The following is a 252,115-nucleotide window of genomic DNA, read 5'->3' on the forward strand; positions in this document are numbered from 1 at the left end:
CCCCCCCAACCCTGTACCTACAAAGAGAGTTTAGCTTTTAAATAACTTTTTATTTGTTCAGAATACTTCTGTGCAGACACCAGCAGGAACTGCAGTACATTAAATGAGCAAACCTACAACCATCAATTATAAAACAATAAAATACGTCATCCAAACAAATAAAAGGCAGTGTAATTTTGTTGACCAATCATAAACTTAAGAACACACCCTCCCTTAAAATAACTTTTCACTTGTATCTGAATAGTGTTCATGCACACGAAAGCTCATACCAATGACAAACTTAGTTGGTCTCTAAGGTGCTACTGGGATGATTTTTTTTATTATTGTTTTGTTTCGACTACACCAGACCAACACGGCTACCTACCAGTAACTTTTCACTTGAGTGTGTCTCTTTGCCTTGTGTGTTTGGGTAGGCTTATTTCTGACCTCCCCCAATCCCTAAACCCAACTCTTTTGAGGATTGTTCCGATTTGGTGGTCAAATGATGCTGCTATGCTCTTGTTGGCAGGTATCGCAGCCGCTGGCCGCCTCAACCTATGCGCAGGCACCAACAGTAATGCGCCTCCTGCCTTATGCGCACACATCTCGGCATGCAAGCGCCGCGTGGAAGGGAAAGAGGCACAGAGCAGGGCCTCGTCTTTGTGCACTTGTCATGCACAGCTTGCAAGTGCCCTGGGTGGGAGGAGGGAGGCAGGAGTTTGGCTGGCGCTTCTCTCTCTCGTCCTGCCCCTGGCGGCGGAGAGACGCCAGCAGCCGGAGAGCCCTGGCCATGCAGAGTGCGTAATAATGCATGCCATAAAGCGGGTGGGCCCCCGTCCTTGGCGGGCACATAACCCTTTTCTCCCCTCCCCCACCCCCGATCAGCAATGCATAGGATTACATAGGTGCCACTGGTGAACTCACCCCCCCCCCTGCCCGCACCCGTGCCTCTTTCCTAGTCTGTGCACGCGCCTGCTGAGCACCCTTCTCTCTCACCCCGTCTGGGCTGCGTTTGCGGGAGGAGCGCGCGCTCCCTTTGCGCGCCGGCGGAGTTGGCGTCCTTTTCTCACGCTTGCTAGGGGGAAACCACCCGGGAGCAGCAAGTCCAGCGGCGGCGTCCGCCAATAACAAAGCACCTCGCCAAAGTCTGGCCCGGAGGGAGGGAGGGAGTGGGAGGCATCGGGGAAAGCCGCCCTCCCTCTCCTTCCCGGAGCATCTTGTGCAAACAGAAAGGCTGGTTGGCTGCTGCTGCTGCTGCTCGCCTTTCCTCTCCGGAATCCTCCGGTGGCAGCTGATGTAAGACTCTGGCGGGAGCAATGGCAGAAACAGGCGGGGAGGAGGTGGTGGTGGAGGACGGGGGGAATGCGGTGCTGCTGCTGCTGCAGGCACAGGGCTGCCTTCCCTGCTGAAGCCGCCAGCCGCGCGCCAGCGGATCTCCGGCGCTGGCGATTCTAGGGGGCCGGCCGGCAGGTACGAGGGGCGCGGAGTGGCCATCGCCTAGCGCCGGGGAGGCGCATAGGAGGCGCGCTTGCCTGCTATGCAGAGGGGGCTGCAGCCTGACCGACCCCTCCCTCGGGGGTCGGGAAAGACTCTCCATTGGCCTCGTCTCACGTTTGAGACACACACACACACACACACACACACACACACACACACACACACACACACACACGCTTCCCTTCCTGCATCTGCCTCCTCTCTCCAGCTGGCTCCGCGCCCCTTTACTGGGAAGTAAGCCCCGCGCTGCCCCGCGGGATTTGCTTCCCGGTAAGCGCGCAGAGAGGAGAGCCGTTGGCTTGTTCTTCGCGTTGGTGGGCGGTGGGTGGTCGCTTTTTCTATTGTTGTTGCTGTTGTTGGTAGTCCATGCGTGGCTCTGCTCTTTCTCCAGCTCCTCTGGGGCGAAAGCGCTTTCCTGGCTCCCGGTGTGCTTCACCCTGGCGCTTTGTTCCCCGCGAAATGCAACATCCCCACCCCCTGCCCTCCAGCGTCGCTGCTGGCAGGTCTCTCCATAGAGCTCCGCTTGCATCCGAGCCGTTTTTTATTAATACTGTAGAGATTATTTTTAATATTATTCGGTCCGTGCCGAGCAGGTCACCTTTTCCTCCCACCCCCGTATGTGCATCCGGGATTAAATGTCTGCAGTTCTTATAAATCTTTCCCTAGCTTCAGGTGTAACTTTTAGCATTTCTGAAGTGTTCGCCCTCCAGTTTCAAAAAGGGTGGCCTCTGTTTTGGAGAAGGTAAGCGGCACTTTCCTAGGGTGTGCATGTGTGTGTGTGGGGGGTATGCTTTCCTATCTGAATTATTTCCTGGTGTTGTTTAAATTAAAACTTAAATAATAATAATAGGAAACAGGTGCTGAGTGTTTGTGTGCCTGGAACCCACCAAGTTATTAGTTCTATGGCTGAATTTTGTGTGATGAGACACTAGCTGGTTAATCCAATTTGGGCTTTGTCAGCTGCAGATGGGCAATCTTAAATGCATTGCTCTTATTAAAATACCTGGCTGTATCATTCTGTTGCTATTTCTCTTAGAGTCCCCTCCCCGCCCCCCTTACTGGTCTGATGAGGTAATATTTCAGGCCATGGAGAATAATATTTGGAAGCTGCTAAGAGAAGCGTAAAGACTTGTATACTGATGTGTTTGGGCTGTAGCTGTAACACAGGTGATAAACCACCAGTGGTTATTCCTGCCCGAGGTGAAGAATGCCTAGGGAAACATTAAAATAGACATAACTGTTGGTCCCAGTTAATGTGGGGATAAAGGTTCGTGGAATATTGAGTGGGACCAGTTTTGCCCATCTAGTTAAATGTCGTCTACACTGACAGGCAGTCAGAGAATCTTTCCCAACATTACTTATAGATGTTGGGGATTGAACCTAGAACCTTCTATCCCAGTGAGCTATGTCCCTTCCCCTAAATGTGATATGAGAATATGATATCATTTATGAAAAATGGCCGGTGTATATTTTACAAAAGGCCTGCCCGCATGTGCTTATTGTTGTTATTTTTGTGAGAGGCTGCTGATGCACAACAGAATATTAGTGAACTACTACTATCTTGCTTGTTGACTTTTGTCAGAGAGCTCATCCACACCCAGCACTTCTGGAAGCCCTACTCTCTTGCAGAAACAAGGGAGACAGAGAATGGTCCAGATTCCCTTTCTGCTGATGATGTTCTGTTCTGGAGCCTGATGTTGTGATCCCAAACATTAATGCCTGTGTTTGGGGGGAGAGGGGCATGCCATTTGTGCGATGTGTCACAAGGGTTTGTTGTGCAACCAGGCACACGGGTCAGAAATCTGGTGCATGAATTATGAAAACTGGAATAGTTTCTGTGGGGGAAAATCAATGTGTCAAGCAGGAAGCAAGTACCTTTTAAAAGCTGCTGGACTTGTTGCTATGCAAGCATGTATGAGAGGATGCTATAAACAACGGCAGACCGCCCAAAGTTTCAAGTTGAAGTGGCTAAAATGCTGCACTTTTAAGGAAGCCAATAAAACATTGCTGTCCGGAACATGCAGTGTTCCGTGAGCATTCTTTGACAACACAGTTGTGCAGCTTTGCCAGTTGTGGCTTGTCCTTTGTGCCAAAGAAGGCAAGCTGTCTAGCTCTGTAAGAGCAACAGATAGCATTGCCATGCAACTTACATAAGTAAATATTCAATGTTGGTTAGTGTAACTAGTGTCGGTCTAGTCTACTGTAAATTATTACACACAGTTTATTATCTCTATAAACTGCCTTTGCATCTATTCTGTGAAGGTATTGGGTTTTTGTTTGTTTGCTTGCCTTTCAGAAAACACAGCTGATGCTTTGGCACTTAATGATACAAATCTTCCACATTGCAGTAAGACTTAAGATGCGTGTAAAAGGAACAGGTTATTTTTTAATCAGTATCCCACCTTTGCTCTAAGATGCTCAAGGTGGCATACAGTACATGGTTTTTCTCCCCTCCATTTTCTCCTCACAACAACCCTGTGAGGTAGGTTGGGCTGAGAGATTGTGACTGACCCAGGGAGCTCCATGGCTACATTGGGATTTGATTCCCTTTTGCTTCCCAGGTCCCGATCCAACACTCTAATCAAGGAAATAATAGAGATGATGCTTAAAACAGGTAGGTTTCATTGAACTTTCTTTTTTCAAAAAGGAAGAAAGAAACTTTATTTCCAAATTACGTAGCATTCTGTTGCAAAAGAATAATAATAGGTGTATAAAGGTGTTTGCCACAGAGTTTCCATGCTCCTAAAGCCCTTTGAAATCAATTGACTTGAGGCTGCCTAACTGTGTGTCAAATCATGGCTCTTATCTTTGCCTACAAACACTCGGATGAAGAGTCGATCGGAACTAGCTAGCGACTGTCAAAACAATTCCAAAACCTTATTTGATCATTGGGTATGGATTCATATCCTGCTTGCATAACAATGCTCTTTGCTTTTGAGCTGCACTCCCACACACAGGAGCTTTGTTCTGAAACACAGGTCTTTTTTATTTTTATTTTTAAAATGAATCCAGAAATATCCTACGAACAGCCTATAATCCAAACAGTTGGCTCTGCTGCATAGGAAAAGCTGCAGGTGGAAACTCCCCCCCCCCCATGACTGCCACCCAGCCTGTTTTCAAATATATAGCATGTTAGACCGCAATGATCTCTTGTTCTGTACCACACCAAATCTAGGGAATGAGTGTGCTGCAGTATATGCTGCTGCTGCTTCAAATAAATCCACAGTTCTCTTGTCTTGACTTTTAGTGCCATATTTTATTTTATTTTATTTTAAAAGCAACTTCTGTGGCTGTACTGTTTAAGTATTATTTTGGCAGTACCGTTGGACTCGGAGCTCTGTTGCGAGCCTGTCAAATCAGTTTGCCTCCTGCCATTGGGGGGGGGGGGGGGAGAAGAGTTCTTTGTTTAATGTAACTTTAAGTACTTGATGCCTTGAATGTAAGGTGAGGACATGTCTTAATGCTATAGTCGACACATGCATATGCACTTGGGGTAGGGGAGTGGGTTGCGCTGTGGTCTAAACCACTGAGCCTCTTGGGCTTGCTGATCAGAAGGTCAGCGGTTCAAATCCACACAGTGGGGTGAGCTCCCGTTGCTCTGTCCCAGCTCCTGCCAACCTAGCAGTTCGAAAGCATGCCAGTGCAAGTAGATAAATAGGTACCGCTGCGACGGGAAGGTAAATGGCGTTTCTGTGTGCTCTGGTTTCCGTCACGGTGTTCTGTTGCTCCAGAAGCATTTAGTCATGCTGGCTACATGACCCAGAAAGATGTCTGTGGACAAATGCTGGCTGCCTGAAAGTGAGATGAGCACTGCACCCCATAGCCTTTGACTGGACTTAACCATCCTGGGGTCCTTTACCAGATGTCATTGGACTCCCACTTCCAACAGACCTAGTCAGGGCAGCTCAGAGTTTAGTCCAGTGACATCAGGGGTTGGGCACAAGCTTCCCACTCCAGAAATAGATTGATTGTTTGATTCTGATTTTTTGTGTTTGTTTGATTAGGAACTAGGAAATGAATGCATTGATGTGGCTCAGCAGCATTCCTTGTTGCTGCGCTTTCAATGGGAGCTCTCTTTACGCATGTTGATCTGATTCACATACTCCCAATGATGAGTTGTTGTTGTTTTGGAAAGCCAATAGGTTTTATTACAAGCATCGGGAACCTGTAACCCTTCAGATGTTGTTGAATTCCAGGTCCCATCAGCCCCTGCCATCAGGATCAGTGGTTGGGGATGATGGGATCTGGAGTCTGATAGCATCACAGTTCTATAAGCTTGTTCTATAAGCAAGACATTTCCCTCCTGTATGTGATTATCCACATCCGTTTCTGGGTATGCATGCATGCATGAGGACCATGTAATGTGGGAACTCCTCTCTTGTGGATACAGCTGGGCAGGAGGAAATTCCAGCTCTGGGTGGGAAAAGTGCTGCTGTTTCAGGAATCTGATGATCAAATCTCTGTGTTGCATTTGGCTATCTTTGTGTGTGCCTCAAGATAGCTGGGACCACTTGTATGAAAAGTTAAAGGTCTTGGGTGAATCAGCTCCCTCACTGCTTTTAGCTAGCAGCATTAACAAGCCTAGAGCAGTTCGATACAGAATAGAAAAAAAGCCAAAAACCCAAGCCCACTAAAAGGGTAAGAAATAAAAGAAGAAATTTAAGAGCAACCTTTGACTACCAAAGTACATAAAAATCAAAGGCAGTTACGTTGGTCAAAAAGAGGGTTGGGGATCTTAGGAAGTCCCTAGTTGGGTCATACCTTTATTGGGACTGATTTGGATTTCGGCGTTCATTAGCTACCGAGTTATGCAACAGATGTCTAATGCAACCATGCATTATTATTATTTTTAAAAAAGGATAAAACTATATAGCAGGCCATTGAAATGCAATTCTTTGCTACATCTGTATCTTTCCTTTCCATTAAAAGGTAGTGAACAGCAATAACACAACTACGTACAGTAAAATATATACAGTATTTAAAAATGCAGTAGAACACAAAATAACAGCACAATCCTGTATTTGTACTTAGAAGTAAATCATATTGATTTCAGTGGGGTTACGCCCAGGAAAGTGGTATAGAATGTTAGACTAAAGAACTCCAAAACACTCTTAATAAAACAGAACAAGATAAAACAGAACTTCAGGATTCCTAATGCCAGTGCATACAATTACTATGTAGGTTAAGTGATTTCTAGTTAGTGATGTGTTTGCAAGCCACAGATTTCTAATATATGTGGGAATGCTTGGTTTGTATCAGTGTTTAGCAAACCTCTGCAAAGAGAGGGCTTTAAAAACTGGGCAGCTTGCATATCTGGGCAGCTTGCATATCGAGGCCCTGTGGCCACCCTGTTTCCTAATGTGCGAATAACTAGACAACACACAGCTTTGGGATCAAATAAAGCCATGGGATCAAATAAGGCCACAACTTTATTGGTTACAGATGTGAAGGTTTGGCCATGGGCATTGAGGCAAGCAACTGCATATGTCACTCCCACCTGTTGGCTGGGAGTGTTACTAAGGGTGAAGCCAGTGGGGGATGAGGATGAGATGCCCTCTGACTTAGGTCAAATCGTGGTGTCCCCTAAATGGTCCCCATTGAAGGAGTGGTATGGCCCTAGCCATGACATCGGACAGGAGCTACTCTTCCCGGATCCTTTTAACAGGTTACCCTTACCCGTGGAGGGGCAGGAGGAGGCTACAACCTCCCCTCCAACCAAGACTAGGCTTACCCATCTGCCTTACAAAGTTGTGACAATTGCTATGAGGTAGGGGAAAACCCAAATGGTGATGCCCATTAGCCAAGTGGGAATAATTCCTGCCCATCCCCTGAAAATTAGGTGGCTGACATTGTCCATAGCAAGGTTGTACCATCCGTGAAAAAACTCTGATTTGAGTCAGGGCAGGTGGGAGGAGAAGGAGAAGGAGAAGGAGAAGAAGAGTTTGGATTTGATATCCCGCTTTATCACTACCCGAAGGAGTCTCAAAGCGGCTAACATTCTCCTTTCCCTTCCTCCCCCACAACAAACACTCTGTGAGGTGAGTGGGGCTGAGAGACTTCAAAGAAGTGTGACGAGCCCAAGGTCACCCAGCAGCTGCATGTGGAGGAGCGGAGACGTGAACCCGGTTCCCCAGATTAGGAGTCTACCACTCTTAACCACTACACCACACTGGTGCAGCAAGAGAGAGGCCAAAAGGCCCCACCGTCTGAGCATTTAAACTTCGCCTGGGCACGGCACCAAGGGCCACAATTAGTCAGTTGGTCCTGCACCCATGGGGACGCCCCCTAACTCCTGCGGCAGGAAGATGATCCAGCCTGTGATAGACTGGCTTACCAGGGAAGCCCAGGGCCCGCCCACAAAGCCGCATGCCCAATAAGGGGACAGACGGACTTAACAGTCAATATTCTGCAGGTTCATAGCCTGAAAAGAAGACAGTAATATAGCTGATTTAAAATTGTATTAAGGCCTTAGTGTATGCTTTCAAAATACAAGGTTTGTGATCATTCTAGGCTCCTGGGATACAGCAGCCAGGACTGATCTTGCAGACAAACTTGTTGTCATCTCCTCTGGGATTTATAAATCATCCAGTTTAGGGTACTTAGTGAAATAGGTACACTGAAACATATGAAAATTGAATCCAGCAGAAGTTCTCTCTAGGGCAGATGTGTAGCGTAATTGTATGGGAAACAATGCGGAAGACATTGTGACGAGGAGATAGGATGGCATGTCTTAGAGTTCTCCCCATAGCTGCGCCGCGCCCCAAACTGAGCTTCTGCGTGGATGTTTCTTTAAGGGAAGAGAGCTTGTTGACCACAGGTATTGCCAATTAAGAGAAGGCTCTCTATAAAAGGCAGGCATTTGGGATGGGAAGAGAGCCTGCCTGCCTGGAGGAGAACTGAGATAGGTTGCATGTCCTCGCTACCCAGGGAGCAGATTGGGGACATTGAGTATGTATGTATTGTTTTCTATAATAAAGGTTCTTTGGTTCACCTTCCACCTCCTCATTCCTTTTGTCCTGATATCTGATAAAAGAACCGCTGCATTTGGCAGAACAGTAATCAGGTTACAAAAATAAGATGGCAGTATTTGGATCCACCCTGCATGTCGTTGACTGCCTTTCAGTAAATCTGCAACCTGGGGATTTAGTTTTATCCAAGAGGCAACTGTAGTGCAGCTTTCTGCAGGCATCCTGCAGGCTGTTGCAACACATCATTCTTCTTTATTAGTTATGTGCAGGGCTTCCCCCCCCCCCCGAACTCACTGGAACTCAGTTTTGGCACCTCTCAGATGGGTGCCGTTGCCAATCAAAGAGGGAAAAAAGGTAAAGGACCCCTGGATGGTTAAGTCCAGTCAAAGGTGACTGTGGGGTTGCGGCGCTCATCTCATTTTCAAGCCGAGGGACTGGCGTTTGTCCACAGACAGCTTTCTGGGTCATGTGGCCAGTGTGACTAAACTGCTTCTGGCACAACGGAACACTGTGGTGGAAGCCAGAGCACACCAAAACGCTGTTTACCTTCCCCCTGCAGTGGTACCTATTTATCTACTTGCACTAGTATGCTTTCAAACTGCTAGGCTGGCAGGAGCTGGGACAGAGCAATGGGAGCTCACCATGTCATGGGGATTCAAATTGCCAACCTTCCAATCGGCAAGAGGCTCTGTGGTTTAGACCACAGCGCCACCCGCATCTCCCAGCGCCACTCCTATCTAAGAGAAGGGAGGCATTCATGAGGAGTACCGGCACCTCTTTTAGTAGAAAAATAGCACTGGTTCTGTGATGTTTCCCCAGTGTTATTGCATTCTGGGGAGCAATTCTGCAGTAGGGTGCAACAAGAGCTGGACCAATAATCGCAACCCCAAACATTTATAGAATAAAAAGTTACAGGATTTAAGTGGCAAGCTACGGGACAGCCATTGATTGGAAATGAAGCAGTACCGTATGTCTGCCACAAAAGTTTCACAGGTGCAAACAGTGGGGTCACCAGTAACTTTTCTGATAAAATCATGAGCACAAATAATCATGAATACACATTTGAAAGGATGCCTGGAGGGGCAACGAGAAGGAATTCCCGCTGTGTTCACCTAGGCTTACTCATAGTGTGTTTAGGTTTGCAGTCTCAATGTGATTCATTCTGCACAGCTGTTGGGGTCAATGGGCAATTTCTGTGACCTGTGACTCTGAGAGCATCTGACCTTGAGCACAGCCTCCCACTGTGTATCCTGCAAACAGTTGTGATTCTGTAGGCAAGATTAATTGTATGATCACTGTTGCAATTAAAAATACCGTGACATTAACAAGGGCTCTCCTTGCTTTATTTTGAAAACAAAAACAAAAACATTGTAACTATTCCAGAAGCTGTAACGGCAATCCTAACCATGTCTTCTCAGAAGTAAGTCCTGTTGAATTCAGTGGGGCTTACTCCCAAGTAAGCGATGATAGGATTGCAGTGTGAATTGTTGCCTGTGTAAGATATATAAATTTGGCATGATTCTGATTTTTTTTCCCCCAACCTAGAGGGATGTCAGGCAATGAAACCGTTTTTGATCACTTTAAGGAAGTCCTGCTCATCCACCCAGACTCTGATATTTTATACATTTGCAAGATGTGGACATAAAATGTGAGAACAGGTACAGGCCACACTGTAACATGTTCAGATTGCCATCTTCTCTGGTTAGTATCCTTGAAAACACAATTCAAGGCGTAAGCATGTTAAAATATATTGATTCTGAAGAAGCGAGGCTTGAAGAGGAAGAGGAGGCAGTCCTTGTGATTCTCTCAACACAACAGTGAAAATATTTGGGCTGTCCAACATCCAGAAATAAGATTCCTTTCTGTTCAGTTTTGTTTGTTTCCAAAGGGCAGTACAGTATTGTTTTGCCAACTTTCTTACTTTCGTACTCTCCGTACAATCTTGCCCCAACAACTATTCATTTTGGCTGCCTTTTGTGTTTTTCTTCAACTGAAAATGTACCACCTGCTCTGGAGGCATTTAACTTATTGCGAGCAAACAGGATCCACAGCAGAGAGGAGTGCTCTTGCTCATCCTGCTTGCTCACCAGCTATGCCTTCTGTCAGGATACTCCGTTTGCTGTTTGTTCTGATTCCATGGAATTGAACCTGGGATCCTTTGCATAGAAACTCTGCACTGTGCTTTCTACCCACAGTTTTTGTTGTCTGATCGCTGGCTATGTAATTTGCCACTGGCAGTCTGTGGCTAGCAGCACCTTCCCTCCAAACCAGAAGCGGAAACTCCATTCAAGCCATACTTTGCGAATTTTGGCTTGGCAGGTGAATGCTAGTCATTCTTTGCAGGTTTGGAATCTGTACGAACTGTTCAAGCTACGCATGGTGAAGAAATCCACCTGCAAGAGGACAGCAGGAAGGGTCCTAGTTTCCTGTTCTTCTCCGTAGTTTGTAGGAGAACTTAGCCTATGGTCTGGTTCATATGTAAGGGAAACCATGATTTTCTGCTGCGGGAACAAGCCTATATGAGGCGCACCTCTGTGCGCCTCCTGGTGCTCACAAGGGGGAAATGAAGGAGAACATGAATCAGAGGCTTGTGAAGACTTGTCTTTTGCTACTGTGAAACTACAGTTTTCCATTACGTCTGATCAGATTTTCAAAAGAAACTTTCTTCATAATATAATAAATACAAAATTGGGAATGGTGTTCATATAATTATAATGCAAAAAAGTCTGCCAAATTGATAGAAGTATAAATATTTATCTAGGTGCCTGCATTTAATTGTCTGAACGTGTTTTATGAGACTGGGACTTACTTTTTAGAAAACAATGGGTGTCAAATGCAGCCTAATTTTAATAACTTCTAATTTTGCTTGCATTTCTTTCTTTTTGCAACTTTGGCCTTTTGAGGAACATCTGGAATAGTCACCCTAACTTGAAATGTGAAGGCAAACATGAAAGCAATTTGTTTTTTTTCCAAAAAAGAACTTCCCCTCCTGCTTTCTCCTTGGGAAACCTGGGAAGGAAGAGACCTTTTAATGTGATCTTGTTAGCCTTATTACAAGATCTTGCATTTCAGACCTGATTGTTCTGTTGCTGCATGATGAGGGCTAGAAACTTGGCTCCGATCCAGATAAAGCCAATTGCATTGAAACCTCATTGGAAACAAAGGGAAAAATTAGCTGTGACTCAGGATTAAATTAGAACGCCGTTGGTTTCCCTGGAACTGAAGCATGGCTATTTTTATTTGACTCGGGGGGGGGGGCACTATTTTTAAGCATAAACAGGCCAGGTTCACAAGGCACATCAAACCAGCCTTCCTCAAACTTGTCCCCCCCCCCCAGATGTCTTGGGCCAACTGCTATTGGCCCCAGCCAGCACACTGATTAGGGAAGACTTCAATCCTCAACTTTTATTTGCCCATTGTAGGATCAGAAGCTTACTGTTCCATCTGCCACCAATGACCATTAGTGTTTGCGCAAGAGCTATATGCCACAAATACACCAAACTTGCATTTTAAGTGCTAGGTTCTACATACAGGTATTCTTAATATGGTAAGTAAAATATAGGTTTCATAAGTTGAAACTGCATGTTTTTAAATTTCCCCGAAAGTCTATATTCTCTCAGCCCCTCCAGCTAATTTTCTCTGTTTCCCTAACATTTCTGCAAATACTGGTTTGATTCGTGACATCCTCCGCTATCCCCAAGAAACAGCAGATTGGCAGATTTTAGAACTTTCCATTTCTCTGTAGGCTAACAGCATACCACTTCAAAGTGGTGTCTCTTTGGGTTGGTTTTTTTTTGGGGGGGTAGTTAATGAGAACAGATGTGTTTAATAGCCGGGATGCATTTTGACAAACAGCACTTTTCGCGATGTGTAGTATAAATGTGTTGTAACGTGGCTGCTCAAGCCTGCTGTTTTTCACTAGCTTTCTGAAATGGTTCATCCAGTTGTGATATAACACTAACATGTTCCATGCTCTCACCTGATCTGACTGTCAGTAAAAAGGCCCTCTAAGAGAGATGTAAGAAGTTTGTCTTGTTGCTTTATTCTCCCCCCCTCCTATTTTTGTGTGTGTGTGCTGCTCAACAGTATAATTGAATATTATTCTGTGTTTGTCCATTATCTCTGTTCAGCGCTCTCAAAAAAAGGTTCAGTTCACTCCAAAAAGCATAGAGCTAAGATAAAAGTCTTGCAACAGTGAGCAATGGAGCCTCCTCTCCCCATTTTTAAATTATTCATGGTACTTCTCTTCCCCCTTTGGTGTGCACAGCACAGCCTTTTTCTTTAACCCCCATCTTTAAACTTGGCAGGCTCCCTGCCCCCCCCCCCGTCAACTTGTGGCATCTGTTATTAGATAATGTAGACAGCAAGCATATGTTTTTTTAAATGATCCCAAGTAAGTCATTTTTGTTATTGTTGCTGAAAAATAATTCAGTAGCATTCCACTACTGGTTGTGTTTTTTCTGCATTTATTCCACGGGGCTCTTGAGGGGTTTGCTAGTACATATCTTTCAAACTGATTAATTCACAGAAATGAACGAGAAGAGAAATTACTTCTTTCCCCAAGGAAGTACAAACGCTAGGCTCTCTCTCCCCTTCACAACACACATTTCCCCGTCTCCTGAGAATCCAGTACCCTAAAGAATTCATTATAGTAGGCCCCTATCCCTGGGGATTAACATATTTTACCAACTGGAGTCTATCTTATATGAAACACATGGCTACAATTAGTCATGATGTTTTCATTCAGTTTATTGGTGGCTGTAAAGATAAAACATGCAAATGTTTCCTGGGTAGTGTCTTAGGAATAAATTAAGACTGATGGGAGTATAAAAAGTGGAGAGAACAAGATGCAAAAGTCATCTTTAAAAAAAGCCTGGTAGTGGCTTTTAGACACTAGCGCAGAGGCAGAGCTAGCTGCTCCGGCACCTGGAGAGGTGCATAGGGGCGGGGCAAACATCCCAGGGGGGGCCATGGTGAGCATCCCAGGGGGTGAGACACCCATGGGGGCAGAGTGAGACACCCATGGGGGCAGAGTGAGACACCCATGGTGGGTAGAGCGAGACGCCCATGGTGGGTAGAGCAAACCACCCACGGCGGGCAGCTTTCTGGGTGGCGGCGGGGGGGAGCCACACTGCATTCCCAGCAGCCTCCCTCCCCCCTCCGCCCAGGAAGCAGCCTTTGCCACTTCATGGCAGTACTGGCTGCTTTCCTACCACCTCCCTTTGCATCTGGGCTCTGAGAAATGACCAGGGTGTGTGTGGGTGTGTTCCCTTTGTTTCACAGTTAGTCATTCTGTGTGCATTGCCTGTGTCTCCGATCGGGTTTCCTGTGGCAGCAGGGGAGACATTTTCACAAGGACGTAAGAGACAGCCTGCTGGATCAGGCCAAAGGCCCATTTGGTTCTCACAGTGGCCAACCAGATCACTCTCCCCTCCTGTAGTTTCCGAAAACTACAGATCAGAAACATTTCTGCCTCTAACTGTGTACAGGCAGAGCATAGCTACCAGGCCTAGTAGCTCCACAGCTGTCTCACAGGGAGTGCCAGGCTCAAACTTTGCCCAAAATGGCTCTCGGAGCCCAGATGAGGCAGAGAAGTGGGGGGTGGAGGCAGCTGGCTAGCTGGTTGCTGCAGATGCGAGTCAGACATGGCAGTTAGTACCTGGAAGACAAGTTGGGCTGATGAGGGCCCCTTCTGTATCCTGGGATCCTCGGCCAGTGCCCGAGTTCAGACATGAAGTAATGGTTTGCAAACCTACTTCAAACTATGGTTTTTTTAATTGTCTCAGCGAGCTGATATTAAACCATGGTTTGCCAGCTCAGACATGATGCTGAGCTATCATAAGCAAGCTTCCTACAACCATGGTTTGCTGTGAGGTTTGAATTGTGCTGGAATAGTAGGCAGAAGAGAAAGTCATTTGAGTACAGTACTGTGTGCTTTCGGACCTTCCTCCAGCCACTGCTTTCCCGCTGAAGTGTGGCAATTTCCTTGAGAGGGGAGAAATCCTCTGGTTCAAGCCAGTCAGATTTACACAGCAATCTGTAGCTCTCTCTCCTCAGTGAGTGTGCAGCCGGTTTGTTTGCCAGACAAATAGGAAGGCCATCTGATGATTGTCCCTAATCCAATTTGCTTGCAGAAGCAGTTGACAAACAGCTGGAAAATCCCACCCACCCCCCATATATTTTTGTACTTTTCTCTGTGTATGTGTGTAAATAATATGTCTTTTCACCCATAGCAACCATGACAGGGTTTTATAAATGAAGCATTGTTGTGATTGTTTGAACAACGTTTAAATTTTAATCCACTTCCTGAAACTTCTTTTTAGTGCAGCAATAAAGAACAAAGCAACAATGTGTTAAGTTTTCTTTTCGCCAACACATTGCTCCTATGAACCTGTTCATCTTGGGCACTTGAAAAGCTTAACTGTGATTAAACCTCTGATTTCTTTTTCTTTTTTAAAAAAGAACAAATTAAATAGGTGCTTGTACTGTATTTTCTTTGAGAGTTTGGAGTGCCCCTTTCTCCCTTTCACAGCCTTAGGGGAACTCCTAAATTTGCAGAACTACAAAAAAAAATCAAGGGGGGAAAGCATAAACTCTGTGTTGTTGTGTGTTTTTGGGGGGGGGTGAACTAGGGATGGGACCACAAAACAGACCAACAAGGTCTGAGCCATGGAATCCTGCCCAGAATATTTCCCCAACCCTTTCATAGATTAAAATAGGTTTGTGTTGCATCCAGATGTCAGTTTAAGGAAGTGCCTTCCTTAATGGTTTTAAAATGTAATAAAATTTGATTTGTTTTATCCAGTCCTTCAGGTGTGGGATTAATTTTGGCTTCTCTCACCAGCCGATACACCTTTTTTGCCCCAAACGTTGAAACAAATTAGTAGCCAAAGCAAGATAGGCGAGGCGGCCTCTTGAATTGTGAGACAGCATCTTGTGCTTTACTCCCATGAACTTGGCAAATAGAAATGAAAGTTTTTATAACCTTGAAGTAAGTGTATGGGAAAATGTGGCCGAGAAAGATACAGCATGAGCCTTAGGAGTTGTTGTGTTTTTGTTTTTTGTTTATAAAAAAAGCATTCAAACACACACACACACACACACACACACACCCCTCCTCCTCCTCATAGGAGCACAACTAACTCTTCAATATCCTTGAAGTGCTGTGGACTAGAAAATAAATGTAAGTTGAAAAACACATTACTTTCTGCCCACAAAAGTATTTAAGAAAGCAATTAACAATTAGTTGGGATGCAACAGGAAATGGAAGGAAGCTTGTTCCCTCATCTCTTTTCCCTGAAGACCAGCAAGTTTTAATTATTGTTATCTTTATTTACACTAATTGTCTGGAGCTGTTTGGAAAGGATGGAGGAATGGGAAAGAATTGAAACCTGAGGTGCCGTCTCCGTCTCCTTCACGTACCACACAGGTCTTGGCTGCTGCTGATGTGATACTGGGCACCTCTTCCTAAAGTGCTTGCAAAAGCTGCAAGCTTGTCGGGTGAGATTTAGAAGCATGATGGTGCAAATGAAGGAAGCCTCTTGGTTGTTGACCGGGGAGGAAAGAAGAAGAAGAAGAAGAGTTTTGATTTGATATCCCGCTTTACCACTACCCGAAGGAGTCTCAAAGCGGCTAACATTCTCCTTTCCCTTCCTCCCCCACAACAAACACTCTGTGAGGTGAGTGGGGCTGAGAGACTTCAGAGAAGTGTGACTAGCCCAAGGTCACCCAGCAGCTGCATGTGGAGGAGCGGAGGATGCGTTTCATACAGCCTGTAGACATCTATATCTCTTCCTGCCTGAGATTGTAATGTAAATGCAGGGATTGCTTACACATCATAGTTAACAGCCCTGCTGGATCAGACGGAAGGCCCGTCATGTTCAGCAGTGAAAACAGAACCCAGCAGCTTTAAAGTGAGACGATCAAACAAACAAAAAAGGTCGTTTCCAGGTGACCTGCTTATTGAACATTCTTTCCGACGTCTTTGCACAAAGCTTGTAGGGAGGTTGGCTGTTCACTGGGCATTCATTCAGATTTGATTGGAGGGAGGTTAGACGATATCCCTACTTTCAGGTACATTCTTCTGGCAATTTTATTTACTGCAAAAAGCCCGTTTAGGGGTTGGGTGGGGGAGCAGCTGTGTTGGGCAAAAGCGCCGATTCCATATGCAGTGGTACCTCTACTTACGAATGTTTCTACTTACAAATGGAGCTCCGTCCGCCATCTTGGATGCGGTTTAGATAGGATTTTTTCTACTTACGAATTTTTAGACAGGGTTGCTTCTACTTATGAATTTTTTCTCCCAATGCATTCCTATGGGATTCGACTTACAATTTTTTTCGACTTACAAATGTGCATTCGGAACGCATTAAATTCGTAAGTAGAGGTACCACTGTACCATGGGCAATATATGGCAGCAGAAGGAAGGGAGGCAGATTTTGCAAACAATTTACGCACCTGTTTTTCCTGCTTGACCCCTTGTGCAGGATGAAACCCCAAATGTTGATAACCTCTAAGCAGAATGTAGCTGGAATCGTGCAAGTGACTGGGAGCAGGTGGGAACTGGGGGGGGGGTGTAGAAAAGATGTGACAATCTAAAAACCGGCAATTGTCATGTGGTTTATTTTAGTTGAATGATTGGTGAAGTTTGCTAGTGGGAAGATAAGATCTGACTTGTGGGCATCTTATGATAGTTGTGGTTATAATGGGTGTTGTGTGATCGAACAGTGCAAGCTCCGGTTGATCTTTGCTAATGAAAGGTGCACCATTCCAGGGAAGAAGAAGTGCATTTCAGCTCGAATGTGGTGAAATAATCTCTGCTGAGTGTACTATAGAGACATGTTGTTCGTAGATGGTGGCTGTAATTTTCTCTCCTTTTGCAGCGTGTTTATGGTTTATTTGCTTTTAGCAGTGTGTTTATGGAAGCTGTGTCTGCCCACAGATAGCAAGGCTGGAAAACCTCAAATATCTGTTTGAAAATGCCATTTTTATTTACCTGAAATTCAGTTCTATGCAGGGTTGGCTATTAAACATTGAAGGTGATTTCTAAATTATTTGCAGTTGTTGTTGTTGTTGTTGTTGTTGTTGTTGTTGTTGTTGTTGTTGTTGTTGTTGTTGAAAGCAATCTTATTTTACCATCTTGACAAATAGTATTTGCAGACTGTCATCTTTGGCTTCTTCCCTTGCACACTGTTATGGTGCTGTGTATAAATATAAGTCCCGAGGAGGTACAAAACAGGCAATTCCTGCCAGGTCATGTCAGCTAGAATAGGCAAACTGTGTGGGCAGGGATATCTGCCCCTTGCCTTTTGCATCTCCCTGCATAAGTAATGGGGGCATGAGTCTTCCTGCAGCCAGGGACATAATTCAGTTATGTTTCATGGCTGCGTTTGCAAGGACCTGGTCACTGTCAGACTTAATTAACTAGATGATAAGAGAAGTCATTTCACTTTCACTCACATTCCCCCCAAATCTGTATCTCCCTCTGGCCATGTTTGTGATTGCCTGTTCTCTGCAGAGCCTTAAATTAAGCGAATATTGAACTGTACAAGGGAACTATTATCATTTGTCAATTGCATAATCATGCTTTGTCATATAAACTTGACAAGAGGAGCCAGTCCTGGTGTTCTGTTGCTGCCAAACCATGGAGACAATGTGCTTCAGTGACTTTACCCTCTCTCCCTCTCCCCTTTTCCTTTACAAATTAGAACAATGCATTAAAAAATGTGTCCATGCTGTGAAAACAACTGCATTATAGAATCAGAAATGGTTGTGAGGGGAAGATTGCTGGTGGCAGCCAACCAAACTGTTTTGGTCTATAAGGACATCACACCCTCCAACATTTTTCTAATGAAAATAGGGACGTAAATACATTTACAACAACAACAACAACAACAACAACAACAACAACAACAACAATTCATTACTTATACAACAACAACAACAACAACAACAATTTATTACTTATACCCCATCCACTCTGGACGGCTTCCAACAGGTAATTGTAAACACAATAAAACTTCAAACATTAAAAATTTCCCTAGACAGGGTTGTCTTCTGATGTCTTCTAAAAGTCAGATAGTTTATTTCCTTGACATCTGATGCGAGGGCGTTCCACAGGATGGGTGCTACCACCAAGAAGGCCCTTTGCCTGGTTCCCTGTAACCTCACATCTCACAGTGAGGGAACCGCCCCAGAAGGCCCTCGGAGCTGGACCTCAGTGTCTGGGCAGAATGATGGGGGTGGAGACACTCCTTCTAATTTGCATTTCAAAATATTCATTTAAACAACCTTAAATCAATGACTTCCCCCCTTCTCTTTCCATGTTCACTTTGCATACCATACATCCCTGCATATTTTACATGCACTAAACCATTCAGTACAGTGGTACCTTGGGTTACAAACGCTTCAGGTTACAAACTCCGCTAACCCAGAAATAGTACCTCAGGTTAAGAACTTTGCTTCAGGATGAGAACAGAAATTGTGCTCCGGCGGCCCGGCGGCAGCAGGAGGCCCCATTAGCTAAAGTGATGCTTCAAGTTAAGAACAGTTTCAGGTTAAGAACGGACCTCCGGAAAAAAATTAAGTTCTTAACCAGAGGTACCACTGTATCCCATAGTTACATCCATCAAAACTTATTTACACTATTGAATTTATCTTAATACTACCAGTGTTTTTTAAAGTGCACAATTTTTACCTATACAATAAATACTTTCCAGTCTTCTTTAAACGTACATTCTTCTTGTTCTCTTATTCTATATGTTAAATCTGCAAGCTGTATGTTTTCCATCCGTTTAAGGCCATTCTTCTTTGGGACGTCACTCGTTTTCCATTTTTGGACTAGCAAAACATGGGCCGTAGTAGCGGCATACATAAATAACCTTTTTTTTGACACCAGGGAATTTTCATCTGAAATATCCCCAACAAAAAGGAAAGGACTCTCTCTCTCTCTCTCTCTCTCTCTCTCTCTCTCTCTCTCTCTCTCTCTCTCTCTCTCTCGGAAATGTACTTTTAAACATTCCCCCCCCCCCCAATTCATTATATATCATTTTCCAATACTCTTTTACCCTTTTACAAGTCCCCCACATATGATAAAACGTATCCTCAACTTTATTACTTCTCCAGCACTTATCTGATTCAGACTCATACTGTATAAGTCCTCCTTGGAGGTTTTTAAACAGAGGTTGGATGGCCATGGATGCTGTAGTTGAGATTCCTGCATTGCAGGGGGTTGGACTAGATGACCCTGGGATCCCTTCCCATGCTACAATACGATGATTCATTGTTGTGGGAGATATGAACCTCTTGGCAATCCTCTCCATGGGATTTGGTGTTTCTTTAGTCTAGACTTCCTCAACATGGTGCCCTCTAGATGTTGTTGGGACTCCATTTCCCAGCACGTATGACCATAAAAGTCAAGAGAGTTCTTGCCTAACGCTATTTGGAGGTTGGGGGAGTCTGAAGTGGCCCCCAGTGACACAGGAGTCTGCATTATGCCATGTTAGACCATGGGCCCATTTAACTCACCATTGTCTTGACTGAAAGGTAGTGGCTTTCTGGGGTTTAATATAGGGGACATTCTCAGCCCTGTCTGAAGATTGAAAACTTTGACAGCATTAAGATGAATTCAACAGTGTAAATAAGTTTTGATGGCTGTGATAATGGAATACTGAATGTAGTGGTACCTCGACTTACAAAGACGATCCGTTCCGCGGCCGTCTTCGTAAGTCGAGGTTTTCGGATGTCGAAGCGCGCAGTCGGCGCCTGCACGAAGCGTGATTTTGTGCTTCTGCGTAGGTGCAGAACGCGTGTGCAGCGAAAAGACTTTCGGGGTTGTCGACTTTGGAAGTCGAAACTTTCAGAAGTTGAAGTGTTTGGATGTTGAGGTATGACTGTGGTTCAGTTTTTGTAAAATATGCAGGGATTTTTGATATTGTAAAATGAACCATGGAAAGAGAAGAAGGGAAGTCATTTTTATTTTAAGGATGTTTAAATGAGTATTTAAAATTGTAAAAGAGAAAAATTAATAAAAATTATATAAATGAAAAAAGAGAACTTGGGACCTACATGCTGAGCAGAGGCTCTTGCCCAGAGCCCGTGAGCTAGTTCTGCCCTTCTGCTTCATTGGTAGCTATTTCGTGGAAGGTGGAGCTGAATCATTTGCCACACATGATAGTGGGGAAAGTGGGGGGGGGATTGTGGAGTGCAAAATGTGGCCCACCACCCTTTAATTTCATTTTGGCTCTCCTGTGGTTGTGCACAACCATGGCAATGCACTGCCGCGGACCTCTCTGCCGTTTTATCTTGGCTCTGAGAAGCTTCTGGCTCTGGGCGAGGAGCCGTGGAAGAGTGCTTTAAAGCATCTCCCTGTTGCCTAGGCAACAGGGTGATGCTTGCTGTCTTTCAGTGTCATGCTGCAAGACTTCAGCACAGGAGAGAGACCGTTGCTCTCAGGCAAAGTGCACTTGTCTTGCTTCCAGCCCTGCGCTGCAAGGCTGCAGTGCAGCACAGGGACAGAGGGAGGTGGGTATTCTTGTTGCATCTCTGAAAGGAGTCTGTTCATTGTGTTTGGCAGCCTCGGAAAGGGGCTGCAAAGCTCCAGGATGTAATTTGACTCAGCCCCAGCTTTCTGTGCTATTACAGTATTATTTTTTTGGACAGCGACGGATGCACTCCAATTATTGGTTTGGGCATGTGCTACTCAACTAAGTTTGGGAGTACCTAACTTGGGTGAAGCTGGCTTTTAAACACTCCGTGTAAATGAAACTGGGGTACAGTTTGAATTCATGTGCTTTTTATTTTATTTTTTCCATTTACATTCTTCCTTTCCCCCAAGGAGCTCAAGGCAGGAAAGACAATTTGCCATTCTGCCCATTTTATTCTCACAACAGCCCAGTGAGGCAGTTTAGGCTCAAGGTCCTTCACTGAGTTTCATTGCTGAGTGTGGGTTTGAACCCTGGTCTCCCAGGCCACAGCCCAGATGCTTATCTAATGGTGCTGAATACTAGCATGAGAGTTTGCAGTGAAAACAAACGGAATTGAGATGTGGGGAGCCGGGGAGAGAAATGGACAGGTCAAAGGCTCACAAACATCAGCTTGGAGCTGAAGCGGAAAGTGATGTCATATGTGTGGATGCAGGTTAATGTGTCTGCAGCTTTTTCCCTTTAAGAAAAGCGGACATGTGTTTGCACCTCCCCACCGAAGAAGCAAGCAAGACCTGGATTGTGACACAGCGGGACGCTTTCCCCACACTGCAATCACCCAATCTACTGTTAGTCCTACCTAGGAGGAAAGTTCCCATTGCTTCCTGCAGATGCGTCCTGGGAAAAAAAAGCAATTTCAGGGGTGGTGATAGTGACTGAGGATTGTCAGTGGGACTGCTGTGTTGGGGAAGAGGTTAACCCAGGCATCACCAAACTTTGGCCCTCCAGGACTACAATTCCCATCTTCCTCAACCACTGGTCCTGTTAGCTAGGGATCATGGGAGTTGTAGGCCAAAACATCTGGAGAGCGGCAGTTTGGGGATGCCTAGGTTAACCCCTTCCTCATGGACTAAAGTGCTGACCCTGCTTTCTCCCCACCCCCTGCTATTGTTATAGCAAAGGACTGAATAGCCACACTCTCAACATCACTTTTTAGGCTGTTAGACCTGCATGGAGCAATGTGAAATGTTGGCCGAATTCAGATCAAATTACATTTTAAGGATGCACTAAAATCTTGGGACACCAGCCTGCCCTGGCCTCATTTTATTTCATTAGGTTTAAGTGCATGCTTAACTCCTGTTGCAATCAGCAATTAAACCTTTGATTGTGCCCTTGGCTATCACTTGATGTCATTAATGGGGAGATGCCCAAGTTTGTGTTTTGAACAGCGCCGTAAATATCAATTGTGGAAATGCAATTTAATTTAGAGCACTGTGAACTTCGCCACGCCGCATTTTTCACTGCTTCTTGTCTTTGTTTTTTTCCCCCATAGGCAAAAGAGCTGTTCTTCACAGTGAGAGCTTCTAAGATGTGATCTTGATTGAAAAGGTAGGTAACCTCTCATGTAAGCTAACTGAAAACTTGCAGTGTACTGAGAAATGGTGGGACCTCCTGGTACGTGGAAGTGGAAATAAAAATGGGCCTCTTTCTCAGAGAGAGGTTTGATTGGGGGCTGTTAGGAATGGTTGAAACCAACGTTCTCTCCTTTCCTTGCTCCTCTGTCTCTGAATACACAGAATACAAAGCTGCCCTTTTTCTGTACTTTTTGCAGCTGTAGCACAGGGAGGGGTGAGCCTTTGGATCTCCAGCTGTTGGACTACAGCTCCCTTCAGTCATAACTACAGTCTGTGCCGACTAGGGTTGATGGGAGATGTAGTTCAGCAGCATCTTCAGGGGCAACTTCCCCCAAATCTCCTGTAGCAAGTTTTCTCCCTTATTGGATGAGGCATCAGCTGCTTTTAAAAAGTAAACGGTGGACATGTTTGCACTGCAGCGGGGAGCTCCAATTTGAGTTCCACAATCTGGATCAGAATTGTGGCAGGGGGTGGGGAAAGGTTTAAGCCCCCCTCCCAGGTCCCGATCCAGATTGGCTCCCCCTAAACCTGCATTTATTTATTTATGTTTTTAAAGTAATCAAGAAATGTGTGTGTGCCCAGCTCTTCAAGTTTGACTTCTTACGGATTGTGCTTCACACACAATTCATCACTGTGTGTTTCAACTCTGGTTAAGAATTAGGTTTTGCCACTCAGTGGGATTTGACAGCCTGAGGCATTGAAGGTTTTGTAGGTAATGGCCTGGTTATCATGTCACACTAAACTGTAGTTTGAAACAGGGCCGGCCCTAAGGCAAGGCTGGGTGGCGCAATGCGCCAGGGCGCCGGGCCGTTGGGGGCGCCGGGCTGCACCCACCAGACAGCCGTGCTGGGAAACGGAGGGGGGTGCCAGAGGGATCTTCGCACCATGGTGCCAGGGCTTCAGATATGCTTAAGACGGCCCTGGTTTGAAACAAACTATGGTTCAATGAACATAAATACTATGCCGGTGCCTGCTGCTTAAAAGTTCCTGCAGTGCTCCTCTTCCACTCTTACTTCCACCATGCTGCAGACGAAACAAGCCAGAGTCTGGCTTGTCCTGTTGTCCGAACTTCTGGTTTGTTTCTCTCCAAGCAATGAACAGTAATCGAGGTTTGTTCTTGGCTTTTTGCTTGCGATTTTCTTGGAGGCCAAGATGACACCGCAAGCCAGATCCTGGCTTGTTTCATTTGTGGCATAACAACAACAGGAGAATGGGAGGTGCACCCTGGGAACTTATTGAGCAGGAATTGATACCCATTCACATTCAACTATAGTTGGGCTTATTTTTTAATGCTATAAGGGAGGCGGGTGGCGCTGTGGGTTAAACCACTGAGCCTAGGGCTTGCCAATCAGAAGGTCAGCGGTTCGAATCCCCGTGATGGGGTGAGCTCCCATTGCTTGGTCCCTGCTCCTGGCAACCTAGCAGTTTGAAAGCATGAAGTGCAAGTAGATAAATAGGTACCGCTCCGGCGGGAAGGTAAATGGCATTTCTGTGTGCTGCTCTGATTTGCCAGAAGCGGCTTTGTCATGCTGGCCACATGACCTGGAAGCTGTACGCCGGCTCCCTTGGCCAATAAAGCGAGATGAGCGCCGGAACCCCAGAGTCGTCCACGACTGGACCTAATGGTCAGGGGTCCCGTTACCTTTACCTTAATGCTATGGTTTAATGTGACATGCAGACCTTGGACCAGTGTGTGTTTGAGTAGGTTTTCATTTATATGTCTATAAATATAAAACATGCCAGAACAGAACGGCATCTCATTAGTATTTTAGATGTTTACTGAATTTGATGTGCCTAGCAGGAACGAAGTCTGCGTACTGGGGATTTAAAAGAAGAGATGGCAGGGGGGGGGAGGATTCATCAGTCCAAAGAATGTAGCTGGATTTTGCATGCTTGTCGTCAAATGAGACTCGAGGTGTCTACATAAGGTTCAGAATAATTCTGTGTTACAGAATGACGGAGCAGTTTAGTTGATGAAGGATGCTTCTGGCAATTTCTGTAACGTAAGGGCAATTTGTGTCTGTTATACAAATTCCATCTGATTTCTGTCAATCAGGCCTGTGTGATTTGGTACTCGGGAAGCCAACAAACCAGTCCATCGGCAATGGAAAGTGGCCCAGCAATAATTAGATATATCTTTAAGTTTTGCTACATACCTGATACTGCCCAAACACCTGGGAAGCTGGTGTCTGGCTCAGTAGATCCTAGGTTGTGTATGTGTGGACAGGGATTTGCAGAAGGTAACTTTTTAGTTTCATACTTTACTTTTAGGTTTTTTTAAAAAGAATATTATTTAAATTTAGTTTTGGGAGTGACTTCAGCTCTCCTAAAATCTCTCTCTCTCGTTTTCTCATTCCTAAATGGTGACTGCTGACTCCTCAGTGACTCTCTTTCATTAGAAACATGTCCAGCAGACAGAAAAAGCATGGAAGTGTAGGAATGTTAAGGACAGTAGGAAAGGATATACAGTATTAGATAAGTATTCCACCTAAACATTAGGAAGAACTTCCTGACAGTAAGAGCTGTTCGGCAGTGGAATTTGAGTGTGGTGGAGTCTCCTTCTTTGGAGGTCTTTAAGCAGAGGATTGACAGGCATATGTCAAGAATGCTTTGATGGTGTTTCCTGCTTGGCAGGGGGTTGGACTGGATGGCCCTTGTGGTCTCTTCTAACTCTATGATTCTAAGTATTATGCTTCCTTCACTCACACCAATATAGCTGGAAGCTAGTTTGCAGATTCGTTTGAATCTCTTAGTTAAGATTATTTCCTGGTGTCCCCTTTAATCCCTTTTAAAAGAATAAAGACACAAGAGTCTTTCTGACAAAAGTAACAAAATGTTTACTCACATTTCAGTTCACAATTTGATCCCTGAAAGGCAGGCTTTACTTAGTAGTTACATAAAGAGTGAGTTCATCTCAAATGGAGACTGAACTCATGTGCTGCTGGCTGAGAGTCAGCAGACAGCAAAATTACATTAAGACGACAAAATGGTTGCAAAAGAACTGCAAGATAAGTGAGCAAGTGAAGCAAGGAAATCAACACTGAGAAAAAGGCTGCATGACTTGGCTCTTTTATGGAGTCAACCAAAAGCACACCCATCTAGGTACGCAGGTGGCGCTGTGGTCTAAACCACTGAGCCCCTTGGGCTTGCTGATCAGAAGGTCGAAGGTTTGAATCCCCATGACAGGGTGAGCTCCCATTGCTGTCCCAGCTCCTGCCAACCTAGCAATTTGAAAGCATGCCAGTGCAAGTAGATAAAGAGGTATCGCTGCGACGGGAAGGTAAATGGCGTTTGTGTGGTTTCTGTCACAGTGTTCTGTTGCACCAGAAGCAGTTTAGTCATGCTGGCCACATGACCGGCAAAGCTGTCTGTGGACAAATGCCGGCTCCCTCTGCCTGAAAGTGAGATGAGCGCTGCAACCCCATAGTCGCCTTTGACTTGACTTAACTGTCCAGGGGCCCTTTACTTTTATCTACGCCCATCTCCCAGGTCACATGCAGAGGGAGGATGTTCCAGACCAGTGGAACAGGAAGTTACACTGACTGGAGTAACATCACCCTGCTTGTGCCTGCTCTAGGGAAACAAGGAATGTTGATTTGACTGTACCCATAGGAAGAATTCTCTTGCTGGCAGCCAGCAGGAGTCTGTGGACAGTCACTGCATGTCCTAAAAGGCATTGGTGGATGATAGGGCTAGTCCATCTAAGGAGATATCCAGGCCCTGGCAGGGGTGGTGGTGGAAATCATGCCCTCCCTTGGAACCTTCTAAAATGATAGACATCAGGAAAAAAAATGTTGGCGGTGGGAAGGGGGGCAAAGCCTGTCATTTGATCACCACCCCCTGGTACGACAAGATGGCAGCTTAAAGGGTCTTAGTGTGAGGGGGAAACTGGCAGATTGCAGAAATGCAGAAAAGTAGCATGCAGTGGCAGAACACACCAGTGGTTTAAGCCAGTGGTTCTCCCCCCCCATAATTTTTATTAAATTTTCTGTTTTACATTTTAGAATATTCATTTAAACAACCTTAAAATATCAATGACTTCCCTTCTTCTCTTTCCATGGTTCATTTTGCATAACATAAATCCCTGCGTATTTTATATAAACTAAACAATTCAGTGTTCCATTATTACATCCATCAAAACTTATTTACACTGTTGAATTTATCTTAATGCTGCCCACGTTTTCAAATATACACAAGTTTCCCTCCATATAATCAATAAACATTTTCCAATCTTCTTTAAATGTTATGTTCTTCTTGTTCTCTTATTCTATAAACTGTGCATATTCTATCAGTTTAAGTTGCCATTCTTAAACCAGTGGTTCTCAGAGGATAGGATGGCAAATGGGGCAGGAAGATTCAAGGACAATCAAAGAAACATTTAAACATATCAGTGTAGAATTGTATCGGATCAAAAATATGTTTTTTCAGGAGGGGATATGCAACCACAAACATGCCTCTCTTTGAGAGCATTGTCTATTCTTCTACAGTTCTTCCCGACATATTGTTACGAACAGGGATTTTCAACTCTGACAGATATGAAAGATCCGAAAAGAGAAAGGGTTCTTTGTGTGGTTGAGGAGATGAGAGTTTGTTTGTCTCGGTTCAGATCTAATATAAATTTGATGACCCGGCAAAAGCAAAATCACACCTTTTGTTCATATACATGCTTAAGGTACATATGCAAGAGGCTTGTTTATTATTATATTTTGGGAGTGATTCGTGTTCTTAGGTACAGTAGTTGCATTGTTTTATAATTTCTGGATGTTCCGTGATCATATTATAAAATAGTTGTGTTCTTTCTTATAAACCAAGCACTCTGCTAGGAGTTTGTTTCTTTTTGTTTTCCAGTGTATTTCTTACCCATAAGAATATTCAGTGTGGGGCAAGCATTTTTTTTTTTAATTCTGAGAGTGTGTCCCCGGGGGGGGGGGAGCGTGCTTCCTATGGGCAGAGTAGGGGTGGGTTAAGTGATGGTTGGAGGGGGTGCATGGAGAAGTTGAACGAAGAACAGAGGGAGTAGAAGAAACAGCAGACAGAGTAGCAGGGGACAACCTGGGTAGTAGAAATGTGGGGCAGAGAGAGAAGGGGCATGGGTTAGGAGTAGCCAACCACACAGACAAATCATAGGCAGCTCAGGGAGCCTTAGGAATAGAAGGGAAAAGGAAAGCAGAGAGGGAAGGGATTGGGAAGACCCGGAGGCGGTGGGAATCCCATAGAGCTCCCTGAGACAGAGAGGAGATTAAAACAAAAATCAAACGCTGTCTTAAAAACAAAAGAGCAGCCTAGTAAAACTTGAGGGCGAAGCAGTGAAACGCAGAGGTGAAAGTGTATAAAAAAAGGCTGGGTTTGGAACAGAGGATCTGATTTGGGAAGCAAACTGCCGGGAAACATCTGCTGGGCATTCTGTGCGGAGAGGGAGCAGCAAGCAGGAGCTCAATGCAACAGTCTCCTGCAATAAGAGCTTTCACAGTGGGCCTCCCCACCCCCCCTCCCCCCAGCCTGCCGGTGCCTCCGATTGGGTGCTGCCAAGATGTGGCATTATCAAGCAAAGCCCTCTGGCAGGGCTTTCTCTATGTCTGTTGCAATGCCATCTGATGCGTTTGCAATGCCAGTTGGCCAGCAGGAATGCCCATCACCGTGATTCTCCCTTAATTTGGTTATGAATTTGCTCCCTCTTCTGCTTTTTTTTATTTTTATTTTTTTAAAAACTATTCTTCTCGGTCCAGTTTTGCAAGCACTTCCCTTCAGTGCAACTGGAGATCTAATTGGGGCTGAGCCAAAAGTGTGCAATGTCTTGTGAAAAACTTTTGCTCCCCAGTGAATTGTACCCCTCTCCCTGTTTGTTTGTTTGTTGTGGAGTGTCTGTTTGTATGTCCCTGGCCTGCAAAAGGGGGACAAAGTTTGTTTTTTTGTTATCTTGTTAGCTCTAATTATAGCCTGAGTGGCAGTAAAATGGATCTCAGAGTTGCAGGATGCAGCGCACACATAGCAGTGTTCCAGTTAAATACACCTATTTAATCCAATTAACAATAAGAGCAGTGTGAGAGCTTATCCCTTCCCACTATGTAAAGTAGCCCTGGACGGTAAAGTCCAGCCAAAGGCAATTATGGGGTGCAGCACTCATCTCGCTTTTTAGGCTGAGGGAGCCGGTGTTTGTCCACAGACAGCTTTCCGGGTCATGTGGCCAGCAATGGAGCAATGAGACACCGTGACAATTGCCAGGGCGGACAGAAACGCTGTTTACCTCCCCGTCACAGTGGTACCTCTATCTACTTGCAGTAGTGTGCTTTCGAACTGCTAGGTTGGCAGGAGCTAGGACAGAGCAGGGATTTGAACTGCCAATTTTCTGATCAGCAACCCAAGGGGCTCAGTGGTTTAGACTACAGCGCCACTCGTGTCCCCCTCCCACTATGTAACCTAGGGCTTCCCTGTCTGGCAAGCTCTTCACCCTGATGCATTTAGAGTTCTTCCCATCCCATCTATTTATTTAAGCAGTCTTAAAGGTAAAGGTAAAGGGACCCCTGGCCATTAGGTCTAGTCGTGACCGACTCTGGGGTTGCGGCGCTCATCTCGCGTTATTGGTCGAGGGAGCCGGCGTACAGCTTCCAGGTCATGTGGCCAGCATGACAAAGCCGCTTCTGACGAACCAGAGCAGCACACGGAAACGTCGTTTACCTTCCCACTGTAGCGGTACCTATTTATCTACTTGCACTTTGACGTGCTTTCGAACTGCTAGGTTGGCAGGAGCTGGGACCGAGCAACGGGAGCTCACCCTGTTGTGGGGATTCGAACCACCGACTTTCTGATCAGCAAGCCCTAGGCTCTGTAGTTCAACCCACAGCGCCACCCATGTCCCTTAAGCAGTCTTACTTCCCTATTAATCCCTTTATCATCAGGTGGGCCTCTCCCCCATTCAGTTAAACCCCTCCCCTTGATTTGCCACTGTGGTGGCTAGACCTCAGATTGCTGCCTTTTCCTTCCTCTCAAGCTGTGCCCTAAGTCACCATGGTGAAATTTGCCCACAGCCTAATTCTTGTTTCTCTCCCCCCCCCCAACTCCTTCTTTGCCTTTGCTTCCTCCCTCCCTGGAACCCCTTCTAAATATGCCACATCTTTATCCTCTGGGTGGTTAATCTTCTTCTCCAGTGAGGAGACTTCCCCAAGCAAGCTATCTCGTAAAACAAGCAGTTAGTGCTCTGCATACTAATGACCCTTTTCCATATGAACTGATTTTTTAAAACATCCTGAACAGAAAATCCACACTGCAGAAGTCTCACCTCTAGATCTAAGGAATCAAAGAGAATCATGCAGTGGTACCTTGGTTCTAGAACTTAATCTGTTCCGGGAGTCAGTTCGACTCCCGCAACCGTTTAAAAACCAAGGTGCAGCTTCAAGTGAAAGCTGCGTCAGACATTCGGCTTCTGAAAAACGTTCGCAAACTGAATCACTCACTTCTGGGTTTGCAGCGTTCAGGAGCCGATTTGTTCAGCAACTAAGCTGTTTGGGAACCAAGGTGTGCTTGTATATTGGGGATTTAAAAGCAACGTATGGTTTTACAGTACTGGTAATGTTGCCGATAACAGAGAGCTGCCAAGCAAGCAGTAATTAAGTAGCAGCAGCTCTCTTAATTGAACTACACGACCCAGCTGCCCAGCAAATTGGCTGTATGCGTAATTTAGGCTTCTATCATTTTTAAAATAATGTCAGGCACACAAAAGTAGACAGAATGTACCTTTGCGCAATGAGCTAGGAAAAAGGGTACCAGAACTCACCATGAAGTTTTTACAGCAAGCTTTCTTCTTCTTTGGCAATCACTCATAGCCGAGTAAGATTGTCTTCCATAAACACGATTTTAACAATGGGTCCGTAGGTGACTGTGGAGGCCAATTCTGGATCTACACATCCTTTCACAGTGGGGACATTGGTTTCCAGGTGGGAGTTGATTTGTGCAGCGCGTGCATGCGCAGAAGTGCTCTATCGGCGCTTCGCACATGCACAGAAGCGTGCCTCGGGGAGCGACAAACTCGGGGAGCAACTAGCTCCCCGGAACCAATTGTGGTAGTAAACAGAGGTATGACTGTATTTACAGAACACCACATCAGGAGGGGGGAAATAGAAAGAACGAGAAAGTGAAACCCAGGCTCCTCCTGGCCCTACTTTTATAGTCAGAATGACCTTGACAAAAGAGATAAGAGAACCAATTTAAACCAGCTGTACTCAGCTTCTCTGAAGGAATAACCCAAACATCATGAACCTTTTGCTTGTTTATTTCATATATAGAAGCTTCCAGAACCCTCTTGAATTAATTAGAATAGGAAACATCTCTACACATCAGATCAATACTTTCTGCACTAAGAAATGCAAACTATCAGTCTTTGGTGTCATAAGTGTGTCATAGAATTGTAGGGTTGTAAGGGACCACAAGAGTCATCTAGTCCAGCCCCCTGAAATGTAGGAATCTTTTAAGCCAGAATGAGGCACTAACCCACAACCCTGAGATTAAGAGTCTTATGTTCTACCAACTGAGCTGTCCCACACAAAGTAAAGTTTGATCAGCAGGTTGCACACGGAGGACGATTCTGGCAGTTGCTCTCTTAATATTGAAGACAGGCATTTTAGCCGGTTTGGGCTTGGAGAGTCATAATGTGCTATTTTGACTCTTGTGAAGAGAGGGTGGAAGGGGCTGGATCTACTTTTGTCTAATTTGCTTTGACCTGGGTGCAGCTTGCTGCTGCCTTTTAAAGGGCAACGGTCAAGTTGCAGCCAGACCCAATTTCAAACCTAATTTTTGGATGGACTCAAACCTAATTTTCAGCTAGAAACTGTATTTGTAGCCAAGGGTCTAACCTAAGGCGGCTCTACCATTAGACAGATTGAGGCAGCTAGCCCCGGGCTGCTGATTTTGAGTGTCGTTAAAAAACAAAACCCTAGCAACTTATGAGTTAATTTAACATTACTGCATTTTTGCTCCTGGAGAGAGGTGCTTGTGCGGTCTTCTGCTTCGGGTGGCAGAATAATGTGGTCAGCCTTGAGAATGGTGTAGCTCGATGGGAGGATGGTGGCCCCATTTTACTCTTTTGACTGTAGCCCTGGATCTAACCCTTCATTAGTTCATTTCTGTTGGGATGGATGCACCTGTGGAATGCCTGTGTCAGCTTCATCATTGCTGTGCTGTGTCCCATAGGGATCTGTGTTCTCTCCAGTACTAGTTAACATTTATATGAAACAGTCAGTCGACATGATCTACAGCACTGGAGCACCTTAGCAAAACATCCAGGACAAGTGTAGCTGCCTGTCTTACATCACTTCTCCAGGGGTCGAATGGGTGAAGGCCAACACACAGAAGCCCTGCGGCCGCAATTGTACTGTTGACTGTTTTACAGGAGTTTTTACGATGGGTTTTAAAAAAAATGGGTTGATGGTGTGTTTGGTTTTCCTAAGGGTTGCTGCTTAAGAGTACCATATTACATTTCACTGTGAGTTATTGGAAGCCACTTCAAAGTTTTGCAACAAGGTAGAATATAAATTTGCAAAATCAATAAGGACTTCACATAAAAAGCTGCCCGCAATATTTGCAAAGGGGGAAGGGCCTGGTGGTTTCATGAGAGAAGGTGCTCCAGGGTATCCTTTTTAATTAAGTTCGGTTCTGTGGTTACATGGCATCACTTTATGTATCTGAGTGTTAAGGGATACCTGGTATTTAAGCCATAGATTTCAGTGGTGTGCTGCCAACTGACTAGGAGGACTAGGCTGGTCCACTAAATGTTCCTGGTAAATTGGAGTATTAGAGTATTATAGCCTGGTGCCTCCTTCCCAAAGTTGGGGGAAGCTTCTGCCTGGCTTAGGGAGGGAGCCCGACAGGGTCCAAAAGCCCCACCACCACCTTTCTAAAACCTATCAGAGGTGCTGACTTGTGCCCATGATTGAGGGTGCCCAGAGTGCACTGCATGTGTGTGATGTCATGTGTGATGTCATGTGTATGATGTCACATCGTCGGGAGGAGGCCACACGCCTCCTCAACATTGAGAGGGCCTGGCCCCCTCCTCACAGTTATTAAGGGGATGGGAGACGCCCTATAGAGTTGGCACCAGGGTTGCCTGCCATTTGCGGCAAAGGTAAATTGTATCCCTATCTTTCCCTGCAATATGAAGTGAGGCTGCAGCACCAGAGAGATCCCTGGAAATACGCTGCCACTGCTCATTCATGTTTTGAGATAATAGGGCATGAAATGCCAAGGATTGCTAATTTAATAAATGCAATGGAATTGTTTTGTTTTGGCCCTATTCCTCACCACACCTCCAAGTTGGGCTGGTTTTAAATCACGGTCTACCTCGTTGTCAGAAGATCATTAAACAAACAAACATTATATCAAACTCCCTTGCTGCTATTTCCTAAATATAAGTGCATGTTGCTTAATTTAAAGAGTAGACTAAAGGTAAAGGTAAAGGGACCCCTGACCATTAGGTCCAGTCGTGACCGACTCTGGGGTTGCACGCTCATCTCGCATTATTGGCCGAGGGAGCCGGCGTATAGCTTCCAGGTCATGTGGCCAGCATGACAAAGCCGCTTCTGGCAAACCAGAGCAGCACATGGAAACGCCATTTACCTTCCCGCTGTAGAGGTTCCTATTTATCTACTTGCATTTTGACGTGCTTTCGAACTGCTAGGTTGGCAGGAGCTGGGACCGAGCAACGGGAGCTCACCCCGTCACAGGGATTCAAACCGCCGACCTTCTGATCAGCAAGCCCTAGGCTCAGTGGTTTAACCACAGCACCACCTGGGTCCCTTAAAGAGTAGACTAGGACAAGCTGATTCTCATCAAGTGGGAAGACAACAGGCAGGGTAAGTTTGCCTTCCTTTGACTTAGAAGGGCAGAATCAATCTGCTTATAGAATCCAAGATTTGGAGAGCTGGAAAAGGCTCCCAACCCTCTGCAAAGCAGGAATGAGAAAGAGCAGAGCAGGCTGTGTTGAACCTGCAACTGCTCAGCCACAGCTTGTAACAGCCCAGTTTGGAGAGGAGTGCCCAGATTTGGACTCTGCTTTCTGATAAAGAGCAGGATTGAGGGACCCTGTAGTATTAAGGCTACCACCATTGCCAACCTTAGTTTTTTATGTTTTATTACTTTCAATCACCTCTCCAAGACATCAGTTGTCTGAGTGGTGGAGCTGAGTGGAGGGCATTTAGACCAGAGGTCAATTATGCTGGTTCCCATTATGGTAGGCACCCTTCCTGACTCCCTGTTGTTGACCAGTGCTCTGAAGGGGCACCAAGAATGTGGCACCATGCTTCATTCCCTTCCCCCTTGGTGGCACTGTCAGGGAAACGATCCTCTTCTACTGTGGAGGACCAACCACACTACTGGGCATCATGCCATACCAGTGGCTCAATGCCAAGTTGAGGCAAGCAAGGAGGAGGAACCATAGAATTGTACAGTTGGAGGGAATCACAAGGGCAAACCCCCCTGCAGTACAGGTGGGACTCAAACCTTCAGTGCCAGGGAACTGGACTCCAGACAAGGCACTCCTGCATCTCACCCACAACGTCTTTTGGAGTTCATTTGTATTCTCTTGCCCAAGAGGCATAAGTGGCCTTGAGCCCCCATCAGGCTTTGAAAACCATTGTCAAACCACCACCACTGATGGCTGGATAATCCACATAGAGGGGGAAAGATGCTGTGGTACTTTCTTCTTGGGAAGAAAATGGGGGAAAGGAGTAGGTAAGGTATGAAGGGTCAGGGTATCATCTTCTGCCCTAGGGACTCTCCGACTCTTGCCAAAGTTTGGCAGAAAAAAGTTCTCGCTCCCATAGGAGGCTTAGCTCTTCTCTCCATTTGGAACTTCCTAGCTGCATCTTTTAGCAGGAGAGATTAAGAAATGGTTACAAAATTTAAACCAAAAGCTATATATTTATTTATTTTGTTTAAGCGAAAGTACAGTTTATTGATACTTGACTTCAAGGTTAGAATTGTCAAAACTCTGCTCACTTTCCGAATGTCTATATGTTATCTGATACAGCCTTTTCCTCCTGCGTATAATTGGCAGCTTTCCCATAGGAAATGATGGTTATTTGTTCAGAAAAAGCAATTCAGTATCCATCACGTTTGGGAAATGAGAGCTTTTACAAAGGTCAGAATAAAATATGCTCTCAATTATGCTAATGAAAGCTACCACAGTGATCCATGGGAAAGCTAAACGGTTCAGAATTCATCTCACTGTTTCTTACAGTGAGTTTTTTTTGAACATATACTGTATATTTTTTATTGAGTTTCAGAACAGGCCCCCCAAAATAAAATGAAATCATACTGTGAATTCAGAACTCAAAAACACCAGTCCCCCTTGCCCTACAGCACCCAGTGACCCCCTCATTCCCCAGAAAAGTTAATGTCATCAGCAAAGATTATTCACAGTATTTGGTTACAGCAGGAACAGGTTAGAGTAAAGGGTTTCAAAGCATAGAGCTGTCAGGCCTATTCGTACTGGGTTAGAACTGTTCTATTGCCACCTTTTCCAAAGTCCAGCTTGGGGGCCTAATTCGACCCGCCGGTCGGTTTAATCCGGCCCCTAAAAACCTCAACCACTTCAATCCTAAAAGAAGTTCAACAATTTCAACCCTAAAAAAGCTCAGCAACTCTGGGGTGAAATCATAAAAAAGCTCAATCCTAAAAAAAGTTCAACAACTTTGCTTGGCCCCCACAGCCCTTCACTTCATCAAATCTAGCTCTCTTTGAAAAAAGTTTGGACGCCACTGTCTTAGGGTGTGTCTACATTTCTGGTTGTCCTTTGCTGAGGAAATACTGTGTCCAGTTATGGACACCACAATTGAAGAAGGATTTTTGACAAGCTGGAACATGTGCAGAGGAGAGCAGCCAAGATGATCAAGGGTCTAGAAACTAAGCCTTATGAGTAGTGCTTGAAGGAGCTGGGTATGTTTAACCTGGAAAAGAGGAGACTGTGAGGAGATATGATAGCCATCTTCAAATATCATAAGGGCTGTCACATGGATGAGGGAGGATGCTTGTTTTCTCCAGCTCTGGAGGGTAGGACTCGAACCAATGGCTTCAGGTTGCAAGAAAGGAGATTCCGACTAAGCATTCCGAAAAGCTTTCTGACAGTAAGAGCAAACCACAGTCCAGATAAAACCTGATTTATACTTGCTCTGATTCAGCGTTAAATATTGGGTTTTCCCTGGGGAAAAGCGACAGGGCTAGGTCAAGTCTGAATGAGACCTTTCCAGGAGTTTTGAACTCAAGATTGAGCTCCCATGTAGTGAAACCATGGTTTCTACCCTTGAGATTATTAATATGAATAATATTGCTCTTACAATAAAATTTGACTGTGTTTTGTGATATTAATAGTCAGTGCTATTTTTTTATGGAAAAAAGGGTGCCAGAACTCACCATGAACACCTCCCTTGTTCTTTTATAATGGCAATGGAGCCCTCCTGAGAGGTGCCGGATCTGAGTTCTGGTGAGTTCCGGCTGAACAAAAGCCCCTTTAACAGTTACTAATTGGCAGGCTGATTGCCACATTTATATAGTTTTGTTGCCATAAATGGTCTTAAATGAAGCAACTTTGACTGAAGGTATCCTTGAATATTGTTGTCAAATAAATACTTACCAGTAAAGGCTGCCATCTCATACACTTTTGCTCAGAATGCAGCATTGAATCGGATGACACTTTCTTCCAAGTAGTTTGTTATGGGATCTCCTCCTTCCTTCCGGGCTGTTATGGGATCTCCTTCCTTCCAGATAGACCATCTGTCATGTCAGACTTAAGAATAATCAAGTCCAATCCTCTTGCGATTGCAGGATTCCCTTAAGTGGAGCTTCATTCCAGCTCTGGCTCTGCGGCTCAGCACTTTCTACTTTTTAGCTTTCCGTACGCTGCAGGGTTCAAAGATTAAGGTCAGTTGTGCATTAAGAGAGGGGCTGTGGAATTGTTCTGCGGAGTAGAATGCTCAAAGTCCTAAAACCAGCTTTGGCAGAAATGGGAGTCACTTCACAAACAAGCCAAGCTATGAAGGAGCAGAGGGCTTCTGGGCACCCTCCACCTCATGTGTTTGGGGTGAGTGTACTTGCATACATTGCACTCCGTCTTTTTGAATAGCACCAGGGGGTGCAATCCCAATGCTCACTCTATATTGACAGGGTGAGTAGCTGGACTAGATCCTTGGACTGTGCTATTGTCAAGATGCTGTCAGCGGCTCCCGGCTGGTTGCCCAGGAAAGTGTAAAGGCAAGGGAAAGGTTCTCACCGTCCTTTTTAAATTCAGCCGTTATAGAGAGAGGCTAAAGAACCAAGCCTCTTGGATAATGGCGTTGTCCCAAGTGAATCTCCACCCCCATCTCTCCCACTTCCTCATCCGTCACTTCTGCGGGTGCTGCTACATGCCCTCTGTCTTTGAGCTCTTTGCTCTCCTACTTTTAAGGCTCGCAGGGTTCTGGAAGATGGAGGGTCTGGGATGCTTTCTAATGACAATGTGTCAGCTGGGTGTTGTCCTGGCTCTCCCATGATTTCTCAGCTTTCCCCCTCATCTGCCTCTGAGCTGTGAACTCCCTCAAACCCCTGTTGTAAATCTATACCAGGCACCCCCAAACTTCAGCCCTCCAGATGTTTTGGACTACAATTCCCATCATCCCTGACCACTGGTCCTGTTAGGTAGGGATCATGGGAGTTGTAGGCGAAAACATCTGCAGGGCCGCAGTTTGGGGATGCCTGATCTATACTGTCTTCCTCTTCCTCCTCTCTGGAGGGGTCAGGATGGGGAGGCAGTCTCCACCATTCCTCCTCTGTCCAGTCCCTGACAGGTATCTAGTAAAATATATATGGACCTTTGCCAAATTCACAGCTAGAAGTCATAGAAGGTCTTTCTTGAATCACCAAGACTGTGCAAAGTGCAAAGGCCTTTCTCGTACCCTCCATCATTTCTTAGGTGAAAATAGGGGTATCCTATTCCATCCCTTCCAGCAGTCCTCCAGTGAAAATGGAGACATCCTATTAGTGCTTCCAAATATAGGGATGTTTGCATGAGTGCCTTCTAGCTATGAGCTTGCCAGTCTGCTTCTGTGGGGCAGTCAACTAGTTCAAATTCACCCTCTGGTGACTATATTTTACTATTTCAGCTGGGGATGCCCCTATTTTTACCCATACAAAACGGTTCCTAGAAACGTAGAAAACTAGCATATTGCACCTTAGCTATATGCCTGATTTGATACTTACCTGCATGCAGGGAATTTGCTTATATGGGGGAGCATGTAATCATGTTAAGGACTTGAGATTCCTGTTCATGAACAGGATCATTGATATTTCTTGCTTTTCAGTGGTTCATGCATTAAGTTGCATCTCAGTTCTGAAAAGGAATTAAAGCCCCAGAAGTTATATACTATGAATGACAAGGCAAATAACTTGATCATCATGAACTTACATATGATTGTTTATGACTAGACAGACATACAGTGAACTCTCCACTGAGCTTTTCTTTTTTTCTTTCCCTTTTTCTTTTCCTATGTACTTTAGTTGACCGTCTGGCTATCTTAGATGGGTTTGAACTATGAAATGTTTGCACCAGACTTTCTTGAAAAGGAAACAATTTTCCACACTGGCAGGGCCATTCTTAAATATGTTTTGATTTTTTTTTAAGGCAGCCTTTATTGTAAATTGAAAGTGGAGGCAGACTTCAAATTGAAGTTCTCAGCAATTCTAGGGGTATTTTAAATTGCTTCAAAGCACAGTTTAAAGAATCAAGTATGCTAGATAGTGGGAACTGAGTCTCTAAATCTGTCCTTTGCAGTTCTAAAGAGCAGCTTACGGTCACAGTTCTTCACTAGAGAGAGTGAGAACAGTGATGTCAGCTATAGATGAACACAACTGGATGAATGATCACAATGGTATACTGTGGCGTACCGTAATTGATGTGCCTTGTTTGGAAGAGTCTCCAGTGGCAACCTGCTTCTTTTACCATCTTTAGGGTCTATTCAAATGCACAGTTTGCGAAGGCTGTTGAAATGCTTTGTTCTTCACAGAACATATCGGCGTGGTTCATGCTGCAGGCTTTGCCATTTCTTACGGTGAAGGCGAGCATTTCTTTTTTTAAAAAAATAAATAATTTTTTATTACAGATTTCTTAGTTTACAAAAATACGCGCGTTGTCTCTTTTTTCAACTTGTGTTTTCTACAGATCAGTTTCATTTGTTGTGAGACATTAGTGTTGCATACAGTGTTAGGTCTCAAAACATCTGGAGGCCCAAGGTTGAGGACCATGGATCTAAATCAACCAATAACAACAAAATATAGAATGCTGAATAATAATAATAAGTTAACAAAGAGATTATAAATAGGTATTGTAAATCTGGTGTATGTATGCCATTGCTTCAACCATCATCAATCCCCTAAAATGCTAATCTATTTAACTTGATAGAATTAAAAGCTCTTCAGTATCTGAAACCTGTTAAATGCCAGTAATATTTTGCTACCAGAAACCCCAATTTAATTTATAGATGATGAGCATATTCCATGGGTCCCAGTCAATGAATTTTGCAGATCAATATATTTTGATTCTTCAGGCAAGAGCTAATTCAGATTTGATGAAACCTTCCATCTTTGCTTTATTGTACAGATAAACCAAGGGCATTGAGCTTACTGTTTATGGTTTTCATTCATTCGTTTGCATGTTACAAAATGGGGCAGTAGGCCATGTAATCTTTAATTCAAATGCCATACGCAGTGGTACTTTGGTTTAAGAACAGCCCTGTTCACGAACTATTCGGTTTACGAACTCCCCAAAACCAGAAGTACAGTAGTCTTAGACTTTACTTCGGTCTAAGAATTGGAAGCCGAATGGTGGAAGGGCACTGGCGGTGGGAGGCCTCATTAGGGAAAGTGCGCCTCGGTTTAAGAACAGTTTTGGTTTAAGAACGGACTTCCGGAATGGATTAAGTTTGTAAACCGAGGTACCACTGTATTTTTAAAAGACAAACATACCTTAATGTTTCTGCTGTTTGCATCCAGCACCTTGTAGAACTTAACAGAGCAGACAGGAGTCTTTGTTTTTGTTTTTTTAAAAAAGGCTAAGATCCTGACTTGGAACGTTACGTTGCTAAGTACATTGAGAAGTGGAGGTTCTGCTGTAGAGTTTAAGAATAGCATTTCCCTGCCCTTCTTGCCCAGGCATGCTTTCCACTGATGGCTTGGACTTTAGATTGCCAGCTCCTTGGGGATGGGAAGTTTACCGGGCTTTTTGTTGTTGTTCTGCCAAGTGCCCATGCATATTAATACTGATGTATTAATAATAATTGTACATGTTGCATTTGGCTCCAGCACCGGGCAAAAGATCATCTGTCTTGCAGAGGTGTCCTGAGCAGAAGCTGATTCTGGCTCCTGTAGCGCTTTCTGCTACCCACTCAGCCCCTTAGCAGACTGTCTAGTGTGGGTAGTTGACTGGCTTTAGATAAATAGGAGTAACACGGTCCATTTTCTGTATCTTTTTGACTCTGTTATGGGGCTCCGCTAAACAAACAAACTGCAGCCTGCTCGTAGAGGTTTCTGTGCTAATTTACTATTTTTAGTGGGTACTCTTAGAAATGCTTAATTTCGTGAACTCATTATCTCCAGATCCTGGTATATTAAGCAGTACACCTTTTATCCAGGGATATCAGTTCTATTAACTTGGTTCCAAATCAAATTTACGCCTTGCCTCTGCTTTTGCTCTAATTACTATGTTTGAGTTTTTCAAATAGTATCAATGGTTTTTTTTTTATATAAAGGGTATATGCATGGCGAATGAAAAACCTATTTGCTCTCTCAGGCCTCAGATGTGGTACAGTTGAGTTTTCAGGTGGCCAAAGATGTGGGCGGGAGAAAGTAAAAACAAGGAGTAGCCGTCATGCTGCAAACCAGCCTCCCCAGCCTAGTGACCTCCAGGTGGACTACAGTTCCCATTATGCCTATCCATTCACCATGCTGGCTAGGGCTGATGGAAGTTGTAGTCCCAAAACAGTTGGAGAGCACCAGGTTGGGGAATACTGTTGCACACATTTACTTCTTCTTTTTTTAAAAAAGTTTTTATTTATACTTTTCAAGTTTATACATTTCATTAGTTTTACAATCAATTTAACATTTCAAAGTTTGACTTCCTTCCCCCTCTTTCTGCGGTTCCTTAAATTTATTTTTCAATATCTTCTGCATATAACAACATACTGGAGATCCAGAGTCACAAGATGGTTAGACTGGCCTCGACCAGGACCAGGGCCTTCTCAGTACTAGCACCGACCTGGTGGAACGCTCTCTCTCAGGAGACTAGGGCCCAGTGGGAGTTGTCATCTTTTCGTAGGGCCTGCAAGACGGAGCTGCTCTGCTTGGCCTTTGGACTGACTCAGTCTGACCCCGGTGTTACCCTCCCCATAGGCTTTATCCTACAGATATTTAAATGAGGTTGCACTTGTAGATTCCTAATTTTAAAATTGAATTTTAACATTGTATTCTGCATTTTAATTGAATTGTTTATTTATGGTTGCTTTGATATTCTTGTTGTTAGCCGCCCTGAGGCTAGTCTTGACTGGGAAGGGCGGGGTATAAATAAAATTACTATTATTGTTGTTATATCCAAATTCATTTAATTTGTTCATTTAATTATCTGCTTTAACTATATACGTTTATGAAACTGCAAGCTATTACAACAATCCTTCTAATGTTTTTTTCAGTTTGCAATTTATCTGTAAATATTCAATGAACCATTTCCATTCTTTTATAAAAAGTTTGTTGTCTTGATTTCTATTTCTTCGTTTTGCCATTTCTGAATATTCCATAAGTTTTTGTATCCATTTTTCCTTTGCTGGGACTTCTGTTTCTTTCCACTATGGGGAAAGTAGAATTCTTGCTGCTGTAGTAGCATACATCAATACATTTCTATACAATTTAGGTAGTTTTGTCCCTATAATTCCCAAAAGAAACACTTCTAGGTTTGTTTGTTTTTACAAAAGTTATTTTGAACATCCTTTTCAATTCATTGTATATCATTTCCAAATCCAAATGCTTTTCTACACATTTACCTGATATCTCCAGCTGAACTCTATGGGAGTTGCTTCAGAGTTAGAATGCATAGTTTCACTGTAAGTGGTTTACCTAAAGATACCAGAAGGTTTTGTGGAGCATGTGAATTTTGTAGACATCATGGCCAGAAGTGGGTTCTGTATGTATTACTGTGTCTCAACCTGTACTTTCTACAAAAATGCAAACACAACATGCTGGTTAATAACTGTTAGTAAATATATAATCGGTATGATGTCATTCAAAATATACGAATAAGCCACTTCAAAACAATATACAGAGGTCCCTTTACTTACGAATTTAATGCGTTCCGAACACACATTTGTAAGTCGAAAAAAATTGTAAGTCGAATCCCATAGGAATGCATTGGGAGAAAAAAATCGTAAGTCGAAGCAACCCTATCTAAAAATTCGTAAGTAGAAAAAATCCTATCTAAAATGCATCGAAGATGGCGGACGGAGCTCCATTCATAAGTAGAAACATTCGTAAGTAGAGTTATTCGTAAGTAGAGGTACCACTGTATATATCATACAACACATTTCACAAAATATACAAGTAACTGCAAGTTGTTATATGTATCAGAGTCAAACAAAGATTCAAACAACCAATGAATAGCGAGGAACGCCAGACCGTTGGCGTATATTTAGTGAGATGTGCAAACACAAATGTGCAAGTGTTTGCCCATACAGTGGTACTTCAGGTTACAGATGCTTCAGGTTACAGACTCCGCTAACCCAGAAATAGTACCTCGGGTTAAGAACTTTACTTCAGGATGAGAACAGAAATTGTGTGGTGGTGGTGCGGCGGCAGCGGGAGGCCCCATTAGCTAAAGTGGTACCTCAGGTTAAGAACAGTTTCAGGTTAAGAACGGACTTCCAGAACGAATTAAATTCTCAACCCGAGGTACAATTGTAGATGGAAGTTGGAGGGAGGTCGTTGCTCCTGCAACCTAGCAAACAAATTGTTGCTGAAATCCCAAAGGGAGCAGAAAAGACTATTTATGTATGCGACCACGGTTGCGTGGAGGTTATTGGCCCAGAGATGGAAAGAAGTTCTTAACCCGAGGTACAACTGCAGATGGAAAGAAGATAAAGTCCCGACCAGAGAAGAATGGCAGATCAAGTTGATGGATAATGCTGAAATGGCTAAAATGACAGGAAGAATCAGAAATCAGGAAGACCAAAACTTTAATAAAGAATGGGGAAATTTTATAATTTATCTTAAAAACCACTGTAAACAGCTAAAATCATTAGTAGGATTGGAATAACACTTGTAGTATAACGGTGAATTTTGGACACAATGGAAACGTAAAAGATTTGGATTAACATAAAAGATGCAGGAGGAAATGACTAACAATAGGACCAACAAAGGGGGAGGGCAAAAGCCCAGGTGAGTCCTTGGAATCTTGTCTTTATGTTGTATGTTGTATGTGTGATTGTAAAATGTTAATCTGAAAAACCAAATAAACAAACTTTTAAAAATTGTTTGTACAATGTGCAGTAACATAGGAATGCTGGAAACTGCCTTTGGACAGCCTCCCCAGTATTGTCTACACTGACTGGCAGCAACTTTATTAAGTTTCAGGGCTGTCTCATGAGAACTTATGCCAATCATTGTACCTAATGTTATGTTAGATAAGCCAATAGTCTAACTCTGTCCAGGCAGCCGGCCGTCTTACATGGATCCCTGTGTCCATTCCATTGGTGGTGCTAAAGGGCATTTTGTAAACCTCTGAGATATATATATTATTTGGGTGCCCGGGAGGGGGGGGGGGAGAAGTGTTTCCAGCCTATTAGTGTAATCAAGGCTGAAGCATTTTTGTGGAATGAAAGCTAAGAGTAGCATTTGTTTCTGTTTAGTGGTACTTGGGAATGGGAGCTTTAATCAGAACAGCTCGACTGTGGTTTCATGCATTTCAATAAATCTCCTTTGAAATAAAACCAACGCTCTCCAGAATACTAGGGTCCCTTTCCTCCTTCCTTTCCCTTGAAGAGCTTTCAGAGTGCCAAATTACTGAGGTAATGAGGTTTGATACTAATAAGAAACCCAGGCCATAACTGAGGTATAGATTGAACGGTAGTGATTGCACTGATAATTGCTTGCATCTGTGAGGAATATCCTGTGTAGCGTGAGGATTTCCTCCCTCTTTTTATGGTCTCGTAGAAGAATATCTGCAAAGAATTGCCTGTGTCCAGTGTTTCCAGGAAGTGTGCAAAACCTTGTAGCAGCTTATTGCGTTGCCGATTGTGATGGTGGTGTTTTCCAACATGGTGGCTGTGTTCAGTGTTTCGGGCAAAATGGAAGGACTGTTTTGTGAGAGATCACTGCCCAGATTGCTTTGGCGGTGGAGACGAGTTTGTTTTTCTTCCTTCTCCTCCCCAAGAAACTATAAAGAGGCGCAGTGGATGTGTGAATTGCCATGGGGAATTTGTGTCGGAAGAACGGGCAGATGGGTTGGCCAACGTGACTGTGCCTCACAGAATGTTGCCTTTTGCGGTGAAAATGGCACCTCACAAATGGTGCCGTGGTGGATGTTTGGGGCCACGAGCACAGAGGGAGCAACCTTTCCCCACTTGTCCTGGATGTTTAGCTCCTGCACGTCTTGTTTCCTTGTAGCGTTGAAAGATGCTGACAGGTGGGATGCTGTTAAGAAAAGACTTGCTCTTCAGTTCCCAACGCTTCGCGCATTATCTCGGGAAGACTTTGGCAAAACTGTGGGTGTTTTGCTCTCTGTCCAAGTACCTGTTGCACCATTATTGGTTCTTGCAATGCCACTTTTGGCTGTGATGCTGTGCCCATTTGCTTTCTTGAGAGTATTTCACATTGGATGCAATAGGACTTAACATCAGAGTACACATTCATATCACTGCCCTGTAAAACTCACTGGTTTAATGACTTTACCAGGTTAGGGTTGTCACACACCCAGAATTTCCTGGACATAGCCAGGATTTGGCAATTAGAAACAGTGTCAGGGCAACCCATGTCGGCAGCGTCGTTTTTGGTGATTTTCCTTAAAAATAGCTGAAAGATATTGGCCAAAAAGAGAGAGGCAACCCTACTTTACCCATTTAAGTTCCCTGTCAGAGACCAAGTTTATTATAATATGTGAGAATGGTCTGAAGAATTGTTAGTCTATACCCACAGCAATTAGGTATGTGGTGAGAATAGAGCAGTCTTGCCCTACCGGGTGCACACCAAATGTTTACAATCACCCTGAGCATCCCCCATCACGCTGGTGGGAGTTGGACTATCTGGTTACAGGGGCGGAGCTTCATGTTCTGCCACTGGGGGCGGAGAGCAGGCACGCTGCCCCCAGGGATGTGGCGCGCTTTCTGGGGGCGGGGCAGGGCACGTGTTTTGGGGCAGGCCGTGCCGCACGCAGGGGTGGGCATGCGTTTTGGGGGTGGGGCGCGTGTTTTGGGGGCAGGGCGGGCAGCTGCAATGGTGTTGGATTTTTTGAATAGCCAAGTTACTTTAGAGCTGGTCTAATGTATATATTGTCTGTTTAAGAGAAACAGGTGCTGGTGTTTCTGTTAATTGCCCACAGGCGTGGGCTCTGCTTCTTGTATATAAAGCTCTGCCAGAAAGCCTTCTGTATCTCTTAGTTAGATCTTTCAGTTTGATTCATCTCTTAGTAGATCACTCTCTCAGTTGTTCTCAGTTTAAGAGATTCCTTAGTTGAATCTTAGTATGAGAGTTGCTTAGTTATAAAGCTAGTTTACTGTTAATTCTTGGGTAGTTTAATGGGAGATATGTGGGAGTTTGTGGGTGGTTTGTAATGTGGGAGAAAGCATTTATCATTAGTTTAAAGTCTCTTTAGAGTCAGTTTGTTTTTTCAGTTAAAGAAACCCAACCGTTTGTATTTTCATCTGCATACTTTTACAAGTGTGCAGCTAGTAAGGGTTTTTTTTATATAAGGGAGATTAATTCCCTACGCTCTTGGTGGTGTTTTCTTAGCCAGGTCAACTTCTGACTGCGTATACTCTACGTGAAGCATACTTTAAAGGGCCGCTGTAAAACTGGGATATATGATTTAGATTAAGCAAGTTTCAATATCCAGTTTTCTCCAATATTATTCTTATCATATATATATTATTCTTCAATAAATAGCACCCCTGGGATCGCGCTGCCCGGGGCGCCCTGCCCCCACTGCCCCTATATTCCTACACCCCTGGCTGGCTGGCTGGCTTTGAAACAGAATCAGACAAATTCATGGGGTTATCAGTGGCTATGATGACTGTGTTTCAGAGGTGAAAGAGAAGAGCTGGAAAAATCAGCATACATTATAATTTCAAGTATGAGTTTTTCTTGAAGCATATTCTAAAATAGTTTTTGAATGTATGTGTGTGTGAGAGAAAGAGAGAATCTGACCTGTAGATTTATCTGTAAACACCACTCTTTTAATGATTTTATGGCTTCCTTAAATTCTGTTTAATACAATGCATTGCAGAAGCAACTAGAGACTGTGAAATTTAATAGTGTGAGAAGTTATATAGCTAGGTTATGTCAAAGGGGAAAATACATGGACCTTTCCTTTTAAAAGGAAGTCAGAGAGAAGGGGGGGGCGGTGGAATTGGAGAGGTAAACTCTCAGAGAACAAGGCAGATCATACAGAGGCAGGCAACAGCCTCAGCCATGTGATACACCCAGAGGCGAATTTGCAGCTCGGTCAACTCGGAAGGCCTTTTAGCTCAGTGACATTGGAATATTTTCCAAAGCCGTGTCTGCAAGTTCCTGGTCAAACCTTTTGTGTCTGTGCGAGGTGAAAAGGTAATCAGTCCAGGCAGCAAGAGAGACTGGGAAGGAAAGGTAAAATACAGCATCGTTTTATATAACCCAGAAATTCATTTTCAGGTGGTCTTTCTAATTACTGGAGATATTTTCTTACGGAGTTGTTATGCAGCTGGTTTCTCTGTGTGGAAAATTAGGCACGGGTGAAGGAAGGAGGAAAATGGCATTTCACGTTTGAGCGAGGCATGTTGATTCCTCTTTTGCTTTGCCCAAATGAAACCTGTATGCAGCTTCTCTCGGAAATATATTTGGAACCGGACCGTTTCAGTGGGGGGGGGCAGGGATCTCACTTTTGAATGGATACTCTCTGATGGGTCACAGGTGGACATGGGAGCAATGATAGGGCAACAAGGATTGTTATCTGAGCTGCCATTCCCTTCCCTTCCCCAGCCAATAAATAACAGCTTGCTGACGTCTCTTATTTTCTGCATGCTTTATTCCAAGGTTGAGGAGCCTGTGTCACTCCAGTTGCTATTGGAGTCCAACTCCAAGTAGCCCCAACCGGCATGGCAAATGATTTGGCATAATGGGACTTGCAGTTCGGCAACATCTAGAGGGCCACAGGTTTTTTCACTCCTGCTTTATACAATATCTGACCTTATCTCAGGGTGTCTTGTACAACGCTAACCACAACTGCTGGTTCCTAAAACTTAACCAAGCCACTAATATTGAAGTGGATATGGTTATGGTTACTGTATTATGAAACAGATGCACCTCAAAATGCCTTCGACAATGCTTCCTGTTTGTTTTGGTGGCAGTGAAGGGGTGGGGTAGGAAGCAGGGGCACTGATGTTTTTTTTTTTTTAACCATTAAATTTTTATTGATTTTCATTTTTTAACAATTTAAACAACACATTGAACCACGCGATACATAGCTGTCCCCAGCTCTGACTTCCCCCCACCCCCTCAGCAGGTAAATTAGTTCCGTCTTCTCGCGTATTTCAACTTTCTCTTAGGATCACAAATATAGGATTTAATTCATAACTGCCAACGTTTTCATTCCTTTATAGTTCGTCCTAGCAAAGTCTACAAATTTACTCCATTGTTTATGGAATTTCTCGTCACCCTGGTCCCGTAATCTGTAAGTCAGTTTGGCCATTTCCATCAGATCTAATAGCTTCGTTTGCCACTCCGTAATCTGGGGTAACTCATCTGATTTCCACTTTGGAGCAATTAATAATCTAGCGGCTACTGTGGCATACATAAAAAAATCTCTGATCACTTTTTGCAATTCCATTATCTATCAGCCCCAATAGAAAGGCTTCTGGTTTTTTTTGGAAGGTATATTTGAGAATCTTTTTTAGTGGGGCACTGATGTTTCACATCGAGACAAGCAAGGAAGAATCTACTGAGCCATAACCTCAGTCAGATCTCAGCATTTAAAAACCATGAAGGTAGATGCCCTTGGTTGAAATTATACTAGGTACCAGAGATGGAAAGAAGATAAAGTCTCTACCAGAGTAGAATGGCAGATCAAGTTGATGGGTTATGCCGAAATGGCTAAAATGAAGAATCAGAAAGACTGAAATTTTAATAAGGAATGGGGAAATTTTATAATACCAAAGGCATTTCTAAAAGACAAAGTCGTGAAAGCGATTTGCCAGGAAGGATGACCCTATGGAGGCATCAGTCCTCTGTGTGAAAGCCACTTTTTGGGGGGGAGGGAGTGGAAGACTGTTCATGCCTCTTGGCCCACCCCAGATGTCACATACCCCACTGCAGTGCTGGATTTACATCTAAGCTAAACAAGCTATAGCTTAGGGCCCCACTCTTTTGGGGGGCCCCCAAAAAGGAAAAAAGGAAAAAAACCTGGATGTACATTTCCAAAATATAAGATAAAATAAAACCAACATACAGCAACAGTGTTTTGTGTTGTGTAGGGTCCTATGATGTAAGTAATGGGCCCCACCTGCTAGCCTGCCCCCTAAAATATCACCGGTTTGCTCATTTCTATATCTAGGGTGCCTACATTCTGCATGGACTGTTTGCATGGCAACATGTGCAAATGGTCTTAGATACCTACTAGGTCCATAAATTACCATATAGCATATATTCCATACAAAAAACAGCGGCAATTTGTTGTTGACAAAGGACAGCTGGACATATAAAGGGCTCCATTACCTTCAGTAGCTTATGGCCTCATCAAACCAGAATCCGGCCCTGCCCCACTGCCTTGACCCTGGGGTTCCTGCGCTGTCCTGGTCCAACCCCTCTTACCCTTGCATATTTGGCAAAAGTCTGATGGAGAGTCAGATATCCTTGTGTTGAGATGAGGAACCCTAAACAATTTGGGAAGGGGGGCTAATGATTCACCAGAAAACATTGACTGGTATGGAACCAAGGGACATGTAAAGCTGGAGGATTTAATTTTTCAGTTATAAAATACCAATTAGCCCTCCAAAAATAGATTCTGCTATTTTGTTTGCATTTTTTTGCCCTTGTGCATACACACACACACACACACACACACACACACACACACACAAAATTAGGCTCTCAGGACTTTACCAAACTTAGTGACACTGGCATGTAATTATTCAGCAGTGGCAGATACTGTGACCACCCTATTTGGGTTCAGTTCTGAAATTACTAATCTTGTTTTTGCCTGTGTATAGTCTTAACTATGGATACCAGGGAGCGCCACTAGACTTGGCTGAATTTTTAAAGTATCATACAACACAATAATTCATTATAAAGTTGATTAGGGTGTAATGCCCTGACTCCCAGCCCAAACACATTGCGAAGCTCATGACATATAGTTCTCATATTCCTTAAAAAATTTTTTTAAAAGCTAACTGGTGAGATTAAATAATGTAATGCTAAACTGCAGACCTATTAGGGTTCTACAGAGTTCAGGTTTGACATGAGTTTGTTTCTCATTGTGACAAATAACATTTCAGTCCTGCGTTTTCATTCCAATAATCGAGTTTGGTAAAGAGGATGTGGAAGATTGTCTGACTTCTTGTTTTTCTTTTGGAGAATCTGCAAGGACAAACTTCAAGTCCACAGTGCTCTTTTTTGAATCTATATTCCAGGCACATTTGGAATATTGTGTCATCTCATCTCAAAACGAATGTCCTAGAGATGGAAAATGAGCAGAAAAGAGCACGCAACATGTTCATGTTTTAGGGTGGCCCCAATTGCAGGTCACCATGTTTGTGATTTCAAGAACAAAAAGGGTTATGTGGGTTATTGTTTCCTTTGTTCATTTTCTTTCTTTATAGCCATTCAGAGATTGTGAATAACTAGTCACTAACTCGTAAATCTAACTCATAGTCTAAACCACAGAGCCTAGGGCTTGCCGATCAGAAGGTAGGCAGTTCGAATCCCTGCGACGGGGTGAGCTCCCATTGCTCAGTCCCTGCTCCTGCCAACCTAGCAGTTTGAAAGCATGTCAAAGTGCAAGTAGATAAATAGGTACCGCTCCGGTGGGAAGGTAAACGATGTTTCCGTGTGCTGCTCTGGTTCGCCAGAAGCGGCTTTGTCATGCTGGCCACATGACCCGGAAGCTGTATGCCGGCTCCCTTGGCCAGTAAAGCGAGATGAGTGCCACAACCCCAGAATCGTCCGTGATTGGACTTAACAGTCAGGGGTCCCTTTACCTTTACCTTTAACTCATGGATGCAATGCACATTGATCACAAACTGCTTAACAGTTCTACTTAAAAAAAAAAACAGGAAGAAAGAGAGAGAGCTTTTCTGATAGTAAAAATGTAGCATAGCTCACTTGGGCCATAGCAAACGTGGTTTCTCTCTAGAACAATCTGGCTCTTTGTTACATTGTGTATTGATTGGCTTGTTTTGCTGTGGATTCAATCTGTGTTTAGAGGTTTGGAAATGAAATAATCTGCATTTCCTTCCATATGTGCCATAAGTGGTTTTGAGGAAAATTTGCATAGATATTTTCTGAGATCAGTGTGTTTATCTTAAAGCATCGTTTCTTTGTGTACAGTACTAAAGTTTTGCATGACATTCTCATCATGGCCTTCAGTTTTACTTGGAGACTGGTGTCTGGAAAACATTGAGCTTCACGGGCCACATTAAACCATATCTGAATACAAATGATGGTTTAATGTAAATTCGTAGCATACTGATAATTCATGCTGCTCAAAAATTCTCACTCCACTCTGCCTCTCCCGCGTTTTCGCTGTGCCACCGATGAAACAAGCCAGATTTGGCCTGTTGTGTTGTCTGAATTTGGGTTTGTGGCTTTTTTCACTTCCGGTCTTGTTCTTAGTTTTCCACTTATCATTTGTTTGGAGAGAAACAAGCCATGATCCTGGCTTTACACATGACAAGCCGGACTCTGGCTTATTTTGCTGCAGTGTGAACTCTTTAGCAGCCTGTCCCAGCACAGTCACATTCAACCATAGGTTTGTTTTCAACGATGGTTTAAAGTGGCATGTGATACATGCCATCAATAGCTAGTTATATGGCCAATATGTGGTGAAACAAAGGAGCAGAGAAGTCCCGCCAAGGTCTCAAAGCTAGGCAAAGCAAATTCTGAAGGGTGAAGTCAGTGTGGTGGTAATGCTAATTTAAAATTATTTTGTAAACTCACAGGCTCAATTAATTTCATATCACTAAAAGTGCTTTAAAAAATATTTCAGTATTGTAAATTTGGAAGTTTAAGGATGAGTCTGTGTAACTGCTTTTGTAGTTCATGAGGACATAAGAGGAGTCCAGCTGAATCAGGCCAGAGGTCCGTCTAATCTGGCAATAATAATAATAATAATAATAATAATAATAATAATAATAATAATAATAATAATTTATTATTTATACCCCGTCCATCTGGCTGGGTTTCCCCAGCCACTCTGGGCGGCTTCCAACCGAATATTAAAAACACGATATACTATCAAACATTGAAAACTTCCCTAAACAAGGCTGCCTTCAGATTTCTTCTAAAAGTCAGATAGTTGTTTATTTCCTTGACATCTGATGGGAGGGCGTTCCACGGGGCACCAAGGAACCTGGGAAATGAAGTTCTCCATGGCACCCGAATCCATTTAGGGGAATTCAGTCAACTCAGAAATTTTATGTCCAGGGCATTTTGTATCTCAGATATGGATGAGCACATATTTCAGGTACAATGACCCTCTGGGATATCATGGATCTAGGGCTGCCTTTCTCAACCTTTGACTTTCCAGATGTTGCTGGACTACAACTCCCATCATCCCTTACCACTGGGCCCGCTAGCTAGGGATAATGGGAGTTGTAGTCGAACCACATCTGGGGGCCCATGGTTGAGAAAGCTGAACTAAAGTATCCTAAGTCTGTACTAAAAACCTAGACACTTTGGTATGTACGGTAGCAGCAGGGGTGCGGCCATTAAAGCATTCAGGGGGCCAGAGAGAGATGGGGACACTGGCTTGCAATGTAATAGAACTGAAAGAACAACATTGTAAAATGAGGTGGTTGTTAAAAGCAGGACAAATTTGTATTTCAAACTAGGTATTTTCAGATTTCAGCAATGTAACTAGTGTAAGCAAGTCGGTAAAGGGTGAAGGGGCCCCTGACCATCAGGTCCAGTCGTGTCTGACTCTGGGGTTGCGGCGCTCATCTCGCTCTATAGGCCGAGGGAGCCAGCGTTTGTCCGCAGACAGCTTCCAGATCATGTGGCCAGCATGACAAAGCTGCTTCTGGCGAAACAGAGCAGTGCACGGAAACGCCGTTTACCTTCCCGACAGAGCGGTCCCTATTTATCTACTTGCACTTTGACGTGCTTTCGAACTGCTAGGTGGGCAGGAGCTGGGACCGAGCAACGGGAGCTCACCCCGTTGCAGGGATTCGAACCGCTGACCTTCTGATCAACAAGCCCTAGACTCTGTGGTTTACTTAGGACCAAAGGGGTCAAATAAGCCAAAACATAGAAACAGAATGTTTTGTACATGAGGATTATAGTTTAAGTATGTTGTGACATTGCGTATCTACCCACCAAATGCCTTAACTTTTTCCTTTTAAAAGGAAATATGCTTTAAACACATTTCAAAAGTACTTTTCAACTCTGGGTTTTGGGGTGGAGGGATGAACAGCTTGTTGCGTGTGGAGACCCTTTATCCCAGGCCTAGAAATAAATTCAGACATGACTCATATTTTTGGTTTGGTTTTTGGCAGAATTTAGGCCACAACTTTATTGATTACAAATCAAGTGAGTGGTTGCATAGGCTCTGGTTCCAAAAGCTACCTAGGGTAGCACTGACTCAGGGCACACCATGAGTCAGCAGCCAGGTGCACACCTGAGACGGGGTTACCTGACTGGCGCACAACAGCCACACCCTGATTCCCCCACATGTGCCCAGAACATTGGATTAGGGCAACCCCGCTTGGGGGAATACCAAGCATCGGTCCAATGGATTCCTTTAAGAGGAATACCTGTGGATTGGGTGGTAAGGGATCATTCCACCCTATCAGCATGAACCAGAGCCTATCCGCCAACCTTACAAGTTGTGACGAATTGCTAACCAGCAGGCGAAACCCAAGTGGCAACAGCCAATCAACCAAGTGGGGGAAATTCCTGCCGTACTCCTGCAACAATGGCAGACGACACACGGCGGCATAGCAAGGTCAAGTGAAAGCCCTAAAACTAGGGAGCGGTGGGCGGGTGTTCCGATGCAATTCAACTGGAGAAGGAAGGTCTCTATGGCTGAGTGCAGCGTTTAAATACTGGTCCATCTGACTCTTTGACTGGCATGCCCTCAGCCCAATTGCATCCCATCAGATGGACCACCAATAGGGTGTTGTGGCTGCTCCAATTGTCCCGCCCCAACACCTAGACCTGGTCTGCTGGGACCCACCACAACCCTCTCTGCAGGGAGGACCCGGTTATCCATCTAATAATGAAGTGTCCGGAGCAGTGTGTCAAAAGGAGTTCAACAACTTTCTACTTGTTTCAAAAACCCTTTTTAATCTGTTCCAATAACCTGAAGGTGTACCTGTAGGTAACTTGTGTCCCACTTGGAATTACCAAGGCAAGGCTGCAGTATTAGTTACAGATAAGCAGAAGCAAGACCCCCCCCTTTTTTCTTCTTCCAGAGTTTACTGATATGTATGTGTCATGTCTTGGTGAACTTTTGTGTATGTGCGGGAGGGACAAGGGCAAAAATCTTCTGCCTTTAAAAAGTGGTAATTGGCCCTTTTAAAGGAGCCAGTCTGCAGAGCGGGGAGGCCCCCCGCCCAATCTCTCTTGGCAAGTGCTTTACTAAGAGAAGGGGGGCACAAACACCCCAAGATGCCTATGTTGTTATATATCAGCCACTTCCTTTTAAAGCAGCTGGAGGAGCTGCTTTAAAGGAGTCCCTTTCGGAACAATGCCCAGTGCGATTCCTCCATCTGTTTTTGCAGCCGCTTCCCTAAGACTTGAAGGTTGCGGATTGGGATATCACAGTCTAGGGTAAGGCATCTTTTTCTACCACTGCTATTTTGAAATATATTCCGGGTCCCTTGAAATAGTATCTTTTGCGTGCAGAAAAAGGAGTCCCGTGAAAAATTGGTTTTAGCTGTGCAATTAGTAGTGCCAGAAAAATTATTGGCCTCCCCAAATTTTATTTCCTAGGGAAGTATATATAGGCATTATGTGTTCAAAGGTTGCTTTTAAAAAAATGTGCTTTTTTTGTTCTTGCTTTTTGACCCCCCTGCATGTTAGCAGAGACTATAACCACATAATTAAAGGGAGGTTTAGTTCGATCCTGTATCCATCGAGCTGAATAAAACTGATGCTTTGCATAGTGTAAATGAATTTGGTTTGTGGTGTCATTTGCCTGGTCCTTGCCCAGGATTTGATGGGACAGTGGTGTTCTCATATACAGCTGACTTTTGAAAAGGATCAGAGAATGGGATATATCCTAAAGCAGCCTCTGCTCCTTGGTGCTGCTGTCTGCAGGTAATAGACATTGCAGTTCAAAACATATGCCAGGCACCCAGCTGGTGAAGGTTTTCCTAATGAATCAAATCCTGACTCTGTTGAGATCAAAACTTCCTTTTCTTTGCTTTGCTACAGCCAAGATTTTATCTGCACTGGTGATCTGCAAAAAAGAAAACTGTATCAACAGAAAAGAATGATCTTAAAAGGGGGGGGGGAGGTTTTGCCAGCAGAAAAATGAAATTGTTAAGTCTTCCTATTTCATTGAGTCCCGAGTTCATCTGCACATATTGGAAACAAGAATCAATAGCTCATCTTTACAGGGTTTCTAAATTAATTCTTATACAGTACCATTCCATTGTTTCTATAAAATGTTTCCTCTGGAAACCTTGAACTTCTCTCTCTCTCTCTCTTTTCGCTGGTTTGGGAGAAACAAAACAGCAGCGTCAATATGTTTCCTTGACCCAGGTGTTCAGTAAATTGCTTAGAAAGAAGCAACTGTGTCATATTTTGTTGCCAACAAAGACTGGCAGCATTGTTCTCGATCCTGTAGTGCAGGTCTTTATTTCCTTTGTTCTAATGTTGGGCTTTCTCGTTTAATTCATTGCTGCAGAATTACTACTGCTGTTGAATACTCCTTAGCTTCAAACATACCGGGAGCCAATGTAGGTCTTTCAGAACCGGTGTTATATGGTCTTGGCGGCTACTCCCAGTCACCAGTCTAGCTGACGCATTCTGGATTAGTTGTAGTTTCCAGGTCACCTTCAATGGTAGCCCTACATAGAGCACATTGCAGTAGTCCAAGTGGGAGATAACCAGAACATGCACCACTCTGGGAAGACAGTCTATGGGCAGGCAGGGTCTCAGCCTGCGTACCAGATGGAGCTGGTAGACAGTTGCCCTGGACACAGAATAAACCTGCACCTCCATGGACAGCTGTGAGTCCAAAATGACTCCCAGGCTGCGCACCTGGTCCTTCAGGAGCAGTTACCGCATTCAGGACCAGGGAGTCCTCCACACCTGCCCGCCCCCAAAACAGTACTTCTGTCTTGTCATAATTTTAGGCACCTTTCTGAGTGAAGTGCTGGCCCCATAATTTTAATTTTTAATAATAAGACTTAGCTTAGCATTATGTGCAAACCAAGTACCCTGGCTTAAAACAAACAATGCTTAGTTAAACGAGCCATCTTGTTAAACGAACCCATGGTTTGAAGCTGGCCTGTTTAGCAACAGTTTGTTTTAAACCAGGATATCCAATTTGTACTTTTCAACAACAACTCAGTACTTGTCCTGAGTGGAATGGAAGGAGGGTTGGGGTTTCCGAGCCTGATGCTCATCCACATGCCGTTGTGTGCACAGACCTTTTAAACTGTTGCTTGAAGTAATAGCAGGAATGGATCTGTCTTTAATGGCAGAATAACACTCTAGCAGAGGGGTTTCCAAACTGTGATCCATGGACCTCCAGTGGTCTGTGAGCTTCATTCAGATCATCCACAGTGTGTTTGTGGACTTGTAGATGAAGACAGGTGAAGGCCCATCCACCACATTAAGCATTCATACTGATTTTTAATTGTATTTTTATTGCTTCTTTTGTAATGTATTTTATTGTATTACAACTGGGATTCTATGGAGTTCAAACTTCAGTTCGATGACAGAGAATATACAAGAAATAAAAGAAGCAATTAAAATGCAATTAAAAATTATATAGCATCTAGCACAGCACATTGCAAAAACCATTAAGTGGTCTTCCCAAGACCCTTGACAGTTTTCAAGTGGTTCATGGGGGGAAAGTTTGGGATCTGCCTCTCTAGCATCTTGGGTAATTGTGGACATAAGGCATAAACACTTGATATTACAAGAGAGTATTTTCAGTTCTATTTACCTAACCAACAAGGTTGTTTGTGTTCCTGGTTAATTGTTTTTCGTCGTGAGGTCTTATGGGGTTGGTCTTTTATAAGGAAGGATTACATATTATGCTACATGGAAGCTCTCCAAGCTCTGTAAATAGGAACAGGATGTCAACTTTGCTGCCCTATGGAGCCTTATTTCAGAGGCATAGGAATACTGGATGAGAAGGAACTTGGAGAGGAAGGAGAGTCTAATTTTGTTACTTGATGTGACTTCAGATTTTTAAATTGCCTAGAAGGCACCAGTCTTTAAGGGAACCACATTGTGAGTTGTTCATGAGAGCCCCACATTTTCACTTTCAGGGAACTATTCCTTTCTTATTCAGTACTGTATTTGAATATTCAGTATTGAATACTTTGTGCAATTTAGCTGAAATGTCTTAATCAGTGAAACATTAACAGATTGGTGAGAGAGTTCATTTCTTCATGGAAACTTTTGTTAGATTAGTTGTGAGTTGAACTATCAAAAAATAATAGTCTACGGCTAGACCTGGTGTTCATATGAGTTTGCAGCAATAGGTGAAACCCTCACTTCTTCCTGTTGATTCCTTCACCTCCTGCAGCCCTAAATGAATTGTGGTGCTGCAGCAATCAACTTCATAGAAACATTTCCTTTATAAAAAAAAACCCAATGTAAAGGTAAAGGACCGCTGGACGGTTAAGTCCAGTCAAAGGCGACTATGGGGTTGCAGCGCTCATCTCGCTTTTCAGGCTGAGGGAGCCGGTGTTTGTCCACAGACAGCTTTCCAGGTCATGTGGCCAGCATGACTAAACTGCTTCTGGCACAATGGGACACCGTGACAGAAACCAGAGAGCATGGAAATGCTGTTTACCTTCCTGCCGCAGTGGTACCTATTTATCTACTTGCACTGGTGTGCTTTCGAACTGCTAGGTTGGCAGGAGCTGGGACAGAGCAACAGGAGCTCACCCTGTCATGGGGATTCAAAACACCAACATTCCGATCAGCAAGCCCAAGACGCTCAGCGGTTTAGACCACAGCGCCACCCACATCGCTAAATGCACTACCCAATGTACTACCTCAAGGACTGCCTCGCCCCATATGAAACAAACAGGACACTGTGACCATCATCTGAGGTTCTTCTTGCCTCCTCTGCAAGATGTCTGGAGGGGGGCAGCATGGGATTTTCGGTGGTGGCTCCCCACTTGTGGGATGCTCTCTCTGGGGTGGCCTTTTTTACATATATTTAAGCGCCAGATTAAAACATTCCTATTCCTCCATGTCTTTGGCTAATTAGCCAATCTATGGCCTTCTAAACCGTGAGGGGGTTATTGTTTTTGTTTGTTACTATGTTGTGTATTTTTGTGTTTTTATATTGTAAACTGCCCTGCGGGCATCAGATGAAGGGTAGTATAGACATTTAATAAATAACAATAATGGAAACTGGATAACAATACAATGCCTCACTGTAGGGCTGTCATATACTACTTTGATTCCTCCATGTGAAACCAGTCAAAATGGGTATAATAAATTATACTACCTGGTCTAAACCAGGCCATCTCAGCCGCCACCCTCTACCCTGAAAAATGAGCGCAATAAAGGTGATCTGCATTGGCATCCGCAGGATGATTTCTTAAAAGTTTACAAGCTTAGCAAGGGGAAATGACATGATTTTTTTTAGTATGAGAAAAGGCATGAGTTAGAAAAATCACTTCTCCAGCAGGAAAGACGAAGAAGACGAAGAAGACGAAGAAGACGAAGAAGACGAAGAAGACGAAGAAGACGAAGAAGACGAAGAAGACGAAGAAGACGAAGAAGACGAAGAAGAAGAAGAAGAAGAAGAAGAAGAAGAAGAAGAAGAAGAAGAAGACTTTAAAATGTGAACTGGGAAGTTCCTCCCCAGATAATGGATGAGCCATTTAGCTTTTCCTTTGGATAATTGGCCTGATCCGTTTTCCTCAATGTCAGTTACTGCCATGAATTCATGCATTGGCTGACACACTGAACAACAGGTGCAGGGGAGTTTCTCACAAAATGGTCAGAATAAGGCTTTGTTTGTTTGTTTGTTTTTAAGTGAGAGCTGGGAATCTAGAATTTTGTCTCTTTGAGGGAGGGGGCTCCGCCTTCCCTATGCCACCCCCGATGCCCATGGTAGCATTATGGCTAATAGAAACCACATTCTCCATATTGCCAAGAGGTTCTGGCATGTTTAAAGCTCATATACAGTAGATCCCTGTGCACCAATGATGTCATCACCACTCCGGGATCTCTTTCTAATTAATTCAAATTCCCTATTTCTATGCAAATTAACTGCAGGTTGGAGCTCTGGTTCAATTTTTAAAAGCAATTGCTAATTAGAAATTTGGAAGTTCTGTCCATCGCTGGTTCCTGCGGTCCCTTTTGACGTGGTAAAATCGCCACGAGAGGATTTTGCTGCTGATAGTTTTATGTGATGAATATTTCTTTTTAATGTGTCCCTGGGTTGTGATAAAGCAGGCTCCCTGATGTAGGAAGTGCCAGGGCGAGAATTCAGAGGAGAAGACGAAAAAAGACCCACTAACAGAATATTGGGATTACTTACCCATTTTAATTTTCGCATTATAACCAGGCAGTAAGTAGAACAATTTTGATTTCAGTTCTTAAACCTTCAATTTTGATACTGAAGTTGTTGATGCTTGGGCAGCTTTTTCCAGGTTTCAGGGCAGCCATCTGGTTCAAAGACTCTAATTCAACTGGCAATATAGAGAGAATTCTCAATCCTACTCCAGCACCCCAGGAATTTTGTGGAGAGTTCCTTACATCCTCCACAGTACACCATGATGCCATTAGGGATGTTCATGTGCAATGTCCAACAAGTGTCTTCTTCTTCTTCTTCTTCTTCTTCTTCTTCTTCTTCTTCTTCTTCTTCTTCTTCTTCTTCTTCTTCTTCTTCTTCTTCTTCTTCTTCTTCTTCTATCCCTTGTAGCTGAGTAAGATTGTCTTCCATAAACACGGTTTTATCAATGGATCTTTAAGTGACTGTGAAGGCCAATTCTGGATCCACACGTCCTTCCACAGTTGGTTTCCGGGCGGGAGTTGATCATGGTGTGGATTTGCCAAGCGTGTCTTCCTCTTAGCATGTTTCTCCCTTGCATCCTGAGTTTGAGTGTCTTCAAAGCCCATGACACCTTTGGTAAAGGCTGTTCTCCAACTGGAGCGCTCGCAGGCCAGTGTTTCCTAGTTGTCAGTGTTTATGCTACATTTTTTTAGATTTGCCATGAGACAGCCTTTAAACCTCTCTTGTTGACCACCAGCATTATGCTTTGTATGGTTTGTGTAGCTGTGCACACAGTAGCTGAGCTGCACAAAGCAAGAGGTTTACACCCTTTCACACAAACACATGCACATGTGTAGACATAGTTTCTACCCATGTTCAGTGTAATGTGTGAGCAAGTCTAATGTTGCACAAACTATGGCCTAGTTCCCACTAAGGCCCCATATGCATTATACATTTAAAACAGCACCTTCCCACTTTAAAGAGTCATGACCTCCTGGGACTCTGGTTTGTTAAAGGTGCCCCCCCAGCTCCATCCCATTTTACTTTGAAAAAAAGATGGTTAAAACCCTCTTGTTTCAAGTTCATTGGGCTTTGGGTACTGGCTGAATGTCCCTGGAACTAGTTTTGCCATTTGATAAGGTGACGGACTGACTGCTCTTTTCTGCTTTGTATAGTGATGGTTTGTTTTGTGTTGTTGTTGTCCCCCCCCCCAAAAAAAAATGTTTACAAAAGTGCATTCCATTTTTAAAAAATTGGTGTGCTGCTTGGAGTTGTGGGTTGTTGTTGTTGTTTGCCGGAAAGCAGCTTACAAAGTTTAACAAGGAATTGAATAAATAAAATCGCATTCCCTCTTAATCATTTCCCTGCTCTCAGACTTAAAAACCTCCCCAGCACTTTCCATGAAGATGAGGTGCTCCAACCCACTGATCATTTTGGCCATCCTTTTCTTTCTCCCTTTTCCTATGATATCCTTTTTAAGAGGGACGACCAAAACTATGTACAGCATTCTGAATGTGGCTGCGTCACAAGAGCTTGTATAACGGGCCTTATGATATTGGAAGTTTTGTTTTTGATTCCTTCTGTAATAATTCCCAACACGGAGAATGTCTCACATCTCAGAATGCAAAGGCGCAATGACATTTAAGCTTGCCTTTCGTTTTCCATTCCCAAAATGGCAGTATGGCTCCAAAGACCATTTGTCGCCCAACAGCCTCTGCACATGCAGCCTGGTCTTGAAGTTGTTATCTACAAACATAGCATTGCTTTTCCTTTAAAGGAGAAAGTTGCAGCATCCCAAAGATGCTTCCATTCTAAATGGAATCTTAATGACCAACTATTTCAACCATCCAATATTTGTAAAGATGCAGGAGGGGGGTGGCAGAATGTGTTTTGAATCAGAATAGCTACAATCCATTCAAAACAAATCCCCTGCTGTTAGATTATCCTATTTTTCAGGGTCTCCCATTGTTGTCAAATGTCAACGTGGACACGCTTGAGGAAGGAAAGATTAGGCATAGGTTCCCTGCCATTGATTCTGATCTAGAACTTTGTCACATCCTGAACAGCCCTACTGTGATACAACAAGAAAGTGCTCTTTTTTCGTGGCGCTTCCTGTCTTGCAGATCTCCCAGTTTGAAGTCTGCACCCCAGGAGGGAAGATCTCTACTCCATGTACATAAACAACAACCCCCAAACACTCAGCAGCCTCAAGTTTCCCCTTTGCTAGATTGCAGATGTTCAGAATGAGGGCAAGTTGTCTAGTGAAGCTGAGGTCTGTGCCAATCCCAGTGCCTGCACGTTCAGCTGCTTTCACAGTAGGGAGGGGGAGGCAAAAGTACCTCCTGTTCCCTGTGCTTCCACCAGTGGCATAGCATGGGTTGCCAGTGCCCAGAGCTACATGGAGTGGGCTTGGGAGGGAGGGCAACTGACAGAGTACTCATACACATTCAACTGCCTTATGGCGTATACATCACCCAAGAGATTGTGGCCCCAGAGATAAGAAGAGTCATTCCGTTGTCTGGAGAGGTCACTTCCAGGTTCACATGGAGAAGCCGTTTTCAATGGAGCCCAGCAATGGAAGCATACAGCTGTATTGAGGCAGCGTCAGGAGTTGACATTTTGTGCTCCTAACAATTTTGTGCCTGGGGCAACAGCCCCCGTGGCCTCCACCACAATACACCACTGGCTTCCACACTGGGCCCAGAACCTACTTGGAACCAGCATGTTGTGTTCATAATAGAATTGTTTGCATTAGTTGCATAACATACTTTCATAATGCAATTTCTGCACATTATTTAGTTTTCACAAGTTCAGATCCTGATTTGTTCATAATAACCTCATTGGGTTTGTTTCTCCCAGATCCAGCATCTACCTCCCTCCCCCCCAAAAATGAACAGAAGCAATTCATTCTAGCTGAAGCTGCAGCAGGAGAGAAGAAGAAAGAGGTTGGGAGAGGTTTGATGCATGCTTTGAACTCACAGGATTGCTGGCAGAACGTGGAATGTTCGCCAAATGCAACTTCAATAAACCCCAACTAGTGTGACCAAAGGTCAGGGATAATGTGAGTTATAGCCCACCACAGCTGAATGGTGCTGTGTTGGTTACTCAGTTAAGCAAGAAACCCACTGGGTTGCACTAAACAAAGCCATTGCCCAAGTAGAACAACTTCCAATCATTCAATGGAGCTTTCTCTCCTTTTCCTCTCCCTGAAAGCCCCTACTCCAGATTTGCACTGGGGTTCCCTCAACACACCAGAGCAGATTTTTTTTGGTTGTTTTTTTTCTGTTTTGGGGGAAGAGAAAGTCTTAAGTTCTACCACACAAGCAGAAGTTGCTCCACTTGTGCAAATGTTGATTTCAGCCCATTGCCATTCATAGATGCAACTATATTTGGAAATTCAATGGGGGAAATTTGGGAAGGAGGCCATTTCTTTAGCTCAAGTCACAGATGTAGCCCCTTTTACAGTTTTCTGCTTGTTTGCGCCTTCTTAACTTTCAGGCACCCTGGCCACCAAGTATTTAGTAGCTATGTGCTGCAAAATGGCAAATGGGTGGATGGTGGTGGGGTTAATGTTTCATTGCAGAATGCAGTAACAGCACATTTGCTTTGGCTATTAAAGAGATGTTCCCCGACTGCGAGAAGCTAAATGTGTGTACTTTTCAAAATGTACACTTTTGAATATTATGTGCTGCTCTCATAAAACCTGGAGGAATGCTCTGCAAGAGTTGGCAAATGATGCTTTGAGATCATTTGTCACCACGATCCTCCAACAGCTTTCCGCAGAAAAACAAAAACAAAAGAAGGAACAATGGCAGAAAACCAAACACAATGCTGCAAATTGTGTACTTATAGGGGGTTCCAAAGCATTAGCGTGTGCCTTTGCAGGGGCAACACATTTGGGCTTCTTGATTGTGTGTGTGTGTGTGTGTGTGGATTTATACGAATGTAAGAAGAGAAGGACAGGTCAAAAGCCAATTTTCCAGGGATATGGCCTTAGTTTTTGTCTAGGGAAGCAAAGGCTGACATTGGAGTGACTTTGGAAGGTGGTTGATGTTTGCAGAGGAATAATAGGTAGGGTGGGGTGTATGAAAATGAGGCCAGGACTCCCAGTTGTGGAGAAGAGGGAATGTCAGCTGGTGCAGTTTGTTACATATGCCACACTTGATGAAATCCACCTTTCTTCTCAGATTTTAATGGCATTGGAAGGCCATAAGAGAGGCCCTATTACCACCACCTACTGGCTGTGATATTATTACATCACAGTCACAGTGGTTCATAAAGCTTAGTTTGCATCTTGCAGAGACTTCCATAAAATCATTATCACTAGACCTCAAACTGCTGAAATTCCCTCTTCTACAGAACTGTTAAAGATCCAGGAGCCTTATTCAGTTTTTGCATTGACGGCTCTATAAAAAAGGGACGGGACCCCTGGATGGTAAAGTCCAGTCAAAGGCGACTATGGGGTTGCGGCGCGCTCATCTTGCTTTCAGGCCAAGGGAGCTGGCATTTGTCCACAGCTAGCTTTCTGGGTCATGTGACCAGCATGACTAAACCACTTCTGGCGCAACAGAACATTGTGACAGAAACCAGAGTGCATGGAGACACAGTTTATCTTCCTGCCACAGTGGTACCTATTTATCTACTTGCAGTGGAGTGCTTTTGAACTGCTAGGTTGGCAGGAGCTGGGACAGAGCAACAGGAGCTCACCCCGTCATGGGGATTCAAACTGCTGACCTTCTGATCAGCAAGCTCAAGAGGCTCAGTGGTTTAGACCACAGCGCCACCCTCGTCCCATGACCACTCTATAAGAGCACATCACCTGTACATTGTGGGTGTGTCTGTGTGTATTTAAAAAAATACCACTGGATACATGTTCTGTATGGAAAGAGACGCAAATAGCTCTGGGTAACCACATCCAAATATTGAAGACTACTGTGCTGGTAGTGGAAGTATTTTCCCTTGTGGCGAACCAGAGCATACTGGTGTGTCATGAGGCGTAGTGACCTGTATTGGAGGAAAATGTAGAAATTTTTCAGATTATTTGACCTGATATCCTGTGCCTGTTTAGTGGGTTGTATTTGTGGATTGAACCCTGTTGTGTAAAAACAGTTTGACGTGTTTTTACATGTTTCACACCCTGGGGAATAAAATAACAGCGTGAAGAGGTTTTTCCGCTCTTTAAAAATTAAATCTCATTCTGAATATAGACTGAGCTGGATTAGTCTGTTGCGAAGCATTTTTTCATTATAGATATATATATTGTAATCCTGTAAGAAGATAGGCCTGAAAATGGCGCAGCCTGGAACTGTAAAACAGTTGGGGCTAATCCCCTCTAATTCACGAGAGTTCTTCTTCTGCTGTCTTGTTTTTAAGCTGAAAGAAAAATGTGCTGGACACAGTTTTCATTTAGCTTGCTTGTCTTCAGAGAGAGTGCCACTTAAACAACTTTTTAGCCCAAAGCATTAGTAAGAAAATGTGGGAGGCAGAATATTGAGCTAATATATCCACTGTATCTCATAAGTCTTATGGAATTAGTGGAGGAGAAACATTTCTGTGGTTCTTTCACCCTTTATGTCTAATTTCCTGTAACAGGGACGTCCAACTCCCAAAAGACTGCGATCTACTCCTGGAAAAATAAACTGGCAGTGATCTACCCGTTTTTGGGGGGGGGTTGTTGAGGGGTTTTTTTTAGGGGAGCAGGTTGACCACAATCGTCCGGGGATCGACCTGTCGATCACGGTCGACTGGTTGGACACCCCTGTCCTATAACATATGTTTATACTTCCTTATGAGCATTCTTGGGAATAATTAGTTACCCCCTTACACACTTTCCTTTCATATTCACCAAGTCAGAATGATCTGCTAGATGCTTGCATACCCTCCAACATTTCTCTGATGAAAATAAGGATGTCCTTCATCATCATCATCATCATCATCATCATCATCACCATCATTTTATTGTTTACACCCCACCCATCTGACTGGGTTGCCCCAGCCACTCTGAGCAGCTTCCAACATATATAAAAACATACATTAAACATAAAAAATACAGGGCTGCCTTCATATGTCTTCTAAAGGTTCTATAGTTACTTATCTCCTTGGTTCGGGGGTTGAATAACTCCTTACCCTCCAATATTTCTCTAGTGAAAATAGGGATGTACTAAGGACTTGCTGGGATCAAATCTGAAACCGGGATGGCTTTCATAAATCTGGGACTGTCCCTGGAAAATAGGGACACTTGGAGGGTCTGCACTTGTGCTTTGTGCAACTTTGATTCATGGTTATGAATACAGATTGGAATTCTGGATTATATATCTTTTTGCATATTCTGCCTGGGCCTTTGTAAAATGTGATGGTCAGAGTGAGTTTGATTTCATTTTCAGCTGGATTGATCCTGGCCTTGAAGCTCAGCCTGCTGCCTTCAAAGCAATAGCACTGGCAAATTTAAATCCTCTCATTTCTCCTTGATATATTGGTTGGTGAACAGAAATTAATCAATTGGCCTGTGAAAGCCAATGGAAATGATGGTCTGTATGGCATTGTGTCTGGGGAAAGAACCTGCTCTATCATAACTCTCCCACACACCTGGGACAATTGTTGTTTAGTCGTTTAGTCGTGTCCGACTCTCCGTGACCCTATGGACCAGAGCACACCAGGCACTCCTGTCTTCCACTGCCTCCCGGAGTTTGGTCAAACTCATGTTGGTAGCTTCGAGAACACTGTCCAACCATCTCGTCCACTGTCATCCCCTCCTCCTTGTGCCCTCCATCTTTCCCAACATCAGGGTCTTTTCCAGGGAGCCTTCTCTTCTTATAAGGTGGCCAAAGTATTGGAGCCTCAGTTTCACGAGCTGTCTTTCCAGTGAGCACTCAGGGCTGATTTCCTTCAGAATGGATAGGTTTGATCTTCTTGCAGTCCATGGGACTCTCAAGAGTCTCCTCCAGCACCATAATTCAAAAGCATCAATTCTTCGGCGATCAGCCTTCTCTATGGTCCAGCTCTCACTTCCATGTATCACTACTGGGAATACCATAGCTTTAGCTATAAGGACCTTTGTTGGCAAGGTGATGTCTCTGCTTTTTAAGCTGCCGTCTAGGTTTGTCATTGCTTTTCTCCCAAGAAAACCACATTGTGTCTGGGAAGAGAACCTGCTCTATCATAACTCTCCCACACACCTGGGACAATAGCTGACTCCAATTGGGTACCAATGTGTAAATACCTGGTCCATATCCCCCCGCCCCCAGTTTTAATTTAGTAGTTCTGGTCTATCTCAAACTCTCTGGAGCAGTACCCAACAAACCTACTTTTTGCTTGTGTCGTAACTTAAATGTATAAAGACCTCTCTGCACTTGATCTTAGCCAAAAGGCCGAGAACCATCTCCATGTGGAGACAGCAGTATCAAATCAGTAGTGCATGTACTGCTAGCTTGTTCTCTTTGTGAAGATCTGTGTAACAAGGTTATTCCCCCTCTTCTGTTTTCTATACCAGCTCATTCATCCACTGCTACAGTATCTTTTCTTCTTGCAGACCAAGATAACCAGGTGACAAACACAGCCAAAAATTTAGTAAAGAATGCCCATTTGCAGGGGGAAGAAAAATGTATGAATTATGTGTTGTGCCCCATTCTAAGCCTGCCTTCTTCCTTGACCAGTGGCCATCTAATAAAAGAACCACTGTATCTCTCCTTGCTGTGACTCAACGATGTCTATACAAATATAGGAAAAGGTCTCATTCATCAAATCTGGAGGTACGGTGCAAGGGCTTGATATTCCCCAGAAGTTCTCAGTTCTAATCCCAAAGTGTGTCGGTTTCCTTTTGTCTCATCTTACCCAGTTTGGAGCTCTTAATGTGCTGGCTAACAGTTTTGAATCACCATTGGGCATTCTTAATACATTTTGAGGCTTAGCACCTGTGTTGCTCAGAGTTCCAGCCCAGCTGCTGCTTCTTTCTGTAAAAGGAAGAAGAAAAAAAGTGTGAAAATAATAGCGGATTTTGGCAAAGCCACTTAAGTGTTAAATTAAGCCTGGGACTTCATTAAAAATGCCAGACGAGTCACACTTTGCAAAATGTACTATACTGGAGGTTGGGGAGGGGAGGGAGGGAGGGAGGCTGAGTATGCCTAATGGAATATATGAAATTGTAGTTTTTAATGGGGAGCAAAGGGTAATACTTAACTAGCACCAGGCGGTTTGAGGTTTAATAGTTTCTCCAAAATCATGTTCAGAACTCAGATTGTGCAATCTCGTTTGGATAGTGCATTGTTCTCATTTGTAAATAGCTTTTTATATCGGCAAATAGCATCTTCAGAATTGCTTGGCACATGCAGGTGAAACTCAGAAAATTAGAATGTCGTCGAAAGGTGCATTTATTTGAGTAATGCAACTTAAAAGGTGAAACCGATATATGAGATAGATGCATGACATGCAAAGCAAGATATGTCAAGCCTTTATTTGTTGCAATTGTAATTATTTGTTGTTAGGCAGGTCAATTATAAATGGAATGTAATTAATGAAATGTTTATTTTTGTATTATTGTAACAATTTGTTTTATTACTGTGGAATTTCCAAAAGAAAGCATTTGTAAAAAGTAAAAGAAAAATAAAAAATAAAAAGTTGCATTACTGAAATAAATGCACGTTTCAACGATATTCTATTTTTCTGAGTTTCACCTGTATATGCTTTGGCAATCTCACCTGGCGTGGAACTCGGTGCATTTTGACTATGCACGATTTTGGTTTTAGGCATGCTGGAATGTACCCACCCCAGCCCACGTAAGTTGCAGGCTTATTGTAGTCAGAAGAAACTTCTTTAATCACATCATGGTCCATTTGCTACCAGGGAACACTGCAGGAAAACAGCAAGGCCCAGCGATTTGGGTAATAAGTGAGAAGGGATATGAACCATTAATGAATAAAATCAGTGTTCTCTAGGGCAGGGCGAGGCATCTGGTACCCTCCAAATATCATCGGAATAGAACTGGCACCACATCCCTGATTATTTGTTTCATATCCTGCCTTTCTCTCAGTGCAAGACCCAAAGTGGCTCACAGCATCAATTAAAATAAATACAACACACACACACACACACACACACACACACACACACACACACACACAGACTGACACTCAATATAATTGATTGGCTGTGCTGGCTGGAGCTGATTGGAATTGTCGTCCAACAACACCTAGAAGGGAACTACATTGCCTAGCCCGTTTTCTAAAGGCTTTGCTGTTTGGGGGCTTTTGTTTAAATGCAGGCTGTTTGGATTCTAGCTGGTTTGCAGTCTGCTCCAGACATAACCTAAATTTTACTCTTTATAGCTCTTATACCCACTCACCCAAATCTTGTTTTTGCCATGTAGGTTTTAAGATTGCATTCTAAGCAAAGCACACAACCTTAAAACATTTATGTGACATTGTGTGGCCTAAGTTGAGGTTGATGCTCCCTGTTTCTCTCTATTACTGCTTTTTTGTGGTAGCATGAAAACATAAGTAAGATCTGTGGTGCTTAGGAGGGACAGCATTGCAAAAGAAACTGGGTTTTGTGCAGAAATGCCCGTGCAGCTAGGCTCTGGGGGTTTTCTGTTTTCGAGTGCGGCATCCCTGCTGTGCTACAAATCAGTTATGAAACCTTGAAAAGCAGAATAAGACCAGGGAGGTGCAGGTCTTTTTTCCAAGGAAGAAGCGCAAAGCCTGGCAAGGCACGAATGGGTTGTGTGCAACTTTTCTGGATCTGGGCCAATGGCTGTGGTCAAAAGTCTCTGCAAAAAGAGCAAATGGGGCTCCGTCCATGTTCTTGCTTGGCAAAAGGTTGTCGCTCATTAAGATGAACTAGCAAATAGCTGTTGACCTTGTTGTTGGCAGTTCCAGGAAAACAAGTGAGAGATGCTGGCATTTCTAGTCAGGGTGCTTGTGCATTTGTATGTGTGATATAGCCTGCACCACTTGGGCATGCCATTTTAGGGGGTGAAATTTAATTTTTGCAAATTTACCAAGGGAGGGGTTTAAAAATATGTTTTTGGTTGTGAAAAAAATCATATCTGCTCCTGTTTTTTTTACGATAGGACAACATTTAGCTTGGTGGTTCTTCTTTCTGCTCCTTTTCCAGCTGCACCGTATTCTTTTTAAGGTGCAGCATACAGTATTCCAAGTGTGGTTGCAACATAATATTTGCATAGAGGCATTATGATGTCGGCAATCCATTGATGGTGAATTTGTTTCCTAATGTTTGGATGCTTGTGCTGTATGATTATGTTTTTATAGGGAACTCTTTAGAAAGCTACTTGAGATTCTGCTGCACAACATTTGCATGTTCAGACCCAGAAACCGTCCCCTAAATAAGTTCAGACATGACTGAAATTTTGGTTTGGTTTTTGGCAGAATTTAGGCCACAACTTTATTGATTACAGCAAGTGAGTGGTTCCATAGGCTCTGGTTTGACTAGCTCCCTGGACCCTGGGCACCAGCATAGGTCAGCCTAGGGTGAACACCTGGGCAGGTGGAAAGCCAGGAACAGGCTATGTCCACCACCCAGATATCCCCCTGGACTCTGGCACAGGCACAACCCCCTCACAGGGTTGACCAAACCATTGAGTCCCTGGATTCTTTTAATGGAATACCCTTTACATAGGGATGGTGAGAGCGTTCCCCCATCCCTGTCACCTGAACCAGAGCCTATATGCAACCTTACAAGTTGTGACAATTTGCTACACGGCAGGCAAAACCCAAATGGCACCAGCCAATCAGCCAAGTGGGGGAAATCCCTGCCATGTCTCTGTCCCAACGACAGATGACACATGAGGGCATAGCAAGGTCAAGCATAACAAGCCCTAACTATAGAGAGAGGTGGGCAGGTGTTCCGAATGCACACACCAAAAGAGGAAGCTCTGAGTCACGTGCATGCAAATATATAGGTCCCTCAATCCATTTGGACTGTGTCCCATTGGGCAGATTGAACCCAACATCGAGGGACCTACCAATCGGGTGTTGTGGCTGACTAATCTGACCCACCCACAACACAGGGTGTCGGTTTCCAGGTCTCACTGCAACATGTGCCCTCTTTGAGGGAGGACCCGATTACTCTGCAGCAAGAAATTCTTCTGTAACTGTACCGTATAGCATGCAATATAATTGCAGCGCTTCGGGTTCCTATAATGGGGAATTGGAGACAGATTGGTGTGTTGACATTGGCAGTGGGAAACCTAAATTTTTCTCCACTCAAGTTTTTGTTTTCTTTTGCAATAATTTAATATGCGGACCTTCAGGGTCATGTCAGAAACATATATATATATACTAAGCTTTGTTTTTGCCTTTTTCGGTAATTGCTCCTAGACATTCGATCACTTTAATGTTCCTGTTCGGAAAATAAAACCATGAGTGTAATGTGCAACTGAACCTTTTTTTAGCCATTAAGAAGGGAATGGGAGTCAGATCTGCTGTTCATATGAGCTTGTTTTGCCCTGGATTGTCAAGCCCTTTTAAAAGTTGTGATGTGGCCATCTTCAGAACAGTGGAATTCAAAGTTATGCTGTTACAATCATTACATTAGTGCAAGCCTTTCTACTTGCCAGATGGAACTCAGTAGTCTGTGAACCAGGGGGGCTAGTCTAGTCCCCTAAGGGTCCAAGAGCCCTCCTGCCACCTTCCCAAAGACCACCTGGCTTCGGGAAGGAGGCAGCACGGCTCCAGCATCCTTTGAGAGCCCTGTCACCTCCTTCCTAAAGCCCAGGAAGCTTCGGCCCAGCTTAGATTTGAGTGCATTACATATTAGTGTTCTTTGACAATCTTACTTCTTCAATAGGCTAAATGTATTTTTACACTGAGGATCTTTAAGGCCTGAATGTTGTCTGGCTCTGTGGCAAAGCAGCCCAAAGCTCAGGCTGGGAGCAGGGCAAGGCAAGTGTTGCTTCAGCAACAAACATACTGAGACTGAGCTCTACATAGTCCTGTCTGGACCATAAGGTGCTTCTTCAGCTAAAAGGGCCCAGTCTGCTTTGGTAGTCTCCTACTGAAGGGGAGCAAGTGAGTCTCTAATAATAATAATAATAATAATAATAATAATAATAATAATAATAAATTATTTATTATTTATACCCCCGCCCATCTGGCCAGGTTTCCCCAGCCACTCTGGGCGGCTTACAACAGAAAAATGAAATAAAATAATCTATTAAACATTAAAAGCCTCCCTAAACAGGGCTGCCTTCAGATGTCTTCTAAAAATCTGGTAGCTGTTTTTTTCTTTGACATCTGATGGGAGGGCGTTCCACAGGGCGGGCGCCGCCACCGAGAAGGCCCTCTGCCTGGTTCCCTGCAACTTGGCTTCTCGCAACGAGAGAACCACCAGAAGGCCCTCGGTACTGGACCTCAGTGTCCGGGCAGAACGAAGGGGGTGGAGATGCTCCTTCAGGTTTACTGGACCAAGGCCATTTAGGGCTTTAAAGGTCAGCACCAACACTTTGAACTGTGCTCGGAAACGTACTGGGAGCCAATGTAGCTCTTTCAAGACCGGTGTTATGTGGTCTCGGCGGCCGCTCCCAGACACCAGTTTAGCTGCCGCATTCTGGGTTAGTTGTAGTTTCCGGGTCACCTTCAATGGTAGCCCCACGTAGAGCGCATTGCAGTAGTCCAAGCGGGAGATAACCAGAGCATGCACCACTCTGGCGAGACAGTCCGCAGGCAGGTAGGGTCTCAGCCTGCGTACCAGATGGAGCTGATAGACAGCTGCCCTGGACACAGAATTGACCTGCGCCTCCATGAACAGCTGTGAGTCCAGAATGACTCCCAGGCTGCACACCTGGTCCTTCAGGGGCACACTTGTTAATCAAGGTACCTGAGATTTCTGCTTTTTATGTCTATAAGTAGAAAGCAACATCTGATTGACAAACTACCCTGTCTTTACCTGGGACATTCCTGAATTCAGACAGAGAATGTTCCATATATATTATATGCGAGGAGTGTCAGGGGTTGTTTTCTGTATAATGGCATGGGTATGCACATACCTGTAACTCTTTCCTTGTTCTTTGGGTTTGGCAAGAAATGTTTGACCAGATGTAGATGTGAATTGTGCTACGCCCTACCACCGTAGACTTGACTAGTCTTTCTTTAATTGAAAGACATGTCTAGCATTTTCCCACTTGTGGTTTAAGAGGAAGTGTAAGCAAATCCATTTTTTGAAGTGATTGCATAGTAACATGTATGTAATGGGAAAGTAATGGCCTGTTTTCACTGATCGTTAGTTTTATTTCTCAAAGAAAAAAATAGTTGTTCATTTTGTGTGTGTGTGTGTCTGTAAACTGTCTTGGGTCATTTTGAGAAAATGGACCAGGAAATGCTAGAAGAATTTAATAATGGTGATGATGTTTTGATTTATAAAGATGGCTTTGCACAATGGGGCTTCTGTAAACAACACTTTTCACTATTTTGCTTCTTGCAGAAAGAAAAGTATCCCTGTCCACTCAAACATACCTGTTGGATAAGTGCTACTTGGTAAGTTTCCTGTTTATACGCAATGGTGGAAACTTGCCACCATTGTATTGAAATAATAATTTTATTTATGTGAAAATCCGTCAGGAAATGTTCCTAAATATATAGGTATTTGAATTTAAGTTTCATGTGCAGAGCATAACCTTGACACCTCTTAAGTTAAAACCTTTTTCTTCTCCCCCCCCTTTTCTTTCTTTCTTTTTTCTTTTCTTTTTTATGACATGCTTCGGGAGGTTTGGGAAGGATGTGGAGGAGCAAACAAGAGTGCATGTTTGATTTCATTGGTGTCATGAAACTTTAGCATAGATGGTATGCATTGCTGCAGGCAGGGATTGCCCTCCTAGCTCCTGAGTTGAAACTGGCAAAAGCTCCTTTAATCTTTAGCTTGCTCCTTCCAGCTAATTACCAGGTTACAAAGGCATCGGATTCATCATAGCTCCTTATTTGCAGCAAGAGAACAGGCCATGAGCAACAGAAGGTGTCAAGGGTTATGGCAAGTGAATCTGGTAGCATCTGAAGGAGGCACCTCAGGAGGCAATTTATTCTTGCAGCTCTAATCTAATATATCACATTGATACTTTGGGCTGGGGAAACCTGTACTCCCTTGGTGCTGATTGCAGAAACCAGACTTGCATATTTATATATCTTTGGAGAACGATCTCTCTGCTACCAGCTATCAAGGGAAATATAGGTTGCTGACATCTAGTATCAGGTCTGATTCCTGAGTGTTTTTTAATCTGTTTATTTATTGTGAACCTCAGATCTCTTGGCCAGGTCAAGATTTAGGATTATGCCAAAATGGCAAAAATGATGGGAAGAATCAGAAATTAGGAAGACCAAAATTTTAATAAGGAATGGGGAAAAAATTATAATTTACCTTAAAAACCACTTCAAACAGTTAAAATCGTTAATAGGATTGGAATAACATTTGTAGTTTAATGGTGAATTTTTGGATATAATAGAGATGTAAATGATTTGGATTATTATAAAAGATGCAGGAGGAAATTACTAACAATAGGATCCATAATGGGGAGGAAGGAAAAGGAAGTCCAGGAGATTCTTTGCAATCTTGTTTTCTAGGAATCTAAAGCTGCACTCCCGGCTTTGCTTACCTGAAAGTAGGCTCCATTGAAATCAATAGGACTTACTTCCTGAGTAGACATAGTTAGGATTGTTCTCTAAAATTACATCAGTAGTAGTTTTAGAAGCCTGCAAATAAAGGTTTGGCTGGGTTTTTTTGGGGGGGGGGGCATAACTTTTTCCAGAAAGGGTGTGTGGGTGGTTTGTATGGAAGAAAACATGACCGCTGCTGGTTTGCACAGTAAACTCCGCCCAACGTTTCCGTTGCCAGATCTCAACGTAGTATTAAGAAGCTAAATCCTAGGAATATGCCTTATACCTGCTTTAGACTATTGATCCTTAGACCTTTGGCCCACTAAGCTTGGTTTCAGCCAGGAATTCCTCCTGGCCCTACCTGGACTTGCTGGGAATAGAAGTTGGGGCCTTCAGAGGAAGGGGTGTGCTTCCTGCACCCTGTTGGCGAATAAAAAGGGGGGAAATGGCACCCAGTAGCAATGAGCATATTGGCCACTGCTGGTAGGTGGGGCAAACCCTTTGCACTTGTTCACAGGCTGCCCCAGAGACCACCAAAATGCCTCCCCACCTCTGCTGCCACCTCTGCTGCCTGCCAAGTTGGGTGAGCACTTATCTCAACTGTAGAATTTCCCTTGCCTGGTCCTCCTGTTAGAGTTGCCAGACTCAATAGAGGACAGGACTTCTGTGCCTTTAATTGCCCTGTTCTCTTTTGAGTCTGGAAACCTTAAAGAGAAACCAGCAGACCCTTTGTTTAATTTCCAAGCAAAGGGTCTGCTGGTTTCTCTTTAAGGTTTCCAGACTCAAAAGAGAGCAGGGCAATTAAATGCACAGAAGTCCTGTCCTCTATTGAGTCTGGCAACCCTACCTCCTGTTACTATCACTACAGGTTCTCTGCCTCCTTTCCCCATCTCTAGAAGTTGCGGATGAGATGGCTTTGCCACAGCATCACCTGTGAAGAAACGCACGAGGGCTGAGTCAACCTTGTAAAATAAAATAAAAGCCAGCAGTTCTCTAGAGCTGTGGCATTATTGGTCATCAGTAGACCTAGCCTCTTTGAATTTGTCCTGAATGCTTTCCTGTTCCATGCCTTTTATATGTGGGAACTTGCATGTTAATAAAAACAAGGGGTTTGCAAATGACCGATGTTGTTTTTCCCCCCTTGGTGCAAAGGCTGCAAGTAGCATTTAGTGTAAATAAAGCATTTAAAGATCAGCACAGATAACATCCTTAGTTGAACTAACATCTGTAGCTAGTAACACTGTCTGTTTGACTTGGTTACAGGTAGGTAGCCGTGTTGGTCTGAGTCGAAGCAAAATAAAAAAATTCCTTCAGTAGCACCTTAAAGACCAACTAAGTTTTTATTTTGGTATGAGCTTTCATGTGCATGCACACTTCTTCAGATACCAATATGTTTGACTTGGGTTTTTGTCAGGTTGTGTTTGATTCTGGAAGCTATGTGTAATGTGAGATCGATCTGCTGCTTTGATAATTGGTCACTGTAAATATTATGTTTTCAGGTAATCACTACCTGTTCCTTTTTGCATTTCATTTCCCTCTGTACACACTCCTCTAAATTTTTGTTGCAAGACTATTATATATGATTGTTAAAATAAAGGGGATTTTCCTTTAATGAATCTCAGAAGTGCATTAAGAAAAGTGGCATGCTTAGTGGAGAGGTCATTTTAAATTCCACACAGTGATTCACTTGCACAACTATTTGTGTTTTATACTCTACATGCTTCATGTCTCTAATGTATGTTTTACACTTTTGCTGAATCCATCTCCTGGATATAATCTGGGCTTTTGTTAAACCAATTTGCAGCCACGTTTTAGGTCTTCCAGGATTTAGGAGTAAAGCGTAAATCTTACAGATGAAATCTTCCCTCTTTTGCAACGTTAACTCTTTTGATTCACAATACACAATGGTATTTTCCTCAGCTTATTGCATTACTAGTGGGTTAATTGGGTGAATGCCCCAACAATTGACGGTATTTCCTTTGAACCATTGTTTTTGGATGATGGAATGGAGCATTAAATTGTGCAATGCGCCTTTCCTGAACAACCAACCAGGAGGCACAAAGTTTGATTTAGGGAAAGAAAGTTGTTAGTTTTGGATAACAGCCCCCACTCGAAACTGGCAAAATGGCCTAGATGCATTATGCACTGAGTTTAATGTCTTATTGACCCTGAGAACAATGTCTGCCTTATCTGATATCAAGATAATCTTGCTAAGAGTGGGAGGTTCCCTTCTTATCTTTGGAAAAACCTTCCTGATGTTGTCTGCTTGCCAAGGGGTTTGTGGTCTCAGATGAATGCTGGTAACTTTGCTCTTAAGCGAACTGTCGGCCTCCATGTTTTGCCTCCAAAGAATTCACTGCAAACTTTGGCGAAGATTTTCACACTATGTGAATGTTTCATGTCAGCTGAATGAACTTTTAAATTATTGTTTTAAAGTGTCTCCTGCTTAACCATGGTCTGTAATGTTAGGGAAAACCATAGCTTTTCCCTTTTCTCACGAGGAAGCCTATTCAGCATAAGGGAATTTCCCTTAAAAAAAGGGAGAACTTGACAGCTATGGGGAAAACTTACCATGATGTGCGAACCAACTCTTTATGTCTACATACCTAAACCTCAGAGTTCAAGCCAGGTGATCCAAACCATGGTTTGCATTAATCACAAGAGTGATTAATAGAAGTGCTTCCTTGCATTTTCAGCCTTTGTGTTTACAAGCAAGCCTCCGTGGTGCCCTTGTTCTTCTGGGGGCAAGGCTTGACGAGGGAAATGACTTTTCAATGTACAGTGGTACCTCGGTTTGCGAACACAATCCGTTCCGCGGAGGCGTTCGCTCGCCGAGGCATTTGCTCCTAGGCACACTTCTGCGCGTGCGCGAAGCGCCGATAGAGCGCTTCTGCACATGCACACACTGTGCAGATCACATCTGCACATCTGATGTCGCAGAACCCGGATGTAAACACTTCCAGGTCCGCGGCGTTCGTAAACGGAGGTTTTCGTAAACGGAGGTAGTCGTAAACTGAGGTTCCACTGTACAGTTGGATTCTTAGCCATTGTTTAGGAAACAAAAGAACAGTTAAACATTAACTGTATGGCCCAGTTAATATTAATAGAGTGAAGCGCTCACATCCGCAGAATTACACCAAATGCTTTTGCAAGTTGTAATGTTGCTCTTGGAGAAGATACTTTGAGTCCGTAGTGATCAGGAAGCTTAGCTGTGGTGACTGGCTGTTCTAGGATGGCAAAAGCTGTATGTGTCGTTGAACAACGAGATCCATCTGGTTGCACGCCATTTAGGACGGGTGCTTTTGGAGAGGAAAGATTAATGAGCATTTTATTAGAAAGGCCTTTTTGTTTTCCCCAGCTGGCCTTTATGTAATCTGATAATGCCACGAAAATTGATAGTAAGACCATATCTAATAAAACCTTGCTCTCCTCCCCGTTTGTGTGGTACTAATCACTAATGCATCAACGTATGCCGTGCTTTGTTTTTGTTAGAACTGATTTTGAGTCAGAGGTAATTAAAATATCTCTTTGTGCTTTAAGTTGGAAGGTTTACCTTAGATTTTTAGTTTCCAAGAGGAAGCTCAGTTTAACTGTAGCAGTTTATTTCTCTCTCCCCCTCCCCTTTATATTTCTTGGCCGCAGTTGGCAGCTGCAGAATGCAAGGTACCTGATCTTTATTCTGGGTTACCCTCCAATTTGTATGGATTGACAGTATTTATTTCAGGCTTGAGGTTGGTCTGAAAAGGATTCTGTGGCGATTAATGATGTCAGAGAAGAGTGACACCAGAGTGCTGTTTGCTAAAAAGTGAGCTTGGGTAATCTTACCCTGGAGATGCCATGCCTCTGCTTTTCAGAGCAGAGAAAAACAGTAGTAAACACTAAGTGCTGTGAAAAGTGTTCTCCGGAAGTATTGATCTGCGGGGCTGGAATGATAAAGGTGCTAAAGGTTTCTGTGTGGCAGGGTTGGCCCAAGATATCTTGCAGAGCAGAACATGGAGGGTCCCACCCTGGGTCGGATTTAGGTTTGATGAGGCTACTGAAGGTAATGGGGCCCTTTACATGTCCAGCTCTCATAGAATCATAGAGTTGGAAGAGACCACAAGGGCCATCCAGTCCAACCCCCTGCCGAGCAGGAAACACCATCAAAGCATTCTTGACATATGCCTGTCAAGCCTCCGCTTAAAGACCTCCAAAGAAGGAGACTCCACCACACTCCTTGGTAGCAAATTCCACTGCCGAACAGCTCTTACTGTCAGGAAGTTCTTCCTAATGTTTAGGTGGAATCTTATTTCTTATAGTTTGAATCCATTGCTCCGTGTCCACTTCTCTGGAGCAGCAGAAAACAACCTTTCTCCCTCCTCTATATGACATCCTTTTATATATTTGAACATCGCTATCATATCACCCCTTAACCTTCTCTTCTCCAGGCTCCTTTGTCAACAACAAATTGTCGCTGTTTTTTTGTGTTGAATATATGCTATATGGTAATGTATGGACCTAGTTGGTATCTAACCAGTGATATTTTAGGGAGCAGTCTAGCAGGTGGGGCCCATTACTTACATCATAGGAGCCTACACAACACAAAACACTGTTGCTGTATGTAGGTTTTATTTTATTTTATCTTATATTTTGGAAATGTACATCCAGGTTTTTTCCTTTAATTTTTTTTGGGGGCCCCCAAGAAAGTGGGCCGTAAGCTATAGCTTGTTTAGCTTATATGTCAATCCAGCACTGGTCCCACCACTCCAGTCAAGGTACGTGGTACCCAAGGCTCTTGAGGCAGAAAATCCCACTCCCTGGCAGTAAGACTACTATACAGTGGTACCTCGGTTTATGAACACAATTGGTTCCGGAAGTCTGTTCATAAACTGAAGCGTTCATAAACTGAAGCGAACTTTCCCATTGAAAGTAATGGAAAGTGGATTAATCCATTCCACATGGGTCCGCGGCGTTCGTAAACCGAAAATTCGTAAACCGAGGTGTTCATAAACAGAAGTTCCACTGTAATAATAAATTACTCCGATAAAAAATGTTCTGCCTTTTTCATACCAACCCAAATCAGCTTCCTGATGCACTCATCTCACTCTGCCTAATGTTGGGTTCAGCCGTCCTTTTTGCATGTAAACGCTTTAAAAAAAGTTTATGAAATGGAGGTGTTCCAACCTAACCTTAAGTAATGCAAATGACTGCTGAAGACTGATAGGGACAGTGCTTTTCTTTCTTTCTTTCTTTCTTTCTTTCTTTCTTTCTTTCTTTCTTTCTTTCTTTCTTTCTGTTGGAGCTAATGAATTGTCAAGCAGAGGCACATGCCTGTGGGATGCAGGTGGCGCTGTGGTCTAAACCACTGAGCCTCTTGGGCTTGCCAATCAGAAGGTTGGCGATTCGAACAGTGGCGGAGCTTCATGCTCTGGCACCGGGGGCGGAGAACAGACAGGGGCTTGGCGTGGCGTGTGTCCTGGGGGCATGGTGCCCAGCGCAGGCAGGGGGGCAGTCATAATGGCACCCCACCGGGATCGCACTGCCAGGGGAGGTGCACCCCCCCCGCATTCTCTTCCTCTGCCAGTGGGTTCGAATCCCTGCGACAGGGTGAGTTCCTGTTGCTCTGTCCCAGCTGCTGCCAACCTAGCAGTTCAAAAGCACACCAAAAAGTGCAAGTAGATAAATAGGTACCGTAAACGGTGTTTCTGTGTGCTCTGGCTTCCGTCACGGTGTTCCGTTGTGCCAGAAGCGGTTTAATCCTGGCTGGCCACGTGACCCGGAATGTTGTCTGTGGACAAATGCCGGCTCCCTTGGCTTGAAAGTGAGATGAGCGCCGCAACCCCACAGTCGCCTTTGACTGGACTTAACTGTCCAGGGGTCCTTTACCTTTTACCTTTACCTACCTTTTGTGTCCAAATAAAGGTGGTTGATTCATTACCTTGTTATTATAGACCTCTGGTAAGGGAACCTAATATGCAGGAACAGGAGAGTTTAAGCAAGTTAAGAAACCTCAGTTAGGTCCAAGGTGCAAAGGACATAATTCTCATGAACATGGTGAGCAGTGTGTTGGCGTGCCAGGCAGTGTCTCCTTGTTATTCAGGTGGACAGCACTTGTGGGCTGGTGCATTGGCCAGTTTCTCTCTCCTTCAGCATCAGCATGACATCACAATGGCCTGTGTCTCTCCTTCTGGTTGGACACATCCATGTGAGAACACAGTGGCCAGTCTGTGAAATAGGCAGCATCAGCATGAGATCACAGTGGCCAGTTTTTCTCCCTCAGGTGGCTAGCATGGGCCACAGTGGGCAGCCCCTGTCCTTCAGGCAGGGAGCATCATCTTGTGGGGAGAGGCATTCATTCGTCTTCGTTCCTCTTCCACTCAGGCAGGCAGTAGCATGTGGGCAGAATATTTATGGTATTTCTCTCGCAGAAGGTGCCAAAAGCAGGTACATGTCAGCACAATCTCTTTCTCAGTGAGGTGGGCTTAGTTGGGAGCAGATGGTGGACCCTGTATGTTGTTCTCTTAGTGAGGTGGTCAGCAGATGTATGAGTGTAGAGGTCATCTCACTGAAATGGGCAGCAGCATGCAGACAGAGAAGCAGCAGGCAAGGCAAAGAGCTGGCAAGAAGGCAATCCATACAGGGCCTCTCTACTTACAGAAAGTGGATGCGGGTGGCGCTGTGGTCTAAACCACTGAGCCTCTCATGCTGGCTGATCATGAGGTTGGCAGTTCAAGTCCACACGGGGTGAGCTCCCGTTGCTCTGTCCCAGCTCCTGCCAACCTAGCAGTTCGAAAGCACACCAGTGCAAGTAGATAAATAGGTACCATAACCGGCGTTTTCATGCACTCTGGTTTCCGACACGGTGTTCCGTTGCACCAGAAGTGGTTTAATCACGCTGGCCACATGACCCAGAAAGTTTTCTGTGGAGAAATGCTGGCTCCCTCAGCCTAAAAGCGAGATGAATGCCACAATCCCATAGTCACCTTTGAGTGGACTTAACCGTCCAGGGGTCCTTTACCTACATGCTGTGTGCAAATTAAGGCATCTAAATCTATGCAGAGTTCTTGCTCCTCCCATAGAATGAGTTAAGTTTTAAATCCTATCAGCGGAGGTAGCTAGCGTAAGCCATGATGGGCTTCCTCTGTTGCGCTTCCAAAACCCCTCTGCTTTGCACAGTCTTCTGTAGTGAATCTGGAGTTAAGGGGCATGCCTGGGATGACATTGTGGCTGAGCCTCTCGGTAGCACTGCCATACCATACCCTCCAACTCCCGGATTGAAAAATCCGGGAACAGCAGCGGTGCGGCACCGGAAGTCACTTCTACGCATGTCCAGGCATGCGTAGGAGAGACTTCCGGTGCTGGCGCTGCCCGATTTCCGGTTCCCAGACATGGGCGGAGCGGCACTGGAAGCGCTTCTATGCATGTCCAGACATGCGTAGGAGTGACTTCTGGTGCCAGGCTGTCTGTGTCTGCATGTCTGGGCGCCAGAAATCGCTTCTGCGCATGTCCAGACATGTGCAGGGAGCTGGGAGCCGGGACATGGCCGCATTTACGGGATATAATCAATTCGGGATAACAGCGGGAAACAGTAACAAAATACGGGGGTTTCCCACGAAAAACGGGAGACTTGGCAGCTATGTGCCATACATGGGAGAGGCTGTGTTCTCCAGTAGCAGAAATTGAACACGTGTTGTTTCAGTGGGAGAGAGGAGTATTATGAAGAGGATGCCAGGCAACAGTGAAGGAGGCTGATACTGCGACAGCACAAACTGTGGTTAGATGTCAACATGTGTGTATACAGTTGTTATATAATTGATTGTAAGCTGCTATAATAATGGTTATGGAATGATTTAGAATCATTCCCTTGATTGTCAGAATGAATAAACCTGCTGCACTCCGAGAGGGAAAGGCCTTCTGAAACCTTGGAGGAAGGAAACTGGGATTGTCAGTTTGAAAGTGCTGGTTTATATTGGTCATGAGAGTGACTATAAGTGACAGATTGAAGATTTGGGATTGTAGCCCACTAAGATTTGCTCAAAGTAGACCCGGTGACATTATGGACCCAAATATGTCATGACCATTAATTTCAGTGGGTCTATGTTAAGTGTGACTAATGTCGGGTACAACCTTGGGTGTTTTTCAATTAAATGGAACTCAGATCTGGGCTCTTTTTGGGTCCCCTTCTTATGGTTTTACCCCCTAAAGTTTGCTTGTACTTTTGCAAACTCAGGGATTCTCCCTAGTATGTGATTTGTGCCATTTGGCTCTATAAGGATCCACACTTGGTGAATTCCATTTGCTTTAAATATATATTATAGCTATAGTAAAGGTTAGAAAATCAATTAGCATAACTAGACCCAATATATTTCGAATGGATGTATCATAAGCAGATGCTTTAATCACAAAGCTCATGTTGCTGAGACTGATATTTAAAATGGCTCGTGTTTTTGCTGTTAATTAGCTCTTTTGCTTTAAAGCAGGGTGGATTTGATTGAAATCAAATCAATTTTAATCACAATTCAAATCACGATTTAAATCACTACACTAGTCAGTAAGACTTGATTTAAATCATTTTTTTTAAAAAAAGAAAGACTCATTCTTGCTGGTATAATCTTAATATTTACAACCAGGAAGGTTTCATTTTTGGAATAATAAAATTTCAGAGTAGCTTTTACAGTTATATCAAAAATTACCAATTTGGTTATACTGTTAGAAATACAAAGACAGATAATTATGAAATTATTGTGAGGTTTAATAAGTTAACTGTTTATATTTGGACAACTTTTCTGCTGTACCTACTTTATTGGAAGGAGAAAAATAGTCATTTCCTTAGTAACAATTTATTTAACTAAAGCATTAACATTATGTCATATGTATCCATGTTTGTTAACTGGTGTGGGTTCTTGTTGTTTTTTAATGAGTTTTAGCACACATGAAAAACGTAAAACAAATCCTTATTTCCTGATGAATAGCCTTTGGACTATAATGTAATTTAAATCTTTAGAAAGATTTTTCCTCCAAAAGCATTTTATTTTAAAAATCTGATTTAAATAAAAAAATAATTCAATTTAAATTTTAAAAATCAGATTTTTAAATTATTTTTTAAATTAAAAATTATTGATTTTTATCTACCCTGTTTTAAAGATACCCTTGCTATGTTTTCATGCCTAATAAATACCTTCCAAAGAAATGACAAGGTGTTTTGGTGACTTTATGTCTGTTTTTGAACTAAGGCTTGTAAGGGTTAAATGGTGTACTCAGAATTGCAGGGAAATCTGCAAAGGCGTTGGCAGGGTGTGAGCCGTTGAAGTGCCCCATCTGTAACTTCTACACCCAGGGCAAAATAGGCAGTGGTTGAGTGAAGGTTTGCTGCCCATCTCGTACAGCCGATGAGTTTCTTCTGAAGGCCCTATCCTTTCTCCCATCAAGTTGCCTAAGCAACCGCTTGAGCAGTCACCTTGACTGGAGAGTGAAAAAGAGAAAGTGGACGGGAAAGTTGCAGATTCCTGGGCCCAGAGGAAGCCTGTGTGGCAGATGTTTTGATGGAGAGAGGGCTATTTATCTACAACGCACAGGACTGAAAAATACAACCCAGAAGCATCTGCCAAGGGGCATTTCACTGTCTAATCCAGGAGCCCCTTGGGGAAGGAACAGCTCTCCAGAGTTCTGTCATATATTAGGGGTGTGTGTGTCAGTATAAAGTTGGCATTCTTCTTGTGGCATTAGAAAGTTCTCCTGTTTCTGTTTAAAGGATAGACAGTAAGGAACATAGTGCTTCCTCTGTGACGGGAGAAATGGCCCCCAAGGATTCAGCTGAAAAGAAAATCTCCTTTAATCTGTGAGTATAACGCTGCTGGCTTGCTTAGTTGTCGTGTACTTTGCATGGGCTACACTGTCCTTGATTTTTGAGCACAGGGAAGGGCAACGCAGAAATGTGCAGGAAAAGAAGCCACAGCAGATGAGAACAACAGAAAGGTAAAAGGTAAAGGACCCCTAGACGGTTAAGTCCAGTCAAAGGTGACTAGGGGGTTGTTGCGCTCATCTCGCTTTCAGGCCAAGGGAGCTGGCGTTTGTCTACAGATAGTTTTTCCGGGTCATGTGGTCAGCAGGACAAAAATGCTTCTGGCGCGAAGCCGCCGCGTCTCCCGGGGCGGCAAATTGCCGTGCACCCAGTGGGGTGGGGCGTTGGTACGTAATGACGCATGCGTGGCTACGTAACGACGCATGCGCACTACGTAGAGGGTAGCGCCCCCCCACGACTCCAACGCCGCGCTCCAGCCTCCTGGTAGAAAGCTGCACCAAGCGAGCATTTCTACCAGGAGGCTGGAGCTGGAGGTGCCCGCCCCTGCGATGACGGTTGCGCCACGGCAGCGGCGGCCATCGTCGGTGGAGGTGGGGAGGGGACGCTGCCCCGCCCAGAGTGGAGCCCGGGGCACCCCGCCCCTATCGCCCCCCGTTGCTATGCCCCTGCACAAAGGAACACCATGACGTAAGCCAGAGTGCATGAAAATGCGGATGGCGCTGTGCTCTAAACAACTGAGCCTCTTGGGCTTGCTGATCAGAAGGTCAGCGGTTCGAATCCCCGCGACAGGGTGAGTTCCCATTGCTCTGTCCCAGCTCCTGCCAACCTAGCAGTTCGAAAGCACGCCAGTACAAGTAGATAAATAGGTACCGCTGTGGCGGGAAGGTAAACAACAGAAAGATAAAAGTATTTCAAGCATGCAACAAACACAAGAATCTTGTTGTTCAAAAACCGAGTGTTTATTCTGAAGCACCTTTACCCTGCTCTTCAGTTGAGGAAAGGCTCCCAGAATAGCTTACCAATAATGCGCTGTGATTGAGTGCAGAGGTCCTGGTGCCAGTTAATCATGAGTTGTGCCAGGAAGGGTGGTGCTCATTTTCCCCCACTAATGAGCTCAGTGGGGAGGGATTTTGCTTGGGCCAGTTTTATGGCCAGCATAAAGTTCCATTGTTGTAGGGTGCATGATTGGGGGCTGAAGGGCTGGGATATGGCATCAGCTACTTTGTAGCTTCCATGGTCCTGCCTCATGGGTGCTTGCTTGCAGAATAACTACAATTTGATGATTTGATGATGGCACCAGCATGACATTCTATCAGGGTTTCTGAACCATTGCGCTGGCGTGCCTCATGTTCCCCCACCCTTGTGCAATTTCTACTGTATTCCGTAGCTCTTCAGCATACATCAAGTGTTAGGTTTGCGTCCTTAATTTTGTCGCTGTATTCTCATGGTATTTTTACCTTGGGGAATCTGTTGCTCTGAAGTTCCCCCTTGACGGTTTGCTCCTTGGCAAGGTTCCAAACGGAGCTGAGCTGAGTCGAGTGGGGGGTGGGAGATCCATCTAGTTTACAGTAGCATCAGTAATCCTGTGTTTTGCTTTCTCTTGGCATCATTTAATTTTGCTGTCCTCTTAAGCTGCACTTCCTCTTAGGCAGAAGGAAATTAGTTTCCCAGTTTAAACACAAGTCAGAATTGTGAATTGGACTATAGCCCACTTTAGATAATGATCTATTCAGAGGTTCTCCATGATTAAAGCTGAACCAATGTTTGTTTTGTTCATTGGTTTATTTGAAATATTCATATCTTGCCTTTCAGCCTGACAATGGGCACTGGAAGTCACCAGAAGGTCAAGCTCAATTTACTCCCCTAAGGTGGGATCCCCACATGGCTATGAGGGACACAAGTGGCACTGTGGTCTAAACCACTGAGCCTCTTGGGCTTGCCAATCAGAAGGTTGGCGGTTCGAATCCCCGGGACAGAGTGAGCTCCTGTTGCTCTGCCCCAGCTCCTACCAACCTAGCAGTTTGAAAGCACACCAGTGCAAGTAGATAAATAGGTACCGCTGTGACAGGAAGGTAAACAGCATTTCTGTGCACTCTGGCTTCAGTCACAGTGTCCCATTGTGCCAGAAGTGGTTTAGTCATGCTGGCCACATGACTCGGAAAGTCATGTGGCCAACAAACCTAGATTGAGCATTTGGCCATTTTGAACAAAGATTGTATACACAACTGACTGGAGGTCCCTTTATCTATTTCTGTCTCTTTCGTCTCGCTTTACTTTTATCTTCCTTGGTAGTTTTGTTATTATTATTATTCTTATATTATTACTCTGTCTCATTAACTCACTTTTATCTGTACAGTGGTACCTTGGTTCTCAAGTTTTATCTGTTCTGGGAGTCCTTTCAACTCCCAAAACCTTTCGAAAACCAAGGCACGGCTTCTGATTAGCTGCAGGAGCTTCCTGTACTCAAATGGAAGCCGCATCAGACATTCAGCTTCCAAAACACATTCACAAACAAGAACACTTACTTCCGGGTTTGCAGCGTTCGGGAGCCGATTTGTTCAACAACTAAGCCATTTGAGAATCAAGGTACCACTGTACCTTGTGGTACCTTGTGAAGGACAATGTGGACTAGGGCTGCCATATGTCTGTAATTTCCTGGACATAGCTTGGATTCATCCATCGAAAATGGCTCCCATGCGAAATTTTTGAAAAGTGGCAAAAATGTCCAGGAAAACACATGTGTGTATGGCAGCCCATATCTGAAGTGTTAGGTTTTTTTTTTTTTGGCAATTTTTCTAAAAAAGAGGTTAGAAACAACTTCTTCTTCTTCTTCTTCTTCTTCTTCTTCTTCTTCTTCTTCTTCTTCTTCTTCTTCTTCTTCTTCTTCTTCTTCTTCTTCATTTTGCTCAACAACTTTACCCCCTCCCCTTTGTGTCTGGATCGTCACTTTTTGAAATATGACAACCATAGTTTGGACTCCGTGTGAGAGGCCGGTAAGGGGAGATCTCACAGGCTGAGAAGCTGTGAGCAGAGAGGGATGAGCCCAGGTGAGATGTGAGAAGGCACATCTCCCTCTATAGGGGATGAAAGTTAAGATATAGTGACGAGGGAGGATCTTGTAGTTTCTTTTCCCGTTCCTTCTTCCTTTAGTTTCTTTCTTTCCTTTCTTTCCTGTAGATTAGTTTGCTGCTTTGATTGTATTCTGAAAACTTCAATAAACACCCCCCCCAAAAAATAAGTAACATAACCTAAACTATCCCAGTTAACTACCACCCAGTCTATAATAGTGACTTCTTCTTAAAGCACCATTAACAATATCCTTGTCTGTAATTGGTCCTCAGCATATGGGTTGTCTATTATGATGTAAGCCAATGTTGTTTAGAACTGTTAACATAGCTTATGTAGAAAAGCTACTTGAGAGTGAATCATTAAGCTCTGTGTTTTCTACACTGACTCTCCAGGATTTTAGGCAGGGGTCTTTCCCAACCAGACCGGGAGTTGAACAGGAGAATTCTGCATGCAAAGCATACACCCTGCCACTGAGTTTGGAATAAATCTGCATTTATTAGTTCACTGAACAACTGTGGGTGACTGAGCTTTTCTTTGAGTGTTGGGTCATCGTGTACTTAGTTTGCAGCTAATGACAAACTAACAAAAGTGGGCTTTCTATTGATCATTTGACAAGTGATGTCAAACCCTCCCTTCTAATTTATCTCCAGTGAAAGATAATTTCACTTTTCTCTCCTGCATTTTCAACCTCTGTTTATTATTACTCTGTTGGTCATGTTGACGGCCATGTGCAAAGCCCATGAAAATGTCCCACCTGTGACCTGTCAGATATGAACACAATTGCGATGGAAGCTGACTCACTTGCATGCCAGCTTTAGGTGGCTCTGAGTGGATGTACCACGGCTAAGTTAGAACTCTGCAGGAAAATGGGCTGACTTGCATACCAAGTGGTTATTTCTTAATGTGTGTGTTGCTTACTTGCATTTAGCTATGGCCACCATCATGTCTGCTGTCTTTCTATCACTCTCTTGCATGGAGAAAGATACTGAAGAAGAGGGAAGGGGGGGAAGGGTTGTGGTAGTTTAAACTTTAAAACCGGGAAAGTCTGAGAAAATAGCTTACTGCTTTGCTTCTGGCTCCTCATCCTGAAATTCAACTCTTTCCTTAGAAACCCTGAAGGGACTCAGTTCTTGAAACTTTGGGTCAGACCTGAAATGCAGCAGTACTATCTCCTGATGAAAGCATTCGGTGTGCGTTGTTGACTAACTGCATTCTAGTCTTTTGATCCAGTTAATCCTCAACAAAATCAAACTTCTACATTCAATTCAACAGGATCATGATGTGCTTTCATTTGTGCTAGATTTCCCCCTAAGATAGTTATTGTTTATGGGTAGAGGGATGGGTCTGCTCTAAATCTCAAAAGTCTTTCTGCTGTTGTTCCACTTACAATAACACGTTATTGGGTGGTGATCATGTCAGAGGTTAGATCATTCCTGAATGGATGAAAAACCTTTATCCTGGGACATGAGAGGATTCCCCCCAGTCGATCAAGGATCTCAGATTTCCCCAATACCCATGAAAGATACAATAATGCAAGGATGGCTCTTTGCAAAGCTTAACTGGTCCAAACAAGGTTTGCAGTTCTTCAAGTTTTGCTCTTTTATTATATAAGTTAACACAAATGCTAAGTAGGAATAATGACAAAAAAATCAAGAGAAATCCACCTAACCAAAGTCAGTTATTACAAAAAGTTCATTCCTCTTTCTCTTCAAATATTCCCCCATTCTGTCACTTCTGTCTCTACATAACAGGACAGACTCCAACTTCAAAACCTGAACCTGCTTAGCTCCAACCTCCTGCCTTCTCTCCTTTTCAGCCTCTCTTGTTCTTCTCTCAAGACTACATTAGGGCCTCTGCAAAGAGGGAGTCAGAACATCATCCAGTTTCTATGGCTTGCAACTGGCCTATTGCTATACAGATTTCATAAAATATTGGTCCCGGCCAACAAGGTTGTCCTCCTGTTTGCTGCTGGATGTTATGGCGGAATATAAGGTGAACAAATTGGCCACTTCCTGCTCTACTGACTGAGCTATCAATCATCTCAGGCCTCTCATAATCATAAAAGAAATATTTTGTACCTACAAAAGTAATTGCATCAAATTAAGGTAAACACTTTGGTAAAGTAATATTGAGTAACTGGAGGGGTGGGGAACCTGTTCTGACTGGTGGATCAGATGGTTATCTCCTCACCTCCTGGCCAAATATGACATTTGTCTGTCAATCACATGACATCAGGGGGTGCTGCTTATTGAAGTCCCAGCATCAGCATGAGATCACAGTGGCCAGTTTTTCTCCCTCAGGTGGCTAGCATGGGCCACAGTGGGCAGCCCCTGTCCTTCAGGCAGGGAGCATCATCTTGTGGGGAGAGGCATTCATTCGTCTTCGTTCCTCTTCCACTCAGGCAGGCAGTAGCATGTGGGCAGAATATTTATGGTATTTCTCTCGCAGAAGGTGCCAAAAGCAGGTACATGTCAGCACAATCTCTTTCTCAGTGAGGTGGGCTTAGTTGGGAGCAGATGGTGGACCCTGTATGTTGTTCTCTTAGTGAGGTGGTCAGCAGATGTATGAGTGTAGAGGTCATCTCACTGAAATGGGCAGCAGCATGCAGACAGAGAAGCAGCAGGCAAGGCAAAGAGCTGGCAAGAAGGCAATCCATACAGGGCCTCTCTACTTACAGAAAGTGGATGCGGGTGGCGCTGTGGTCTAAACCACTGAGCCTCTCATGCTGGCTGATCATGAGGTTGGCAGTTCAAGTCCACACGGGGTGAGCTCCCGTTGCTCTGTCCCAGCTCCTGCCAACCTAGCAGTTCGAAAGCACACCAGTGCAAGTAGATAAATAGGTACCATAACCGGCGTTTTCATGCACTCTGGTTTCCGACACGGTGTTCCGTTGCACCAGAAGTGGTTTAATCACGCTGGCCACATGACCCAGAAAGTTTTCTGTGGAGAAATGCTGGCTCCCTCAGCCTAAAAGCGAGATGAATGCCACAATCCCATAGTCACCTTTGAGTGGACTTAACCGTCCAGGGGTCCTTTACCTACATGCTGTGTGCAAATTAAGGCATCTAAATCTATGCAGAGTTCTTGCTCCTCCCATAGAATGAGTTAAGTTTTAAATCCTATCAGCGGAGGTAGCTAGCGTAAGCCATGATGGGCTTCCTCTGTTGCGCTTCCAAAACCCCTCTGCTTTGCACAGTCTTCTGTAGTGAATCTGGAGTTAAGGGGCATGCCTGGGATGACATTGTGGCTGAGCCTCTCGGTAGCACTGCCATACCATACCCTCCAACTCCCGGATTGAAAAATCCGGGAACAGCAGCGGTGCGGCACCGGAAGTCACTTCTACGCATGTCCAGGCATGCGTAGGAGAGACTTCCGGTGCTGGCGCTGCCCGATTTCCGGTTCCCAGACATGGGCGGAGCGGCACTGGAAGCGCTTCTATGCATGTCCAGACATGCGTAGGAGTGACTTCTGGTGCCAGGCTGTCTGTGTCTGCATGTCTGGGCGCCAGAAATCGCTTCTGCGCATGTCCAGACATGTGCAGGGAGCTGGGAGCCGGGACATGGCCGCATTTACGGGATATAATCAATTCGGGATAACAGCGGGAAACAGTAACAAAATACGGGGGTTTCCCACGAAAAACGGGAGACTTGGCAGCTATGTGCCATACATGGGAGAGGCTGTGTTCTCCAGTAGCAGAAATTGAACACGTGTTGTTTCAGTGGGAGAGAGGAGTATTATGAAGAGGATGCCAGGCAACAGTGAAGGAGGCTGATACTGCGACAGCACAAACTGTGGTTAGATGTCAACATGTGTGTATACAGTTGTTATATAATTGATTGTAAGCTGCTATAATAATGGTTATGGAATGATTTAGAATCATTCCCTTGATTGTCAGAATGAATAAACCTGCTGCACTCCGAGAGGGAAAGGCCTTCTGAAACCTTGGAGGAAGGAAACTGGGATTGTCAGTTTGAAAGTGCTGGTTTATATTGGTCATGAGAGTGACTATAAGTGACAGATTGAAGATTTGGGATTGTAGCCCACTAAGATTTGCTCAAAGTAGACCCGGTGACATTATGGACCCAAATATGTCATGACCATTAATTTCAGTGGGTCTATGTTAAGTGTGACTAATGTCGGGTACAACCTTGGGTGTTTTTCAATTAAATGGAACTCAGATCTGGGCTCTTTTTGGGTCCCCTTCTTATGGTTTTACCCCCTAAAGTTTGCTTGTACTTTTGCAAACTCAGGGATTCTCCCTAGTATGTGATTTGTGCCATTTGGCTCTATAAGGATCCACACTTGGTGAATTCCATTTGCTTTAAATATATATTATAGCTATAGTAAAGGTTAGAAAATCAATTAGCATAACTAGACCCAATATATTTCGAATGGATGTATCATAAGCAGATGCTTTAATCACAAAGCTCATGTTGCTGAGACTGATATTTAAAATGGCTCGTGTTTTTGCTGTTAATTAGCTCTTTTGCTTTAAAGCAGGGTGGATTTGATTGAAATCAAATCAATTTTAATCACAATTCAAATCACGATTTAAATCACTACACTAGTCAGTAAGACTTGATTTAAATCATTTTTTTAAAAAAAAGAAAGACTCATTCTTGCTGGTATAATCTTAATATTTACAACCAGGAAGGTTTCATTTTTGGAATAATAAAATTTCAGAGTAGCTTTTACAGTTATATCAAAAATTACCAATTTGGTTATACTGTTAGAAATACAAAGACAGATAATTATGAAATTATTGTGAGGTTTAATAAGTTAACTGTTTATATTTGGACAACTTTTCTGCTGTACCTACTTTATTGGAAGGAGAAAAATAGTCATTTCCTTAGTAACAATTTATTTAACTAAAGCATTAACATTATGTCATATGTATCCATGTTTGTTAACTGGTGTGGGTTCTTGTTGTTTTTTAATGAGTTTTAGCACACATGAAAAACGTAAAACAAATCCTTATTTCCTGATGAATAGCCTTTGGACTATAATGTAATTTAAATCTTTAGAAAGATTTTTCCTCCAAAAGCATTTTATTTTAAAAATCTGATTTAAATAAAAAAATAATTCAATTTAAATTTTAAAAATCAGATTTTTAAATTATTTTTTAAATTAAAAATTATTGATTTTTATCTACCCTGTTTTAAAGATACCCTTGCTATGTTTTCATGCCTAATAAATACCTTCCAAAGAAATGACAAGGTGTTTTGGTGACTTTATGTCTGTTTTTGAACTAAGGCTTGTAAGGGTTAAATGGTGTACTCAGAATTGCAGGGAAATCTGCAAAGGCGTTGGCAGGGTGTGAGCCGTTGAAGTGCCCCATCTGTAACTTCTACACCCAGGGCAAAATAGGCAGTGGTTGAGTGAAGGTTTGCTGCCCATCTCGTACAGCCGATGAGTTTCTTCTGAAGGCCCTATCCTTTCTCCCATCAAGTTGCCTAAGCAACCGCTTGAGCAGTCACCTTGACTGGAGAGTGAAAAAGAGAAAGTGGACGGGAAAGTTGCAGATTCCTGGGCCCAGAGGAAGCCTGTGTGGCAGATGTTTTGATGGAGAGAGGGCTATTTATCTACAACGCACAGGACTGAAAAATACAACCCAGAAGCATCTGCCAAGGGGCATTTCACTGTCTAATCCAGGAGCCCCTTGGGGAAGGAACAGCTCTCCAGAGTTCTGTCATATATTAGGGGTGTGTGTGTCAGTATAAAGTTGGCATTCTTCTTGTGGCATTAGAAAGTTCTCCTGTTTCTGTTTAAAGGATAGACAGTAAGGAACATAGTGCTTCCTCTGTGACGGGAGAAATGGCCCCCAAGGATTCAGCTGAAAAGAAAATCTCCTTTAATCTGTGAGTATAACGCTGCTGGCTTGCTTAGTTGTCGTGTACTTTGCATGGGCTACACTGTCCTTGATTTTTGAGCACAGGGAAGGGCAACGCAGAAATGTGCAGGAAAAGAAGCCACAGCAGATGAGAACAACAGAAAGGTAAAAGGTAAAGGACCCCTAGACGGTTAAGTCCAGTCAAAGGTGACTAGGGGGTTGTTGCGCTCATCTCGCTTTCAGGCCAAGGGAGCTGGCGTTTGTCTACAGATAGTTTTTCCGGGTCATGTGGTCAGCAGGACAAAAATGCTTCTGGCGCGAAGCCGCCGCGTCTCCCGGGGCGGCAAATTGCCGTGCACCCAGTGGGGTGGGGCGTTGGTACGTAATGACGCATGCGTGGCTACGTAACGACGCATGCGCACTACGTAGAGGGTAGCGCCCCCCCACGACTCCAACGCCGCGCTCCAGCCTCCTGGTAGAAAGCTGCACCAAGCGAGCATTTCTACCAGGAGGCTGGAGCTGGAGGTGCCCGCCCCTGCGATGACGGTTGCGCCACGGCAGCGGCGGCCATCGTCGGTGGAGGTGGGGAGGGGACGCTGCCCCGCCCAGAGTGGAGCCCGGGGCACCCCGCCCCTATCGCCCCCCGTTGCTATGCCCCTGCACAAAGGAACACCATGACGTAAGCCAGAGTGCATGAAAATGCGGATGGCGCTGTGCTCTAAACAACTGAGCCTCTTGGGCTTGCTGATCAGAAGGTCAGCGGTTCGAATCCCCGCGACAGGGTGAGTTCCCATTGCTCTGTCCCAGCTCCTGCCAACCTAGCAGTTCGAAAGCACGCCAGTACAAGTAGATAAATAGGTACCGCTGTGGCGGGAAGGTAAACAACAGAAAGATAAAAGTATTTCAAGCATGCAACAAACACAAGAATCTTGTTGTTCAAAAACCGAGTGTTTATTCTGAAGCACCTTTACCCTGCTCTTCAGTTGAGGAAAGGCTCCCAGAATAGCTTACCAATAATGCGCTGTGATTGAGTGCAGAGGTCCTGGTGCCAGTTAATCATGAGTTGTGCCAGGAAGGGTGGTGCTCATTTTCCCCCACTAATGAGCTCAGTGGGGAGGGATTTTGCTTGGGCCAGTTTTATGGCCAGCATAAAGTTCCATTGTTGTAGGGTGCATGATTGGGGGCTGAAGGGCTGGGATATGGCATCAGCTACTTTGTAGCTTCCATGGTCCTGCCTCATGGGTGCTTGCTTGCAGAATAACTACAATTTGATGATTTGATGATGGCACCAGCATGACATTCTATCAGGGTTTCTGAACCATTGCGCTGGCGTGCCTCATGTTCCCCCACCCTTGTGCAATTTCTACTGTATTCCGTAGCTCTTCAGCATACATCAAGTGTTAGGTTTGCGTCCTTAATTTTGTCGCTGTATTCTCATGGTATTTTTACCTTGGGGAATCTGTTGCTCTGAAGTTCCCCCTTGACGGTTTGCTCCTTGGCAAGGTTCCAAACGGAGCTGAGCTGAGTCGAGTGGGGGGTGGGAGATCCATCTAGTTTACAGTAGCATCAGTAATCCTGTGTTTTGCTTTCTCTTGGCATCATTTAATTTTGCTGTCCTCTTAAGCTGCACTTCCTCTTAGGCAGAAGGAAATTAGTTTCCCAGTTTAAACACAAGTCAGAATTGTGAATTGGACTATAGCCCACTTTAGATAATGATCTATTCAGAGGTTCTCCATGATTAAAGCTGAACCAATGTTTGTTTTGTTCATTGGTTTATTTGAAATATTCATATCTTGCCTTTCAGCCTGACAATGGGCACTGGAAGTCACCAGAAGGTCAAGCTCAATTTACTCCCCTAAGGTGGGATCCCCACATGGCTATGAGGGACACAAGTGGCACTGTGGTCTAAACCACTGAGCCTCTTGGGCTTGCCAATCAGAAGGTTGGCGGTTCGAATCCCCGGGACAGAGTGAGCTCCTGTTGCTCTGCCCCAGCTCCTACCAACCTAGCAGTTTGAAAGCACACCAGTGCAAGTAGATAAATAGGTACCGCTGTGACAGGAAGGTAAACAGCATTTCTGTGCACTCTGGCTTCAGTCACAGTGTCCCATTGTGCCAGAAGTGGTTTAGTCATGCTGGCCACATGACTCGGAAAGTCATGTGGCCAACAAACCTAGATTGAGCATTTGGCCATTTTGAACAAAGATTGTATACACAACTGACTGGAGGTCCCTTTATCTATTTCTGTCTCTTTCGTCTCGCTTTACTTTTATCTTCCTTGGTAGTTTTGTTATTATTATTATTCTTATATTATTACTCTGTCTCATTAACTCACTTTTATCTGTACAGTGGTACCTTGGTTCTCAAGTTTTATCTGTTCTGGGAGTCCTTTCAACTCCCAAAACCTTTCGAAAACCAAGGCACGGCTTCTGATTAGCTGCAGGAGCTTCCTGTACTCAAATGGAAGCCGCATCAGACATTCAGCTTCCAAAACACATTCACAAACAAGAACACTTACTTCCGGGTTTGCAGCGTTCGGGAGCCGATTTGTTCAACAACTAAGCCATTTGAGAATCAAGGTACCACTGTACCTTGTGGTACCTTGTGAAGGACAATGTGGACTAGGGCTGCCATATGTCTGTAATTTCCTGGACATAGCTTGGATTCATCCATCGAAAATGGCTCCCATGCGAAATTTTTGAAAAGTGGCAAAAATGTCCAGGAAAACACATGTGTGTATGGCAGCCCATATCTGAAGTGTTAGGTTTTTTTTTTTTTGGCAATTTTTCTAAAAAAGAGGTTAGAAACAACTTCTTCTTCTTCTTCTTCTTCTTCTTCTTCTTCTTCTTCTTCTTCTTCTTCTTCTTCTTCTTCTTCTTCTTCTTCATTTTGCTCAACAACTTTACCCCCTCCCCTTTGTGTCTGGATCGTCACTTTTTGAAATATGACAACCATAGTTTGGACTCCGTGTGAGAGGCCGGTAAGGGGAGATCTCACAGGCTGAGAAGCTGTGAGCAGAGAGGGATGAGCCCAGGTGAGATGTGAGAAGGCACATCTCCCTCTATAGGGGATGAAAGTTAAGATATAGTGACGAGGGAGGATCTTGTAGTTTCTTTTCCCGTTCCTTCTTCCTTTAGTTTCTTTCTTTCCTTTCTTTCCTGTAGATTAGTTTGCTGCTTTGATTGTATTCTGAAAACTTCAATAAACACCCCCCCCAAAAAATAAGTAACATAACCTAAACTATCCCAGTTAACTACCACCCAGTCTATAATAGTGACTTCTTCTTAAAGCACCATTAACAATATCCTTGTCTGTAATTGGTCCTCAGCATATGGGTTGTCTATTATGATGTAAGCCAATGTTGTTTAGAACTGTTAACATAGCTTATGTAGAAAAGCTACTTGAGAGTGAATCATTAAGCTCTGTGTTTTCTACACTGACTCTCCAGGATTTTAGGCAGGGGTCTTTCCCAACCAGACCGGGAGTTGAACAGGAGAATTCTGCATGCAAAGCATACACCCTGCCACTGAGTTTGGAATAAATCTGCATTTATTAGTTCACTGAACAACTGTGGGTGACTGAGCTTTTCTTTGAGTGTTGGGTCATCGTGTACTTAGTTTGCAGCTAATGACAAACTAACAAAAGTGGGCTTTCTATTGATCATTTGACAAGTGATGTCAAACCCTCCCTTCTAATTTATCTCCAGTGAAAGATAATTTCACTTTTCTCTCCTGCATTTTCAACCTCTGTTTATTATTACTCTGTTGGTCATGTTGACGGCCATGTGCAAAGCCCATGAAAATGTCCCACCTGTGACCTGTCAGATATGAACACAATTGCGATGGAAGCTGACTCACTTGCATGCCAGCTTTAGGTGGCTCTGAGTGGATGTACCACGGCTAAGTTAGAACTCTGCAGGAAAATGGGCTGACTTGCATACCAAGTGGTTATTTCTTAATGTGTGTGTTGCTTACTTGCATTTAGCTATGGCCACCATCATGTCTGCTGTCTTTCTATCACTCTCTTGCATGGAGAAAGATACTGAAGAAGAGGGAAGGGGGGGAAGGGTTGTGGTAGTTTAAACTTTAAAACCGGGAAAGTCTGAGAAAATAGCTTACTGCTTTGCTTCTGGCTCCTCATCCTGAAATTCAACTCTTTCCTTAGAAACCCTGAAGGGACTCAGTTCTTGAAACTTTGGGTCAGACCTGAAATGCAGCAGTACTATCTCCTGATGAAAGCATTCGGTGTGCGTTGTTGACTAACTGCATTCTAGTCTTTTGATCCAGTTAATCCTCAACAAAATCAAACTTCTACATTCAATTCAACAGGATCATGATGTGCTTTCATTTGTGCTAGATTTCCCCCTAAGATAGTTATTGTTTATGGGTAGAGGGATGGGTCTGCTCTAAATCTCAAAAGTCTTTCTGCTGTTGTTCCACTTACAATAACACGTTATTGGGTGGTGATCATGTCAGAGGTTAGATCATTCCTGAATGGATGAAAAACCTTTATCCTGGGACATGAGAGGATTCCCCCCAGTCGATCAAGGATCTCAGATTTCCCCAATACCCATGAAAGATACAATAATGCAAGGATGGCTCTTTGCAAAGCTTAACTGGTCCAAACAAGGTTTGCAGTTCTTCAAGTTTTGCTCTTTTATTATATAAGTTAACACAAATGCTAAGTAGGAATAATGACAAAAAAATCAAGAGAAATCCACCTAACCAAAGTCAGTTATTACAAAAAGTTCATTCCTCTTTCTCTTCAAATATTCCCCCATTCTGTCACTTCTGTCTCTACATAACAGGACAGACTCCAACTTCAAAACCTGAACCTGCTTAGCTCCAACCTCCTGCCTTCTCTCCTTTTCAGCCTCTCTTGTTCTTCTCTCAAGACTACATTAGGGCCTCTGCAAAGAGGGAGTCAGAACATCATCCAGTTTCTATGGCTTGCAACTGGCCTATTGCTATACAGATTTCATAAAATATTGGTCCCGGCCAACAAGGTTGTCCTCCTGTTTGCTGCTGGATGTTATGGCGGAATATAAGGTGAACAAATTGGCCACTTCCTGCTCTACTGACTGAGCTATCAATCATCTCAGGCCTCTCATAATCATAAAAGAAATATTTTGTACCTACAAAAGTAATTGCATCAAATTAAGGTAAACACTTTGGTAAAGTAATATTGAGTAACTGGAGGGGTGGGGAACCTGTTCTGACTGGTGGATCAGATGGTTATCTCCTCACCTCCTGGCCAAATATGACATTTGTCTGTCAATCACATGACATCAGGGGGTGCTGCTTATTGAAGTCCCAGTTGTCAGAGGCTCAAACATGAATGTCAGGCTCCTAATAGGAAGCAAACTCAAGGGAGAAGGTATTTATTCAAGGAATGAAAAAAATGTTTTGCTTATAGGGGTTAATTTAAAACTTTTTGCATGGTCTCATCCCACATGAACCTGTGCAATTTCTACCTGTCTGAAGTGTTATTAGAAATAATAATTTTAACATCATATGCAGCAGGACAATGAACTCAAATCTAAAGGATCAGTTTTCACTTTGCTTAATAGCTGCATATGGCCTTATGTTCCTGGCTCTATGCAGTGTTCACTTCCGGATACAATAAGTACTATTCACTTGGACAGCATTCCTAGATAATTATTTCAACAAGTTTAATTGTACGGCATCAAGAAAAAACACAAATCCTCTATGGTTTTTCAATTGGCTGCCCTATAATTTGGGGTTAACACCCTTCATCATGTCACGTCCTGGGAGCAAGCTGTGCCTTGACAAAGGTGGTACGTACCTTGAAAGCAAGGTATTTGTGTGAGGGAGATTGCCAAACTGGAATACAGAAAACTGATTTAGGCTGGGGCAAGCTATTTGATCATTCTGCCCAGGCATTGCCAATCTGACTGACGGCTGACAGTCCAATTAACTGAAGCGCTCTCCTTTGCATTAATTCAGTAGCCTATGCAAAAGGGACTAAAGCAGTTTTGAGTTGAGCTTAAATGGAATGAGAATTGGTTTATGGATCACAGGCTTTTCCCTTGGGGTCTATAGCTGGTCTTCCAGTCAGTGAATATACAGCAATGTAAATATGTCATGCAGTGGTAACAACTATCAGCCAATCCCCCATTCCCACCACCCTTCTGAGTAATACCCCTCCCCACCCTCTCCCTATATATAAGGGTCTGGTGACTTCTGTTTCACTGTATCCGAAGAAGTGTGCATGCACACGAAAGCTCATACCAATGACAAACTTAGTTGGTCTCTAAGGTGATACTGGAAGGGATTTTATTTTTATTTTATATCATGCAGTGGTAATGGTTTACTGTTTAATTCTCCCTCCCTGGCTGGGTTTTAGGTCTGCCTCATCTTCTCCCCTGCTACATAGAATTTACTTCCAAACACTACAAATAGTAGGGGCAGAGTCTGCTGTATTTTTCACGACTGTCTCCTTGCTTCCATGTGCATCATCTTCTTTAACATAATAATAGTAGGTTCTTTTCTTTTTGCAGTCGTACAGTTGTACAAACATTAAAACGACTATTCTGTAATTTTGCTGGTAAAATCCCTTTGAGTACTTCGTATGAATCAGGGATGCCGAAACACCATAGAATTTGTGTGCATGAATCAGTTGTTGCTGAGGTGTGAGCAAGAATTAATTTTTTTTTTAAAAAAAAGTTTTATGTTACAAATGGCTGAGCTATAAGGAACCTAGCAACTCTGGTTTGGTCAGTTACGGTAATGAGGAGCAGGTGAAAGACAATAAACAGAAACCATCAACATTATAGTAAAACAAATTATTATTTATTGTGGAAATCAGTATGTTTTCTCCGGTCTTCCAAAATGTTGAGCAGATATTGAAAAGGCTGAGAAAAAGAAGGGGAGGTGGAACAAAACTCAATCAGGCTCTTTTCCTATGCTATCACCTTCAGTTTCTGTTTCTTCATATTTGCCCTCCTATCTATTGTGGACTTCTAAAAGCTAAAAGCTAAAGGGTTACCCGATTTGTCTGTTCATTGCTTGATTGGGTGTGAGTATTTCCAAAGAGAGACCAGTTCCTTTCACATATTGCGGAAGCTGGTTAAGAGAGAGGCTGAGCTGTGCAGAAGCCTTCCTACCTAGGCAATAAAACTTACCAAGTCAGGGTAGTGGTGATATAGGATTGTTTGCTTAATATAGGATTATTATGCCTCCTATTTAAATTTTCATATTTTTGCACATGCTCTTTATAGAGGCAGTTCTGTTGTGGGCTGTGTGTGCCCTTAGAGGCGTCATGCATCAGGCTGAATTTGAGGGACGGATGAACTTGGTGGGGTTAGCTATTTTTAGCTGGGAGTGAACCTTTTCCTATCTAAGGCTATCACAATTATAATTGCATTTGAGGTTCTCCGTAAGCAAAATAAGCAGCTGCTGGAGAATTAAAATTCTTCTTAAGATGGTTGGAGATTATGACGCTCTGTGTTTGATTAAGATGCTCCTACCTTCCTACAGAGAGAACTCGTTCCACATCCTTCTGTATTTTATGCAATTGTGGAGGAACATCCTGCTATTTCTCCAAGCTTAAGATTTCACTTTTTATTCAAGGGGTGTGTACGCTAATTTTTGGGTATATGAGATTTTTCTTTTAAATTCTTTATGTAACATTCACATTGGCGCTTTTATTTATTCATTTTGTTTTGTTTCCCACTGCACCGGGGTATGTTCCCGGTTGCACAGCAACCGAGGCCTGCATGGCATACAATTTGTATTCCTCGCACTTCAGTCTGCCATGGGATCTCAACACATTTATAAAGATGTCAGGAGCGCATTTTCACTGTGGGAAAAGTGTGATATTGAACAGCATTGCCTCGCTTGCTATTTCTTGAGCAAAAGGAGAGAGGAAGGAGAATGGTAGCCAAGGGCAAACACTTTCCCCACAAACAAGGTGCAGACTTTCTGACAAATAAATTTAGGCATGGCTTCTCGGTTGGACAGTTCCAAGTGTGAGAGAGACAGAAAACACAGAGTGGTTTCGTGAATCTTGAAGACTAGTCCAAAATGATTTTTCTTGGAAATTTGTTATCTCTGTTGTAGTTTACAGTTCCACAGCGGACAAATGAGCAAAATTCTCTGGGGGGTTGTTGTTTTGTTTTTACTTCTTTCAAGTGACTCAGGTGGGCCTGCAGGGCTTCTCCATCCTTGTATGCTCACAACATCCTTCTGAGAAATTTGCAAGCTTAGCAACAATGTCCCCCTACTCTCTACAGTTAAGGATGTGGGGTGCTCTCACTGGCAAAATTGGTAGCCTTTTCCCTATCACTACAGTCATACCTCGGTTTAAGTACGCCTCGGTTTGAGTATTTTCAGTTTAAGTACATAGTTTGAAAATGAAAGTACTCTGTCTGGAACGAATTCATCCATTTTCCATTACTTTCAATGGGAAAGTTCGCTTCAGGTTAAGTACGGACTTCCGGAACCAATTACACTCATACCTCGGGTTAAGTACGCTTCAGGTTGAGTACTCCGCGGACACATCTGGAACAGATTAATCCACTTTCCATTACTTTCAATCGGAAAGTTCGCTTCAGGGTAAGTACGCTTCAGTTTAAGTACTCCACGGACCGTCTGGAATGGATTAATCCACTTTCCATTACTCTCAATTGGAAAGTTCGCTTCAGGTTAAGTACGCTTCAGGTTAAGTACAGACTTCCAGAACCAACTGTGTTTGTAAACCGAGGTACCACTGCAATTTCAATCTCCCTCTCCCCCTCTCCCTCCCTCTCTCTCTCTCTCTCTCTCTCTCTCTCTCTCTCTCTCTCTGTGTGTGTGTGTGTAGGGTCATCCTGGAGATCATGGGTGGAGAATGTAGGGATCCCCTCCATGCTTGCTGTAGGCCCAGTAAACGAAATAAACATAAACCCCTGGCATGATTGACAGAGCCACATTTAGCATCACTAATACTTCAGCTATTGGTGAACCACTTCCTTTGCTTTCTTGATCTGGATTAGGATTATTGCATGTTACTTTCCCCCACCCCTCAGCATTCTTTGTCTCTGTTTTATCATATTTTTTAATGTGTCCCCCCCCTTTAATTACCTGCAACAGGTAGATTTTAACAGTGGCCTTTGCTGCCACAGCAAAGTGCAGTGGCCGGCCACCGGGCTGATGCCCAGAGTGCCATATGGACTTTAAAATGTTATAGATCAGGGAGGCCCCGGCGCTTCTGTTTGATGGACCTCATCCTTTCCAATGGCATTCCTGTTGGAAATGTTATGTGTGCTCCAGTCCTAATACAAGCTTGCAGGTGCAGGGAGATGAGGGCATAGTTTGAAAATGAAATGGGAGCTAAGGGTGGAGATGAAGATGAAATTGTACTCCCTTCCCTTTACATTTTAAAATGCTACCCGCTTTGGAAGAGTGTGTTTATCAAACTGAAGAAGAGTCAGCATTTGCCTAGAGTTAAGGAAGAAATCAGTGAGAGGGACATTCTCCTTATTCTGTAAGGACTGGTGAGTGTGGGCTGCAGCCAATCAGACTCCTCAACGCTTCTTTCCTTCCTCCTTTCCTCCCCCCCTCCTCTGGAAATTCAAGTATTTCTCCCCTTGCTTTGCTTTTGCAAGCTTTCTGTTCACCAGCAGATAAATACCAGTACCGGTAGTTCATTTCACTGTGGCCAGCTGTCCCTAAGCTAATATTCTGGAGGAAAATAAAAAAAGATCTTCATGAAATGCCTAGCAAAGGGCCATAGTACATAGAAAACAACTCTTTTGATATTCCCCTACAGCAGCAAGCACACACACATGCTTGTGAGTGACCCACGTCCAACAAATTTAGCACACAGACAGCATTTTCTGGCTGGGCTCAGGTTGACCAAGAGCAAACACACTGGAAGGATTGGAGGGGTAGGGACCAGAAATATTGAAATATCAATATAGCTGGGCTACAGGTTTATGAATGCATAGAGGTGCCTAATGCTAGCTGGACCATTGGTCCAATTATCTAATCTTTCTGACAGTAACTCTCCAAGGTCCCACTTCATACAGGTGTTCCCCAGCCCTATCACATGCAGCCCTTTAGCTAGAAAACCTAGGGCAGGCATCCCCAAACTGTGGCCCTCCAGATGTTTTGGCCTACAACTCCCATGATCCCTAGCTAAGAGGACCAGTGGTCAGGGATGATGGGAATTGTAGTCCAAAACATCTGGAGGGCCGAAGTCTGGGGATGCCTGACCTAGGACATGGGTCACCAAGTTGGTGGTGCCTGTGAATGCTTTCTCTGGCACCCTTGGGCAAGTGCCCCAGACTCTGAGCTTTCATTTAAGAACAGAAAAATAGGTAAGTAACCCCCCAAGAAAGAATATTATGGGGCAAAATGTGCAGGTGCCTTCTAAGCAATTTGTGTGTGGCCACCTTGTGTATTTTTCCTGGCACCGAGGAATATACCCTTTTGCTATTAGATAGCAACAGTGTGTGTGTGAAATCAATATTGTGTGAACTCCATGACATAGCATGAGATTGTTGGGGGGTGGCTGCCGCTCTATAAATTTGTGTTTCTGCTTCCACCATCCACACAGTAAGCTGTGGCTAGCACCTTAGCTCTGACTCAAAATCTGAAATGTGTCGGCTGATCCATAAAGGTTGGCAACCCCTTTGTGTCTACATTGTGCTCCTGCAACTGCCCCCCCCTCTAATTTAAAATTAATAATAATAATAAATCAAGGCTATGATGAATCATGATGGTAAACTGAGTTCTGGGACAAGGGTTTAAGACTATAATGAAACCTCCTTCAGAAGGATTTGCAAGTGCTTCTGTACATTTGTACGTTTATAATCCTCTCGTATTTTGGCCAGTTGTCGTAAAAGTATGCAATAGGGGGGGGGAAATAAAGTGCATATGCATATTAGTTTCTTTAGGAAGTGTAACAAACTGCTGAACTGCTAGAACAAGCTAATATTAAATCAGGTGTGATTTTAATAAAGTTTGACTTTGTCTAATACCTAATCGTGCTAGGGATGGCTACCAATACACACTTAAAAGGAAGAAATATGATAGTGGGCTTTTAAAAAAAGTAATAACTGAAGAACTGGGTCTAGATAATGCCTCAGGCAGAGATCAGATTATCCCCAAGGAATTTTGAGGAGGAGGTAGGGGTGGGGTGGGGGGAGGGAGAAAAGGAGGGTTCAATAATAATCTTCCTCTCTTTTAATTGCACATGTTTGTTCATGTATCTGCTTTCAATACTAATTGCTTGACATTAAAGCTTAGAGATGGTGCTCTCACATTTTTTAATAATTTCCTTTGCCCTTCTCTAAAGGTCTGAGATATTTTTTATTAGTAGGCAGAGTCGTGTGTCTGCACTGGCTGCTTGTCTCCAAAGAACACAAAAACTCCTTAGCTAACTTCTAATCTAAATCATAATCTTGTGAAGTTCACGAGTTTGCTTAAGCTGATAAGCCATGTCTTTATTAAATCCCATCATTCCATATGTATAGGGGTGTGTGTCTTCTTCAAGTTAAAATGCCAATCTCATTGTCTTCCCAACCACCTCTTAAACCAGAAAAGAGTGTGTTTAAATTCTGTGGAAAGCTCCCTCTCTCCCTCTCCCTCTCTCTCTCTCTCTCTCTCTCTCTCTGTGTGTGTGTGTGTGTGCGCAGGGGCGTAGCCAGGATCAAAACTAGGGGGGGGCAAGCCATGGTCATTCAGGGGCGGGGCCCCGAAGTGGGAACGTGGGCGGGGCTACAGGGCCAGCAGGCCTGATGATATCGTGGCGGCGGCAGCGGCAGCGGCCACCTTGTGCTTCTGGGGCTGGCAGCATCGGCGGCTACCCTGCTTGGCTGGAGAGGACAGGAGGGTCGGGCAGGCGAGAGGGGGTGACAGGGCGGGCGAGGGCGAGGCAAGGCACGGCCGCAGTCATGACAGCTCCGAGGTGTTGCTGCATATCAGCATAATATTTCAACCATGTCGTGGGTTCAAGCCCCACCTTGGGAAAAAGATCCTGCATTGCAGGGGGTTGGACTAGATGACCCTTGTGGTCCCTTCCGACTACAATTCCATGATTCTATTGATATATTACCATAGCATATGCATCAATCTGCTTTCTTGAATTGTCCTAGGCATAGCAGCCAACTCCTAGAGGCCTAGGTGCCCCCCCCCAATTACTAGTAAATACTGTATTTTAAAGAGTCACCCCCCCCAATGTTGATGGGCTTTCTATGTGGGGCTTATCTGCCCCCCCCCCGTATTTTATTAAGGACGGAAGAGGGAGGGAAGGAAGGAAGAAATAGAGAGAGGGATAACTCACATTTGTGGGTGCCTCTGGGTGACGCTGTGATGCTGGAACTCTGCAGCAAGAGAAAGATACTGGTACGCCTGTACAGGAGCCTTGCAAGCAGCTTTCTCTCTGCTTGATTTACAGCAGGCATGTCCAACAGGTAGATTGTGATCTACCAGTAGATCACTGAATGTCTGTGGTAGATCACTGCTAGATCACTGGCAGATCACCCAAAATTTTCCTCCTCCCTAAAAAAAAGCTGAACTATGACCTGAAGCACTAAACAAAAATGGGCCTCCCTTCCTCCTAAAAGAAGCTCAACAAGTTTGACCTAAACTCAAAAAAACAGGGCTTCCCTTCCTTAAAAAAACTCAACAGCTTTGACCTGAACCCCCCAAAAGGGGGTAGATCACTCCCAGTTTTTAACTCTGTGAGTAGATCAGAGTCTCTTGGGAGGTGGCCACCCCTGATTTACAGTATACAGATGCAGGAGGAGGGGCAGACTGGAACACCTCTGCTTTTTATAAACATCACTGTGTCTATCAAAAGCTACAGCCCCCCCCTTTTCTTATTCATTTCCTTTTAGCCTTGCAGAGCCACCTTAGTCAATGCACCCTCATTAAATCACCAATAGAACTCTTAATGCGATCCCTGAATGCTCATTAACAACTACCACTGAAGAACAATAGGGTGAATTGGTCAGCTATCAAACCTTGCCTGAAGGGATTTTCTGCTCCATTGTCTTAACTGCTTAAGTACCGGTAGCCACTTTGCTTTATTTATTTGATGTGTTTTTGTTACAGCTGTGTTCCTGCCCCCCCCCCAGCAAGTGGAGAGCTGCTCTCGCTAAAGCAAAGCCCTTTGGAGGGGAAAAGTGCTGGTTATGGTCTGTAAAATACAATAATTTTTTGCTTCTAGGGGGGGGGCAGCTGCCCCCTCCTGCCCCCCTGCCTACGCCCATGTGTGTGCGTGTGTGTGTTTGTGTGTTTCAGGGACAAAATCCAGTCTTTCTGATACAGTTTACTCAAAACAGTTTGTGAGTGGCTGTTGTGAAATTTTGAACCCTCTTATTAGTCCATTCATGTGAAAATGTTGCGCTCTAGTAGCCTTTCTCATGAAGATTTCAAAGCCAAGCTGATTTGTGTTCTCTCTCTTCATTACAGTGTTTGTATAATGAGATCACAAGTTCAGTAAATTATGTATAACCCCTCTGGCTTCTTGTGCTATCCGTATTCTCTGGCTTCTAGCCACGTGCTTTACTTAGAAAATACTCTTTGTTATCCTTCTTTTTGAAAAGGAGGACCAGGAATAAATAGTACTTAGTGTTGTATTGAGTGTTTTCATTTGGGTTAAGGCGTATTTATAAACTCCAGTCCAAGTGGGAGTGTTTTCTGCCAGAGAACATGGAATCGTAGAATCATAGAGTTGAAAGGGACCCCAGGGGTCATTTAGTCCAACCCCCTGCAGTGCAGGAATCTTTTTGCTCAATGTGGGACTCAAACCCACAACCCTGAGATTAAGAGTCTCATGCTCTGCCTTGGTGATGTTATAGTTAATTGTATCACTTCTCCTGTCCATTAATAAAATGTGGCCTGGTGAGTTTTAGGTATTTCTCACTTTTAGGTATTTCTCACTTACTAAAGGCAATGGGTTGTGTTCAACCAAATTTTACTCATTGTTGAATGTTCTGTCAGCAGAAGCATTTTGGCTTGACTGTAACTCTGAGCGATTAAAAGAAATATTAACATTTTACCAATGCGGAGAAAAACAAGTCATTAAAAACATTTTAAAAGCAGTACCTGAAGGACCACTTCTCCCCAAATGAACTGACCCAGGCCCTGCAATCATCACCTGAGGCTCTTCTTCATGTGCCGCCTCTTTGAAAGGTCTGGAGGGTGACAACATGAGAAAGAGCCTTTTCCGTGGTGGCTCCCTGTTTGTGGAATGCTCTCCTCAGGGAGGCTTGCCCGCAACCTTCATTGCATATCTTTAGGCACCAGGCGAAAACATTTATCTTCAAGATGGCATTAACATCCTATGGCCCTGTGGAAGGGGTGTTATTGTTTGTTTTGTTTTGTTTTTATTAGGTATTTTTGTTTTGTTTTGTTTTTATTAGGTATTTTGTGTTTTCATTTTTTTTAAATTTTTACATTGTGAACTGCCCTGCGATCTTCAGATGAAAGGCGATATACAAATTCAGTGTAATGAAAATTCAAATTGACAGTAAACTAAACAGAGATTTTTTTTAAAAAAAACAACCACTATTCTCTGGTTAGAAACCACACTGTGCTTCCTTACCAGGCGAGAGAACATGTTCACCGTAGTCTTTGCAGTTTTACATTCCACTTGTCTCACTTTTGCTTGTTTTGTTTCAGGGTGGCAGTTCTACATAATGGCAAAGCCATACGAATTTAACTGGCAGAAGCCAGTTCCATCCTTTCTACAAGATGGAGCCGTGTTTGACAGATATGAAGAGGTAAGGCGACTTCCTTAATATTGCCCCAGAGCAAAACATTGAAACCTGCAGTTTGAAGGCAAGCAAGGAGTCTTTGCCTCTAGAAAAAGGAGGGCCAACTTCTGAGACCAAGGGGATAATAATAATAATAATAATAATAATAATAATAATAATAATAATTTGTTACTTATACCCCACCCATCTGGCTGGGTTTCCTCTGGGCGGCTCCCAACAGCATATTAAAAACACGATAAAAGATCAAACATTAAAAACTCCCCTAAACATGTCAGCTTTCAGATGTCTTCTAAAAATCAGATAGTTGTGTATTTCCTTAACATTTGATGGGAAGTTGTTCCACAGGGTGGGCGCCACCACTAAGAAGGCCCTCTGCCTGGTTCTCTGTAACCTCATTTCTCGCAGTGAGGGAACCGCCAGGAGGCCCCTGGAGCTGGACCTCAGTGTCCAGGCTGAACAATGGGGGTGGAGATGCTCCTTCAGGTATACTGGGCTGAGACTGCAAGAAGACTTTGCCATGAAACTCATGAGCCACACTCTGCCATGTCATGTGCTGCCTTCTCTAAGCTGACTACGTGAGGCACAGGGCTTTGGAAGGAGGCGCAAGGGTCTGACAGGGTTCTAGAGGCCTTACATCTTCTCCCCAAAGCTCTGCAGCTCCCATTACACCAGTCAACATGTCCAACAGTTGGGGGCTGGTGACATCCGGTTACCACAGTTGTACTCTGAATGCAAATCATCAGCACATGCAGGAAAGTCATGGAACAGTGTGCATACTTTGTTAGAAATACTAGTGAACAAATTAGTGCAAAATAGTGCAAAACCACAGTGAACAGCATGGGAGAATACACTCTTCCAGATCATTACTAAGGCTTTGAATTTGACTCGATACATGCACATGTTAAGAGTGGACAGAACAAGGGATGCTTCCAAAATTCTTTGACTCTGGCCCTTGTTTCTGCAGTGCTGGGTAACCAGGTCCCAATCACAGACCAGAACTGAATTATTAGCAGTGTGATCCTATACATGTCAATGCAGATATTTGGGTAAATGTGAATAGAATTGCAACCTCTGTTTGCCGATAATAATAATAACAATAATAAAACATCTCTGGGCATTTCTGGGCATTGCAAAGGTGACTGTGCACAATTAGCTCTTATCACACCATGTATGTATTTTAGGACCCACCTTGTTTCAGTATTTGTAAATTGCTTTAAACTGTTTTTAACATTGCGTTTTAATTACTGTAACCTGCCTTGGGACCTTGGGGCAGAGGGTGGGTAATTAGCAACAAAACCCTTCCATTGCTACTATTTGTGTTGATTTTTCCTTACTTGCAGGTAAGCCACGCTCTCCGCCATATTAAATGATTTACATTGACATATAGGTTGGGGTGTGTTTTGTTTTTTGTTTTTTTGAGAACAGAAATCACAACAGTTTACTTCTGTTACCAACTTTGTAGATTCTCCCACTGAGAAATGCATATATGGGGGGAGGGAGACACATTGCCAGACAGCAGTGTAATGAATGCCAGAAAAGGATACCAGGCCAGTTACATCTCAGTTCAGATCAGAAGAGATCTTTCAAGAGCTGGCTATTCAGTTCCAGCAAGACACACTTATTGCAAGCTCATTCAATATAATTTCTGTATCTGTAAACTCTTTAACAGACAATTGCGCCAAAGAATGTGTTTGCAAAAGAGAGCATTTCTAGCCTGTTTCCTTTTTATATGATCATGTGATCTACAGTCTTTTTGAGGAATGGATTTGTTTAACTAGATTTGCGGGGCTCGAATGATGCCTTAGCAAACTTCATGTAAACAGAATCTCCAGCTAATCTTTCAAGCACTATAGATTAGCTTGAAGCTCTGTTTAGCGAGACGATAATAAAACAACAAGATATGTCCCGTCCAAATCCCTTTAGTATTATTTTGCTTCATTCCATAATCTCTTGAAATGAAGAAAAGGTATTTTTAAATATTAAAGCCTGCCAAGACAGCCAGAGATCTTATCTCCAACATTCATGGTGGCAGCAAATAAACGGTCAAGGAACAGTATGGCTTACTCAAGTATCTTCTTCTCAAAGGGACTCTTCTCCACTCAGTTTATGCCCACGCCCAGCAAGCAAATACTTTCCCCTAAACTTAAAAGTTCAGCTGGTTTTAGAAATGCACCAATGCTTTTCACTTGAGCATGGCACCAGTGAAGAAAGGCTGTGCTGGATTTACATATAAGCTAAACAAGCCATAGTTTAGGGCCCCACCCTATTGGGGGCTCCAAAAAAATTGAAAGGAAATGGGAAAGTTCGCTTCAGTTTATGAACGCTTCAGTTTAAGTACTCTGCGGACCGTCTGGAACAGATTAATCCACTTCCCATTACTTTCAATGGGAAAGTTCACTTCAGTTTATGAACGCTTCAGTTTATGAACAGACGTCCAGAACCAATTGTGTTCATAAACCGAGGTACCACTGTACATGTCTTGTTATGTGCAAATGGCTTTAGATACCTATTAGGTCCATCAGTTACCATATAGCATATATTCCACACAAAAAACAGTGACAATTTGTTGTTGACAAAGGACAGCTGGACATATAAAGAGTCCCATTATATTCAGTAGCTTGGGGCCTCATCAAACTTAAATTTGACCCTGAACAGAGAGCCTTCCACAAGTGGGGAGCCACCACTGAAAAGGCCCATTCTCATGCTGCCACTCTTGGCATCTCCTTCAGAAAGTGCAACTGGAAATGGGCCTCAGAAGATGAATGCAGTATTCAGGCCACTTCAGGTCGGGAAAGGCAGTTGCTGAGGTACCAGGGGCCTCTGCTTAATAAAGTTTTAAAGATCAAAACCAGCACTTTGAATTGAGCCTGGAAACTTATTGATAGCCAGTAAAGCCATGCTAAGATTGCTGTCCACGTGATCAGACCCACCTTGCCCCAGCAGTCTGGCTGCTGAATTCTACAGTTTCCAAACCGTCTTCAAAGGCAGCCCCGTGCTTAATGTATTGCAGAAACCTTGCTTAGATGTTACCAAAGCACAACGAACAAAGGTTTGGCTATTTCTGTCCCAATGGTTGTTTTTTTTAGCTGGGCCACCAACTGAACCAGAGAGGCCTATAAGACACCATGCAGTTTATTTGGATGAGGCCCTGCCCTAGGTGGAATCTACACACATATAAAAATGATGTGGAAATGCTTTAAAAAAAAAAAAGTTTTGAAAATTACATTGGATTTTGCATAGTGCACTGTCTCCATCTAGTGTCACATTTGTATATTGCACCTCACAACACATTTAAAATGTTTTGTTTGCAGTTGTATAGCTGAGTCCATAGCTGCCAAGTTTTCGCTTTTCTCGCGAGGAAGCCTATTCAGCATAAGGGAAAATCCCTGTAAAAAAGGGATAACTTGGCAGCTATGGCTGAGTCCTTAGTCACTTGAGTTGCCCCAAGCCTAAGAAGTCTGGGTATGATGTCGCAGTTGTCATTTGGAGAATGATTGTTCACTGATGCTTCTGTTGCAATGTCTGTAAGAGGGGGGGGGGCTTTAGCCCTGAATCAGTGCTGTGTGAATTGAGTCCTAGTTGTACGGTTCGTCTTTTGTGGTCTCTGTATATTTAACATAGTGGTTTGTTTGGGGAGGGGGGCATTGCGAGCTTTAAAGTATTTTGTTTCTGAACCAAACAAAAATGGAGGTTGCTACGCTGTAGACCTTTTATTTAACTTGAAGCACTGAATATTTTTTTCTTTTTGCCTTTCAACAGGAGTCTTTTGTCTTTGAACCAAACTGTCTCTTTAAAGTGGATGAATTTGGCTTCTTTATCACATGGAAAAGTGAAGGAAAGGTACCCTTTGCAATGACTTCCATATCATGACTTTCTCTCTGGAATACTTACCTCTCCAGTCTTTGAAATGTGGAATGTGTGTTCAGGCCCATCTTAACCACATTGAGCGCCGTGGCGCAAAGGTCCCTCCGCTGCCCCCCCCGACTCACCGCGGATGCAGAGGAGGGACATGGCATGGGCGGGCCGGGCTCAGGGGCGTCGCAGTGGGCAGGGCGGGCTGCCTGGTCATCTTCTGGGGCGCCGCCACCTCCTCCTCTGGCACGGAGGCCTCTGCTGGGGGGTGGTGCTGCGTAGCGCCCGGCCTCTCGTCCTCCTCATGCCCCCGACCCGACCCACCAGGCCGAGGCCGGGACTCGAACCCGCAGCGGGAGGGAGGGAGGCAAGGAGCAGGGCGAGCGGGAGGGTGGGTGGGTGGGCGGGCAACACAGCCAATCACCAGCACGGGAGAGGCAGGGCCAGGCCAGCCAGGACGGGAGAGAGAAAGGGCACTCTGCACAAGCTCAGGAGCCCCCTCGCCCGCCCCGCTGCGCGCCCGGCTTGCCGCCACTGAGCCGTGGCCCCCGGACCACTTCCCTGACGCCCTCCAGCGCCCGGCACTGTGGTTCACCATGCTACTAGCCTCTACGGCTAGGACAGGCCTGTGTGTGTTTGTGATAAAGCAATCTGCTGCCTGTTCCGTCGTGAAACACAACTCCTAAATACCAGGTCCTTGGGCAGCAAATCCCCAAAGCATCTGTTAGGGAGTAAAGCTCCATGGACCACAGTTTACTTCTGAGTAAACATGCGCAGGACTGCACCATTAATTTGTTGAAGGGAAATCCACAAGTGGAAGCACATTTTACTTACCTCCACCCCATAGCTGCCAAGTTATCCCTTTTTTACAGGGATTTTCCCTTATGCTGAATAGGCTTCCTCACGAGAAAAGCGAAAACTTGGCAGCTATGCTCCACCCACCTTTATTTTAGTTAACTGGGGAGAGGAACAATATTTCGGGCACCTCTTCTCTCCCAGCAACCATTTGTTTACTGTAGGGAGGAGAGATTTGCTGAGCAGCACTGTGTTCGCAGAGTTACAAAATGGGATGTAAATGCAGAGAGTTGTATTACTATAGTGCTAATGGCTTGGTGATGGCCTTGGGGATATGCAATCTTGGTCCTGGTCCTTTGTCTGCTAGTCTCTCTACACCCACCTCTGCGCTGGCAGCTGTTATGGGAGCATAGCAACAGCCCAACTTTGTTCCCTTCTTGTGACCTTCTCTCAGGATTCATCCCACCTTTTCTGTGTATTTGATGTGAAGACACAAAATGGAGGAGAAAGGTCTTGGGTTTGGTGTGTAGTTGCTAAATATGTGTATTATTATTATTACCTTCACATCAATCACATTGAAGTGGTGAAATCACCTTGATCTGTATGCTTGAACTGAACAGAATAGAATACACACTGCTTTGTGTTAACTGCGATTGCGAATTCTACTCCAGCTTTTTTTTCTGCTACAATTCCTATTTTAATGTGATCTTTATTACAAACCAACCCTGGAGATTTTCCTGTTTCCTTTGTCGTTCCAGGAAGGGCAAGTTTTGGAATGCTCTCTGATCAATAGTATTCGCTTTGCAGCAGTGCCAAAGGTATTTCTGTAATTTTCTTTAATGGTATTGTTTTAAACAATAAGTGTTGACTTGGGTAGTGGAGTTTACTTTGTTCCAATTTTAGTATATGTGCTGCCGAAGCGAGCACATGAAGTTTACTTTGTAAGGTTGCTATCAACAAAACCTCTGAAAACCCAGCTTCCTTGATGGCCCGTTTAGTCTTCAAAACAACAACTTCAGTTTTCTTCCAAAGCTTCAGCATATGGCACAAATGCCTAAAAATTCCGGCCATGGTTAAGTGTTTTAAAGTTCCATCAAATTTCATTTTTTAAGCATCTACTTAAGTTTCACCGTTTCAATTAGCAGGATTGAAAAATGCTGTCTTTGTGGGTGAAGCTTGCCCAAAGTTTTCTTCCAATTAAATTTTAGACACAGCTTCAAACAGAGAGCCATCAAACACTTCTAAAAATGTATGACCGTTATTAAGATAAGGGTTTAATGTATTCATTCATTGGCATTCCGATCTCCAAGAAGATGTTGCCATGCAAATGAGCTTTCCTGATTTTAGGCGATAAACTGGAAATCTCTTTACACCAGAGTAACATGATAGGGTCTGTGTAAGAACTCTCCGATCTACATATTCCTTCAGTTTTTGGCTTGCATGCAGACTTTTGTGGCTGCAGGATGACAATCTGTTTTTCAGATTTGTAGTTTATTAAAAAAAAAAACTTTTCCTCTAACCTTCCTGAGGTTGTTGAAGTGGCAGGAACAGGGCCGACCAACCAGTTCTGCAGCTGGTTGCAAAACACAATCTTCTGAAGACATAGATTGGTAAACATAAGAGGCAGCCATAAGTGCAAGTTATGAAAGTTGTGATCTGCAATGGTGATTGTAGTGATTGTAGCTTAGAAAGTTGACCTATGACTGGACCAAGTTTTATGAAAATGCAAACCAGCATGCCATGGAAAGGAAAACCAGAAGTGCAATTGAGCAAAAGAACAGTCGCTGGAAATTGAATCCTTTTTTCCAGAACTATGATTGCGGTATCCTGCCTGTAAAGAGCTTCTGCATAAATAACCTAGAATCATGGTGTGTCAGCTCCTAAAGGTTGAATTTTAACAAGCTGCCACCAACTTTGTGCCTTGCCGTGGTACCTCGGTTTATGAACACAATTGGTTCCGGAAGTCTGTTCATAAACTGAAGCATTCATAAACTGAAGCGAACTTTCCCATTGATAGTAATGGAAAGTGGATTAATCTGTTCCAGACGGATCTGCGGAGTACTTAAACTGAAGCGTTCAAAACTGAAGCAAACTTTCCCATTGAAAGTAATGGAAAGTGGATTAATCTGTTCCAGGCGGGTCCACATACTACTCAAACTGAAGCGTACTTAACCCGAAGCATGGGTGTAATTGGTTCCGGAAGTCAATCAATCAATCAATATACTTTATTCGACCGATAGTCAGAACAAAAAACATTTCTCAATACAAAGATAAACAGATAAAACTGAAGGCATCAGAGGGATACATAAAAATATAAAATATAAAACTGAGGGCATCAGAGGAATACATAAATGGGGTATGACCGCGCTACTAAACCTCCTACAGGTAACCCACATCAAGACATTCGATTATACGTTTCCGACACTTGAGCGCCAGGAAGAGGAATTTAGCCACCGAGAAGGCTATTTTCCCAGTGGGCTTGTTTAGCAAATATGCTACCTGCCGTTCTCTTAGTTGGGAACTAAACTGAGATAAATACGGGGCTATAAGACATTGCCTTAAATCATTATAAAAGGGACAACTCGGTAGAATGTGTTCTGTGGATTCTACCTCACCTAAGGCACAATGGCACATTCTCTGACCGTATGGGACTCCTCCAAATCTTCCCCTCAAAACCGCTGAATCAAGGACATTCAGTCTAGCCGCAGTAAGTAGTCTGCGGTATTCCACGTAGTGGATATCTGCCAGGTAACAGGCTGGTGCAGACCGATACATCTGCTCCCCTAAAAACATCCCAGATTTCATGCGGGCTATGTCCTCCTGTCTGGCGATATCCCCCAATCTCTGAGCGATCATCGCTTTAGCGCGGTTCCGGAAGTCTGTTCATAAACTGAAGCGTTCATAAACTGAAGCGAACTTTCCCATTGAAAGTAATGGAAAGTGAATTAATCCGTTCCAGATGGGAAACCGAAAATTTGTAAACCGAGGTGTTCATAAACCGAGGTTCCACTGTATAAAGTTTCTGCCTTATGGAACAAGGCCTTTGTGACATCATCAGTTGTATTTAAAATACTCAGCTGTGTCGTGAATGCTTTCAAACTGTGGACTTGAAGCATTGATAAAAAAAAATATTTAGCAAAGGTGAATAAGAAATGTTTACATGTTAAATATTTGAGGTGGGGGAGTGAACAAAATTCCTTTCTGTTTTAGTTCTGGACGTCTAACAAGGCATTCATTGTCTCTAACAGGATCCAAAAATATTAGCTGCTCTCGAGGCTGTTGGCAAGACAGAAAACGAACTTGAAGGGAAAATAGTTTGTGTCTGTAGTGGCACAGATCTGGTGAACATCAGCTTCACATATATGGTAGCAGAAAGCACGGAAGATGCTAAGGTATTGTATATTTAAGCTCACTGCATTGCTATTCTATATAAAATCCCATGCGTTCTACTGAAGGATAACAAGTTCTCATTTGGACACAGATCTGTGGAAATTGAAATGGGATAGCACATGTTGCAAAAATTGAGCTAATGGTTCCATTGAACCTAATGCAGTGCTTTCCCAAATGTTTGGGTGTTTCCCCCATGTGGGAAAATGTTAGAATGGCAATTTAGGAAGTGTGTCAGCGTGTGATAAAAAGTTTGCATTGCAGTGGAAGATGTAATCTGCAACTCTTCAAAGTAAGACTGGTGGGAGACTTTTGTTAAATATCACTTAAACCTTGGCTTTCATTTGAAGAAGAATGGAAAAGAATACAATTATAATCTTGGTTTTGTTTTCAAAAGGGCATGATGATGTATTTATCCTTTGCGAACTGTCGAGCCTGAGTGCAAAAATAAAATATCTGATGCTTGATGAAATGAAAGCAAAAATGTATTTCAAGCACTTAGCATTGTGAATATGTGAATTAAGGGCCTATGGACATGTTGAGATGCCATATACTGTACTGAGTTAAATCATTGGTTAATTTAGCCTGGCAGAGGCTTTCCAAGAATTTAAAGGTTCCCCAACAGCAAACCAGAGATGCCAAGAATTGATACTGGAACTTTCTGCATTTCAAGCATGCGCACTTAACACCAAATTATGGAGCTTCCCCAATTTGCTTTCTGCTACAAGTGTTATCTTGTATTCTGTTTTCTTTTTAAGATTATGCTACCAGATCATGCTTCTTGCAGCGAAGTTTGCATTAAAAGCCTCCCAACTCAGGAAAGCCCACTGAGATTAGATTCGTCTGTGTACATATTATAAGGATTTTATCATAACTGTTTTAATATGCTTTTCGGATTGTTTGCTTTCCCCCTTTCTTCTTTGTATGCTTTTCGGTTATAATTCTGCTATGCTATCCTCTAACGAATTTGCAATTTTGAAAAACTTCTTTAAAAAATACTATCTCTGTGATGATAATGGTCATGTTTATAATGAATAGTTCCCCCCCCCATGAAAAATCTGGAGTCCAGTGAAATTACTTTTGGTTTACCAAAGCAAAGCAGAATGGCTTGCTTCCCTTTTTGTGGATATGGTATTTAAGAGGCATTTTCAGTAAATGGTTTCCCTCCAAAGATCGACGGTGTAGAGCTGACCCCATTTGTTTGATTCCTAGAAGCTCCAGTGCTCGCAACATTTCAAAGCAATTACAATATGTCTGGGCACATTTTGTGATGGACAGTTCCCAGGAATATCAAAGATCCCAGTTACACAGTTTGGAGTACCGTAGTCTGTTTTCCAAGCTCACTTATAGGCGAGGTTTCATTACATCCTAGAAGAACTGCTTCCCCAGCACAGTCAGCTACGAGAGAAAGAGAGAGGCCCTCTTTCAACATTTTTTTGCAGGAGATAAATATCTCTAAGGCACCCCCCCCCCGCCATAATAGCTTTAGAGCAGCTATGTGTTGGCATCTTCCATGCTTATTGCTAAAAGCTACTGGGGCCATATTTAGTGGGAGAAAACAAAAACGCCCAAAAACGTCCTAGATCCTCATCCCGCCTTTGAAATCTCAGTAATGTCCCAGGTGTAAGGCAGCCCGCCCTATTTTCATGTCATAGCTGATTCATCCCATTAAATAGCCATGTGAGAAGTCCCCGTGCAATTTTATATACACTCAGTGAATAGCAGTGGGCTGACTTCCAGCTTTTAATTTTGTTGTTATGAACATTATGGCATGTGTGAATATCGGTTTATGTCACGGGAAGATAACATTCTTGAGAAGATGCTACTTTAGGGAACAGAGCCTAAGTACAAATAGGCTACCAGGGGGAAAAACAATCTTAACTTAGCAGCCAAGAGCACTTAATGGCATCTTAAGCATATTTGCAAAACTGCTATTCACATTTAATGGCCAATACTTCTACAGCACTCATTGCTATGAATATGCTACCCCCACGGTTTGATAATGTGCTTTATGTACCACAAGTGCTGTTGGTTATGAAGTAGAGTGTTTTTGCATTTATGTTCTATTGAAAGGCAGTTTGTATGGTAGGGGTGTTTGGGGGGGGGGTTTATTACAAAAGTTCACCTTTAAATTATCTCCATAATATTCCTTTTAGTTTTAATAGTAACCAGACTGTAAACAGGCACTGCGGTGAGGGGAACTTAGGAATCAATCATTATTTTTGGCACTTTGCTTAGGTGTGATCTACTTGAAATAAATGTCCAGTGTCAAGGCAGCAATAATTATTATTCAATAAGTTTGTATACCACCCTTCATCTGAAGATGTGACAGGGCAGGTCACAACATAAAAATACAAAATGAAAACACAAACTGCACAATAAAACAAAAACAAACAAATACCCCCCCAAAAAAAACACACATCTTAAAAGCTATAGAATGTTCATCAGCCAAAGACCTGGTTGAAGAGAAACTTTTTCACCCGGTCCCTAAAGATATGTAATGAAGGCATCAGGTGAGCCTCCCCAGAGAGAGCATTCCACAAATGGGGGAGCCACCACAGAATAGGCCCTGCATTCTCATGTTACCACTCTCCAGATCTCTTGTGGAGGAGGCTCAGAGGATGAGCACAGGGTCCAGATTAATGCATATGGGGAGAAGCGGTACCTTGAGGTATTGTGGTCCTGAGTTATTTAAGGCTTTATAGGGACCCAGGTGGCGCTGTGGGTTAAAGCACAGAGTCTAGGGCTTGCTGATCATAAGGTCGGCAGTTCGAATCCCTGCGACGGGGTGAGCTCCTGTTGCTTGGTCCCAGCTCCTGCCCACCTAGCAGTTCGAAAGCACGTCAAAGTTCAAGTAGATAAATAGGGACCGCTCCGGCGGGAAGGTAAACGGCGTTTCCGTGTGCTGCTCTGGTTCGCCAGAAGCAGCTATGTCATGCTGGCCACACGACCCGGAAGCTGTCTGCGGACAAACACCGGCTCCCTCGGCCTATAAAGCGAGATGAGCGCCGCAACCCCAGAGTCGGACACGACTGGACCTGATGGTCAGGGGCCCCTTTACCTTTACCTTTACGTCAAAATCAGCACTTTGACTTTGGCATGGAAAGTAATTGGCAGCCAGTGAAGTTGGGCCAGGATTGGTGTAATAAGCTCAAACCATCTTGCCTGGTGAGCAACCTAGCCACTACGGCTGGGCAATTTCTGGTTTTCAACATCATGATATATCGACAGCTAAACATCACAATATACCAACATATCACAATGTCTGAAATAAGGATGGAACTATGTAGAGGCATTGGCTGGCTTCAGTTTTTCCTGCAACATGATGTTTGCATAGCACACACACACACACACACCACGATTCACAATATATTGCAGGTCAAAAATTATGAAACCAATATCACGTTATGGACTTCAAACCAGTTTTGGACAATATATTGATATATCACCCGGTCCTACAGGCCACTGAATTTTGCACCAGCTGAAGTTTCTGAAGCGCCTTCAGAGGCAGCCCTACGCATGAAGCACTGCAGTAATTGAACCCAGGGGTTACCAGAGCATAGATGGCAGAAATTAGGCTATCCCTGTCCAGGTAGGGGCACAACTGGGCCACTAGCCAAAGGCACTTCCTACCAGTCAGATGGACAGCAGCTACCTCTGGAGGTAGAATTGGTGGAATCGTTCCCCTGCTCCATCAGCAACAAAGTTGCTTGTCCCTGTCTGCTTCTCCCACCCTCCTCAGGCTGTTAAATAATAATGCATCACTGAACAGAAACAACTGGTCAAAACAAGGTCTCTAAGGTGCTACTGGAAGGATTTTTTAAATTTTGTTTTGACTGCGTCAGACCAACACGGCTACCTACCTATGACTAGAAACAACTGGTGTCAGTGTCAATGGTTGCAGAGCAGAGTGAGGCACTCATGTAATGTCCTATACCGCTTTGGGGAAATGATTTGACACCATTTTGGGGGAGAAATTTTAGGAAGAAATGTACCTTTGCAGTACATTTACCTATTTTGCTGTTGGACCATCTCTGGTGCCAAGCCTAACCAGATATTTCTTCCTTCAGTAGCACCTTAAAGACCAACTAAGTTTATATTTTGGTATGAGCTTTCGTGTGCATGCACACTTCTTCAGATACACTAGAAACAGAAGTGTCAGACCCTATATATATACAGAGGGTGGTGGGGGTGGGTGGGAATGGGAGATGGGCTGATGGGAGTGGTAAACCTGTAGATGGGTGTTAATGGCTGCTGATGGGTGCAATTAGTCCTGGGCTGAGGTGCTAAAGAAAGCTTGATCATGCATAATGAGATAAGAATCCGATATCTCTATTCATCCCAGGTGCTTCCATGGTTTTAAGCTTGGTAATGATTTCCAATTCAGCAACTTCCCTTTCCAGTCTGTTCCTGAAATTTCTCTGTAATAAAACAGATGCTTTGAGATCTTGTATAGAGTGTCCTGGGAGATTGAAGTGTTCTCCTACTGGTTTTTCAGTCTTATGGTTCCTGATGTCAGATTTATGTCCATTTATCCTTTGGCGTAGGGTTTGGACTGTTTGTCCAATATAGAGAGCTGAAGGGCACCGTTGGCATTTGATGGCATACACAATGTTAGAAGATGAGCAATTAAATAGTCCTGAGATGGTATGTTGGATGTTGTTGGGGCCAGTAATGATGTTGTCCGGGTGTATGTGGCAGCAAAGTTGGCATCTGGGTTTATTGCAGGCTCTGGTACCAGTGTCCATGTTAAGTCTGGTGGTTGTATTATTGTGGGTGAGGAGTTGTTTAAGATTGGGTGGCTGTCTGTAGGCAATGAAAGGTCTTCCTCCCAGAGCTTGAGAAAGGGAGCTGTCATTGTCCAGGAGAGGCTGTAGATCTCTGATGATGCGTTGTACTGTTTTAACATGGGAGCTGTATGTGATGACTAGTGGTGTTCTGTTATTTTCTTTTTTGGGTCTGTCTTGCAGCAGGTTCTCCCTAGGTATCAGTCTGGCTCTGTTGATCTGTTGTTTAACTTCATCAGGTGGATATTTTAGTTCTAAAAAGGTTTGTTGTAGATCTCTTAGGTGAGATTCTCTGTCTGTAGAGTTGGAACAGATACGGTTGTAACGTAGGGCATGTTTGGGATGGTAGCTAGAAGCATGTAGATATGTTTGTCGGTCAGTTGGTTTTCTGTATAAGGTGGTGTCTATACGTCCATCCTGTATTTTTATAGTAGTGTCCAAAAAATGTATTTCTTGCATAGATTGGTTCATTGTTAGGTTGATGGTGGGGTGAAAGTCATTGAATGTCTGGTGGAAGGTTTCCAGGGTCTGTTGTCCATGTGTCCAGATAATAAAGATATCGTCAATGTATCGTAGGTACAAGAGAGGTTTGAGTGGGTAGGAGTCTAGGAAACGATGTTCTAAGTCTGCCATGAAGATGTTGGCATACTGTGGGGCCATGCGGGTGCCCATGGCTGTGCCGCTGATCTGGAGGAACAGGTCATCACCAAATTTGAAGTGGTTGTGGGTAAGGACAAAGTGGCATAGAGTTTGGTAGCAAAGTCCGCTGTGGTTTTATCTGAAATGGTGTTCCTTATGGCTTGTAAATCATCATTGTGTGGGATGTTGGTGTATAGAGATATTTCTTGTCTCTTCACTCGATCTCTTAGTTAAAACTCCAAGATTGAAAAAGAAGTTAGATCTGGCAACTCAAGGAACACTGACTAATAAGGTGTTTTTTTTCTTCAGGAAAGCTCTTGAAACCAAGAGATTGCACAATTCAAGGATTAAAGTTTAATAAGAAACTTGATTTGGGAAACTTGCCAGCTCCTTGACTCTGCCCCAGTACTCAGCTATAATGGAGAGCACAAAATGAGGGCAAGGTCATACATAACCAGCTTTCCTGTAGAGGTTACTATATCAAACACATAACAGGTTCCTGTGGTATTCATCTGAAGCAGGTGTTTGATATTGAGGAGGTGTATTTTGAAGCTCCCGGGCTGTACAAACTATGGTCATGTCATTTGTACAGCATAAGGGAAGCAAAGCGTTCAAACAAGATTTTCACTGCCTCTTCCCTGACTAGCTCCTGGAGGTAATGATCCTGATGGGCTCTTCTTTTTAACCTACCCCTAGGACATCCCATATCTCAGGCTATTAGGTTGTTCTTCAATCTACCCATTTCCACACCAAGGCAAACCTGCCTGCTTGCTTGCTTTCATCTCTCCATTACTGCTCTGCTGTTGGCCAGCAATTTGGGAACTACATCAATCATATTGATTTAAAACTATGCTTCTACTATCAAATGTTGCCAGAGTTTTAAAAAGACTTACAAAGCCACAGAGATAAATGGGGGAAGCTTTGCATATTCCCAGCATATTAATGGGAAATCTCCCTGGATGTATGGCTGCTTGGACCAAGTCCATTGTGCATCTAATAGACATAACTGTATCTATTCAGCTATTTGTATGATGATGATGATGATTGATGGATGGATTGCCTTTTATATTAGTCTTCATGCAATTTACAAACACATTAAAAACAGCTAAGACTAAACAGTGCAAAAACCAACTAAAGACAGGTTTAAAATGATACAAAATTAACATCTAGCATAGACCTTTTATTCTTTTTAATAAATTTATTTATTTGGTTTTTCAGATTAAAATTTTACAGTCACATATCCAACATACAACATAGAAACAAGATTCCAAAGAATCTCCTGGACTTCTCTCCTCCGCTTTGTGAATCCTATTGTTAATCATTTCCTCCTGCATCTTTTATAATAATCCATTTCTGTTACCTCTCCACTGTGTCCAAAATTCACCGATAAACTGCAAGTGTTATTCCAATCCTACTGACAATTTTAACTGTTTACAATGGTGTTTAAGATAAATTATAAAATTTCTCCATTCCTTATTGTAAGGGTGTTGTTGCGGCTACCCAAGTCCACTCTGTCTTTAAGAGTTTATTGTGCATAGTATTTACTGTGCAGAGATAGCAGAAAACATGACCTTTCAGTCACTCGCAGAATCCGGGAGTAGACGTTTCCGGCTACGTGACCAGTATGAGAGTTTGGGCACCCCGGAACGCCTCCTCCCAACCTTATGTTTGGTGGCTTGCCTTAATTCGGGCGCAGGAAGGGGCTGCCTGCTCCCCTCCACCTCTTGGTCATGGCGGCGCAGGGGCTCTGCAACATCGCTGAGCCCTGACGCCCCCGTCCCGCTCACTTCCTGATTCCCCTTACCTGACCGACTGCTGCTGCTCTCACTGGGCGAAGTGCTGGTCAGCAAGAAGGGAGGAGGCTCCCCCTAGGAAGGCCCCCGACACTTATTAAAATTTTGGTCTTCCTTATTTCTGATTCTTCCGGTCATTTTTTGCCATTTCAGCATAATCCATAAATTTAATTTGCCATTCTTCTCTGATAGGAACTTGATCTTCTTTCCATCTCTGGGCCAATAACACCTGCACAGCCATGGTCACATACATAAATATTCTTTTCTGCTCCCTTGGGATTTCGGTTCCTAGAATTCCTAACGTAGACCTTTTAATCCAGCCGGTAAATCTTCTTGAACCAGATGTCAACTGTGCTCAGAAAGTATGAATAATGGGTGCCATTTGTATCTCATCTGGGATAGGTAAAGGTAAAGGGACCCCTGACCATTAGGTCCAGTCGTGACCGACTCTGGGGTTGCGCGCTCATCTCACATTATTGGCCGAGGGAGCCGGCATATAGCTTCCAGGTCATGTGGCCAGCATGACAAAGCCACTTCTGGCAAACCAGAGCAGCACATGGAAACGCCGTTTACCTTCCCGCTGTAGCAGTTCCTATTTATCTACTTGCATTTTGACGTGCTTTCAAACTGCTAGGTTGGCAGGAGCTGGGACCAAGCAACGGGAGCTCACCCCGTCACAGGGATTTGAACCACCGACCTTCTGATCAGCAAGCCCTAGGCTCAGTGGTTTAACCACAGCGCCACCTGGGTCCCATCTCATCTGGGATACTGTTCCACAAAACAGGCAGCTGCACTGACAGTCCTTCTGATACTTTTGGGATGTTAAGGAAAAGCTCTTCTGCAGAATGCAATGACCTACAGAGAATATAAGGGATGATGGCTATATCAGCAGCTCTTGTTGCTCCTAGTGTGTTTGGTGCCATCCGTACCTATGCTGCTTTATAGGGTTAACGTGAGTAAAGGAGATCAGAATATAATGCAGACATGAAGTAGGGTAGAGATACAACTTCCTCCGGCTGGAGGGAGTTGAACAAAGCAATGGGGTAAGAAGATACAAATGTGATCAAAGGATGGTGTTGACATTTCTCTGAAAGCAGAAATTACTGCTTGAGTGCTGATGGAAAGTGTAGTTGTGTATTTCCAACCGTGCTTATTCTAGCCATTCTCTTCTGTTGAACCCAGTGACTGGAGATATTTTCAGTTGAAAATGACTAGGTGAACTGGCCCTTTGCCCCGTGGAACGTCCTATTTCAGTGCTAACCAAGCTTATTTTCATCCTGAAATAGAAACAGAAACCACTCAAGTGCTTTGTGGGTCCCAAACATTGATTAGGTGTGGTTGTATCTACTGGCTTCTGGGTGAAACTTGTTTTCCAGTAATCACCTCTTTCCTGGGTGCTGCCATTTACTAGCTTTTCCAGAGAGACAAAAATCTAATAATACAGTGGTACCTCAGTTTAAGTACACAATTGGTTCTGGAAGTCTGTACTTAACCTGAAGCGTACTTAACCTGAAGTGAACTTCCCCACTGAAAGTAATGGAAAGTGGATTAATCTGTTCCAGGCGGTCCGCGGAGTACTCAACCTGAAGCGTACTTAACCCGAAGTATGAGTGTAGTTGGTTCCGGAAGTCCGTACTTAACCTGAAGTGTACTTAACCTGAAGCAAACTTTCCCATTGAAAGTAATGGAAAGTGGATTAATCTGTTCCAGATGGGTCCGTGGAGTACTTAACCTGAAGCGTACTTAACCTGAAGCGAACTTTCCCATTGAAAGTAATGGAAAGTGGATTAATCCATTCCAGATGGGTCCGCGGAGTACTCAACCTGAAGCGTACTTAACCCAAGGTATGAGTGTAATTGGTTCCGGAAGTCCGTACTTAACCTGAAGTGTACTTAACCTGAAGCGAACTTTCCCATTGAAAGTAATGAAAAGTGGATTAATCCGTTCCAGATGGGTCTGCAGAGTACTTAAGTACTCGAACTGAAGCGTACCGAGGTATGACTGTAAAATTTTTCGTTGTTAGACGAAGAGCATCACATTATTGTCATTGTCTGATCTGGTAGGAGGTGAGATTGCAAGAAGCAGTAACTGAGGTGCTGCGTAGTGGGGCCTTTTTGTCTTCACATGCTACTTTTTCTGGCAGAGAAATTACTCCACGAAAATGGGGGAAAGGAGAAATATGCCCAATTGATGTGTGTTAAGGTTAGGGAAATTTGGGGAAATTTGGTGCAGTCCACATATTAATGGACAACCTAGCAGTTCGAAAGCACGTCAAAATGCAAGTAGATAAATAGGAACTGCCACAGCGGGAAGGTAAACGGCGTTTCCATGTGCTGCTCTGGTTTGCCAGAAGCGGCTTTGTCATGCTGGCCACATGACCCGGAAGCTATACGCCGGCTCCCTCGGCCAATAATGCGAGATGAGCGCACAACCCCAGAGTCGGTCACGACTGGACCTAATGGTCTGGGGTCCCTTTACCTTTACCTTACCTAATTCACACTTCCCAAAAAAATGCACAACACCAAACACTGCTGTCCTTCGATAGGGGCACATCTCTGAATTTTGCGATGCAGCTCCCCAGCCAAGAAAAGTGGACAATAAAAGAGGTTCCGGTTTCCGCCTGCAGGAATGGCGGACCTGTTTTCCATCTCTCTGACCTTCGTAAGGAATTTGGCGGTTGCTAGGGGAGTAAATGGCAACCCCCTACCCTCTCCGGGGGTTACGGAGAGGGGCCGCTGGCCCGCGATGCCCCCTGACCCACTCCGACTGTTTTTGGAGTGGGGGGAGCTTGGGCTGAGCACTTACGAGGGCCAGGACTCCCGGACGCTAATCTGCATGGCGGGGATTTCCATGGTTAAAGAAGATAATTAGGCTTAAATCTATGGACATACTTCAGAAGGAGGGGAAGAAGCGCTGTTTACTGCTGAGAAATTTATGCTGCTGAAAGGAGAGGAGTCAAAGATTGTACTACATCTGGAAGAAGGATTGATGGGGACGGAGCGATAAGGGAAGTGAGTTTTTATTTTTTTTCCTTCATATTGCTGCATCGTACCTTCCCGGACGCGATGTCCTGGCTTGTTTGGAGTGAAAGAGAAGCAAAAGACTGTGTGAGTTGAACTTTATAACTGTTGTTACTGAGCATATTTTTTTAAAGATGTGGAGTTGCCGATGAGAAAAGCCTCCCCCTAGTCGGGCGGAAGGGGCTCTGGACGCGCTCGGAGGATTTATGAGTTGTGACGCACTTTAAATTGGAGCAGCGACCTGAAGCTAAGTTCAGCTATAGGGCAAGGAGATCCATTAATTTACCAAGAGTTTATGGTTTGATGTTTGGGTCTCCTGCCTGAAAAAGCTGTAAATTCTATAATGATCGTGAATCTTCATGGCTATGAGAGAAAGCGAAAGTGATTTGAGCTTTTTGAGATGGCGCTGCTTCGGGCTGCTTCGACGCAACAAGGAGCTCCATTAAGAAGATTTATGGGGAGGCTGGACTGATTAACTCACACAGGAGAAAGAACATTTGTGAAACCTTGTTTGATATTTATCTCAGCAGCTGGGAAACAATCGGTTGAAAGTGGAAAACATCTATGTGACTGTAAGGGGAAGATCTGGATTATTATGAACTTGGAGGACGATTTGAACTTTAGAAAAAAGATGGCAGTGGACAGTTGCGAGGAATTCCCAATTTCTTGAAGCATGGGAACCCAAATAAAAAATTTTTTAGATGATTTGGCATAACATTCGGTTTGATTGATATATATATGTGTATAATTTGAAATATTGAATGTGATATAATTGGTTTTAATTGGAAAATTAATAAAAATATTTTTTTAAAAAAAGAAAAGAAAAGTGGACAATAATGTGCACATTTAAAGGAAAGTATGCATGAAAACGTACACATAAGTAGGGGGGATGAATTGCGTTTGGGAAAATTGCCACAGATTGTGAATATTAGGGGAAATTGCTTACAGAATGTGTTTATTAGGAGAGAAATGCACTGAAATGCTGACAAATTTTCATGAGGATATATATAAAATCAAACACATATAGTGATGTGGAAATGTGGTAAACTGAATCAATATTATAAAAATGAGAAACGGGGAGAAACCAGAACTGACAGCCCATTCCTAGTCACATTCAAAGCTTTTTTTTAAAAAAAATATATTGGTTTTTCAATGTATACATCCTCTAACGTTATTTCTCTAACAATTTTCCATATGTGGATATATATATATATATATACTGTACATTCAAAACTTTTAAACTTGATTCATAATAAATTTCTTGCGGATTCTGCACCGAACAACTGAAAACAGGCACTTTTCATCCTGGCCTTGTCAAGGTCACATTTAAGTCGGATATGGGGAGAGGGTAGGAGGCCTCCTAGCCTAAAATGAGTGTTTGGAGATCTATTATAGGAGGAAGCATGAGATAAAATAATAATAATAGATAAATAGGATTGCATATTCTACCCACCCAAGATTTTAGACTCAGAGCTTTGTTTATGTACAGCATCCATTTTTATCTTCCTGCTCGTTAACGTAGCAAAGAGGTGCACATTATCAATATAAATGGCAAATACAGACTGACATCCTCTGAATGAGAATTCCCCACCTCCCTGTGTGGCTGTCTAAAGAGCCCTGGTTTTCCACCAATTTAATTGTTGTTAGAACCCAGAGGGATGTAATACCATTTCAAAACTGAGCTTATTTCAGTGGTTTCTCTTAGTTTCTTTATCTCCTTAGCTGTGTGGTACAGTGTACTGCTGCTGACACCTGGTGGAATTCTTGCAAAAGAAGGCATAACTTTTTAACTAAAACTTGTCTCTTTCAGTACTTATGGGTTTTGTTTTAAATTTTTAGAAGGGGGGGGAATCAGTGGTTTTTCAATATTCAAGGCTATTTTGAGAGTTTCATTTTTATCTTATTTTTAAAGAGAAATGGAGGTATAATGGAACAGTATTGTGGTGACAGAATGAATCAGCTTTCCCCACTTGTTTTTGTTGCCCGTGAAGTAACGTTTTCCACACCCTGTGGAATGCCCTCCCACCAGAGGTCAAAGAGAATAACAATTACCAGACCTTTAGAAGGCATCTTAAGGCAGCCCTGTTTAGGGAAGCTTTTAATGTTTGATGGATTTCTGTATTTTAGTATTTTGTTGGAAGCCGCCCAGAGTGGCCGGGGGAACCCGGCCAGATGGGCGGGGTATAAATAATAAATTATTATTATTATTATTATTATTATTATTATTATTATTATTATTTGTATTATTTCTGTAATTGGTTATGTAAGCATCTCTGCACCAAGCCTATGTACAGATTATTGGGAAAGCCCTCGTAATGGGAAGTCACAGCAATTATTATTATTATTATTATTATTATTATTATTATTATTATTATTATTATTATTTTATCCTGACTTTCCTCCAAGCATCTGAAGCTAGTTTCAATGGTTCACTGCACTCCCCATTATTATCAGGTTAGGCTGAGGGGCTGTGAGCAGTCCAAGGTCACCTAGAAAACTTCATGGGGGAATCTGATAATGGTTGAGAGATACAGTATTATGAGAGATACAGTATAATCACATTTTAGGATAAGCCTGTCAGTGGCTACTACTCACGATGGCTGTGTACGACCTGCATTATTGGAGTTGGTATACATAGAATCATAGAGTTGGAAGAGACCACAAGGGCCATCCAGTCCAGCCCCCTGCCAAGCAGGAAACACCACCAAAGCATTCCTGACAGATGGCTGTCAAGCCTCCGCTTAAAGACCTCTAAAGGAGGAGACTCCACCACACTCCTTGGCAGCAAATTCCACTGCCAAACAGCTCTTACTGTCAGGAGGTTCTTCCTAATGTTTAGGTGGAATCTTCTTTCTTGTAGCTTGAATCCATTGCTCCGTGTCCGCTTCTCTGGAGCAGCAGAAAACAACTTTTCTCCCTCCTCTATATGACATCCCTTTATATATTTGAACATGGCTATCATATCACCCAATAACCTTCTCTTCTCCAGGCTAAACATACCCTGAATACTTCTGAATATCAATTGGGCATGCAGATCGGAAGGTCAGCGGTTCAAATCCCCGGGTTGGGGTGAGCTTCTGTTGCTCTGTCCCAGCTCCTGCCAACCTAGCAGTTCGAGAGCACACCAGTGCAAGTAGATAAATAGGTACCGCTGCAGCGGGAAGGTAAACACCATTTCTGTGCACTCTGGTTTCTGTCATGGTGTTCCGTTGTGCCAGAAGTAGTTTAGTCATGCTGGCCACATGACCTGGAAACGCCAGCTTCCTTTGCCTGAAGCGAGATGAGCAGCGCAACCCCATTGTCACCTTTGGCTGAACTTGACCATCCAGGGGTCCTTTACCTTTTTAACTTAGAGCAGGTATTTGCCCACCAGTAGTTTCAACAGGGCCTAATTTATAGCATGTACTTAGAGCTGCAGACCAAGTGGGAAGTTTGATATTGATAACCATCCCACAACTGCTGCAGTTACGTAAAACAACCCTGCAATTTATGTAAACTGCCCTGCAATTTACACCGTAGTATCTCGATCAGATATTGGCCGGAAAGGCTCTTGTTTTCATGCTGTTCTGGCAGTTTATGCTTCAGCTGCCAAGACCGCTACTGACTGCAGATGGTGTTCCATAGAACCATCCAATTAAAACTTGACAAATTTGGAAATTCTGGGTATGGATGATAATGAAATGGGAGTCAGAGTCAGCGTGATAGTCACAGAAAAGACACCTTAATGAGTGCGGAAACGATTTCCGGGGATGAAAAATAGGAAGTAAGGGAACACAATGTAGCAGGATCATTGTGTAGGCTTAAGAGCTTCCTAACAATTGCTGTGTCTTTCCTGTGAAGTTTTCTAGGCAATTCACAGTTGTAAAGTTCTAAAATAGATGCCGTTAATGCCAGCACAAATTACACGTTACTTAATTTGGGCTAAAATTGGCAATGGTAGCTGAAGTAGGGAGGCTCATATTTGTGCGGGCTATTAATGGAACACTTAATAAATCAATTGGGGGGGGGGTCTGACCATGGAATGTTATGTTGCTGTAGCTTCAGCATCTGTCTGGTGGCATAAACTTGTTTGTGCAACTAGAGGTAATTCTAGTTTAAAACAGTACTTTGCCTCTTCAGTGAATAGCCTGCTTTCAGGAAAGGTTTAATATAAAATACGTGGAAAGATGGCTTTCCTCCAAGGAATTCAAGGTATTGCACAGGATTCTGCCTCTCCCCCACTTTTTCCAAATAACCACCCTGTGAGGTGAGTTTGATAGCTTCTGGGTGACTTAAACCTCAGATTCTATTCCAACACTCTACCACGCTGGCTTTCTAATTCAGACTTCTCTGGGGAAGTGGTCGGGCCAATGAAAAACTTCTGTGACCCATGTCTAGGAAGCACAGGACAGGTAGAAATGTGGATGAGGCCAAGTTGTCCCTTTACTCCTTCACCTCTGCACCAATAGGAACATTTCCAACCACACACACAGCTTACCAGGCAGAGGGCCTTCTCAGTGGTGGCACCCTCCCCGTGGAACGCTCTCCCATCAGTTTTCCAGGAAATAAAGAACTATCTGACTTTTAGAAGACATCTGAAGGCAGCCCTGTTTAGGGGAGTTTTAAATGTTTGATGTTTTACTGTGTTTTAATTTGCTGGAAGTCACCTGGGGTAGCTGGGGCAACCCAGCCAGTACCACAACGACATTAGAACAGGGCTGTCGCGACAGTCAAATTGGGTAGGAAATTTGCCCTGTTACTCATATTGCTAGATTTTTCCTGAATACGGAAAGAAAACATTTAAGAAGGGGAATCGATGGCCATGACTCGGATGACTGTGGGATGCATCTAGGCACTGAGTTGTGTCATTCCTAGCTTCTGAGGCAAGGATTGGGCCAGAACTATGTCACATGCAGGTGAGAAATCCCAATGGAGGAGTATGTGACCACAGCTGCATGGATGTTATTGGCCCACAGATGGAAAGAAGATGAAGTCCTTTCCAGAGAAGAATGGCATATTAAATTGATTGATGGATTATGCCAAAATGGCAAAAGTGACTGGAAGACTCAGAAATCAGAAAGACCAAAATTTTAATAAGGAATGGGGAAATTTATAATTTATCTTTAAAATCATTGCAAACAGTTAAAACCGTCAGTAGGATTGGAACAACACTTGCAGTTTATTGGTGAATTTTGGACACAATGGAGAGGTAAAAGATTTGGATTACAGTGGTACTTCGGGTCAAGAACTTAATTCGTTCCGGAGGTCCGTTCCTAACCTGAAACTGTTCTTAACTGAGGTACCACTTTAGCTAATGGGGCATCTTGCTGCCGCCACCATTCTCATCCTGAAGCAAAGTTCTTAACCCAAGATACTATTTCTGGGTTGGCGGAGTCTGTAACCTGAAGCGTCTGTAACCCAAGGTACCAAAAGATGCAGGAGGAAATGACTCAATAGCACCCACAAAGGGGAGGGGGGAAGTCCAGGAGATTCCTTGGAATCTTGTTTTTATGATGTATGTTGGATATGTGATTGTAAAACTTGAATCTGAAAAAACCAAATAAATAAATTCATAATTAAAAAGAAGATGTCATGTGTAATATATAAGGAAAGAGCTGCTTTAGCGTTACGACGAAGAGACTGAGCTATGAATAAGGACTTATCTGCCTTGAACCTCATCCCTGTAATGAGCAGGCTAGGGGTCTTAGGTAAGCCTCTGTCCTCTTAGGATTCGTTCACACTTCCAATTGTCCCACCGCTCCCCCCCCCAAAAAAACCCCTATTGAATTGGAACGAGCATCTGTCACTTTTTCTGTGGAGTGATGTTTGTTCCGATTCGGCAGTAAACAGCAGGTTTCTTGGCATGGGACAGGCAAAAGTGTGGACAAGCCCTCAGCCTCAGTTCCGCTTCTGCAATATGGGAACAACAACACTTATGTAGGTGACATGGTAATTGAAACAAGATTATATATGTGATATGCTTTGAACACTTAACATAAACAAGCTATGATGATGATGATGATGATGATGATCAGTGCTTTTTTTTCGGGGGAATCAGGGGTATGCATACCCCTAAACATTTTGTGAATCTAATGGGAGAAGAAACTATTTTTTAAAAAAATATATAGTTTCTTCTCTAGCACGGTGAATTGTCAGTTCTGTTCCTACCCCTGATGGTGGCCTTTTGTCCATTTACTGTATTTATTTTTCTCGATTTGAGCTATAAAATGGTGATTTTCTTGAGTCAAAATGGGAGTACCCCTAAACATTTTTAAAGAAAAAAGCACTGATTATTACAGTGGTACCTCTACTTACGAATTTAATGCATTCCGAACGCACATTCGTAAGTCGGAAAAAAATTGCAAGTCGAATCCGATAAGAATGCATTGGGAGAAAAATTCGTAAGTCGAAGCAACCCTATCTAAAAATTCGTAAGTAGAAAAAAATCCTATCTAAACCACATCCAAGATGGCGGACGGAGCTCCGTTCGTAAGTAGAAACATTCGTAAGTAGAGTTATTCGTAAGTAGAGGTACCATTATTATTATTATTATTATTATTATTGTTGTTGTTGTTGTTTCTGCAGCAACATGGAGGGAAAACTTGCTGTTGAAGTGAGCACCGTGGCAATAATGTTCTCTTTTTCTCCTCTTGATATTTCCAGCGGCTGAATGCTTACGCACTTTTCTTGTCTTTCAGCAATGGGTTGATGGACTCAGATCAATCATATGTAACTTTCGAGCTAACAATGTCTGCCCCATGACATGCCTCAAGAAACAGTAAGCCTTTTCTTCCCTCACCTCTTCAATTCTTGTTTTGTTTCCGGCTGCATATTTCTTAGCATGCATTTTCCAATAAAATAAAATAAAATTCCTTTCCTTACTTGGTCCAGCAAGAGATAAATATCTGGGCAGTCTGCAGGGGACATTCCCCACAAATTCAAACATCCATGAGAAATGTGGTGTTAATTTAGTCGTCATATTTTTTTCCACAAATAAAAATGTTCCCAAAGTCAAATACGGTCTTAGGAGTAAGAGAGTTCACTGGTGGGCATAACAATCTGTTGAGAGATGCTGCTGTGGCTGTTGGCCCCATCTGAACTTTTTCTGGTTCAGGAAGGAGAATGTCTGCCCAATTATGTATGTTCTGGTTAACATTTTGATTTGTAGTGGGTCCATTCCCCCTCCCCCCGCTTCTTCCAAGAATTTTCTGAAAGGGCAAGAGTTGAACCATCCAGGATGCTTCCCTACAAGCCCTCCATTGTACTCAGAATTCACTGAAGAGAGTTCATCTCCTCCTCAATTTATAAGCCCCCATTTTGATTCTCCAGAAATTCCAGCATCTGCAATCGAAGATAGTGGCAAGGTGTGAAGGGGAAAGCCTCCCTTCAGGCTTTTATTCAGCCCCAAAGCCTAATCAGTAGCAAGTTTACAGGTCAAAAGAACTCTGGAAAATCCAGTTAAGAGGGGCTTTGGGGTCCTACGGCCCCCAGATCTTTTGAGACACTCAGTTACTCAAAATACATAAAAAAACTCTCAGCCTGTTGATGTGCCTTCAATGGACAGAGCTTTTTTTTTATCGAGGTTGTGGGAGCTTGCTGACATTGCCAAACTAAAGCTTGGGCAGAACTTGTTTATAGCCTCCCTGTAAGCCCCAATCCATGCTATATGGCTATAGCTGGGAGCAGAGCTGTTGTCAGTCACATGGGCTTAAGGGGCTGGACTCATCATGGCCTCCCTCATGGGATTTTCATAGGAAAATCACGATGAAATTCACCTCAACACCAAGTGGATTCTTAAACAATTCGCATGTGTTTTCCCCAAGGGTATTTCTCAGATCTCACTGAGTCCCCCATTATATACGTAGCAGTAGAAGCATGGACAGAAATATGAGGTGTGCTTCTCTGGTCCTCCCCCCCCCTTTATTTTAGCATGTGAACCAATATGTTTTCTTCCCTGTTTTCCCTTAACTTCTAGCTGGATGAAACTGGCATTTCTGACAAACGCGAATGGCAAGATACCAGTTAGAAGGTAAGCACATTGTGCAGTTGTTGAGCGATGATCCCAACAACAGTTGTGACCCCCCCCCTAAAAAATAGTGAGTTAGAGTTCTTTCCAAATCATACAGCTCAGTGGGGATATTGAATTTTGTCACCTAAAACATACATTGGATTTGTAGCCCCTGAATGCCAATGGATGCTGATATATTTCAAAGCAAATAAAAAATAAAAAATGTGAGGGATGGTTGAAATCACTAGATCATCCGCTTAAATAAGGTATATTCAAATGGGGATCACTGTGAAAAATCCTGATATAATTTCCATGCTCAAATATCAATGCCCACAGACAAACCATAAAACATTGCATCAGAACTAGTGGTATGCTCTGAAGACTAGGATTTGGACTGAACTTGGAAAATTGAATGCCTCTTTCTCTTCTTCTGTTATCTTTCTCACTGCCAAAATTGAGAATTTGAGCTCTTTGAGGCATGTGACATCTCTTTTTAACTTGGAAAAGTTCCTAAAATGCTGTGGTTGGTTGGTCTGGGATCTTTGGGCTGCTTTGGATATGAAGGGAATCTAAGTTGTCTTTTCCCTTTCTAAGTAATCTCCTGGGAGGAGGGAAAATTGGCTTTATTATTAGAAATAAATAATGCTGACCTAAAAAGGTAAAGGGACCCCTGACCATTAGGTCCAGTCGTGACCGACTCTGGGGTTGCACGCTCATCTCGCATTAATGGCCGAGGGAGCCGGCGTATAGCTTCCAGGTCATGTGGCCAGCATGACAAAGCCGCTTCTGGCAAACCAGAGCAGCACATGGAAACGCCGTTTACCTTCCCGCTGTAGCGGTTCCTATTTATCTACTTGCATTTTGATGTGCTTTCGAACTGCTAGGTTGGCAGGAGCTGGGACCAAGCAACGGGAGCTCACCCCGTCACAGGGATTCGAACCGCTGACCTTCTGATCAGCAAGCCCTAGGCTCAGTGGTTTAACCACAGCGCCACCTGGGTCCCTATGGAACTGTAAAAACAGCCACTCTTATTAGTAAAGTGGATCTGCAGCATGTATGAATGTGTGTGTTCAGCACCCAAGGGAGCCTCTGTAGGTGGAAGTGGTTATGCTGATGGGAATGCAGAATGCCCTTTAAATAACCTATCTATTGTTTTTCTCTAGCATTACCAGAACTTTTGCATCAGGTAAAACTGAAAAAGTGATCTTTCAAGCACTTAAGGAATTGGGTCTTCCCAGTGGAAAGGTATAAACATTTAATATTCAAGAATATTGGGCTTTATTTTTAATCTGTGTCATGAGTAAAAACAAACATTGCTGGTGGAAGGTTACTCATGGCCACCTTTAACCACCTTTAGCAAACTATCATAGGGTTGCCATATTTCAGAAAGTGAAAATCCGGACACAGAAGTTGCTGAACTTTTTTTGCAATATCTAAAAAGACAGAAAGAAGTTTCTGAGCTATTTTTAAGTCCTTTCGCCAAAATCATCACTTCTGACATGGGTTACCATACGTCCTGCAATGTCTGGGAAGTTCCAGACGTATTGCCAACCCTACTAAATTAATTAGTTCTTTTGCAAAGCTGCTGCTTCTTTGGCGATCACTAATAGCTGAATAAGATTGTCTTCCATGAACATGGTCTTAAAGAGTGAGTCCATAATTGACTCTGGAGGCCAATTCTGGACCTACGCGTCCTTCCACAGTGGAGACATTGGGGGGGGGGGAGTTGATCACGGTGAGGGTTTGCCAAATGTGCCTTCCTCTTAGCACATTTCTCCCTTTCGTCCTGAGTTTGAATGTCTTCAAAGCCCATGGCACCATTGGTAAAGGCTGTTCTCTAATTGGAGCACTCACAGGCCAGTGTTTCCCAGTTGTCAGTGTTTATGCTACATTTTTAAAGATTTGCCTGCAAAGATTAACCTGTATGCTGTTTATAATTTGAACAACGTAGCTTATAAATACACACTAAACCAGGCATCCCCAAACTGCGGCCCTCCAGATGTTTTGGCCTACAACTCCCATAATCCCTAGCTAACAGGACCAGTGGTTGGGGAAGATGGGAATTGTAGTCCAAAACATCTGGAGGGCCGAAGTTTGGGGATGCCTGCACTAAACATTACACATATTGCTGTGAATGTATCCCAGTACAGTGATACCTCGGGTTGTGAATGCTGTGGGTTGCACATTTTTGGCTTACAGAACCTGGAAGTACCAGAATGGGTTACTTCCGGGTTTCGACGCTCACGCATGCGCAGAAACACAAAATGGCATCATGCACATGCCCAGAAGCATCAAATTGCGTCACACGTGTGTGCAGACACGGCACTGAGGATTGCGAACGTGCCTCCCGCACGGATCACGTTCGCAACCCGAGGTATGACTGTACTCTTGCTTTTTTCTGTCAAATGATAACAGGCAAGACACTCAGTGCTTCCATTTGTATGAGCATTGTGTAAAATGGTTGTGGTCATTCGCTCAGCTGGCTTGGCATGTGACCCACACTTACAGTGAGACCCAAGAGTTTCCATTTGCCAATTCACATTCCAGCTGTGCCTTCAACTGGTGTAGTTACGCAGGAAATCTGCCAAGTGTCCTGTGCTGTGTTAGTCTTTAACAATGGTTGATTCAGTATTAATTTTGAGTTTGTTGAGTAAAATATTATGAAAGTGTTTGGGGGCTAGTATAGTCATGTTTCCGCTTCCTTTTCAGAATGATGAAATCGAACCTTCATCCTTTACTTATGAGAAATTTTATGAACTGACTCAGAAGATATGTCCTCGAACTGATATAGAGGATCTTTTTAGGAAAATGTAAGTTGATCTCAATATAAAATGAATTTAATTTTCTGATTACTGAATCCAAAGATGATAAATATTACTGTGCCATGACTTTTTTTGCCATATTAATATTAGCAGTCAGGTCTACATTCTTCTACAAAGATTTACCCTAAGTAAATGGCCCGGCTGTGTTTTTCAGGATCTTCTGCATTAAGAGAAGCACCTGGAAGGAACTGTTTTTTGAATTGGCTTTACTAACCTATAATATTAACCTGCTATTTTTAAATTATTAACACAATATATGAAAACTAACTAGGTTAAGAAAGTCTTAATGTCTGAAATTTCATACACTAAGATTTTAATGTGGAAGACTTACATGTTGGTTTGTTAATCCCCTTTATCTGTTAAATAATGAAATGGAGAAAAAAGTTCCTGTTCTGTAGAAAACAGTTAGTATTACTAATTACAATAGTGGCTGCTTTGAAAACACAAAGCTTAGATCAGTGGGAGAATATTAGTTCGGTGTTGAGAATATATAAAAAAATGTCAACATGTAAATCATATCTGCTGTAGCATCTTATATGAAAACTTACTTTTTCTAATAAATTTCTTTTCAGCAATGGAGACAAAACTGATTATTTAACGGTAGACCAATTAGTGAGCTTTCTAAATGAAGTAAGCTTTTTCATACATTAACTACCATACAAGTCTGTCTGCCGTGGCTTGCTTCTTCTCATTGCATGCTCCATGCTACCATCTGCTGTGGTTTTGATCCGCTGATCTTTCCATTTTGGCAATACCCAGGTGCAAAAATCAGCTCCATATTGATACATTCTCCTGCTTTCTTCATGTGGCTTTGCAAATTGCTTGTGTTGATCACTTGCCGTAGTGTGTAGCTGTTGTATGTGTGTGTTATTGACTGCTTTGTCGTTATATTTTAACTGAATTTCTCGTAATTTCAACTGAAGTGAACTTTTACTTTTAGGAGTCAAATGTTTCTGGACCAATCCTTCTAAATATTGATGGGGAAGCAGAGGGGAGATTGAGAATTGGGCTTCTGCATGTAGTAATGGGAGTTCTTAGTGTCCATTTGCTGTTTGAAAAAAATGGGTGATGCGGTGTTCCTAATATGCTTTCTGATGAATCGTAGTATGTCCTTTCCAAAAGCAAATTGATGATGATGTAGTATTTAGTGAGTTAAATATCTGGATGAAAAGTGTTCTTCATGGAAGGTTCTTTTATTAATAAATGTGTTAAGATGAGTTGTTTAGTCGTTTAGTCATGTCTGACTCTTCGTGACCCCGTGGACCAGAGCATGCCAGGCACTCCTGTCTTCCACTGCCTCCCGCAGTTTGGTCAGACTCATGTTGGTAGCTTCGAGAACACTGTCCAACCATCTCGTCCTCTGTTGTCCCCTTCTCCTTGTGCCCTCCATCTTTCCCAACATAAGGGTCTTTTCCAGGGAGTCTTCTCTTCTCATGAGGTGGCCAAAGTATTGGAGCCTCAGCTTCACGATCTGTCCTTCCAGTGAGCGTTAAGATGAGTACACATGATATTTATGTGGCTGAGTCAAAGTATAGCCTTTGAAGTCAATTCATTTGTCTTCAGCTCAGCTTTTTAATTTTTTTAAAAAAGAGGTTGGAGAGGGATTGTGTCAAAGATAAATTGCATCTCACCCTCATTAGTCATTGCTGTGCTGTTATTGTTGCTTTGAGGATTGATTTGCCTACCATATTTCCATTTACTCACTTTGGGGGCTGCCCCTGCTCTCCTTACAGTTGCTGGAACTCCTGTCACGTCCTCTCTCCCTCATTACGGAAAGATTGCCATTGACCCTTGCTCAGCCACTTTTGTTCATTCTAGGATGGTGCCATTTTAAGATGAAGTCAAGCAACTCTTCTTTCTGCCGCTCTTCCATCTCCAGTGCTCTTTCCCCCTAAGTGACAGAGAGAGAATTCAGGAGTGCTGATGATATGAAGGGCACGAGTGGTTTGGTCAGTGAGAGGAAAATCAGAAAACAAGGGAGAACGGAGGGAGTGAAGAATAGAACCTTCCTTTCACCATAACCCTCACCTATGAAGTTTCAAGTGCTTTTCTCTAGTATAAATTCAATTGAATGAAAGGTTCAAGGACATTCCCTTCTTTAAAGTTTTTAGGCATGATTGCTTAACTTTTATATATTGCACAATATCTCATCAATCAATTGATTTATTTCAGTCAATAGACAAAAAAAGGAAGAAGTACACAATACACAAAAGTGTAAAACAAAAAAAAAATCATATACAATTATAATAATCTAATTAGTCCTTGGAGATATTCTTTCTAGTTTCAAGTGGTCAGTTGTTTTCATGTTCTCACTGCTGCTGATAGAGATTTGGCCACCACCTTTGGGGCTTTTATCTTCTATTGGGTATTTAACATAAAATGGAACTGGCATTCCTGGTAGTTTGGTCAATAAAGGACCAGTCGTACACTGTTGAATCCCAGCATAGAAGTTATAAAACAGATGGACATGTTCTACAGATTCTGCCTCCTGATTTTTACAGTCTTCGGGAAAGAAGGCTGTCAATATATCTGCCCCAAAGCAAGTTAAATCAGGCCAGAAGAAAAGCTTAATTGGCAACATACATACAGTATTGCTGAAGTAGGCATGGGTCGTAAGAGCTACCCAGAAACAGATGGTACATGAACAGGCCAGAAGTTGTTGAAATGAAATGCCCTGCCCCCAAGTCTTTGTTGGATGAGATGGGGCTCAGGTATTATCAGATGTGCTTTGGTTGCATCCAGACAATCATATCTTGTTTAGTTGTGTCCGACTCTTCGTGACCCCATGGACCATAGCACGCCAGGCACTCCTGTCTTCCACTGCCTCCCGCAGTTTGGTCAAACTCATGTTCATAGCTTCGAGAACACTGTCCAACCATCTCGTCCTCTGTCACCCCCTTCTCCTAGTGCAGGCATCCCCAAACTGTGGCCCTCCAAATGTTTTGGCCTACAACTCCCATGATCCCTAGCTAACAGGACCAGTGGTCGGGGAAGATGGGAATTGTAGTCCAAAACATCTGGAGGGCTGAAGTTTGGGGATGCCTGCCCTAGTGCCCTCAATCTTTCCCAACATCAGGGTCTTTTCCAGTTAAGATATGATTTTTTTTTTCCTGGAAAAGTCCTTGGGGGGAAAAATCATATCTTAACTTATATTATTAAAGCCGAGAGATACACAAGTGTTTTACCTATGCAAGCAGTCATTCTCCCTTTGCAGTGAGCCACAGTTAAACCATGAAGTCTCAAATTAGCCATTGTTTCTGGTGTTGCCTGAACTGAGAAACTGTGGCTGCCAGCTTTAGAACAGGACAGAAGCAACTTCAGACCATAGTTGTAGGAAACAATGACCGACGGGGGAATAGACCATTGATCAGATACAGCGGGACTGGTGTGATGAAGTTTTAAATTAGATAGCATGGAGAGAATGTAAAAAACTTGAGAAAAATATTTAATGGTGGGAAGGATGTAATGATTTCTTGTTCACAAGTACTCGGAGTTTTCTTGCTTCTTCCCCTTCTGCTTTTGTTTTCCTGCATTGCCTATCTGTGTACTCATACTGGGAGTTCATGTGTAATGTAGTGAGGGACAGGGGACAGTTGTTGCAATATCTGAAACTGCCCCTCTTTGTTACTCAAAGGTTTTGAGTATTTTATTGGAACTGAAGATGGTGACCTTTCCACTGTCCATAAGCTGTGTGAATTTGTTGTTGGCATGTGAAGTTACATGCATGCTGACATTCTGGTTTTATGTGAAGCTCAGCAACGGACCAGCCTGCGTTTTGTTGCTTTCATATTTCATCAGCTTTAACTTAGATATCCACGAATTCAATGTACCGTAACTTTCAGTGCGGCTGCTTGTAGAAGAGATTAAGAGATGATGCATTCTCTGTTGCATGTCTTGATTTGGCAATGTCTGTTAAAAAGTTAATATTAATTTAGGCAATAGACACAATGAATGTTTTCACTATGAAGAACAGAACCTCAAAATATTTAAGAAATTGCAACAGATGTCTCTTGGTGTCTCTTATATTAGACTGTCCACTCTGAAACTGCTGGTCTGCAACATACGGGGCTCTGCATTCAATCCTTAAAACTCTCATAAGTGAAGTTCACAGCTGGGCACTTACTTTGGTTGAAGGATTTCTATAGTTATATATTTATTTTGCTTGCATACGCTTAGAAGTCTCCCAGCCGAAATGTGCTTGCCTTTTGATTTTGTTATTCAGTGGAGAATCAGGCCCACAATGTGCTGATCTAATCCACAATGACAAAGTAAAACCCTTACGTTCTGTGGACTTTTGTTAGTAGTTAATTTGAACTAGGGTTGCCAGACTCAGTAGAGGACAGGACTTCTGTGCCTTTAATTGCCCTGCTCTCTTTTGAGTCTGGAAACCCTAAAGAGAAACCAGCAGACCCTTTGCTTAGAAATTATACAAAGGGTCTGCTGGGTTCTCTTTAAGGTTTCCAGACTCAAAAGAGAGCAGGGCAATTAAAAGCACAGAAGCCCTGTCCTCTATTGAGTCTGGCAACCCTAATTTAAACCCATTTTTAAAACTCATCTTCTCTATTTTTTTAAAAAACCTTAGCTGTTTTTTGCTAGTTTATTTTATTTTGTAGATCATTTTGGGCCATATTTAGAAGGTAATAATAATAATAATAATAATAATAATAATAATAATTTTTAATGTCACATTGTTAGTGGAGACTAGTCTCTTAGAAGTGATTTGAGGTATATGTTTGGCCATTCTGCAAAATTGATGCAATAGCAGTTCAAGCCCTAGAATTTTAGAAGTCTCCTGCAAATAAACCTGAATTCACAATAATAATTCTGGATATTATACAATTCACATGTTTCATCTAATGAAATTAAGGATGCAATTCTATGCACACTTTCTTGGAAGAAAGTCCCACTGCTAGGGGGTGGTTTTTCCTTTCTGTCTCTTTGGCAAAAACTCCAGTCATCTCTCTGGTCTTCAGTTTTCTTATATCCTGATATATATCCTGAGAGCTTTATTCCTCCAGCTTCACCATCCTCCACCATCTGAAAGCCTCCTGCTCCAACAAATTACTCCACCCTTTATGCTGCATATGTTTGGAATTCCATCCTAGAACTCCTTAATGAATCACTCCTTGAAACTCACCTTTCCCATGAAGGCTTTGGCACAGTCCCTTAGTTCCCATACCTTACTGAGCCTGGAATTAAGCCTAAGCAAGTGTATCTGAAACAACTGTATATTGCTTCCCCATTTACGCCCTTCCTCCCCTTCTCTCTCTCTGCTGTTTTTACTGTGTTGATTTTTTAGACTGTAAGCTTCTTGGGGCAGGGACCTTGTTCTCTGGAAAGTGTCGTACATGCTGGTAGTGCTACAGAAATAAAAACAATACACAATTTTTTCCTCTACATCCATCATTAAGCAACAACTTCATCAAAATGCCGTAGGTCTGTGACACACCAAAACATAATAATTTTTTCTTGGGTTTTGTTGACTTCTCCTCCTGTTTTCCATTGTGTTTTTAATTTGTCCCCCTCGCTGCAACCTGTCTTCTCAAAATAATCCCTAATTCCTTCTGTTGCTCATAGTTCAGATCCTGCTTGCAAATTCATCATACTATAATAATGCTCCCCTCCCCATTTTGTCTCAACCCAGCCTTAGCAAGCATAGTTACTGTAAGACACAGTATCTTACAATTGCAATGTGCTTGATAGAATGGGTTTTTGTAATTTAAGAGACCGATATATTAATGAGATGGTCCCTCTTTCTGTGAGATATCTTCACCACTACTTCTAAAAAGAAAGTAAAATTGATGACAGCAGTTCTTTCCATCTTTGGTATTTCTAATTTTGGCCAGTAACCTGAGCCCTACTCTTGTTTTCTTTGGGGCAAGATTGGTAATTGATGTCATCTTTCTACTTAGCAACAATGTCCTTCTTCCATGTCAATGTTTACTCCCAATAACTTCAGCTTTGTTTGTGTTTATAAACCAATATGTGGCCAGATGAACCTAAAAGGCTGGTTAAGTTATCAATTGATTGTGTGAAATTCCTTAAATGAAACAGAGTATGGTTTTAAGGTTCTTTATGTATAGGCTTCCTCTTTGGATATAAGCAGTAGTGGTTTTGTACATGGAAGTTTAAAATAGATAGCCGTGAACTAGTTCCATCCGCTGTTTAATACAGATTTCAGGAAAGGGGAGAGGAAATTATTAAGGAACCCTGAAATGGGGCAATAAATTATTTGCAATGCGCACTGCATGTGTTTATTGTGTATGGACAACATTAATACACATTATACAATTATACTGAGAATATTTAATAATTTAGCAACCAATGGCTGGATTTATTTATTTATTTTAAAAACCTAAACATTGAAACATGCATTGAATAATTGTGTTCTGGTTTTAAAACTAATTATCTGTCCCCTTCCCATGCTCTCATTAATAAGAGATATGTGGAAGTAAAGCCGTACTCTAGTTATCCCTCTAAATCCTGTTTTTTCCCTCTAATCTTAGCATCAACGAGATCCTCGGCTGAATGAAATTTTATTTCCGTTCTATGATCCCAAACGAGCAATGCAGATAATTGAGACATATGAGCCAGATGATGATTTAAAAAGCAAGGGTAAGAAGCAGGGGTGTTGTGTGATCATTTCTATAAAATGTACTGTTTTCTGCAAGATCCATCTTTGTGTGAACATCATCCTATCTTGTTCCTCCTTGAAATAAGCCTCCATTGAGGTGACTCAGTTGTTTCCATTTTACACATGGGGGGATTCAGTCAAAAAACACCTTTGCCAACTCTCTAGTACTCTCCAATGAACCTCATTTACCCACATTCAGAAGATGTTGCAAGCCCCGTGTGGTGCTTTGAAACCCCAAGCACCTGTCAAATTGGATCTGCCAAGCTAGATGGTGATATGGATCTGGCCTGAAGAACCTATAAGGTTGGCTCCAGAGATTCGGATTCCGGTCTTGCAATTTCATACCTCGTGGTTTATTGGGACTTGCAAAGGCCCCCCAAAAACTGTCAGAGCTTTAACAAGATGGAAAGAGCTCTGCTGGATCAGTGCATAGGCCTGTGTAGTCCAGAAGGGAACAGGTTTGTGCAGCCAAGGCAACAGGATTTAATTCCTGCTCATTAGCTGAGTGGGGATTAGAGCCCTGGGCAGAAGTACATATAAAAGCAGCTCACACCTGTGAACTACTCCAATGAGGCTTTTGCAAGGGCTTTAAGACAGCTCCTGTGCTCCCATTTGAGCCTCTGGAGGCTCAAGCTGGAGTGTGGAGGTAAGTCGTAAAGCCTTTATAATAATGATGATGATGATAATAATAAATTTATTTATACCACACCCATCTGGCTGGGTTTCCCCAGCCACTCTGGGCAGCTCCCAACAGAATATTAAAAATCACAGTCAAACATCAAACATTAAAAACTTCCCTAAACATTAAAAACTTCCCTAATCAGATGTCTTCAAAAAGTCAGGTAGTTGTTTATTCCCTTGACATCTGATGGGAGGGCGTTTCACAGGACGGGTGCCACTGCTGAGAAGGCCCTCTGCCTGGTTCCCTGTAGCTTCACTTCTCGCAGGGAGGGAACCACCAGAAGGCCCTCGGAGCTGGACTCCAGCTTCCGGACTGAACAATGGGGGTGGAGACGCTCCTTCAGGTATACTGGGCTGAGGCCGTTTAGGGCTTTAGAAGTCAGCACCAACACTTTGAATTGTGCTCAAAAATGTACCGGGAGCCAATGTAGGTCTTCCAGGACCAGTGTTATATGGTCTTGGCGGCCACTCCCAGTCACCAGTCTAGCTGCCACATTCTGGATTAGTTGTAGTTTCCGGGTCACCTTCAAAGGTAGCCCCACATAGAGTGCATTGCAGTAGTCCAAGCAGGAGATAACTAGATAACTCACCACTCTGGTGAGACAGTGCACGGGCAGGTAGGGTCTCAGCCTGCGTACCAGATAGAGCTGGTAGACAGCTGCCCTGGACACAGAATTGACCTTTTGCATGTCTGCCTCCATATCCCACTTTTAAATACCCCATCTTGGAAGAGGCTTTGAAAGTCTCCCTTGGCTGCTCCCATGCCCCCTAATTTTAATCTGCAGCATTTCTCATGTGTGTTTTAAATCTCAGCATGAATGCACAGAATCCATAATGTTACGTTTTCATGCGTTTAGGTCTCATGTCAAGTGATGGGTTTTGCCGGTACTTGATGTCCGACGAGAATGCCCCTGTCTTCCTGGACCGTTTGGAGCTATACCAAGAAATGGAACAACCCTTGGCTCACTACTTCATTAGCTCCTCCCACAACACGTATCTCACTGGAAGACAGTTTGGTGGGAAGTCATCTGTGGAGATGTATAGACAAGTCCTCTTAGCCGGATGCAGGTTGGACATTCACATTGGTGGTTTAAATGAATATTTTATTTTATTTTATTTTTTGTATATAATTTTTATTAAGTTTTCTGTTTTACAGTCTAAGATACTCTTTTTACATCCATAAAATATCAATGACTTCCCTTCCTCTCTTTCCATGGTTCATTTTACATATCATAAATCCCTTCATATTTTACAAAAGCTATAACATTCAGTATTCCATTATTGCATCCACCCAAACCTATTTACAGTGTTTCGTTTATCTCAATGCTGCCAGCGCTTTCAGCTGTACACAATTATTCAAATGAATATTTTAGAGAGATGCTATACTATAAAAAAACATCTTAAATGCATCTGGTTTGCTGCTACATGTGACTCAGTATATTACATGGTATGACACACAAATATACATATACAACAAACTGATTTAAATATTGAAAGGAATATTTCCCTCTTCAGAGAACTTGTGGAAATTTGCAGTCATGCCTTTAAATAAATGACACAAGGAGCAAAGTAGGGTTTGGTTTAGCCATCTGACTGCATTTGCTTTTGACTGCAGCAAAGGAAAATGTTGATTTTTATCGGAGCCACCTGCATTTGAGAGCTATTTCCTTATACTGTATCTAAATTAATCAGTATTCACATTTATTTACATAATTTTTTATTTGAATTCATTGCAGAGAGGCTGATTTAATTTTGATTTGATAGAAGAATTTAGATCCCACCCTTAACCACATGTACATTCACTGTGCATGTCCAATATCTGAGAACAATGTCTCCTTCATGAGCCCCATGCATGAAGGGACTCCACAAGCAGGAGGGGAGAGGGGCCATTGTAACAAAGTCATGCCTCCTGTGAGGGGCGGCTACACACAACCAGACTCCAGCATGCAGGTGTCCCTTACAACCATAGCATACAATGGTCAGTTCAATGGTTCAATGGTCAGTTCAAATCAAGGTTAAAAAAGGGTCAAGATACTTAATCCTTTCCCCTCATATGGCTTATGCACATATAGAATGCATTTCAAAGTAGCCACTCTTGTCGTTATGGCAGATAGTTTGAAAGGAATTCGGTCGCTTCCCACAAAAACCCGAGGTTCCCCCCAAAAACCTGAGGCCTTTCTATTAGGGCTGATGGGAAATGAAATTTAAAAAGCAGACCAAAGATTGTTCATGTATGCCACAGTGGCGGCAAGAGTATTAATAGCCCAGTGATGGAAATCACAGGAATTACCTTCAATTGCGGAATGGCGTGTGAAGATGTTGGAATATTTAGCATTGGCCAAAGTGACGTGCAGAATCCGCGAACAGGAGGATACGAAATTCAGAGAAGAATGGAGTAAATTTATGGATTATGCAAAGGAGAATTATAAGAATTTAAAGACTCTGGCGGGCATAAATTAGACCCTACAATATTGATTTAACATTGATATAATATTTGGCATTGAGTTAGTATCTAATATTGGGAAATTGTAAAATGTGCGAGTAAATTGGAATAAATTACCTGCTTAAGGGAGGAGGGAAGTCAGAGCTTGACAAAGCTATTTGCTGTATAATTCTAAATTGTATTTGTTGATGTAAAGAAATCTGAGAAAACAATAAAAATTTATTGGGGGGGACAAGGGGAAAAAAGAAAGGAATTCGGTCGCTTTTAAATATTTGACTTAACTGCTTTAGTAACAAAAAGGGGATTCAGTACTTATTTTTCATTGGTTTGCAGATGTGTTGAACTCGATTGCTGGGATGGCAAAGGTGAAGACCAGGAACCGATAATAACTCACGGAAAGGCAATGTGTACAGACATTCTTTTCAAGGTAATGAATTTCAAAAGGCCAAACAACAGGTCAGTTAGTACAATACTTTCCCTGGTTTGCCAGGAATTCAGTTGCAAGTTGTGTGAACTCCTTCTTTTGTGTAATGTTGTAGTTCTGCCCAAGTATGGAAAGAGCATATAAAGAACTCTTCCCCCCTCTGTTATACTATAGCTTGCTTATGATCGACCACTAAAATGCTTCTGTGCAGCAGCATTCATTTGAATCCTTCCATGCTCCATGGAGAACAATTTATTATGGCTCTGTTGGGCTTTATTATTCTCCTTTTTTATCATTGCAAAGGGAATGGGTATGATTTATGTTGAGCAAGGTCCTGCAAGTAGCAATAGATTGCATAGAGTGGTCTGCATGGATTAAAGCATTAGTGAAGATGCGCCATTTATTGACACAGTTAACTTCCTTCAGCAACAGGGAGAACTTTGAGAAACCTGCTCTTCAGTTTAATTCAGTGTTTCCCAAACTTGGGTTTCCAGCTGTTTTTGGACTACAACTCCCAACATCCCTAACCATTGGTCTTGCTAGCTAGGGATGAGTTGTAGTCCAAAAACAGCTGGAGACCCAAATTTGGGAAATTTTATTGAACAAGTCAATACTGAAAAGATCAATGTGAAGCTATTTTAGCATCTGTTTGGGGTTTTCTTGAAACACAGCATCTTTCCAATTTCTTTATTATGTTTCTGATTGCAATCGAATTGGTTTTCTCACATGTGACCTTTTTGCTCATTTAAAGGATGTGATTCAAGCCATTAAGGAAACAGCATTTGTAACATCTGATTATCCTGTCATCCTGTCCTTTGAAAATCACTGCAGGTACATATTTTATGAAGGATTATTCCTCTTGCATATTTCCATGATGAACTGAGAGATAAATTGTGGCAAAGTTTAAAGTAGGGCAACTGTTGTACATGACAGCTTTTTAAGGTAATTGGCTTAAGTTTAATTCAAGGTCACATTGAGTTACAGCACTTGCTTTAATTACAGATAGAAGTCACATTTGCCTTTTTTGGGTTTTAAACTGTGGCACAATAGCTTCAATACACTTGGAAGCCACTTTCATATAATTGTTTTAAATCAATTTTCCAATTGTATTTGGTTTTGTGCTAATCTTTTATTCATGGTTATTGTATTTTGCTCTAATAACTTTCCGTTGTGGAATAAGCAGACAGAAGGAGAGAGAGAAAACAGAATAGTCTCCATACTCAGTTGTATTTTGATTCATAACAGTGCTTCGTGTTCTATATAAACACTATATTGTTTTCCAGCAAATATCAACAATACAAAATGTCAAAATACTGTGAAGATCTGTTTGGAGACCTTCTATTAAAGCAGCCACTCGAAACTCATCCAGTAGGTACCTTCCAACTGTTTTATTTACATCTTCTTGTAAAAATCAATGAAAACTTTGGTGACAAGAGTTATGTACAGTACAGTGGTACCTCTGGTTGCGCACAGGATCCTTTCCGGAGCTCCGGTCGGATCCTGAGGTGTGTGTATCCAGAGGTGCCGCTTCTGCGCCTGAGCACGGTGCGGTTTAGTGCTTCTGCGTATGCACACGCAACGAAACCCAGAAAAATATTTTCAGGTTTGCCGCGCAGGTATCCCAAATGGAGACGCAACCGATAGATCTCAGGGTTTGAAGGGTGTCCATAATGAAGTGCCCTGAAAATATCTATTGCTCCTGTTGACTTTTCTGCCTTAATATATTAGCATGCTCCTGCCTTCCTGTGATGCACTCTTTTAGCTAGATGAAATGCTTCATCTGCCAATCAGCCTCCATCTATTTTCTTTTGTTGGCATCCTCTCTTTGGCATTCATTGCTCCTAGATATTCGTAAGAGCCTAGCCATCCCTCCACAAGAATAAAGGAAACCTTTTTTGTATATCAGGACATATTTATGACTGTTCCCTTTTAGGAAGCACCTTCAGACATATATCTCTTTGCCCGAGGCCTTTGTTCTATTAAAGCTGCAATCCTATAGCTACTTACCTGAGAGCAAGTTCAAATGATCTCAAAGGGACTTGCTTCTCAGTAGACACATACAGGATTGTACTGTAACCGAGTTATTTCTGTTTGTCTTAATTTGTCTCGTAGCATCTTCTTTCCCGCCTGTGTGTGTTCATTTAGATTTTAAGGCTACAGGCAGGTTCTGTGCAGTTTTTGCCAATACGAATTGTAAATGTTTGCGTGCGTTTCCTAATTATGCCTCTTTTCTTGGTTGCAGCTCGAACCAGGAAGACCCCTGCCTTCCCCAAATGATCTCAAAAGAAAAATCCTGATTAAAAACAAAAGGTTGAAAACTGAAGTGGAAAAAAGTAAGTGCTATTAAAAGTATTGAAGTGCAAGCCTCACAAGAACACCAGCATTGTAGTCTCCTGTCTAAATTGTCTCAGAGTTACCTTTAGTATTTCCTCAACCCGAAAAAGACTTTCTATTTTACTGTTCTGTTGTTTTTCATGAAAAACTGCAGTAACAGTCTCTTCAAAAAGCAGGGTTTCTCCAGCTGTCTTTGGACTACAACTGTCATCTCTAGCTAGCAGGACCCAGTGGTCAGTGATAATAGGATTTGTAGTCCAAAAACAAGTTTGGGAAACCCTGTTCTAAAGCATTGCTGAATTGCTATGCCACCATAGTACTTTTTTACTTTTCAAGGTACCTTATGATTTTACAAAGTAGCTCTTTTTTTGCATAAAGGATAGTTATTTAGTTTTTAGTCTCAATGGGGTGGTGAATTTCATTTTGCTCTCCATACCCTAGTCTCTCAATTTTCTAGAGTCGTTGAGGTTTGTCAGAGAACACATTCATTTGAAATATCTTTCACCTTTGTCAGCAGATGGGGGAATCTGGTCCCTTCCTGCATGAACCAACTTTCTGATAAATTATCACAGTGACTGAGTGATTGTTACATCTAGCAGAATGCAGAATGATTGCAGTCATATGCATGTCTCCTTGTGAGTAAGCTGCACTGAACTCAGTGGGACTTACTTTCAAGTAAACAAGCACAGATACCCAAAGCCCACTAAGATCGTGGACAATTGTCGTGGGCTTTAACTTTTAACCATTCCCTTGATGGTAGAATATGTGTTGTTTGAATTAAAAGATGTGTATACATGACTTCTTAAAATGATCCACCCTATATATGGATAGAGAAACTGAAAGGGTGGTCACCATTTCACTATATTTATCCACAGGAAAGATAAACTGTCCAACAGGTTTTTTGTTTTTTTGTTTTGCACCAGGGCCTATAACGTATAGTAGCATTAGCACAGCTTTCTTCTTTTCCCCGAGAAAGTCCCCCCCCCCCGGCTGTTGCAGGTGACAACCACAACAACTGGGGTGGCAGCTTGGTCATTATTTGGCATCATCTACAATACCAGATGGCGCTGTGGGTTAAACCACAGAGTCTAGGGCCTGCTGATCAGAAGGTCGGCGGTTCGAATCCCTGCAACGGGGTGAGCTCCCGTTGCTCGGTCCCAGCTCCTGCCCACCTAGCAGTTCGAAAGCACATCAAAGTGCAAGTAGATAAACAGAGACCGCTCCGGTGGGAAGGTAAATGGCATTTCCGTGTGCTGCTCTGGTTCGCCAGAAGCAGCTTTGTCATGCTGGCCACATGACCCGGAAGCTGTCTGCGGACAAACGCTGGCTCCCTCGGCCTATAGAGCGAGATGAGCGCCGCAACCCCAGAGTCGGACACGACTGGACCGGATGGTCAGGGGGCCCTTTACCTTTACCCCTTACAATACCAGAAAGCTGGTGTCATTCTGGGGCATTGTGTATGAGGAATGACAGCCACCACCCCAGAAAAGCTGGAGAAAATTCTGAAAAGTTGCCTTCTCTTTCAGTGGGTGTGAGATAAGGTGTCAAACTTTAAATTCAGGAAAATGACTTCTGAATAATTTTGGCTCAGTTCTAATTTGAATGTGTTTTGTTTCTGCTGCTTCCAGTTAAGTACAGTATTCAGGGGTAACAGAATATGAAAAAAAAAGACTTCAATATGTGTGTGTGTGCTGTGTCATGACATCGATTATGTGGGGCGGGGCTTACCTCCCTCCCCCAGTATTTTATTCAAGTTGGCACTCTTGTCTGCAGACTAGGAAGTCATCAGATCACAATTTATATACACCTGATTGTGTACCATTTTGCATCCTGTGTTGAAGTGCCTCCCATATTGTGGCTGCCAGTGTGCAAATTAGGGTCAAGACGCAGTTTCAGATGCAGTTTCAGTGAGCGCAGGCCAGACTGGGCTCATTCTGACAATGATCAACCCAGCCTTTTGAGTGTATGCAGCCATTCCGAGCCAGCCCTTAACAGCCGAATGATTTTATAAGACAGTATACCGTACATTATTTTACAATATATTTTTATTTACGAAATATATTTTGCCTTTGTGTGTGTATGTGTGTGTGTGTGTGCCTGTTTGTTTTAAATAGAACAGCTTGAAACTTTGAAAAGTATGATGGAAGCTGGTGAAACGGCTGCTCCTGTTAGCATCTTGGAAGATGATAATGAAGAAGAGATAGAAAGCGGTAAGGTGGCTCTCAAAATCACACTCCTTTCAGCTCCTCTAACTGATTATTACGATAGCTTGGCTGATAAACCATTTGAGAGGTATTGCCTTAGATGACAGTGTTACTCTTCTACCACCCACTAATGCATCTTTCTTGAATTTCCTTACCGCCCACCAGTGCTCGGTGGAAGAAGGATTCAGCTTGTGCCGTAGAACCCGCTACCGCCCACCTAGAATCCTGAAACGCCCACTAGTGGGCGATAGGGACCAGGTTGACAACCCCTGCTTTAAGCAAACATTCACTTCCATCATAAATGTCCTTAGTTTTATATTTGAGCTCTGGATTCAAAGATATGCACAAGAAGTCCAGGGAGTTCATAAAAACATCACTCATGGACTGAACCTATTATTATTATTATTTATTATTTATACCCCGCCCATCTGGCTGGGTTTTCCCCGGCCACTCTGGGTGGCTTCCAACAAATATAAAAATACATTAAAATATCACCTATGGTGGTCAACAGGCCTGGATAATGGGGAATTGTCATCTCAGTTGGGGAAGAGTTACCAAGCATAGGGTAACAGTGTGGTGTAGTGGTTAAGAGTGGTAGAATCGTAACCTGGGGAACCGGGTTCACATCTCCGCTCCTCCACATACAGCTGCTGGGTGACCTTGGGCTAGTCACACTTCTTTGAAGTCTCTCAGCCCCACTCATCTCACAGAGTGTTTGTTGTGGGGGAGGAAGGGAAAGGAGAATGTTAGCCGCTTTGAGACACCTTCGGGTGGTGATAAAGCGGGGTATCAAATCCAAACTCTTCTTCTTCTTCTTCTTCTTCTTCTTCTTCTTCTTCTTCTTCTTCTTCTTCTTCTTCTTCTTCTTCTTCTTCTTCTGTAGATGTGAAGCCATACAGTAGTTTAACTACAGTGGTACCTTGGTTCTTGAACGGAATCCGTTCCAGAAGTCCATTTGACTTCCAAAATGTTAAAAAACCAAGGTGTGGCTTCCAATTGGCTGCAGGAGCTTCCTACACTCAAGTGGAAGCTGTGTCAGATGTTTGGCTTTTGAAAAACGTTTGAAAACCGGAATACTTACGTCCGGGTTTTCGGCGTTCAGGAGCTGATTTGTTCGTCGACTAAGCCATTCAAGAACCAAGGTTCCACTGTATTGCAGAGCTGTAGTTCCTGAAATGTAACTTCCTTTTAGAAAACTAGTAAAGCTTCTTAGATGCTTTCATGTTGCTTTTTTTAAAGCCTCAGCTTTACTTCTTGGCTCTTTTGGCATTTTAGTTGTTGCCTTTCAGTGCTTTCTGCTTGCGTTTTTATGTAGCTGACCAGGAAGAAGAAGCCCATCCAGAATACAAATTTGGAAGTGAGCTGTCTGCCGACGACTTGAGCCAAAAAGAATCCGTGGCCAACAATGTGAAAAAGGTGAGGTAGCTTTTCTCGCATACGTTTTAATTAGACAACTTCTTGTTCGTTGACATATCCAGGAGAATGGGATCATGGTGCTTATTAATTGTAGGTAGAAAGAACCAACGATTTTGGTCAAAGTCACAAAGAAAGGACCTGAGTCTGTTCCTTGCTGAAAGACTAGAAACCGCTTTTATTTGCCCGTCTGGTTCCTGCTGAATCCAATCCAATGGTAAATCATTGCTAATATGAACAAGCAGGGCCAGCTCTAGGTAGAGCCCTGGCGGCGCGGTGCGCCAGGGCGCTGGGCAGGTAGGTGGGGCGCTGTGCGACAAAGCTGTGTGGAAACCATGCTGCACCCTGCGGGGGCGCCGGAGCGATCTCCGCCCCTCAGTGCCAGGGCGCCCGACCTGCTCAAGACTGCCCTGTGAACAAGAACAAGCTATAGGTCTGAAGAGTAACAGAAAGTGCACATCTGAAGGGGCCAGTATGAAATGATACCAGTAGATCAGGCATCCCCAAACTTCGGCCCTCCAGATGTTTTGGACTACAATTCCCATCTTCCCTGACCACTGGTCCTGTTAGCTAGGGATCATGGGAGTTGTAGGCCAAAACATCTGGAGGGCCGCAGTTTGGGGATGCCTGCAGTAGATCATGACAACAGACAGAAAGGGGAGACATTACTCTAATTGTTCCTATTGGTATTCTTCTGCCCCATTACCAAATGGCTCCTTTTTAAAAAACACAATGCACCAGGACAGCAGACACATCAAACCCTGCATGTCCAAGGGAAAGATTCAAATTTGAACTATTTTGCTGCTGCTGTTATTCTAGCGTTTTTCTTCTTACCCAACCTATCTTCTAACCTTGATCCAGGCAGCTGCACCAATAGAAGCCCTCTTACTGTGCCAAAAACATTTTTTTTAAAAAAATTATTTAGTTTTTCAGATTTTAGAAATTTACAAACAATAATCCAACAACCAACATTTAAAGAGAATTCCAAAGAATCTGCTTAACTTCCCTCCTCTCCTTTGTGGGTCTTTATATTAACCTTTTCCTCCTGCATCTTTTCTATTAATCCAAATCTTTTAAATCTCCATTATACTCAAAATTCAACATTGAACTACAAGTGTTATTCCTATCCCACTAATGATTTTAATTGTTTACAATGGTTTTTAAGATAAATTATATATTCCCCATTCCTTATTAAAGTTTTGGTCTTCCTGGTTTCTGATTCTTCCAGTCATTTTTGCCAATTCAGCATAGTCCATCAACTTAATCTACCATTCTTCTCTGGTTGGGACCTTATCTTCTTTCCATCTCTGGGCCATTAACATCTGTGCAGCCATGGTTGCATACAGAAATAGTCTTTTCTGATCCGTTTGAATTTTGGCCCCTAGAATTCCTAAAAGAAAAGCTTCACCATGGTGTTTTTTGTTCTAATAATTTTTTTATATTTTCCCCATACTTCATAAACCGATTTTCTTACTACATGATTTAGGAAAACTCTATGTAACATTCTTGTACCACAAATAGGCATGCCAACCACATCTGTTGTCATGACCTTCTAAAACATCAGTATTTTTAATAATATCCATTCCCTTAGCCAGCATAAAGAGGATGCTTCATAATATAATCTTAAATCTGGCAGGGAGAATATACCTCTATCTTTAGAATCTATCAACAATTTATATTTTATTCTTAGATTTCCCCCCTCCCAGATAAATCTAATAATATCTTTTTGCCACTCTCTGAAGTGTTCTGCATTGCTGATCAAGGGTATTGATCGGAATAAAAATAACATTGGTAATCATTTTGATTACCAATATCCTTCCCAATAATGATAACTTTTTTAAGTCTCTGGAATAGAATTTGCTAATTGAGAAATGAAAATACCCTATGTGCTTTCTCTTTGCTTCCTCTGGGTGTCCACGTTGCATCTAACTCCTCATAGACTAGGGTGATGGTAGTTACTTAATGAACCAAGTGGCACAAAATTACTTCCACTTAGTAGGTTGTCCTTGATTGTGATCTGGGTTGGCTTCTTTGCTCCTCCAATAATCAACTATGCAATGGATAGTAGCCATTGTTTTGGATCTTAGTCATTGTTTTTCAGTATTAGGGGCAGAATTACAGGTCTCTGTCTGATGCATTTATCCAGAATGTGCTTCAAACAGCTGAAGAATCTGGTCAGATAAGAGGTTTTTGTTTTGTTTTTTGCCACTTTAAAAATGCAGCTTCAGTTCACTTTTGTTTCTTCCAACAGTTTCAATTATCTGAATCTCCCACCTTGGTACAGCGGATCTTTTCTCCCCTACATTGAGAACATTTTAAAATTAAACAGCAGCTATGACTTACACATGGATCCAACAGAAACGATGTATTTACCGTAATTTGTTCTTAACAGTGGGTACTAATATTTCTGTCCCACTTTCCTCCTCCAGCGGAGATGCTTGACAGAGCTAACGTGATGTAATTAACAACAAAAGTAAAATAAATGGCAATGATCAAATCTTTAAAATAACCAAGTAAATACCAAGCAAACTGCCAGACTAAAAACAGCATTAAAAAAACAAAACCCTGCATGATGCAACCGAATCAAAGGCTTGATGAAAAAGAAAAGTCTTTGGCCATAAGCAGAATTAAAGGAGGAGATGGCAGAAACTCTTGGGACAGGGAGTTCCACATAAGGGGGGCTGCTGTAGAAAATGCCCCATCCCACCATAAGACGAGGACAGCTGACATAGTCGGTGGTGCTGAAAGCAACTGAGAAGTCTAGCAGAGCTAACAGCATATACCACCTTTTTCCAGCTCCCAGCATACACTTAGGACTCCCCAAACCTGAAGTTTGAAGTCAGACTAAAATGGGTCAATATAAACACTTTCATCCTGGAATTTTTGGAGCTGGGTTGCCACCGTATTGAAAAAATATGCCCAGCACTTTCTCTTGCTCCCTGCTTTCTCTGCCTTTGAGATATGAGTGTCATACTGCAACTTCTTTGGATAATATATGTATTTTTTCCTTAGGCTGTGGACGATTCTGAACAAGAAAACAATAAAAAGGTGATCCTTGGGATATTTTATAGCTTTCCAACTTTTTATTTCTCTGCATCTAACAAAGCTGCTTTGTAGAATGCATTCTTAACTTACTGCATTATTTAACTATTCTCTTTATTTAGCTATTCCTCAGGAATAGTTTCTGATTTTTATGGCGGCTCTTTCCTTGTAGTGCATAGCAAATTCAGTTCTCTGGTAGGATATTTGAATGTTGGATTGCCTGCATGTCTCCTCTATCTTAGCTTAATGCAGATGTTTACATAGCTCATTGGAGAGTGATAAACCACTCTTGCTTCTTTCTCATCTCTTCATATCCTCCTCTACTTTGGCTTTCTCTTCCTTTTTATTTTTGGGGGGTTGCATGTTAAACTTCCTTCTGGAAATGCTTCGCTTGAACCTCTTTCCCCCATTCCTCTTCTCCACATTTCCCTACTATCAAGGTTCTTCTGATTCCTAGGCCTATCGAGTATTCAGCTTGCTCCATCTTTTATGGGGTTTTCTGCTGTTTACGTAGCAGAGTTTGGTCTTGCAAAACTTTGAGGTCCTAAAGCAGCCTGCTATTATGCCATAACCATCAGTTTAGTTCAGTAAGAAAAACCATGGCGCAGCTTTTGCTCCTGTGGATACCCCTGGTTTTATTTCAAATGGGGATGCATACATTTGATGTCTGGTTTTCAGACAGCAGAAATATTAGACTCGAAAGCTTTCTTTGCATATTTTGCTTACTTGGAAGAATATGGGCTTCTGAAGAGACTTCAATGGACTTTTATCTGTTCTGTCTTTATAACCCCACAGATAATAATAATAATAATACACATTTTGTAGTCCTTTTCCTAACATGGGTACAAATTCTCTGTGCAGTTCATTTAATGGTTCTTGGCTACTGAGAAGATATTCAGTGGCAAAGTGCAAACTGCTATGAAAATTACTCCAATTTATTGGAGGATGATGGTGTAATGGACATTATTGGGGATGGACTGGATATCGGTGTGGGTGGGGTGGATGAAAAAGCTTTTGCTGCTTGTTCTAACCTTAAAAACAGCCTGTATCTCAGGAGCTTATGAGATGAAATAGCTGCTGAATCTAAGTGGTCACTTGTAATTAGTATTGTTTAGTAACAGGCAGCTTATGGAACAGTTCTGTGGTAACTGAGTTTGGTGGGGAGGGGGTCTCAAACTCAAGCTGTTGATGGAGGCTTCAGTTTTCAATCAATAGTCAGTGAATATTTTTTTAATTTAAATTCTTTAAAAACATTTATGAATCCTAGAAATAATACTTTTTGTACTGATTTGTGAGTGGTTTGCAAGAAATGAAGCACAGAATTCCAAAGTTATTGCTTCCATGTGCAGGAGGCCTCTTCCACTCAGAAGGCTGTTCTTCACCTCACCCTATAGCATTGCATGAGAAAAGTTAAAACTAAACCGCAGGGTTTTATTCTGCTTATGCAAGCTCTTGAACCAGTAAGAACACAAACTCGTCTGTAAAAACCTGTTAGAGGTAGGCCGGTGCTAGAGACTGTCTTCCTTCTGTCCGTGATTCTTTGGATCCAACTAATGCATGCATGAGGCTTGCAAGGTTGTGTATTGTTTTGAAACAGAGCTACTGGGCGTTTTCTTGGTGAGAACTTTCTCAGATATGTAGGCAATCCCTTTTCCTCTCTACTTTTACTCCCTTGACCCCCATCAGGAATGCTATAACAGAAATGTAAAAAAGAAAGAAAGATGACCCTATTCTTTCATGGTTGGAGGAGAAAGAATCCCATGTTTTTTTCATGCCATCCATACAGAAGAGTCACACGTTTCATGCAGTACTTAAATCTAAATAGCCTTCCTAACTCTTCCGACCAGCCCATATAAGACCAGCACAAACAGTTAGGCCTGGTGAGCATTTAATGTCCCCAACCCCTATAGTTAGAATTCGTGGATTGCCATTGGATTTTAAGCTGATTTTAAGCTGTATTTTAATTGATTGTTTGACCGTATGTTTTTAACTTATTATATAATTTGATGTTAGCTGCCCTGAGCCTGGTCCTGGCTGGTGATGGTGGGGTATAAATAAAAATTATCATTATTATTATTATTATTATTATTATTATTATTATTATTATACTTAGTGCTGCAATGGAACTCTTGAGTTTTTCTTTATTATTGCCCGTAGTTCTTGTTCCGATCAAGATGTTTCACCATTTTTTCACCTTCTGTCTTAGACGGAATGGCAGGCCAATCCCCTCCCGCCCCCTTAGCAGCCCCCAAGGATGTGGAGGCACAAAAAATAGCATCACAGAATTGTAGAGCTGGAAGGGAATCATCTAGTTCAAACCGCTGCAATGCAGGAATATGCAGTTGTCCCGCGTGGGGATCAAACCTGCAACCTTAGCATTATCAGCACCATGCTCTAACCAGCTGAGCTAACCAGCGGTCGGAGTTCCCCAGCTGCGTTGTTTTTGCTGGCAAACGCAACTTTTAAAAGTGCTGACCCTTCTCAGCTTTAAGGGTGGCACAATGCCAGGATACACAGCTCTATCCCTTACTCCCTCCACATTTAAGCAGTTAAGGAATGGAGTCCGTACGCAGCCATAAAAACCACAAGCGCCAGCCCTTTGTTGACATCAGGGGAGGAGAATGAGGGTGTCTGCAAATATCGAGGTGGCCATTTTTGACACATGCAACTGTGGCATCGTCTTTGTGGGTGGGTATTAAATGCAGTGAAGGGCCCCACACAGAACAGAGACTGTTGCCATCACTCATATGACCGTTATTCCAAGTCAAGAGTTTGAGATGGGATGTTGTGCAGGAGTTACATGGCCTCAATGCCACAAGAGCTGGTTAAATATAATCCACCCAAAGTGGATGTTCCACCAACCTGGATCTTAAGAAAATACACACATATATTCTGACTGTAGCCTGATCCTGCTTTCAGTCTCTCCTGTCCCTAAGTTCTGTGAGGTTTTCCCTTCACTGGGGTATTACTCCTTTCTGTCCTATTAGAGATCAGTTGTTAGCCTTACGTACATAAGATTTCAAAAGACTGCTCTGCATTCTCACCCCCTGTTACCCTCGCCCCCTTTTATTCCCTTTCCCCATTTGTTTATCTTTCTTCGCTTCCTTCTTCCAAGAGCTACCTAAAATTTAGATCGTAAGCACTATGGAGCCAAGAAAGGAACTTCTCCTCCTCTGAAGTTGCTCTATAAAACACTGATGGTGTAACGTGAAAATAAGTAACATTGGTCATACAATGCTGCATAATCACAGGAGGATTTTGGGGTGGTTTTTTTGTTTTTACAGTTCTCTTTCTTGCCTGTGACTTCCTTCGCTGTATTTAAGCATTATGCCCATGCGCTGATGCTAGAGAAGGGCTCTTCTATGCCGTTTTCCATTTGCGCTCGCTTTTAGAAGTTCTATCCAAATCCTGTCTGAACTTTTCCTTGCATGGACAAAGAAAGAAATGCTGTTTGTTCTAAATATGCTTCCAGGGTGTCATAACTGCAGAAGATGAGCAAGCATGGATGGCTTCTTACAAATATGTAGGTGCCACAACGAATATACACCCATACTTGTCAACGTTGATCAACTACGCTCAGCCTGTTAAGTTTCAAGGTTTCCATGTAGCAGAAGGTAACTATTTTTAAAAAAATACATAAAATACATTTGTCCTACTCCTTACTGTGCCTCTCAAATTCCTTTCTCTTACTTAACATAACCAACATGTATGGCTCTTAAGATCACATTTTCCTTTCCTTTTCTTTCTTCCTTTGTCCACATGGAGGCACCAGATTGCGAGAAGCATGACAGCCCTATGAATTTAAATGCTTGTGTATCGCAGATATATTGGTGTGCCTTTGCCTGCTTGTTCCTGTCCATTAAAATATGGTTGGCATAAGTGCCTGGGTTTTGCTTGTAATACCTACTATTTCTAGATTCCATGCCATTTTATTTTTTTTGGCTTTGAACTTGTCAGTTGCTTAGAAAAGAAGTCTTGATTAGAGAATGGCTGATGATCATGATCCAGATACTATTAATGTACCATTCTGTTTCTTTAGATATAGATGTTTATGACGAACGGCATCTTGTAATAAATAAATAAAAGACCACACAGAGTCAAAGGTCTAAAAGAAAAACTTTTATTCAAAGGCAAAGGCTTGTTACAAAAACTTCAGGGGGAAAACTCCAGACGTATGAGATACAAGCGAAAGTAAGAGAGAGGTAGAGAGGAGCTCTCTGAGTGCAGGAATTTATCTCTCCTGGCTCAGCATGACCTTGAAATGGTCAAAACAATACAGTGGTACCTCGGTTTATGAACACAATTGGTTCCGGAAGTCTGTTCATAAACTGAAGCGTTCATAAACTGAAGTGAACTTTCCCATTGAAAGTAATGGAAAGTGGATTAATCCGTTCCAGACGGTCCGCGGAGTACTTAAACTGAAAGTACTCAAACCGAGGTGTACTTAAACTGAGGTATGACTGGATTTGCATCCAAAATGAACCTTTTAGAATCTTCTAGAATTTTCCAGCACTTTCCAGTTTCTGCCCTCAAAGACTTTAATCACGACAGTTTATATCCTACCTTTTCCTTTATTCAGATGCTCTTGTTCACTATTAAAATTCTAGTGGGCATCAATAGTGTACTAATCCTACCACTCTCAGAACTTTAAAGAATGTTTTTTTTCTTCCCGTTTTCTTTTTAGAACGCAACGTTCACTACAATATGTCCTCTTTTAATGAGTCTGTCGGGCTGGGTTATTTGAAAACACACGCAATTGAATTTGTGAAGTATCCTTGCACTGAGAGAGCTATATAATGGGAATGTTTTGTCATTACCTCTGTGGAGGCTATTTTGTGCCTAAGCAATACACAGTCCTTTGGTAAAATACAGCAAGATAGTTGTCTGTGGGAAATGCCTTATATGTATTTTTTTAAAAAAACCAAAACAAAGATGTGAGCAAATGATCGTTAAGTCTATACACTGCTTGGTTATTCCATTTTCCTTAACAAACCAACACAGCTATAATAAACGGCAAATGAGTCGGATTTACCCGAAGGGAGGAAGAGTGGATTCTAGCAATTACATGCCTCAAATCTTCTGGAACGCTGGATGCCAGATGGTCTCGCTCAACTATCAGACCCCAGGTAGGCAGACGGGGCCACTGAATCTAAATTTCAAAAATAAAAAGGGGGCGGGGAGAAAGAGAAAACAGCTTGGGCAGTAGCTCTCCAGCAGATGTTGTAGTCTTGCTCCTGGCATTATTGGGGGATTCAGTCGCATGGATAAATATGAGAATGTGTGTCAAATCAGGCAGGCAATAAGATCAAGAGCAATCAATCAAACAACGAAAAAGTAACCAAGTCTCTACATGTCCTTTTATATTGCAGGATTAATCTGTGTGGTGGTAGGGGCTCAAAGCTGTAGCCTATATAGGTAGCCTCTTGAACAAGGTGCAACTCTAAAACAGTCTGTATGCATCACTACTTAATGAAAATATTGAAAGCGGGGGGGGGGGGGTGATACCAGGAGGAGAAGCTGAAAAGCACAGTGCTGTTTGTGTGTGCTTTTGTTTATTTGAAGTCCAGAATGCTGCAGCTAGTAAAACTTCATCTTTTGGCAGTAGTAGTTGGAATAATCCATGATGTTTGTGACAGACAAGCAGTTCGGAGGTCAAGTGTGTCCATTCAGAGCAGAATTCATACTAGCATGTGGGTATTTTCCTGGAGAGTTCTTTGCGCCCTAAGTGGTGTAGTGTCGTATATTTCCTCCGTGTGGAGGCCACTGAAAAATGCTTCCACATAGGTTTGTTCCATCCAGGGTATCCTGGCCATAATATGTGTACACATGCCACATTTGAAATATGCTTGCCATCTCTCTCTTTTTAAACAAACAAACAAACCCAAAAACCAAAAAATTATTTATTTGATTGTTCAAATCAATTTTTTACAGAGATATATAAAACATAAATAATAAAAAGATTCCAAGGAATCTCCTGGACTTCCATCCTCCCCTTTTTGGGTCCTATTTTTAATCATTGTGTGACCAGGCGGCAGTGGCAGCAGCCCCAGCCCCCAGGGATCATAAGAAAGGAATAAAGACTCTGGCAACGTTATATGGAATTAAAATTAGGCCACAACTTTATTAAACTTCCAGATGTAGGAAGACCTTGGCTTAGGCCTTGGGTGTGTATGCCTCCTAGCCCCCAAGGCGGGGGGAACTGGGGCTCATCAGGGTAAATGGGATATGGGGGTGCTCTGTGAGACGTAAGTGCAGCAGGCAGCCCAGTCCATATCCCCGCATGCAGGTTAGTTGACGATCAACCTTTCAGTGTATGGCCAGTGACACCCATATATATAACCCCTTTAAGAGGGGAAGCCTGGAATTGCCGCTGCAGGGGGGTGAGTCACCACTACACACACCCACACCAGAATTGTGATGAATTGCTATGTGGAAGACAAAACCTGCCAATGCAGGAAAATTTCTTCCCAGTCCTTCAACAGCAACCAGTCAAAGACTGTAGCAGCGCCTGCTAAACAGGAAGAAAAAGTTAACCTGCGAACAAGAAACATTAAACAAAGGGAGGGTAGGGAGGGTGAATCTCCAGAGCTAACTGTCTGGCTCCACCCCCTATTTATAAATGGGGCTGGCCCCACCTCCCAGCAAGAAACTTGATTACTGAAGCTGGGCGTGAACCTCCAAAAATTAACACTGAGAGGCAAGCCAGCCCCTGTTTGCCTGGGAACTGTAGCACCACATGGGATCCCGCAAAGGGCACCCGCAATGTAAAGTGTGAGTGCTCATTTCCTCCTGCATCTTTTATGTTGATCCAAATCTTTCACACCTTCATTGTGTCCAGAATTCACTCTTAAACCACAAGTGATATTCCAATCCTACTAACGTTTACAATGGTCTTTAAGATAAGTTATCAATTTCCCCCATTCTTAACATTTGGGTCTTCCTGATTTCTGATTCTTCCAGTCATTTTAGCCATTTCAGCATAGTCCAACAACTTCACCTGCCATTCTTCTCTGGTGGGAACTTTGCATAGTCACATAAATAGTCTTTTCTGCTCCATTGGGGATTCAGCACTCAAAATATGCTTACTATCTCAATGGTCCAGTGTAGTGTCTTGTAAAGTTGTTTACCACTGCATGATGGAGGGGGCTTTTAGGCCACCACTGTAAAGATACACAGCTTCTGTGTGGATATAACTGCCCAGCACAGGACTCTGGCATAATCAATGCTGGGTACTGCTATCCACTACACAGAGAAAGCATCTAAATGGAGGAGGAGAGGAGAAGGAGGACTCAGGCAGACTTTGCATCTAACCATAGCAGAATCAAATGAAACGTCCTTCTCCAAAAAAGAAGAAACTGATGCAATTTGGAAAACTATGCTATAAATGTATGTTGCATTGCAAAACCACTGTAAGCCACATTACGTGTTCTTATATTTCAGAATTTAGTATTTTCACTGAACACATAAGGCATTTTAGTTTAACTGGCTATCAAGGACAAATTATTTCCCTTAGATTAAGAAGGCTGTTTAAGCTCAGTATTGTTCAGGAACAAGGTGCTAAACTATTTTTGTCTCTTGACAGATTTAGCAATGCAGTTGAATCAGGGGAAATTTGAATATAATGGGTCGTGCGGGTGAGTAACGATTTAAACTACAGTATTAGCATTATGTGGAGCTATGTTACTTTTAATTATGTGCTACAAATGAAAAACAGGATGTAGAGATGAGGTTCTCTGTTCTTTTTTTATGAAAGGGAGCTGAAAGATCTGGACCTTTTCAGACTTGGGAGAAAGAGGCTAAGGAACCATGGAATAATGCTCTATAAATAACAGGAGGAGGATCAGAACAGTACAGAAGGGAGATTTAGGCTGCAATCTTATACATACCTTCCTACCTGGGAATAAGTCTCACACTGAACTCAAAGGGGCTTCTCAGTAGACATGTATAAGATTGCACTGTTACTCGTGCTAAAGATTATCCTCAATGATGAAAGAGCAATTCATTGTCTAGCAAATTTAGACTGGAATTTTTTAATATAATTGAGGTAGAATCCTTAGGGCAGGGGTTCCCAACAAAATTTTCTCGAGGACCCCTCATCGAGCCGCTATTGTGACAAGGACCCCCATTAATTCCTAATCCTAAAATTAAAAAGTGAGAGCCAAATTAAGAGTCTTTTTATATTTTATATTTATATGTTTTTTACAGTTCTTCCTCTTCATCTGTAGGCCTTTGTTGTTTTAACGAACCACTTTTTAACCATTTTTAACTACGCGAACTGTAGCTTCCGCGAAAAACAACGCTTTGTTTACAAACACTACTGTTTTGCAAAGAGGCAGCGCGCGCCAGGGAGGAGGGAGGGGAATGGAGAAGACAGGGTACCTGCACAGTAGCGCACAAATGAAGCCGATGCGCGCAAAGCATCTTGGGGAGGTGAGCGTTAGTAGAATGCGTGCACTGCCTCTTTGCAAAACAGTAGTGTTTGTAAAGCGCCACCTAACGGCATACAGCAGAACTACTGCCTCTATCTAATTCTAGTTTTGCACTAGACTCTGCTCATGCAGGAAGCGGCCAAAACAAAAAATCTGTTATCATACGAAATATATTTAATATATTTTTTATTCTAATAGCATCTTGCGGACCCCTCTGGCATAGCTCGCGGACCCCTGGGGGTCCCCGGACCACCTGTTGGGAACCACTGCTTAGGGTACTTGTCCTAGAGCCACCACAAAATCAAAATATCTAATAAAGATTTAAAACAGACTGGAACAGGTTTGCATTGAGTTACAACCATTTTTTAAAAAACCTTTAAAAATAACAAATAGGAGCTATAACAAAAACAAACAAACAAACAGAGCCATGTAAATATATGAATGTTTCAGAGCTAGGGTAGTAACAGCCACATTTATGAGTTTATTCATTCAACTCATTTCTGTTGAATTGCTTAAGATCAATAGAATGTTGCACTGCAATGATCTAAAAAACTGTGTGCATTAAAGTTATATAAGTATAACCTTTTTGCATTTATTAATTGATACTTTATTGGGGGGGGAAATCAAATATAAAGCAGTAAGGTGGTACAAGAAGAAGGAAAAAGAACAAAACACAGAACTGTGTAAAGGGGGGGGGACATAATATGAATATATACAAAAAATACCCTAACCCATACATTCTTTTATAAATTTGATATTATTATCCTAATACTAATAGAAATATTAATAGTCTACTACATTTTGTATAAATTTATTCCAAATATTGTTGCATTTATCCAAGCAGGGTCTATGTCTGTAAGCAGCCTGTTTGTAGGTTGCAAGTGTTATCATATTACCATTCCACTCATTAAAGGAGATCGTATCTTTACTCTCCCAGTTCATAAATATCTACAATTAGAGCATGTAAAATCCTTTTTTATTTTATTTTTTGTTCTCCAGTTGTTAATTTCCATATAGCAGGTATTTGGTTAAGAGGAATATTCTCTGCTAATAACTTTAGTTTATATAGGCATAACCTGACCACCACAGCCCAGTTAAGCGATATAAAGTCAATTACGGGATCATAGACATTGGATTGCCTTATAAGTAAGTTGAGCCACTTCTCAAAAAATAAAAAATAAAAAATCAGGAAATGACTTAGCTTGTTTCAGAGGTAATCTAAATTCAAACCACCACACTCCTAACACCACTGGTTTCTGTGTTGCATTGTATAGGGGGTGGAAAAAATTGGCATCTCCAATAACAGCCGGGGGGGAGGCACAAATACTCCTACCTACATTGAGGCAAGAGGGTATCTGAGCCAGAGAAGAATCTGAAATCTCATCATGTTAACCTCCTTTTGCAGACAAGCATTTTGAGCTCCCGATTTTTAGAATCCCTGATCGAGGGGCCTTATCATCTGTATGCTAAGGTGGGACTGAACCGGCTACAGAGGACTTGCCAATATTTGCAATAAATCTATTTTTCTCTTTTAGTCTCTACTATGTGTACATATGAATATGTCCCGACTCCTAATTCTGTCAAAAAAAGAACAGATTGCAGACAAGTTACTAATAGTTCACTTCTCTTTTGCATATGCATGCATGCACACTCTCATTTAATGATCAAAGCCTATTATAGACACGATCAGTTGATGTTGAATTATCTTGCCTTTGGAGGTGTTTGAATGGTGGGGGGTGGCGGGGGGGGGGTGGAATGTTGGGAGAGAGAAAAAAGGTTGACATGAATCCTCCTAAGAAAAGGACTGTGAGTACTAGTATCTTCCTTTCTTAAAAAAGTATATTTACATTAAGCAGTCATTGTTCAGTGCTTAAGTGGCAATTATAATGCATATATATGTGCAAGGTTCAACCAACCAGTCAAACAGGGAGGAAGGCCATTTCCCCCCTATTCCCTCTTTCCTCCGGCAGTCATGCACCTCTCACATTGTTCTGGTGGCCCCCCAACTCTTTGAAGCAGATCTGCAGAAAGTTGCAGGGGGAGGGGGAAACCAGAGAAAAGTGTCTCCCTGTTCCAGGGTTAGAAGCCTCCACTGAAGCATGGTGCCTTCTGTCAGTGGATGGGCACTGTAAGATTCAACCCACTATATTTGCACGCAATTCCAGAAGTTACAGAAATGTTGCATCAGTTTTGAGCCGCCGCTGTCTTACAAATAAACTCAATTGCAATAGGCTATTTGGTTCACTGTGGTACATAGCTGCTTCATTCACCAATCATTCTTGCACCCTCTATTTAAAATCAAGTCTCATTGGCAGAAGACTTTGTACATTTGTGAGGTTTGGGTTGGTGTTGATTTTTTTTGCAGATAGTGCTCTTGCATGGATGATAGTAAGAAATCCTCTGAGATTTTTGCTCCTAGCCAGACCTTTCCAGATTCAATTTCATGTCCTTTATGCAAATTCATCTAATCAGCTGAAACTTGCTGAAATTTGTGGTATTAAAACTTGCTTGGGATTTGTGGTATTAAACAAATCTTATCTCTCTGTTTTTTGGTACTTCCTCATTTGCAATACCCTTTTTCTCTTGGTGGTATCAGAAATGAATTCCAAGTCCCATTGGATACATCCAGTAAGGTGATAAAAGTATGGCACCACTATGGGAGAAAAAATATGGAATAACAGATACAATTTTGTTTAAAATGTTTATAGGAAGTGCAGTGTAAGTGGTGGAAGTCAATCAATATTCTTTCTTCCTTTTCTTTTCTTTTCTTCCTTTCTTTTATACTTTTCTTTTTATTAATAACATTATAGAGAACTTTGTATATATGTATGTAATTGTAATACTATGTTTTGATTTTGTAATAATTATGCTAAATTAATAAATTAGATAGATAGATAGATGATAGATAGATAGATAGATAGATAGATAGATAGATAGATAGATAGATAGGCACCTGAGCACATAGATTTGAACAACACAGAGCAACCTTTTCTTTAAAAATGTCATTAACCTTTTGGAAAGTTCAATTCCTGTTCTGGTCAAACAGGGGATAAAATGTTCATAGACTGTATGCGTACCCTGAAAACTTACTTTATAAGCCTATTACTAATTTGATACAACAACTATAATAATAAGATATAAAAGCAGTATAATGTTTCACCTATAAAAACATGCCTTCTTTTTTTTAAGGTTTCTTCTTAAACCAGATTTTATGCGGCGGCCAGACCGAACCTTTGACCCTTTCTCTGAAACGCCTGTCGATGGTGTGATTGCAGCGACTTGTTCAGTGCAGGTAGGAGGTGCATTTGCAATGGATCAGCCAAAGTCCTGGTTGAAAAGGAACATTTTTGCCTGGTGCCTAAAGGTGTATAATGAAGGTGCCAAGCGAACTTCCCTGGGGAGAGCATTCCACAGACGGGGAACCACTGCAGAGAAGGCCTGTTCTCGTGTTGCCACCCTCCAGACCTCTCGAGGAGGAGGCACACGAAAGAGGGCCTTGGAAGATGATCTCAGGGTCTGGGTAGGTTCATATGGAAAGAGGCGGTCCTTTAGATATTGTGGTCCCGAGCCGTTTAAGGGTCAAGAGACCTCCAGAATGGAATGCTGTAGACGTGGGAGGCAAAATTGGCCAAAATCGGACAGTGATGCTTTGGGTGAGAGAGTGGGCTTCCATTCATGTAAGCTGTCATGTCCCGATTCCAGCTAATTATCTCTTCCCCCTGTATCCTATTGCGCCACATCCCATGACATTCTGGGGGGTCCTTGGATCCAGTTTTATAGTGGGTGTCAGGGATTATGTTCTGGAGGATGGCTCTTGTGATTCTTTGATTCCAGCCTAATATAACATTATCTTTGAACCTCAGCAGATCAAATGCATTCTGCAACTGTAAACATAGCATCACCACTGGATGGTGACAAGCTGACGGATCTCATTAAATAGTGCCTTTTCAGGTGGCGCTGTGGGTTAAACCACAGAGTCTAAGGCTTGCTGATCAGAAGGTCGGTGGTTTGAATCCCTGCAATGGGGTGAGCGCCCGTTGCTCGGTCCCAGCTTCTGCCCACCTAGCAGTTCGAAAGCACATCAAAGTGCAAGTAGATAAATAGGGACCGCTCTGGCGGGAAGGTAAACAGCGTTTCCGTGCGCTGCTCTGGTTCGCCAGAAGCAGCTTTGTCATGCTGGCCACATGACCCGGAAGCTGTCTGCGGATAAACGCTGGCTCCCTCGGCCTATAGAGCGAGATGAGCGCCACAACACCAGAGTCGGACACGACTGGACCTGATGGTCAGGGGCTCCTTTACCTTTTTTAATATGATGATCTTTGATACAGTAAGTATGACTACTGAAAGAAACTTTGCTACAGCCACTGTGATACATTGTCCACAATGCAGTAGGATATGCCTCATACAATCGACGTCCTGAGAGCATACACAGAGCCTATTCTGATAAGGGATACCTCTCAGTCTGCCATTTAGCACTTCTGATGGAAATACATTTAATCTGGCTTTGGTAAAGAGACGCCGATATGTTGGTACAGACAGATTTCTAAGATATGCAGGTATCTGAAAATTGTACCCATAATGAATTCCTACTGCTATCGGGCCACAGATAACATGAGATTGAGATCGGAGATTGCTATGTGATATGTCCCAGAGCCTTTGCGGTATCATAGCCCAGATCAGGCATCCTCAAACTTCGGCCCTCCAGATGTTTTGGACTACAATTCCCATCATCCCTGACCACTGGTCCTGTTAGCTAGGGATCGTGGGAGTTGTAGGCCAAAACATCTGGAGGGCTGCAGTTTGGGGATGCCTGGCCCAGATGGTACAAGAGAGAAGGTGGCATTCCAATCAAAGTGGCTTTTCTGATGTGGGATTATGCTTACATGTTCATCGGACATTAGTGCAGATCCTGGAGCGCTTGAGCGAACCTTCATTCTCATGCCACAAAGAACATTTACAATGAGGCACACATGACAGTAATTGGGCCTCATAATTAAAAAGCTGTTATTCCAAGCCGCCTTTGCAAACTGATTTACTAGCCAGAACAATTAATCTAATAATTCCCTGGTATGCATGTTTAATCAGAAGCAAGCCCAGGGAGGGTTACTCCCTAGAGTGTCAAGAACTGAAGTCTTAATTTTCCACTCTTCTTCTTTGCTGTTTTAGATTTTCTCAAACTTCTGAGCAGCTTTCAAACTCATAAATGCAACCTTATAGCAATAACTATCATTTTTAATCTTTTGTACATCACTTCAGCATTTTTAAAAGAATAAGCAGTCTATAATTTTTTTCAATTATATAAAAACAGGTTTGCATGTTAGAAGAAACAAATCTGTATGCTTCCATTTCAAGGTAATATCTGGCCAGTTTCTATCAGACAAAAAAATTGGGACTTACGTAGAAGTGGATATGTATGGCCTGCCCACCGATACAATACGTAAAGAATTTCGAACACGGATGGTGATGAACAATGGATTGAATCCAGTTTACAATGAAGAGTCATTTGTATTCCGAAAGGTATGATGTGTTTCAAAAGTACGCTGGTTCTTTGCTTCAAAATGACCACTTTCCTAAACAAGGCTTCTCCCCCCTCCCACAGAGAATAAAGTCTTGCTAATGCACTCCCTTCATTTAGAGGGCTTCACGGTCATGCATTTTTATTTTTTTATTTTTTATTTGTCATGGGTTAAGGCTAATTTAATCTCAGGGTGTGTTTTTTTTTAAAGAGAGAACCTCTTCTAGCTATCTCGTGATTTTTATTTTTCTGTTTGGCTTTTCCCTCTGCTTGCTTCCTCCTCCTCCTCCTCCTCCCTCTTGGAGGAACCCACCTCGTTCGGGGCTATGCCTGAGTTCCAGGTATGCAGTCTGCTTAGAATGAGCTCCAGCTGGTGAACCTCTACATCCCTTGGAGATCACAACTTGTTCCCTGCCCTGGCAGTGGCTGCTATCTTGCACTGTTCCTTCAGCCAAGAGGGCAGGTGAGATGTTGCATCCCAAAAAAACCACAACAACCTCAAGGTCAATGTCATTACGTGGATTAAGTCAGGAGGGTGCTGCCGCTGCCACCACGTCTGAGGCCAGCTCCCTCGTCCTGTGTGCATCGTGTACATTTTCCTCCCTTCCACCAAAAATGTCCTGGGCACCATTTGGTAAATTCGTTTTCAAAGATTGCTTCTCGGGGGTGGTTTTATACGTGCCGTTTTACCAATCTTTCTCGTTGCGGTGCTGGAAACAAGCAATATTTCTGAGGAATCTGTCCAAGGTCTAGTCTGAACATGTGGCTGAATGAGCTGGCATCTTCCTGAGGTGGTACAGTGGCCCATACCACATCAGGCTGGAGGGGTGTGTGTGTGGTTTTTGAAGGTTCCGTCAGGTAAAATCTTCCTGCAAGTGAATGATATCAAGAGAAAATGGTTTGACTCCAACCTTCTCACTGGTATGCTGATTCCCCGCAGACGCTTGCAGGGTCTTTACCATATAGGTGAGCATTCAGAAATAGCATTCCCCCCCACCTGCAGGTGGAAATTGTACAGTCCATTCTAACATTTCAGGACTGCCACCTCATTCCCACCTCAATCTGCAGAAGCCTCAGTTTGGTGAACATTTGGGTTGAACATGTGTGCAATCTTCAACTGTCAAAGTACCGCAAGAAAGATTTGTCAGAACTGCACTCGTAAATCCACCCTCAGTTGTAATCAGTGGTGTCTATAATTTTTTATATCCCATTCTATTTTGATTTTTTGTCAACTGGAGTTTCATCCAAAGTATGTGCATTAGTGGTTACTGTCTTTGACAATGTCTCTTCTCCTTTCACTTGTTCTGTTGTCGAGAGTGCAGAACAGTTACCTGCTTTTTCCTTCAGCGACGGATCTTTCGACTCGCCAACGTGCCCTTTTCAATTGTGTACTGCCAAATATAAATTCCCCAAATAGTTCTTGCACATATGGCCAATATTTGTTCTTGTACAGGGCATTTTTTTCACTGGAGCTCAGTTCTGGCACCTCTCAGGTGGGCATCGTTGCCATTCTAAGAGAACAAGGGCGAGTTCTGGCACCTCTTTTTCTAGGGGAAAAAAATAGCATTGGTCTTATAACAGTTTGGAAAATGACTTAAAACAAGCACAGCACCAGAGCCCTATAGTGGGGAAATCACCTTAGTTACACTCTAGGCCAGTGATGACCAAACTTTGCCCTCCAGCTGTTTTGGGACTACAACTCCCATCATCCCTAGCTAACAGGACTAGTGGTCAGGGATGATGGGAATTTTAGTCCCAAAACAGATGGAGGGCCAAGTTTGGCCATCGCTGCTCTAGGCATTAGGTTTAGGCTTCGCCATGCCTCCTGCTGTAACATGAAGCTAATACAAACCCTTAGCAGGTAATGTCTGGATTGTGTTTTATTGTCCTCCTGTTTCTATATATATATAAAAAAAACTACAGCTGTTGTAATACATACTCTGTGTTGTCATTCCACTGTGAGATATTGGTAAGTTGTAACGTACAGTAGTATTTCTTAATACTTATGTTGGATCAGTTTTGCTGCATTTAACCATGTATACCAGGCCATCAGATTTCTCATAGCAGGTCTTTTCCAGTAGCAGATGGTAGAGCCTTGATTGGAGACTATTCAGTATGCCATTTGCTAATGAACACACACACACACACACACTTTCCCCGTATCTGTGACTATGCAGTGGTTGCTGCTGGATTCTCGAAACCAAATATGCAGGCAAGCATCTATCCTCTTACACAGCCATCCCCAAACTTCGGCCCTCCAGATGTTTTGGACTACAATTCCCATCTTCCCCGACCACTGGTCCTGTTAGCTAGGGATCATGGGAGTTGTAGGCCAAAACATCTGGAGGGCCGCAGTTTGGGGCTGCCTGCTCTTACATGTCCCTAACCGGCTAGGTCTCTTTTCTCCTTGTGGTGAAATCATTCTGAGCTGCCTACGAGCCAACCAACACCAGAAATCAAGAGAATAAACACAATGATAGATGCCAGACTCACAGGCTTGTGAATTGATTGCAGTGAGAGAACTGCCTAGGCTCTGATAATGGGCAGAGACTGAGCAATCAACAGGTAGACAAAGCAGAGTGGTCCTTTGAGGGGAAACGTTTTGACAGATTGTGGATAGAGTTGGTCAACCGACTGAACTACAAAATTGGAAAGTCCTTTACCAGGTGTCCTTGGCTAGCATCAGAAGACAGCAAAGCTCTCAGGAACCTTGGTGGTTGTGCACTGATCCATATCTGAAAGATAGAGGACCCATTTTCCTTTCTTTAAGCAGTCCTCAAAAGCAGAAAAGCCTATTCAATTCAAACTTTGCAAGGTGGCTGAGAAATTTCTGGTTTTTTTGAGACGTATATATAGAAAAAGGCTTGTTTCTCTCACACGCACAGCAGTGTAACACACTCCATTAGGGGGCCACTTACATTGCAGCCTTTCCGGGCAGCGCCTCTATAAATGAAGGTTGCAAAGTAACCACTTCACACATTCCTAGGCATTCCAAAATTGATTCTGATGCCTCTGCAGATGCAGCCTTTAGTAGGAAGGTGCTGTAAAAATATAGTGGAGTGATCGAATTCTCCTACATTGAATGATACTGCTCTTGGGTATCCCCAAGTTAATTCTTCTTCCCCTCCAACAGAGAGAGAGAGAGAGATTGGACCTCCTGAGAAATTTCATTCATTATGGTGATGAGAGAACTATTTACTTTGACTAAGTTCTAAGGGTGAAAAGTTTAGAAGTGGTTACTCCCTAATTAGGACCCTATGGAGGCCGCCTAACTTTTCACTCTTTTTTTGTCCCCTTTGGTGGTGACAATGCTGATCTTGTATTTAGTAAAATAAAAAAATTCCTTCAGTAGCACCTTAAAGACCAACTAAGTTTATATTTTGGTATGAGCTTTCGTGTGCATGCACACTTCTTCAGATACACCTTGTATTTAGTGTTTTTAGGTGTGTGTGTGTTTTTTTTTAAGAGATTGATATTTTTAGATTGGTTATACATACTTGAGCAAGAAGTGGGAGAGCTCCTCTACTTTGAAGCCCTTTTCATGCCCATCACTCCCACTGTTTGTATGCTCTGTTTAAAATTAATACACAGCACCTTGAAATTTGCTTCTGGTATGGACTCTACTATTGCGGAGGTTTAATCAGGCAGCACTTCTCTGGTATGACTGCATTAGAATGGACAGGATTCCTGGATTCCTTCAAATTGCAGACCGCGTCCTCTTGCGATGATCAATAACCAACTTTGCACACTTCTTAGGTCATTCTGCCAGACCTTGCGGTCTTGAGGATAGCTGTTTATGATGACAACAACAAACTGATTGGCCAAAGGATCCTGCCTCTGGATGGTCTTCAGGCAGGTTACAGACACATTTCTCTTCGAAACGAAGGCAATAAACCATTATCTCTGCCAACCGTCTTCTGCAACATTGTACTCAAAACTTATGTGCCTGATGGCTTTGGAGGTAAAAAAAAAATCAAATTGTTGACAGAAACTGAGGGTTTGGGTATGCAAGAATTAAGAATATACTTGAAGGTGCTTCTCACAATCCTAAAGATCCTAAACGCTTCTTAGTGTTAACATAAACAATGGGTGCGAAAACATTGTGATTAGATGCAAACTAAGTTATTTGCATTCAGGTCCCATTGAACTCAATGTGAAAAAATGAATAATGATTAACTTGAAATCAATGGAACTTAAATGCAACTAGCTTAGGGTGCAGCCAATCCTGTGATTGCTTGTTAAATGGTTGTTCAAATATATAGTCTTGGGTCCATCCTAAGACTCATAGTCTTGGAAGGGCTTGTGTCTTCAACTACTATCTAATGCTTTAGGCATCATTCTTGATCCCACTCACCTCGGAGTAAGCCCCATTAAATTCAATAGAATTTACTTCTGGGTAGACATGGTTAGAATTGCACTGTTAATATGGAGGACATGTGTGATCCCCAGAACCCATTTGTGATGCCCACAGATTTCCCCATTAATTCTGAGAGACTGACGTTTGGTTTGGATACCAATCCTAGATTACCCAGAGAGCAAAGAACGGGTTTAGTTTCTGCCTCGGTGGTGTCCCCAAGCAAAGCCATTTATTTTCTACTACAAATATGAATGGTTTCCATTGAGTTGCATGGAAATAGTACAGTTCTTGTGGGGACAGGTGGGACAATGTTGCCATTGCTTGCCAACCACCACTAACAGATGAGAGCTGAATGCAGGGTGGGATCAAAGGTGAACAAATGACCCCAGAAGGAGCATGATGTGTTCCCCACTAGAGGTTCTACGCCTCCGTTAACACCCCATACACCTCTGGATTATAGCCATGCAAAATGATGGTGCAATCCTTCCTCCCATGGGGAGAATTGGATGTATGCTTCTGCCCCTCCTCCCAAGGATAGTGTGTCTCTCCACTTGATTAGTCCATGATGAAGAGGTCGGTAGTTTCTGACAAAATGAAGCCTAGAGTCTTTGTAGAAATTCTGTGGCAAATGCTGAAGGGATCTGAAGTGGAAAATAGCTTGACTACTTATTTTGAAATTTCATTTAGACATCGTCGATGCCTTGTCAGATCCAAAGAAATTTTTATCCGTCATGGAGAAAAGAGCAGACCAGATGAGAGCTATGGGAATTGAAACAGTAAGTAGTAATTAACTGTGAGTATGAAAAAAGATTTGCATTTCTTACTTAAAGCCTCTCTTCCTGGAAGATTTAAAAGATGAGAATAACTGACAAGATTGGCCAATGTTTTATCCGCTAAATTTAGGGAAGCTCCACCATTACTAGGGAATGGCCAGAGGTATAGGTTTACATTACTGTTTATAATAATTGCATTATTGTGCTTGTTTATATTTTGCAGCAGTAGATCCATGATGCTAAACTAGAGCAAAGGCAATGTGTATGGTCACCTGTGGTAACTGAGAATGTCTTGCTTAACATTTGAAATGGAGATCTCATGCTTTCACCAAGAATTTGTTGACCATGTTATGATGGAATTTCCAGTGCACAACAATATTTTCTACCCCTGTTCCTTGGGCAGGGACATAAGATTCTTAAGGATTTCATTGCAACAGTACAGCCAGTGGTTTGCATCTCTGTTGCTTAAATGTCATGCAAATGATGTGGAACCGTGAAAAAAACAACCACACACACACAACTTTGGCAGTCCAAAATTGGTTGCCAATTTTACCAAGAGTTTTTCTCTTAGTTCACAAAAATATCCATTTGGATATGGGCTGGAGGCTACCACTGTCCCTATAGATAGATGCTAGCAGCTACATTTCCAGAACCAGAAGGGGGATTCCCCGGGCCTTGCGGCTGTTTAAAAGGGGGTAAGCCACGCCCCCGGGCACCCAGATTGGCTGGCTGGGGGCCTTGACACAGCCAGGGACTCCCAGATGATGCGGGAACTAAGGCCAGCCACATGGTCTGACTGCAACATCATCCCACCCGGAAGTGGAGCGGTCTTCTTATACATTTAAAACATTTTCGGTTTCTGTACATCTGGGACTACTTGGTCTCACCCCCCACCCCTGGTTTCCAATTTTTCTTTTTGTTCTATTACATATAATTACATTTTTCTAGTCTATTCTATCTCCTTTTTAACCTTAAATCATATTGCATTATAACAACTAACGTTTTTAAGTCTCTACAGTGGTCTTTAAGATATCTATAATTTCCCCCCACTCTTGACTAAATTTTTTATCATCTTGGTGTCTGATCTTCATGGCCATACCTTCCCCATTTCAGACTAATCCATCATCTTGGTTATCCACTCTTTTCTTTGGTTGGGACTTTCTCTTCCTTCCACTTTTGAGCGAGCAGCATTCTTGCAGCTGTTGTCGCATACATAAATCACCTTTTTAAGTCTTTGGGTATTTCGTCTCCTGTTAGTCCTAATAAAAAAGCTTGCCCTTTTCACATCATCCAGTTTCGAACTGGTGGCACATGCCCTTCTGGCTCGCACTCTTTATAAAGACTTGATGAATGAGATTACCACTCCTCTTTTATTGTCCATTCCGGGTTGCCCAGCCACTGCCACAGTATCCTTTCTCTTGGCAGATCAAGATGAGCAGGTGACAGGAAAGGTTGCAAGGTTTTTAGCTGGGGAAATCAGAATACAAATCCACTATTTGACTATTGATTCAAAACCCTAAAACATATTTTATATAATTGACTTACTATTCTTTGTATATCGTATTGTTGTTTTATTGGTATGGCCGATGGCTGACGCAAATAAAGATTCATTCATTCATCATCCAGTTTCCTTTGGCTGATATTATCCTTAAGTTCAGATTTGTCGGTGGTCTTTTTACAAGGAGAACCTTTGTTTTCTTGCAGAGTGATATAGCTGATGTTCCCAACGATACCTCGAAGAACGACAAGAAAGGCAAAGCTAATAACCCCAAAGCAAATGTCACTCCTCAGACTAGTTCCGAACTTAGACCAAATACCACTTCTGGGGTAGGGCCTGGAATGGAAACTAGGAAAGGTAAACACACATCTGAAGGAATTCAGAGATTTCTCACTGTATCCCATTTCTCCTGGAGAAATGAATGAAGGTGCTTCAGCAGAATGTGGTGGGGTGGATGGCTATTCAATAGAGAGCATTTTCAGTGATGGCACCCTACTTGTGGAATGATCTTCACACCTGGCTTGCCTAACTCCTATGTAAGCAGCTCCCAACAAAATATTAATAATAATAATAATAAAGTGACAAAACATCAAACATTAAAAACTTCTCAAAAGAGGGCTGCCTTCAGATGTCTTCTAAAAGTCAGATAGTTGTTTATTTCCTTGACATCTGATAGGAAGGTGTTCCACAGGGCAGGCGCCACCAGCAAGAAGGCCCTCTGCCCAGTTCCCTGTAACCTCACTTCTTGCAGTGAGGGAACAGCCAGAAGGCCCTTGGCGCTGGACCTCAGTGTCAGGGCTGAATGATGGGGGTGGAGAAACACCTTCAGGTATACTGGACTGAGGCCGTTTAGGGCTTTAAAGGTCAGCGCCAACACTTTGAATTGTGCTCAGAAATGTACTGGGATCCATTGTAACTGACTGAGCACCTTTTTTTCATTTTCTTAGAAATGTTCCATTTTAAAACATGTTTAGTGCTTTTCATACCCTGATCTCTATTGTTTTCCTCTTTAGAATAAATTCTAAAACACCCCAATAACTTAATTGGTCCTGGGTGGTGTACAAACACTGAAAATAAATATAGTCTGTATTAAGCGGGAGTGTAAAGCATATTTTACAGTAATCCACACACCTTTTCAGCAAGTCTGGATAGCTCAATAAAATGCTATTAAAATTACTGCTGCTGATATTAAAATGGTATCGATGCATTTCTTTTCTTTCTTTAAGGTATAGACCTTATTCCTCAAATAAAGATAGAGGACTTGAAGCAAATGAAGGTAAGCCTATGCAAAAACCTAGCAAGATTTTCTAAAGCCTAGGGACCACAATACAGTGGTACCTCTGGCTATGAACTTAATTTGTTCCGGAGGTCCGTTCTTAACCTGAAACCATTCTTAACCTGAGGTACCACTTTAGCTAATGGGGCTGCCGCACCACTGCGCAATTTCTGTTCTCATCCTGGGGGAAAGTTGTTGTTTTTTATATAAAAATTATTTATCAATATTAAACCAATTCATATTATCAATACTACAATCGTCTACATTTTCCCCCTTCCCCACCCCCTTTATCTCCTTCTCCCCTTCCCAGACTTCCTTCAGCTCCCTCATCTGATTTTTTCATATTGTTTCTGCATGTTATAAAATTGTACATATCCCTTCCCTGATTATTCCCATTGTTCTAATAAATAATTGTGGGTGTTTATTCAAATCCTGCCAACGAATGTAAATCACTCTGTTGTTTCTTCAAATAGATTGTAAATAATTCCCATTCTTCCTTGAATTCCCGATTGTCCTTTTCACGTATCCTGGGGGAAAGTTCTTAACACGAGGTATTATTTCCGGGTTAGCAGAGTCTGTAACCCGAGGTGTTTGTAACCCGAGGTACCACTGTATGTTAAATTGTTTACCATAGGGTAAAATTGCCCTTGAAACTGAAGCCTTGTGGAAGACTCAGCATGAATCATAAGCCTATAATTCTCAAAAAATGGGCTTCCCTCTCTACCACAGGACTGCTTGCTTATTAGATCGTTAACCAAGAGGTCTTTTACATTTTCATTGGCCTCTCTTTAGCCCCTTGAAAATTCCAAAGTGAATTGACATTATTGATATTTTCTAGAGCAGGCATCCCCAAACTGTGGCCCTCCAGATGTTTTGGGCTACAACTCCCATGATCCCTAGCTAACAGGACCAGTGGTCGGGGAAGATGGGAATTGTAGTCCAAAATATCTGGAGGGCCGAAGTTTGGGGATGCCTACTCTAGAGTATCAAAAATCCACCCCACACTACACTGGGCCAAGTTTATCACCCCGCTGCCTTTCAGTAAGTGCCAATAACCTACTGTGTTGAGAAACCAAGAGTACAATTGTGCCTCGCACACTCTGCCTCACCAGACACTATTGGGTTTTGCATTTCTCTGCACCTAGAAAACCAAGGCAATCTTTCATCACAGTTTGGCATGGACCAGGGGCAGGTTAGGAGTTATTAGAAACAGGAAACCTTCCTCTTTCGCTTCCCTCCGGGCATTTTCCTGACTGGTTTCTACCATACTGTAAAATGGAAAATGGTAAGACACAGGGCCGGCTCTAGGTAGAGCCCCGGTGGCGCGGGGCCGGTAGGCAGGGCAAAGCCGCGCGGAAACCATGCTGCACCCTGCGAGGGCAGGGGCACAGGAGCGATCTCCGCCCCTCAGCGTTAGGGCGCCCGACCTGCTCGAGAGTGCCCTGGTAAGACATACAAGGACTGCTTGAACAAGCCAGTTGTCTCCACCCCCAAGCCTCCACCTCAGATTCCTCCATACGTTGGTCAGTAATATACACAACATGGTATTGTATGCCAGCTACCCAATGTTTAAACGTGGTAATGCATTTATAATGTATCTTTTAAGTCAAGAGAAATGTTTCTGGGTGCTGTTCTCTGAATTCTTGTGATTTCAGATGTATCTGAAGGGAAGTTAATCCAAGTTGTGTGTTTTGTTTTGTTTTTAATGTGGAGCAGGCATACATAAAGCATTTGAAAAAACAGCAGAAAGAGCTCAATGCTTTGAAGAAGAGACATGCAAAGGTACGGGAATTTTTAATGCAAGTTTTTTATAGAGTGTTTTGTGCCATTTTTCTGTTTTGAGAGATGGAGTGGGAGAGCTGGGAAATGATTGGTTGTTATGATCAGTTGAAAATTGTTGGTTCAGATAACCTAAGGTTAATTATAACAGCTAAATGGAGCAGCGTTTCCCAGCTCAAACTGTGGGTCTCCATGTTCCTAGTGAATTGCCTCTGTCCCTCAGCCTAAACCACTTTTAAGTAGGTGAGGCTCAGTCAACCTCTCAGAACTAGCTAAACCTACTTACAAGTTTTCTTTAAAAACAAAACAAAACTGTACTATATAGCATAAAGTGTCATGATCTGTGTTGCTTCCTGGAATATGTTCTTTCCCCCTCCACGAGGAAAGGAAAATCTCCAGGAAGCAAACATGATGGCAAGAAGAGAAATATATATTGTGGCGTTCCCCTCCCTTAAATGTGATGTCATTCAGACAGCTCCCACATTATATTGAGGTGATACTGTGTTCCCTTCATGAGAACTATATGGCAAGAAACATAGCCTAAGATCTCATGCATAATATTCAAGAAAAAACACAAATAAATGAGGTCCTGTAAAATCCAAAAGAAAATTGGAGAGATCAGGGTGGAAATAAATGTAGGAAGAGTTTCTACCTTTAGAACATGCCCCCCTATCAAATTCTTTTTTTGAATTTTACAGTACCCACAAAAAAACAGAAACCACAGCCCATTTACTCTTTCATCCAGAAAATGTTCAGAACTGCCATTTATCCCTTTTCATCTCAGGTATTCCTCTAGTCAGGATTCTCTGTGGATGTCTAACTTTGTCAAAATTACATCCACCTCCTTTCTCTAAGCAGTTGCTCTAATGTTCCTTAATCAACATGTATATCCCTCGATAAAGCTGACAGCTTAATGATGCTGTTCAGATTCACTTTTCTTTGAAATCTCTCTGGAACAGCAATGTCTGAGCTTTGTTCCTAGTGTAAATCATAGGCACTATGTGTGATTCGTTTCCCAGAAGTGTTGTCAACTTATTTTGGAATTCAGGTTTAGATTTTAATACTTGAACTTCAAAGTGTTGGCCAACATTCACTTTATCTCACATTAAAATGAGTGAAAAATTCTCCTTTGAGATTTTGTAAAGGACTCTGCATGGATTAAGTTATATGAAATGTGTATATTATCATACAAAGATGTGTTATGAAGAGGCAACTGCAAACTGATTTATAATTAGTGACATCAAAAGTAGCAGCTTGGTGTCCCACATTTCTGCTTCAATCTGAAATGTCCAAATTGGCTAACATCAACAACTAAAACCAGCTAGGGTTTTTAAAGGGACATAAAACAAGAAGAGAATACTTGGCATAAAAAATCATGGATGGACTGATATTGGTATATATTACCCCCAGTGTGTATAGCATTTTACACACTACAAGAGGAAAAGGGGAGAAAGGGAAGGAAAATGAGGGCAGAGCTAAACAGAGGAAGTTAGTGACACATAAATGGGCTTAGTAACCCCGGCTCCAGCCTAACATCCCATGTTTTTCCTGCTGCAGGAACACTGTGTCATGCAGAAGTTACATTGCACACAAGTTGACAAAATAGTAGCACATTATGACAAAGAAAAGTTAGCTTATGAGAAAATCCTCGATAAAGCCATCAAGAAAAAGGGGTAAGGTCTTTTTGAAATTTTGGTGCTTGTTCATTTTTAGGATGTATCTTCTGCATTGGAGAGCCTGATGAAGTAACATACCTAAGTATATAAATGATTCTTTCCTTTTGCTTCATTGGTATGGGAAGTTGGAAGCTGAGAATGAGGCATGCAAATTTGGCCCTTGAGATACTCACTGATGCAAAGCTTGTTCCCAGAACAGTCATTACTCCTCACAACTTTTAGAGGGCTGGGCTACCCCAATGAGGGCATGGAATAGTTGCCTTCAGCAGAAGACTCCAGAGATGGTGTCATCTCCTTGCCTCCAGCCTCCATTTCTTGGGCCTAGTTGTCACTGAGGTGCTCAAACCGATCTGGGCTGGAGCACTTCAGATTGCAGTCGGGGAAGCGGCATAATTGGGTGGAAGAAGGAGAGAAACTCAAAACCACGATTGTCTATAAAAACAGTTTAAATTTCATAAACCCAAAGCCTTGCTATTAGAACTTTGTGGCTGTATGACAGCAACAGCAATTAAATGTACCAATACACAAATACAAATTTTAAATTCAGAACAAATGCTAACTGCAGCAATAATGAAATTGCTCTTCCCAGTTCTCCACTTCTATTGAATTGGGGGCAGCCATTTTGACTCTGTATCAGAAATTGCAGTTTAACCCAAAGACAGTTTTGGAATAGACTTACAATTCCAGTGCTGGTGGACATCTTACCTTCCCCTTTTGCCTTTCTTTTCTATTGTACAAGTTCCCATTCCCCTGTTCCCCTTTGCTTGCTGAAACTTACAGCAGGAGAGTTACATGTAGTTTGTTAGATTTTTTCAGGGAGATACACAGCCGCTATCTCCATGCAGTCACCATAGTGTCTCGTGTGGCCCAATTGTCACTTAGATATCACACTCAAGCAAATGTCAGCTGGGATAGCTCAGTTGGCTAGAGCATGGTGTTGATAAGGCCAAGGTTGCTGTTTCGATCCCCATATGGGACAGCTGCATATTCCTGTATTTCAGGGGTTGGACGAGAGAATCCTCAGGGTCCCTTTCAACTCTGAATCTATGACAAAAATATGGGATTAGAATTGAAAATAAAAACTCTGTGTCACGTTCAATCTCTCGCTTACACACACACACACACAAATAAATACATAAAAATACTGTAATGTGTCATCAAGACTTCTTCCATGTCCTCACTTAAAATTCTGGGTGGCCCTTTCTGACTGGTGGGGCAGATAAACGTGTGTGTGTATACAAAGCATGGCCACAATCTTAACTCCACTTACCTGGGAGTAAGCCCCATTGAATTCAGTAGGGCATACTTCTCAGCTGACATGGTCAGGCCTACTAGAAATTGCCCTGACAGTGTAGCCTAGTGGTCCTCTTCCCCTTCCTTCTTCTGCAACCACTGTGAGCAGCCAAACTGCAAATGTGATGGCGCCTCTGACAAACCCATGGGCGGGAGCTAGGATTGCAGCCTTATAGGCGAATAAGCCAACAACATATGTAGTATGACTGGTGAGTGAAAGGGAATAATATTATTCAGATAATATGCTTTGATATTTGGTTGTTTCCCACAATTTACTAGGATGTTTTGATATGTGGCTCTTTTCTTGAACATTTCCCTGCTTGTTTGTTTTCCCAGAGGAAATAATTGCCTTGAGGTGAAGAAAGAAATAGAAGATAAAATTCAGATACTAACATCAGATCACAAATCTAAGGTAAGAGAAGAACTGGGCATTTTGACAGTGCATTCTATCACATGAAGCTCTTGTGGGTAGATAGGTGCTCCCAGAGGCAGCAGATAACTTGCTCCTGCATCAAAGAGTCAAAAGAAAGACTGGAAGTCCGCTCAGAGTTGGGTGAAACAAGCCACAACTTTTATGGAATTGAGTAGCTTCCAACCCTTCTGTGGTCTAGGCTGCTAATCCTTTCCATTGGGGGAACTTGGGAGGAAGGATCTCATAAGGCAAATGGATTATTTCTTCCCTTAGGAGTCACCAGTTTAAGGAATCCCATTTCTACTGATCAGGGTTCTGCAAACCTCTTAAGGAGTACCCTTCCTGATGATGTTTGTGCAAGTGCTCTGAGTAGAATTTCGGTGGGTTTCTGCTTTAAAACGTCCAAGAGGCTCAGTGGTTTAGACCACAGCACCACCCATGTCCCTGTTCTACCTGTAATCTGTGGCTACATTCACAGTGCATCATATAATAGGTGGTGGTTCCCCCCCCCCAGGTGGTGCTTCTTATCTTGATAAGACACAGTAGTTGCATGGCAACGTCTGATTTATGTTGTGCGATTCCTTTTCTGCATGGATATGTATGCTAATGGCTTCCAAAACCACCTGCAGAATAGTCCTCTTGACAACTTGCCTGACACAGTCCTCTTTTGCTAAAAGGTAAAAGAAATTGTGGCACAGCACACAAAAGAGTGGTCCGAGATGATCAACACCCACAGTGCCGAAGAGCAAGAGATGCGTGATTTTCACCTGAGCCAGCAGTGCGAGTTACTAAAGAAGCTGCTAATTAATGCTCATGAGCAGCAGACCCAGCAATTGAAGCTTTCACACGACAGGTGAGCATGTTGGTGCCCCCATTCAGACAGAGGGGGCCTCCGAGCCTGGGAGCTGATTTAGTTCATTTTACAAAACTGCAACACCATAGCAGGAAGCAATCCTGTTCAGACTTCGCTATGCGGTTTTATATAAGCAACCTGGCAGACTGTGAGCACCGAATAAACTACTTTTTGATGTCAGTAGAGGTTGAAGAAAAACTGCCTTGTTCAGAATCAGCTTTAAAAGTAGTATTTTTAAATGCTCGTCATCTTTCTTGTTGCAGCCATGGTGGAGGAGAATCAAACACCCTCTGTTTTCTTGGATTTACAGTGGTACCTCGGTTTATGGACACAATTGGTTCTGGAAGTCTGTTCATAAACTGAAGCATTCATAAACTGAAGCGAACTTTCCCATAGAAAGTAATGGAAAGTGGATTAATCCGTTCCAGACGGGTCCGCGGAGTACTCAACCTGAAGCGTACTTAACCCGAAGCATGGGTGTAATTGGTTCCGGAAGTCTCTTCATAAACTGAAGCGTTCATAAACTGAAGCGAACTTTCCCATTGAAAGTAATGGAAAGTGAATTAATCTGTTCCAGACGGGTCCGCGGTGTTCGTAAACCGAAAATTCATAAACCGAGGTGTTCATAAACCGAGGTTCCACTGTATTGTTTCAGAGAGTTGCTACTGAAATTTGACATTATCTTTACATTTAGTTTGCTACTCTGCTTCTCCCATTAAGCTCTTCCCAACCCAAATCCTGGGACCTGCAAAACATCTCTGAAATATCTTTCATGAATGTTTGTGGAGCTAATTCATTTAGTAGCCTCTTGTAACAACTGTGCAAGTTATGAAGCATTAATGACACTAAGCTAATCCAAGAATGGAATTTGTCCTTAATAAAATAGAAAAGAAGATGCATGTTAGCAATTCACTGCTCTAATGAGTTGTCTGATTTTTATCAAACATCTACAATCCTCAGATTATACTTCTTTAATTTGTAGACATTATTTTCATGATTTTTTGAGTTATGAATTTGTTTCCATGTACACTCACACATGAATGCAGACACAGTTGCAGATAAAGGGGTGAAATCCATTATAGTAGGCCTCCACTCACTTTACATAGCTCCTCATTCCTCCTCTTCTCCCTACATCCCATGAAGTCTGCTCTGGAGCACTGGAAAATTTGGCCAGGCATTGAAACCATTAGTTCTTCTGCTTTGAGTTCTTCCTCACACCAACTTTTAGGGTTGCACTGCGATTTTTCTGTATCCTTAATGTTCCGTGGGAATAGTCTGAAGCTGGTGCAGGATTAAACCCTGTCCTCCCACCCATCAACCAACGATATCAACTGATGGACAGGTGATGTGGTTTGGGGAAAATGGCCTTGTAAGCCAAATTGGACCCTTTGGTAGGTCAAGACACCCACAGGACACAGGTTCACTATTCCTGTTTTATAGAATTCTGGTAAGTTATGATGAAAAGCCCTTGATCTGGAAACCAAACCTTATAGGGGAACAGTTGAAGGAGCTGGGTATGTTTATCCTGGAAAAGAGGAGACTTGAGAGGAGATAGGATAGCCAACTTTAAATATCTCAAAGACTGACACATGGAAGAGGACAAAAGCTTGTTTTCTCCTGCTCTGGATAGTAAGACTCGAAGCAATGGCTTCAGGTTTCAAGAAGGAGATTCCAGCTAAACATCAGGAAAAAATGTCTGACATAAAAGCTGTTCAACAGTGGAACAGTCTCCTTCGGAAGGTGTTCTCTCCTTCCTTGGAGGTTTTTAACCAGAGGTTGAATGGCCATCTGTCATGAATGCTTTAGTTTAGATTCCTGCATTGCAGGGGGTTGGTCTAGAATATGAACCAAGGTTGGAGTCCCTTCCAACTCTAATTCTAATCACTATTATGTTATTATTTATATCCCACCCATCTGGCTGGGTCCCCAGCCACTCTGGGCAGCTCCCAGCAGAATAGTACAAAAACGGAAAAAAAACATTAGACATTAAAAACATTATTTCATTGACATCTGAAGGAAGAATCTATGAGAGGGAGATATGTCACAGCCCACCTGGCTTGGTGTTTTGCTAACTTCTGGTGAGGAGAGGCCTCTGGAGAAATTGGCCTTTTTGTGGTGGGAAGCCTTAAAGAGACTGAGCATGGCATTCTGGTTCTTTTGATACAGCTAAGTACTCTCCCACCCCCCAAAATCAGTCTTAAATGCAGCCCTATGCAGATCTTCTCAGAAGACAGTCCCTGTGAGTTTAATAGAGTTTCCGCCTGGGTAAATGGGTATAAAACTTCAGCCTGAAAGTTTGTCAGAACAATTCTATGTATGTCTGTTCAGAAGTAAGCCCCATTGAGCTTTGTGGAGCTTATTTCCAGAAAAGTGTTAAAAGACTGTAGGCTTTTTGTCACGATTTCACATTTATCATTTTATTAGGGAAAGCAAAGAAATGCGTGCCAACCAAGCAAAAATTTCCATGGAAAATAGTAAAGCCATAAGCCAAGATAAATCTATCAAAAACAAAGCGGAAAGAGAGAGGTAAGTACTGCATTCTATTACTGCACATTGGATAAATTCTCACAGACCAGTCTGTTAAAAATTGCATTTTCAACTTTGTAATTTTAAGAAAGTTGTCTCTACATGATTCACTTGCTGAGCTTTTTTTGAGGACTTATTCTTTGGAATGCAGGTACAGAAACGTTAGCTTCCTGTGTGCACGTAAGCAGATAAATCAATTTGAGCACAGATATTGGTGTCCTCAGAATAGCAGGAGTCTCATAGGAAACCAAATTGACAACAAAGTGAGTGAGGCAAATAAATTGTTTGATGGAGGATACCCGATAGCAGGAGATGAGAAAAAAATGTCGTGACTGATGTAATACGGGATGTTCTGTGAGGGCAAAACATGTTCTGTTTATAATTCCATGGTGGAAAACAGCCGTCCCCTTTTCCTTACAACATTCTGTTATTGCTGTTATTCCTGATGGTGTGTCTACAGGAATGTGCAAGCAGCAAGTTGTCTTACCCTTTTGTTGAGTCTGCCCTAGGAAACAGGTCACTTGTCCCGATTCTTCAGGAGAGTACCTCCTGGGGCTTTAAAGCCATATATGGAGAACATTTTGTTTATTGTATTAAATCTCCTTCTTCTTCCAAGGGTGATGGCTTATCTCCAGAAAGCCTGCAAAAGAGGTTTTATTAATTAATTATGTGTTCTATCCCATGTCTCCCTCAAGGGGTTCGAGATGGTGCATCCGGTTATTTCTTCCATTTTCTATTCTCTTCACAACAAGCCCGTGAGCTAAGCAGAGAGATAGTAATTGGTTTTATTTGTTTATTCAGTGTATATCCCACCCTTCCTTCCAAAGGACCCCAGGATGTCAAGGCCACCAAGTCAACTCCATGACTTGGTAGATATTTGAACCTGGAGCTAAGACATGGTTTTCAAAGCATCCCAGTAAACTTCGCAACTGATCAAGCAAACTTCCCCACATCTAAACCCAACACCCTAGCCCAGGTATAGCCAACGTTTTGCCTTACAAAGGCTGTTGGACTCCCATCAGCCCCTTCTGGCATGGCCAATGTCTAGGGGTGATAGGTAAAGCATAAAAGACACCTGGACGGTTAAGTCCAGTCAAAGCTGACTATGGGATTGCAGCACTCATCTCGCTTCAGGCCGAGGGAGCCGGTGTTTGTCCACAGACAGCTTTCCGGGTCATGTGGCCAGCAGAACTAAACCACTTCAGGTGCAACGGAACACTGTGACGGAAACCAGAGCGCACGGAAATGCCATTTACCTTCCCGCTGCAGCGGTACCTATTTATCTACTTGCACTGGTGTGCTTTTGAACTGCTAGGTTGGCAGGAGCTGGGACAGAGCAACGGGAGCTCACCCCAGAGGCTCAGTGGTTTAGACCACAGCGCCACCCGCGTCCCGGGGATGATAGGAATTGTATCCCAACACCCTTTGGATGGCACCATGTTAGCTATCCCTGCTGACCGGAGCAGCATTCAAACCTCTGTTTCTCAATATCAAGACAACAATTTCCTGGACCAAATGTGTTGCCGCTAGTGATGGAGTTAATGAGTGGAAATTCTTCATTTTATGAGGCTTCATGTTTATCTCTAAAGGAATTCTACCCTCATTCTCTAAACTGCTAACTTCTCTATTTTGAAAATTGGGAAAATAAGATGCCTTTCTGCTAAAAAAAACTAACCTAGGGTGATGAGGTGGGAAAAGATGTGAAGGCTCCTGTACATTTTTATGTTGTGTAGGACTTACAAACTACAGCTTTTAAACTCCCTTCTACACAGCTGATAAATGTTCAGGAGCTCTGTCCTATTTTGCATCTGACTACCCAGGTGGCGCTGTGGTTAAATCACTGAGCCTAGGGCTTGCTGATCAGAAGGTCAGTGGTTCGAATCCCTGCAACGGGGTGAGCTCCCGTTGCTCGGTCCCAGCTCCTGCCAACCTAGCAGTTTGAAAGCACGTCAAAATGCAAGTAGATAAATAGGAACCGCTACAGCGGGAAGGTAAACGGCGTTTCCATGTGCTGCTCTGGTTTGCCAGAAGCGGCTTTGTCATGCTGGCCACATGACCTGGAAGCTATACATCGGCTCCCTCGGCCAATAATGCGAGATGAGCGCGCAACCCCAGAGTCGGTCACGACTGGACCCAATTGGTCAGGGGTACCTTTACCTTTACCTTTACCTTCCTAAAACCGCAAGTTGCCCCATCATTCTCATGACAACTGAGATCCTTCTGTCAGCACTTTGGAACTTCAACTTGGAAGCTCCAAATCTCTGCGATTAACAGAAATTGAACTTGAGCTGCTTGTGCCATCATTAGTCTGTGCACCCTCTTCTCACTGATGTTTATTTGTTAAAAACAAACAGATTCTACAATGTTAGAAATGTCTTTTATAGGCGTGTCAGGGAACTGAACAGTAGCAACACAAAGAAGTTTCTGGAGGAGAGAAAGCGAGTAAGTAGCTAATTAGTTCACATATCCAAAAACATCTGCATCATACTCTCCAAAGAGTCTCTCCTTTTAATAGATATCACCACACTTCTCAAAAACTCACCGGTTTGCCTATTTGAAATTTCACAGTAAGACTAAGTACACTGCTGTTTCAATTTGTCACCTGAGTAATTAATAGCATTATACCAAACTTTCACCCACAGTCAAAAAAAACCTTCCCATTTTAAGTGGTATCTTCTTCATGCATGTTTGTTGCAGTTTGTATCCATTGTTCCCCATCTCTGCTTCTCCTTTTACACCACCTTAAAAGGGGATGGGGAAGCAGGGTCTTACTTTCCCCGACATCTTGCTTTCCCATATAGCCTATCCGAATTGACCTTGCTTGACATCCTGTGAGCAAAGACATCTCATGGTTCTCCCTTGATTTACAATGTTCCGATAGTCTCTCGGAGATTGTCTCACTAGTTGGTCTCTGCTTTAGATGTTCAGTTTGTGTTGTTCTTAAATGTATAGTTGGTTGTTCTTGTACTGTTTTTCAATAGTAGTAGTAGTAGTAGTAGTAGTAGTAGTAACCTACCAACATACCCTTTGTTCAACATCTGAACTGATAGGGAAAATCATAAAGAGGGGAGTGGTGGCAAATGTTAAATCAGAAGTGCCAAAGAACCAGCCCAGGGCCGTCCCTAGGCCCGAGCTGGGTGGCGCAAGGCGCCAGGGCACCTGGCCATCAGGGGCGCGGAAGGGGAACCGAACGCTGGTGTCTGCCTCCGCGCGCCTCTACTGTTGAGCGGCTTCAGGCAGCTCTCCGGAGGGGCGCGGGGAGCGCGAGCCTGGGGCTGCCTCCTTCGCGCCTCTCAGTTTTTGAGCGGCTTCAGGCTGCTCTCCGGAGGTGCGCAGGGAGCGCGAGCCTGGGGCTGCCTCCTCCGTGCCTCTCAGCTCACAGGGGGCGCCGGAGGGATCTTGGCGCCAGATATGTTTAAGACGGCCCTGAACCAGCCTTTGCTTTTGTAAGAATCTATCCCTCCACAAAATTTTAGAAGAGTGGCTACTACGTTTAATAGTCCAAACAGCCGCTTAGAAAATTCTGATCATTCGTTTTGCATTTGCCTGTTTTTATTTACAGCTGGCAATGAAGCAATCAAAGGAAATGGACCAGCTGAAGAAAGTTCAACTTGAGCATCTAGAAATTCTGGAGAAACAAAATGAGCAGGTAATTGTGCAATGGCCTATGAAAGGCAAGTGGGGGTGGGGGTTTGAAGCGTTTAGTTAAGGAATTTGTTATTGGAGTAAATGATCAAAAATACATGATGGACTAAATACTTTAATACGTGTGTGTCTGTGTATTTTGTGTATACAGTGGTACCTCGGTTTATGAACACAATTGGTTCCGGAAGTCTGTTCATAAACTGAAGCGTTCATAAACTGAAGCAAACTTTCCCATTGAAAGTAATGGAAAGTGGATTAATCCGTTCCAGACGGTCCGCGGGGTACTTAAACTGAAGCGTTCATAAACTGAAGCAAACTTTCCCATTGAAAATAATGGAAAGTGGATTAATCCGTTCCAGATGAGTACTTAAACTGAAGCGTTCATAAACTGAAGCATGGGTGTAATTGGTTCCGGAAGTCTGTTCATAAAATGAAATGTTCATAAACTGAAGCGAACTTTCCCCTTGAAAGTAATGGAAAATTAATTAATCCATTCCAGATGGGTCCGCGGTGTTCATAAACCGAAAATTCATAAACCGAGGTGTTCATAAACCGAGGTTCCACTGTATTATTTTTAGTTGAAGTACTCAGAAAAAAATGAATGGTGGCAGGCTCCATCTTAAAAGAGGCACATTCCCCCTTCTGTTCACATAGCAGGGACTGCCTCTTATAATACCTGAGTGCCTCATCAAAAAATAAAGGTACAGTCATACCTTGGTTTTCGAACAGCTTAGTTCTTGAACGTTTTGGCTCCTGAACACTGCAAACCTGGAAGTGAGGGTTCTGGTCTGCGAACTATTTTTGGAAGCTGAATGCCCGACGGGGCTTCCGCGGCTTCCATTTCCACTGCAGGAAGCTCTTGCAGCCAACCAGAAGCTGTGCTTTGGAAGTCAAACAGACTTCTGGAACGGATTGCTTTAGACCAGGCATCCCCAAACTGCGGCCCTCCAGATGTTTTGGCCTACAACTCCCATGATCCCTAGCTAACAGGACCAGTGGTCAGGGAAGATGGGAATTGTAGTCCAAAACATCTGGAGGGCCGAAGTTTGGGGATGCCTGCTTTAGACTCCCAAGGTATGACTGTACTTCTTTTTTACTATTTGCAAGTGGATATGAATTTAGTCAAATCAAATGCAGAGAATATAACTAAAACACCTGATTAAGATTTCCTGAATTGGGTGCCAGCCCTAGTGTTTTTGATATGTCATACACTGTCACCTTCAATCTCACCTGTTAATGCAGATCATATTTATTTTAATAGTCTTAGTGCTGGAAGATTTAGGATCGACACTTTCAAAATGCTGTTTTGAAATTGTTTCGCTTTCCAGTGTATTTTCTCTCATTCCACTAGGTTTTATTTCACTTTCACTAAGCACAAACTTGCAAGAGCAAAGCCAGAAAGATGTGTCTTTCCATAGGTGCTTCTCCTTTTTTGTGGGTGTTGTTGGTGTGGGTAAGCCTTTCCAAGTCCTGTAGTCCCTGCAAAGAGAGAGCACCCTCTTCTGGGTGTTCCTTAATGCCCCAAGTTGAGACTGGGCGGGTGTATACGGTGCCCCTACCAGCTCCTCTCTCCTTTGGCATTCCCAGCCTCAGAGGCCTAATGAAACTCAAACCCAGATAACCTCTAGAACAGAGTGGTCCAGTGCTTGGCTCTAGAGGAATTTTGGTGGCCCTCAGCAAAATTTGACCCCAGCCCTCGCACTGCCTTCCTAAAGCTGGGTAAGCAAGGTGCTGGGCTTTGGGAAGGAGGTGTGAGGGTTTGACAGAGTCCTTGAGTCTTCCCACCTCCTTCTCAAAGCCTAGTTATCATTTTCCCAGTTTTGGGAAGGAGGTGGGAGGGCTCTAGGACCCCACCACCACCACTGGCATGACAGGTTCTGTGCCAAAGTATTCTTGCAGCCCACTTGGTTTGAAAAGTTGGGCTCCCCAATAATAATAATAATAAATTTATTACCTATACCCCACCCATCTGGCTGGGTTTCCTCAGCCACTTTGGGCAGCTTCCAACAGGAGATTAAAAAAGGAGATTAAAAATACATTTAGAAGTCAATTAGGCTTTAGTCTTGTTACCCGCATACCTGGGACTCAGTCTACTGAGCTAAGTAGGACCTACTTCTGAGTAGACATGGTAAGGAGCATTTTGTGAAAATCTTGCTGTAACCTTCATTACCGAAGGAAAATGGAGATGTGCGGATGAAAGCAGAAACGAACAGAAAATGTTTTTAATATATATATTTCCATTTCTTTTCCTTTGTTTGTCGTTCTCATCTCAGCTGTCATTCCTTTTATTTGCCTTGTTGTATTTCTCAATTTTGACATTATTTTTTGTGCAAACAGCTTTTGAAATCCTGCCATGCAGTCTCTCAAACTCAAGGTAGGATTGATCGGTACCGAGCTAGCTACTACATTCAGTGTGCTTTCCTTTTAAAAGAAATCATTTTTCACTGAGACTCTGTTTTTTAGTAGATTTAATTAGTGATGGGTGAGCTCCCTTTGGCTTGATTTGGAATCAGCTTGGAATGCTCATCCATTTCCCAAGAGTTCTTTCTTTGCTCATCATGTTGACAATTGTCCCATTGCCCCTGGAAGCTGTAGTTCTGTTGGTATCTCACACATGATTGCCGATTCAATCGACACAGATGGAACTTGGCCAGGCCATCCCCCAGTTTAGTAGTTCATGATATTGTTTTGGAAAACATATGCTGTTTTTTAAAAAGTTCCCATAGTTTCTCATCACCCAACAAGAACTAAGAGTCTGGCGAGTGCTGACCATACATGCACAGAATCTTGTTCAATACCCAGAACTGGAGAAGAAATTATAGGGTGAATGGTGTTCAGCTCATAATCTAACTAAGCATTGTGAGTTTGACAAGTTTACAAGCATTGGACAAGTTCACAAGCATTGTGAGCTGTACCAGGTAATACAAATTTGGGTACCATTTATAGATGCAATCACTGAGATGTGGCATTTGCATAACAAAGACAATGTTTCAGAACAACCCAGTGCTTTCATTGTATCTGAAGCACTGCAGGTCAAACTATAATTAATGTAAAAGTGGGTCTATGCCCTTTGTATGTGATAAGTAATTCAAAATGAATCAACAAATGGGTATCCTCTATAAAAGTATGGCTTCATTTGACAAAATATTGGGCCTGAAAAACTTTAGTCCACCTTTACTTCCTGAATTTGTCCATAAGGTGTTCTTGCATTGATTATCATGAATTTTGTAAACAGAATTGATTATTGTGAATTTTGTGGATGAAATTAGATAGCCACCTTTCCTATTAAACTCATGATCATGAATGATGCAAGAAGATGCCATATTTTAAACCCTTTTCTCTCTAAATTCATGCAGTGCCAAGTGCAAAAATAATTACAACTCTACTACACATTCCTGAAAAAAGTAGGCAGAAATTAGATCACATTCATTGGAATTTCTTTTGATAAGAATTTATCTTCATTTTGTTTGTAGATTTGCATCTATAATCTTTTGCTGTTATTTGGTTAGTAATATATTAAAAGGTCTGTTTTGTGTCCTTTTTCTCAACTTAAAATGACTGATTGAATTAGGCTTTCCCACATTTTGTCTCCCATCATGACTAAGGCTTTGCTTTTAGACTCATGAATATTTTCCTTACCCATTGTTAATTTGAAAGTGTTACAAAAGATAACTTATGAGAATATAGTCCATCTTCAAACAGTCCCTAAGGCCATGGTTAGTCATTTAAAAACAGTTTGAGGAAGGGTGGCAGGTAACTGAATTTCATCTGGAACATCCCAGTTGTTGAAATATCCATATATAGGTCAGCATTTCAAAAGAGGTTGTACTTGCTGAGCCATACATTATGTTTCCACATTTTCACTTATGATTTTTGCCCATTAATATCTGACCTCAAATACATGAAAGGAAGAGAGAGAGAGCTGTGATGCCCTTCCATGTTTGTGTCGCTCAGATTTTTAGCTTTAAAAAAATCCAGTGGTTTCCATAGATAAGCATAGCAATAGCATCCTTCCTTCACTTTTATATTTGAGTTACACGGTAGGTAGCCGTGTTGGTCTGCCGCAGTCGAAACAAAATTAAAAAATTCCTTCCAGTAGCACCTTAGAGACCAACTAAGTTTGTCATTGGTGTGAGCTTTCGTGTACATGCACACTTCTTCAGATACACTAAAACAGAAGTCACCAGACCCTTATATATAGTGAGAGGGTGGGGAGGGGTATTACTCAGAAGGGTGGTAAGAATGGGTGATTGGCTGATAGGTGTGATAAACGTGTTAACGGCTGCAATTGGTCTTACAGGAAAAAGCAAGGAGTAAGATGGCCAAAAATAGCTTTATCATGTATAATGAGTTAAGAATCCAATGTCTCTATTCAGACCAGGTCTCTCCATGGTTTTAAGTTTGGTAATAAGTTGCAATTCAGCAACTTCGCTTTCCAGTCTATTTCTGAAATTCTTTTGTAATACGACAGTGCCAACACCAACAGTCCCCTTCAGCTCTTTATATTGGACAAACAGGCCAAACCCTACACCAAAGGATAAATGGACATAAATCTGACATCAGGAATCACAAGACAAACCAGTAGGAGAACACTTCAATCTCCCAGGACATTCTATACAAGATCTCAAAGTAGCTGGCGTATACATGATAAAGCTATTTATGGCCATCTCACCCCTTGCTTTTTCCTGTAAGACCAATTGCAGTCGTTAATAGTCGTCAACAGGTTTACCACTCCTATCAGCCTATCACCCATTCCCACCACCCTTCTGAGTAATATCCTTCCCCACCCTCTCACTATATATAAGGGTCTGGTGACTTCTGTTTGTGTATCTGAAGAAGTGTGCATGCACACGAAAGCTCATACCTATGACAAACTTAGTTGGTCTCTAAGGTGCTACTGGAAGGATTTTTTTAATTTTTTTATTTGAATTTGGTTAGTGGAGAATTGTGTTTATCTGGTGTACATGCAAATAGAAAACAACCCTCATGTATTCAGTTATTCCTCGCATGCATAGCAGCTCTGATGCACACTCACAAACACACAAGTTGTATTACAAAGAAGAGCTACAATTCTATGATTCTTTACAGTATTTACCTTGAGTTGAGGGTTAGCTCTGCACATTTATCCCAATTGCAATAACACCCAAATCAGCCTGGAATCACAGTCTGAAAGTGGTACTCAGATGCATGTTCTTTTCTCCCCCTCCGCCCCACCACTGTGTTCTGTCCTGTTATAACTGCATAATTGTCCTGGTTTGCAGGCGAAGGAGATGCAGCAGATGGTGAAGCTAGAAGCAGAGATGGACCGCAGGCCAGCAACAGTGGTATAATGCTCCAACACACAAACTGAAGTCTGAAAACCCCGTATGTTTAGTATTTGCAAAGCCAACTCACTAAATATTGGAAGGCGGTGTCTCTTCTACTTAGTGTCAATCAAGCGTAGCTGGAAATCACTGATGAAGAACTTAGAATTTTTGTAACATTTGGAGTACTGTATTTTATTTTTAGCAATCAACGATGCTTCTAAAAAAGAGAGATGATGTTTAAATTCTGTCCAGTTCAGAAGAAAAATGCTCCCCTTTGAACAAGGGTGTGTGTGTGTGTGTGTGTGTGTGTGTGTGTGTGTCAGTCAGGGCTACAGGAGCAGACCAGTCTAATACAGCAAAACATTATTATTTCATAATAATTTGCACTTGTCTATTATTAACCTATATTGATATTTTATATCACATTTTGCCTGGGCTTCTTTTGCTTTTGAGAAAGCCAGGAGTTCCCAGGACCTCATAGCATCCTGACTCAAGAGCCTCAAGAGATTCCCCCCCCCCCCCCGGAGTAAATTGCAATAAATTTGACATCATAGCTTAAAACTGTCTGTTAAGTTTTTCTTTTTACTGTAGGGACAAACTAGAACTACCAGATTTAATGATGGTGCAAATTAAAATTAAGAAACCACCCTCTCTAAAGTTAGTAGAGAAGGTAAACATTCAGTATATAATCTGTCCAGTTTCTTGTTCCTGTATTCAGAATTACGTCATCAAGAAGTGCTGTATCAGGTTGGTCTGTATCTGGTTGAAGCTACTATTTTGTACAATGCTGCTGAAAGGATTGCCAAGTGGCAAAAAGAAACCAGCCTTTGTGCCAAATCTACTTATTATGATGAAAAGTAAAGAACCTGTATCGTAGGCACTTTAACAAACGTTTACATCCAACTTAACAGTTGCATATTGATCCATTTGTTACCAGTCCCCCCAATACTACAGCTCATTCTATCTTACGGTTTGTTAAATAGCTGTTTTTTTTGGGGGGGGGGGGGTAGGGAGAATTTGTAACTGTGAAAATGTAAAGTATTTATACACATGCAATCACACTATGGTAGAAGATCACGTTCCTGTTTTGACATTGTCGGCAGTAGTAAACAAAAAAACCTGTGTGCATGTGGTAGAGACACCAATTTTTTTCAGTGACTATTGTATGACCGCCCAGTTATTCTCTTACTGGTAAACAAATACAGAGTCTGTGTATGATTATGAGACAGAATATTTGACTAACTAATGAAACATAGGGGTATATATATATATAAATATATGTGTATATGAATTATGTGGGCATTCTTAATACTTCAAGTTCTAGTTGAAAAAAAGAAAGTATATTAATTTAATTTTACACAATATATTTATGCAGATTTTCAGACTTTCATATCAGGAATAACCCTTTTTATGTCTGTTATATATATATATATATCTCCAAACAATTTGCTATAGTATTAACGTGCATGTTCTCAAAGCCCGCTGTAGTTACAACGCAGAACAATGCATGCCAGCCTTCTGCTTGGAATTGTCAACATAAGAGACTGTGGGAAGCTGGTAGTTTAGAACAAATCAGACAACTGATTTCAGTAACGCTGAGTACCAATCATGTTGTTGTATATGCTTGTACAAACTGATTCTATGTATTCCTTTAAAAATGACATAATGATGTAACTGTCCCGAGATAACAACTTTCAGGTTCTCTAATAAAATTTTGAAAAATACTAATGGAGTCTCTGGTAGCATGAATCAAATCATTTTTATGTTCACAGACTACCTAGGGCAGTGGTTCCCAACAGGTGGTCCGCGAACCCCCAGGGGTCCGCAAGCTATGCCAGAGGGGTCCGCAAGATGCTATTAGAATAAAAAATATATTAAATATATTTCGTATGATAACAGATTTTTTTTGTTTTGGCCGCTTCCTGCATGAGAAGAGTCTAGCGCAAAACTAGAATTAGATAGAGGCAGTAGTTCTGCTGTATGCCGTTAGGTGGCGCTTTACAAACACTACTGTTTTGCAAAGAGGCAGCGCGCACATTCTACTAACCCCTCACCTCCCCAAGATGCTTTGCGCACGTCGGCTTCATTTGTGCGCTACTGCGCAGGTACCCTGTCTTCTACATTCCCCTCCCTCCTCCCTGGCGCGCGCTGCCTCTTTGCAAAACAGTAGTGTTTGTAAACAAAGCATTGTTTTTCGCGGAAGCTACAGTTCGCATAGTTAAAAATGGACCGTTGGTTAAAAAGTGAAATAAACAAATTCCTTCAGTAGCACCTTAAAGACCAACTAAGTTTTTATTTTGGTATGAGCTTTTGTGTGCATGCACACTTCAGATACACTGGAAACGGTACATTTCATGTGTGCATGCACACGAAAGCTCATACCAAAATAAAAACTTAGTTGGTCTTTAAGGTGCTACTGAAGGAATTTTTTTATTTTGCTTCGACTCAGACCAACATGGCTACCTACCTGGTTAAAAAGTGGTTCATCTCATTAAGAACTGAAAATTAAAACTAACTGTATACTGATGGAGTACTCTGTTGTAACTGTAAAAAACGTATAAATATAAAATATAAAAAGACTCTTAATTTGGCTCTCACTTTTTAATTTTAGGATTAGGAATTAATGGGGATCCTTGTCACAATAGCGGCTCGATGAGGGGTCCTCAAGAAAATTTTGTTGGGAACCCCTGACCTAGGGTATAATTCTGTAAAGTTGCTCCAAAGAAGAAACGTATTGATCTAGTCAGCTTCGCCTTCTGTTGCTGAGGGGGGAAAACCCATTTGGGGGCTAAGGGCTGCATTGGCAGTCACCCACACCTCTGAGAGCCAGGTGCCAGCAGGGGGCATGGCCAATGTATACATGCATCCCAGACGTGGTCTGCTGGCAGCGGTATCACTGGGGAAATTCTACTCAATATTGATCCAGAGCAGAACTCTGACGTACAGTTAGCAGAGTAAAAACTTAAACACGTTGCAGGATTCCCGAAAAATAGACCAGCAGCAATTGTATTTCATCCAGCAGTGCTTTACTGCTACTGAAGGCAAATGAGCATCATGGTCACAAACCCAGTACATTCAGGATTGGCACTGTCCATAAGAAATCCAGTTGCACCAGACTTAAGTTTACAATAACTTATCATAAGTCTAACCCTAACCTTAACAGTAAGCACACTATGTACAGAACACCACGCCAGAAGGAAAAGAGATAGAAAGTGAAAGGGTGAAACCCAGGCGACTCCTGGCCTATTTTTATCGTCAGCATGACTTTGACAGAAGAGATAACAGAACCAGTTCAAACCAGCTGTACTCAGTTTCTCTGAAAGTATAACCCAAACATCATGAACCTTCTGCTTGTTTCTTTCCACCCAGAGAAGCTCCCAGAACAGTGGTTGGCAAGGTTTTCCGGCCATGGGCCGGATCATTCCCACGGACGATTGTCCATGGACTGGACATGCACAGCGCAATGTCAGAACTCGCTTCTGCGCATGCCCGTGGCACCGGAACTCGCTTCTGCGCATGCCTGGAAGCCAGAACTCGCTTCTGCGCATGCTCAGAAGCCGGAAATTGTGCTTGCGCAGAAGCGATTTTCAGCATCTCGGCATGCGCAGATGTGGTTTCTGGTATCTGCACGTGCGCAGATGCCATGTCCAGCACCACTCGGCGAGTCCCCGCACCTCACTGCCGGTTTAGTGCAGCACTTGCCAAGCGGGCGGCTCTGTGTACATGGGCTGGATCCGGAGATTGCCGACCTCTGTCCCAGAAGCTTCCAGAACCCTCTTGAATCAATTAGAATAGGAAAGATATCTGCACATCAGATCAATACTTTCTGCACTAAGAAATCCAAACTGACAATATGCATGCATTACAATATATAGGTAATTTATCAATATATCCCCCAAAACCAGTTAGAATTGATGATATCAGTTTCACAATTTTTAACTTGGCAATATATTGTGAATCATGGGGTGTGTGTGTGTGTGCGCGCGTGCACGCGCATGCTGTGCTAAAATCATGTGGGCTAGCGAATGCGCAGCCGGCGCCATCCTTATTTCAGACATTGTGATATATCGATATATTGCAATGTGTAGCTGGTGATATATCACAATGTTGGAAACCAGGTATCGTCCTGCCCTAATGTAGGCACACTCCCCCAGAGGAATAATTGACCTCTCTGTCCACATACTGTCAAAGCTTCGGGAAAGCTATTCCTCCCCCGGTTGCAGCAAGAGGAGAGAAAACAAGGGAGAGTCCTTTTCAATGAGTTTATTCTATCATAGTAGCGAGAGACAAAAGTACACAGCAAGCCTTAACAATGGCGTTGCTCCAAATTGAGCTCCTCCTTCCGAGCAACAGCACCTCCCTTTATGGTGGCCACTCATGGTCAAATGTCTCCAAGGCCTTTTTTCCTGCACTCTTAATGAACACCGAGTTCTGGGAGAAGGGGGATCAGAAATACTCTCCAGTGGAAGTGTGTCATCTGGCTGCCCTGCCCATAGCTGCCAAGTTATCCCTTTTTTACAGGGATTTTCCCTTATGCTGAATAGGCTTCCTCGTGAGAAAAGGGAAAACTTGGCAGCTATGGCCCTGCCACAGTCCCCCCTTCTTCTAACACTTCCCAACTCTATCTCTGAGCTGTGACTTTCCTCAAAACCTTGCTGTAATCAAGGCTGCCTCCCTCTTCTCCTGCAGCGTCAGGAGAAGGGGGGGTGTTGAAACACACCTGGGGGGGCACACACAGCCCCCAGAATGAGACAGACTTCTCCGGGTGTCTTCCTGATGAAGCACAGCCTGGGACATTCACAAATCAGTGCCCATCAGCGACACATATCAAAAGACATGTGCACGCTCACTCAGCAGAGTATAGCAGAAACGATCGTGGAGCGTGAGTGTGTGGCATTCTAAGTATTTATTAAGAAATATATACAGGACAAAGCAATCATGGCATCCTCTCACTTCTTCTCCAAGGGAGAGAGAGAGAGAGAGAAATACAAAAGTACAGTACAAGTGGAAAAGATAAGATTGACTTCCGTTCTCACACTTTCCAAGCCTAGAAAGTAAACACAGATATGTGACAGAACAATCACACATCCAGCAACGGAGAAGTGAAATGCTGACAGGGTGATCTCCTCCATTCCTGTTCCTCCATCTTGCCCTCTTGAGTCCACATACTTGGCCTTCCCGTGGCAGCATCGCTGCCACAAACTGGGGTGGTGACAGGGCAGGGTGGCCGTGAAATTGAGACTGTTTCAGAGACACAAATCGATCACACCTGCAGCTGTGTTCCAAACCAACCTTACCACCACCCTCCAAAGAACCACGATAGGGAGTCAGGGTTGATGGAAATGCTATCCTTCATGCTGAAAGAGCAGGCAGAAAGCTTTCTCTCTCATCTTAGCACTGTAGGGTTTAGTGCGAAGATCAGTCTAAAAGCCACCGGGCCTGCTCTTTTAAGGACAAAAGGCACCATTCCCTATTTAAATTTATTTGGTTTTTCAAATTTAAATTTTACAGAAATATATACCAAGCAACCTCTTGGACTTCCCTCCTCCCCTTTGTGGGTCCTATTGTCAATCATTTCCTTCTGCATCTTTTATGATGATACAAATCTTTTTACATCTCCATTGTGTCCAAAATTCACCCTTAAACTACAAGTGTTATTCTAATCCTACTAACGATTTTAACTGTTTACAGTGGTCTTTAAGATAGGTTATAATTTCTCCCCATTGTTAAAGAAGACAAAGTTCCTACCAGAGAAGAATGGCAGATGAAGTTAATGGACTATGGTGAAATGGCTAAAACGACCAGAAGAGTCAGAGATCAGGAAAACCAAAATTTTAACAAAATGTTAACCAAAGCCAGCATTCCCACCCCAAGGTCCAGCACTGCGGAGGCGAGAAATGCTACCTTCTACTCCGAAAGAGGAAGCAGAGAACTTGTCTCCAGTTTCGGTGTCACAGTGCTTCATGCTGAGACCAGAGAGAAAACCCCTCTAGCTGCTCTTTAGAGAGGATCTCTGAACAGCGGCAAGGATTTTATATTACAATCTCAGGGCAGAGATCTGTAGATAAAGCACTATGTCTGCTCTTTAGAGATTACTTTATGAATATCAGGCAAGAGTGCTTTATCTCCCAATCAGATCCCAATATTTATTTGTTTAGGTGACTTGTATGCCACCCTTGGCACAAGCCACAGGACAGTTTTCAACAAAATCAAATTGAATAAAAATGAGGCATGAAACCTGTAAAAAAACCACACACACAAATAATGATGCACAACACTAAATTGTTATTGCCAGTAGCAGCAGCTAATCCATTTGTCTAATCAGAATTGTCACCTTGCAGATCCCCACTTAAGTAAAACTGCAGTATCTGGCAAGTTCTACTTCACAGAACTTTGCCATCTCTGACCCACTCCTGTCTTCTTTAATTTTAACCTGTAATTCATTTCTAGGTTATGGATCTCCAATAAGAAAACATTCTGGCTGTGACCCAGTGCATTTTCAGTGGAAATCCCACCGACCTTTCTCCATCTTTACTTTTAAAATATCATACAAAACTGATCCTGGGTTGAAATCCATCAACAACACTCTTATGGCATTACTAAAAGGCACACATTCGTAACTTACAAATCCTTTCTTATCGTTGTTATTTGGTTTACCTGCCTTGCTGTAGCAGTCCCTCCTGCTGACTACGGTCAAGCTTAGTATCACACGGTTTCCCAAGCAACGGAAGCCTTCCTTTGCGAGGTCTCTGTAATTGTTTGCTGTGTGACTGAAGGACTGAAAACCTTACATCTTCAGCAATCACAATAGCATTAGTTTGATCAACACAGAGCATAGGTGCCAAGTCTCCCGTATTCCCTGGGAAATCCCTGTTTTTCCAGCTGTTCCCAGCTGAAAAAAACGGATTTTTTTGTTTTTTCCCGGTTTATTCTGGCACGACGGCCATTTTGGATCTGGGCGGAGCATGCTCAGAAGCGACTTTTGATGCTGCTCTGCCCAGTTCCAAAATGGCTGCAGTGCGACTTCTGGCGCGGCGGCTATTTTGGAACTGGGGAAAGCAGCATGCTCCGCCCAGTTCCAAAATGGCGGCAGCGCTACTTCCGGTCTGCTACTTTCGGCCCGGCCCCTTATTTCTCTGACAGCAACTTGGCAGGTATGGCCCTTGCACCCACTCCCAATGTGCTCCTGCTGCCTGCTCAGAGACTCTGCAATCTTCACAGAAATACAATTCCTGGTACAGTTAATAGTCTTTCCATTTTCTCCACATCATCCATCATTTTATCATACCCCCCCCAATTATTTACCCCATTCCTAAACTAATAAGTTTGAAACTTTCATAACTTTTCCCCATACAGAAATTGCTCCAGCCCTTTGATCATTTTGCTTGACCTTTTACAACTCTGCAATATATTCTTTGTGAGAGGTGGGGAACAAAAGTCTGTACAGTGTAAAATGTGTAGTATAATGTTAAAATTATTGTGTATAAAGTTATTATGATATTGGCTCTTTTCCTCTTGATCTGTAATGTGGAATTTGCCCTTTTCACAGAAGCCACATGCAGGATTAAGATGTTAATGAAGCTTTCCATTCAAGATGACTTTCCAGGTCATCACCACCAGGTGTGGAGGGGGGAGGGGGAGGGGAGGGGGAGGAGGAGGTTTTCAAAACAAACATGGATAACCTGGATGCATGCTTTTGACGGAGAGGAAGGGCAGATACATACATTAAAGGTAAAGGGGCCCCTGACCATCAGGTCCAGTCGTGTCCGACTCTGGGGTTGCGATGCTCATCTCACTCTATAGGCCGAGGGAGCCGGCGTTTGTCCGCAGACAGCTTCTGGGTCATGTGGCCAGCATGACAAAGCTGCTTCTGGCAAACCAGAGCAGCACATGGAAACACTGTTCACCTTCCCGCTAGAGCGGTCCCTATTTATCTACTTGCACTTTGATGTGCTTTCGAACTGCTAGGTGGGCAGGAGCTGGGACCGAGCAACGGGAGCTCACCCCGTTGCAGGGATTCAAACTGCCGACCTTCTGATCAGCAAGCCCTGGCCTCTGTGGTTTAACCCACAGCGCCACCTGCGTCCCATATCTATATATATAAATGTAAAAATCGTGAAAGTGCGTGTTCCACTTTTCTCCGTAATTGCTTGACCGATCGTCCTGAAATTTTGACACAACGATCCAGGCCACTCCCCGAGCGTTAGGTATAGACCTGGTTTTCCACCAAGTCAAACAGCGCCCTCAAGTGGCGTTATACCCTCCTCCATCCCCTCCCTTCCTGTGAAATCTAAGCCACACCCACAAACCAAATGACATCATCAACCAAGCAACTGAAACCACCAAGTCGGCCATTATCAGACCCCTAGGCCCTGCCAGGCTCCTAAGCCCCCACTAGGCCCGGGGGGGGGATGATAACCCACAGCAATGCACTTGGGGGCACGGCAAGGGGTTTTTACTTTACAATTTAGCACCACTACACCCCCCCAAAAGAATCCCCCACCAAATAACCACAAAACAAAAATAAATACCATCCTTCAAAATGTCATGAGATACGCCGGTCACGGAGGGGGGGGGAACAAACAGAATAGATCATGGATCGGGACATGTGGGGGCAGTCACAGGGATTAGTCACAACGTCTGAAGTAGTCGAAACAAAATAAAAAAAATCCTTCCAGCAGCACCTTACTGTAGTTGGTCTTTAAGGTGATGCTGGAAGGAATATTTTTATTTTGTTTCAACTGAAAACAGGCCTTTTCCAGCAACAAGGCCCAATGAATAGGGAGCAGGGATACGTAATGGGTCAGAACAGGGTGGGGGGAGACACAGGGATGAAACCTGCCCTCTCCACAGTATCTCCCCTCAACTCAGGGGGACTCTGAGGCTCAGGGGGATCTGAAGGGGGCCTATTACCCTCCATTTCACATATACTACGCCTGAATGCAACCCTCTGCGTCTTTTCTTTAAAATAAAAACAAAACAAAATCATGCAGTGGCCCAGGCCAGGTAGATAATGTGGCCCTGTTTTTAACCCTTTTGTTACTTTTTTCATTTTACTGATTGTGAATATGTTGACCGAGGCCACCTTTGGATTCGGAGGCCCACGCCAAGTGGCCCATATGACCCCCCCTCCTTCTGTCTGGGCCTGTCTGTTGCTACAGGGCTGTGGGGCTTCGCTATTTGACCCCCCACCCAGGTCGGGATTTTTAAAGTAGTTCTCTGGGTCCCAGGGCGCATCATCACCCCCAATCCTTAATCTAAATATATAGAAATGTTCATGATGCGTGCACAGGGGCCAATGTATGGAGATACAGGGGGGGAGGGGACAACAGAGGGCTCAGACAAAAGTGCATGCTGGGAAATAGAACCCAGAACCTAACAGTTCCTTCTCCAAGGGTGGGGGCCAAGGTATGGAGATACATGGGGGAGGGGCCAACACTCCCTAGGGACAACAGAAGGCTCAGACAAAAGTGCATGCTGGGAAATAGAACCTAGAAGCTGACAGTTCCTTTTCGAAGGGTGGGGACCAAGGTATGGAGATACAGGGGGGAGGGGCCAACACTCCCCAGGGACAACAGAGGGAAGGGTATCCTACCGAAACACAGGGATGAGCCGGGTTGGAGGGAGGAGGGGCAGGATACGTCATGGATCAGGACAGGGTGGGGTGGGGTCACAAGAAAGAACCACAGCAACGTGTGGCCGGGTCAGCTAGTACATACATAAATAAGAGGAAACAATAAGGAAAATACATCAGCATGAGAAAGAGAAAATGGAAAAGAGAATGGAGATCAATAACCTGCAATTGACATGACTGGGAGTGAGTAAAGTAATGTTGTAGTTGATCAATAAGTCAGCACCAGTTTAGGTCCCATTAGTTTATATGTGAACAGACACACACCCTCCCCCTTGTATTGCACATCAGTTTACAGTGAATTCGATTTGCCATTTTACTGGCCAGTCACCAGTATGAAGAGACCCTTTTGGAGCTCCTTGCAACACCCTTTTTGCCTTTACCATCCACAAGAACTTGGGGTCATCAGTGAGGCTCATTTGACAGCAACAAGAAACCAATTCAAATATTTTAAATTGTATAGGTGCAAAAGCACTCTCTTGAATCCCTGGAGAAAATGAAGATTTTTACATACTGTTTAACTAGCTCACGGGGAAATTTAGATATTGAGGAATATAAATTGTTGCATCTTATTTGTTCCCTCCCCGCTTTGTCAATTGGCCAGAGCCTCAGCAGTTCACATTTTAGGAAAGGACTCACAATTGGAAATGGAACTGAAGTAACTCCACAATTTCTAAATGAATGGCTACACTAGAAATTAAGCATTAAATGTTATCTGCTACAATAAAGCTAAAACTATTGAAGCCTGTAGTGTTGCACCATCACCGATGTTGTGTCAGCAGCGAATATTCAGATGCAGTGGCTATTGGATCCTGACTTGCCCATTGGCTCACAGAAGCGAATGACTTCCAGTGGAACTCTAGTGCTGGAGAAAGGAGAGGAGAGGACTTTCACCCACCTCCCATGCTATTCCAAAGGGTCCCCTGCTCCTCTCTAACAGCTTTTCAAAGGACTGCAAGGGAAGGGGGTAATAACAAAGATTGCTCTCCCTGCTTTCTGTCAAGAGTTCTCCCTACACGTACAGTCATACCTTGGTTTAAGTACGCCTCGGTTTGAGTATTTTCAGTTTAAGTACTCCGTGGACCTGTCTGGAACGGATTAATCCACTTTCCGTTACTTTCAATGGGAAGGTTTGCTTCAGGTTAATTACGCTTCAGGTTAAGTACGGACTTCCGGAACCAATTACACTCATACCTCGGGTTAAGTACGCTTCAGGTTGAGTACTCCATGGACCCATCTGGAACAGATTAATCCACTTTCCATTACTCTGCAGCCAAGAGTGAGACCAAATGGAGTCTTACTTTACTAAGTAGTCTCTAGATATATATATACTTGTAACTTTTCTAAGCAAGCCTGCCTTTCTGAGATTATGCTGTAACTCAGGATGAAACTGTAAGTAAACTCTATCTTATTATATAAACACTGTGTTGTGTATTTCTTTTAAGAGGGACAAAGGGGACCTTTGCCAGGAAGTGTAATATTGAACTATAAAGTGTAATATTGTTATAGAGATTCTAGCGAATCTAACGCACATGCTTTGCTGCGCACAAAAGGGGAATGTCACTCTGCTGATATTGGAAGCTTGCTAACACAAGCTTGGATAGGATCTATCTAATAATATATCCTAATCCACATCCCTAACATTCCCATAAAGGGTTATGGGCCCAGGACTGCGTATTTTTGTGTATTTTTGAAGGATTGCTTTGGATTGTGATTTTGAACTGAGTAGGATTTTTTTTCAGTTAGAACTTCCTGGTAAGCACATGGTCTATTGTTATCCAGTGTGCCTAGGGGATTAGCTACCCCTCCCCTCCCTCAGAGTTTACAGCACTGAGAACTCAGAGGCAGTGAAGATTATTTTGCATTTTGAGATATTTTTAGAGATTTTGATTTTGGAATTTTTGGCAAATTTTTGAATTTTGAGAAATTTTTAGAATTTTGATATTCCAAGATGGCTTTTGCAGATTTTGATAGTGGAGTTAAGCCAGGATTCATGGCTCTAGATGATGACAATTATGTATTTTGGAAACAACGCCTGATAGCATTTTTAGATGCAAGGAATGTTTTGGATGCCATTGAAAAACCTATGCCTACTGGCACAACAGCAGAGGATTTAGCCAAGATAGCAAATTGGAAACGCATGAACAGCGAGGCCAGATACATAATTTTGAGTGGACTTCGCAACAGGCATCTAACATCAGTTAATAGCAAAGATGATGCAGCTAAAATCTTAAAAGATATTGAGCGCAGGTATGGAGCATCTACTAAGAACTCCTACAGGAATTTGATGAGCAAATTAACTGCGCTGAGGATGAATTCAAGAGAAGAATTCACTGACCATATCAGCAAATTTAGTGAAATTGTTCAGAGGATTGATCTTACTACTAAAGCCCTTGATGAAGAAACAAAGGTTTCATTTTTGATAGCATCTCTAGGACCAAGCTTCAGTTCATTCAAGAGTTGCATGGATCATGAAAAAGACCTGACTTTTGAAGAACTGATTGATCATTTGAGAGAGGAATGCAGAGATTACCTTGATTCTTCAGAAAGGAATACAGGGAGAAAGGACACTAATTATGCTTCCAAGCATTTTCAAAGGTCCAGACAAACGCCAAAGGAAATAATTTTCTTTAACTGCAATTTAAAAGGGCACATGGCGAAGGAATGCCGGGCACCTAGGTATAAATCCCACCCCTTTCCACCAAAAGGCGAAAAGAAGGGGGGTCGTGGGCGTGCAATGATATTGCAAGAAAGAAATGTAGCTTTCCAGAGCTGTGAAGGAAAGCGCAATAAGTGGCTTCTAGACAGTGCAGCCACTTCTGTTATAAAAGGGAATATTTCAATGAAATAGACAATAATAAACAGTCTGAGATTGAAATTGCTGATGGAAATGTTATAAAGTCAATAGGTGCAGGATCTTTGAACTTGAATTTCAAAGTGAACAATGAGTCTTTTGATACTACAGTGAGTAATGTTAAGTATGCACCAAAGCTGAACTGTAATCTAATAAGTGTGTCTAGCCTGGACAAGAAAGGTTGTGAAATTATATTTAAAAATGGACAATGCAATGTGATAAAAGATGGTGAAGTGTTTATTCAAGCCAAACTAATCAATGATGTGTATTAGATTGATATTTCAGAGAATGAGTCTGCAAGGGTTGCACAACCCAGCGAAAAGGATCAACCAGATCTGGAACTCTGGCACAAAAGGCTTGGACACAGGGACACCAACGTTATCCTGAAAATGCAGAAGGAAAATCTGGTAAAAGGTCTACAGGTAAAGAATTGCAGTACACCAATGCCAAACTGTACAACTTGCATAACTGAAAAGGCAGTCAAGCCTTCCTTCCCACGTTGTACAGAGAAGAGAAGCACAAAAGTCATGGACACCGTTCATACTGACCTATGTGGTCCGCTGAATGTACCTTCCCTAGGAAACAATAAGTACATTCTGATATTTATAGATGACTTCTCAAGATATTGTGTTGGATATTTTCTAGAAGAAAAGAGTCAGACACCGGAATTGTTCAAACTGTACTTAAACATGGTGAAGAACAAATTCCAGAGAGCTCCTTCCACCTTAATTTCGGATAATGGTGGAGAGTTTTGCTCACGGCAGATGAAGGCCATCATGGCACAAGAAGGCATAGCACATGTAACTACAGTTGCTTACACGCCTCAACAGAACTCCATTGCTGAGAGAAAGTTTAGGTCTATTATGGAGATGACAAGGTGCATGTTAAAAGAGGCCAACTTGTCACAGAAGCTATGGGCTGAAGCGGCGAATACGGCGATTTATCTGCAAAACAGATTGCCTACAAAGGGTGCAGAACGCACACCATTTGAACTTTGGCACGGGAGAGTCCCAAGTCTGCAGCACATACGTGTGTTTGGAAGTGTCTGTTATTACCACGTGCCCAAAGAGCGCAGACACAAGCTTGACTCCAGAGCAAAAGCAGGTATCCTGGTTGGATATGCTCCTGGAGGAAAGGGATATAGAGTTCTAGATCCAAAGAGTGGCAGAGCAGACCCATACCATGTGGTTCATTTTGATGAACTAGGAAAGTTTGATACAAAGAACACTGTTATTGACTGTTCTAGAGAGTCACCAGATGAAGAGTTTATAAGTTTTCCTTTAGCACAAGGAACTAATATACCTTCTAGTGTCACAACACCCCCTACAGGCGACACCCCAGAAGACGCAGAGGTCCAGACCCCTGGCGGCACCAGAGACGAAGAGGAGGAGCTGTACGTGGACATGCCAGCGTTGGAGGAGGATGAGGATGCTGATGCGGTTGCACAACCAGAGGTCAGATGCTCATCCAGAAGCAACAAGGGCGTTCCACCACTACGACTGTCCTACTTTGCAGGGTCGGTGTCTCCACCAGAACCTTCCACTTGGGAAGAGGTAGAGCAGATGCCAGCCACCGAAGCCAGTCTCTGGAAGAAAGCCGCGCAGGAGGAGATTGACGCACTGCACAAGAACAAGACCTGGACACTCACAGAATTACCTGCTGGTAAGAAAGCAATTGGGAGCAAATGGGTGTTCAAGGTTAAAAGGGGTTCAGAAGGGGAGGTGCAACGTTACAAAGCAAGACTAGTGGCACAAGGTTTTTCACAGCAATATGGCCATGACTATGACCAAGTCTTTGCACCGACAGTAAGATACAGTAGCGTAAGATTACTTTTAAGCATCGCAGCATCTAAAGGGATGGAGGTGAAACACATCGATATAGCTACTGCGTTTTTGCATGGGGAAATTTCTGAAGAAATTTACATGAAGCAGCCTAAAGGTTTTATAAAGCCAAATGAGGCACATTTGGTTTGCAAGCTTCAAAAGGGACTGTATGGTTTAAAACAAGCAGCCAGAGCCTGGAACTTGAAATTGCATGGAATGCTGGTGAAACTTGGGTACAAGCAAGGTGAAGCTGACAAGTGTTTGTACACTAAGCAGAGTAATGGACAATTTTCTTATATTCTTGCCTTCGTTGACGACCTTTTAATCGCAACGTCAAATGACAGGGATTATAAAAATGTAGTCCAGCACCTCAACAAGGAAGTGCAAGTGAAGGAATTAGGACCAGTTGAGTATTACCTCGGGATTCAAGTGGAAAGAGAACAGGATGGTTCATTTCTACTCAATCAGAAGCAAAAGATAATTGAACTGCTGGAGGACAACCAAAGCTGTCTAAAGCTGGCGCAGAATGAGAAGTTCCTAGCACGCTCAAAACACATTGGGGTCAGGTACCACTACGTTCGCCAGATGATACAAGATGGACTTGTCGAACTGTCGTACTGCTGCACATCAGAGATGACAGCAGACATCCTGACGAAACCCCTGCCAAGACAGAGTTTCCAGAACCTGCGTGTCAAGCTGGGACTCTTGGGTGGTTGAATAAAGTTGCTTATGTTTTGTTTTGTATGTAATGAATGTTGTGAATTGCCTGAGAAGGGGTTTGTGGGATGGAACACTGGGGCAGACAAGTCACAACAGTTCCTAGAGTGTCCACTAACAGGAACTCACCTGGAGGGACACCTGACTACAGGTCAGTTCCTGTTCCTCCAGATATGCTGAAGAGATTAGGTGGGACAAAAGCCCTAGCCTGCAATCACTCGCTCTCTTAGCTACTTCCTCCTTCGATGAGGATACATCTCCAGAGAATCTCTAGTTAGCATGGTTCTCACTCTAGGCCTGCAGCCAAGAGTGAGACCAAATGGAGTCTTACTTTACTAAGTAGTCTCTAGATATATATATATACTTGTAACTTTTCTAAGCAAGCCTGCCTTTCTGAGATTATGCTGTAACTCAGGATGAAACTGTAAGTAAACTCTATCTTATTATATAAACACTGTGTTGTGTATTTCTTTTAAGAGGGACAAAGGGGACCTTTGCCAGGAAGTGTAATATTGAACTATAAAGTGTAATATTGTTATAGAGATTCTAGCGAATCTAACGCACATGCTTTGCTGCGCACAAAAGGGGAATGTCACTCTGCTGATATTGGAAGCTTGCTAACACAAGCTTGGATAGGATCTATCTAATAATATATCCTAATCCACATCCCTAAAATTCCCATATAGCTCTCTCTGGAGGTACCACTGTAGTCTAGATCAGAACCACCACTGCACTTGCAGGGGATAGATTTTTTAGCTGAAAGGGTGCATTCCCTGGAGGATACCATACCAGGAACCACATACCAGAGAGTGGGTTGGTTCCAGAAGTGCGCGCACACACGCACGCACACACACACACACACACACACACAGGATGGAAACAACAGGTGTGGATTTGACCCTTGTGCAATAGGTTTACATTCCCGGCATGGAAAAGCTTAAGGTTTCTGCATCTCCACACATGCACATCTTCATTCAGGAAAGCAGAAGGCATCAGAGTTCAACAACCCATTCCAGCCATTCAAAAGCACTTGAGGGGTGTGGCCTCAGGAGGATGCTTGGCTTGAAGGAGAGCCCCAAGGGTCAGATTTAGATGTTGTCAGATGGCAGAGGAACCAACCCCCATGGCAGGTTTCCAGGAACGGATAAGACAAGGAAAAGTCCCTACCATCTGCTTTTTATTCAATATTTACAAAGAGAGGCTTGAGAATGCAGCCTCTTGGAATAATGGTGTTGTCCCGAGTAAATCTCCACCCCCTTTTCCTTCCATTTCCTCATTCGTCAACAGCACCAACCCCCGTACGGTTGCCACTTAGGACCATCTGTCTCCAAGCTCTTTGCTCTCCTACTTTTAAGGCTTGCCAGGTTCTGGGAACTGGTGGGTCTGGAATCCTTTCTAGTGATAATGTGTCAGCCAGCTGCTCCAGCTCTGCCTCCTCCTCTCCCATTATTTCCCAACTCTTCCCCTCATCTTCCTCTGAACTGTGACCTCCCTCAAGCCCCTGTTGTAATTCTGAACTTTCTTCTCTGGAAGGGTCAGGCTGGGGAGGCAGTCTCCACCATTCCTCCTCTGCCCAGCCCCTCACAGATACCGGGGGGGGGGCACATTTGGTGCATAGCACTTAGGCAGATGGAAAAATCCTTGATGCCGGTGGCTCGTTTTTATGTAGTATGTAGAACTTTTAAAGGATTTTGCAGAATACACAACAGGAAAGATGATGAAACAGAATTTTCTTCAAATGCAGAATTGCATGGCAAGGCATCCCTGTTACTCCTCAGTCCAATATTTGGGTGAAATCAGGCCACAAGTTTATGGATTACAGATGTAAAAGGTTTGGCACAGGCATTGAATACACCCCACCCCTTCCGGTTTCCCTGCTGGAAAAACTTTTTGGGGTCAACCAGAAATGAGGGAGTCCCTGACCTACATCAGGGGGTAGGTCTCCCGCTGGACTGCACTTGGTGAGTGTTGTGGCCCCTCACACACACACACCCATCTGGGCATTGAGACAGAAGCATCTCTTGTGGTTCCCTTTAATGGGGTACCCCATTTTGGAGGGGCCTGGCAAAGGCTACAACCTCCCCTCTGATGAAGGCTGTGCCTATCCAATGCCTAAACTACCGTATTTTTCTGTGTATAACATGTCCCTATGTATAAGACACCTCCTCCTTTAGGGGACTTAAATTTAAGAAAATGGGGACAATTTTCCAAGAGTTGTTCAGCTTTTGGGGATGGAGGGTTGCCCAGAGTTGTTGAGCTTGGGGGGGGGGTTTTGCAGAAAACTCACCCGCAAGACCGACAATGGCTGTTGCACGCATCACCATAACCACCAATCACCAGCAAATCACCCGCAAAAGTGCACCAGCAGCAGCCAATCAACAGCTGCCCTTGCCGCAGCAAACAATCACCCACCCCTATCACCACTGAAAATCTCTACCCCGTCCAAACTCTGCACTAGCCATGCATAAGACGAGCCCCAATTTCTGACATTATTTTCTCATTAAAAAAAACCTTATCTTATAGATGGAAAAGTACGGTAAGTAAACAAGTTTAAAAAGCATAGTGTATGGAATTCCCCAGGATCAATTTCTATGTTTAATACCCTTTATTGTTATCTTATCTATATATATATAAATGTAGGCATTGTGTGCGCAAAGGTCACAGCCTTTCTCCGTAACCGCTGAACTGTAATTTAACAAATTTGGCCACAACGTTCCATGCCCATCAGTGAGGGATCTGGCATAATTTTTTTTCCAAAAAAGCAAAACTTTCATATCTAAAATAATGATTAAACACAAAAAGTGGCGCCCAAATTAGACGTCACCAGCAGAAGCTCTGAAGACTCCATCAGCATCCAATAGAAAGGCAGATCGCCCACTGCTGCCTCGGAAGCTGCACCACCAGATGACACCACAAAATTCCACAGCAACCAACTGAAAACAGGCCTTTTGCAGCAACAAGGCCCAACCAACTGAAAACAAGGCCCAACATTGCCAAGTGGAGGTAGGGGCCTGCCTGGGCGGAGATTGGGGGGCGGCGAATAGGGGGCAGGGATAGGTAATGGGTCAGAACAGGGGGGGGAGACACAGGGATGAAACCTGCCCTCTCCACAGTATCTCTCCTCAGCTTTGCAGACTAGGCTGAGTGGATTTAGGGGCCTGCCTGGGTGGGGGGTGGGGGGGCAAATAGGCTGCAGCATAGAATCAACTGAATATGGGCCTTTTACAGGGCCGTGCCTTTGGGTAGAATAAATGTCATTTCACATAACCCACGTGGGTAGGGGAGTCAGGGTTGGGACAGGGCAAAATTTTACAGAACACCCGCATTGGGGGAATGATTGTGTGCAAAATGAACGGGTCACAGGGATAACCTGGGGGGGGGGTTGGACAGAGGAGAGGAGGGAAATCACAGGGGTAAGTGGGGGGTGGGGGGAAGAGGGGGCATAATAGGTCATGAATCAGGACAGAGTTGGGGGATTCACAGGGATGAGGGAGGGGGATGAGGGGGGAATCACAGGGATAAGCTGGGGGTGAGGGGAGGAGTAGGGGAATCACAGGGATATGTCATGGATCGGCACAGGGTAGGGGAAATCACACAAATAACCCACAGCAACTTGTGGCAGGGCCAGCTAGTTAATAGTAAATTTATTATTAGTTGTAATAGCTAAGTGAGCACCCAAATCCTGTGTTACATTTAACTGGAGACAGCTGCAATTGAACATGGAACGTTCTGCATGTAATGAATACGAATTTCCAGCTAAGTTCCATTGATGGCTTACATGGCACAGTATGAATTCTAGCACAGAGGTGTGTGTCATCTTTACATGCATTGATACTTAAGACATCTTACAGAGCTCACCATTTGCCAATAGAGAAGCTCCGCTGCTTACATTATCAAGGCAATTTCCACTGGAAATCTGTTCTTTCGGTATTGTCAGACCACCTTAATAGTACTGCCCCCTTTGCATAGTAGGTGTTACATAGTAAAGCAGTGTTTCTCAACCTTTTTGGGGCCACGGCACACTTGTTCTATGAAAAAAAATCACGCGGCACACCAACTCTGTGCCGCCCTATATTTAGTTTAGTTTGGAGGGGAGACGTAAAGCATGCCACTGAAGAACTGCTGCGCCGTAGCCAGGTGGACCCACCAGGTGCAGAGCCTGCGGAGCGAGCGGGGACATGTTAGACGGCACGCACAGACCCCAGGCGGGCAGACATGGGCGCGCAGCTGCCGCCGCCTCCCTCCCAGCCGCCCCAGGCAGCCGGCGCCGCTCTGGCCCGGCGAAGGGAAGCCCTGCGCAGCCTTCCCCGCCTGCCTCCTCCTCCCCAGGCGGCGGCGGCGCCCTCTCTGGCCTCCGGCTGGATGCCGACTCTAAATTTTGCCTCGACGTGCGACGACGAGAAGGGCGATTTGCATTGTCACGTGCCTGGCGGCCGCCAATTCACAACACTAACCCGCCGGAAAGGAAGCCGGCCGGGTCACGACACGGGCGCTCGCCTTGCGTCGTGACCTGGCCGGCTTCCTTTCCGGCGGGTCAGCGACGTGACAATGCAAATCGCCCTTCTCGTCGCGGCACACCAGCCAGCGTCTCGCGGCACAGTAGTGTGCCACGGAACACCGGTTGAGAAACGCTGTAGTAAAGATTTCCATATTTGCCCAGTGATATTGTCAAGCACAGCAATAACCTTAAGTGGTAAAAATCAGTGTGCAGAAATCGGCTGCTTAGAATCTTAAAAACGGCTTTGTCCTGTGCTAAAGTGAGGCACAGCTAGTGTAGAATGTCATTCTCTTTCCCATTTGTCCAGCCTGGCAAGACCTGGAGATTTCAGTTCCACCCCATCAAGTTTGGAAATTACATTGTAAATCACGGCTATCTTTCCGTCAATAGAAGCCAATAACCTTTGTTTCGACTGCTGCATTCGGCAACTGTTAACTGAGTAAAGGGGATGAGGGCTACTCTTCTTTCTTTCCTGGGACCTCAAACCTATTCTGCAGACAAGCTGCTATTCTGAAAGACACCCCCTGTGAGCAGAAAATTGCCTCTTCCAGATTTGTCTGCTCAAATAGGAAACTACACATTGGGTGGAGCATTTTTAGGAGGTGCAGTTCAAGGGCGTGTTAAAAATTTAACAGAGCTAGAAAAATCACCTACTAGCCTGCGATGAGAGAGGCTTTTGAGAGAAGTCAGTGTTACTGTACCAACTGTGTTTAATAAGATATGAGGAAGATAATTAATGAACCTCTATGGACAAAGCCACCATTTTTGATTACATTTTAGGAAGTTTGGCTAGCAATTTATTTGGCTTAGAGCTGGTGCACATTTGTAAGTGATTCTTCTTGGGCAGCCATGCACTGCAGTGGCATGGAGCCAGGGGCAGTCCTTGCATGGCAAGTATCTTCAGATGAATCACTTGCCATGTGGTAGATGCTTTTAGGCATTTGTCCTTTGCTGGGGAAGGGAACACACAGTTCCTTCCTTTGCCTGCTCCCTTCTTGTTCTTCTGTTGCAGAGAGTGATCTTAAAAACCCAATGTGATCTGAAAATCCAAAGCTCTTTCACAGCTCAAAGACAATACCACTGGAGGGGAATAGCTTTCTTACACATGTAAATTTAACCATAGTCCTATACCTATCAGTATCAGGCTACACTTGACTAATGGACAGAGAAATTCTTTTTTACCTGGGAAGGAGAACATCGTGGTGGAACTTCTGCTGTATCCGTAGCACATAGTGTTGTAGTCCTGCGTTGCCAGCCATGGCAGAGTTCAGTGGAGGGAGAAGCCAGCCAACCAGCTGAGTCTCAGGGGGATACTTGCCTGGAGGCAGAGACCATATACAAGGTCAGTAAGGTCCTAAGGTCAGGAGTATCTCAGTTCACATAGTCAGACAATCCTGGGGGTCAAGAAAGCCGAGGTTCCAAGGTCATGAGAAGCAGCAAGGTCTGGTCAGGAGCTACGAATGTTGTTTCCTGCAACTGGCTGAAGCTGGAAACCTTGCTTAACAGAACTGGAGCCAGCTGGCTCTCATCAGGAGCAAGAAGGCTGATCAGCAGCAGGTGGAGTCAATTCACCTTCTGCTCCTTCAGGCTGCTGCTCAGCAGGTGAAGCCAACTCCTGGCCCTTGAGACATAGCCACACTGGAATATTTTTTTTGGGGGGATTTTCCAGCCCACCCTCCAATATGTATTCATGTGACCACCCCCCCCCCCCCAACAAAATCCATTGAAACCAATGGGAGAGAAAATCAATAAACCAGTTCTGGGACTATCTTATTTATTTATTTGCCTTTTCTGGAAGCACGTCAAGGGAATGAGGGCCCTAGCTATCCAAGACCTTCCCGTATCTGCACCTAACACCCTACCAATGGATCTACTGCCTCTGAATCATCACCAACTATGTAGTAACAGTGACAGAGCTTCTGTTGCTCCATTGAGGAGGCAGCTGCTCACAAATTGTACTCTCAGCCTGTGGCAAGGGAGGCCAGTGGCATCCTCCCAGGATACATAGGATCACCCCTCTAATTTGCAGCGGAGAGTGTGCGAAGTTGTGTTTCTCAATTTTTGACTGCCTGTTGCAGAAGTGATCTGTGCAAGAAGATCATTTGGGGGAAATGTATGAGAAGCAGTAAGAAGTGTATTGTAGCACATTTACTTAAAAGCATAATCTAATCTTTTCTGTTATGTTCTACTTCATATTCTCATTTAGAGAAGAATTTACTCCTTTTTGGATGATCCTTTTCAGCAGACATCCACATAATAATAATAATAATAATAATAATAATAATAATTTATTATTTATACCCCGCCCATCTGGCTGGGTTTCCCCAGCCACTCTGGGCAGCTTCCAACAGAAAAATAAAACACAATAATCTATTAAACATTAAAAGCCTCACTGAACAGGGCTGCCTTCAGATGTCTTCTAAAAATCTGGTAGCTGTTTTCCTTTTTGACATCTGATGGGAGGGCGTTCCACAGGGCAGGCGCCACCACCGAGAAGGCCCTCTGCCTGGTTCCCTGCAACTTGGTTTCTCGCAACGAGGGAACCGCCAGAAGGCCCTTGGTGCTGGACCTCAGTGTCCGGGCAGAATGATGGAGGTGGAGACGCTCCTTCAGGTATACTGGACCGAGGCCATTTAGGGCTTTAAAGGTCAGCACCAACACTTTGAATTGTGCTAGGAAATGTACTGGGAGCCAATGTAGATCTTTCAAGACCGGTGTTATGTGGTCTTGGCGGCCACTCCCAGTCACCAGTCTAGCTGCCGCATTCTGGATTAGTTGTAGTTTCCGAGTCACCTTCAAGGGTAGCCCCACGTAGAGCAAAGTTCTTCCATGTTTAAAAACTAATTATGCTCGCTAATGTAATCAATTCTTAAGTAGCATAAGCGCATCATGACATCCAATTCTTCTAGATGGCATCACTGAACACGGGTGATGTTTATCACATTATACATCACAGTGCAAAGTCATCCCATTAGTTACATTGTGTCACTGGTTATTAGAGCAACCTGATCTTCCGTACAGAATTCAGTTCATAATTCATTCCACAAGATTGAAGGAGGAGCACCAGCAGGAATTGCAGTGGTGGAAATTGTTGGGATTTTTATATACCTGAGCTGCTCCAGGAAGGAGTGGTATGATTTGTGTATCATGTGAGTGTCTGAGAGAGAGCGTGAGAAAGGAAGTCTGTCTTATCTTTCTTCCTGAGTACTGTTGGATGTTAGTTTCGTTTCTGTGTAACTACACAGTTGTGTACTGGTGCTGGAGAGCATAGACGTACTGATGGATTCCCCGTATATCGGACTGATAATAAAGCAGTTTTTAGAACTACAAATGTCTCTTTCTTCTGCCACATCATGCCAGAAGATTGGCGTGATCTTATCCTCGGAGAGGAGTCACCTATTACCAGTACCCTGGAGTGAAGGTGATTTACAGCCAGGGTGTGAGCCACCGGGGAACGCTTCGGAGATGAGGGGGAGTCTGCTGCCTCCCCAGGGCATTTTCCAACAGAAATAAGTGAAAGGGTGCTAAAAAAAACCAATATCAAAGCTTCATTTGGCTATTTATCTCAAGGGATATGGGAAGCCATTCATTTCAGTTTGTATTCAAAGCTGGTACTACCTAATCTTCACTTTCTGAGACATCACATGATCCAAAACGCAGCTGTCCTTCAAAATTTACTCTTCCCTGCAGTTCTCCAACCAAGCAGCATGTATAGAAGTGCATATACTGGGATAAAGGGTGCATAGATAAGCAGATAGTGAAAGTAGCATGCAAAATGCATAAATTTTTTTGGGGGGGGGGTTGCTTTGTAAAAATGTGAATGCCAAGCAAAATTGCATGTAAAAATATGCACAGGCACCCTGCACTTAGGCACGATTGACTTGCACACAACCATGTACTGTATATGTGCAGTGCCAGGAAATAAATAAATAATTCAACAGAGACTTGGAAATGGTGGGAAAGAGCTGGAAAGTCTTTGTGGCGCACAAGAAGACCCTCCCCAGAGCACAAAGTGAGCAAAAAGTCCAGAAATGAGGGCTAAATGGACTCCAAAACGGTGTATGGGAGTCTTTGCGGCATGGGTGGTGTTGTGGTCTCAACCACTGAGTCTCTTGGGCTTGCCAATTGGAAGGTCTGCGGTTCGAATTCGTGCGACGGGGTGAGCTCCCCTTGCTCTGTCCCAGCTCCTGCCAACTTAGCAGTTCGAAAGCACATCCGTGCAAGAAGATAAATTATAGGTACTGCTTTGGCGGGAAGGTAAATAGCATCTCCGTGTGCTCTTGCTTCCGTCATGGTGTTCTGTTGCACCAGAAGCGGTTTAGTCATGCTGGCCACATGATCCAGAAAGCTGTCTGTGGGCAAACGCCAGCTCCCTCGGCCTGAAAGCAAGATGAGCGCCGCAACCCCATAGTAATTTTTGACTGGACCTAACTTTCCAGGGGTCCTTTACCTTTACCAATGGGAGCTCTCTCTGGTGCCACACTACCCTGCTCAGCAGCAGCAATACAGATACTGTATTGCAGTAGGCCCAAGCCTGCTGTTTTGTGCCCTTTCTGGCAATCTGGAATCAAAGGTATAAAAGGAGAAGGTATTTCTGATAATCGCCCTAGGTCCCTGCTCTGACGATCTGGCAAAGGCGGGGCAGTGGGTGAGGGGAATGTAAAGCCATGAAAGTAACAAGTCTGGAAACTGATCCCTTCCACCAAGGTACAAAAAACAAACTGAAGACAGGAAGCAAAGGGTAAAATCCACAGCAAGGAAAAAGCGCAGTTTGAGGGAGGGAAAGGGGGGAATTATGGTGCTGGAGGAGACTCTTGAGAGTCCCATGGACTGCAAGAAGATCAAACCTATCCATTCTGAAGGAAATCAGCCCTGAGTGCTCACTAGAAGGACAGATCGTGAAGCTGAGGCTTCAATACTTTGGCCACCTCATGAGAAAAGAAGACTCCCTGGAAAAGACCCTGATGTTGGGAAAGATGGAGGGCACTAGGAGAAGGGGACGACAGAGGATGAGGTGGTTGGACAGTGTTCTCGAAGCTACGAACATGAGTTTGACCAAACTGCGGGAGGCAGTGCAAGACAGGAGTGCCTGGCGTGCTATGGTCCATGGGGTCACGAAGAGTCGGACACGACTAAACTAAACAAAAAAGTCACTGAATTTATTTAGGATTGAAGAGACTGGAGGTGCCACAGGGTAAAAGCAGATTAGAAGCTTTTTAGAGGGTGTTCCCCACTTATGCACATTTCACTTATGCACACAGGGGGGCCTGGAACATAACCCCCACGCAAGTGTGGAATTGCCTATATAGCATGAGAAATTTCCACTAAATGCTGGTCAATTTGAATGTGGAGGGTTTATTTTTATGCCACCTGCTATAGAAATGTGGAGAACTGAAGTCAAGATAGGAAAAACATGAGGAAAAAAAACCTGAAATGGACAGATTTGTTCATCCCAATATCTGGTAGACTTTTTTCCTGCTCCAAAAGCACAGATTTCAAAAGGAAGCTTGAATATCACATGCATTTATCACTGTTCTTTATGCCAGAGGCATAGAATTCGGCCCTTTCTGCCTGGCCCTCAGGAATGTCCCTTATGGCTGTACCCCTCACTGAACCTGCTTTTGCACGCTCCTTTAGTATTTTTGCCTGCCTCAAATTTACCATCCACCATATAGCGCCTCTTGAGAGTAGTGCATGAGCATGTGTTGAAACTAGCCTCCTTAATTTGCAAAGGTCAAAATTACATCCATTCACTTCTGCCTCTGCCCCCACTCACAGCTCACAAGCCTTGTGTGCCTCTTTATAGATTTCATCAAGCTATGTGGGAGTTCCTTTCTTGTTGTTTTTTTCTTCCAAAAACCAGCTCATAGTCTTACGCCCAGGTAAAGAGCATTGCTGCTGACTTCTCTCCTCCACCAGTTTTAGTGCTTGCTTCTAAATCGACACATCAAACAGCTGCCTTTCTTAAGCAAAATACCTACTGATCCATGGACAGATGACATTGGATTCTTTTATTCTCTGCAATGAACGCAGTCATAAAATGCCTTGTTTTATTGGTCTGTTTCTTCCCGTTGACGGAATTAGATTCATTCGGAGAATGGTAGTATCTATGACAGCATCTGCTTGAAATGACAATTGGGGGGGGGGAGGTTGTGTGTAGCCACACCAAAGATGCCCAGGCCAGGTTTTTTAAAGGTTGTAGTACTATGACATAAAAGAGCTTGAATGGTCTCCTTCACTTTCATAAATTTGACAGTACATATATTTGTCTAGTTAACTTACCTTTGGCAATTTGGCCTTTTTGATTCTTCCACCTTTAATATCTGGACCATTGGCTTTCTTTAAAGCACCGGCAGAAATGAAAATGAGTTTACTGCTGGTTTATTCCCCCCCCCCTTTCCCCTCATTGCAATTAGTTAAGTGGTTGCATTTTCTTCAATGAGTGATGCACATTAAGCTTCTATCTTACACAAAAATCTCAGTACATATGAGCACAGAACACATCCAAGGTTACTTGGCTGCAGTACAGAGCCATTTGTATATTTTTGCTTAAGCCTTTAAGAATGCCTTGCATCATTAATCTACTGCGAGACATTTCCCCAGGATGCAACTAATCTTCACATCAATGAAACCAAATCCATGCTCCTTTAACATTTGCCAGCATTGTCTAAACAAGCCTTCTTCAGTAAACAGATTCAAGATGGGTCAGTCAGCATGGTTGAGTGGTCAGCATGAGGGAATTTCCCTTTAAAAAAGGGAGAACTTGACAGCTATGATCCCACCTCAGCCATGAAACTCAATGCGCTAGCCACTTTCTCTCTCATATCCCAAACTACCTTACAGACTTGTATTGATGATAAGAGAGAACACCACATATACTGGTATGAGCTTCTTTGGGTTTAGGATACAAAAATGAGGAATGAGAAGAGTTGCTTTAAAGAAACTATGCAATGTGTGTGAAACATTTCAAAGGCTCAAAAAGTGCTTAACGTTTTATTATTTAACCTCTGACAGATGGGCTATTGCTTAGTTTTCCCTGTTTGGTTTTCAATGAAAGAGAACTAGCTGAGTCACCAGACTCCATCCCAAGAGGCTGAAAGGTTGATGCTTACACTGCAATCCAAGGCATGTGGGCTCAGAAGTAAAAAACAGTGGTCCCTTGGTTGTCAAACTTAATCCATTCTGGGAATCTGTTCGACTCCCTAAACCTTTTGAAAACCAAGTTGCAGCTTCTGATTAGCTGCATGAGCTTCCTGATCTCAGTTGGAAGCTGCAGAAGCCATGTCAGACCTTTGGCTTCCAAAGAATGTTAAGAAACCAGAACACTTACTTCTGGGTTTTTGTTGTTTGGGAGCCAAAACATATGAGTACCAAGGCATTCGAGAACCAAGATACGACTATACCATTTAGTTCAACGCAGCTGACTTCCAGGGAAGTGAATATCAGATTTCAGCCTTATAATACAATTTTATGCATTTCTACTCAGAGGTAAGCCGCTGGGTATTCAGTTGGCTTGTCTTACTCTTGAGTAACTATATAGGATTGTGCAGCCCCAGTCATTTATATGTTACATGGTTGTGTTAATAATGGTTGCCGTTACAGACCTTCCAAGTGTCGCTATTTTCCAGGGACATCTCTGATTTAGAGAAGCCATCCTGGTTTCTGATTTGATCCTGCAATGTCCCACTTTTCCTTAGGATGTCCCTATTTTCAGTGGAGAAATGTTGGAGGGTATGGAGTTATCTGGCCCCCCAGCCCTCTAAAGATGACAGGAAAGGTTTTTAATGTTTAATATTTTATCATGTTTTACAACCCAGTAAGATGTGTGGGGTACAAATAGTAAAATTATCTTTATGGAATAAAGGTAATGGGACCCCTGACAGTTAAGTCCAGTCACGAACGACTCTGGGGTTGTGGCGCTCATCTCGCTTTACAGACCGAGGGAGCCGGCATTTTCCACTCCGCAGACAGTTTTCTCTAGATCATGTAGCCAGCATGTCTAAGCCGCTTCTGGCGCATTATGGAAATAGGACATCCCTATTCTCATTGGAGAAATGTTGGAGGGTATGCCGTTATTCTACTAATGCACAAATTGAGTACTTGACAAGGAATTGAGAATCCCCACGGTGCTCAGTCATAATTTGCCATGCTTTATTTCCTTCTCATCCATTTGATGTACAAGTTGGCATGGTTTAAACAATGTCATCTCAATCTACTAACACCACCACAACCAAAACATGTGGACAACGATTAAAGAAGACTCCCGATTTAGCACACTGCTGTCAATAGGAGGTTTTCTCTTTTCTTCATTAGGCCTTGCTGGTTTCAGTGTTTTAATCTTCAAGCACATGTTTGATGTGTTACTGCTAAATGATCTCTTAGGTTATGGAAAATCCTTCATGCAGAATTATGTTTTAAATGTTATTGGTTCAGCTTTTGCAATGAAAGATGAATGCACTAGACAGATCCGCAGCATGAGAAAGCAAATAATAACTGGAAGGCACCTATTCTATGTACATGCGTCATATCATAATGCCTATTATACACTATGCCTATTTGTCAGATTTGAGTTTTTATCTGGGGATTTTGTTTGTTTAAAATATTTTATTTTGTTTCATTGATTTTTGATTATAATTTTTTACTTGCTGTGTAAACCTCTTTGTGACTTTCTATGGCGAAAAGCAGTCTATAAATATTGAAGATAACATAACAAATAAATAATTATTTGGGAGCTGGTTCCAATGGGTCACTTCTTTCCTGAAATGTGCAGCTTTCCCACACAGTAATGAAAACATACATCACACCAGGATCTGATTAGATGCAGCAGAGTAATTAATTAATGGTTAATTTACCTCCTTTGTTACTGTGGTAACTAATTTTGGTCCAATATATTTTTAGGGAAGGGATCAATGAGCTTGAAAATTCATGTAATTTGGATGGGCTGCTCTTCTGCAGCTGGTACACTAAAGCAGTAGATAGAGATGGCAGTTTCAAGTTAGTGTCTGCAGTAGAATGGTAATGAATCAGTTCAGTGATTCAACTCCAACAAATGTCTGGCAGTTTCATTTTAAAAAAAATGCAATTCCCTAACACTAAATGCTGATTTTTGGACTTTTAAATCTCTCTCTATATATATTAACATTATTTATTGCTTAAATCAACTTTTTTTTTAAAAAAAGTTATGGTTTCCCTAGTATATTTCATGTGCTGGAGACAATTCTAGTTTCACTGAGATTTTACAGTGCAATCCACACATTTCTACTGAGAATCATGTAATATTGAATTCACTGGTGCTTACTCCTAGGTAAAATGTGCACAGGGTTGTGACCTTAACACAACTCTATTTATGGAAAGTTGCATTTAGATGTTCTGCATTTTACATTTAAAGTCCGTTGGAAATGAAATAAATTACTAGAAGTCCAGCTGTACGTCTTTTATATCAATAAGTAACTGTTGGTACCTAAAATGTTAAAATATTTACTATGACTATAAAGGTATAGAAGCAAAAAATAAAATAAAAAATGCCATGAGCCTACACAGGGTATTCAAAAGAGGGTCCATGAGACCTTATACAATGTGCTTTTCATGTGTGTTGAGAAGGCTGGGGTATAAGAGAGACTGTCAGGCCACACATTGAGAAGCGGTCTGATTAAAACTGACATCTCATCTTAGCATGCATTCCACAGCCTGGATGATCTCCAGGTTTCTGTCAACCACCACCAGAAAATGGCGGTGGTCACATGGAATCAAGCGAAAAGATGGAAGCCAGTCTACTGCAAGTGGATTGACTTGCTTGGCCTCTGATAGCTAATCCACCACTTATTGCAACCTGTATAGAAAAACTCCCCTTCAATTACAACCAGTCCGAAAGACATTTTAAAAGGCAGTGCGAAATAGTATCAGGTGACTCTGGGAAGTTGTTTGAGGAATCAAGTTAATTTCATAAAATCCACCTACGGTTGAGTTTGGCCTGTCAATAGGGGTAAACTATTTGGTGCATTCCTTCCCTCTGTGTGTGCCTGTGAGAGACAATGAGGTTGGAAGGAAAGATTACTTGCTCCGGTTGGTTTCACCTGAGTGAGGTATTATTTTCTCAGCCCCACCCCCACCTCATGCCCCATCTCATGCCTTCGCTAGTAGTTCAGTCTTTTCCTGTTTCATAAGTATTCATTTTCTGCATTGCCAGATATTCTAGCAAGCTAGCTATCAAGCCAAGCAGACTCAACAATAGAGGTTAATGATAACTTGCTGTCCTCTCCTTGGCCACGAAATCCCCACCGATCATGGGAACTGCAGCAATCGTTCCTTGTGGCTACAATGAACACGCTTCATCGATGCCTCGACCCCTTTCTAAGGCTGTATTTGACTCCGTCGATGTCAGCTGACGACTTCCAATCCTAGCACGCCAGAAGCAGCGCTTTAATTGTTTTGTAGGGAAAGCGCTGCCACCTCCTCCACCACTTCTAAACAGGATCATGGAACGGGAGAGCGCTTTAACTTCGCCTCGCTAGGGTGTGAAATAAATAAAAGAGGCATTGCCTCTGGAAAAGGGATGTCGGGGATGAGGAAAGGCTGTTGGGCTTCGACAATATAAGCCTGAACTGCCCAAAGAATGTAAATGTTGGAGGGGGTGGTGGAATCGGAAAGAGCGACACAACAACAGCTCTTTTTTTACGGTCTTAGGTGAGTACCGCAAGGAAATTATCGAGTTCCCTCCTATATGTCGCTTTGCAATCCGCAGCTAGTTTGGACAGCTAGCTCCGACCTTCGGCTATTCGCTCTCCGACACTGCAACCGCACAGCTGAGGAGAGCGTACCAACGGCGGCACTTCAGCACTAAGTTACTTTGGACAGCTCTCTCGCGACCTTCCTCTATTCGCTCCTCGACACTGCAGCAACATAACTGAGGAGAGCGTGAAGTACCAGGCACTTCAGCACTAGGTTACTTTGGACAGCTCCCGCCGGCTTTCCACGTACACCCCGCCTCCCGCAGCTCCTATTACTCGAGCTTAGGAAAGTGATCGGAGTGCATTCGCCTCCGCGCAAGCAACACTACAGGAAGCGAAGCGAGCGAAGAGGAAAGACCCTTCCAGGAGCAGCTCCCACTCCGCCAAAAAAATATCCAGCTTCATCCCCGCGGGCTCCGTTTTGGAAGCATGGATCTGAGAAGGCGCAAGACCTCCTCATCCAGCCTAAGACTCCCTGTACTGCTTCTATTTCTATGTGAGTATTAATGCCTGCTTTTCCCATGGGGGTGGCGGACGACCAGCGCTACTTTCCTCTGGCGAGTCTGTCTATTTAGTCTGCGCATCACTAGCATCCCTGCTTTGAGGGCCGTCTGAGAAATGGGAAACAGCTATAAGACAGCCCTGCATGTCTTGCGGTTGGTTGTGGGGAGATGACTATGATCTCTCCTTGGTCTTACTGGGAAGAATATGTCGATCAGCGGGCTGGGCTTTCGTTGGGAAATGCCGTGCAGTTAAGAAAAACAGGTAGTTTCCTACCCACATCATCAGACAAAAAACTGACCGCTGCCTGATTGAGTTGAATAGGTCTTGGTCGCTAACAAATGCGCAAAGGTTTGTAGCTTAAACCTGAAAACCATGCCCCCTCCTGACTGTGATCTCTTATATATAAAACGCAGTGGCCGGCAGCGGAGCAGAACAAGAAGTGGAGAACCTCTCCGGCCTGTCTTCGAACCCCGAAAAAGCTATTTTTGTAGTTCGCGAAAATGGAACTACTTGTCTTATGGCGGAATTCGCGGCGAAGTTCATCGTCCCCTATGACGTGTGGGCCAGCAATTATGTAGATGTAAGGATCTTGCGCACGAGCTCTCTCTTGACCCATGTCTCTCCAAACACGCACGGACGCACACCGACTCCACCAACTTTGTGCATTTTGTCATCCAATAAAAGAGCGGGAAGGTTTAGCTTTAGTATTTCTGAAATGTTTGTTGATTTGAAATACTGTGTGACTGAGAGGGAGGGAGAAGCAGGAATAATCTAGAATATGAGGATCCCAAGCATGGTCTCCCTTCATTCTTGCCTGATGTTGCTAAGGTAATGCAGATTCCCAGCTCCCCACCCACCACACACAGAAAGAGAATTAAAAAACAACAACCCACACCGAATTTGCAAGTAGTTAAGCTTGGAATGAGAAAAGATTGTACTCGGAGAATAAACGCCCCCGCTCTCTCGCTCTCCCACCCCAAGAAATGTTGGCTGTATCTATTGCTGGGGGTTCTTGGGTTTAATGCTTTTATAAGTGCATAAAACTTGCTTTTTCACATGGGAGTGAAAAGATATCCGACCATATCTAACTGCTCATCTTGATCCTCCGGGACGGGGAGTCGGGTGGTGATGGAGAGATTATGGGCAATTATTCTACCCTGGGTGTGACCAGAGAAATCCGCTCATTTCTATGAACCTGCGCACACCTGTATTCATTCCATCTGTTGTGGGCTGTTGTTGTAGCAGCATCGGGGGAAAGGGGGGATGGTGACTCGGCCACGTTTCCCTTGATAGTGCCTTTGAGAGTCTTTTGCCTCGGCTGAAATCCTTAGTAAAGGTGTTTTTTGGGGGTGAGGAGGTCGTTGGACTTCGGAGGGGCGGGAGGTCATTGGACTTCTCCGTTGACTGAGCCTGTTGTGCCCTTGTGTCCAGCTGATCACAGAGCAAGCCTACATCCCGCTTTCCCGGGGAGCAGAAGAGCAGGGGAAATGCGGCAGCAACGAAGCCGAGCTCCAGATTTTGTGGATAGACAGAGCTTACACCCTGCGACTTTACTTTGTCAAGGTAACTGATGGCGACCGCAGGGTCACCCGCGTAGGAGCCCAGATACTCAGGAAGAGTCAAAGGAGTGGGGATGAGAGGCAGAGAAAACGGGCGGTCAAAAAACACCAGGATGGCATTGTCTTTTATTTTTCTAGTTCGTACAGTATCCTCACTAAAGGCCCAGGAAGCGGTTCTTTCTCCCGCCGCTTCTAAGTTCTTTCACGCCTTGACAGATCTGAGAAATCGAGCAATATTTATATTTATTGGGAGGGCGCAGGGTTCCCAAAGCTCAACCAAAATTCTCACCAGGCCGAAACGGGATGCGTAGGGTCCCAAGGGGAAGCTTCCTTAATACCAACCGTTTGTCTTTCCGTCTATCTCTCTCTATCCCCACCTCCCCTTCCCCCGTCTCCTCCACCCCGAAATCGACAGGAGGGTCGCAACACCAGCACAGGACCCGAGGCCTGGTGGAAAATGAACAAAGTCCAGTTCGTCTATGACAGCTCCGAGCGCACCTACTTCAAGGACGCGGTTAACCGTAAGTCCTGATGTACTTTGAGAGAGAGAGAGAGAGGGGCCTAGGAAAATCTCGAGAGCTGGGTTGTTTGGTGGCAGTGGATCAGGAGAGGAAGAAGGCCACCTGGAGTTCTCCACCACCTGCCTTGGAAAAGCGGGGAGTGGGGCGGGCGGGCTAGGGTGTTAGGACACAACATAGAGCACAACACAGCGAGACGCAGACTTTGTTTCGTGGGCTCTTCAAGTCCGGATTGCGTCCCCGGCTCTGCTTTCACACGGAGCGTCGCTTCTCTCCGGTTTTCTTTTGTCCGCTTTGCCTACCTCAGGCTAGATCCCCCTACACCCCCAAGCCCGCACTGCGGATAAAAACTGCATCCCTTCACCTCAAACCGCCCTCCTACCCTTGGGTGGATTGCACACATGCCCGGATTTAGGCGCTGGATCCCCGCCTTCTCTCTCCCCCCTCCCCGCCTGCTTTGTTTCTCAGCGCCCTCCTGAAAGGTGGGTTCCTTTCCTGTGCGCAAAACCGACTTATTTCTTCTGCCTTTGGACCGCCTCGAAATGGCGAACAAGGCCACACTTTTCAAGAGTGAACGATTCGACAGTTTGAGATTGCCGATTAGAAGCCGATTTCTGTCCCTTCGGTCAGTTCGGAGTCTTTTGAAACGAAGTGGTGACGCGTTACAAAGAACCGCGGGTGCAATCTGATGCCCATTTACCTGGGGTAAGAAGACCCGTTCAACTCAATGGAGTCTACTGAGTTGACATTGCCTAGAATTGCATTGTACGGCTGCGATCAAACTGAACTCAGTAAGGCTCACTTTGTAAGGAAACGTTCTTACCATCGGGCTGCAAGTCTGGTCTATGCGCACCTTTCAACAGATAGGACTAGCTACAATTGTTTCTCCGAAGAGCAAAGCAATTAATTAATTAAATGTAAATACAAAAAAAAAAAACCACACCTCCGATAGAGTTGTCTTTCAGGCGTGTTAACGAGAAAGGGCAAAATTAAAATCAAAAACCCAAATCTACATGTTACTACTCATCGCAAGAAGGAAAGACCACATCGGTTATTTACAGCAACATGCAAGAACTAAAACAGAGGGGGAAATATTATTAAGAAAATGAAATGTGCTCTTAACTCACAAATTAACATTGGTCTCCATTGGTAAAGGTGATCCGATGAAATAGATGGATTTGCTGCCTACATGATCTGACTCTTGTACCTATAGTTTAGGCTTTGTGTGTAAAGTATTTTTGAGTTTTACAGAATTGGGTTTGCAGGTATGGGTGAATTTCATGCTCTTATTGCAAGCACTTTAGAACGTAGAGACTGGGCTCCTAAACCTGTCTTCAAATGTAAATAACAAAACCAGCTCCTATTTTTTTCTTGTTATTGCTTGGACTTTGAGACTGTTCTTTCTAAATGCTCTTAAAAAAAAAAAAACAGCAACCCGAAGCCACCTCAATGTTCCCTTCACTGAAATGGTGGTGCTGACTGCTTCATCCGGACTGCATCCAAATGCCCGCCTAGAAGATGTGGCCAGCTTTTTGCTTCATTGCTGTAGTTTGTTTGTTGAAGATGATTCTGTCTCATTTTCTAGCATTACTCTCTCAACCTGATCTTAGATGTTCTCCTGCTGCCTCTATTTGTTGCTGTGTATATCTGCAGTGCAGGATAGTTCTGCAAGAGATTGTCTGTGGCTCCCCCCCCCCACCCTGAGATCCTTATTTTTTTCTTTTGTCGCATTGAAGCAAACAAAAGTCACATCCACTGTTCATAAATTTCATCGCTTTTGAATAATTCCTGATATGCAGAAATTTGAAGCCAAAGTTTTATTTATCTCCTTCCTAAGTATAAAGTGTGCTGAAAGTCATATTCATTTTAAAATAAAGTATATAGGAGGGAAATCATGATTGATTTTCAAAAGGGTCTGAAACTCCTCCTCGCCTCTGCACTAATAAATTTACTGGGAATTGTCATCACATGCAATCATAGATTAGCCATGGGTTTATTTTTATTTATTTTTTAAAAAAGATTTAATTTTTGAAGGTTTAAAGTGCAATCTTAGATGTTCCTACTCAGAGGTAAGTCTCATTGACTTCAAAAGAATCATACTCCCAAGTAAATGAGCATAGGATTGCAGCCATAGGGTTCAATCCAGAGAAAGGAGTTCAGTGGGACATAGGTGCATAGGCTAAGCAGTTATGTGTCGTTCATTTTAATACTCATTTTTCTTTATTTTTGAATTTCAGCCCTTCTTATTAAGCTTTATGGATTCACTTTAATCATATGAACACCATGCACATTTCACTGTCATTATTCTTACTTAAAATTAAGCACATTTACAAATCTGTATATGCTTCAGGTCTTATTTTGGAATATTATCTCTGATTATTGATTTATGTACAGTTTTGCTCAGAGTGCTGTGCTATGAGAACCAGTGTCGCAAATGGTTAAATGGTTGGATATTGGGTGTACGGATTCCAGGTTCAAATCCTGCCTCAGCTGCAATGCCTACTGAGTGGCCTTGGGCAAGTCACACACCCTCTCAATCCTATCTCACAGGGCATGTCCATGGCTAAAATGCTGCCCGGGGAATATACAAATAGAATAATCCTCAGGGGACACAGCATGAGTGATGGCACTTTGAGTGATGCTGGCCTGTGGGGATGCCTTCAGCAATGAAAATAAGAAAGAAAAACGAGTGATATGCTGAATTTGTAGAGATGAACCTAGTAAGAGAAAGATGTTGCCAACACATCTCTTCTGGCAAAGCTGCACATCTGCTTAATAGTTGGTATTCTTTAGCATAATAATCATAGTTGCTGCCATAGCAAAAACACATTAGTCTTCCAAGTGCAAAAGACCCCAATAGGGTATACGGACACACACACACACTTTATGATGATTTATAAATATTCTGACAAAGTGGGTTCTTTCTCCATAATTCCCCAAGTGTTGGCAATTCTGCACATGGATATGTCTTCATTTTTAACCTCCACCCCCCCTCCCAATTCATCATCATTGACAATAACAAGACATGTACCATGAATGTCCTGGAAAGGGTTCTTGCCTTTTCCACTAACCTAGAAAGTTGTAGGAATTTTGGGTCTCACCAGAGTGTAAAGAATACATGAAGCCAATGCACTGTGAAGTGGATGAGAGAGCCCTGCCTCTGTCCTCAACCAGCTCTGGGAAAGCAAGATTTTCTGGCTATTAAGCTGGCCTGACCAATATGAATTGTTTGGGTGGAATCCAGATTTGAAGACGGCAACTAAGGATGCAGTCCATGCCCCATCAGAAAGCTGACCAAAGGACCACTGGAAGTTGCTTAAGTCCACACACCTTTCGTGGTGGGCCTTTGTTCGGTTGGAAGGGGCAGTTGCCTTTTTTAATATTTTCGAATTTTCTTCTATCACTTCTTTTTGGAATTTGGAGACCGAATATGAAAAACCTTTCTTATTATCTTCTTTGAAAATATCCTTTAGCTGTCTATGATGCAACCAACTTTGGAGATGTTCTTTTATTTCTTCATATTCTATCAGTTTTAGTTTCCCCTCTTGTTCAACAAGTAGTTCTCTATATGTTGGCCATTCTCCCTTTTCCCCCAGTGTTTTAAGTGACAGTGCTTCAATAGGTGATAACCACCAGGGTGTCTTGGGTTCTAGTAGGTCTTTGTATTTTCCCCACACTTTAAACAGTGATTTCCTTATTGTATGATCGTGGAACCCTTTATGTATTTTGGCTTTTCCATACCATAGGTAAGCATGCCATCCAAACCTGTTATCATGTCCTTCCAATTCTGTTATTTCCCCCCCTTTCTAACTTGATCCAATCACAGATCCATACTAGGGATGCAGCTTCGTAGTACAATTTTAAGTCTGGAAGTGAGAAGCCACCCCTTTCTTTCATGTCTGTTAATTTCTTATTTTTTATCCTTGGCTTTTTCCCATTCCAGACATATCTTGAAATCTCTCTCTGCCATTCTTTGAAGCATGCAGTCCCCGTTATTATTGGAATAATTTGGAGGAGAAACAACATCCATGGAAGCACATTCATTTTTATAGTTGCAATTCTTCCCATTAGTGAAAGGTTCACCCTATTCCATGTTTCCAAATTTCTTTTAATTTCATACCAGGTTTTTTCATAATTGTCTTTAAAAATATTTATATTTCTGTTGTTATCCATACTCCTAGATATAATGAATTGAAGAAAATGTTGAAAATAACATTTTCTAAACAGAAGAAGAAGAAGAAGCTTTTTTTGTTAGGCATTCTAGGCCAAGATCTACCAAAAGAGAAGATGACCCTATTCATGTACATTACAACAGCGGCGAGAATTTTGATAGCACAAAACTGGAGAAATACCAACTAAAGAACAATGGCAAGAAAAACTGATGAACTATGCAGAAATGGCAAAACTGAAGGACAGACTTTGAGAAAATGACAACAGTGACTTTGAAAGAGAATGGGAACCATTCATAGTATATTTGCAGAAACAAAGGAAGACCATAGATTTGATGGCAGGATTTAAATAAACACTCCCATCTTTATTAACAAAAATATGTAGAAGATGAAGAAATAATATACCGTAGTATATTTTTTAGCAACAGTAGTGCGAAAGAGGGGGGAAATAAATCAGAAGTGGAAGTTGGGGGGAGTCCAGGAGGAGAGGGAAGAGGGAATGTAACATGAATATTATGGATATGTGACATATGTAATAATTGAAAAAGAAAATGGAATAAAAAATCAATTTTTATGAAAGAAAAAGAAGAATGGGAGGTTGTAGCCTCTGTCTGCCCCTCCTCCTGTTAAAGAGATTGGGGTGTGGATTCTGTCCGATTCCTGGACGTGGGCTAGGGCCATGCCATGACCCCAACAGGGACCCCTTGGGGTGACCCTATTTGATGTAAGTCATAGGGCTCCCCCTATTGGTGGTTTACCCTTAGATTGACTCCCTGAAGACAGGCGGGAGTTGAGATATAGCCTGGCACCACCCAGTGCCTAAGCCAAACCGCTCACATCTGTAACCAACAAAGTTGTAGCCTATTTAATCCCATAAACAAAAATGCTCATGTCCATGTGTTTATTAATCATCAGGGAACTGTAGGTCATAGGGCCTTGGCACGCGAGTGCTGCTCTGCCAGCAGACAGGGAGATAATGCCAGCAGGATGACACTTCCATCACTGAGGTGGTCCCCTAGCAGTGTTCCACCAGTGAAATGGTGGGGGGGGAATGGGTCATGGTGGTAACAGGCTTAAGTCTGGTCAGTGAAAGCAGGGGAGTTGTTGCCTCTTCAAATAGTAGGCATCATTGAGGATCGCAGGCCATAGGAGTGGTTCTTATCCATTGACACTTCTCTTTTTTTGGCAGCTGGGAAACACACATCTACCACACGCCATCTTTCTGCTTTAGTCACCCCAGCTGGGAAGTCTTATGAATGCCAAGCTCAGCAGACAATCACCTTGACCTCCACCGACCATCAAAAATCTGTAGTTCTCTTGCTGTCGGAGGTCCGCCTTCAGCCCTTTGACATCAGCTCTGATTTCACCTTCAGTGAAGGTAAGGGTCTTGCTGGTGCTGGGAAATGTTTGGGTACCATTTGGAAAGATGAGGTGGCAGCACTTGACCAGCAAAGCAGGCAGTTTCCATGGAAAGCTGGGATGGGGAAGGGACGCAACACACATTCTTTATTATTATTTTTGAAAGAATAACTTATCCTGTCCGGAATCTCAGACTAAGGCTGTGTCCAAAGAATAGCATTCCTTCAGCTAGGAATAAGCAGATTTTCCCCATCCCATTATTATCCTATAATGGATGCTTTTTCCATCAAGGACCATTGACTCACAGATAAAATCAATTGTGGGCACAAACAAGGGTTCACTAAGTGTGTTAATTTATATCTTAATTGCATTAAAGGTAAAGGTAAAGGGACCCCTGACCATTAGGTCCAGTCGTGACCGACTCTGGGGTTGCGCGCTCATCTTGCATTATTGGCCGAGGGAGCCGGCGTATAGCTTCCAGGTCATGTGGCCAGCATGACAAAGCCGCTTCTGGCAAATCAGAGCAGCACATGGAAACGCCGTTTACCTTCCCGCTGTAGCGGTTCCTATTTATCTACTTGCATTTTGATGTGCTTTCGAACTGCTAGGTTGGCAGGAGCTGGGACCAAGCAACGGGAGCTCACCCCGTCACAGGGATTCGAACCACCGACCTTCTGATCAGCAAGCCCTAGGCTCAGTGGTTTAACCACAGCGCCACCTGGGTCCCTTCTTAATTGCATTACAGGTTCTTAATTTCTAAAAATAAATGCCATAAATAAATACAAATGCTGTAATGGCTAGGAAGATAAGAGCTAAGGAGTTGCCAGGTCCTGAAGATGCATTAGTTTGAGGACAATACTATAATTATTTCTGGAGAAGGAGGCAGGTGAAGACATGCTCCTATTACTTCAATTGAGTAGATCTTATTTACTTCTAGCTTTTTTGTTGGAGCAATAGTACCAGTCACTGGGCTGTATGGAAGCAAGATTCATCAGTGAAGAATCCTGAAAATGCTTAGGGGGGCAGCTGAATAAGCAGGGGGTTGGCACCTGGTCTTTGTGTTGGAGGTGTTGTTCCCAACATCCATTGTAAGGACTTAGTCTGCCCTACATTCTACAACCTGCTTTTCTGTTTAATTTCTAACATGAATCCCCTGCCCTTAGTTTTCCATTCATAGCTGTGACCGAGGATTCAATATTGCTGACTTCTCATAACCAATCATTATTTTGGCAAAATGCCACAGCTCCAAACTGAAAAAGCGGCAATGTCCAAATCCTTTGCTTCACCTTCTTCAGTCCTGCTCTAAATTTTCTGAGCAGTAAACCATTACCAATGTCTTTAGTCAACTGCCTTTCTTATAGTATAGATATGGTAGATACTCCTTTTGTCATAAACTACTCATGCCAGAAAAAATGGAAGGTTTCAGGTTTATGAAAAGTTATGCATTTCCGTGTGATTATATATATGCAGGTGCAGATTTGTTAATTGTTGGCATATGAGTGTCAAAGTCTTATATGCACAGGTAGAAACAAAACATAAGAAGGACCCTGTGGCATTATACCAAGGGTCCTGTTAGCCCAGCACCCACTGTCCAATAGCAGCCAACCAATGGCTTCTGGGAATCCCAGTTGTAGGAAAGGAAGGCAAGAACCCTTCCTAATTTTGACCCCTAGCAATGGGTATTCAGAGGTACGCAGACTCTCAACACAATATTCAATTTGTCTGTCATGGCAAATAGCCATTGCCAGACCTATCCATCTAATCTGAACATTTAGTTTAATCATGTATATTTCTTCCTTTAAAAAAAACCAGTTTATGTATGCTCTATTTTGATAAGTTATAAGTTGACTTGTTTTTAATGAATATTTTTATATTGTTTTGTGTCAACTGCTTAAAGGTCTTGATAATTGGATGGTATATAAATCCTGTTATTTTTTAAAAAGTCCACACTCCTTTAAAAGCTGTCTGGGCCAATCACCATTACTATATCTCCTGGCAGTGAATTCCATAAGTGTTGCAAAAATAAGTTATTTCTACTTTCTGCCCTGAAACTACTGCCCATCAGTTTAACTCAGTGACCCCAATGGTTAATGAGAAGACTGAAGACTAGGGTTAAGGCCTCTTGTGCACCATTTAGGATTTTATGCACATCCGACCTTGGTCACCTGTTTTTCCTTAATGATAAAATTACAAACTATGTCAATTTCAAAGGGAAGGCACTCCAGTTTCTTGATCATTTTGGTTACTCCTTTCCAGCCCTAGTTCAGTACTGTCAACAATGACTCAGTGTCAACAGTGGCATGTTGGGTGGGGGACTGGCAAGACCACACCAGCAGGAAGAGTGGGAGAAGCATTCTTGCATTACTTTGTTCTTTTCAGGGCTGCCCATTAAATGATTTCCTTCCCATTGTTTCCAATGGAAGGGAAATTACTTACAGCAATTCCAGGACTGGCATATGTTTCTCCCTGTTTCAGTGGCATGTTGGGGGACTAGGAAGGCCATGGATCTTTTCGATCAATGGCTTCCCCCAGTGTCAGGTGTCAGGGAATCTGATCCCCCCACGGTAGGCTGCCAGGAATTCTTCTTCTTCTTCTTCTTCTTCTTCTTCTTCTTCTTCTTCTTCTTCTTCTTCTTCGATCACTCGTAGCCGAGTAAGATTGTCTTCCATAAACACAATTTTAACAATGGGTCCGTAAGTGACTGTGGAGGCCAATTCTGGATCCACACGCCCTTCCACAGTGGGTAGGCAAGGAAAGCTCGTACCAATGTCTTTTATTCAATATTCACAGAGAGAGACTTAGAAATGTAGCCTCTTGGAGTAATGGCGTTGCTCTGAGTAAACTCCACCCTCCTTCTCTCCTCAATCATCATCATCAGCACCCACCTTATGGTGGCCGCTTAGGGCCATTTGCCTCCAAGCCCTTTGCTCTCCTACTTTCAATGTTTGCTGGGTTCTGGAAGAAGGCGGGTCTAGAATGCTTTCTAGTGATAATGTGTCAGCCAGCTGCTCTGGCTCTGTTTCCCCTGCCTCTTCTCCCATTATTTCCCAACTTTGCCCCTCATCTACCTCTGAGCCATGACCATCCACAAACCACTACTGTAAATCTATACTGTCTTCCTCTTCTCTGGAAGGTTCAGGAGGAGGAGGAAGCAATCTCCACCAGTCCTCCGATGATGTCCAGTCCCTGACGCAGTCTGCTCTGACATTCCCTTGTGCAGCCTTCTTCCCCTGCATGTGAACTTCCTGGAGCCATCATGGCCATTGCAGGAAAGAGGATGCTTGACTAGATGGGCCATTGGTCTGATCCAGAGGGATTATACCTATGTTCTCCAAACTGTCCAATTTCTCACTTAACCATGGAGCTCACAGGGTGACTCTGGGCCATATTTTTGTATTCAGTCTGGCTTACGTCACAGGGCTGTTGTGGAAATATTGGATGTGCTGCCTTGAGCTCTTTGTATGGAAAAAAGTACATTTAGTTTCATATAAGCTCATGTTTACTGGTACAGAAAATAACTCTCTCTCTCTCTCTCTGTCTCGCTGCCCCTCCCTGTTTTCTGTTCATTTTTATTGCAGAACATAAATGCCCAGTAGACCAAAGAGAACAGTTAGAAGAAACCCTTCCTCTCATTCTGGGCTTGATCTTGGGACTTATTATTGTGATCACCCTCGGCGTTTACCATCTCCACCTCAAAATGACCGCTAGTCAAGTCCATATCCCACGAGACAGATCTGAGTACAAGCATATGGGATAATAGCTGGCACGCTCGCCAGTCAGCTGAAGCAAAAGCACTTTTTCTCCTGTAGGCCAGGGGCTCCCATGTGATGAAATAAAACTTAACTACTTTATAATGACCAAAAGGCAGAGGGCAGGAAAGGGTGGGGGCGGGGGGCAGCGGGAGCAGCCATTTCTCAAAAGTCAGTACTTCAGAGCTCACAAGGCAACATTTTCTTCTTGGAAGGGCCATTGGTGTAAAATGGCAGCTTCCTTCCCATTCATGTTCTGAGGGAAGAAATTAGGATGGAAATGCATGTTCTGCTCTGAGTACTGCTTGAGATGCTGCTGCTAGGATGGGTTGGATCAGGCATCCCCAAACTACGGCCCTCCAGATGTTTTGGCCTACAACTCCCATGATCCCTAGCTAGCAGGACCAGTGGTCAGGGATGATGGGAATTGTAGTCCAAAACATCTGGAGGGCCAAAGTTTGGGGATGCCTGGGTTGGATCCTATCATCTGGGAATGGAGATCCATAATTCTAATGGAAGGGGTAAGGAAAGAGATATTCCCCCCTTTTATCCTACAGCCCTTTATGCTTCTTGGAAAAAAATGGATGGTAGGCTGAAGGAGGACAGAAACTGCTGAAGATCATCTCCAATCTTTCCATGAATGAAAACCTCCTCTGGGCCACAGTCTTTTTCTTTGAATGAAAGGACTTTTCCCATCCATGGAAAAGCTTCTTTGGATCCAACTCATCATCCTATATTCCCAAAGCTCCAACTTTTCCTATGGGAGCAAAGGGATGGTCAAGGAGCTGGGAACCTAGGATAGCATCCTATGGAGATATTCCCCAAAGAATGATGCCATTTTGAAAAAAGAAACCAAAACACCAGCCAAATCCTGCTCACGTGATGTTAAGCTGTCACAGCTTCACTTCGAGTTCATCTCAACCAAGAATCTATTTCAAACAGGCAGGGTGGGTGGGGGAAGAGAAAAGAATCCATGATCTTAGCTTGAGGAAAATTTGTTTTTTGCTTACTGGGAATGCTTTAGCACCAGAACAACTTTATAGATGTCGCTGCCCAAAACATAAGAGCGTCACGCTATTGTAAGCCAAGTGAGAAATGCTTCTGGGCTGAGCACCTTGCATGTACTGTGATTGAAAAAAAAATGCCTACCACTCCATTATGACTTCATTTAAAACAACAACCACAAAACGTTCATATGACTATGCAGATATCTTCAGGTGTTATAAATATATATCTGTAAATATATATATGGAAAAAACCCTCCCAATAAATCCTGAATTATGTTGATTAATGCAGAGTATTTTTGAAACACAGGCACATATATAAATATGTAAAATAATATTTTATTGGCATTCTTATTCATTTGGAAGTGACCTCTGCTTCTGTACAAATAATGAGATGCAAATAAAATGTCGGGTGGATTTGGTAAATGAGCACCTCGTATTAGTGCTTTCCTTACAAAGGCCTTCGGCAGGTGGAATAAGGGTGCTTCCTTGAGAGAAGCTGACCCCATTCCAGGTCCTCACACTTTTGATGTGGTGAAATAATGCCAAAGAAGGGGAAATGTCGTATATTTTGCATAAGTCACTTTCACCAGGTGTAGGTGGCTCAGATGAACACCACATTTGAAGATCTCCCTTGCGGGATCAGGCTTATCTTGGAACCAAATGACACATTAAGAGCGCATAAGTAGCATGCATAGGATTGGTCACATCTTTTATATATAAAAAGACTGCCACAACTTCAGGTGCTGTTCTGTGCAGACAGTCTACTCTAGGTCACAGGGGTCATCAAACTTTTTCAGCAGGGGGCCGGTCCACTGTCCCTCAGACCTTCTGGGGGGCCAGACTATATTTTGAAAAAAAATATGAACAAATTCCTATGCCCCACAAATAACCCAGAGATGCATTTTAAATAAAAGGACACATTCTACACATGTAAAAACACGCTGATTCCTGGACCATCCACGGGCCGGATTTAGAAAGCGATTGGGCCTGATCTGGCCCCCGGGCCTTAGTTTGCCTACCCATGGTCTAGGACAGGCATCCCCAAACTGCGGTCCTCCAGATGTTTTGGCCTACAACTCCCATGATCCCTAGCTAACAGGACCAGTGGTCAGGGATGGTGGGAATTGCAGTCCAAAACATCTGGAGGGCCGAAGTTTGGGGTGCTTGGTCTAGGACAAAAAAACCCACAAAGGATTTTGACTGGTGGGTGAGACAACCTACCTATCAATCATGTGATGTCATAATGATGTTATATGGCTGGCAGGCAGCCCTACCCGCCTGCCAAATTTGGCCCACAAGGAACAGGTGCTGTGAAACCAAAAAGGTTTCCCAACCCTGCTCTAGCATAAAAACCACATGGGCATTTTTACTGTGAAAATGCATGTGTGGTGTATTAATGTATTTACTCTCCCTAAGCTCTCCTTTCATTTGGAGCTCATGTGAGTACACACACACATGCCTCCACTGTCTGGTGCTGTCATCCCCTGTGCTGATTTCCCATTGAAAAGTGCTCCCTATGCTGCTATCTGCCCTGCTAAAGCTGCTATTTTCAGCAGAAAAATTGTACTGCTGGCACTGGTAATGAGTGAGCCCCCATCTATGAGACACTCCAACCCCTTGGAGGAGGGGGTCTTCCCAATTTCTCGGTGCACAACTCTATTTCTCCTCTTTCCATTCCAACATCACGATGTGTTGTAGAGCACATTGGGACTGAATGGATGGACTTGAAGGTCCGCCCATCCAAAGCGCTTCCATCTCACCTGGGTAAGTTTCATTTTGTTATTCCTTACTGTTCCTCCATACTGAGGAGCTGCATTCGACTTTGTGCTCTTTTATGTGAAACCAGGATCATTTATATCTCTGGAATGGAATACACCACAAGTGGCTTCCTGGGTTTTCCCATGGTGCAAATGTGCCATTATTCAGAGGTACAACGGTGATGGAACAGACAATCTCGTGTCCTCCTTCCAACCCAACGGCTTTTTCGCCTGGTGTAAGAAGATGGGCCTCTGTCAGAAAACAGCTCTCTGGAATGTGCTTGGAGTTTAATGATCAGAAGGTTTTGGTTTCCCCCCAGTTGAAGTTTATTCTACTCTGCTCCTCAAGAGAAAACACACACACACACACACACACACACACACACACAGCTTAAGCCCAGTCAGAGAGGAAACGTCTCAGATTCTTCCTGCAAATTTCTGTCCCTAGGACTAGTGAGTATCTTGTGGCTTTAAGACACTTGAAACCCCTAGCCAGGAAGGAAGTAGGGTACATGGAAGTTACTGAGAATTTTGTCAAATGTTCTGTGTGAGAGAGAGATTGTGCGAAGGCACATTTCCTGATGGAAAGATCCATCCTCAGCTGGGAGGGTGAACAACTCAGAGACTGCTCTGAATGGCCAATCAAAAACCTGCAAGAAGGTTGTGAAGCACAGGCAGAGATGGGTGTGGCTTGGGAACAGGGGTGTGGCTTGGAAGGGTATATGGCTTGGGGGTAGTTCTAAGGACCAGACAGAGAGGGGGGGAGAGTCACATTCATTCCCCAGGTCTGAAATTCTTCACCGCTGTCCTAAGCTTCTCTTTTCTCTCTCCTGATGTTGCCTCAGAGTCCCAGGGGTCAGTAAACTTTTTCAGCAGGGGGCCGGTCCATTGTCCCTCAGACCTTGTGGGGGGGCGGACTATATTTTGGAAAAAAAAAAACATGAACGAATTCCTATGCCCCACAAATAACCCAGAGATGCATTTTAAATAAAAGGACACATTCTACTCATGTAAAAACATGCTGATTCCCGGACCATCTGCGGCCCGGATTGAGAAGGTGATTGGGCCACATCTGGCCCCCGGGCCTTAGTTTGGGGACCCTGCCTCAGACCGACAATGGGGAAGAGTTTGAGATGCAGAAGAAGAGTTTGGAGAAGGGCATTGGCTCAGTGCTGTGCCTGCAGAAGCCCCCAGTTTCAAGCCCTGCAGGAGATCCCTCTCAAAGAGTCACTGCCAGTCAGTGTAGACAGTACTGAGCTCAATGGAGCAGTGATCTGACTTGGTATGGTAGCTTCCTAGACAGGCTCCAGAGCTCCAGGCCTGGAGAGAAAAGCCTTGACAGTGTGCCCTTAATCTAAACAGACTTTTCATTTCTTAGAATTTCTTTTTTATAATTTATCCTTTCTTGGTTCTCTTTCATCTTCTAAGCAGACCTGGAACCCTATGTCTGTTCCCTGCAGAAGCAGGGGAAGATGGGCTCCACAGAGGAAGTGGAACGATGCCTCTAAGTCTAGTCCCTCAGAAAATTATTTCCTCATTTGAAGACTCCTTCGTGGCGCTGTGGGTTAAACCACAGAGTCTAGGGCTTGCTGATCAGAAGGTTGGCAGTTCGAATCCCTGCAATGGGGTGAGCTCCTGTTGCTCGGTCCCAGCTCCTGCCCACCTAGCAGTTCGAAAGCACATCAAAGTGCAAGTAGATAAATAGGGACCTCTCCGGCGGGAAGGTAAACGGCGTTTCCGTGTGCTGCTCTGATTCACCAGAAGCAGCTTTGTCATGCTGGCCACATGACCCGGAAGCTGTCTGCGGACAAACGCTGGCTCCCTCGGCCTATAGAGCGAGATGAGCGCCGCAACCCCAGAGTCGGACACGGCTGGACCTAATGGTCAGGGGCCCCTTTACCTTTACCTTCATTTACCTAGTAGAGAGGAACAAAGCACCAAACAGACCTTATCCATCACAATTGTATGAGAAGTTGGTTGCGACTAGCTTTTGCTGGCATGCTACCAGTAGTTGTCACTTGGTGAATATAGCCAGCTAAAAATATTTGCAGCAAAAGCGAAAACAGCTGCTCAGTTATTTTGCGTCCAATTTTTTAAATAAAAGAGAGCTAATGAATGAACCCAGTATACCCAAATGAGTCCTATGTTCAGCCATCCTTTAGTTATATTTATAACCCATTTCAACAGGCAGAGTGATTGATTGCACATTATCTCCAAAATCCTGAGTGATCAGGTCGCAATTTGTGGGTAAGTTTAGGCCACAATAATCAGAAAAGCACTATTTATTTGTTAATTACCTGTTGTTATCCTAGTTACAGGTAGGTAGCCGTGTTGGTCTGAGTCGAAGCAAAATAAAAAAATTCCTTCAGTAGCACCTTAAAGACCAACTAAGTTTATATTTTGGTATGAGCTTTCGTGTGCATGCACACTTTTGGTATGAGCTTTCGTGTGCATGCACACACGAAAGCTCATACCAAAATATAAACTTAGTTGGTCTTTAAGGTGCTACTGAAGGAATTTTTTTATGTTGTTATCCTAGTAACCAATTTATGCACTATCTTTCACCATGAAAGTGAAGTAGCAGCACTGGCTGTAAGGTAACATTGCCTCAGGTCCTGCCAAAGAGAAGTATGAGGGAAAGCAATATGGGTCCTCTTCCAACTGATGTCCCTTTCACACACTGCATCAAGTGGTGGAGAATGTCATGCCTGGTGGCCAAATTCTGCCCTCCTGGGCTCTTCTATCTGAGATCCTTTCCCCTGGAACATCCTTCACTAGCTCTGCTTCAAACCCTCCTTAAGTGTTCTTGCCTGGGTGGAATGTGTCCTTCAACTCAGATAATTACCTGGATGCAAGACAGAGAGGCAGATTCATTTGGATGTTCTCTCTCTGTGATTATTAAAGTTTCTAACTGCTAAGAAGACTCATTTTCCTTTGTTTTGCTTATCTCAGGGGTCAGCAAACTTTTTCAGCAGTGGACTGTCCCTCAGACCTTGTGGGGGGCCGGACTATATTTTGAAAAAAAAAATGAACGAATTCCTAGCCCCACAAATAACCCAGAGATGCATTTTAAATAAGCAGACACATTCTACTCATGTAAAAACACCAGGCAGGCCCCACAAATAACCCAGAGATGCATTTTAAATAAAAGGACACATCCTACTCATGTAAAAACATGCTGATTCCCGGACCATCCGCAGGCCATATTTAGAAGGCAATTGGGCTGCATCCGGCCCCCAGGCCTTAGTTTGGGGACCCCTGGCTTATCTACTGCCATGGGGGTTGGGTGGGGGGTGGGGAGGAAGCCGATTCCCAGAAGCCTGACATTTTGATGCGGGGGGGGGGGAGGTGGAAACTGCAACCTCCCTTCCATACAATCACAGCTCTCCAGGACTTTGGGGAAGTTGGGTGGATACTATCCAGAGACTGTGAATCTGTTAACTCTTTCTCCTCTAGTGTTTCTTTCTGCTAGCTGTTCCCCATCCAGTATTTCCCAGCTTCTGTCTTCTGAATGATGCCCCTTTGCAAACCACTGCTCCAAATCTATATTGCTCTCCTGCTACCGGAAAGATTCAGGATCAGAAGGAGGGGGTAGCTCCCACCATTCTTCCTCAGTGAAACCCTCCTCAGCACAGTCCCTGACACAAGAGTATGCTGTTAAAAGGATCTGGGGTATGGATTCCGTCCAATACCTAGGCTAGGGCCATGCCACAACCCCAATGAGGACCCCTCTTGGTGTCCCTATTTGATGTAAGTCATAGGGCTCCACGTAATGGTGGTTTGCCCTTAGTTGGACTCCCTGCAGATGGGCAGGAGTTGAGACACAGTCAGGCTTCATCCAATGCCTAAGCCAAACCACTCACACCTGTAACCAATAAAGTTGTGGCCTATTTGAACCCATAAACCAAAATTACTTATGTTACATGTGTTTATTTACTACTAGGGAACTGTGGGTCACGGGGGCTGGAGAATGACAGACAAAGGCCACTCCTATGATTGGATGTAAGGGCTGGCTAAGGGTGGACTGAAATTGGTGGGGGCAACTGTTTACCCTAACAGTTCAGCTTCCAGTGGACATTTGGTCCAGTCTAGCAAGGACTTTTCTTGCATTACGGTCAGCTTGGTTTCATTTTAAATGTGTGCTCTGCTCCTTTATAGATTAATCATCTAAAGCAATTATTGGAGTGGGGGGGCAGGCAAGGAGGCTATTCTAGGACCAACAAACATTGCCTGTCTTTTGAGAAGGAACACCTGTAAACAGTTCCTGTTTCAATGGGAGTGGTTGTTTGATGTGTGAGCATGCAGTTCTTGATTAATCTGTTGCATTTTATACATGTTCATCACTTTGAGGAGTCTAGTCAAAAGTCAGGGTATGAGTCTACCAAATGAAGCAGTTGGCTGAATGACAATTCACAGGCCACCAGACTAGCACCTCCACAACAACCGATTTCACTTCCCCGATTGAATGAGTTGCTGCAGTGCAATGTCTTGGATTATTATTAACATCAGATCCAAATCAATTGTAATAAATTAATCAACTGAAGGTACACATAGATAGGAGACTTCCGGTCTGTCGCGGCGGAGAGAAGGACGCAGGGACCTCGCGCGCCGATGTCCCTGGCTTCGCGGAGGGGGGGGGGAGGTCCGCAGAGCGAGCGGATTCCCCGTAAAAACACCGGGTAGAGAGTCCCGGTGACTCACGCGCCCAGCGGCTGCTCCATTTTTTGCGGATCCCCCGCTGCCCGAGAGCTCAGTAGAGCAATCGAGAGCCGGTGGGGTGGAACCGCGGGAGCCATTTTGGGCTTGATCTTACCTCCGAGAAGTGAAGCTCCGAGTCCCGACCCGGTAAGCGGCAGATTCTTCCGAAAAAAATTCGAACTTCCAAAAAAGTAAGTGGAATTGTGATTACGGACTTTAAATTCGTTAATTGGAAAAATAGGAAAGACTTTAAAGAAACGGAAGTCGGTCTCTTCCTAATGGAAAATTGAGAGGCGCTATAAATAATCTTAAGCTGAACGATAAAGGACTTTTGAGATTGTGGACCCGAGAGAAAGAAGACCTTTTTGAACCCTCTCAACTCCCGAGTCTGGCCCCCCTTGAGGTACAGCATCATTAAGGGGGAGAGCGCTTTGACAGCTGTCAAAAAGCTGTCAAGCTGTCAAAAGACCGGGTGGACTGCTTATATTGTTAAAATCGGAAAAATTGGATGAAAATGTGCTAGAATTGTTTAACTTTGAATTTAAGAATGGACTTGTGATTGAGTTAATAAGACAAAGGAAAAGACCAGCCAAAATGGAGTCGACCGTCTGAGAAAGGAATTTTCCAGTACCTCTTTGTTCTCCACCTCCTGTTTGTCTGTGGTCAGGGGAAATATGAAAACAAAGTACTCTCGAGCCTTCCAGGAGGCTGTACTAAACTATCTACAAACATGGGAGGATATCTACAAGGAACGGCAGCATCCCAATTTACCAGCAGATGAGGACGAAGTCCAAGCCCAGGATATAGAGGAAAATTTGACTTTAGAGACTGTGGAGATTGAATCTGGATGTCAGGAGGAACAACTGGATGAAAATTTTAAAGAGGACTTGGACTTTAAAAAATATGTTTGGGATGAAGCAAAGCATGGACCTCAAAAAGAAGAAAACCAAACAGAGCAAGACAATGAGAAGCAAAGGAATTTGAGGATTGATGGACTTGAAGATCCTGGAGGGGGTGAAATGTGGGATGATGTTAGGGAGGAGTGGAAAAGACAGGGGCAGGGGGGGGGACAAGGGCCTGGAGATGGACATGGGAAAGAATGGGTGTGGGGTGAATATTTTAGTTAAAAGACTTTGTCTTTAGTTTCTGAGAGACGGTTTTTCGAAATTTTGGCTTGCTTAACGGAAATGCTGATCCAATTGGGGGAAAAGATTTAGGGAGAGGAGATGGAGTCTAAAAATGAATGGAAAAAGCTGTGCTTTCTGGAGGGAATTATAAGAGCAGCTTAGGAAAGAATTTAAGTGAATGTAAATTTTTGTAAGATAAGTTAGGTCTAGGCAGAAGGATGCCTACTCTCCTTACTCTGAGATACTCAGTGGCAGGGGGTGCTCGGAGGGGTGAGGAGGGGATATAATGGAACCTTGGAAATGCTGTGCCCCACGGATTTCTCTTGTGGCAGGAGGGGGTCTGTGGGAGGGCAGCATGGAAAAGGAGGAGGGTTGAGTTAATATTATAAGAAAAGGATTTTAAACTGAAATAGAAAACCCGCCATCAATTTTAGATTTTGTTTTAAAGAAAACCAGGAGGAAGACCACCGAGGAAGTCACAAGTATAAGGTTAAGGTAATAAGAATTGGGGAGTTAAAACTCTCCCCTATTATGTTTATGTTTGTATTGTGTTAAGGTATATCTATGAAAGAGCTGGGGGAAACCAATCCTCAGAACTCCTCCACTCCTGTCCTCTCAGTGGCAGGGGGGGGGGAAGAGGGGGGAGGAGGGAGGGGGGAGGCTAAACCCAACTTACAATGGACCCCTTTGATGCTCAAAGCACACTGGCTTCACTGGTGGCAGAGGTGAACCAGTGGGTGGAGGGAGAAAGAAGGGACAGTATTATATTGTATGTTTGTGTAGTTTGTGTAGTTTTGTTTGTAAAATCAATAAAAATCATTTTTAAAAAAATGAAGGTACACATAGATAAAGACACTCATGCCCTTCAGATGCAATTACTCTTCCATGAAGACGACTAAAATCATAATGTGAGCTTCCCCTCAACCCTCCACCAGCTAAATCTGGTACTCACAAGCCAACCCCATTTGAATTTATATGTGTAACCAGAGTTATTACTGGAATGTATTTCAGTTAGGGAGGGATTTGATGAAATGTTATAAGTATCTGAGCCACTTGAGGGCTTCAATTATTATTATTTTCTTTTCTTTTCAAAGAAAAAAGACAGGCCAAGCTTACATACTGCAGCTTTGGCAGAAGCCATAAGTGCATGTTGTTGCTTTTCTCATTCCACCCCCTCTTCCATTTTAGCAGCCTCAGATTCCCCACATGCCAGAAAGGCCTCCATGCTACTCTCTCTCTTAGCTGTAGTGCAACCAGGGCCGTCTCTAGGCCCGGGTCCGGTGGCGTGGGGCACCAGGTGCGCCTCTCAGCTGTTCAGGCCGCTCTCCGGAGGCGTGCGGGCCTGGGGCCGCCTCCGCTGCGCGCAGGGGCGTCGCAACAGGGGGCGACCAGGCTGGATGGCGCAGGGCGCCGGCCCTCCAGGCGGCAGCTACGCCAGCCTGCCCGCCCGCCGCGCCGGGAAACGGGTGGGGGGCGCCGGAGGGATCCGTCACGCCAGGGCGCCAGGCATGCTTAAGACGGCCCTGAGTGCAACATTTGAAAGCCCTGATATAAACCGAGGTAGATTTCCGCTCGGAATATGCAAGTTAAAGACATTCACCACAGCAAGATTGCAAATATGGATGTTTTTATTTGCCCCTGCATTTCCCCTGCTGAGTTGTTTGGTCTGCACAAAATCTTTTGAAGAGAGCAATGACTTCTAAACAATGCAATGGATACTGCTGGCGGGGGGGGGGGGGGTGAGATACCTATGGATCAGAAAATTTGATGCCCCCCCCCACATTAAAATTTAAAATGTGGCTCACTTTGCAACAATCATTTGATCAAATACTCATGGAAATTTTATTTTTAACACAATCCTTTTTATTAATAAATACATTTTTTTAGTGGAAAACAGATCCCCATTACAGCAGTACCTTGGTTTAAGAACAGTCCGGTTTTAGAATGATTTGGTTTACAAACTCTGCAAACCGGAAATAGTGTCCTGGTTTGCGAACTTTACCTTGGTCTAAGAACAGAATATGAACGGTGGAAGGGCCCCGGCGGTGAGAGGCCTCATTAGGGAAAGCGCGCCTCGGTTTAAGAACAGTTTTGGTTTAAGAACGGACTTCCGGAACGGATTAAGTTCGTAAACCGAGATACCACTGTACTTTCATTCTTAATAAATTATCTGTTCTGGGCACATGGGCTCTGCTGCAATATTCCTTTGTCTTTATTAAGGCCACTTTGTACAATACACGTTCTGATGTGAAGATTAATCTTCTTTAAAAATAAATTTATAGTTACTGATACATAAAAGGGGCAGGGTTGTTGCACACTTATAGGATGGGCTGTAGCTCAGGGTTAGAGCTTATGCTTTGCAAATTATCCCAGGATCAATCCCTTGAACCCATGGGAGCAAAAAAAAAAACATTGTGGGACAACACATTCCCAAGCACACACATTCCAGTATATACCGGTAGTTTTTGTGTTGGAAAAGGTAACATCAGCCCTCGCTGAGATTGATGACAAAGATCAATGTTGGGAATTAATCTCTTGTTGCTGGTAAACACCAGAACACAGAAAAACGAGGGCGCCCATTGAAAAGAATGCTCTGGGTGTTTTGTTTTGCCCTTTCATTGCAATCCCAGGAAAGCTATACTACCAACCAACATTGCCAGTCGAGGCAAAGATCCAGTAAAGGTTTGGGCCATCAGGGGCTGTGCACACATTATACCTTTGCAGCACATCCTCTCCAAAGAATCTTGGGAATAGGGTTGCCAGACTCAATAGTGGACAGGACTTCTGTGCCTTTAATTGCCCTGCTCTCTTTTGAGTCTGGAAACCTTAAAGAGAAACTAGCAGACCCTTTGCTTGGAAATTAAACAAAGGGTCTGCTGGTTTCTCTTTAAGGTTTCCAGACTCAAAAGAGAGCAGGGCAATTAAAGGCACAGAAGTCCTGTCCACTATTGAGTCTGGCAACCCTACTTGGGAACCTCACAAAGTTCCCAGTTCCCAGCAATCTTTACAAGCAACAGTTCCCACGATTCTTTGAGTAGGTGAATGTGCTTTTAAGAGAATGGGTTGACTTTACAAATGTTCCGTCTACACAGGCATATCAGCTTGCCGGAAGGAACGATCCCCCACGTCTCCTCTCCTGTGCACTGTTCCAAAGGCTCTCCTGAGTCCCTGGGCCAATTTTGAGGGCATACAGCGGGTGGAGAGAGGAGGAAGCCCTGTTGCATTTGTAGAAGCTCATCCACGGGGCTTCAGCTGATGGAGATAATTAGATGAATCTCACCTAAAGTGTATGCAGATGCAGCCTAGGCCCATGTTTTTAGAGAGTGGGTTCCTGATGGGGGCAGAAAACCTGAAGGCAGCTGAGGAACCTAAATATAACTCTGAGCTCTTCTGCTGACTGTGAATGACTGTTTGAGTCTAGACCAGGCATCCCCAAACTTCGGCCCTCCAGATGTTTTGGGCTACAATTCCCATCATCCCTGAACACTGGTCCTCTTAGCTAGGGATCATGGGAGTTGTAGGCCAAAGCACCTGGAGGGCCGCAGTTTGGGGATGCCTGGTCTAGATAGACTTGCTTTGGGTTTCAAGTTCTGTGAAATGATTGACTCCTGATCCGATGAATCTGCTTTATTACAGGAAAGCAGACAGACGTTTATGCAGCTTTGACTAAAGTACCATTCACCCCTTGGCATGTGGGTTGGTCAGAATAACTCAGTTCTCTTTAATTACTGCTTTGCACCAGCACTATCTGGGCTGTACCATGCCAGCATGCAGGTGGAAGTTCACATTCTTAAAAAGTCCTCCATACAAGAAATGTTGCCTGCACATAAAAAAATTAACATGGCAGGGAGAAGGATTCTAGTGCAGTCTTGCACAAAGGTTTTTTTTTTTTTTAGTGAGTAGCAGTGGCTTCCACCCCAATGGAGGAGCATTCCATCTTGTGACCCCCCCCCTCCTGGCAGTCCGAAGTGGTATAGTCCAGCCCTTCCTCGTCAGCTGCCAGAAATCAAGCCATAGCTGCCACCCAGGGAGCATTCAATCAACCTGAGATGGGCAAGACGGAAAAAGTTCAGAGTTTAATAGTAAGCCCAGGTGGTGGAAGAAGGAGGACCTGATGCAAACCACAAAATGGCAACCCCATTCATGCCTGGGAAGAAAGTGTGAGTGAAGATCTACACCAGGAACAAGAGGGCGATAAATATCTACATAGGGATCTGCTGCCCCTGTGGATCTTGCCACCAGAGGTGGTTGCCTCACCTTGCCCCATGGGTGGACTGGCCCTGGGTGCTTCAGAAAAGATGGTGGCAAAGCTACGTTAAATAAAAAGTATGAACATTCTACTTATTGCTCAAATGGTGTGCAGCAGGGGGTCTTGGGTTGCCCTGACGATGATGTATCTATAGATAGCTAGGGGTAAGGAATACCTTATGGATGATGCTCCCTTAGGATTTCATCTGAAGCTGGATCATGAAGTTCAGGTCTAGTTTAGTAGCTCATAAGATCAGGCCATTAGTTCCAAATAAAGTTGTAAGAGTGAACACCAACATTGGCTTCACTGGCAAATTATTTTTGTAACCTCAAGTAAGTTTGAGGTTTATTTCTTTAGTTGGGATAATCACCTAAAGCACTAACAACACAAGCCTAGGCATGCCGACACAGAAAGATGTCTCACTGAGTTCAATGGGACTTACTCCCAGGTAAGTATATATTGCAGGGGTGGCCAACTCCCAAGAGACTGTGATCTACTCACAGAGTTAAAAACTGGGAGTGATCTACCCCCTTTTGGGGGGTTCAGGTCAAAGCTGTTGAGTTTTTTTTAAGGAAGGGAAGCCCTGTTTTGGGGGGTTTAGGTCAAACTTGTGCTTCTTTTAGGAGGGAGGGAGGCCCATTTTTGTTTAGGGCTTCAGGTCATAGTTGTTCAGCTTTTTTTAGGGAGGAGGAAAATTTTGGGTGAGCTTTTTTTAGGGGTGCCAGTGATCTAGCAGGGATCTACCACAGACATCCAGTGATCTACTGGTAGATCACAATCTACCTGTTGGACGTGCCTGATATATTGGATTGTAGCCTCAAGGTGTTATGCAAACTGAAGAAGCATTACTTAGCGTGTTACTTTTTTGAGTTGGTTTTTCAAAAAAATAATTACTGTATTTGTGTTGGAATAAAGTACAGGATTTTCATCATCATTGACAAATCTATCTAGAATCAGCAGCCTTCTGACTTCTTGTTTTGCTTCTCTTTTATTACAATAGGTAATGACCAACTTATTTGTGTTGAGGGGGGAGAAATACCCTTCATAATGCAAAACGTTCTAACCAGATATGTTAGATTTTGGGTCAGATAATTTTTTTTCAAGTGAAGTCAGTAATAACAAAAAAAGTTGGAAAATACATGGCTTTCATATTGTGCATAATTTTTTTTTAAAAAAAATCATTAATAAATAACCCCCCCCCCTCCATCATGGAAATAATTATGAAGCACTTATAAAGGCAACGCGCTATAGGTCTATGGTAAACATGCAAATATATTCAACAAGCAACACAAAATTGGTTGTAGTAGTCACTGCTGAGTTCACATTCCAATAGGGTCTACACAGCATTTCCCCCTGAATGGTGAACATGTCGACTGGAATCTTACAAACACTTGGATTTCAACTTGGGAAATGCCCAGTCACTTGCTGGACATCTTGAGGTCGGTGTTTGACTCCCAAAGTGTGACTCTAAATAATGAAGATGAATATTGTGACACTGGAGTCAACACGGACTAAAACAAAGAATTGCCCACATTGCTAGCTGAGCCCAATGACTAAGTCTTTCTTTTCCAGATGACTTGGGTCCCCAGACACATCATATGTTGCCCTATAAAGGAGGATGTGAAACTGGGTGGTCAACGAGATTCTTTTGTTTACTTTTTCCACTCGAAAGGTTGCATCCAAGGAAGTTTTCCCATCTGTGTGAGGTCTTCCGCTTCAGTAGCACTTTCCTTCTCTCTGCTCCCCTCCCCAACATCTGATTTGGTTCCCCCCAACACTCTAGGGGAGATTGACTGGGGCGCAGTGGGGAGGTGGGAGAGGAGAAGAAGGAGAGTTCTGTTGCCCAAATGGGGAGTTCTTGCGTGAATGGGATGACTTCATTGGATACAACCAAAAGACTCCTGCTGCTACACTACAAGCTGCACACAACCAGGCCTGCACAACATCTGTGCAACTCACCAAAAGGGACACAACTTGCTAGCTATGCATTGTGGCTTGTTATGTGTGCTGTAATAGCCTTCTGTTTCTGCAGGCCAAGAACGGTTAGCAAAAACAGGTGGTATGCTGAGCTGTTGGCAGGCCACAGCAGGAGACTGCAGAGGTGTGCATTTAGTTTGGTGTTCACAAATTGTGCAGGCCTGTCTGAAACAAAGGCAATGACAGGGCTGTGGGAGTTTGAACATAAACAAAATCACCATCCAGCTATAGGCATACAGTCATATCTTGTGTTGCGTTCCGCTCTTGTTATGGACTTTCACCTTACGAACATGACAAACCCGGAAGTATTTACTTCCGGGTTCACCGCCCACACATGCGCAGAAGCGATCTGCGCGCTTCGTGCACATGCAGAAGTGCTCGATCATGCCACACACATGCACAGAAGAGGCGCTGTAGTTGCGGACTTTTCAGGGTGCAAACGGCACCCAAAACAGGTTAAGTCTGCGACTAGAGGTACCACTGTATGTCATAAGTGGCATATGTCGCTCAACTGCAGCCTTTGCAATTGCAATATTTTGACAATTGGAAAGCTTACCTCTTGGCAAGCAAATCTCTATCTGGACTCTTTCTGTGGCCACTGAGATTTGATATACCGCCACACAATAGCTGTCAGTTTGACATGATAAATATATAAATATGTAATTCAGCCCTTGGCATAAGGTCCTGTGTATTTTGTAAGATACTCATTGCTTCTGGACAATACTGAAATCTTTACACATTATTTCCAAGGGGAGAAAAAGTATCTTGTATTGCTCAGCAAGTTGAATGTTTGCAAAATGAAGATGTACATTTGACTAACACAGATGAAAAGTTCTTGTCAACATTCTGAGCTGTTAAAGTGTGTGTGTGTGTGTGTTCCTTTTCTCATCAAAAGGGATAGAAAAGTAGGAAAGATCTTGCTCAAATGCTTATTAACTTACATCTACCACCTCTACCTGCACGACCGCTATGACATCAAAGTACTGTAAATTATCAAAA

General features: G+C 43.3%; 2 protein-coding genes across 15 annotated transcripts; both read left to right on the top strand.

Annotated features, from left to right (window-relative positions):
* The first annotated feature begins 1,117 nt into the window (after positions 1–1,117).
* On the top strand, positions 1,118–195,986 carry PLCB4 (phospholipase C beta 4). Of its 14 annotated transcripts, XM_060272411.1 has the most exons (42): positions 1,305–1,449; positions 22,419–22,474; positions 61,457–61,542; positions 72,029–72,081; positions 104,932–105,014; positions 106,504–106,604; positions 110,358–110,438; positions 112,004–112,063; positions 114,494–114,637; positions 131,549–131,628; positions 132,826–132,879; positions 134,022–134,103; positions 135,568–135,668; positions 136,253–136,310; positions 142,187–142,295; positions 143,853–144,063; positions 145,772–145,865; positions 146,614–146,693; positions 147,146–147,230; positions 148,105–148,195; positions 150,311–150,406; positions 151,716–151,816; positions 154,826–154,861; positions 158,328–158,469; positions 159,540–159,624; positions 159,857–159,981; positions 162,438–162,489; positions 166,474–166,576; positions 168,637–168,801; positions 172,556–172,760; positions 173,844–173,932; positions 175,634–175,784; positions 176,654–176,703; positions 178,420–178,485; positions 180,040–180,155; positions 181,788–181,863; positions 182,541–182,716; positions 185,141–185,242; positions 187,627–187,684; positions 188,805–188,891; positions 191,225–191,261; positions 194,149–195,986. In XM_060272411.1, exons 6-42 carry the CDS (start codon positions 106,521–106,523, stop codon positions 194,235–194,237), a joined length of 3,621 nt encoding a protein of 1,206 aa, XP_060128394.1. In that variant the 5' UTR covers positions 1,305–1,449; positions 22,419–22,474; positions 61,457–61,542; positions 72,029–72,081; positions 104,932–105,014; positions 106,504–106,520; the 3' UTR covers positions 194,238–195,986. The 14 variants fall into 14 exon arrangements, with proteins under 14 accessions (XP_060128391.1, XP_034965981.2, XP_034965989.2 ...); XM_060272408.1 differs by lacking the exons at positions 1,305–1,449; positions 61,457–61,542 and adding an exon at positions 1,118–1,275; XM_060272409.1 differs by lacking the exon at positions 104,932–105,014.
* Positions 195,987–224,474: 28,488 nt separating this feature from the next.
* Positions 224,475–236,399, top strand: LAMP5 (lysosomal associated membrane protein family member 5). The gene is made up of 6 exons (XM_035110086.2): positions 224,475–224,939; positions 225,361–225,527; positions 226,379–226,510; positions 226,922–227,027; positions 232,383–232,571; positions 236,131–236,399. Exons 1-6 carry the CDS (start codon positions 224,873–224,875, stop codon positions 236,307–236,309), a joined length of 840 nt encoding a protein of 279 aa, XP_034965977.2. The 5' UTR covers positions 224,475–224,872; the 3' UTR covers positions 236,310–236,399.
* Positions 236,400–252,115: the final 15,716 nt, after the last annotated feature.

This window comes from Zootoca vivipara, chromosome 3 (genome assembly GCF_963506605.1).
Source record: "Zootoca vivipara chromosome 3, rZooViv1.1, whole genome shotgun sequence".
Classification (NCBI taxonomy): domain Eukaryota; kingdom Metazoa; phylum Chordata; class Lepidosauria; order Squamata; family Lacertidae; genus Zootoca; species Zootoca vivipara.

Coding starts and splice junctions, on each gene's coding strand:
- PLCB4 (XM_060272408.1), top strand. CDS start 106,521: ATGGCAAAGCCATACGAATTTAACTGGCAGAAGCCAGTTCCATCCTTT. Junction 146,694..147,145: donor TCCTTTGAAAATCACTGCAG/GTACATATTTTA, acceptor ATTGTTTTCCAG/CAAATATCAACAATACAAAA. Junction 159,982..162,437: donor GCTCAACTATCAGACCCCAG/GTAGGCAGACGG, acceptor GTCTCTTGACAG/ATTTAGCAATGCAGTTGAAT.
- LAMP5 (XM_035110086.2), top strand. CDS start 224,873: ATGGATCTGAGAAGGCGCAAGACCTCCTCATCCAGCCTAAGACTCCCT. Junction 226,511..226,921: donor TGCGACTTTACTTTGTCAAG/GTAACTGATGGC, acceptor CGAAATCGACAG/GAGGGTCGCAACACCAGCAC. Junction 232,572..236,130: donor TGATTTCACCTTCAGTGAAG/GTAAGGGTCTTG, acceptor TTTTTATTGCAG/AACATAAATGCCCAGTAGAC.